The sequence below is a fragment of the Accipiter gentilis genome, chromosome 2 (assembly GCF_929443795.1).
Source record: "Accipiter gentilis chromosome 2, bAccGen1.1, whole genome shotgun sequence".
NCBI classification, from domain to species: domain Eukaryota; kingdom Metazoa; phylum Chordata; class Aves; order Accipitriformes; family Accipitridae; genus Astur; species Astur gentilis.
The window spans coordinates 11,563,150-11,851,507 of NC_064881.1; the positions used below are offsets into that span (position 1 = coordinate 11,563,150).

At 40.2% G+C, this 288,358-nt stretch overlaps 5 protein-coding genes across 16 annotated transcripts; 2 read left to right on the forward strand and 3 right to left on the reverse strand.

Moving 5' to 3' along the window:
• Window positions 1–8,997: 8,997 nt before the first annotated feature.
• Window positions 8,998–59,244, reverse strand: ATP6V1H (ATPase H+ transporting V1 subunit H). Of its 5 annotated transcripts, none has more exons than XM_049829425.1 (14): window positions 59,087–59,244; window positions 57,495–57,621; window positions 49,517–49,619; window positions 47,941–48,030; window positions 42,949–43,062; window positions 39,798–39,902; window positions 38,676–38,729; window positions 35,735–35,832; window positions 34,061–34,253; window positions 30,599–30,777; window positions 29,606–29,731; window positions 26,744–26,845; window positions 21,946–22,059; window positions 8,998–9,337 (listed from the first exon to the last, which is right to left on the reverse strand). In XM_049829425.1, the coding sequence occupies exons 2-14, from the start codon at window positions 57,596–57,598 to the stop codon at window positions 9,277–9,279; spliced, it is 1,443 nt and encodes a 480-aa protein (XP_049685382.1). In that variant the 5' UTR covers window positions 57,599–57,621; window positions 59,087–59,244; the 3' UTR covers window positions 8,998–9,276. The 5 variants fall into 5 exon arrangements, with proteins under 5 accessions (XP_049685382.1, XP_049685401.1, XP_049685421.1 ...); XM_049829444.1 differs by having other exon boundaries at window positions 57,495–57,617; window positions 59,087–59,240; XM_049829464.1 differs by lacking the exon at window positions 59,087–59,244 and adding an exon at window positions 58,553–59,044 and having other exon boundaries at window positions 57,495–57,617.
• Window positions 59,245–67,302: 8,058 nt separating this feature from the next.
• On the forward strand, window positions 67,303–113,311 carry RGS20 (regulator of G protein signaling 20). Of its 4 annotated transcripts, XM_049829522.1 has the most exons (7): window positions 67,303–67,624; window positions 100,945–101,093; window positions 105,185–105,271; window positions 106,084–106,318; window positions 107,598–109,363; window positions 111,670–112,471; window positions 112,993–113,311. In XM_049829522.1, exons 1-5 carry the CDS (start codon window positions 67,502–67,504, stop codon window positions 107,784–107,786), a joined length of 783 nt encoding a protein of 260 aa, XP_049685479.1. In that variant the 5' UTR covers window positions 67,303–67,501; the 3' UTR covers window positions 107,787–109,363; window positions 111,670–112,471; window positions 112,993–113,311. The 4 variants fall into 4 exon arrangements, with proteins under 4 accessions (XP_049685479.1, XP_049685471.1, XP_049685498.1 ...); XM_049829514.1 differs by lacking the exon at window positions 112,993–113,311 and having other exon boundaries at window positions 111,670–112,807; XM_049829541.1 differs by lacking the exons at window positions 67,303–67,624; window positions 112,993–113,311 and adding an exon at window positions 86,276–86,389 and having other exon boundaries at window positions 111,670–112,807.
• Window positions 113,312–114,157: 846 nt separating this feature from the next.
• TCEA1 (transcription elongation factor A1) lies at window positions 114,158–144,370 on the reverse strand. 3 transcript variants are annotated; one of them, XM_049829486.1, is made up of 10 exons: window positions 144,100–144,370; window positions 137,031–137,093; window positions 131,105–131,210; window positions 122,857–122,944; window positions 121,649–121,794; window positions 119,866–119,922; window positions 118,737–118,891; window positions 116,695–116,841; window positions 115,554–115,625; window positions 114,158–114,488 (listed from the first exon to the last, which is right to left on the reverse strand). In XM_049829486.1, the coding sequence occupies exons 1-10, from the start codon at window positions 144,166–144,168 to the stop codon at window positions 114,480–114,482; spliced, it is 912 nt and encodes a 303-aa protein (XP_049685443.1). In that variant the 5' UTR covers window positions 144,169–144,370; the 3' UTR covers window positions 114,158–114,479. The 3 variants fall into 3 exon arrangements, with proteins under 3 accessions (XP_049685443.1, XP_049685433.1, XP_049685449.1); XM_049829476.1 differs by having other exon boundaries at window positions 121,649–121,797; window positions 144,100–144,367; XM_049829492.1 differs by lacking the exon at window positions 144,100–144,370 and adding an exon at window positions 143,577–143,806 and having other exon boundaries at window positions 121,649–121,797.
• Window positions 144,371–150,441: 6,071 nt separating this feature from the next.
• On the reverse strand, window positions 150,442–164,128 carry LYPLA1 (lysophospholipase 1). Of its 3 annotated transcripts, XM_049829564.1 has the most exons (10): window positions 163,990–164,128; window positions 163,350–163,381; window positions 160,197–160,262; window positions 158,616–158,663; window positions 157,734–157,804; window positions 157,051–157,124; window positions 156,209–156,310; window positions 155,418–155,594; window positions 153,864–153,965; window positions 150,442–153,381 (listed from the first exon to the last, which is right to left on the reverse strand). In XM_049829564.1, exons 1-9 carry the CDS (start codon window positions 164,056–164,058, stop codon window positions 153,912–153,914), a joined length of 693 nt encoding a protein of 230 aa, XP_049685521.1. In that variant the 5' UTR covers window positions 164,059–164,128; the 3' UTR covers window positions 150,442–153,381; window positions 153,864–153,911. The 3 variants fall into 3 exon arrangements, with proteins under 3 accessions (XP_049685521.1, XP_049685512.1, XP_049685530.1); XM_049829555.1 differs by having other exon boundaries at window positions 150,442–153,965; XM_049829573.1 differs by lacking the exon at window positions 163,350–163,381 and having other exon boundaries at window positions 150,442–153,965; window positions 163,990–164,073.
• Window positions 164,129–167,718: 3,590 nt separating this feature from the next.
• Window positions 167,719–178,944, forward strand: MRPL15 (mitochondrial ribosomal protein L15). Its single transcript, XM_049829503.1, has 6 exons — window positions 167,719–167,857; window positions 171,396–171,553; window positions 174,192–174,357; window positions 174,870–174,993; window positions 176,212–176,592; window positions 178,808–178,944. The coding sequence occupies exons 1-5, from the start codon at window positions 167,759–167,761 to the stop codon at window positions 176,547–176,549; spliced, it is 885 nt and encodes a 294-aa protein (XP_049685460.1). The 5' UTR covers window positions 167,719–167,758; the 3' UTR covers window positions 176,550–176,592; window positions 178,808–178,944.
• Window positions 178,945–288,358: the final 109,414 nt, after the last annotated feature.

The window sequence follows — 288,358 nt, forward strand, 5'->3', positions numbered from 1 at the left end:
ATCAAGAATAACTTTTATGCTAGGGAGATCCACCAGGGCAGCTAAACACAGCAGGTCCCTCACTGATGCCCTGCTCAAGCTGCTGTAGTAGTCTGGGGAGCACGGGGTTACCAAGCAATGCCCTGCACTGTTCACGGCGTCTGCTTTTAGAAGAGTTCGGCTCTTCTCATGAAAACCTTCTCGTTTAATACAAAACAGTTATCTCTTGATGCCATACCTCGGAAGGGAGGCTACGTGGCAAGTTAGCTGTGGAGCCTACTCTGTCCACATGAAGTATAACCAATTATTTTCATAACAAATTGCATCAGAACATAAATTGCTTTTGTTTAGCCTCTTTGGCTTGTTATAATTCCTGGGCTGCAACAGTGGTGATTAAATAGCATTCCAAAGCACTGGTTTAATTAAGCAGTGTCGCTAAGTTATCTATGCTAGACAGGAGCTCCTGATAATATTACAACCTTTATTTTTAATTCCTTTATTGCAAAGTTGCACTGAGAAAAAGCACCATCTGTCCTGCACTTTGGTCACCCCTTAGTATTTACCAGACACTCATTTTCAAAAATGCTAGGAGAAGGGCATGCATTTTTGCCAAAGTAACGTTTACTATGGGCAAATTCCCAAACATTTAGAGAAGCTTTATGCAGACCCTATTGTAAAGGCCTTTCATGGCAATTACTGTATTCAAAATACAATAGCTAAAAGGTACTTTAAACGGACAGATGAGTTGCTACCTGGCCTCGCAGCAATGTTTCTAAAAGCTCAGAAAAGTCAACAAAAACATTAAGGGTTTAGCCCCCTCATCCGTGAGGAGCCCCTCTGACAGTAAACCAGAAATGACAATACATACATTTTCCTCTGTATTTGGCACTGGTGAGGCCACACGACTCCTGTGTTCAGTTTTGGGCCCTTCACTACAGGAAAGACATTGAGGTGCTGGAGCGTGTCCAGAGAAGGGCAACCAAGTTGGTGAGGGGCCTGGAGCACAAGTCTTATGAGGAGCGGCTGAGGGAGCTGGGGCTGTTTAGCCTGGAGAAGAGGAGGCTGAGGGGAGACCTTATCGCTCTCTACAACTCCCTGAAAGGAGGTTGTAGCCAGGTGGGTGCTGGTCTCTTCTGTCAGGTGGCTGGAGATAGGACAAGAGAAAATGGCCTCAAGTTGCAGCAGGGGACGTTTAGGTTGGATATTAGAAAAAATTTCTTTACTGAAAGGGTTGTCAGACATTGGAACAGGCTGCCCAGGGAAGTGGTGGAGTCACCATTCCTGGAGGTATTCAAAAAGCACGTAGACAAGGCACTTCAGGACATAGTTTAGTGGGCACAGCTGATGGTTGGACTTGATGATCTTGAAGGTCTCTTCCAACCGAAATGATTCTGTGATTCTATACTGCTTCAGGTATATAAGGCATATCAGTTTAACTCGTCAAAGACCAACGCCAGGAATTCAACCAGGATGTTGGGGCTTAGCAAAGGTGAACTTACCAAAACAGGAATCCAAGTAGAAGCTAGAGGCAGCTGCAGGATTCCCCCCAGTACCATCTCCCAGTGCCCAAACCTCAGCCTCACATGGACCTGCGTTATTCCCTAGGGCCCCTCAGCCGTGTGTCTCCGGGCTGCAACTCCCCAGCCAGGCTGTGGAAACACTGCAGCACCCTTTAGTTGCACAGATTCTTTTCTGCTAGGTATTTTCACCTGCACAACCCAACCAGATCCTCCTGCCCCCATGTAGGTGAATGATGTCCTCTCAGGCACGGCGCGCACATCAGCCTAACAGCAGAAAGCTGCAAGACTATAATCAGCCCCATGAGTAAGTCTCAGAAGCATCATTTAATCAGATCTGCCTCTATTTCACTTGCTCCCCAGGCACTTCAGGTAGAAAATAGCTTGCCTACCACTTCATAAAATGACAAGCTTTATCCGCAATTTCTAACAGTTTCACATAATAGAAAAAAATATAATCAAGATTTTAAAAAGGAGCTTTAAAGGAAGTAAAAATAAGCCTCACGCCTGGAAAAGCTGCGTGGAGCTCTTTAGCCATAACTACACCAGGAGAAAATACTTCCTCTCCTGGCTTGCCTGGTGTTTATGCCTAGGGGGGAGCAGGTTTTCCTGCGATTACGGTGAAAGAGAGAAAAACAAAGCGGTAGGTCTGCTTACAGGAGGAAACACACTAACAGCAAGGAAATATATTCAGCCCAAGCCATGCAACCCCTTCTGCTGCTTTGCTGGCCTCCTAGAAAACCAAAAGGTGAAGTGGGAACGGCAAGCAGTTCTTCACTGCCCTAGGAGTCAGCATTTGTATCAAGACACAGCATGGAAGTAGGGTTAGCTGCATTCAGGAGAATAGCAGATGTGCTACACGTGCACTACGCTGAAGCCTCAGCACATATTCTCAAGGGGTTTGGCTTGTTGGGTTTTTCTAAGGTGAGCAAGGTGGTTTCCGTCTGTCTATAGAGAGGGAAAAAAGCCATCAATATAAATTATTTTACGACTCTTGCAAGGCCATACAAGCTGTTGACAGCTGAAATGTGGCTTGAGAAATCATCCTCCATTTGCTGATCTCTTTTGGAATCCATTTACCTGACGAACGTCCCCGATGCAATTACTTTTGTGGGATCCAGATCGGGCACAAAGGAGAAGCAAATGGCTAGAGATGTTGCACCACAGGCATTTAAAATTAAATATCTCTTGAGACACTGAGCAAAGGGAGGAGTAGATGGCACAGAGCAGTCTATTTTGACAAAGACTAAGATTTAACTCGCTTTTGCGGAAGTTATTAGCACCACCTAAACAAGCTGCAGTGGAGTTCATGTCAGAGTGTTTCTCTGAAAGTGGCTTATACTTCACTGTTACTGATTTATGGTAAAAGGGAACTGACGAGAAAGGTTACCTTTGTGGTGTTTTTTTTAATTATTACTTTATTTCAGAATTTTATTTTAAATTGAGAACACATTACCTAATTCTATCAGGCTATGGAGTCCAAGGCACACAGATTAAATTTCAAGTATCACGCTGCTGATACTGCAGAGCCCGGATCTTGTGAGACATGACCAGAGTGAATACAAAATAATGCTATTACAAGCACTGCATGAAAAAGGTCTTTGAGACTATGCTTTTCAGAATCATCATTTTCCAACATCTGTTTCTCGAGTTATCTTGGGGCAGGAGGTGGAGAGGAATATTTTAAAAATATTCAAGTATTGTACTTATTGTGTTCACTGATCAAGGATTACTCCATAGCATGAACTGGCTTTTTTAACCCAAATTGTGATTTGCTCTGCCTACAACAAAAATTTAAAGTATGTCAACGTGAAGCTGTAGTTTCACAGCCTGTAGGAGAGGTGTTTGCATCCCTGTTGCTGTAGAAAAAACATCTCCATGTCTTCAAAATACAAACTTAGAACCCCAAATTTACATAAGCAACATAAAACTCCTCAAGTGACTTTACAAAACAAGGAATGAATGGTCCTTACTCCTCAAAAATAAAAAAGGAAAAGAATGGATAGCAATGCCAACTGTGGCAGCACTGAAAAAGACCCAATAAAGATGACACTATAGAGAGAAGTTCCACTTAATAGTTTCAAACAGGCATGCAAAAGATATTTTTTTCCCCTGCATAAAGCATTGAGTAGCTGGAGACTAAAGCTGGATCTGGAAATGGAGTTCATATGCAATTTTGAGGAAATGGAGAACAGTTAACTTAGTATCTACAGGTTAAATAAAAACACCAGGAAAAATGGTCTTTAATTATGTGACCAAAGAGGCATCATGTGAAGGAGAAAAGACCAGCCTTGGAAGAATTTCACAGTAAGGAAGAAAGAGGCAGAAAGAAAAGAAGGGACTGGGGGGGGGGGGGGGGGGGGAAGCAATAAACAAAGATTATGTAAAAGGAAAGGAAAGCCAGAGAAGACCAGAGGTTCATCCCAGTGCAAGAGATGCAACAGTACATGACAGAGGACGTTTTTCTCAGGCCATGAACCAGCTAAGAGGAAATTAAGACTGTCCGTTAAGAACAGGGACACGGGATGGAGAACAGGAATGAAAGAGATCTTGGTGGTTTGATGGAATAATCCACACCTATCCTCCATATGGAGTTGCAACATGACAATATTCTCAAAGTTATCAATTACTATACTGGATTAGGAAATAAAGACAAAAAAAGGAAGATTCCAGCAATCTTCAACAGAATGTCTCTCATCTCCAGAAAGGGCAAAGAGGCATGACAGGACAAACAGGCTGCTAGAAAGAACTTACAGTGCCTCATCCCTGCAGGGCAGTCAACTATAGAAAAAAAACTTAGAAAAAATCAGCACTATGCATATTAAGTCAGGGATGATAAAATTTAATGTCTGTAAGTGGAAAAAAAAAAAAGAAAAAGGAAGTGACCTGGATTTATACAGACATAGTGGATTAAGAACAATAGGATAAAAATCTTGACTCTTCCTTTAGAAATAATATTTGACAGAATTTGAACTGGAATGTATAAGGAAAACAGGTAAAATACAACAAGAGAGAGGAGGCATAAATAGCCTTTTCTTACCAGAGGAAGATAACTAATTTTTTCTAACACATTTCCTTTATTCTAGGTCTCATCCATCATCTGCATGACATAGTACCATAATGTATTTAAATTGGGAAATACTACCAGTTCTAAGAGAAGCTAGAATATAATATAAAAGAACTAGATGGCACTAAGAACTGAAATACCGAGAGAGGAGTGACATTCAGAAATACAACAGAAGGTACAATTTGTGCAGTTTGCACTAAGAATTTCTCCTGTAAAAGGACTTTACCAATTGAAGACATCGCAGATGGATTTCAGTATCTCACCAGTGGTCTCATGCCCATACATTTGGATAGGAAATTACCAGCTCAGTTCAAGTGCGCTAGCTGGGGAAGCCTGATACGAAGTGATTATTTGTAAATGCCTTGAGATTAAAATATCCTGTGATCGCCTAGCAATAAAAAAAAAAAAAAAGGTTGCAACACTGAAAAATGAAAGAAAAAAAAAAGAACATTTCTAAAGGTTATTTATTTCATCTTTTTCATTGATGACCAAAGTATCTGGTTTTTGCAGATGTGCTTGCATGCATCCACAACCAAACTATTAGCTGTGATCCCCACACCAGCAGACTCATAAGCTGAAGCTGTATTTTAGCCACCTGAACCTGACAGAATAGGCTTGTTTTGCACACTTCCTTTTCATGGAAGTTATCTAGAGAATGAAGACCTTTAAGTCTTCAATTTATCACGTTTTCTTTCTACAAAATAATCTGATACTGTAGCCGTTCTGTGATTTCCAAATCAATAGGTTTTTTACTGTCATTGCCACAATCAGCTACCCAATTTCTTTGCCCATTTTTTGTCAGAGCTGGATGTGTGCCTTTTTAAAATAGTTTATGATGACACTGAAAGAGCTATTTAAATTTTCAGCTTGACAGTTTTGTCTCTACAGAAAATCCAGACAAGGCAAACTAACTGAAGAGCCTTGAAAAAAATTATATCATGAATATGCACATAACAGCACCAAAGATGACGCATAAAAAAATTGTTCCGTTCTGCAGATTTAGTTTTCACACAGAGGGACAAATTGTGCACTTCTGGGAAAATCCAAGATTATCAGGTTGAAGAAAAAAAAAAATTACTGTCCCACTGCCCACTTTCATATGAAGAGGGATTTTTTTTTTCCTTTTTAAATTTCCCCCAAGAAAAATTACACTCCCATAGCACAGGAATGTTCTTGGATACAACCAAGTAACAGAAGCAAGACACTCTGCATAACTATCAGCCATTATTCCATTTCTGGTTTGTATTAGGCTCCTTACTGTACAGTAACTTAGCTTATAAGCAGCAGTAAGGCCAAGGGGCAGGTCACGAAAAATATTCTTAAACAAAGGTTATTGACAGTTTTTAGCACAACATTTGTGTTCAGCAGTCTGACACATCTCAGAACCAGCTGTACTAATGAAATATGCATACCCCAAGGTAAGAGGAGTTCCCAGGTAATTCTCTAAATGCTGCACCTAACATTTGCAAGCAAGGTTGCTGCTTTCTGTGGTATTTGAATGATTATACCCTTAGGCCTTTGAAAATTTCAACAGCAGTTCAGACTTTGAGTAATCATTTTGGAGTCTAAGAGAAAGTAGATATAATTAGGTTAATAGCATACGTGATCATCATGAGAGCACTAGCTCTGTTCTCAACTCTGACACAGCATGCGGTTCTAAAAAGACAACTCGCAACTACTCTGCCAAAGCTGCCAAGGAGAAAAGCAAAAGCTTTTGGATAGAGGTGAGTCAACAGCCACCCCTTGCCACTTACTGGCCTAAAACTAGCAAGTTGTAGTCATGAAAGAAGAAAAAAAAAAATATATATATTGACCCAGTAGGTCCAAGCATTAGAAATTGTTGACAATCTTTACTTGTTCATGCAAGTGCACAAAGACATTTTTGCAGTTCTAATGAGCTACTGAAGAGAGGTTTGAGGCAGCGCGGTACATCCAGGGCCCAGACAGCCCATCTCCTGCTCAGCCCTGTTTTGTTTCTAGCAGAGTAGCACACACTGGCCAAGACCAAGATCTGGCTGCCTCTTCATCTGGCTGCAGGCCTTAAGATCTCAAATGGCTTGTGGGATAATAAAACGTGCACTAACTAAGCATGTGATTAAAGCATTTTCCCGCCTTAGTTCCAGATGTCAGTACTGTTCATCATGCTTCCCCCTCCATCTCTCCTGCATTGAATTGTGACAGGTTTAAATTCTTTTCACAGTTGCTGCATCTTGCAAACTTACTCAAGTTTATATTTCATTTAGATTTCAGACCGAGACCAAAGTTTAAAGAAAATCATTTAAGCAGCTGCATCATGAAAAGCAAAAGAAACCTCAAACGCAAAACTTTCAAGTCAGCTTATACAGATTTCAAAGACTCGGTTACTTTCATTATAAGAAAATTAAACTTGCATTTATTCTTGAGTCAAAACAAAAAGTAGGAAAATGGAGAAAAATTTCATAAAGAGAACATTGATTACCCTAATTTGGAGGGAGGTAACTCTATCTCCTTGCTTTAGAAGCTAGTTAGTCATCTGGTCCACGGCAGCTAATCTCCAGTCATCTCTAAATCTTTATGTCACCAGAGGGAAGGAAGAAAGCTGCTGGCACGTTTCTCTTCCTAACACCGAGCTCTACTCACAGTGTCATCCCAGGTCCCAGAAGCATTCAATCTGCCACCATGGCATATGCCTACTTGCCCCATCCCAGATTTTGGGAGATTGAGGCTGGGCAATTTAAGTGAGCTAATGCAAACAGGTGAATAGTAAAAACAGTGCCCAGTAGCAAAAGCTAAAGCTAATCATAACTTGTCAGACAAAAACCAGATGCAGTAGAAAGTTTTATGAATTAGTTGAAATTCAACAAAAGCTTTTGGTTGAGTTCCCTGATTTCCAAGGTTAAAAGCTCCAGGACAGCTCTGCTGTTTTCTCTCTTGGGACCATGGATCCAATGCCTTCCAGCCTTGTGTGACACAAGAATCTGAGTTGCAGAGCAAGACATTTGGCGCTAAGAATCCAGTTTTCACTCTGCATGCATTTCAAAGGCCATACCTCAAACAGAATCTTACCTGGTCCGGTGTACTGAACACTTGCCAAGTAGCCAAGACACACAGGATGCATGTCCTGCAGTTTAGCTTTATCAGAGAACCACCCCATTCATGCACTGACACCATCATGTGATGCAAATTGAAGTGTGAAAAGTAGGGAAAACTCAGAGATTTATTTCAAGAGCATTCAACTAACCCAAGATAAACATGGCAGTGTAGGTGCACCCTTGTTCTCCCAACAGCTTTCCACACCACCAGTATCCCTCATCTCTGTGGCAACATGCAACACTGAGATAGGATCCATTCAGATAACCCCCACTCCAACTAAGATCAGTTTAATTCTTTTCAGGCTTCAGCATCTGTCCTTATGATACTAACTTCAATGTCAAAGCCTATGCCTCCTATATGCAGAAGTAAGCGGTAGTCATTAATCTACACAATCCGATTTTAATTAAGCAGGCCAAGAAATCACCACAAACTGTCATCCCCTAAAAGTCTTCTCTCTCCCTTGCAACAGTGGTCAAATTTTAGTTACAAATGATGAAAATCCAGACTGTGTAAGAAAAATTTTCCCAATTTGGTTTTTTACTTGATGACAAAGTACCCTAAGCTTTCTCAGAGACTTGCACCACACAAGACTACCAATGAGATAAAGTCATGTTCTCTCATCTTTTTTTTCAGTTCTAAAAATGAACCACAGGAATATTAACTGCTTAATGTTACAAGTGCCTGGAGCCAAGCTCCTATCTATACAACAAGACTGTTTTCACATGCCAATCCAACATTATCTTTGATTTATTGACGCTTACATCTTTTTCACTATCAGGAGCTCCAAAACACAGAAAAGATTGATAGTCAAATTATTTTGCTAGTATAAAGAAAATACAATAGATTTTAGAATGACACCAGAACTCTAACATTTACAAGTGTTTTCAGTAACAAAAACACTCCATGAAATTCCAAGTTCATCAGTTAATGAATACATTATTAAAAAAACCCAACTTGTTCTCTGATCTACAGGCTTAACACTGATGTTATACAGCTTGACTAATAATCTTAAGTGCATCAATTTCCATTAAGAGGAGTGTTTGTTTTCTTTTCCTCTTCTCATGTCCAGATTTTTTAGTGTAGTCTCTAACAACAGAAGTACTCCCCCGCCCCGCAAAAACAACCACCATGCATTTGCTTTATATAGAATTTTAACACTATTTTGAGACTTGGTATATATTTAGTACCGATAATCAACATTTCTCAAGTTATTGCATTTCCTACAGAACACCAAGTCAAAGCTTTATTAATTTGTCTGGAGACATATAGGGACTACTTGCTTTTCTTGGGAAGTGACAACACTCATAACCCACTAAAAGAAGCTAACAATTTTCCTAGGCTAATTATAACATGGAATGAATGTCCTTTAATAACATTCTTTATTATGAGAATAAATACATAAAACAAATGCAATATATTAGCCACATGTCCTCATATACATTCAGAATATAACAGGAAGCTAATAGGCATAATCATCAGAACTAGTTGAACAAACAAATTTTTACTATGCCAACAACACTGGAGGAAAGCTGGAAAGTTTATGCAGTAGTAGCAGGCAAAGAACATGTGATTTCAGTGTTTCCTTGACATTAATTTAAAGACAAACATATTGTAATTTTAAGCATAAACTGACAGAAGTGTTTAGCTCCGTGCGGTGGCTGTTTGAGGTTGTTCTGACTGCAACTGCTTTCCAAGGTATTCCCTGAAATACAAAAAAAAATTAGATTGAGAAACATTCTGGAGAGTGGGGAGTAGGATAGTGGTGGGGAGTATGAAGTAGAGAAAGAGGAAAAACCCTTAAGTTTATAATTATTCATTCAAATAATGCCTACTGTTGCTAGTCAACAGAAACTACTATGAGAGTAACTAAGCTGTAGGTATCCATCATCTATCCCTCTGAAAATAAGGTACAAACCAAACATCAGCAAAGTTGTCTGGAAAAAGAAAAAGCCCAGTGATAATATTTAGAAGTCCTGGGAACTGTTAAAGAACACCCACAACGCCCACAGATTTTGCTTGCTGAATATACATATCAGAAGTTACGGCAAGGTATTTAAAAGGATGTCTTCCCATAACCCAGCTGCATGAACACAAGTGATACCGACAGACATACTGGCAACTTAACCCGTACACTAGCAAAATAGCCACTGACTGAAGAACTGTATGTTCAAGTTGGAAGAAAGAAAAGATATCCAAGCCAGGCCCACTGTATACCAACACTTTCTTTAAAGTGTTTTCCTCACTATTTTGAAGTGCACTAAGTCACTTATTTCATAAGCATCCTCAACACTAGAACAGACACCCCCCAAATTCTTAGCATTTGCCTTAAGCAACAATATCTAAATTCTATGGAAAAATACTGCACAATTCTTCTGAATGTTCCCATCTTTCACTGTCTCCTGTGGAAACAGTTCAACACTTCAAAGAATCACAAAGCTGAAAGAGGTCTTTAGTAACATCTGGGTTGTTCCTTGTTAAAGAAAATATGCTTCAATAATTGTACCACTGTATCAGCTGAAAGAGAGGTTTCAGGATCTGTGAAACATAGGTGTTCTTTTTCCATTGCTGATCATACACTTAGCACCACAGTTTTTCCTCACTACACAGGTATTTCAACCTACAGAAGTTAAACATTAGCAGCAGTTCAGAGAAAAGATGTTCAGAATGAACCAACCTAACTCAAGAGGATGCACTTTTGCTCTATTAAAAAAAAAAAAAAAAAAAAAAAAAGAAAGATCAGTTCTTATTGCACAGTCCAAAGACTAGTTTTCAGTTTAGTGTCCTGTTGAACAGCTATTCCCTATACATTACAACTCCTATCGCACAATGAAGTTTAGCATCACAACTGTACCACCCAACAGTACTTTTCTCAGTTTTAAAGTTAAGTATCTAGAAAAGAAAAATTCCTATAAAGTATGTTAACTTCCAATTCCACTAGCAAAGAAAATAACACATAATTTGTATGCTGAGCTGTACGTTATGATTTAGCACCTTCCTTCACAGCTTTCTCAGGTGTGACTGCAGGATCACAGTATTTTAATGCTTGGGCTGCACTCAATAGGCATGACTTGATCATAAAAGGTAAGTTACCACCCTCAAAGTAGAGACTCCCGATGGCAAAGGAGGAAATGAGCTGCTCTTGTGGTTTTGCAGGACCCAAAATTGTACCATCAAAATAAACAAAATTTGACAGCTATCCAAAAAGATACATCTAGCAACTATGGAAGGGCTTCCAAACTCACCAAACCTCCTTCTGCTCCCTCAGTGTTTGGTTTTTTATTTGTTTCATGCCTATATGCATGTGCTGATTCTAGTATTTCTTGTCTTGACATCTAGCCTTGAAAGCAACTGACACTTGCTGCATGCGTGGCTCTGCTCACAGCATCACAACCCTGCAAAGTTATTTATTCTTAAAGCACACATGAACCATTTTGAATATGAAATTCCTATGCAATTACTTAGAAGTAGGAAAAATCAATCAAGCTAACAATCTGTATGAGTACAACTATTGCATATCTTACACTGGTTCAGATGCAGGCTCCAGGCTTACTAAAATCCAACCATAGTGCAGTGTATTCAGCAAAAATCTTTGAGAAGGCAGAGCAGTAGCATATTTTGTAGGCACTTAGTGCCTTAACAGACATATATAACTTCTGAGGACATATGGTAGATAGTACAGCACCTTCCCTATAAAACCTTTTATTTTGGTCATTCATTTGGAACATTTGTGAGGTTTAAGCCCAGGGACAAGGAAAAGCTCTTATCCCCTTTCCCCATACAGAATGAGTACCTGCAGTTACTGCTTTACATTGCCATGCTGCAAACCCAGGTGAAAACCCCATACTGTCCCTACCACATCACTTCTTTAGCCACCACCAAGGGCCACTGAAATGGCAAAAGCCTTGTCACACCTGCTGTTACAAGTACCAGTTAATTTTCTATTTGGTTATCATTTCCAGTTGAGTTCATTGGTTAACCTAGGACAAGTTCTTGCATGGTCTATGCCAGATGATGATAGGGATTGGTAATAGACCAATAGGAGGATTTTAAACAGCTTCCCAACATGAAGCTTTCATGTGCAGCCTTAGGAGAGCAGACTGATGAAGTTATTCTGCCAGGCTTTGGTCACTTCTCTCTCTCACCTTCCACTAAAATTCAAGCTATTGAGAGTAGCTTCAGTAAGACCCTGTTCTCTGTCTGTGAAAATACATACTAAAAGGACAAGAAGATTCAAGCTGTTTTGGTTTTGTTTTGTTGGGGTTTTTTACATACTGGCATTTCATCACAACAGGAGGTTAAGTAGCACTGTAAGCTTCAACCTTCACATAGGTGTCCATCACCATGCTATTACAAATTAAGTGTCTAAGATTTTTTTATTTATCCTGCACTGTTACTTAGTTAAATCTTAAAATAAACTGGGATTTTTCAATTACTGTTTACACCACAAAATTAAAATTACCTTTAAGTATGCAAGCATTCAACACATTGCACTATAACAGCACGTACAGTGAAAGAAGGATAGATCTTGTCACCAAGATAACAAATGACCTCATAAAATATTCAAAACAGCATCTGACAGATTAGAGATGCACACTACAGTGGAAAGTAATGAGGTATTAGACTTGATTTTTAAAATTACAAGCTATGAACCCATGAATTGGACCACTCCACCCTATTTTATTCTGATTTTATTAGTCCTTCCTTCATCACTTCAGAAAAAGAGCACCTTTACCATAACAAAAGCACTGTGGTCAGTTTTGCAAGCACATCAAGTTTCTAGATGGTTAAACTCAGAAGCAAAAGTGTATGACATATGAGTGTGGCCACTACTGGCAGAGATTTACATGTGCCCAATTAGCTCACACTATACACCAAGACAAAATATATCCTGCTAACATTTGACATAAGTGAGCTTTGGGGCCTACATACCCATTGTCTTTCAATACACAATCTTACCTGTAATACCATCTTTGCCTTCTAACCAGGCCAAGCAGACCTGCAGAGTGTCGCTCAAAATGCATTCTACAAGATGTACAAAATTCAAGTACGAAGTTGTGGAAAAGAGCAAAATACTGTCCTGGCCACCACCAAATTCAGTCACCAATTCATTCCACTGGAAAGCTGCCTTTTACCTTGAGTAGGCATTGTGTTATTGTCTACAATACTTCAAAAACCAGTCAGAAGTAATAAACATTTTCTTAATACAAATATACCAGGTGTCCAGCCATTACATAAGTCTCATTTTTCCTTTAAATCATTTAAGAGGATGAAGAGAAATGAAATTCTATGTACCAGTAGTCCAATAATATTGAGTATGTTTACATATAATGCTTTACTCCTTAACAAGAAGGCAATTTGGTCTCCAGCATTAATCATCAAGACGTAAAGTTCATTAAGCAAAGGCCCAAGTGCCTTGGAAGTTCACATTTGCAAGTTTAGCTCTTCGAAACAAAAAGTTCCACTTTGACCATTTTCCTCACACTGGGACAGAAAGGCCTTCAAAACCATCCTTATTACAAAGCAGATGAAGCTAGTTCAGACACACTTGCATTTACAGTTAACCACATTCAAACATGAAACAATTGATTCAGTATAAATTTACAAGAGCACAAAATTATTACCTCTGTACTGCAGAACAGCATCAAAACATGCAAGTGTAGTATACCACTTTTGAGAGTAACTACAAAATACTCCATTTCTCAACTAAAGCTCAGATCAACAAAACTTGAAACACCACATTATCTCACTTGGTCATTCAAAAGTCTGACAGTGAGGCATAAGTAATTTCCATTTACAAATTAATCTTCATTCATATTAGAATAGCCAAGTGAGATAGATCCCTTCCACATTAGCAATTTCCCCTTTTTCAGGCCTATCTTTGAACACATTTTCTGCAGTACCCAATGTGCTTTCCAAAAAGAAAAGGAAACTTATGCAACTTAAACATGAATTTGTTGCATCTCAAATCCTTATTCCAATTTGTTGCCTCATTCCATTTAATTTAATTGGTTTTGTTGGCAGATGAGAGACACTGACACCCTCAACCTGAGATATACTGAAGTGTCATGGTAATTGCAACAAATGCTTAAAGGTCATTTAGGAAAAGGCACAAGGAACTGATCCAACCCGTAAGCCACCAAATTCAGCGAGTAAGGAATAAGGAGATAATTGCAAAATGGCACAAGACTCTAACCTGAAATTTTATACTGATATTCAGATGGAGCAAAGGACCATTGTCAACAACAATCAACCTATGATAAATGGGGAAGTTTCAAGGTACATACAATGGATTTCCAGAGGCCATAAAAGGAACAAGCCTTGCAATTTAAGTAGTACTACCTTTAGTGTTATAGCCCAAATTCCAGTGCAGTTAGATTTACCTGTCCTTTAAAGAAAACTGAAAATTCTTTTTAGCAGGCAAGGGAAGAAAGGTAGATAAAGCACAGAAGAAAGGAAGGGTGAAATTTTCACATTCTCTCTTTTCTAACGACATTTAAAGTCTTGCTTCCAATTTATTAAAGAACCAGGTTATCCAAAAAATATTTTATGATCTTGAACATCTGTAACGTCTAGCTTGTTTTAGCAGACTGAGGTTCCTAAGAGGCAGAATGCTTTCCTTTGACAAAGAACAATATAAAAATATTGATTTTATTTTTCTCTATCTAAACATAAACCTAAAGTCCCATGCTTTTGAAAGTGAAATTGAAAAGCTAGTTCTAAAGAAATTCTCCCCCTTATGAAAGAGTACAGATGTGTAGTAAAGCTACAATAAAGTGCCACAGGACTCAAGACACTCAAAAGACATTGCCAACATACACTGTTACAGACAAATCATAAAAATATGACAAATAGTTAAACAAGTTCACAGGACAGGCAGGAGATGGATTAGTTTGAACAGACAGAACAGTTTTGCCGTTTTTATGTTGCATTTCCACTATGATTCTAATAACCTGGATTTGTTGAAAGAGACAGAGCAGTTCTAGTAATTTATTGTGGCTTCACAAATAAGTATTCAAGTTACACAACCAATGTATTCCCAGCACTAAGCAGGCTAAACTGTCTCTTGAAAGCATTGGTCTGGTTACACTACAAAAACAACTCCACAGATGCAACAATCCCTGGAAACTTCTGAGCAGTAGACATGAAGTGGCAATACCAGGACAAGGTTGCAACCACCTCTCGAGTCCCCATCTAATCCAGTGGGGGACAAAGCTGGCACAGCCACCCTTGAACCCATTCCAACCATGTACACCTGCCTTGCTCACAGGGAACACATCCAGGCATTCTGGTAAGATGGTATTTTTTGTTCATTTAAGTCAAGTGAATTGTTTTCTGCTAACAAAGTCCCTTGAACCTGGTTATTGCAGTGTCACATTAACACTAAAGGTGGCCAGGAGAAAGGCAGGTGAAGCTGGAGAGGGGCCACCACAGATGCATTTGCCTTGCTACAGAGCCACAGCCATGGAAGTCAGCAAAGAAAATAAAGAAACCAGGCTCAAATCAAACCTGGAGCTATGTTAATATTTGGTTCCTGAAATACAATATTAACATGTCATACTGCTGGATCAGAAGTTATGCCACTGCATATTTTTATATATTATTTTATATGTAAAATATATACTAGATATATTTTTAAATATACCATATATACTTTATACATTACATGCACTGCTCTTCACAGAAGTAAATAGAAATAGTACATCTATGAAAGTAGTAAACTAAAAAAAAAGAGACATCTCCCTAAAGAGCTTCGTTGGGAAAACTGCCCAAGCTGGAGTGCCACCACACAGGAAAATTGCAGTTCTCTTCTGTCACTTGTTTGCTGAATAAAATTTTCTTCCTTGGCTCAGTGGATTAATGCAATACAAAATATTTTGAGAAAAAGGTGTTAAAGATGATAAAACATTTGTCTATTATACCAATGCAGACTATAAGCAGTGCTGAAAGTAAGCCAGCACAAACAAGCAACAAAAACAAAGAAGAAACAAATGTAAGCAACAGAATCAAAGCTACTTTGACCAGTTTGGGCCTCATCATCAAATTGAAGTGTTTATAAATTATCTTATTTCCAGTGGAACCATGGTGATTTTCACTATGTATAGGTCAAGTACATACATTTGGCCTTGGATCTTAAGAGAGAGGAGATATTGCAAAAATCTCTGCAGTGCTCAATATTTCATATAACAAATTCCATTTAATGCAAACAAGTAGAACAAAAGCAAACTGTTAAGACAAACAGCACCTAGGACATTTTTTCACCTTAGTTATTCACAATAAAGAGAACATTCTCATGTGCACACTAAAACTAAACAGCCTGAATGGTTGAACAGAGGGATTATAAACATTACGTGAAAGTTCTTTTTTTTTCAAATGGACCTTGTCTTCGGCTAAATGCAATAATGATCTGTAGACTGCCTCTTAATATCTCCCGATTACTGAAAACATTATTTATAGCATGGTTTATCAGCCCTCTCTACAATGTGAAATGCAAAATTAATGTGTGTCTTCAGACCGAGACACCTCCTTTTCACTCAGCAGCTTCCCTTCAGAAAGGTTTTGTCCATTTTTTGGAAGAGTAATTCTAGACTTTCAGTTCATAACTTTACATACAAGCTATAAAGAAACAGCAGATCAATGAGCTCCTATTACAAGGCTATTACTCAAACATTTTATTAGATTTTAAAAGAAAACTATGAAATTCAATTCAATATATGCCTTAAGCCATTTTTCACTTATAAGATGTGCTAAGAGCTAACACTTACATAGAGCCATTCTGTGAATTAAAAAGGACCAACTTGACTAAACCACGCAACTTTATGTGACAGTGGGTTTGTATTTAATCAGAGTATTTTGTTGCCACAATGAACCATAAGCAAAATGCTTTCAACAGTTAGGAGCTTTAAGTTGGCACAGAATATTTCAAAATGACTGACACAGATCATGTTTAACTGAATTTTCCTATCAGAAAATCAAATCCTTAAAGTAACACGAATCAGAAGTGAAACTATCAAAAAGTTACTTCTTTGGTGACATGTTTTTCACCATAGCACATGAAAATGAACAATGTCTTTGATAAAGGAAAATGCAAACTGAGCAGGATGTTGGATATATGCAAAATATTTGCTCCACATGTTTTACAAAGAGTGCAGATCTCATAAGGGAAAACATGATCACAGTGTGAAATCCTGCAAAGCATATGCACAATACAAACCACAGTCCCTACCTGTATGGAACGAAGCTTTACAAGAATACATATTTATGTTCAAATAAAAAGATGGAGCACTCATACTAGGATATCAAGTGTGCCTATAACTAATTGGATTTTTGCCTAACTTGTCTCATTCTAGCTAAGAACGGTCCTCTTAAAAAAAAAATTAATTTTTATCAGAGACACAATCTCTCTCCTCAAACTTCTCAGTTAACTTCTGTTAACTACTTAAAAAGGAATTGTATTGATGAGGAAGGCTAAGAAACAGGATAAATACAGTGGTTGCATTATCATGTAGGCATTGTTTCCTAGATTTAAGCCTACTCTATTAAGCATTACATGTCTTGAGTGTTGGGATGGGAAACAAAAGCGCGGGGCGGGGGCTACAACAAACTTCATGGCTGCCAGTTAACTATCATTACACCTTGCACTTCTTGCTACCAAAAGCGAGCATGGTACAGAAGGTATCTTAGGAGATACATGGACTTTACAGAACAAAGTTTATACCAAATAATAGTGGCAAATGTTGAATATTCAGTGCTAACTCTATAGAACAACAGCTTCTAAATATAGCATACTGCAAATCCTAGGCAGTTTCAGATTTTAACATCTCTCTGCATAACTAGTCATTTTAAAAGATGGTAAGCAAGTAATTTTGTCTGGGATGTGCACTCTGAAAATCATATATGAATCTGTTGTATATTCAAAGCTTATCTGAATTTGTTGCTTCATTGAGTATGCCATTTATTAATTTTACTTCCAATACCATACCTGAACATGCATCAACGATGCATCCTAACTCCCACCGTTTAGCATCTGCCAACATACTCGTACTCTCCATGTCAGTATCAATTCACTGACTAGCAGTTTATTCTAAAAGTCTGGCTGTTTAAAGGAAGTTTATAGCTCAGAGCCTGCCCAGGTGAAAGGACCCTGGGGAGATGAGGCATGACACCTGAGCCCAGAGGCAAGAGATGCAATCCCTCCCTAACAGCAGCTCACTACTACAGCATAAGCAGAAATGTGGGGCAACACACTCCAGTAGTTTAGTCAATGGGAGCAACTGCCAAAAGATGCTACGAGTTCTGCCATTACCCTGATTCAGCCAGAGGAAAAATAAACAAGCTTGCAATCAGATCCCCTATGGTTTCAGTAGCACTTGCATGAATGCTGAAGAACATTTGAGCTACAGAACTTAAGCCACTGCATTTTACTTTATGTTTGCATGAACAAAGAGCACACATAATCCATCTCTGCACGTCTGCTAAACTGGATATAGTAACAATTCTCTTTTATCTCTGACCTCTGGCTCCCAACTCCCAACAGTACTGCTACTGACAGAGCACGAAAAAAAGTAATGTGCTACACTTACTACCTGAGTCATGAGCAAACCTTCCTGGACCTAACCTGGCTAGAAGACAAGCAAGTGGTGGAAACTAATGCACTATGCTCTAGATGACCAGTAAGATCATAAATAAATTGCACATTAAATGCAGAACATCGAGAATTCACCTAGCTCTTCATCTAGCTCTTACTTTAGTAAAGCAATAGAAGGCTGGAATTAACCCCTTTAGAATGAAGCCAGGAGACTATAGGTTCACAAATCTTAAAGACAGAAGATTACTCCCACTGCTCAACTTCAGACACTGAAGCTCCTCTGCACTGCCCTGAAAAACAACCTGCTTCTCTCTGTTGTTCACAGAAGGTATTTGGGCTTCTAACTGTGGGTGTTTTGAGTCACAACATTCCATCCCAGAAGTTCAGTAAAATGCTGTGCTGTGAAGCACATGAAAGGCATGTACTTCATCTGTAGAGATTAGTATATTGGGTTTCTTTAAAGTGAGATACGTAAGTGCTGTCCATTTAGAACTTAATGATTTGATTCTTCTAAAGTCTGCATCATTAAAAACGTTGCTCCAACCAGCACTAGGTTCCCCAAATCAGTTTCTAATACTAAAATGGTCAAGTTGGGTATTGCCTCTGAACACCAGCAAAGCCAAGGAATAAGGAGATGATGTTTCTTGTACATAGTTAAAGCACAAATTGAACAGGACACACAAATAATCTGCATCATCACTGCCATGCCGAACTCCCCCATCTGCCAATAATAGGTTTTTACCATCAGCATGGGGTGCCACAACTAACACAGTTCACATGAGATTAAAACACAGGATTAATCACCATTTAAAGACATTAAGTGATGCTAAAAAGGTACCTTTGCTCCCTGCTTCATCAAGTGCATAACTTAACATGCAAATGTAACTGGAATATTTCACCTGAACTTACCTCATCTGAAAAGCTGACAGCAGTTACTGATTTTGCCAACCTAGCTTCACCATTTAACAGAATGCCTGACAGTCTGATTTCCCCCCATTTATCCCTGACTTAAGAAAACCCCTAAGGAAAAGCCAGTTGAGCAGCCTGTAATGAACTATTCAAATTACTTAGGAGTTAATTGTCTCCAAGTCGAGTTATTAGCAGTCTAATGATACAGTTGCAGAATGCCACTTCAGCTGCCCCATGACACTCCCTCGATTCAGGTACCAGAAGTTTTCCTTACTCTGCTGCTCCGGGCACAGCACTTGCACCAAGCCTCAGCCTGGCAGAACAAGCCTTTATTTTCTAATCCTTCTCTCGGTTAGCCTCCAGATCTAGGAAGAGCCTGACTACTTCTGTCTTGATGTGTCAAAGATAGTAATGCAGAGTTGTTCCATGCCAATTGAATTCAAGGAAAAAAACAATTGCTTTGAGTGAAATAACTGGAATTCCAAAACACATGAAAGCAAGGGGAAAAAATGCTTATTTCTTCCCCAACTCTGAAGAGCAAGGTAAGCAAAACCTTGAAGTTGCTGAATAATCCGTCTTATAACAAAGCAAAGCTAAATAAGCACTTGAACTGCACTGTGCAGCAGTCAGGGGACTCTGCTCTCTTCTCCCCACACAAGCTATGAAACAGAGGAGCTCCTGACACGCATCAAAAGCCAGATCTATACAAAGACAGATCTAGCTTCCCACACACAAATGATGTGTCATCTCCTTAGCTTAAGCTATCTGATGTCCATTCCAGGGGGAACACTGCTTTGGCAAATACAAGCCAAGGACAATGTGTCCCAGAGGCTTGTTCCAAGAGATGACAATATGAATCTGAAAATGGCACTAACTTAAAAACATCCTTTTCATTCACACCTCTGAAGATCTTAAACTAGATATAGTTGCAATCTCAGTCAAAAGTCTAAAGGTTCACAAACTGTGAAAAACAGGCACAGAAATGTTCATGACATTAAAAAACAAAACAAACCTGGAACACCAGAGGTGATGTTTTTGAAATTAGTATCCTTAGGTTGAAAATGAGAAAAAGCCAGATTAGGCATCCGGGAAAGCTTTTACCAGCAGTGAGGTTTGTGCTGAAGACCAGAGTTTTATATTTTTATTACCAGATTTTCAAGACATCAGAACACACGTTAAACAAGAGCTGTCCCCTCTGCAGAAGGTAAATGAGTAACTAAGCCTTCCACTTGGTAATCTCTATTTAGCTATAGCCAGTTTATAGTACTCAGAATGCTTCAAATATATCAGAATAGCATAGTGAGAAAAGAAGGCTATCACGAAGCTGAGAAGCAGGGTAGAGTGTAATATACAATAATGACCCAAAATTAGGTTGCACATGACCACACATTTGGTCTCCATCTCCACACACTCAGAAATTCAATGTCATTTACCGAAGTCCTCCTTACAGGTGGAAAATATTAACTCTGGATTTGTCATAGGTTTTTAAATGTGTGTTTCTCTGCTATAGAAGGTTCCCACAGTATGAGAGAGGGAGGAAGCAGGATAAAATTAATATAACATGCACGAGAATTAAACCCCGCATTCTTCAGAAGAAAAGGGGGAAAACTAGCTTTGTTTTGCAGAAGATACACTGCAGAGAAGGGACAGGAGCTTTTTGTCAGCCTTGCTAGCCTGTCTTCTACAGCAAGTAGGTGACTTAACCTGTCAGAATGTGCTTGACAAACCTTGTTCCTCTACCACTTTCACATCATCACTACTCAGCCTTTTAAAAAGATCACACTGTGTTAGAATCAAGAAAACTAACAGAATTTATAGGTACTTCCAAGCACCAAGCTTTTGAGAAATAAAAGGTTGTTTAAGTGCAAAATTAAATTAGTTGTTTGTATCTCAACATCTATGTTCTAACGTACTCAGATGTACTGTTGCATTTTATCTTTCTCTAAGGCAATGCTAAATTGCAAATATGAGCTTTGGTGAAATCTTAATTAATAATCAGATTAAGAATTCCTAATTAGTATTTTTAACTCCCCATGCTTTATGCTTAGCATACCTAATTAGTTTGGCAAGTTATATAAAGTTACTGAAGTTTTTCAAAACTTCAGCCCTTCAATGCTTCACTATAAAGGTCCTATGCTCTGTTGGAAAGGCAGCATCAGCCACCACCAAGTTCTGTGGCAGAACATGCCAAGACTTCAGGGTTTTTGGAGCTTTGTTGGAGAACTAGTCACCAAACAATGAAAGAAAAACCTCATTTCAAATGCTGTTCTCAGCAATTAATGAAAGAGATACCAGCGAGTGATTTTCAACTTCATCTAACCAACCAGCCCATGAGCTTCTGCTACTCCAGGAGCTCAAGAAAAGTCATACTTGCTATTTTAAGGGGTGTGACAGAAGAATAACAGTGTAGAGTAGGGGAAAGGACTACAGCAAAGAACAGCAATGCAAAAGAATGGTCAGGCATGCATTCTGCAAAGCAACTGCCAATTAAGTACATGAACAAGTGCAAGCCTAAATTACAGCTCATATTGAATATTAAGCAGTTCAAGTAAGTTAAAATATATTGTTCAAGTGAATTACTCATGTGACATTCAATCATGCCAGGTGAAGCTACTGAATTCAACTGCAACCAAAATACACAGAAAAACTAGCTAAGATCATACACATTAGCATCATATTGCTCTATCATTTAAAAACTGTAGTCTTACCACATAAAAATGTTATTCCCCCCTTAAAGAAATCTACTGTCTTGAGTCCTCTCTCCACACACAAAATTTTTCTTACTGTTAGTAGTATGTTAAATAATCTTCACATACCAGTTGTGAACCATCAGCTTCTGCACAGCCAATAGTGCATTATAACGAACTTGTTGGTCTTCATGATGCATGTGGTTCATTACCAGCTGTTTACCACCAAGTTGTTCAATCACTCTGAAAGAGAGGAACAGAGCAGGTTTTTTGACATTACTTCAGCTTCTGGGTATCTATCCTATCCAACTACTTCATGTTCAAGGCATTAAGAGGTTAAGTCACATAGTATTTATTTTATTAAAAGTATTTATTTCTTAAAATATACATCTTATTTGACATGTTACAAATGCAGATCTCATACTATCTCCTGGGGTTATTTCCCCCCCCCCCCCCCAAAGAATTCACAGTATCAGGAAGTATTCATACTGGACTCCTGTTCGCTACCTACTACTCTCTTCCATAAATTTTGAAATAAACAACAACCAAGGAAGGTGCCGTCTTCAGAGAGGGTCATTTACTTTACACAGCTTGCTAAAGAAAGAACTCAATATTGGCTTGAGCGGATTGGCAGTGTGCAACACTATCAATTATTATTTAGGAAGAGGTAGTGCTCTCCCCTCCATAAATTGATGATAACCAGGTCACTCCATTTTTTTATTATTTTTTTTTCCCCAAGATTAAAGCCCCAATCCAGTCCAGCACTGCCTAATCCAGAAAAATTGCTTCTAATCACACCAACACCTATTAAACCACCCACCTGGTACTCTTCATAGTACTTTTTGCCATTCAAACTGTACTACAGCTACAGCTATTCTTGCACAAGATGCAAAACTGGCTGCTCAGTTACCATTTCCAGAAAATTGATGTGTTTGAGCTGCATCTTTCACTACAAACTTCGCCACAGTAGTCAGCCATAGCTTTTTTTATAGCTATACCAAATCCCACATGAAATACTGATGAAACCTTGTATCACATTTCATGAATATATAATTTCTTAAAAAAAAAAAAAAAAAAAAAAAAAAGAAGGCAACACACTTAAAACCTGAAAAAAGTATCACCATCCAGATGACTCTTTACATGCAGCATTTTGGTCTGTCATATCAAAGAAAGTTTGGAAAGAATTTGCAAGGAATAGGAATGTATAAACTGATTACTCACTAACTTGCCTTTTTTTTTTTTTTTTTTTTTTAACATCGGTTCACTCACAGGCCACTGAGTAGTTAAACAATACGCTGTGAAGAGGCTATCATTTGTATTACTCAACATGATGCTATCCTGCCATTCTAACCTTGCATTAGCTATCTGCTTTTATTACTGTTCTTTTCACGGCCAAATTAATACATTACTGCTGCACAACACATGTTTTTGTAAACTGCAGAACAGGTATAAAGACATAGTGTGGAGATGAAAAAGAATTTCCCATTTAATTTTATGACTCAGTCCAAACCATTCGGGAGACCACAGGGAATATAATTTCCCAACAATATTAAAACATTTAAGGATGTTTCACACAACAGGAATGCAATCAGAAGAGTGCAATTGTTTTAAGCTGGAAAATCCTCACCAAGAATTCAAGAAGTTATTAGTAATGTAACAGATTAAAAAAAAAACTTTATACCTGCCTTAGGTTGCCTCACACTTTTAATCATGAGTTAAATATAAAACCACTGCACACAAAGACAAGACTATGAAACACAAACAAGAATTTTTTCCTTATTACAGGACTGACTTAAAACACTGAAATTTCAGGAATTTAAAGGAGGCAGAAAAGGCATTAAACTCAAAAGCTTCCTTACGCTAGGAGCACACATGAATCAAAATAAAAAGTTAAAATCCTATCATCACAAATGGTAAGAATATTTCAGATGACAGCATATCACTGAAATTATGACTGTGAATATGAAAAGTCAAAGAACAGCGTTACCATTCTTGCATAACACTGCCTACTGGTACAAATCACCTCCCAGGCAGGTGTTTTAGACCAAAAGGTAAGCAACTGTGAGGAACGTTCACAGTGAATCCTGTTCCTTCAAGTTCCAAACCTGCTCAAAACACTACTTTTAGTTCTGTTTTCCCTCTCCTCAACTTCTGCTTACTTTACAGCAGTAAAAGAGTCTAGTGGGCCAGTTATGGTATGTGCACATCTTCTGCAGGGATTGTTCCCCATAATAACAGTGCACTAAGCCAAAACAATGGCAATTCAAGCAAGTTTCTAGATGCTCAAAAGCCAGACTTTACCATGACACATTTAAAGAGAGAAAGAGGAGACAGAAGATGAAGATAAATGAGAACAGTTTAGACTGTTGTAGCAGAAGATATTAATATAAAATCCACGCTACATATCTAAAAGCAGACCAAGGTGAAAAAGGGAATGCATTTAAGCTGTTCCTGAATCATGAGCTAAAGAAGGGAATGGCTCTAGGTATCAATCTCTTGCACATGCAAAACATAAAACCCATGTTCACGGCATTCAAGTGATTGAAAGTGTTGATCTTACATAGCAGTAACCCTTAGGGCCACATGGAAGTTGTGCTGGAGGCTGACCTTTAGCCTGCTTTTATTTTCAGTGACAGAAAACACCAATGCAATACTTTATTTCTGCTGTTACTTTGTCAGAAAATGCATGTTGCTGAGCCTCATTAGAAGCCCGTGGTGCTATTGCCTTGAGAACTTGGACCACAACGTGCAATTTTAAAAGGCAAGTTAAAATTATTTAAGCTGACAACATTAGAGAACAGCCAAGCAAAGATGTACTATTTAAACAAACTTCTTTTTTGTCAGACAAAGGGAAAGGTTAGCCAGAACTGTAACCCGAGGTCTCTGCTGTGTGCAGCAGGTCTCAAGAAGGTTTAGGTTCTAATTTGCCTCTGCAGCCTTCAAAGGCTGAAGAACGATCCAGTTAAGAGTTGAGGATAAACACTTAAATGAAACAAAAGTATTTAAGACATTTGAATTCCCTTATTCTTATAAACCAATGAATAGCATCCACTCAAAGTGAGTCATGCAATGAGAGTGTGAAATGCCAACCAAGCGTGGGAGCAGTAAACGACTATATATCAAAAACCATCATGGTAAGAAATAGACTATTACGTGGGAACCAACACACAGTCCTTAGGTATTTTAAGCTTTTAGTCCTAAAATTGCTGAAGTCATACTTTGTAACAGTACACTGGATTGCAAACTAAATTCTTTAAAAGAAAGATTGAGGCATTTTAGTTTGTCCATCAGAACAGAAAGCTAAATAAACCAAGTCTGTAAGCAGAAAGCAGCTAAAGTATTTGATAATATAAGAATTTGATATAAGAAATGTGGGTTAGAATAGTATCTAGGACACTTCTTATTTGCTGATGACCACTCCTTTTGAAGGTTGACACACTTCTGAATAGGTTTAACAGCCTGGGAGCTATGCAGAGATGTGGTCCTGCCAGCAGTACATTTTCCCAACTACAGACAGAGAAATGCAGGTCCTGTTTATTCACTCATCCGACTTCATAGCTTTGGTCCAGCAACTGCATGGCCATACTAGCCCAAGCATTATGCTACATTTGGGTAGATGTGTGCAAGCTGTTGAAAAAATTATGGCAAACACCTAATAAAATGGTTTCAGCCAAAGGGCAGCTCAAAGCAGGAGCAACCAGTATTAGTCCTTCAGCTTTGCCATTTGTAGGCAGCAGTATGAGTTTCCACCTTATTGGAGGATATCTTGCCTCCCTCCAAATACCAGTTGTCTGAAATCTCTTCTGGAAGACACCAGCTAATTAGCAAACACACAGCACTGCTCAGTACAAGTGGTACACACTTGAACACCTCTGACCTTTCTTAATGGATCTAGAAAGCTGTTAATTTGTTCCAATAATCTAAAAACATCTTCAGTTCAAGTTGCTTACAGGACTACAAGGGCTGTCTTTCTAGAGGGAACAAACGTTTCTAGCATATACGGCATGAAGTTTCAGTCTGTTGTTCATGATTCTACTACTGTCAAGATAGTAGTCTGCACAAGAAGTGTTCATGAAATTCCCAACAAGCCTAAAACACCATTTTCATCTCACCCATTAAACCCTATGCAGAAACCGTCCACTTCTTTGCTACAAAAATTAAGTCAGATGTCCCTTTAGGTGACTGATGAGCATGATTCCTGCAAAAACCAAAGGCCCTTTTCTGCTTCAGTGGTGGACTTACTTTAGAGATACAATTATTCAGCAAATATCTTTGCTTACAGGTTTTTAAAACAAAACAAAGCAAGAAAACATAGCAATGTCTGTCTGTATATTTTGACAGGAATTCAGGTTTACAATAAACATTAACACTTTCATCAAAATGTGTATTTGTGTAGCTAAAAGAAAACACGCTAAAATAGAAGAGCGATAACTGAATCTGTGCTAACATCACTGAAATTACAATAGCAATTGTTTGTGACAAAAATCTTGTCTCAGCAGTCTAAAGTCACAGAATAGACTTAATCATTGTTGAAATAGTCCCTCCCTACTGTAATTCCAATAGTTATAGTCCAATAGTCATAACAGGGTAAAAATGATAAGTTGATGAAATTCTTGAGAGCTCTTCCAACTTCTTCTGGTACATATCTTCTGCTTTAGTCTAAACAACTTATTCAGGACTTCTTTTGACATAGGTTCCCTTCACCGTTAAGAGACACTGAAATATATTAAGTCAAAGATCTAGTGTGGTTTTTCTCATCTGATCTAGTTAGTGTTTTCTCACTTTCCCAGTGAATTAAACTTATGCATAACCTGCAATCCCCATGTAGCATATTTTAATATAAATAAGCAGAAAATCCACAGGCAAAGTAAATACTCTAGTATATTAGCTAGTCTCTGGAGTAACAACATACTGGCATTTTCCTTACCGTTTCCCCCGGGGATAGTGTCGTACATATTCTCCCACATCATGAGCAGCTACAGCCAGCACTTGTGGGTCATCAGAAACCTCCAGAAGTTTCGTCAGGATTCTAGGAAAGGATTTGAGACAATCAAGTCCCAGATTTTGCTTTGGGATTTTCTGGTTGTTTTGGGTTTTCTTCGTTGTTATTTTAAGTTATCAGTGATTTAAACAACAAAGCCTGTAACCATAGAAATGCTTTACAAGTCACCCAAACAGCAAAGCTAAAATAGAACTTTTTTCGAATGCGCAGTTGCACTTAAACCAATGGAGATCCCACCTTAATTACAGAATTATTAAAAGCATTCACTAGAGTGAGTTTAGTGAGCCACATCTACAAATACCTATAACCAAGGTTTACAAAATATCTCCTTTTTTTACACATGGGCTTCAATATTAACAATTTTGAGTTCAAGATAACTGTACTAACCAAACGTATAAATATTTATAGATTGGGACAGGGGTGGGACACAAACACAAAGCCTACACAAGGCCAACAGATGCTGCTGCTTCTGTTACACAATAGACCCCAGTCATGCTCGCAAGCTGTTCCCAGCTCCTGCACTATGGATTCAGAAAGCGGTAAGGCCACATTGCTCGTGACAAAGCAAGGGTGATACAACAAGCCTGCTATCTATCAGCCTTTCCCCAACTCCATTCCTCCCCTCACCTTACAACGGTAGCCTGGCTCAATGCTGGATAGAAGGACAAAAAGGGCAGAATTTTATGCAAAACACTGTTATACAGAGTCATTTAAAAATTAAAAGGCATCCTAGCAGTTGAGAACAAAACAGCACACCGAGTTCTTTGGTCTGTGCAACTGTGAACTTCTCTTGGTTCAAGACCATCAACTTTATCTCAAAAACATCACTAGTTCAGTCAGCTGCTGTGGTCTAAAAAGCAGTTCTGTCCTAACTCAAAGACTGAGATGATGAAAGCTATACCTTGTAATTGACTCCAATCTTATATATCAGTTATTTTATTAGCATGAACAGACATACAGAGCTGTAAGAATTAGAAAACAGTTCCTCAACTCTTAATATTATCTGCATTTTTTAATGAAGTAGTTTAATCAGTTTTAGTGGAAAACAGCTACCAGTCACACTTTTCTAGCCAGAAATGAGAAGGGGGGGGGAGGGAGGGGGGAATTACACAGATACGAAGGTTAGGCACTAATAGTAAGTTTAAAAAGGTCAAACATACAGATTACTGGAAAATTAGATTCATCTACATTTAGTGAGATGACAAACATGTTCTAATCACAGAAAGTTAGTAACAAGTTGACATAGGTAGGTAGGTTAAAAATTCAACTGGAATTAAAAAAAGAACATTCTGTAAAATTAAATTACCACAGCCAATACCTCTCTAGAGGGCAGAAGGTGACAGATGAAGCACTTTTCATTTTAAAAGAACTCCTAATTTGAACAAGAAGTAGGAGCAGAAACTTGAACCATAACACTAATCAGAATTCACTAAATATCCATACAATATTGTTGAACAAAATGTAAGTCCAGCATCACTTGCTTAAGAAGTCAATAATGGTGGAAGGTAGGAAAAAAAAGTAAGCTTAGCAGTAAGCTTAGGTATATTAGAGCTAGAAAACAAGTAAGCTGGCCGTTAAGGGGAAATAAAATGATGTGGCTTGAAGCGAATAAAGGATTGTCTGTCACATGTCTTACAACACAGAAGAGAAGTTCGGAGGTACAAGAATCTCCCCACCACACTGTGGGAGAGGCGGTTGGTTTTGGGGATGGTGGGGGTATTTGTTTGGGGGTTTGGATTTTTTTTTAAAGGAACTATTGTAGATCACTGTCTTTGTGGCAGCACAAGCACAATAAATTTTCCTAACAGTCCCAGAACCAGGAGAGACGATTACAGTAAAACAGTGCAATTGCTACAGGAAATACTAAGCTTCAACATCAACTTCATGTTGCAGTTGGCAGCATCTCAAATTTTTAAGTCTATAATCCTACATATTTAGCAATATGCCCTCAGGGAGGAATTTATCAGACTTGTTTCGTGAGGTTTCAGGGCAGACTGAAATGCACGTAAAGCTCAGGATCAGCTTGCTCTTGCCACGCCTTCTAACATCTCACATGCTCCGCTCGACCTCCTCATTTCTGTTAGGTCTGACACTTAGCCAATACTGAACAGGAAGAACACCACGTGTTACCAGTTAATGACAATGCAGTTAAACAACTAGGAGCTCCTACAAGCTATTTAAGACCTAGACATCTTTTGAGTACGTACTTTCATAAGCCAGCAAATAAGTCCTTGACTCCAAAAGGAAAGATAAGCTTCAGCTTCACTTCATCTAACAATTTACATACACCAAACACAGTCCCAAGACAAAATAGACAGACTGCAACATAATGCTGCAAGTCAGATCTTCCATGGAACAGTGCCGCAACTTTCAACTCCCAAGTATTCAAGACAGGAGTTCATTACTCAGATCAACAACAACACACAACACAAAACTAAGACTAAGGTATGGTAAAAACATTTTCATTACCTCAGCATAGCTTTTTTTTCAAGTGAAAGCATGAAAGAAGTCAACGGCACAAATTTGCATGCAAGTTAAGCTACAGGTATTCCCTCTATCATTGTCATCAATATATTTTGATGACTAAAAGCAAATAAACAATTCTGCTTCTGAACAAAATGAACCATAGATGAGTAAGGCCATACATTCTAAAAATAGCAAGATGTTCTGACTTGCTTTCATTCTAGACATTACTTCATGTTGAAATGTAAAACCTGTATTAGATATAGGTTCAGTTAAACACAGAAAGTGTTAAAGAATTGTGTGACTTAAAACTTGAAAACTTACTTGAGTAGTTCATAATTCTTCTCATTTAGTCTTACAGCATTCTCCCGCCAAAATTTCTCAGACTTGTGTACAGGACTCCACTCCAGTCTTCCTGACTTGAGCTCAGAACTGTACTCATCGAAGGAGCTGCAACACAAAAGACCTAAATGAAATATTGGCTAAGCTTCTACGAAGAGTTTGAATCGCATGCCCAAGCCTGTCCCTAGCCACACAAAGCTGGAGCACAACTTGCTATGACACATTTGGAAGTCAGCTCTCTGCAGAGCATAAGAATTGTTCCCTGTCTTAGAGTTCAACATTTTAAAAATAAGGTATGAAAGGCAAGAGAAAAATTTGTTTTCAAGCATACTCCTCCATCCATCCCAAAACTCAATTCCTGGAGGGAAAAACACACACACACCCTCCCCCCCACCCCGCCCCCCCCCAAAAAAACCCAACCCAAACAACAAAACAACAACCAAAACCCAAACAAAACACAGAGGAAAAACCCAAGCCACACCACCACAGCATTTGGAAATTTAACTGGCTGTTTTGCCTGTTATCTAGGTTTTAACTTCCCCAACCAAGGATCCCAGTACTTGCGTCTCATCCAATTCAACCTTTGAGATGAACTACAATGTGCAGTTCAATTTATGCACAAGAGCAAGAACTAGGTAAATACTAGAAAAAAACTTGCGTTAATCTGGACAGCAAAATGTATTCTAATTCAGTAGTCTTCAGCATAGACTGGAACTCCTACGAGATCCATCTGAAGTCCTTTAACAATTTATCAGTTACAAAGATCACACATCCAAAAAGTGAAGATTTTCTATTCAGCCTGCAAATACTTAGAATAGGAAACTTATATATACAACCAGCATCTCTGTACGCTCCACCTTATCAACTAGCACTTACGTATCATAATCCTGCACTTTATTTAGCCTTAAAAAAGAAAAAAGAAATTTCAATGTTCATATAATTGCATTTTTTTAATGTTCACACTGCAAAGCATACCTAAGGTCCTGCACACTCTCACCAAGCTTGTCCAGTAGAAATTTGATATCTTCACTTATGTCTTCATCATCATATTTCTGCTGATCCAAATTCTCTAGTTGCTTTAAAACTTTACACTGAATCATGGCAAGAGCATATTCTTGGCGAGTTTCTCTCTCAGTAGATTTCTCTAACAAATTCTAGGAAAGTAAAATTTTATTTATTGTTTGTTTGAAGAACAGACTACTTCTGGTATTTTTAAGAAATTCTTATTGGCACTTTTTAATTTAGAAAGTGACAGAATTGACCACTTCCCGAAACAATCTCTTCAAAGAAACAAAGCATGAGTCTACCACACAGTGTCTGCTTTACCCTACCTTTAGTAGCATAAATTGCATAGAACTGACATTGCTACACAGGAGGAGTATTAATATTTGCCACTACAGCAGATGAAGAGGATCTTAGGGAAAAAAAAAAAAAAAAAAAGGCTCCGTCTTGCAAGGTAGAAGTAATGCAACCATATGTGCTGAAAAGGACAACCACCACTGCGTTCAAGTTTGGGTCACTTAGACCTTTTTCCTCCTAGATTGTATGCTACCTTCAATACCAGAAAGCATGAATTCACTTGCTTTGATAATTTTCCATATCAAATTGGACTGACTACAAAGACTATTCAAAGAAAAAGGGCAGGCTTATATCCCAAATTCCAGAGTCTCTGCCATAAACAACTACTTTTATCTGTGATTATCATTTTGGCTTTCTGTGCAGCAATAGTATAAAGCAGAAAAGCCTTAAAAAAAAAAAAAAGGTCTGGATTAGATCAGTTTCTTTTGAATTTGGGAATATTCCATCTAGACATTTTTTATTCAAACAGAAGCTTGTTGGTAAGACTGGAATTACAAGCACAGAATGTAACAGTCAAGTTCCAATGTCATTTATTCATTACATTTCTACTCAATTTAATCAGCTTCAAATTACGTTGTTCAATCAGAGCTAGCCACCTGCACTTTTTGATAAAGCTGAAAACATGAATTCCATATAAAAGACAAAGTCCTTAACAGAACATGTGTTCATATAACTAAGCCTTAACATCTACCAGAAATAAGCAATGAAACCATATAGAAGGAATTTGACTGCATCACTCATTTCACAGAACCGTTACACTTAAGGTTTCTAAGATATAAGACATCATATTCGTTATTAAGGCAGAACACTGCAAATGAACCTTAAAACTTGCATACTGAAAGTAAGTCATATTACTGCTTTTAATGGCTACATACAATTAGCTTTAATGAGGAAAAGAAAGTTTCTATTTTGGTAAAAGAACTGAGAAGTAGAAGGCAATTTACAGAAAGTAATGCTAAATCACTTACTTATAAGTACTAATGAGAGCGAAAGAACAAATAATGAATTTTAAAAGACAAAATTCAACCAGTTCAAGGAGTAGGTATATAAACAGGTAGATAAAGTTTCCAAAGAAATCCTAGTGAAGAGAATTATAGGCAGATATGGAAGCTACTCCAAATTATTACCTATCTCATACCATAGTAGAGATATTCAAGCTTTTTATAGTGAAATTGAAAGGATATGTTAGGAAAGTACAAACAGGAACATATGACTAAATAGAATGGATCAGTAAACTACTCTGTGATTAAAAAAAAATAGTGTACCAAATGAGTTACAGGTAGGAAACAGACAAAAAAGACAATGAAAAATGAGGAAAAAACATTTTAATAGGTAAAGAGAGAAAGTAATTGATTCGAAGTAGACAGAAATACCCAATACCTGTTGCTTTATAGACAAAAATTACATTACAGTTACATACCGCACACCATTAACTTGCCAAAGAGGTGAAACAGGTCAAATTTGGAGAAATCGAGTATTAGAAAAGAGATATGCAACCTGTCAAGACTTATGGCATACCTTCAGTAATGCACAGGCAGTAGGGATGATTGGACAAATCATTAAGCCCTGTCCTTTATGCAATTCACCTTTTTTTTTTTTCCCCCCCCATAAACTGATACTGTGGCCTCTCACACAGGAAGAGGGTTATTTTGCCTCTGCTACCTATTTTAATTTTGCTTCAGAACTCACAGCTCTGATGTCTAATTTCTAATGTATTATTTCCTGGCTGCCAGTTTATAAGCTCATTTTCATGCCATGTTAGAGAAAGAAAACAGCTAAATTAATTTCCCCGAAGCTTGTAACAGAACCATCTTATTCTTTCTTAGCCTTTATTTATTAAAAGAACTTGGCTTCGTTTTTATTTCCTCTTGCAAAACACACTAAATCTAAGAACTAACAATTATTTCTCCTACTTTTTATGATCTCAGAATTGGAAGAAGTTGGATATGAACTGCTGAGCCCCTTGACTTTTTTTTTTTTCCCCCAAGCTGTCTTGCTATATGTCCCTGCTTAATCCTAACATTAAGATCCTAAAGAACACTAGAACATCTAGAGGTCTACATAGTAAGAATACCCCCTACTGAATACCTCACACCACTGACCTCCTTCGACACGATAAATAGCATAATCTTATGATCTACCTTATTCAGAAATTTTTCAAAGTGGCAGATGCTTTTGGCTAGAGAGACCATTTAAGTCACAGAGTAAGCACCTTCATACAGCTAATTATTGCTGATCAGCGAGTCAGTAAGCAACAATTCCCCTCTCCCACCCTAATTTGCTTGCAACATCTACTACTGGCACACAATCAACACCCAGGAAAACAGTTTCCAAGATCTACATCTCCTACTCAGGATCCAAGTCCTGTTTTAAAAACAGGATTACAAGTGTTTACAGCATTCCTGTATTACATACAAGACACTTGACAAGCACGCGTAAAACTATGTGCGCATGCGCAATCAGCATCCATGAACACAAATTGGTACTCTCACAATGAAAGCATCAAGCCTCGGTGCTCAGTTATTCCAAATTATCTTAAATAGGACCAGTGATTTTTCAGGTAACATGGACACAGTAAGTCAACTAATCACTCTTACATGGATATTTTCATTCATCTTGACAGTGCCACCAAGAAGATTTTTGGACTAGTAGATAAAAATAATTTCTAAGTCAGTCAGTTGGACAAACACATGCGTATTTCTAACTAAAGTTTTGCAAGGCAAAATTTATCAGGTATTAGTAACTACAGTGTTTTACACTAGTACCAGTAGAAAAAAGAATCTTGAACTAAAGAAGGGAAATCACTAGTGCCTGTGTTAACATAGGTTTTTTTTTAGTCAACCTTATTTTAAGAAGACATTGAATAGCAGACATCTATTACTTGTAATACCATGTCTATTACCTGTAACAAAACTCAGTTCATAAAAAAAAAAAAAAAAAAAAAAAGAAAAGAGGAGAATTAAGCTTTCAATACAGTTTACTGAAACAGTCTAGCAGAAATAGCTGTGCATCAGCAACATTGGAGACCTACCCATTTGAGAGAGAAGCACAGTGTGATTGAAGTCAACAGACACTTACCCGAAATGCTGCAAGGATGATTCTAGTTACTTTCTCTTTGACAGATTCCTGAAGAATATCTGACAGCACTGGAACAATATTATACCGACGGAGATATTCACACATTTGAGGACTAAATGCCAGCAGCCACACACAAAAGATCATCTGATACTGGAGCTGGAAACCACATTTGTTGCTCAAGACCCCCATGATACTGAAAAATAGTATACATTTAATTTTTAAATAATGACTGCATGAATTGCATTGCTCCACCCAAAACATTAAAAGAAATGGTTAACAGGAACTTATTGGAAAGAGCTGCTGAGAATGAGTATACAACACATGCTTCACAGTATCCTGCACCAGTATTTATCATTGTTCAAGCAGCTTGTTCAGAAAGCCATCTTTTAAAGACATAGTTATTTCCTCCTTAGCGTTACAGCCATAAAGCAGCTTTTCCCATGCGAACTGATGCGGTACTGTATCCCTCTTCAGGTTCACCAAGACTCTTTTTCTACTGGCATGTTTAGAGCATTATTTGTCATTCTAGGAGAAACAGAAACACGTAGCTACTCCTTCAGAGTTAAGAAAGGGAAGGAGCAAACAGACAGAACAAATCTCCACAAACTGAACTTGTTTCGTTAATTGTATCTCTCCACAGGAGTGTCTGAAATGAGCTGAAGTAGTCATTATTTAACAAATGAGTTCTCAGAAAACAGCTTATAGATATAACACATCACAGATACACAAAGCACTGCTAGAGAAGAAATAATATCACACTATCTCCAAGAAGAAATCATGCAGAGCTTTGTTCATCTGAAGTTTTGAAAATTTAATATGCAATTTACAGGTCCATTCCAAAAAAAGCTAACCCAGTTTAAAAAAAAAAAAAAAATTACTTACTTTCAAGATCATTGCTATCAAAATTAAGACAAATTCAAACCTGTTGAAATGCTGGCTTACTGTTATGCTTTAACAGTTTATTAAAAAGCTTCCTTGGTGAAATAGTTTGTTTCAACAGTGTCATCTTGACACACATAAACATCTTTCGAACTTTCACTTCACTGGCAACTTTGACTTTTCTCCATTTCAGGGTACAGGGATATTTTTTCTTAAAGTGCAAGTCATATAGCCACCATCCCCAATAGAGGCACACATGGCAGAAAAATTATTTATAGACAAGCAATTCTTTAAATCAGATGAGTGACAACATCCTAGCCTCATACATAGCTATTTATGAAGAGAATCTGGATAAAAGAATAGTTGAAGCCATAGGTGGAAAACAAAAAATTTGAGCTTAGCTCTAGAACATGTTCCTCTTTTCACTAATATTTTCAGGCTGAACAACTCCAAACTGAAAGAGAAAGAAGATTAGCAGAAACTCATTTCGTTAGTCCTTGTTCTATTAAATAAAAACCAGAGCATCTTCAGCTGAAGACAAATGGCTGTATTCCCCTTCAGATATTTATTTAAGCAGTTCTTCCTGAAGAGTAAAGTAGCATTAAAGCCTCAACATTGGTACCTATATCTGCAAGTTTCATTTGTCTATTTGACTATATTAGAATTTGGAAAAAAAATAGCTTTTGTACTCAGAGCAGCTGTCTTTTGCAAGAGAGTTCTATTCCAAAAGAGGTCGCTGGGGAACATGCTATTGTAAGTGCAAGTATATCCATATAAATTGAAATAAATGCTCACCAATTTACTCCATCTGCTTCTACCCATGCAAAGCGATATTCATTGACCCTGAGCATCAGCTGCAGACATCCAGCAACACACTGTACATACTGGGAACTCTGGGTGAAAAGAAGAACACATCACTTCTTACAGGAAGAGTTAGGTACTAAGTGCTGAAGTTCAGTTTTTCCAAACTAGGCTTTACTGGCACACTTCAACACACACCTCTTCAGTGACGCTTCCCCAGTTAAACAGGCTCACTCTTACAATGCCTTACATTTCCCTATTTTAAAAAAAAAAAAAATCTTACAAGAAAAGGTGGGAAGCAAAATATAAATGGAGGAGAATTTTGAATACGAAAGAATTGTTATAGAAGTGATGCCATTTTACATTACCATAACAGATTTTTATAGCCCATTTGAACACGCCTTCTTTCAGTATCTATGAATGAAGGCTGTCTCCTGTTTGATTATACTGCCAGAGCCCTTTCATCCACAGAGTCAATTGTTATTCCATTGAGCAAACTTTGGGAAATAAATCAGCAAGCTGGTTACCAAGCTTGAAGAAGTTTGCTAGAGGTCATCGTAGAAAAAGGAATCTTGAAGTCAGGTTCTTCCCACTCCCATTCTCCAACTCAAAACAGCAGTGTTGTCATTACAACTATATATTTTCCTAGGCATGTGCCACACAGTAAGTACCATGCTTATCATAGTGAGATGTATATTTATACAAAAAAATACCATTAGAAAAATGAGTATGCAAAATCATCCTCAAAGTTTAGCTTTGCATTTTAATTTTTTTCTTCTTTTCATTAAAAGCTTAGCATAGTATACTCTGCTAAGAAAAGAATAATAAAACTAAAACTTTCCCATCAGGAAGACACTGAGAGATGTACCACTGAATCTTATTTTCATTCAGACTAGTATATGAACAGTCACAGACACAGAATCATTAAACAGCTTTTCATCTCTAAAAGCATGTGTTTTCTGTGCAGTAACATATAAGATGCATTGCAGTTCAAAAATGGGGTTTGGCCAAAACATTGTCCCTCCCACTACCACGACAGAAAGATCTCATGATACAACAGAAGTGGCATTTTTTTCTCTCTCCTTGCTCAACTTCTGGCATTATCTTCACTAATACTGAGATATGCTGCTGATAAAACGTTGGAGTTTTTTTATTTTCTATAAGCCTTTTTCTTTACTTTTCTTGAAAGTCTTATGGTAGATCACTCACATAATATAAGGTTAAACCTTTCAAACGTTTAATGGAGTAAAGAAGTTAGGCAATCCCACATGAAGAGAAAAGACAATAAACAGAATTTAAAATAAAGATGAATTCATTCTATCCTTCTCATCAGAGATTAAGACCTTTATGTAAAAACTGAGTCTGAACATCTAGGCCCAAATCATCATATAGAACATTCATTTCCCTGAGTAGGTATTCACTCTCGCACACCATGCGAATAAAACAGATATAAACACACCGACAGCCCTCCAGCCCCAAATAATATATCAATTTATCTGCATCACCCACCTGTGTACTACTGAACTTGGAGTTTTCTTCTTAAAGGGTCTGTCATAAAAGCATTCTCTTCCAACACTATTATAATTGAAATGTCATAATAGATCCCAGCCCTCATTTCCTGTGTAAAATGCTACAAATGCATCTCTAATTTACTCTGAAATAAATTAGTCAGGACCTGCTTGGAAATCCTGCACAAGCTAGATCTGAAATCAGAACACTAACAAAGTCAAGATAGTACCTGCCCAACTTAATTATCCTAGAACATATTTGCACTATCAATTCTGCTGCTTTGGGACCCTGCAGTGGTATGATATATCCATGCAGTGCTACAGTACAATGAACACAGATTTCTAAGCAAGTTAGAAGAGGTCACAGCTCCACAATGAGTGGTGATGCACACTGTAGAACTACTTACTCTTTTAAGGCTATATGACCAAGGGCTGTCAGCCTAACAAAACCTACCAGTATGGCACATGGAACCGCATACGAAATACTGAAATACTTCAACTTCTATGCTCAGGCCATAATTTTACCCCCTCTCTATGGTCATGCCTAACAGTCTTTCACCTTTTCTACTTTAAACCCCAGTCAGGTGGTAACTGAGGCTTTCCTCTACAGGAAGCTAACACTTTAAAGCGATGACTACATTTAGAAAAAAACAAATTCCAGCTTCATATTTAAGTCTTCTGAAACACTGTGAACACTTTCAGGTTGCAAAAGGAACAGAAGACCAAACTGAATTCTACTCCACATTCAGAAGCTATGATAAATGGCCTTGTTGTGCCACAACAAAACAGAAAATCCAGTTATGATGATCACTTACATTTGCTATACTGCCACAGTTCATCTCCAAGATCAACAGCCATTATAGCTACATGAAATTTGGTATAAATAAATACTGATGCGAAAAGGACAATCCATATTCCCCTGAATTCAAGCTATTCAAATACGAAAAGCTTACAGCTTTGAAAGCACTCTTCTAATTTCATGCTACAGAGGTTGAGGGACAATGTTAGATTTAATATCCGATGCGCCCTTTCTAAGTTCTGCACATCACAAGAGCCAAAAGCTTCTTAGTCTCAGGTTTCTTCTACAACTCTGACAGTTCAGTGCTAAACAGACAGTATTGTTCAAATACTAAATTAATTGCATATAATTTTTTCAAGTTTTAACAAAGAGAATGCTAGATACATCTACAGTTTTAACAACCCAAACCAACTTGCAAAATACATACTTCCACTCCCAGCATTTTCTGTGAAATCAGTTTTAAAAATACTTTTGTTTCTTGGCGCCATCACCTGGCACTCTGTTGTCATACAGTTCTGATTCCAAGTTCTTTCTATTACTGACACCAGAACAGCTTGGCATATTAATCCAAGGAGTGGGTATCACCTGCCCCGAATAGCAAATTGACAGATTTCAAAGATATACTCACATCACTTGTGGAGACTGTTCCTGGTTCCACAGAACCTCCTGTACCACGTAGTTTCTAGCAAAAAAAATACAAGTTTAAAGCCAGAGCTGTCCTTCACCTTTACAGAACAGTTGTTAGTTACCAAGTTTCTTACAATTCTTTGATCCCTCTAGTCATAAAAAGATTAAGAATCTATAGACACTTTTCCTGCTCAATATATTATGATAATATATTGTATTTATTTCCCACACACACCATCCTGTCTACAAGAATATGCTTGGAGCTGAACCTGGTATATCAGGATTTAATTTTAAGTGTGGATTTACTCAAGACTTTTATCCATCATTATCTTAGAATTTAAAAACTGTTCTCTTGAATCTTTCTGAAGGAAATTCCAACTTTAAAATTCTTCTTCCCGAGAAAAAAACCAAAACTCCTTTTCAATAAACCCAGTTTGGAAAACTATGAAAAATGTACCATTACTAAACCTCCTGAATGTTTCCCTGCTCTCCAGAATCTACTTCTGCTACAACACTATATTAAAGAATCACATATCACTGGGTTTTGATAAGGATTGAAGGGAAAATCTCCAAAAACGAATACAAAGTAGAATGATTCATCACTGAAGGACAAGCCAGCAGTAAGCAGTCCATACTGAGCTAATGCCATAAAAATACCGTCCAAATAAGTCAAGATTTATTTAGTTTCAAGATACAGGACTAAACCCAAAAGCTTTGTACTACAGTAAACTGGAAGAAAGTTTTGATATTCACTTCCTGCTGCCGCGTGATTTTCTTACCAGTAAAAAGCTCTGAGAAACAAAACAATACAGGGAGACAAAAAACCTCGATCACATGTTTTCTCAGTGTCCAGAAGAAAAATCAATGTTAAACAACAGAAAAGGCAAAATGCTTTATATTTTATTTTTAATTTATTTCAAGCACTAGAGTAGATAATATAAAATATTAAGTTAAAAAACTATGTGTTTGAATAAAGGATATTTAGCTTTAAAAGTGACAGATTAAAATTTCATTTTAAGAAAGAAAACCAAAAATATACCTTTTGTTTCCACATCTATATATTCATATTCTTGAAAAAAGTTCCCACAGTCACTGTAACATTTAAACAGAAGTAGCTTTTTACCTGTGAACTGAGCTGAGTTTTAATCCAGTTGAAATAGTAATTCAAGTCACTGCCTTCCATAAGTTCCCTCCCCCAAGCAGCCAGTTTGGCAATAATTCTTGCTGCCTGAAAAAGAATGCAATAAACAGATTTTTCAAATGCAGCACTCTCAGGATTCGGTGAGAAGTCCTATAAGCTCTGGAAACCAAGTTTAGGTAAAAGATGGCCACTTACAGAAAGCTACAGGGTTTCTATGTAGGGGACTCTTCATGCCTAGTAATTTTGTTTCTTCAGCTTTCTGCCTACTTCCTAATAACTGGTATATTTTCACAATGTTACCAGATACCTGCAGCTGATGAAGTTCACAAGGCACCAACTAAGAACTCAGAAAGGGGTGTAGGGGAGCTATCAATGGGCTACTGCTGTAGGACACTATTACAGTCAGAAATCCATCAACAGTAAGACACTTAATGGCCTAACACATTAAGACTTAGTTTGAGCAACCATGACATATGCCAACACAAATGCCTGCAAAGTATTAAAATCTTTTGTACTTAAACTGAAGCAAGTCATCTTCAAGAAGGGAGAAGTTTCAAGCCCAGAAAAAGAAGAGCAGAAACCAAAGGGAAGGCAGAATTTAAGAATGAAGTTGAGGAGTAAAAATGTAGTCAGGTTAAGAATTTCCATGATGCTTATGGCACAAGAATACATATAACAAGAGCATATTTCTATGCCAGCCTTCCCAAATTATGCTTGAAGTAACTCTACATTGCAGCCTGCAGCTTATTTGCAGAAACATTTGAGCCAGCTTATATATAAAGAGGCAGTCTAACTGAGAAACTACTGAAGTAAGGGTTTGTTTGCCTGCATACAGCTCCATGATGGAGTGAGGAGACTATTCCAGGTACCTTTCCACTATACTGCATTCAGATGTGCAGCACCACAACCACTGATTTCTAGTGGGATTATGAATGAGAGTCTGGAACAATTATTTTTATATTGAAATATGTCAAATCCACTTCTGAATATAGCCAAGTACCCATCTAAAATCCCTTCAGCTTTAAAATATGAGATATTAGATCTCCAGCTTACCGTGATCCTGAGTTAAAACTGCTACCTGGCCCCTAAATGAGAGATCATTCATGCCTAACAGAATTTGAGCCTGGACACCGAGGACAAGTATATTTATCTGCCTATGCAGATGCAATGATATGGCATCAGAAGTATTCTAGTGTGCATAATAAGGAGGGGAAAAACAAAAACAATAAAAACAACACAAAACTAAAACTGTTTTGAAAAAAATGCACAAACAGTACTGAAAGGCATAATAAGGGAGCAAACTTAGTGTCTTAAAGTGGATTCACATCACATGAGGTTCTCTGTGGCTTTTAAAGTTATTTGTATATTTTTGCAGTACCTAAAGAAAACAATATCTGAATAGCACATCTGTGAACAGAGAAATACTGGACATAGAAATTTCTGTACTATACATTTGAAAGCCACCATTCCAGGGAGACTAATTATTTTGCACTGCAGAGGTCTAAAAATTACACTTTAGCTGCATACTTGAGAAGTTAATATTGTCTGAGCTTGCTCAGACTGCAGTTTTGCAAAATGGGTCTTCAGCAGCAATGCTGCCAAAAAACCCAAAAAACAAAAACCAAAACCCAAAAAAACCACCAACCAAAAAACCCCAACAGCTTTCTCCTTCAGCAGCACCAAGTAACCTGATTCCACAGCATGAAGTGAATCAGTCAGAATTAAAAAAAAAAAAAATCAAGCCTGACATTTTTCTTGAAAACGTGCCAGCTCATTGCTCAAGTCACAGCACAGCCCCAAACACAGTTGCACTGGCCACACCTAAGGGCAAACAGCATGACTTGCCTGGAATTCCTTGCACCAGTACTGCCACCACAGCATAATGCAGGCCAGGTATGTGGTTTTGTAGTTTGAGCCACTGATTTGATTCTACCATACCATGCCAGCATAAACATATGCAGTGAAGAACAATTCATAGCCATGCAGTTTTCTGCCTCTTCAAGCCATAATACAAGTTTTATTGGTGGAAACTATGGTGTCCATTAGGAATTTACAGTAATGCAACCATATTTTTCCCCAAAAAGGAAAAAACCCCACTGAGTGAAATGGGCAGTTCTTTCCACAGAAGAATATTAAGAATTCCAGAAAAGTTACTCCATATACACCAGCAGCACCCAGTTGCTCAAAGCACAGCACAGACCATACAACGCACGTGGTTGTACTGGCTTTGGCTGGGAAGGACTTAATTTTCTGCACAGCAGCTCATATGATACTGTGGTTTAGACTGGTGACCAAAACAGTGGTGATAACATGCCAATGTTTTAGCTGCTGCTGAGCTGTGCTTGCACAACATCAAGGACTTCTCTGTTTCTTACTCTACACTTCCAGTGAGTAGGCTGGGTGGGAGGTCAAGAGGCTGGGAGGGGACACAGCCAGGACAGCTGACCAGAGATACATTAGCTGGGCATCAGTCTGCTGGTGTTGTGCAATTGCTTTTGCATCACCTCTTTTTATTGGGTTTGTTTAGGGTTGCACCCCACACACCCCTTTTTTTCCCCTTCACTTACTAAACCGTCTTTATCTTGACCCATGAGTTCTCTCACTTCTGCCCTCCTGATTCTCTCACCAGCCCCACTGTGGGGGACTGTGCAAGCAACTGGGTTGGAGCTTTCCTGTCAGCCAGGGTCAACCCACCACAACAGCAGACTTTATTTCTTCCCCACTATGCTTACAAACTGTTTTAAGCAGATTTCAAGTGGCACTGTACTAATTTGAGCATATGAGAGAATAAATTCATCAAGGTAAAGATATTTTACCTTTCACAAGATGAGAACTTAAATTCTAATATTTGTACAGCATGAGAAGCATTGACTGGCAGTTGGGGCAAAAGGTTTTTTTCCAGTTATGTAACCTGCTCTATCTCCCAGAAAAAACAGTGTCAATAAACAATGTAACTTTTCTTTCTAAAATGTGGTCAAGTGAAGCTTATCTAAAGAATGACTCATCTAGACTTCAAGAGGAAAACTTTCCAGTCCAGGCAGTAGTTTACCTTCAAACTCCAAAATCTCCTGAAGAAAAATAAAACCAGCATTTTTCTCTACCATCTTTAGAGACAGGTTCATTTAAAACTTACCATATGCACAGTGAAAAGATCTTGTCGATTCAACATTGGCAGAAAATAGGACCATGCAGTGTTTTTACCACGTTTTGCATAATCAAAGAAGATACAAACACGCTGATGATTTTCCTGTAAAAATTAGGAGAGAGGAAAAGATGACAGACTTGTAAAAGCATTCAACATAAGGCAGTTATTTGCTCCTCAGTATTTTGGCATACATTATCAGAGTCTATCCTGGCTTGTAACAGCCCATGGAAACTTTTCAGTTCAACAGTTACTTGTGGATACAGTTCACTTCAGCACCGCAACAATTAAGGTTAGAGATTTGGGATGGGGGGAAACAAACTTTGAAACCCTAGTTATATCTCAGTACTCCAACACCTGCTTGAGTAAAGATGGATATATCCTTTTGATCAAGCAAGCAGAATGAGAGAAATGAGACAAGCTAAATACTGTCTTTTCCCAGAAGAACACTACACAATCAATTACATTTGAATAAAGTCCATACAAAGTTTTCTACATATTGCTACTTCCACACAAAAGCCTGTTGGTCAGTTTGGCTGCGTGTGCTACAAGTGGAACTTCGGAGACATAAGCTAGCCCTGCCTCCCCATTCCTCTCAATGGGAATCACAGAATCATAGCATGGTTTGGGTTGGAAGGGACCTTAAAGACCGTCTAGTTCCAACCCCCCTGCCATGGGCAGGAACACTTTCCACTAGACCATGTTGCTCAAAGCCCCATCCAACCTGGCCTGGAACACTTCCAGGGATGAGCCATCCACAACCTCTCTGGGCAACCTGTTCCAGTGCCTCACCACCCTCACAGTGAAGAACTTCCTTACATCTAATCTACATCTACCCTCTTTCAGTTTAAAGCTACTGCTCCTTGTCCTATCGGAGCTCTTCTCTCCCACATGAGGCTGCAACTGATTCAGCTGTTATCTCAGGCAACCTGCATACCTAGGAGAGGACATAGCCACCAGAAGTCTGTTCTCCAGGGCTTCTAGGCTGAACCATAAGAGACCACAAGTACCTGCACCTGGGCCCTGTGCAGTTTCTTCAAACGTTTCACCTAATAACCACTGTGAAAAGCAGCTATTATGGTTCTCCTTGAAGCAGACCAGAGAAGAGGCCATGCAAACCTGAAGGAGATAGAGGAGCTCTTCTATTTCCTAGTAGCCTAGAACATAGACAGTCATCCAGAAAATCAAATACCTGGATTCTTGCTTTTCCTCAGCATTTCCACATACTTTCTAGCCTGGTAGATAGTAAGTTTCACTCTAAAGAGAGGTCTCCCCATTGAAGTCACACTACTTACTATAAGCAAGTATACAACTCCTACGAAGGAAGGCAAAACTGTTTGAAATACTGTAACTGGGAAACTGGTATGAGAACAGTACCTCAGTCTCCACTATCGAGTGAATTTAATTTTCAAACTTCCCTAGCTGAAGGGCTTTCTTCCATCAATTCAGCACCCTATTATTAACTCTATGGACCAAGAATCAGCTTGGCAAGCCTGCTTGTTGGAATACAATTCATTAAGCACAAGATGACCTGAATGTATCCATGATCCAAACACTGGCTTCTTACTAAGCATCAGAGTTGCAACCAACTCTTCATTGAAAGTATCAAAGTTACTGCACCACATGGGCTGCAAATAGCTGTCCTGATCACTGACTGGGGAAGGTGAGGTGTCACTAGTTATCTGCCAGTCATAACCCTTACAGTGGTTAATGCTCTATATGTCATGTGTCAAAAAGCACTCAAAAACCCTCTAAAAATTTGTTGTTCGAACTATGAAATAAAAAAAAAAGTAAGCTCTCAGGAACACAGTGCCTTGCTCTGTGAGGGCTAGTTTGATGAAAAACGGCAGTTCGATCAAACGAATTGCTGTTGGCATCTACACCTGGGCTACACAGAGTCTAGCTAAAAAGATCAAAAATACTAGATCAATGAGTTCAGTTTACAACATAACTAAGGAGATGACAGACACGTCTGGAAGCAGGAAAGCTGAAATAATTTCAACATGCTGTCAGTCAGAAGACTAGTCTGGTTTGCTGTTAAGGTGAGGGGTAAAGATGGGAGGGAAGGAGTGGAGAACTGCCTATGGCCCTGAAATATGTGATGCTGCACCTTCCCAGGAAGCTACTGACTATACCAATAAAAAAGAAATCCTGAAGCTCTCACATCAACAGTTGAATAATTTAGCATCTGTCATTTTTGAAGAAGCATAATGAAGCTCACTTGGGTGGTACTGTACCTTCAGCAACTATGGTGCAGGTTCTTATTAAAGATTTTATAAGTAACAGACTGTGCAGTGTGATGAGGTCACTAATCCAGAAAAATTGTTCCAAGTATTTATCATATGAATAGAATAATAAATGTTTCCTCAGAGACTCCAGTATGCTAACACTCTCCACCTTCAGAAATAAACAGAATGGTGATATTCTTATAAGGCAATCACCACATTAATCTGCCAGCCTCCAAAAGAAATCTTTCTTAGAACGATGATCAAATCCATAAGTAGAACGGCAGGAACAATCCTAGACACCCAGGTAGGCTTTTGGTGTGCTCAAAACACAGTTAATATGATTTTTACAACCTCACAAGAAAAGCACAGAAAGATAATAGAAGAACCACAGACAGTCATTACCAACACAGTCAAAAGCTGGATACTGCTATGCAAGATAGTTTCTAGAAGTTTCAGCTATCAAAAGTAGCTTTCAAATATTATTTGTTCGTTTCATGAAACTGCAGTGAACAACTTTGCTGAAAACAATTTTACTGAAAGAGCCAGTGGCACCATGACAGGCCATATCCTTGAACAATTGCTCGCTTAAAATCTTTGCATGTACTGAATTTAGACTACTTGGGCAAAGCCAGGAGACTTCATATCTACTACTGTGTATCCTTCTGTCCATGCAGTCTGCAGAGAACCTGCACTAAACTCAGTCACAGAGTCAGTGGCCAATATGCTGCTTTCTGACAAGAATCTTACACCTTGAAAGTGTGCAACCGAGGGTCCAGAAGGCATCACTGACAGCATGTTCTATCACCTGAACATGACCAAAAGAAAAGTCCTGTTTCAGCCTTGCCTAATGGAGACATGGAGGGTTAGGAAGCCCTGGGATGATGCCATGCAGATGCCCACACACAAGCCCTCTATGTCAGCAGCAAGATATCCCTGAAGAACGAAATCACACAGAGCATTGCAAAAGCCAATGCAGCCTTTCAGACACTGAAACAGAGTATCTAAAGTGAAGACGGCATCCAATTTCAAACAAAAGCAAATATATACTGTGCACCAACATCTCTTTCTCCTGTATCACTATAAAGCCTGGACAATTTAAAGTCATTATGTTTAACATTAAGAATTCCACACATGCCACTTCTGTGGCAGGGTAAGGCCCTGAATACAGAAATGGCAGTGCATCACCATAAAGTCAAGAATACATATTCATCTAGAGAGAACCAATGTGGCAAATAAGAGATTACTCAAAACTACCTTCTGTGACCACCTAGAACTAATGCAATTGTTCAAGAGTGGGCCAGTGAAAGCCTTTACCTGTGGGGTATTAATTCCACACCACTGGAAATTATATCGGTTACGGCACACTGGAGCTATAGGCTATGTGCTAAAGTCAAAGCACATAAGCAAAACAAGACCTACTAATGCTCACAAAAAGTTCCAAAGAAGGGCAAGTGAAACAATTACTTCTGTGGCGACCAATATGTCTCACACAGAAAACGAGACCCATTCGTCACAAAAGTAGCCATAATAAACAGAATTCTCACACACTAAGGCAATCTTTATCATCAAACATGTAAACCAAACAAGGTACTCCCAACTCAGCATACTAATCAAGGAATAACACTGAAGCTCTCTTTTGTCCTCTCTGCTTCTTCATGTTTGTGTCACACTTGAGAAAAAGTAAACCTAAAGAGGAGAGGAAGAGGGTTAAGTAACAAAGCTGCAGATGGGCATGAATAAACTGCTACCACCACCACTAGCTATTATTCTAGCAGTCAGGGCATTCACTGAGGGCTCTAATGTGCAGACAGGCACCTGGAAGAACACCATAATCTCCACGTTATATGTACCTTGGAGAGGTTCACACTTTTCAACTTGCCTATTGACAATACTGAACACTCAGAGCTGGAATTAGAACTTGCATGGTTCACCTCCTAGGGCAATGCCCTAAACTATTATCACTAGACACATTTCACTGTAACCTTGTATTAAATATAACATAAAACAGCAGAAGAGAAACTGTCAAACAGCCAAATATTCTACATGAATACCAGGAGAAAACCGTGCTCAACTGAACCCATCTTGTTACATCATCACTCCAACCACTTTCTCTTAGTCTACTAGAGAGCGAAGAAATGCAAAAGCAGGATTAAGTAAAGTCTCCTCTTGACTTGTCCCAGTCAGCACAGCATTTGTGACACTAAATTTAATAGCCTACTCTTAAAAGCCACTGTATCACATAGCTACAGAGAAATATATATTTCATCGAATCAAGCGTTCCTGGTTTATATTTAAACCATGCGGGATTTCAGAACATGTTGTCCTAAACAGTCTAACTTATGTTGGAAACCTGAAGCTGCAGAAATACACCTTCTTGCTGAGCGTGGCCAAATTAACACTTTCATAGGAAAAGCTTCAAGAGCTTTAAGTTAGAAGTCATATCCTATCTACATAACCGGAAAGGTCTGAGGTCACAAATCATCCCTTAACATCCAAGTTTTGCATCAAACATGGTTGAGAGCTGACAGACAAGCATACAGGTATGTTTTATTTTGAGAATATGAACATACATATACAAGACTAAGTTACTCATACAACTTTAGGTCTAACATTTAATTTCTGAAGACAAGATCTTAAAATTTAAAACAGTATTCTTAATACAGTATGAGAAACACCTGAAGAGACCTGAATTAGGCTAAGGAAACATTCAAGCATGCATTTAAAGACTTAAAATTAAGACAGGTTATTGACCTACTTGTAGCATATCATCAACCATAGTCAGAATGTACTGAACCGTCTGTTCCTTGGAGATATGAGTCATCAAGTTTATAAATGTTTTAGCACACTAGAAAAATAAGAGACATTAAAATTAATACTAGCAATTGTCTTCATTCCTTTTGATAATATAAAATAGGACCTCATTAATTCACAGTTAAGTCTTACATAATCATTGAGCATCCCAACATCTTCTCCAATCGCAATAAGAGATGAATACATTCGACATATTACAAAGAAAATTTTCTGGCACATTGATCGTTACCCTTTACAAATTGTTTTATGGCTTTCAAAGGAAATAAGTACTCGCTAGTGAAAGTCGGCAAGGTGCTTTTTTGAAAGACTGATTAGAAAAATCTCCATCAGCGTCCTTTTTTTATGGCAGTGAGGAGATGAACCAAGTAAGTTGATGAAACAGCTACAACTCAGACATGGTATAAGAAAGTTTCAGCAACTTGAAGGGGAGGGAGGGAACACAGGTCACTCTTACCTGTTCACTTCCTATACCTTGTAGGCAAATCTTTGTTCCTATTTGAGCTGTTTTCTGCCCCTGAACAACTCTACTCTACAATTTCAGCAACAGATATAATAAGCTGTAACAGTCACAACACTACTTTTTACGCTTCCTCCTTCCCCTTCACCACATTCAACTAAAACTGAAAGAAAAATGGAACTCTGAACTGCTACACCGTAATTATATAGTGGCATATAATGTTCACCATATATGCTTTTGTCACTATGCAAATTATGGTCCATTACATAGCAGTCACACAATACAATTTGGGATGGAAAAAAACCAAACCAAAACAAAACACAGAACAGCCTAAAATTAAAGTAGAAAAAAGGGCTGGAAAGTTGTGTGTCTTAAGTGCATGTCCTACTCTTCAACTTCCCCGCTGCCTCCCGCAATCCTCTTGATGTCTGACATGGTCTGCTAGAACCTCAGGCTTCAAGGCTGAGATTCTACTGTTTCAAATGTCATTAAATTGTCTTTGGGCATCCTTCCTGGACTCCATAAGCCACAGAGCATGGGTCACCTATCAGTCTTATATCACCTCCATCCAGTGCAGATGTCTCATATCTTACTGTGCATAAAATGACACTAGACACCTGCGTTTAACTGAATTCACCTTAGCAGTCAGTGGACTATTGCTGGAACTACCTTGTAATTGTTCAAGTAGCTAAGCAGAAATCTTACTGGTAGTAGCCTTTACCAATAAACTAAGGAAAATAGCTCAAAAAAACAACAACAACAACAACAAAAAAACCAGTGACTCAAGTACCAGTGTGCATGACTAAGTAAACTGAGATGAGGAAAGACTTGAGTTAGCTTGTCCCACAACAGAGTCAAAGTCAGATGACATTTAATAAATATTTAATAGCTTTTAAAAGAATGTCCAACCTATATCTAGGAAAAATAAAATCATAATAGCAAGTTTTATACTTCTTCCATAACTTCTTAATTGTATACAGCCAACAATAAAATACAGTTGGTATGAAAATTTCTTTCCATCCTCCTCCCCAAAAGATAGATTATTAAAAGAAAGGAAAGTTACTTGATTGCCTTCTGTTTGCAACAACTCCTGTTTTTCTTCTGGATTCCTTTTCTGTTCAAATCTTTGAATAAATTCACAGTCTTCACCTGAAATCATCTGCCCTCTGAAAGGCAAAATATAAAAACATAAGTAACATGAAGAACAAGTTATTTCAAACTGCATTGGGTTTACGTGGCAAGGTTTTGGTAGCAGAGGGGCTGCAGGGGCAGCTTGTATGAGAAGACACCAGAAGCAGCCCCCATGTCAGACAGAGCCAACACCAGCCAGTTTCAGGATTGAGCCACTGCTGGCCAAAGCGAAGCCACTCGGCGATGATGGTAGCACCTCTGTGATAACATATTTAAGAAGGGGCGGGGAAAGCTGTGCAATTGCAGCAGGTGAAAGGAGTGAGAATATGCAAGAGAAACAATCCTGCAGACCCCAAGGTCAGTGAAGAAGGAGGGGGAGGAGGTGCTCCAGGCGCCGGAGCAGAGATTCCCCTGCAGTCCGTGGGGAAGACCCTGGTGAGGCAGGCTGTCCCCCTGCAGCCCAGGGAGGTTCACGGTGGAGCAGATATCCACCTGCAGCCTGGGGAGGAGCCCACGCCCGAGCAGGCAGATATGCCCTAAATGAAGCTGCAGCCCATGGAAAGCCCACACTAGAGCAGGCTCCCGGCCAGAGCTGTGGCCCTGTGGAGAGAAGCCCATGCTAGAGCAGGTTTTCTTGCAGGAGCTGTGACCCCATGGGGGACCTATGCTGGAGCAGTTCATGAAGGACCATATCCCATGGGTGAGAGCTCAGGCTGGAGCAGGGGAAGAGTGTGAGAAGGAAGGAGCAGCAGAGATGGAGCATTAAGAACTGACCACAACCCCCATTCACCACCCCCCTATACCCCTTGGGGCAAGGAGGTAGAGAAGTCAGGAGTGAAGTTGAACCCGGGAAGAAGGCAGGGGTAGGAAGAAGGTGGTTTTTAGATATGTTCCTATTTCTTATTATCCTACTCTGTTTAATCGGCAATAAATTAATTTCTCCAAGTAGTGTCTGTTTTGCCTGTGATGGTAATTGGTGAGTGATCTCCCTGTACTTATCTCAACCCACGAGCTTTTTGTCATGTTTTTTCCCCTGTCCTTTTGATGAAGGGAGAATAACAGTGGCCTGGTGGGCACCTGGTGGGCAGCCAAGGTCAACCCACCAAACAAACCTTATTTTCTTTCACTTGAGGTATCAACACTATCGCTTTACTAATCCTGTATCTGACAGTAGAACATAAAGAGCTCCTTCAGCAAAAGGTCTCATGTAGAAAGAATTTAACACTAATGACAGAATAATGTCTCTAAAGCCTTCCTTATGCATCATGTCTGCTCAACAATATTCTCCAAATGGTCAGTGGAAATAGTTGCAACAACTGAAATACACATAGCTAGCATATTATGCCAAAATTATAATATGTAACATGAATAATAGTGTAATCCAACCTGAAGTAAGTGTTGAAAAATAAAATTAATTGTTATTTCAAGTTTGCAATAAGCACTGAAGAGAATTTTAAGGAATACAGAGAACTTGGTTCCTAATGTATTTTCAGCTTTCACCAATTACAACATTTCAGATTTCCTGGTAGTTTAAAAACTGATAAGCATGCAAGCTCATTCAAACACATAGCAAGGGAGCTTGATATAGTAAACTGCTGTGGAAACCTATAAGCTAACAGATCTCTACTTGATCTTCAACTTAATATGCAAAGGGTTACTGCCATCATCAGTGGCATTTCAGAAAGCTGTTGACTCAGCTGAAGACCTGGCAGAATATTGTTGGGGATTTTTATAATACAAAATTTACAATCACAGCAAAGAACAAACTTGTCAAAATAGTACAGTCAGGTACTCTTCAGGTAAGAAAACTAATTTTAAATCAAGTAGTCCTGAAAATATCCAAGACTTTAATAGGTGACTAGCTTTACCAGTTATACTAGGAGTGCTTCAGGAAATAAGAAAATTGTGCACATCATCATCAATACAAAAAAATCACAGAGGGTGAAAATATTACACATGGCTCTGTTTCAGTTATTTCTAAGACTCATCTTCTCTTACATTTTTGTTCAGTGAAATGCCTTTTCCACTTTGCAAAGCTATGTAGCACGGATTCTTTTAATCAATCTTTTCCATGTTCCAGGTCAGTTTCCAGATGTTCCATGATTACAGGTTCCATTAAAATCCTTGTGAACTTACAGCAAATGTTCACTTTTTTTTTTTTTTTTAAACTGGCTCATCTGGATTCTTGAAACACAGAAACAGAAATAAGACCTACAATGTGCTCTTATCCTTCCTCTTACTTAAACGGTTATGTCTTGAGGATGGCCTCATCACAGGGCCATCTTTAACCTATTTACTTTTCAAGCAAAGAACATAAGTAGTCCAGTACCACGTGTACTATTCCTGCATTCTAGCTGCTTTGTAAGAGATATCCTCATATGCACTGAGGAAAGGCAATTATGACTTATTAGATGGAAGATTCATAAAGCCAGTGGCAGTTCTTGACTAGTTTGTACTAAAACTTAACTAATTATAGATGAAAAAGTATGAAAAAGTATGGCCAATGATGACCATGCTGCTACCACATGCCTTTTAGATTGACTTGTGTTCTTTCTTGCCTTTTAAGGATGAATTTGAGCAGTTGTTGAAAGATGACAACAATTCATATGCCACAAATACTAGACTTAACAACCCATACCTAGAAGCTTCTTATGTTTCAATCAATGCTGGCCAAGCCAGGGACTCCTGGATGATATTGATATAAAAGTAACCAGATGAGTTGTTTGTTTATAAGAATATTGCCGTTTAGGAAGCACTTCAAAGATGACATAAGGTGAAACCCTAATTTTCAGCTTTAATGCTTGAAAAAGCCTCAGCCCAGGAAGAGAGATGCTTCTTTATAGCCAGGGTATTAGAAGAGGTCTGCCAACTGCCAAGGAAAAAAGCTTTCAAGCTTTAGTTTTCATCCTACATTAGACCACAGGAGAAAAAAAAAAAAAAAAAAGAAAAAAGAAAAAAGACAAATAAAAAGTGTGATGATTGATGTTGTCTTGAGAGGAAAAGACATTAGGGTTTACTTTTTATTGCTTTATAAGTGCCATTCAGAAAGACACTTTCCAGCCCATATAAAACAGTACAAGGGATTTGACAGCTTTGTAAAGTTGTTAAGTTTTTATCAGGGATCTCATACATCTGATTAATAGTTTTAGTAACATCAAATGCATCCATTTCCATTAATTTAATTTTAAAACTGAAATAACTGATTAGGTAATAAACCTTAGCAACCAGTCAAAAAAAAAACAAAAAAAAAAAACAACCCAACAAAAAACCAACAAACCCACACTATGAAAAGATGCAGAGCAACTTCAAACAGCTGGTACCAGCTACCATGATGCTATTACCACATTTTCCTCATCCCCTCTTCAAAGAGACAGGAATTTCCCAGCACCTTTAAGCAAACAATGCAAGCAACCAAAGTTTCCCTCCATCCCTGTTCCTAACAGCCATTTCATTTCTTATTTTCCAGGATCTGTCTACATAGTCTTTTGTCAACAGATTAAAGTCACTTTGACTGAGCTTCAGCTGTCTGGGTATAACAAGTTTAGACCAGGAGTCCTGTAACCACATTTTAAAGCTCTGTGCTTGAGAAACTAAGGCCTGCCTTTGAGAGCACTAGTTACAGGAGAGTAAACAGAAGCTGTGTAAGATTTAGAAAACAGGAATTTGTAAGACCACCATTTTTAAAATCTCTGGGTCTCTCAAGATGATTAAGAAACTTGTGATTCTTTATTTTTTTTATTATGCATTTCCTCCAGCAGCTCTTGTTCCTTTTTTTGTTTGAATGATTTAACAAAAACCATTCTGAAGGTTAGGGGGTTTTTGTTTGGTTTTTAATTTGGGACTTTTTTTGTTAGGTTTTTTTTTTTATATTAAAAAAAATTGACTACATCTGCAGCAAACATGAAGCTCATATGAAGCCATCATGTCAAAGCATAATTTCTTTTATCCAGGTATCTACAGTACTTTGCATGTACCTGAAGGACATTTATTTTATCCAATTGCTCAACAATTTTAACATTACAAAATTAAAAAATTAAAACAGGCTGAATGTATTCTACAAGACTGGACCAAATTTTTTAAAAAAAACAGACCCAAAAAAGTCCCCAACGCCAAAAAAACCCCACACACACAGTACAAGTTAGGAAACTTCTATCTTTCTTCTAAGACAAGATTGGCTTTTTAAGTCCAAGATATTTAACCCGCTTTAGAAGGTTTCCCCACCCCCAAGAAAATAAAATAGATATTTTAACATCAGAATTCAAGCATGTATGTAAAGTACTTGAAGACACACAGTAAGCTAAGTACAAATTAGCCATCAGGTATCTCACCTGATTAAATATGAAGTATTGTCACATGCTGTATACCTAGAAAACCTACAGTGTATTAAAATGCAAGTTAAACTCTGAAACAAGTTCATTTCTCCACAAAACCTTAGAAAGCAAAACCAAACTTGGTTCAAGCAAGCTAACACACCCTCTAAAGGCATTCTGACACTCTGTGGCAAATGCTGAAAGCTACCACACAGTATAGAACAGCAACCCACCATATTTTCAACTAGCAGAGGGCATTGACACCTCTAAACTGCTATAAGTCTCAAGATCCTAAGGCAGGAAAGTCTGTAGAGAACTAACAGCCTCAACTACATTTAGTTTCCAGAAGGTAGGTAGACCTACACATCACCTTCCACTGTTCCAAGTTTTGCCACTTTCTTTTCCCTGAGCCACAGGCCCTAGCTAGAATTCAACACAAAGAAAGCATAAATTTTAGCATTTAAAAAAAACCACAGGCTTTTTCCATAGCCTAATTTTGAAGTGAGCAGTGAAAACCATGGCAAACTGGTAGTATGTACTGTTGTCATACCTAAATATTTCACTTTTGTGCTGACAGTATACACAGAAAACATCAAAAGTCAGCAGTTGTACATTAGCATAGTCTGACATTTAGTTTACATTTATAACCTTCAGAGATGGAATAAAAAATATGCCAGTTAATCTTTAGCTTGAACTGACTCTACAAGGGAAGTCAGGCTACTAGAGTCTGACCAAATATTAGTAAGCCATTTTACTTTTGCACTGAAGAACAAAGAGAGCAGAAAAGAATTTCAGAATGCCTTCCAGACTCCACTGCTGTTGCAACTGATGCAATCTTTAAAGCATCTTTATACACATACAACTGTCACAGACAGATTGAAAGAAAAAAAACAACAACTTAATCAGAATTTCTTGTGAAGTTCTTTGACTCCAACTACATAAATACTATCTATAGTTTAAGGAACACAAATTATGTCATGCCTGAGTTGATGCATTGTTAGGGAAAACAAACATAAAAATCTTTCCTCTAATGCAAAAACGTCTGAAGACTTGAAGTATGCCTCCATATACCTATATGCAAGCTTATCACACCAAATGCACAGACTGCCAGAACAGGAGCTCAAAAGAAAACAAGAGAAGTGTTCTTCAGAATCACCAGCACCCCATCTTCCTTCTACTCCATAGACCAGAACAAACCGCTCTGATCTGCCTCTAACACGTGCATCAGAAGCAAGCAGTTTCCACCCATTTATTAATGTGCTTCATTCCAGAAATGAGTCAATATAGCTGCACTGACTTTTCAACAAATCCCTTCAAGCACCAGCCTCAAAGACACCATGACATCCAAACCTGCCCATTGTAAAAAGGACATGTCCAAAATAGATATAATTTTATTTCTTCCTTAGAAGTACCAAAAGTGCTGCTGATGTTTTCCAGTAATTAACGATAAGGAAACTCCTCAGCCAATGAACTACTTATCTTCACGATGCTCCACAATCACTCTGGCACCATTTAAGTTCATCCTTGAAGCTACCTTAGTCAGACAACCAGGCTTTTATCAGTAAATACAAGACACAAAGATTACATTTATTTCAGAGCAATAATAAACAGGATACACTGTCATTGACATAGAAAGGGCACTAAGCATTGAACAGTCTAACTATAGGATCACAAACACTAGCCAGATGCACTACAGTAGTCTCCAAAACCCGGCTAACCCATCAAAGAGAGGAAATAACTAGTACATTCTTCTTTCATAGATTCCAGAACAAAACAAAGGCAAATTCTACACCTAGAATCTGAAAAAGAACCATCAACCCTACCTCCTGGTCAAAGGAAGTTACACAGAAGTTTGCTGATAGACAAACAAAATTCCCCCATCCTTATTCAGCACCAGAGAGAACCCCAAGAATAAAGGAAAATTAGAAGTGGTAGATCACATAAAGCACAGTCAAGTAATTAATACTACATATGTATTCAAAACACAACTCCTTGCCAAACAGAACCATCCCCTATACTAACAAAAGTAACAGATGAATCTCATCAGCCCTATAGTCTGAACCACTAGAGAATCAGTGAAAAAGACTACCTGATACGCACTTACATTGACAGTGAACAACTGTATTCCCACTTTCATCCTGAATAACTAGCTGTTCACTTGCCACTAGGACAGCACAGGAACAGCTGGCTCAGGCTTCCTCAGGACACAGTTCCTATCAGATGGATAACAGGGCCCACAGTAACAGCAAAAGCCACTCAGACTGTTTGAAAAGTGCTTGGTAGCTGCCACTGTCAAGTTGCCACACCAGCCTTCCTCTTCCGCCTGCAAAGCCACTGTAATGTCACACTATAAACTGAACGAGGAACTGATCCATCTGAAAAATAGCCTAGAAAAAAAGGACGTTTCCTCAGCAGATCAGTTCCTTTATCCAGATTTATCATGCATATATAACACAACTGAATGAGTGGAATAAGCAAGACTGAGCTACACAGCATATGGCAAAGCAGGTAGTCATTAATAAGCTTCTACTGGGTTAGCATTTCTCAGCTTGCATGTGTACAGTTTTGCAACAGTATTTTAACAGATAGCATAAATTCACGTATGCATCACAGCAATCTGAAAAAAACTACTTTTTGTGAAGTGGTGTAATGCTGATGATCACAAAGCATCATCAGTATGGTCTGTACCTCTAGAATCATCAAAATTTCTGCCACTTCAGTTACAAAGCAGCAAACACTGAAGTAATTTGTTATTATACGTGGACCTTCAAGAGACAATACTAATTTACACTTTACTAATATTCTTCATAGGTACACGTCATGAGGAATGCAGGGCTACAAGAATTTTGCATTTCACTTCAGAGTAGAGAGGACTAGTAAAAGCCTGTTTCTTCTCCCTGTTGCCTACCTCACACACAAATCTATTTTTCTCAGCATGTCCCTACATCCTCTTTGGACGATATTTCTCTCATTACTCCCAGTCCCATTATATATGTTCCAAAGTAAACCCTGAGCTTATCTGAAACAGCAGCACAGCTCTTCCCAGACTGAAGTATTTGTTTCAGCCTACTCCCCGATTTACTTGCTTCAATTGCTCTCCAGCACTATTCTTCCTTTAGTTAAGGTACAGATTATTTCCTGGACTTCCAGTCCGTTTTTTCTAGTACAATTTGTATTCACACAAAAGCATTTCAGCAACAGAGATAACATACCTACGTATAAGACAACTCTTACTATAAACTTTTCTTACTTCAGTACTGATCCAATAAGGCTAAAATTGAGAATGGTGTTTGAATGATGAGGGGAAAAAAATGGACAGTTTTATCACACATTTGTGCAAAATTATATTATTTGCTATTACAGCTTTCAGTTCACATAAGTAGCGTTCCCTTTCTGATAGTAAGTCATAAGAAAATTTTTCCTAGCTACTTCCATTCAATGTCAATTTTTTCCAACTACTACCATGGGACCAAGATAGAGTGTTCCTCACTGTAACCTAATGTTCCAATGTAACCCAAAATCTCAAAAAAATCTAATACTTACGAGGGAAGGGGGGAGAGGGGGAGAAAAAGAAAAAAAATGTGGAAAGTTTTTACTTACTGGAGATACGACTGCCAGTTTACTTTGTTTGCCCGAACTTCAGCAGCTTTGGCAGCAATGATGTTTGTTGGGACAGCAGCATCTACAGCACCTCGGATATCCATCTTGATTGAAAATTAGAATCTATCTAGAAATGCAAGTCAGATTTGAGACCTCTTATTAAAGTATTAAAGAGCAGAGCATCTGCCAAATATTTTAAAGAAATAAAAAGGAAAATCTGTTTTCAGGTGTCCTATTCCCTAAAACTGTACTCGGTACTTTCTGAGAAATCAAAGTTTTATAAAGCATCTAAAATAGGACTTCCCCAAAACAAACAAAAATAAGTCATACCTACACACTAAACTGTAGCCAATCACAAGTTTGCTAAAATAAAAGATATATACCATTACTAAACAACTTTCAGTCTTGTAAATTCTTAAACAATCAAATTATTTGAATAAAGACTATTCTTCTGCAACGCCCAAGTAGCCCTACAGATAACAGAAGCTGTTTTCCTTCCAAATCAGGGTTAAAATTCAGTGCATATCCTCCCCACCCACACACATTAGGACTGATTTAGCTCAGGTATTTGTCTAAGAGTATTTAGACACTAGAGACACATGAACTACAACTTCAGGAAAAAAAAAACCAACCAAACACAAGTTATATAAATTAAAACCCACATTACACAGACTGACAAGAAAATTCGTATCATCACCGTACAGAAAGCAAACTGAAAAATAAATACAAAGAGAGAAGCTCTTCATCAGGACGTATTACGTTACCACAGACAGTGACCTTCACCACTTCTTTCTCCTTCCTTTACAGTTTAACCTCCACCTGACTTCGTTGCCAAAACACGAAGTGTGTTTGCAGAGGCTTGAGACCCAGCTGGAGCAGGAACTCCTTACAACCTAAACAGCATCAGGCCTCTCCACACAGCCTGCTTCTGGACTTTTCTGGCTCCCTTTACGGAAGCCAGAGCAAACTGGCACATCCTGCTCCATCCCTAGCACGCATACCTCGTTTGTATGACTGAACGAAAATACGATTCTAACAAAAGCAAAAAAAGGAACTACCCTGAACAAATGGAGCAGCAGAACCGTCCTCCCTCTGAAACGACTTCCGTGAGCAGACGCCCACGCAGACGGCACCATTTACTCTGTCCTTCAACGACCACTGAACCCTTCCTAGCTCTTACACGACCCAGCCCGAGCCATTCGAACACCCCTCGAGCCGCAGGGGAGGGCAGGGCGGGCGACAGCGGTTTCGGCAGGGGCAGGGCGGCTGACAGCGGTTTCGGCACTACTCAGGCTCGGCAGGTACGTGGAAGGAGCCGAGAGGCGCCTGGAGCAGAGGGGGTGAGGGGGTGGAAGACACCTGGCCCCGTCCTGCCACTCCCTGCACACGCTCACAGACACGGCCTCCTCCTGAGGGGCCCCGGGGAGCCCAAACCCTCGGGGAAGCCGCGGCGCCAAGACGGAGCCCTTCGCGCCGCCCCCGGGCCCGCCGGAGCCCCCGGGAGAGGCCGTGAGGGGGCAAGCCCCCGCCCCGGGACCGCCCCCACCCGCCCGTCCCTGCGGCGGGCAGGGCCCGGGGCAGCACTCACTCACCCCACGGGCACGCCGGCGGGTGAGGGCCGTGGGAGGGAGAAGGCTGCGGCCGCCCCTCGGCAGGCCCGGGGAGCTCCGCGCACCCAAAGGCCGCCGCCGCGCTCCGCAGCAGCCCCACGGCGGCCGCCGTCACGTGACGCCACTCACCTGACCGCGACGGCGGCCTCCGAGGGACAACTCACCCCGAGAGCGCGCCGCCGCCGCCGCCGGGCGCCGCGCGGTGGGCGGGGCTCGCGCACGGCCCCACCCGGCGGCAGTTGTGGCGGGAGCTCCCGCAGCCCTGTGGTACGCGGTGTTAGTGGCCTGTACGCGTGGCCGTACATATACCATTGTGTATAGGTATTTAGAGTACATATTTACACATACGCGCGTGTGTACGTATATGTTTTTCTATGCGGCTCTGACCCCCTGCCGAGAAGACGGATGGCGGCAGGGTACCGCGTGCTATTTGCTGACAAGAGAGGGCTCGGCGCTTCCACGGAGGGAACACGAGGCTGGCTGGGAAGGGCTGAGAGGCTCCCCTCGGTGCTCCCCCTCGGGGCGAGCTCCTCCCGGCCCCCCGGGGAGGGCCCCGGCCAACAAGCTGGGGAGGGAGCCCCGGGAGGGGAAGGGGCCTGGGAGATGGCGGGCAATGACCCTGGCGCTGAAACGCCTCCTTGGGTTCTGCGGGTTTTTTCCCAGTCCCCAGCGTTTTCTTGCCTTCCACCTCTCCTGCTGCAGTGGGGCGAGTTTGCTCGTCCCTACGGCTGGAGAGCGGGCAGGTGTTGCTGGTCCCCCCGCTTCTGGTCGAGGGGTCTGACTGCCTGCGCCATGTTGCGTCGGGCCGGGCCCCACAGCCCGCCGCGTCTCGCCTCTCCTTCGCCTCGTGAGCTGCGCCGGGGGCACACGGTTTCGTTCTTCCCAAGTCGTACCTCAGTGGGAGATACACCCTGCACAGCTTCTTCCTTTTTTTAAAAAATGGCCTGCGTACGTTGGGCTTTGTTCCTATAAGCAAAAGGAGCAGGAAACTTTTCAGACTAAAAGCCCAAGTGTGTCAGAAACCACAAGCTTAAACTTCCATGTTTCCGAGAAAACGCTTCTGTCTTCAGTTGCTGAGTGAAGTTTTCCAGTCATACTGTGATGAAGTGCATAGACGTACCACTCCTAGTCAGAAATGATCCTGAAGGGTAATTCTGCTAACATGCAAGTAGGAAAGGCAAAGAGAAACAGGTCAGAGAGTGTCGTGCGTGAGCAGATCAAGACAGCCAATGTAGAGCCGTCCCAGAGATGTCTACAGTTAACTTTTCACTTTGCTAGGGTCTCTGTATTTTCCATTTAGAGGATACGCTGTTCTCTAAATTACACCTGGCCAGTACCTCTGTTAGTGTTTTTTTAACTCAAGGAGGGTTTTCATTACTGTGCCACTGATTAGTTATAATTCCTCCAAAAGAATTTTTCCTTTAAAACGGATCTTTCTTCATACCACAATAAAACTGTTGATTTCTTGATGACATGACCACTGAGGTTAAATCCCAGGCACAGTCCAAGTAACAGCATTTGCATTTCTTTATGCTTTAGCAGAAGAAAGCTCTCTAAGCCACGCGCATGCTCTGTGTCATCTAGTCTGTAACAAACACATCCATTAGCGTGATTCTGTGGATTACCCAGCACACGGGGCTTTGAGCTTTAATCAAACACATTTGTGTTCTTGCAGGTCGCATACATACAGTGATAAGAAACACTTGCGTAACTCCTGATCCGTAGCACAGAAATCTCCACACAGTCTTGAATAAAAATCTGTTCCTTTGAAAGTTTATTTGAATCTGGTTTGCATTTTTTCGGGGCTGAGAGACAGAATTTGGTCCTATTTTAACCGGTTCCTCTTTTATGAGTGTTTGTAACTTCTGTCACGTGGCATTCCACATTTCCTGCTTTTGCTCTGCCTTTTTCCGGCATGTCTCACTCACTGCTCTTGTTTTGAGTCCAGCATCAGGCACCTGGAATAAACATATTCACCTTTTCCACAGTCATTTCAAACCACATTACCAATGATGATACGTATGACCCCACCCATTTTATAAACAAACCAAAGCACAAAGGGCTCGCAAGATAGTCTGAATAAGGGTTGAAGCTTTTTAAATGGGATTTGCAGAATGAAGGCATCAAAGGCCTGTACAGTGATCCTACAAGCTACCATTCAGCCCTTGTCTAAGCTGGAGGCATGTCAGGGTTTCCTTGCGTGAAACTTCCTCAGTCGTCCATAATGATATTTCTGCCCAAACCCCAAACTGTCCCAGCACTGAAAACACTGGCGACAGTGCCCTCTCTTACATAAGCCAGGAATGGTATTCTTCCACCTTCACCCTTCCAAGCTCAGTCCAATAGTTGTTCTCAGAGTTTAAGTACACCCATGGAAACTGGATCAGCACCTCTGAATGTCCGGTTCCAGCTGCCAATTTTAAGACACAAGTAGTGTTGCTCCCCATCATGTGCCCCTGTGTCTCTCAGGGTTATGTCCTGAATACTTGCTTAGGCGTGCAAAGCCATTTCTTCTGCTGGGGATCACCTATTTCAAGGAAATCATCCAAAACACTGGACTGTAGTCTACCTTGCACAGCGTGTTTCTCCAACCCCTTTAGCACACCTCTGGCTTAACCTGAGTACCAGTAGCCAAGTACTCTGGCTTGGCTTGAACCCGAGTACAAGAATGCACAGGATCGTGGTTCTCTCACTTCCAGTCCCTGCTTCCAGTATTGTTTCAGTACTATATAGTAAGCAGAGAGAAGTAAATTCATGGTTTCAATTTGGTGCCCAATGTGATCTCTTAATCTGGAGCACACATTAGGTCATCAGTGGTCCTTTTTTTTTTTTTTTCATAGCAGACTATTTTTTTGCCTAATTGCACCACCTGCAAGAGTCTAGCACCATCCATTCAGTCTGGCTAAAGGAAGACAGATTGCTATTTGCAGTTGAAATTTTGATACTATGGCAACATGGTCATTTTTCTATAGAAAAGAACTTTGAAAAGGTGTGATTTAGCATGTTGACTTCATCATAAATGGCAGACTCTGGCTTTACTATTCATCTCACGGGCAGTGGAGAGGCTGCAGTAAAAAAATATTTTTCCTTTAACTTTTCTGTAACCTTGGAGTGAGGCGTAATGGCTGAAAGTATGCATTTGCTGAATTAGCAGAAAAGAGAAAGGCAAAGAGAGGAGAAATAATTGTAACAGAAATTACATTACATTATTTTTTTAACAGGAGTTCCGGGGGGGCATTTAAGGAACTGCCAAACAGTAACCGTGACATCTATGCCAGGCAAGTTAATAGGGTCTCTAGCAGAGGAATCAAATGAGTGAACACAATGTACCGTATTAGAGAATGCAAACAATATATTGATCTTGACTATGCCTGTATAATAATACACTTAATTTACATATTATTCTATGCCATGTAGGGGAATAAATGCAAAACATTAACAAAAAGTCACTACAGATCTGTAAGGGACAGTCATGTCTCGCACGTCTTCAGGAGTTCTTCGTGTGTGTGGACAAGGTTGATACAGGTAGACTCCATCCACTTGGATTTATTTCCAAGAGGCATTCAGGGCGATGCATCTCCAGGTGCTCTTAAAATAAAAAACAAACAACTCTCTTGGGTTAAAAGGAAATGTCTGTGCATTAATTCATAACTCTTGAATGATATGTATACAACAGAGGGTAGGAAGAAATGATCAGCTTTCACAGTGCAGAAGGGTCTTCAACAGAATGCAAAATGCATCTGGCTGGAGTCTTGTGCTGTTTGGCACACTCAGAAATGTTTGAGAAAGGAGGTAAATAGTGTAGTGAAAACTTTGCCGATGATAGTGCTACTCCTTTGACAAGTGCACAGTTAAACTATGAACCCCCTTGCCAGAGGATGGTGGGTATGCTATTTACATGTGCTCTTATCCCCCATCTGTCAAACACTTGGGCACATCTGAAAATTCTCACACGGTGTGAGTCCCATGAGGCGCACTCTGTGTTGAGGAACTTCATTGCATTGCAAGGGTAGGCTTTGAGAAAGTAAAACACTATATAATCATTGCAGGAACCTGTCTCGTGTGCCTGTCATCGCTATGGCAGCAAGAGGCGATCCTCAGCAACCAGGACAAACCCATCCTGTGTCATCAGCTTCGGAGAGCACCTCATGGTGCCTTATTCATTCTGGTCGATTCTCTGAACTCCATCTTGCTAAAGGTTATGATTGGAAAAGTGCTATTCTCCTAATTTTTTTGTAAGCATCTGTCCTTTAGTGTTCAGGTGCTGCAAAACAGTTGTCATTTAGCTAATTTTGATCACATCAGTGCTTGTCCATTAACTCCTGGCAGCACGGCTTCACTTGAAGTTGCTATATTTAGATGACTGTGAAACAGAGAGAGAAAAATGAAAAGCATATCAGCATGCCGGAATAAAAGTCATCAATTGCCTGATCACAAAGAATAAAAAATGTTCAATAGTTTAACACTAGAAAAATGAATGCAGATGAGTCATCCTCACAGTAAGACTACAGTCAGCTGGATCATGAGAGTATTTTTCTGTTCTCCTTTACTTCTTGTAATAAGAACAATGTATCATTGTCTCTCATATATTCTGCAAATTACAGAAGTGCTTTGCACACCTGCCATTTAACCTTTCAGCATTCTGTACATCACCTGGCTGTCTCCTGCATATCTGTACAAGTTTTTGACATATATAGAAGAAATGGTTTGGAAAGTTCATCCAAGCAAAACACACTCAGAAGGTCAGGAAAAGTGAACACACTTCTCTAGTTCACAAAATATTATTGACATATAAAAAATCAAAAATGGCAAAATTTGTAAGGGGGGACATTTTCAAAGTGGTACCTGTACACTAGAAAAGCACAGCAACTAGCCTCACCTTTAAGAGCTACCATTCCTAAACCCAGTACTTTGTTTTACGCTAAGGTTATTCATTCAAGGATTCAGATCAGACCTTCTGAGTGCTCAAGCTTTTACTTTTTCAGGGCTTAAAACCCACCCTCCCAGGGCAACGTGGAAAGGAGCAGCACATATGTTGCGTGACAAAGGATGGATGTGAGCCATAGGCATGGGCTTCTTAGCATGGCTTCTGTCAGCATGAAGCCCCCATGGGTGCACTACAAGAGTAGGACAAGTTTCTTCTATAACAGAACTAAGTGCCAGGTGCACTTGGTCAACAGACCCTAAATTAAACCTGTTATTTTTTGGCAAAGGGGATTCTATAGCAGGGGAGAGGCAACAGCAAAGAAGAAGAAATAACTACGATTCAGGTCTGCTTGTGGGTTGCAAGAGGGAAACGTTAGAGGGAATCTATCTGGTTTTGTAATGTATGAAACTTGAAGCCTTTCTGAGCATCAGTGGCTAAGTCCATACAACACTAAAGTAAAGTAGGAGGGTCTTTGTTTTCTGAATAAACCGAGGCAGAGAAGTACGAAAAAACTGGCTCAGTCACACGAATAGGGAAAACAAAAGAACATGTTGTAAATCTAAAACACTCCTTTCCCCAAACCAATGCTCCACAGTATGGAAGAAGACAATAGTGCAAAAAAGAAATAAACCTACAATAATCTGTCTCTAATGCAAGGTGAGAAGAAATATATCAGAATATATCATCTTTGCGTCTTCCAGCACCTTACCGCATAGCACTATGGACTTGACTTATTTTACCATTCTGGTTTCTCCTTATTTTCATCTCATGGGTTTCCCATTTAATCCATCTCTCCCAGATTTCATGTTTGCCTTACAGGCATCAGAGAGGACCTGTGGGACAGGGGAATGGGGGACTCGAGATTCTATTCTCTCCTGTCTAGGGGTGGAGAGTTGTCACAGAAGAGGCTTCCTCTTACAGAAACAGAAGGGGCTTTTCAATGTGAAGAGATATGGTGTGCTTCACTGGACATTTTTGCTGATTAATTATAGCAAGATTGGCCCACTGTGAACAAGATTTTTACTGCTTCCTCTGTCTTTGTTTTCTCCTCTTATTTTATTTTAGTGTCTGTGTCATGATGGGAGAACATTATTCTGTGAGTGTTTTTTTAAACTGGTAAATCCTGCTTCCTGCAACCCATATAGACTTATCTGACTTCTAGGTCATAGAACTTGGGTCATTTTTCTTTTAAATCAATCAGATCCTGGCCTAACGGATCTGGTAAAGCTAATACACCACAATTTTGCAAATGTTGTACCAGGTAATCTTGTGATTGCTCCACCACCTCTTTGAAATTAAGTTTTGCATGCTCAGTTAAAGAACCACACATTCTTTATCCTCAATAGAAGCAGTGTTTTTGAAAGAAAAATAAACATTTTATTGCAATAAATACATCATCTATTTTTTTTTTCCTGGTAGAATGGAATAATGATATATTGTCAGAAAATTGGAAGTGAATTACTGTGCAGAAACAGGACGAGAAAGGCCAGTGCAAAACTAACTACTTATAGCCTTGAGAAATAAATGCAGCTGGAGTTAAAATAGTAGAGTACATTATTTTAGGGAGTAGTGACAAGTGTCTCTGTCTCATGACCATTCACTTCTGTATTGAAAGCTGGAGGGTCTCAGAGTCTCCAGCCCCTCTTTGCAGCCTACAGCATCTCTCCTCCTCTCACTGTCAGTCTCTGCTGCTTTGTGCCAACAGCTCTTCTCTGGACAAAAGGGTCTGCACCTGAATGCGTAGGAGCACTCTTCTCTGGGAAATTGCTGCAGAACCAGGTAAAATAAAGCCCACCTCTGGGTTAAAATTGAAAAAAAAAAAAAAAGGCAATAGATCCTCTAACTTCATCCTCTCTCACAAGAAAAGGCAAGGTCAGAGCAGTAGCTTCTTAGAGGAAAAAGGAAATGCTGAGCTACCCAGTGCTGCTGACAGTAAGCCTGGCTAAAGGGCAGAAAAGAAGGTGGTTACCTAAACCTCAGCAGTAACTCTGCCAAAGACAGACTTATTACTAGAGCTTATGCAACAGCGTTCTTACTATATGATGATTTCTGGTGCAATTCAGCTTGTCAAGCCAAATGCTGGAAAAAAGTCTTCTCTTCATTTTTCTCCCCAGGACTTACTGGATTTCTCTGAAAAAAAGACAGAGATGTGACCAAGGCACTTCTTCCCACAAGAGTTGCTATGGGGGCAGATGGCATTGTATCTACCTTATATCTACAATGCTGAATTGCCAAAACTTTTGACTCTTGAAAAAAAAAAATAAATGTTCATTTAGACATATTTTTCAACTTGGAAAAAGATGTTGTAAACTTTCAAAATAGATAGAATATCCCATCAGACACTTTAAAAATGGAAGCTGTCTTGGCTCCCCATTTATAGTAACTTCTCATTTGGAAGTTTCAGCTAACTAACCAAAACAGTAACTTAAAATATAAAATCATTAAAACTGGAAGTATTTTGAAATGATGAATTAATTAACACATTGATTCTTTTCACTGCACACTAACATGTGTATGTCTTTGACTTTCTGCTGTCTCCAGGATAAGATGTTTTAAAAGGCTCCCAAATGCTTTCCCACACAAGGAACACTATTATTTGCCTAGCTCTCATTACAACAGCATTGCAAATGACCAGAACTATAAACTAAGTTTACATTATTATTTGAATGAAAATGTCACAATAATTTAATATTTCTCCTAATTTTTCTGTGTTTCCCCCATCTGTATTTCAAAAAGCACAAAAAATAAATAGTGAGAGAATGTTGAAAAACAGAAGGCAAAAGCCTGGAAGCCCCTCAATAAAGCTAAGAGAAATAATCTATTAATAATCTACCTGGAGTCTTTGTCTTTAAGTTTAGTTTGTCTCTATCTGCAGACATGGCTGCTGCTTGTATGGTGTTTTCATTGGAGCTGGAAGGATTACCAGTAGACCATCTGTTCGGTCGATGAGAGAAAACGTGATTGACAGGTGCCACTGACCTAAGACAGACATCTCCATTTGGTGCTTCCTGCAGAGTATAACTACATCCTGAGTTGCTTTTTCCTTCAAGTTGTAAATGAAATACATTCAGTCTGAGGTGATAAAATATGTTTCATGATTGTTACAGCCTGTTTCTCTGACATGCATCCAACCACTATGTACCTGTCTTCCTCCTTTTCAACTCACTAAAACCTATGAAGTCATAAATCTAATCTCTAAGCTGGCACGATGCTGAGGGGATGAGAGACTGCAGATATCTGAGGGCAGATAATCCTGTTTGTCTCCAGAACTGTGGAGGCTGCAGGAAGAACTGGCAGGCTGCAAGAGGCCCTGACATTTGCCCATCAGTGTAAGGACGAGCCATCTCTATGTTGTTGTCATTCAGCCCGATGTCTGGGATTTGGTTTTGTTTCATCGTTAAATAAAAGTGGTGCTTTTCCAAGAAAGGTCACTGTAAAATTGGATTCAGGAGCAGCCTTTTTATTTCTCGATGTGGAGGCAAGTTTTGCTCTACTTCAGGACTCACAGCTACCATGCAGACAACTGTCAAGCAAAGGAGACCCTCCAAAATGAAGACGAAGAGGATATTAAAGCAGCACAGTGGATTTTCAAGGTAAGACAAAATCCAGGGTTATCCAAATGTCCTGGAGGAGGGGGAAAATGGTGTATCTGGAAGGAAGGCAGAAAGAAAGTGTTAATGTTAGGTATAACAGCCCTAGACTATTTGTCACCAAGACATCGGTATTCATGTAATTTTCCTTTTTTCCTGAGCCTTATCCTCTGCCCTCTGTTCCTCAGTGTGTTGCAACCACAGTGACAAAGGAGGTGGTGATCCGCCTTCCTGTTAAGTGTCTGCTTTCAAACAACATATTAAGCACATCCATCTAACTCATAAAAATGATTCATACTTTGTGAAGCTAATCTGTGGTTAAAAGGGTGAGGAAAAACATGTTGCTTCATGGTATTTAGACACTGAGGCGATCTGCATTTTTTACTGATGCTACTACCTCAGATTATTTTTATTGGTAGCTAACAAAAGAAGGTATCACAAAGAAATCAAACACAGCATAATACTAAAATCTATTAGGGTGTTACAGTAAATCCCCTTCAGTGAACCTGCAGAGCTGAACCATTTTCCTTAATTAAAACAACAGTCATGTATCCTCTCGATTTTGTCAAAAGCCTGAAAGCTGCCTGAGGGGTGAACCAATGTTATTTATGGTGAGCAGCACACTCCTGTGCAGCTCAACAGAGCAAGAGAGGCAGGTGCAAGAAACCATATCTTATTAAAACTTTGGTGCAGAAGTGGTGCACCCTGGTGCATGGTAGCGAAGACAACATGACAGCAAAGTCACACGCTTTTGGAACCACAAAGTTTGGGGGTTTTTTCAGACTAATGTAGCGCCAGAGTGGAGAGGGACTAAGGCAGCCAGTCAAGGTTATTGGCAGGGCTGGTAAAAGGCAAGACAGAGGAAGAAGCCAGTCCCCATTCCACATCTGCCCTACAGCCATTCACGTTAAAGCAAGAACTGGCTTCTCCATCCCATCTCCTTCGCCAATGCACTTCCGCTTCCAGGAGGCCATTTCATTTGAATTACAGGAATACACTCATCAGAAATCCTAAATGACTTTCACTGCTTTTGCTGAGAGGAAATACTCAGCCTGCTTTGCCGCTATCAGGAAACTGTTTCTGATAATGAACCAAGTACACTCCTTCCAGAATTTCATGTCATTCTACCTCATTATCTGTCCATTTAGCACATGAGCCTGGGGACTTCTTGGCCCTCTTGAAGGCAGAGGGGGTTTTGTCACAGGCACAATGACTCCTGAATTTAACTCTTGGTAGTCATAGCTTCTGAAACCCATATACCGAGTTCTTTACAGCTCATGTCCCCAGTCATTTCTCACTTAGCCATCCTTTTATTCATCCCAGGTGAATAGTTCCTTTCAACTTGGTGATCACTTTTATGGCTCTCACCTGAAATTATAGTTTGTTGCCAAGTCTCTGAGAACATGGTGCACAGGACTGAGTCAGGGACCTTACAGAGGACAACTTATTATTTCTCTGCTCTGCAAAGGGATTTATCTACAGAGGGACCTAAATGACACTGCAAGGCTCAGGCCCACTTACCGTCCACAGTCCCCTAAACACCAGCACTGCCAGCTTCCCTTCTCCCACTGGCTGTCCCATTTACTTTGTTCTGTGCTTATGTTTCTAAATGCTGCAGCTCTGCTGGTGTAGCTCACATCTCTCATAGCAGGGACAGCCCACAGGGACAGCCCAGGAGATGCTCTGTAACCACTTCATGAGCTCAGGCTGAGGTGAAATTGCTGTCATGTGGAAGCTCTTGTATGAGGCTACATGCTCTGGGGGAACGCGTCTCCAGAACTTAATAAAGCATATCAGCAAATGATCCTTCCACATATGTAATGTAAGCAATGTTACTAGTAGTTAATGAGTCCACAAGGACTGTGTTAGTGATAGGAAGTTAGAAAACTTACCCGTCTAGAAAGATGTACAGCCCTAAGGCTGGGGAACTAAAATAAATTGCAAGCTTTACTTCACATAGGAAAGAAATACTTTTCTTTTTTACGGATAGGGAGCCAAGGCACAGAGGGTTTACATTATTTCATAGTACTTAGGAAATCAGCTTGAAGTTTGTCACTTATACTCCCGGAATAGACAAGGTCACTTTTTTTTTTTTTTTTTTTTTTTTCCTGGTGGCATTGAAGCCTGCAGAAAGTTCAGATTCTTTCTGGTAAAATGTTTCTGTTCATGAGACTGGTTGCTATTGACAAACTACGTTCTTAGACCCATAATTTGTGTGACTGACAGGGTCTTTGATCAGACTGATTCCCCAGTCCTCATTAATTCCTGTGTTCCCTGCCACCTTAAGTGAGGTTTTTAATTTGATGCTTCTGAATGTGAGCAGTGGCTGCTTATGAGAGCAAGTTGCCACATCTAATTCAACATGCCAGATAGTAAAAAAGTTGAAATAGTAAATAAGTTGGGATTTAAAAAAAAAAAACAAAAACAAACTGACATCTCTTAACAGAAGACTTGAATTAGGTTTATTTAGTCTTGAACATGCTTTCAAAGAGAAACTGAATTACAAGAGAAATGTTTTTGAGAAGGGGTAGGTAGAGTTTAAAGGCTTTTTAAATTCTCTTCATGCCATTTAAATTAACTCAGTGAGTTGTTTATTTCTAATCTCCATTTGCATTGCTTAAAAAGCCTTTCCCTCTGACATGTTCGCATCTTGATTTATGAAAGCGTTAAAAAGCAGAAGTGAATAAACTGCTTTTTGCCAGTCTCAACACAAAGATGCAAGGACTTAACCCAGAGCTAACACAGACACATTCTTGTGTGCTCCCAACGAGCTTTTTGCAAGTTAACAAAATAAACAGCCCAGAAACATTACACCGCACAGGAAGATAGTGAGAGATTGCAAATATATCACGTTTTTTTCCTAATGACAGAATTTGGCCAAAGTCCTGTTACACAGAGCTCATTGCCATTACTTCCTCAGAAGAGGATGAGAGAGTTCTCCACAGAGATACCACATTGTAGTTCATATCCAGGTTACATCTGGGTAGGACCTGTTTCACTTCTATAACATAATTATGATTTCTAAGCATACAGGCTCCAGATTTGGTTGGGTTTACAGACAATAGATGACCAGGCAAGTGCAGGTAGGACAGCAGTGTCAGGGCTCTGAGGGCACTAATAAGTGTTAAGGGCCCTGGGCAGCCTCACCTGGGACCTCCACGCTCACCGGTGGACCCAGCAGCCCTATATAAGCTCAGCCCTATATAAGCTCAGCCCTGAGGGCCTGTTCTTCCCCTGCTTGAGTTGTGCTGAGGGAGTGCTGGTCTCCAGCTGAGTGACAGCCATGCCCCATTTGGTGATGGAGCCACCTGGTTGAGACCTTAACCCCCCACCCTGGGTGGACTTCCTGGCTTGATCTCGGCTGTCTCTTGTCAGCGTGGGCTTGCCTGCTGGTTGTGGGACCTGATCTGAGGGGCTGACTTCCCCCGTGCTGTGATGCTGCCTTATGATCTGGACCTTGCTTGGACCATCTCTATGTCTGTCCGTTTGCCTTGCTCAAATGCTGCGGGGTGGGCTGTGGGATCCCCTTGGCTTCCACCTCGCCTTCCCTGAGGCAGAAGCCCTGTTCTTGCTGCTCTGTGGCAGGAAGAATCCTTTCCAGCTCCTGTTGAGATTTGCCTTACCTGTGAGGGTGTCCTTTCCTCTTTTTCCCAAGAGCGTGGAGCAGAGAGGTGAAGAAAAGCATAGTGTTAAGTGAGAAGGTGGATGCCAAGGAAAGGCAGAGAGCAAGTATTATTGCCTCCTTAAATGTCAGTCTGTAGGCTGAGGCCTAAAGACACCCTGCTTATACCAGCATTGCCTTTCTGCTTGCCAAGTCCTACCTGTTTGTGTTCTGTGTGGGAGACCAGGCAGAAACTGCAATGGCCACAAGCATGCTGTCTGGAGGAGCAGCTCAGGGGAAGTACAGCATCCTTTTTCCTTCATCTAGCTAATCTCAGCTCTGCAGAAATCCTTTGGGTTTGGAGATGTCAAACATTATTCCATGAACTGCATGTAACGTGGAAGTTGCTCGTGCCCATGCATAGCTCATCTAAATTATTCAGCAACTGCTGTGAATCATGATTTGTTTGATAAAATAGGGATCCATTCACAAACAACTCCAGAAAGGTCAAAAATCAAAGCTGTTATTTGCAAAGGGCAACATGCAAGTTGAATGATTGCACTGCTTTGCCAAGTACTCTAGTGTCTTGAGGTGATGAGTGCTGCCAGTCATTAATTACTATTACTGTCAACAGGCCCTCTGAAGTCTCATATTGTCTTTATCCTTTGTAAGAGTAGGAAAAGTCCTGATATTAGTAAATATACTTACCCTCTTCAGTCAGTATAATCTCTCCCAAGTACATTTTCACGTTAGGAGTGTTTATTTGGGGAAGTCTGGTTTTTCATACTTAGTCACGGTAGCATTTGTATGTCTTAAAGCTTGTGATTGTTTCATAGGGTGTTAGGAACAAACCAAGCAGTAACTTACACCAAGAACACATTCCTTCTGTTCTTTTGAACAGGTGTTAGTTAAATAGGCTGAAACATAGTTTAATAGTCATGTTATCTAATTCTTGCGTTTGAAATGGGCAGCTAACATTCTTCATCTTTGCCAAAATAGTTATCCTTGCACAGCAGATGTAAAATTTAAGACATGTTTGATGCTCTGTTTTATTCAGGAGCAAGGTTTCAAAGGAAGACAGAATTCTGGGAGAGAAACAGGAGTATTACAGGTATTTAGGACCACCAAATTAGGAGCATCTAGTCTTTTTGACAACTTCTTTGATAATACAGTATACTTTTAGGTAGAGAGAAGAGTGGGTATTTTGCTGAAGTTATAGATTAAGATAATGAGGTAAAAGCATATGCAGCTGGTTTTAAAGGTAAGCACAATTATTTCTAGGACAAGCTGGAGAACATTACCTCTCTGTGGTCTTCTGTGCCGTTTTCTTGATATGTATCCTTTAAAACAAGGGTTTATCTTGTCCCTGAAGTGTTTTTACTAGTTAAGAAAGGGCTACTCCTGCATATTTTTACAGAATGTACCAATCCTTTTGAGACCTGCAGCGTCCAGCAAAATATTGGTGCATGTCTCATCAGCAGACCTATTAGGAGGGTTAAGGCCTGTCAGCCCCCAACCCTGCAAGAGGGGTCAGGCAGAAACTGAAAGTGGTTTCTCTTGTTTGCCAGATAATTCCTCCATGGAAAAAACTTGTTTCATTAATTGCTGCTTTCAGAAGTCACAAAGTACTCCTGGGGCACGGGAGGCAGTATCTCAGGGTAGGTCCATACCCAGGTCTTCAGTACTTCTCAGGGTCAGGTCATCCACGCTGTGAAAAAGACTGTACTAGTCATTTGGGGGGTTAGAGCTCTCCCTTTCAGCTGGTCATCTGAAGTGGGGGATCTGTTAGCTTAACTATAGTACTTATAACTATGGTAAAGACATTTCATATTCAAACGATTTACGTTTGTCAGGGTACGAATCTGCTGGTCAGGTAAAGCTCCTACAGTTTTCTGTATTGGGTGAGGGAAGCAAAACAAACCAGTAAGATGAAAGTAAAAAGTACAGGACTGGAATCAAAAAGAAACATTAATACATAATTACTCTCATAGCTAAAACCAGCCTGATCCACAACAGGCCGTGGTCACCCCAGTGACCGGCATCACTGCGTGCTGCATTTAAGTGTGCTGGTGTCCCCTAGAGCCCACATAGCTGCATATGTATGAGCATAACTGAGTACATAAGGGTAGGATTCAGCAAGCCACCATTCTGGAGAGGTGGCCACCAGCAGAAACACCAAATGACATTAGAGGTAGGCCTGTCATTTCATTTGTGGATCACAGACCCAGATGCACTCATGAAATTAGGCCTCCCTGTCCTGACACAGGACAGAGGAGTGCTTTCTCATTTGACAGCCCAGCGCTTACTGCTGTTGCCCAAATTATGGGAAGTCCAGGTTCAAAACCTTCCCTTGAGGTGACTTGAAACCACACGCACCAGAAGAATAACCTAACTACTTACTGCACTGTGTCTGTGAGAAGGATAGCAGGGGTCCCTTCCTTCCCTTGTGTTGAAATCATTCTTTGTGGTATAATGATTTAATATTCCTTGTAGAGAGGGGGAGGTGATGCTTTACTGTGCTTAAGGCACTTACCATGCAAGGGTCTGAGGTTCAATAAGAAATACTTCCATTTTCCTTTTTAGCAGGTATTCAGTGAGGCCCAGACCAAAATCCACAGGGATGTCCCTTGCAGCTAGGTGGGAAAGTCGTCTTCCTTCCCCTCGATCTGGTTAGCCAGGTCCAAGCCAGGGACAGCACTTCTGAAAGCTGAGGCTGACAGACCGCCTCCAGTGGCTAGGCCACCAGTCTGGGACATCAGCCCGTGCAAATCCAGAGTGGAAGAAGGATCTGAGCCTGTATCTCCATCAAACATGCCAATAGCAACATTCGGACATGTAGGTCTGGGGGTGGGAGCTGGGTGGTACCTGGGGCTGTGGCTCCCAGATGAAGGGTGATGCACATACAGTGCCAAATCAGTCCCATAACTTCCTTTGAAAGATGCAGCATAAATGCTCTTTCCTGCGATTGGGAGTTTCCTCTGTCCCCACGAGGCAGCTTCCCACGCAGTATGTCGGCGGTTTTCGGATGGCATGTTTACATACCAGCTCTGTCCACGCAGGATGAGGGAGCAGGTGCTGGGTGCCCAATTCAGCCCTGTGGGTCCTGCTGGGAGCTGTGGAGGAGCATGGTGTGCTGTGAACGGGGCACTCTTTAGCAGGCCTAGCCCTGAAAGACATTCAGCAAGCTGTATCGGGTCTGGCTGAGATGGAGTTAATACTCCCCATAGCAGCCCTCATAGCGCTGTGCTCTGCATCAGTAGCTAGAAAGGTGTTGATAGCACACCAGTGTTTTGGCTACTGCCGAGCAGTGCTGGCACAGCATCAAGGCTGGCTCTCCAACATTTTTGCCCCCCCCCTCAATGGCAGGCTGGGGCAGGGCAAGATCTTGGGAGGGGACATAACCAGGACAGCTGACCTAAACTAACCGAACCGATATTCCATACCCTATGACGTCAGCTCAGACATCAAAGCGAAGTAAAGGGAGACGGAAGGGGGGCATTTTGGTCTTCCGGAGCAACCACTACGCGTACTGAAGCCCGGCTTCCCGGGAAGCGGCTTGACATCGCCTGCTGATGGGAAGTGGAGAATAACATCATTTGTTTTTCCTTGCTTTCACGCGCGACCGTTGCTATCACTTTATTAAACTGTCCTTATCTTGACCCACGAGCCTTTTGTTATATTTTCTCCCCCCTGTCCAGCTGAGGAGGGGGAGTGATAGAGCGGCTTTGGTGGGCACCTGGCATCCAACCAGGGTCAACCCACCACACAAGCCACTGGCTTAGCTAGTATCAGTGGATAGGACTCATTTTTACCACTTGCTTGCTACAACTGGGCAGCCTTGCAGAGACCTTTCTTTTTTCGTTTGGGGTTTTCTTCTCCTCATGTCTCCTCTGAATGTCCATAGTATACTAGACTGCTCCAGGCAGCTCAAACCATTAAATATAGCTCCTTTACAAAATAGTATGTTTTAATCTTTAGCATCGTACATGAATGTAAGAACAGATGAACGTGTCTTATGCAGGAATTATTCCATCAGGCAGAAAAAGTTGCTTGTTTTTCACTGTGCGGGTGGTTGAAGAGTGGGATAGGTTGCCCAGAGAGGTTGTGAAGTCTCCTTCCTCAAACATATTCAAACCCTGCTCAGCACAGTCCTAGGAAGCCTGAGAGCAGGAGGTTGGACTAGATGATCTGCAGAGGCCCCTTCCAACATGTTCGGTGAAACAAAGAGCTCTTCACAGTGTCTTTCTTTTTAAGCTGTTCTGTAATTACATGGCATAATATTTTTTTAATTCATAAAAGACTTTTCTTTTGCATCCAGAAACACTCTTCTGAGAATAGCTAGCTGTATTGCTCAGCGTTGTCTAGGAGCCAATAATAGCTGCACAGACAGCAATCAGAGGGCATTCTTTCATAAAAGTTGTCAAAGTAATAATGTACTACACATTAATGGGTGGGTTACTTGCATATTAATGGTGTGCAAATGTTCTAGTCCTCAGAGATAATTTGTACTAATTTGCAATAATGTTTTTGCAATTTAGTGATTTACATATTTTACCTTTGAAATAGCCCTAAAACTTCCTTTTTAGCTGTGCACCTTTGAAATGGAAAAATGCAAAATCCTGGGCTGATTAGGATATTACTGTCAGACAGAATTTAATGAATACAAAAATCAGAAGAAAAATTGTTTTTACACTACTTCTGAAAATTTTTCAGTAAAACGATCCTAGACTGACCTGAGTTACAGAGACCGTTGTTAATATAAGATGACCTTCCTCAAGTGGAACAAAATGCCATGCTGGTTAATAAATAACCCACTCAGCCTAAATCTAAATCAACTCATTTGAGATACGGGTAACTTCAGATTTACAAATATATTAATTTAGGATATCCTTCCACCAGCAAGAATCAACAGTTTAGATAAAGGATACTGGGGAAAAGCAACATTTCTCTGGAAAACCATGGAGGCCTTCTTAAAAAGGCATCTAGTTTGGATGTCTGTGAGTCAGAAGGAATTGACCTTTACTCCATGATATGTCTCTCTCACCCAGACTGATGAAAGTAAATGATTTCCAGTAAAATACAAAACTAAAATGAAGTACCTTTGTGCATCGCCAGCCACAGGGTGACAAGACGTGATGCAGTTGGTGTTGCTCTGATTTATGGTTTCTCCTAGAGGTCATCATGTGGTAAAGATCACCTGAGCACAGTGTTCCCACCACACCCTGCTTTATTTCCAATACACCTCGTGTCCAATTGAAAGAGGAATTGTGGTGTGGGGTTTTTTTTCAGCTCAGATTTCTCAGGGTTTTCTGAGTGCCAGAGGAATCCCTAAGTGCCAGAATTAAGTGGTGCCCAGGTTGCACATATGGGCCAGTCCACGCTAATTAGCAAATCCTTCCAGTGATGTGAGGTCCAGTATCATTGAAGGCGGTTCTGGGTGGAAGCTTGAAAGTGTCTTCTGACCTTGGCTGCTAGGATCAACCATCCTCAAACCCTTCCTGGCATGGGTTTACCTTGCCTGCTGTTTAAAACCTCACCAACACAGACTCCACAGTCTAGGCACCCTGCTCCAGTGCTTCACCATCCTACCATTAAAACCCCATATTTAACATAAATACACCTGCCGGCTCTTTAAATCCATTGCTCCTTGCTGTATATGTAGTGAGCATGAAGAGTAATTTACTCCTTCCCCTTGCCTGTTTGTATACAACGCATGCTACCTGATATGCATTTCTCGTGAGTGGTGCAAAGACACAAAAGTCATGAGTCACACACGTGCTTTTTCACAGCAATTTCTTTCCACAAAAAATTCAAAGACTCTTGGGGAAAATAAATGTTTCTTTCAAGCCATTTAGAGGTTACTCAGTCCTACATTTTGCTAGCCCCTTCCATGCAATAATAGGACAGCTTTTTACTCCCATTTATTTGCATCTCTTTATAAATCAGCTTCATCCAGTCAAAAGAAAGATGCAAAAAGAGATCAGAATATCCTACCACAGACATCTTGATTTCAAAGCCCAGCTCCAGGTTGCTAGGTGACAGCTAGGCACATCTTCCTGAGAGCAGGTCAAAGCCAAAGCCCCACCAAGCCAGGAGATGCAAGGGAGAGACCATCGCTCTTCTCCCAGAGGCCACACAGGGGATGAAAGCATCTTGTTTATGTACAATGTAAGCAACTGTATGTTTCATCACAAGCATTAACGCTTAACACTGAGGCAGGCAGAATGTTATTTTTTCCGTCAGCCTCATCCAAAAGGTGTGCTGAAAGGTAACGCTTGGGAAATGGCAAGGATCTGTGAGCAGGTGAACTGGTGAAGCCTGGCCCGCAGTGGGTCTGTGCCTGCTCACTGACCGATTTTGATGTCTGAGAAGGATTTCCCACAGCCCATCCCTGTGCTGGGCACTGATTCCAATGAAGCTTTCAGGACTTAGATGTTGAGATCTTTAGCTTAACAGATCTTCGGTCTACCACTAGATGTGGTTGGAAACAGCTCAGGAGGCTAATTGTCCTCAATATTATACTTGTAGTGTTATTCTCAAAATAAAGCTAATCTAAAATACTGTATCAACTGTAAAAAAGGTAAGAGCAGACTGCAACAAACCAGGAGCTGCCCAGTGATGCCATCCAAGCAGCAGCTGATGATCTTACAAAATGTCACATCTGTTTTCCTGGTTCACTGTTGCAAGCGCTTAATTACACTCACAAGAAAGATGAAAATTATTCTCAAGATTTCAGGTGTAGGCTGAGGAATTCATACAGAAAAAGGGGAAGGGCTCAACTTTGTTCCATTATTCATTTATTTCCATTTCTGAACACAGCCTAATTTCAGGAAGTAGCTGTGATTTTTTTCCTGTGACATCTTGTGTGATTTACTTCAGGACTCGATAAAGAAGAGAACAGTTCTTACAGTTCTCTTGACTTCACTGTTTCCTTGAGGGTAATCAAGTATAAGAGCAAAACCCATGGATCAGACTTAGACCAAGACAGGATAAAGTATTTGTTCTTGAACTGCATAATGACTGGCATTCATTATGAGAGGTAGGAGGATTACAATATTTTAAAGCATTCATTTTCTTGCATTGCAGTGCTGGATTTTCTAAAACCCATGGTCTTCTCTTTTTATTACCAAACTGATTTGTTTAAATACAAGCGTTCTTCTGGGAGAGATGTCTTTGGGGAAGAGAATCTCCTTTTAGGGATTCCTTGCCAATATTGGAGTTTAGTATCCCAAATAAGCTTTGGCACTCACTCCCTTTGTGCCTTTTAGTACTTGGAATTTGTGCTCAGATTTGCGCAGGTGCTCAGACTGCACCAGGGAAGTGGCTGAGTTGCTCCTCTCTGGCCCTTTGTCCTGTTTTTTAATTTGCAAATTCTTGCTCCATTTACTCATCCCCATTACCCAGAATTCTGCCTGTCAATAAATGGGACATCTATAACATCTCTATATAATATGGACTCTAAATAAGAGGATTAAAGGGTGTTTCTTGGTTTACATCCTGATCTTCTGGACTATTTGGTATGGAGTAGCTGGATAGTTCTCCAGTCAGAAGACTGATAAAGTGAGTCACAGCCTTAAATGCCAGCAATATTTCTTCAAACTAACATTTCTTTATGTTCATTGAATTTTTTTATTCTGAATGATGGTTCCTATTTTTATGACAGACTAGCCTTCCTCACTGCACTGTGTTTATTCTGTTCATACAGATTCTGTGCAGATAAATGCATGCGCTTCATTTAAGTACAAGAATAGCATCTGCTTGAATGGTTTACCTGACCAACAGTGGCATGCTCGGACTATAAAATTGTTTCAGACTCATAAAAAAGCTGTGCTCTCTCAAGTGTCATGCTGGGTTGTAAGCAGAGACACTTTAAACAGAACAAAAAGCCAAACTCTACTTGTTTCTTACCAGCCTTTCCAAATCATCAAGAGAAGTAAGTTAAAGGTATTAAATCAGATCAAAGAAAGTATAGGCTATTGCAGGCAGGACACCTTCAGTCCCACTTTGTCTTTTCTGTGTTCGGTCAGGAGGTAGGTTTGAAATGAACTGCAGAAAGGAAATTGGGAGGAATGTTTCAACTGCCCAGGAGGAGGACACGTTCTTTCAAAACAGTAGTGTAACGGAGGGAAACCCCCACAAGTGCGGTCTGTTAATGAGTTGGTTTGAACAACGACGCGTAAAGGTGGGATATAAAACCAGGTTTGTCCAAATTTCTACCCGTCTGGACTGATGTTCTCCCTCTCTCAGGACACTTCTAGAACTGCAGCAAAGTGCAGTTCCTTTCCAATTGCAGGGAAACGTGCCAGACAGCTCTGGAGTGGCCAGAGGAAAAGGTCCAGCCTGCAGAAAGGAGTGTCAGGCTCTGTAAGCACCAGACAGGAGAAATGTGGTTTCACAGGAACACATCCAGCGCCTTCCCCAAAAGCTCAGTAGCTCTGAGCTTTCTATTTTTTTTTCTTTTTCTTGAGCTCCTCTGTATCTATAACCTGTAACTTGGTATCTGTGGTGTCAAGGGAGACCTGGGAACTGATACCATTTGTAAGTCTGCTCCTAAGCCTAAAGCAAGCATGACATTTAGCCAGTAATTTGTGCTGTCTGCAATCACAATCCCTCTAATCCAGGCATGCACTCCTATATGGGTAAGATCACATAAGGCATCTCTGAAAGAAAGATTAGTAAGAGATTCTGCAGGGAAGCCCCAGGCCTTTCTGCTCACTTCCATGGGACCATCTACATAACAGGGATAACCTGACCTCTCTAAATCAGTATTCGTACAGTACCACTGATAACTTAGTATGCTGGGGTAGATATCGCCTGAAGTTTTCCCATTTCCCAAATATGTTCACGCCTTCTCCTCACTGTCTTTCTTATGAGATCAGCTCCTTTTCCTTCCATCATCATTCGAAGATCTTTTAAAGGTGCTGGAGAAATACTGCTGGTCACCACCTCAAACTAGTCTGGAATGAGACAAATACAGAATTTGCTCTTCATGCCAGCATCTATCAGCCTAAAACATTCTCGTTTCTGATACTATTCTTTTTAACCTCATACTCTTCAGCTGTCTCTCCTTGCCTGCTCTTTATTCTTTTATTCTTATTTTTCAAAGGAATTATAGTGCATTTTAGCTCTGATGTCTTTTCATGTTCCCTGCCGCAGCCTGTGAGCGAGTTATATTTTTCTCCCATCAGCCTTTTAACATGGCTGCATAATTCCCCCAATTCCTCCACATTTTTTAAGGTCCAAAAAGTCTGATCAAAAGTCAATCACAGAAGTCACAGTGGCTTCCTCGGGAGTCTTGTCAAGATGGAATATTACTGTGCAGCCACATTGTGCAACCAGGTTTTCGGATACACTTTGAACGACGCGGAAACCTTGAGCTGTTTGGGAACATTGGTTCCAAATTGCCCCATTAAGCTTCCTTTCTGTATCAGCTCTGGAATATAACTACAGACTACTTTCTATGGTAAACTGCGGTCTTGTCAGTTTTGGATTCTTCTTTAATTTATGTATATTTTTTTAGTTTCCAAGCACCTGTGTGGTAAGGATCCTGTGTAATAATTAGATTATGTGTGACCCAGAATATCAGGAATATTCCTGCAGGTCATGGTAGGATAGGTACCTCTTGAGTGACATTGATACTATGAAGATATTTCTCCTTTGCTAATAGTGAAAAGAGGAAAGTATTTGTGCCTTCAGTTTTAGTTCATTTAATTTCCATTGTGGGCAGAGGATCCCTAATAGCACAAGGAGGAATATCACTTTGGCACTAATCCTCAACTCTTGAGGTTCCCCATTCAAACTGTAGGTGCACAGTGACACCTTCTGGAAGGTTGTAATGAGAGTTACTGAGCACCTTCCTTCCATCATCTTGAAACTCACGAATTTTATGCGTAGAAGCTAGTCTTTTTCTGGTCAACAGTTTACCCAGATCTTTGGTACAGGTTCTCTGATGTCGTTGGGACAAACACTAACAGAACATCGTTGTGATGGGAGAATTTTTTTTTTTTTTAATCAACCCAAACCTGTATGTTTTTTTTAATGATTCCAAATAATTCGAAGGTTGGGGGCGGGGGGGGGGGGAAGGTTAGAGGATAGAATTAGAGATGTATGTTAACCTCGTGATTTAAAAAAAAAGAATGTAGATGGCATTACATTTTCAGCTATTTATTGACATACAGAAGGTGAGAGGGTCAGACAGAATATAGTGAGTCTTCAGTTTGCCAAAGATGGCAAATGAAAGACACAGTTTCTTAATGCAGTCGCACTTCAGCAAAGGGTTCATTTTTCAAATGTGTCATATTGCAATTTCTAATTAGACCTTCTTTGCCCAAGCTGCCGGCTTCCTGGGTAGTCTGTCAATCTGCCAGAAACTCTGAGTCACCAAGGATTTTAAGCACACAAGTTGTGCCACAGAACTCCATCCGAGGGCTCACGAACCCCACGGTGCCTGCATGCATCAGCTGGACTGGGGCCAGAATGGGGACCAGAGCTCTCGCCGAGATGACGCTGGTGCTCTAAAACCCAGCATTCGGTCCTGTTACTGGAAAACATCTCCTTATTTCTAACACTTAATTCCATCTCAAAGATTATTTCTCTTTAAGCTTCCGCTTCCTTGGAAGTAACAAAGATGTGATATGTAGGAGTGGAAAAGAAACAGGGTTGTGAGCGGAGACAGCAGAGGCTAATTTCCAGACTTCCTGAGACTTTGGAGTAGAGGCTGACTGACATAAATACTGAGGCTGAGAGTTTTGGCAGAACATACATCTGGGATTGGCCAATGCTCAGAAAGTACATCACCCTAGAAAATAACCTTAGGGTGCTGAAATAATTAGCAAAGTACTAGGCAGAGCCATCAATAGCAAACAATTCTGACTACCCTGAGATCTAAGCCAAGTCTAACCATTATGATAACATTTCAAGCATAAGTCCTAACATAATGCAACCTACAATCACAGGTTGTAGCATGGGACTTTGAGGAAACTTAATCCTCCCGCAAAAGACGAAGAGAAACCCTATGCTCTACCTATGTGCAACTGAACAGTTACATTTTGACAGTACGAATGACATGGCATTGGGAGGAAATTCCCACTGTGACTTTCACACTTGGGCTTACACAAAATAAATTCTACTGGCAAATTAATGCATTGCTATGAACGTTGATGAAAAATCAAGTACTAACAGGCATACCTGCATGTGGGATAAGTTTGTTAGTGCTCTGTGGACCCATGCAGATCTATGGTTAGTTTTACATGTTTGAAGATTCCGGTTTATTCTGCCTCCCATCAACACTGAACCTACTTCTTCTATTTTAAATTAATTGCTAACAGATCCATTAAGTAAAGTTACTTACACCCGTAAGGAACTCTCGTTGAAAGAATATACACATTTAAAAGTTCAACAAAGCTGTTTCCCATAATACCACTGGCATTATGTTCACTTCAAAATATGGTTACTTAAAATGCATCTTTTTAAAGTGTGTATATATATATATATATTAATTTTAAATTTTTATTAAAGAATAAGATAAAGCAAATACTAGAATACTGCTGATATATAAAGAAAATCTAAGTTCAACTAAAGACCCTGGAGACTCATTTTACTTCAGAAAATATCTCCTCTCCCAGAAAAGCCTATCAGTCTTCAAAGTGATTTGTAACAAGTGCACTTTCCTGCCAATGAAAAAAGTTGGAAATGGATTCTTACTTTCTGTTTGAATTGCTCCCTAATTCACTATGAATCAGCTCCATTCGATGGTCTAGAAACTCTCTATTTAACAACTGAAGTGAGCAGGAAACACTGAAATAGACTAGTACCCATAAGCCACCACACAAATGTGTATGACCTCTCCTTGGGCAAGGAGCAGTTCAGATGTGAGGCCCAGCAATCTGTCCTAACACCTTAAGGCAAAACAGGCCCCAAAAGAGCTAGTATGTGCATTATGTCACCCACTGAAGTGTGACTGCAAGAATGTTGGAATACAATGTTATTAAAATACAGATACATGTTCTATATTGCCTTTCTTATAACTGGTTCTTAACATTTTAAATGAGAACAAATTAAAAAAAAAAAAAGCTGCCATACAAGTTTTCTGTAGTAATAAAATAATAATAGTAGTAGTAATAACAACAACAATAACAAGTTTCTTCATTTCCACAAAGGCAAAATTAGGAAAATACATTAACTGGGACAAGTCTGCGGAAAAGAGAGGCTGGAGTCGAAACATACGAAAGGACAATATTAAACAGCAAGGGCACCCTCAGATAAAGCCATTCCTTTCTGATGTAGAATAAAAGAAAACTACTGCATGCTGGATAGACTTCCCTCCTAAAAGTTTATTAATAACTTATGTAGACTTAATGCGAAATGTTCAGGAAAGTCTAGTAAAGAGATTTTTTTTTTTTTTATTTTCTAATGCCTTACATTCTAGCAGCTAATATCAATATTGAAATTGAATCCTGATTTAATATTTACCTTGTATGTTACAAACAAAGGTGCCACTACATGGGATAATTTTATGAAATACACAGTTCATGTGTAAACACTCCATTTTTCATAAAGTATTTTTTGGAATAGAACCAAGACCCAGGCCCAATACTCCCATGCCTAACTAGATTGTGAAGTTGTTCACATGTTGGTTTCTCTCTGTCCTAGTGAACTTGAATGAACCTGTACAAAGTAGGGCAGCAGTGGGGACTAAGAGTACAGTCACAGACATGCATGTGCAGAGCAAGCTACTCTGATGACTGAGGGAATTTTCCTTCACACATGAGAAATGCATGCTCAAATTCCTTTTAGGCAGAGGAAGGGGTTCAGTCTGTGTCTCTCAGCTCTTAAAGTCCCTCAGCTTTAAGCCCTGTTTCAACAAAGCTCAAGCATTCGTTTATGCAGTTCTGCATATTATTCAGACATCAGCCTGCATCCATTATTCAGGGAGGAAGGAGAAGAAGATGCCTCTTTAACCAATTTTGAGAGGACTTTAAGTCTCCAAGCCGCTCAGCTTGGATCCGTTTCAGGATTTAGGTGGTTGTGCAGCTATGCAATGATGCAGATGTACCTGTCTACAGAGCTAGGTATAGTAGTCTACAAACATCAAGCACTGGAAGAGGCTCAGCTCGGGTGGCTTTTTTTGTCTAACACCATTCACGCTAGGGAGCATGGCTACCATCTTTTTATACAATACTACGCACTACGATTATGCATCATTAATGTAGTCTAGAGAGGGCTTAGGGGAGTCACATCCACTCACCGCTCTGAGAAATGACTGCCCTTCCTGGCAGAGTGACTAGGAGCTGGATTCAAAGGCCAGTGGTGGTACCAGGTGTTTTGCTCTTGGTCTCAGGACACGTGAAGAACCACCTTGGTACACTTACTGAGACTTTCTTCCTTTTTCCCTGCTGAGGAGTGTGGCAGTATCATTTAATCCTAATTGTCAAGCCTATAATACCTCCACAGGTCCCGTCTGGGCCTTGACAATTGTAATTCAGCACCAAAGTGTATTTAACATCCCAGTTGTGTGCTTTGTGCCGTGACCAAAACGGCAGAGATTTGCAGAAGGACTCCTTGCCACCAGGCAGGAGAAATACTAAGTGGGGGTGTGGGGCAGGAATCAACCTTTCTATTTTTTCCACTCTCCTGGGAACATTGTCCAGCTTCCACCCTAGTTCACCTCTCCGAACAGACCTAGGGGAACTCTCTGCTGCTAAGCAACAGCAAGCTCTCCTTATGTGCAGGAATGGCAGCTTTCCACGCAGGTCTCAGCTCCAACGAGCGAGCACCTTCCCCTGGCACCATCGGCACCACAGCCCTGTTCTGCCCTTGCAGCAGCAGCGGTGGCTTTGGCCTTCCCAGGCCAGCGCCATCACTGTGGGAAGGGCTTTCTTCACACTGTGCGGACTTCAGTGCCTCTCTGTCTCTTTAACGTCAAGAGAATGGTCGTAGGCCAGAAATGGGGAAGATGTTTCGGGAAGGGCTGGGCCTTGTTGCAAAAACGGCGCCCTGAACGGGAACGGGCAGAAATCATTGCTGGAGAAAAGGGAAGGCAGAGCCCGAATGGCAGTGATTTCTGTCCGTTCCTGTTCCGGGCTCATGCTCTTACCCGGCGGCTTCCCCTCTCCAGGGCACTGACACTCACAGGGAAGGGGAAGATCGTGCTGCCCAGCCGCTTGCAGACCGGAGGGGGCTCGCCGAGCTGCCCGGCCACCCCCGAGCCGCGGGAGGGGCGGGAGGCGGGGGAGGGGCAGATTCAGGACCCTGGACAGGGCCGGGCGGCGGCGGCGGCGGCGTGGGGGGGGGGATTCGGCTGCGCCCCGCTCCGAGGTGCCGGCCCGCCGCCGCAGCTCCTCCCGCGACCGTGGTTGGCTTTTTGCGTGGGGGGTTTGGGGGGTGCTCTCGGCGCGTAGGTTGCTAAGTGGCCAACCTCGTCCCCGTGCTGCTCTGGCACTGTGGCCAGCCCCGAACCCCAAGGGGCGCTGGCTCGGCAGGAGAAGTCTCCTCCAGTCCCCACCTAAAGGGCCGGCTTAGGAAAGCTAAAAACACAGAGCGTGCCTGCGAAGGGGTGAGGGGCAGCCCCGGGCACCCGGGGACCGAACGGTGGGGTTTCAAGTCTGCCACCCCTCGGATTAGCGCCGCGGTGGAGGGGCTCCGCTCGGGGCTGGGCTGTGCAGGGCGCCCGCCTGCCCCCCCCCGGTAATGCTTATTTTGTGTTTCTCTCTCTCTCTCTCTCTCTCCCCCCCCGCCCTGTTCCCCCGCTCCCACACCTCCCCCGCACGCCGCAGCCTCCGAGGCCTGCCGGGCTCCTCGCCCCGCTGTCAGCTGTGCTCTCCAGCCCCTTCCTGCGGCCGCAGCTCCCCGCCCGCCGGCCCTGCCCGCGCTTCGTCTCGGCGCCCCGTCGAGACGCCCCGGGGTTCCCCCGCTTCGGCCCCGCGGGCTTGGCGGCGCTGCTGGCCGGGAGCGGGGCGGCCGCCCGCTGCCCCCTCGCCGCCCTGCTGCGGGGCCGCTGGGCTGAGCCGCCGCCGGCCCCCGCCCCGGCCCCGGCCCCGGCCCCGGCCCCGGTCCCGCCGCCGCCGCCACCGCCGCCCAGCCGCCTCCCCCCGGAGCGCCGGAGATGCCCGGCGTGCCACGGAGCCGCGCCGCCGCAGCCCCGCGCTGCCCCCGAGCCGCCCGGCGCTGTGAGTACCGCTCCTGCGGCCGCGTCCGCCCCTTCCTCCTCCTCCTCCTCCTCCTCCCCGCGCCGGGGAAGCCGCTGTCCGCCCACGTGCCCCCAGCCGGCACCGGCGTGGGAGTCTCGGGGGCGCTGGGTGAGCCCCCCCCCGGCTGAGAGCCCCGAGCTCCGCAGGCAAAGCCCGCCGCTCCCCGTCTGCCGTCCCCGTCGCTCCCCGGGTCCGCTGGCTCCAGCGAGGCGCGTCCTGCGGCCGCTGTGCTCCGCACCCGGTGCGCGGGCGGGAAGGGAGCAGCCCCGACGGCAGGGCCGCCCGCCGGGTCTCCCGGTCACCGGAGGCAGGGACGCGTTCACGCACCGCATCGGGCCTCGTTTTCGCGGGGAGACCGTGTCGCCCTGCCCGGAGTCCCGTTAACCCTCGTCCCGCCGACGGCCGCGCTGCGCCCTCCCGGGCAGGCGGCGTTGGGGACCGCCCGGGGGTCGCGGCGGCGGGACGTTATCGGGGAGACAGACCCCAAAACGTGGCGGTGGCGGCAAGGGCGCTGCCGAGAGAGCCGCCCCGGAGGAGCGGGCGGAGCGCCGAGCCCGGCGGCCCCTGCCCGCCGTCCCGCGCGGGGCCGGCCACGCACACGCCTTCCCGGGGCCGCGCTCGCTGCGCGGCTGCCGCGGCCGGGCGACGCCGTGCCCCGCTACAGCGGCAGGGGTAGAGCGAGGGAGCCCGGCGGCGGCGAGCTCCGCAGGCGGCCGCGGGGGGAGGGAGGGGAGAGGTATCCCTGCGGTTACTTAAAATGCGAGCGTGCTGCGGTGCCGGGTTTATAAGCGCCGCTCTCATCTCCGGCATCCATGATCCTTAAGGCACCGGGACGGAGCCCCGCGGCGGCTCCGCCGCCTCTTCAAGCCCTTCCCACTCCCTCCCCTGGGCGCACACACGCTCGCTCGCACACGCACACCCTCCCGCCGGCGCCTCCGGCGCTTCTGCCCGCGGCGCCGGCCCCATGGCTCCCCCCGCGCCCTCCCCAGCCCCCCGCCGCCGTGCGGCCGCCGCTCCCGCTGCAAACCGCCCCTGAGCCGCAGCGGGCCCCGGGGCTGGGCTCGCCGCGCCCCGCCGCGGGCGGCCCGGCGGCGGCCCGCCCCGTCCTGCCGGGGCCGGGGCGAGGAGCGCGGAGCTGCCGGCCTCGGTGTCGGGCCCCGGCCCCCGGCCCCCGGCCCCGGCTCCGGCCCCGGCGAGCGAAGCCCACCCGCGACCGCGGCCGGCAGCGTGAGAGGAGCCCGCGAGGGCCGGGCGCATGCGCGGGGCTGGCGAGCCGCCGTCCCCGGGCGCGCAGCCCGCCGCTACCGGAGGGGAAGCGGGCGAGGTCTCCCGGCGGGGCCCCGCCGCCGACACCGTAAGTACCGCTCGGTCCCGCCCGACGGCCGCCGGGCACCGCGGGCGCCCCGGGGAGGCGCGGGCTCCTTCCTCGCCGGCAGCCGCGACCCCCGCGCCGCAGCCGGGGCCACAGCCGGGTGCAGCGGGACGGGACGGGACGGGACGGGACGGGACGGGACGGGCGGCGCTGCCGGCGCTGCCGGCGGCGGCGCCACCGGCCGGGGCGGGCGAGCGGCCGCGGCCGCCCTCCGCGGGAGGAACCCGGCGCCGAAGGCCCTTCCCCCGGTCCCCGGAGGGTCGGGAGCCGCCAGCCGGGACGCCGGGGCTCGCACCGCCCCGACCCTCCCCGCCGGCTCCCCAGCGCAGGGCCCCGGTAGCACCCGGCTGCCGCCCGGCCCCGGGAGCGAGGGCGCGACCCCTCCCCGCCGGCTCGGCCCCGCCGCCGCTCCCCGGGGCGGGATCGCGCCCCGCTCCGCGCCGCCTCCCTCGCCCCAGCGCGGGTAGCGCCCCGGCCGGGCTCCCGCCCTGCGCCCGGGGACCCTTCCTCCTCTTTTTTCGGGAGCGCCGGCGAAGCTAGGGCAGCGTCCGTCACCCCCCCGGCCCTCGGTGAAGGGAGTCCTGCGGCACCGCCGCGCTCGGGGCCCTCGGCTCCCCTGCGAACTCGGGGGCGAGTAGCAACAGGCAGGCGTTTCCATAGGGACTCTCCCAGGCTCAGCCCGCCGCTTCGCGCACCCGCGGGCGAGAGAAGGAGCCCTTCCCGAGCTCTGTCGCTAGCTAGCGGCAGTCGGTCCGAAAAAGCAGGTAATGAAAATTGGACGCCACTGCGGAAGGTGAAACCAGACTATCCTTGTACGTGCCAGTAAGAGTTAAAGTGATTTGATACCGACGTAATTTACTTGATGCAACCGCTTGCATCATTTCATTTTTGCTGTGGAGAAACGTAAGATCGAAACTTTTCGTACAGTGCCGTTGGTATGACATAACGGTGCGGAGTCTCTCCTGGTACCTCTGCGCCCGCTGCACAAACAGAACATCGGCATCGGATCCAGCGCCGCGCGGAGCTGGGTACTGTGGTGCCGGCAACGCCGTTGCTGCACTACAGGACCAAAAACCAGCCACCGATAGTTCAACTAAACGGAGCACCGGAATCACTATCAGCTAGGCGAGGCAGAGCTGCGGTCAGGTTAAAATTAGGAGTGTCTTTGTAAACTAAGAGCAGGTTCAAGCCAACTGAATGTAAAACCAGCACTACGTTTTATAAAATGCTCTAAGGTGGGAGAACAGTTACTTTATTTCCCCCTTAATTTCCTATCTAGCCCCCCCCCCATCAATATTTATTTTGATATCTTTACCCTGGGTCCCAAACAGTTAATGATGGAAGCAACGCCTCAGCTGTCACACACCTCTCGGCTCCTTGGAAAGAACAGTGCACATTTTTCAAAGTGAGAGGGATGTTTGAGGGCTCAGCTTGAAGTACCAGGAAGGAGTTTTCAGAGTACAAGATTTCCGTGTCTCTTGGAGCCCAGGGCGCGCAAGCTGATGAACCCGAAGCGTAGGCAACTACCAGCACTCAGGCACTTATAAAAATTCATCCCATCTTTTGGTCACTAAGAAAAGTTATCCCAAGGAGGCAGCAGGTCTTGCAAATACTGCAGAGAGCTCCTCGCATTCAGAAGCTGGAGTATTCTTAGCTTGAGGTTCATGACTCTTAACTTTCTGTTTATAGGCATGTTTCAAAATTTGTCATAGCCAGGTGAAGCAAAGATGTCCAGAAAGCGTCATGACCAAAATGACGGTGTGCTAGGTCAAATTCTGACCTTACTTCAGCTCTAGATTGACTTTGGTAACGCTCCTCCTGGCTGACACTGCTCCGTCTGGCACTAGAGCCAAGCAGCCACGGTGCCCACCCTGCCAGAGCAGGCAGATGCCAGCGTAGTACAATCCGAAGTGAATCGCGACAATCGGAATCAAAAGGAAACGGTACGTGAATCACTATTTAATGCACTCCAGGGTGAGTCATCCCAATCCAAACCAGCTTTCAGACCAGTACAATGTCAGTCAGCTTCTCGCACAGTTCGATATGAGTCAGATCTCAGCACGGAGTACAATATGAAATGAGTCACCGACTAATACAGCGCCATGTGACTCCAGTACCCAGCGCGAGTTGTCAGAGCTTCTGTGTGATATGAGTCACTTCATAGTACAGTAAAATGGGCTTTTTGGAGACCATTCATAATTAAGCACAATGCAACCAAGCGCTCAGTAGGAGATGATGGGAGTGAGCAGAGCAATCTGTTACGTGCACCGGTTTCGCTGTTTGCATAGTAAAGAGGTTTGTAAAATGTTAGCCTGAATGATTTTTTTTTTATTATTTTTTTTATATTTTTTTTTTTAAAGCGAGCTGCATAAAAATAACTAGAAGCAAATACTTCCTCTGACATTTAAGCCAGCCAAAGCAGGGCTGAAGCAACAGTAAAACTCGCAACATTGGGGAAGCCTGGGGTTTTTTCATGTTTCTTTTTGCTTCTGAGAGAGCTGATCAGCCAGTGAAGGCTGACTCCAGCTGCCACAGAAGACAAAGCAAGGGATGCTGACAGTCTGTGCTGTGCAGAGAAAGACCTGACACTGATTTAACTTAATTGCAGTTGCAGTGACCTGGTTTGTGAAGGGACTCAGCCTGGGACAAAGTTATATCCATACTCGCATTCTTACTGCTCCACTGTCATAGCACCCACATAAACAGCTGGACCAGAGTGACAGGTTGCTTTTGTTGCTTTTTCTATGCAACTGGTAAAAAATTCTCTCATGTCTTTCCCATATTACAGGAGAAATAACGACAGAGGGACCCTCCTAATTGCATGTTAGAGTAACATTTTCAGCGAAGTCTCTTGTGATAAAATCCAAAGTAAAGAAATACTTTACAACACTACTAGAGGAGATACAGGGTGTCCTCTTAAAAAAAAAAAACAAAACCAAACACCACCACACAAAAATCCCACTGAAACCCCAAGTAACTACGTTTCTTAACAAGGAAGTCAGAAAATACTTTAGTGCAGGAAGTTTTTTGCAGACAGTGGGCTGATCTGGTGGCCAAATGTGCAGGACTGAATACCAAAGAAAAAGGAGCAGAAGACATCTAAGCCCTTGGTAGAAAGAGACCTCGCTTACAGGTGACATGATCAAGGCACCATTACCTGTTACTATGTGGGTGTGATACACTTTCAGCCATTCCTTTTGAAATGTAAAGCAATGCTTTAATCTGGATAGATGAACCCAGCTCCTCTGAGCTGCTGCTCCTCTGGAAAAAAAAATGGGTAAAGGCACTCAATTTCTGCACATTTTACATAAAAGCATCTCAGAATTGTTATTTAAACTCATAGAAGGATACTACTTTCTCTTGCAATTTTATCCACTTAAGCCTTTGACAGACTTGGCCACAGCAGTGACATAAGAAGCTGCTTTATTCTGTGTGGCTACCAGTTTCATCTCTGCTAACCTCTGTCTTGCATTTGTAAACTCTCAACCTTTCAGTCACCCCGCTACAAGATGCCAAATCTCCAATAATAATAAAAAAAAAAAAGATTTCAAAGAGCTCTTCCTCTTAACTCACTAAGTGGGCAGTCTGATAACTATGCCTACAGCATGTGCATATGTGTGGGTGAGTTCATTAACATATATTGTAATTTTTCTCTACCTAAAATAGTACACTGCTTGGCGCGGAAAGCCTGCGTGTCAAATTTGTCAATGAAGAGAAAGAAGCATGAGCATCAAGCTTCCTGTTCATATTTCAGTTGACAAACTGCCACAGGCTTCAGTGGGAGTATGTTGCAGCCCCAAATATTTCTAAATTAATAAAATAGAGATTCAGAGATTTACTTGGAGCTTGACCCCAGTTGCAGGCCTCTTCGGACATTAGTAGATAAGGACAGAATCTCTTTCTTCCAACTCACTGGTTATCATTACTGGGGGGATCCGAAGAGGGAGCAGCAATTGCGAGAGTTACCTAACCTTACGTAAAGCTTCCTGAAACCAATAGGTGGTTTTCATTGCTCTAATGGTGTTTGGATGAGACCCGAAGTATTTACTGAAAAATAACTGGACTATGATGATCCACATCTGTGCGCTCACTCCAGCTGGCTGTCAGCTAGCATTATAGCGCAGGGTTTCACAGGCTGCGTAGTTCCTGTGAAAGCTTCATGCTGTGGCCATGCAAATTAGCCCGGAGGCCAAGTTAAGGCTTGCACACCTGCCTGATTGTAATGTGTGCAAGGAGGAAGCATTATGTCTAAGTAATTACATTTAAGTAATAGAATCTTTGCACTCTGAGCTGAGAAAATGTCATTGTGCTTTAGTATAAAATGAGGATAAAAGTATAAAAGCATTGTCTACACTCTTCTGTGTATTCTTGTATTTGGTTTTTTTTCTTTTTTTAATGTGGTTGGGGTTTTGTTTTGTTTTTAAATTTGACATTCATGGCTTAGATTTTAAATATTCCTCCTATGGGAAGGCTATCTTCTTGGTAGCCCACCTTTCTACTGAGAGATTAGCAAATACTGTAAATGTTACAACTAAGCCAAATATCATCTGAGGTGCTTTTAACCAGGGAAATAACGTTCATTCCTGACCTTCACGCTCCTTTGCATTTATAAGGTTACATACAGAAATGCCTCATAATCTGAATGTCAGATAGGCATCCCTTGGAGTGGAAAAGGTATGATAGACATACTTATTACAGTACCTCAACATTACTCTTAAGGCATACAGTAGCTTTTCCACTATTATCAAAAATAGCTTTTCAGATGCTTGCTTAAATCCCTGGATTTTTTTTTTTTAATTACTTATTAGCATTCAGTAATATGAGCATGTACTTTTTTATATGAATCACAGATGCTATCTAGCTGGATAAGAAACAAGAACATGTGCCATTATTTTTCCTCTGGTTTTGATTCATTGCTTTTTTAGGGACATTTTTATAATGGACTAAATTTGTTTTTATCAATATATAGAGAAAGACCTCTCTCCCCAGGAGATCCAGAAACTCCACACCTAGGCATCTGCATAGATGCTACGTTAGACTGACTTGAAACAGTGAACCAACCCAAGGCAAACTGCTCAACTCAACTCCTACTCCCCTTTCTCAATTAAGTATTTGACTAATCGATGCTCTCCACGCGGGATTTGGACAGTTCTGTGGATTCCTCCAGGCAGGATGTGCTGTGCCTAGACAAGTTTATGTTTCCATGTGCTCATTAACACATGGAGTGAAGAATATGGCCCTTCCAGAGACTCCAAGGCTGGAGAATTGATCCAACTCTACATAGATTGCAGGTGGTCAGAGGAGACCTGTAAATAGCCAGTCACTTGTAAGCAGTCAGAAGAAACTTCCTGCAGATGCAGAAACGATCACGTAGGACAGTCTTTTGTACTCCATTTAGGTAGTTAGGAGATGTTTTGTATGTAGCTCAAGATAACCACTAGGGCTGGATCGTGTGTGTGCTGGAGTGGTGCCAAGGAGCAAGGATGCAAGAACTGTGCAGTAAAGCACAATTCAGAGAGTCTCATCTGGTCTAGCCAACACCACCACTGTGAGAACCTTTGCGACGGAAACTCCTGTTGCCATCTGGACACTGACCGACTGTCCTGTTCAAGGATTTGATTCCCCACAGTAACTTGATATTAGCAAAATCAGATCCCATTGACTACCCAAGAACAGCAGAATAGCACCTTTCAGTCCTTATGAACCTTATCCATATGAACCGGAAAGTCGTATTTTTTGTATTAAATTATGGCTACCCAAGCCCTTACCAAGCAGCCACAGGTGTCTTTGATAGTGCTGTGATTACTTTGGGCAGTCAAACTGATACAATTGGACACAGAGATACATTTCATGTTATATCCAACAATTGGCTAAAACAGTACCCAGGCTGGGGATAAACAACGCTCGAGATGGTAGAGGTTGAAGTCCTTCGGTTAAAGGTATCTCACCTCATTCCATCAGTAGACTAAAATTACTTTTGGATTCCTTAGAAAACATGTACAAGAAGACGGTCCATCTCCAGTTTTAAATCCCCCATGTTTTCTTCCCCAACCCATTTTCAAACAAGGCACACAGCTGCTCCAGCTGGTGGGGACAGAGAAGGCAGACCCCAATTTTCAAAGGGCAGAGAGCATTCAGCACAGAGGGTTCTCACACAATTCGTTCGTTCTCATAGCACCTTCTGAGAGGTCTGGAAATCTGAGAAGACAAAGGAGGCAGTGGGAGTTTAGAGCAGTGAGATTTCCATTTTGGTGTGAGGGAAATAACCTAGAGAAAGAAAAGCAATTTTTGATTGGCTTATTCTTCCTCAGCAAGGCAAATTTTAGGGTATGGACCTCTCTTCTAATACAGCAGCCTAGTAAGGGAGTTTAAGGTAATAGGGAATTAAACAAGAACAAGAGACCAGGGAGCATCCAAAGTTTTTGAAATCGAGGTATATTAAGGGATAAACCTGTCACAAACTAGGTTGATGAATCCCTCCATTGGGGCTCAGAGGTAAGTTCTCCTCTTGGACCTTCCTCTCTTACCTTGAAGAAGCAATATAACCTTGCCTTAATCTTAAAGAGGGAAAGCACTAGAGCTCGGTATGACTACCCAAGTAAGTTTAAAACAAACAAACAAACAAACAAAAAACCCAAAAACACAACAACCAAAACAAAAAAAACCCAAACCACACCCCAATGCCCCCCCCAAAACCACAGCAGTAATTTGAGCTTGAACCTGTGAGATGTTGGTCTTGCTGAACTTGCAAGGACTTCAGTGAGAATTGGAGAACCGCATCTCATAGGTCTGAATCTTTAACTATTTAAAGAAATCTAACTAAAAATCTAAACATATGTAAACTACCTTGGAAAAAATAAAAATATCCATCTCTAAATTTCCTTTATAGTCAAAACAGTAAGAGTTCTCTCAAAGAATAAATACAAAACTATTCAATCAGAGCAGAAATAGAGAACAATGGTTTATGTGCACTGATACGCACCCTCAGCATTCTCTTAGTAAAATGGAAAAAGCCATTTTCAGTAATAAGATAAAACTAAGTTTGTAACCATCTGTGTAAATGCATTCAAAAAGCAGAAGGAGAATTTTTTTATTTTGTGTTTTTTTGTTTGGTTGGGTTTTTTTACACAAAACTTTTATACAAATTTTCAAGAAAGGCATTTCAGACAATTCATAACACCTCTGCTTAGCACCACCTATTAAGTCCAACCCAAGACATGAAGTCACTTTTCTCTGCAGCATAAATACAAGTACAGATCAGACCCTTGGCTGGTATAAATCCCCTTGTCTTCAGTGGCCATAGTGAAGTGATATAGTTTTTCAGCAGTTGAAAATTTGACACACACTACATGTAATCAGCATTAATACTTCAAAACTGAAGGTATAAAAACCAGCATGGAATTTTCTCTCATCACAATGAGACCTTGATGTTCCAAAGAAAACATCCTCTTTGTTGACGGACATACTTGTATTTGCTTGTCCAGGGAAATGAAGTAGAAAATACTTGACACTGGCCAGTAGAAAATCCCTTTAAAACCAGATACTAATTGCTTGCCATGCAAACTGAACACTTAGAACACTTCCATCTTGTTTTTATTTCAGAGTGCCACCTGACCAAATAAGCAACTGTTGTGGGAAGCTGGTGTGACAACAAGCTGTATTTACGGATTGCCATTTTCAAAGTGCACAACTGGTAATAAGGAACAAAATATTTTGGCCGATGGAAGAATGTTTGCACTGATATTTACAGAAGATGCACCTAGTTTATTCCTTTTTACTAACTGCATTATAAGATTTCTCTACGAGGAGAAACCTGTCCAGTTCAATCACGGGTTCTTTCCCACTTCAATGCCATACTGACTAAAAAACAGTCTCCTGTCACATTTGAGTGATCTACCTGGCAGCACCAGGTGTAGGAGGATGGCGGTACACCTTGTTTTCCTCAGGAATGCACCCTTTTGTTCTATAGCCAAATAATAGCTCTGAACTATCCCTCACCCTTGAATGCACTTTTATATACTCTTCAGCTCTTGGGGCTCCTCAAGCTCCAAAGTCTTCCAACTGATTGCTACAACTAATGTTTTCCCTGCCCAGCTGTGTACATGCATTTCTGCTGTGTACAGCATACTGCTGGTTTAAGGAAACAGAGATCGTTATTTAGAGCATCACAGTCAGGTTGTGGGGACAAGTTTAGGCCACCTCTTGCTCTACTCAGGAAATGCAGCAGCTGGCAGGGGAGCAATACCCACGTGCCTCTTATCCCAATTCCCCACTCCACCACTTGTGGGTCTGTTGAATGTATCTCAACTAGGATAGGGAAAGAAAAATATTTAGCTAAACGTAAGTATCAACATATGTCATTCCCTTTAACAACTTTAAGGTAAACTATTAGATCAAAATGCTGTTGATGATCCAGAGTTTTCATTATTAAAACAACCTCAATATCACCCACAGTATCAGTCTAGAAAATAAGGAAAGCCCTCTTGGCAAAATTGTCAGTCACACTTCCACTCGTTTTGATTACAGTTGGTTGGGGCTCTTTGGCCTAATACTGTGGGATAATAAACTTCCAAGAGGTTACTAACCACTGGTACCGTGTACTAGAGCACCAGGAGCCACAAGTGAGTAATTCTTCAACTTACACATACTGTTAGTTTCATCACTGATGCACAGAACACAGGCAATAGACTTTCTAATTGGTTTACACCTACTGCACGACCCAGTCAGACCATCTGATGTCCCAAATTAACAACCATAACATTATATGAACAGAAGACCTTTTTACCGGGGGGGTCTAAAAAGCCCCTCTCCTTTTTGCCCTGACCACCTGAAGTCTACTGAAGGCAAAAAACTAGCTGCCTCCATTCCCATAGATGCACAAGTCAGTCAAGCAGCTGTTTAAATTGTTGCTAACGTGGGTTGTACTATAAAGAAGCAAGGAGGTTTGTAAATTCCTACAAATAATATTCACCGGAGTTGTTGATAAACCTACTGTCTATTCCTGCATACAGTACAACTCCAAATAGTAATTTGAGCAGTTGTCTGGAAAGGCTTGTTACACAGCTATGGCGGCTGCAGCAAAAAGCAGCAAAGTGTGATGGAGAACTGTGATGACCCATAGTGAAATTCTGGATACAATAAAGGTAGCAGAAAAACAACTACATATATCAAATGAGGCTTTTCTGTTTGTGTCCCGTTAGTAGCTCTGTCATTAGCTCACTGCATGATGTCAGAAAACTTGCTTATCTCTATGATTTTTTTTCCATCCACCTTCCAAGATTTTTATACTTCCCTGTGTGCAGTCATACTTGGATAGCCTTAATACTTTTCAAGGTACTTTTTTTTGAAAATGAATCCTTAGATGACTAGCACAAACTCAGTGCCTGTGCCTTTGCCTCTGTTCCAGCCAAGGAGCAGTTTATGGGAAAGCAAAAGCACCAAACTATCACCATGCACAGCTGCAAGATTGCAGGGTTTGTTTTCCTGGTTCACTTTTTTTTTTTAATTATGTCTTTTTTAAAAAAAGCAAATAAATCTAGAAAGACAGTGTATATCCATGAATATACATATGAAATTATGACATAGCCTTTAGGCAGAGTCTATGCCTTATTGTGCATTCAGGCCTCATGTCTGGCATTACATGATCTCAGTACAATCACGACCGGGATATACACGTGCAACAAATTGTGCTGCAAACATGAACATTTTAACTTTATTTTGCAATTCTGGTTAGAGGATGAACTGCAAACCCCTAGAATTTTAATGTAAGACATCCATTTCTCCTGCAGGTTAATCATTCTTATGTGGCCACCAGGTAGAAACGTATATAGAACGATGTTTGGTTTAGAGCCAGAGCTGCATTAAAAAAAAAAGTGAAAGTAGAAAAACAATGCTGGGATGGATCACTTACTCATTGCCTGTTCTGAGAACCTGGACCAGGCTGATATGTTTTTGTCTTGCGGGTCTTGATACTATGTGTACCAAAGGAGTTTCTACAACTTGGTAATAACCTGCACCACTGCTCAGCTCTCTACCTTACTATCCTATAAAATCGAGCCTAGATTTTGTTTAGCCCAACCTAACACATTATTTATCTCTGAAAGAAACAGAGAGCGATAGAACATCGTAACCTTTTACTGATCAGATCAATATGCTTCTCTGTTCCCCCTTCTAGATTAACAACCCAAACGCCTACCATTTTTCTGTGTAAGTCATACTTTCTAAACATCTTGTTAAATGTTTAGATAAATGCTCTTTCTTGGAATGTGATACCCATAGTACTTGCACAGAGTAAATTACTTTCTAGATCTTACCACAGCATTCCTGCTAATATACCACAGAAAGTCACATCCTAATTAGTATGTGATCCACTCCAAACCTCTACTGAATGTACAATATGACTGTCAACTGCCACAGGAAACACATGCGTGATAATCACTAAACAGCTCTGTAATTCAAAAGCTTGGGCTGTCTTTAAGCCAACAGATTTATTCCAGTCTTTTATCTCCCATTACTCTAGTACAGCTCTGCTATCATGAAAGCATGCTTTATCTGCTAAAAATATCTTTCAAAAAAAACCATCTTCGTCACATAAATGACCAAAACCTACTTGCTTATTCAATGAGAAAGTTGGTATACGTCTGCCAAATAAAAATGAAAACGCATAATTTAATCTGAAAAAATGTGTCTTGAATTTTTGTGTTGGTCAATCATTCGTTTTCCATAAACTGTGTGACAAATCATGCAATGATGAACATTCATAAAAACCTATAGTACCAGAAAACGTCTAAGTTATATGATTCAGAAGTGAAACAAAGACAAAATGCTGCTGGGTAGTTTTTGCCATACAACTATTTACATACTCTTCCCTTTCATTAAAGATGTCAAAGAACAATTCTGAAGAACCCGAAATGGTAACAATGGACGCAGAAAGATCTCTGGAATTAAGCCACAGTGGGATGAGGTGGGGAGGAAGAGTGTATTCTTCCTACTTCTGCCATCCTTTACCTTCCTCCTTGGAAAAAAGCAAAACAACAGGAACCAGCTTTTCTACTCAGACCACCATCAGTTCAGTTGGAATATGGACTAGAGAGATGAGTGTGTGAACTATCCACATAGACCATCTCAAAAGGCTGGCTGGATTAGGCTCTATAAACCATACAAATCTGAACCCAGGTTACACTCTTCTAATCAATAATAGCTGTTTACTGTCCAAAGCAGCCTGAAATATTGTTAGATATATTATTCCAATTATGTTTTACATGCTATCACTTTCTAATGGAAATATGAAGATGCTCTATTTTCAAAAAGTGTAGGTATCTGGAAGGAAATTAATACTTAGGGCTTCGTTCTATTCCTGTGAATCTCAACTCTGAAGGAAAGAAATCAATCAACAAATGTATTCTACATTTCACATTTATTCTTCCACACTTTGAAACAAGAAACGTTATGGGGTTTTTGGAAGCTATGTTCTTTTTGTGATTTTTCTATTTCTGGGCATTTAGGCACTACTTGTCAGATTAGGTCTACAGAGTTGCAGAACAGGTTATAATTTCTATCTGTATTGTTCTTATATTTTATTCTTCCTGCAAAACAGGTGCATCTTCTGCTTAGCATGTCATGCATTTTTCTCTTGGGAGAGTGGGTGGTTCTCACAAAAAACAAAAACTATTAAGCTCTAGAAGAGAGAAACAAATTCAGCATAAAAAAAATAATCCAGCAAAATGTAATGCTGCACTCTGCTAAAACAATCTTTCTTCCCCTGACACTTCTGTCGAGTCCATGACAATCTCTGTGCATTCTCCATCAAGTTACAACAAATTATTTCCTAAACCTGGCTGAACATTTTAGAAAAGAAGGCAATTTTTAACCCTCCAGTATTCAGCTCATCAGATTATGTTTCAAGTCTGGTATTCAATTATCAATTAAAAAAACCCAAACCTCAAAATTGGTAGCAGCTAATTTTAATTCCCCTACAATTGTCATGACTTCAAAAGAAGGTTTAGCAACCTGAAAAAACCTACACACAAAGGGATCTCATGACACAGGAGGATGACTAGTTATGTATCCAAAATTCAAATACAATGAAAATGAAGAAAGACGTACTCATCTTTGTACAAGCTGGTATTTCATCTATAAAAGACATCTGTCACTTAGATATGGCACAACCCTCAGCATAATAAGGAGAGCATTATTAAGTGCTGTAGAGCAAGTTTGAAGCTTACAGAGAGAGAGGTCAGAAAGGGACAGGGACTTCAAGGGGACTTGTCATTTCATTAACACCAATTCTCTGCACAATCTGCAGAATTCAGGCTCCAAAAAGGTTTCCTAGAACGGTGCAAAAGCCAAAAACAGTGCTTCCACCAAAAATTGTTTCATGCTGTCTTCAGTTGGGACAGGTGACAAAAAGCTGCTTGTTAAATATTAATGTGTCCAGTCACGTGTTTTTTCCATTAGTAATTCCTCATCTTCACAGAAGCTTGATTCCTTCTTGAAGAAAAACATTTTTAAAAACTGTGGCAGTCAGACCTAAAATGGACAGATAAGCATTGGCCCTTCCCTTTTGCTACAGGGCAGCCAGCAAGTCGGAGACATCCTCAGTACCCACCAAAGGCCAGATTTTCAGCAGAGCTCAGGTGTCTCGGTCAAGCATCACTAAGCCCCTGCATTGGCTAATCAAGAGGCAGAGAGAAAGAAAAAAGAAAGAAGAAAAAAAAAAAAAAAGAGGCTCTAACTACCTCTATTCTGTACCGTTTTCTTTAGGGCTGGCCTTGAAGTCAAAACCTCAGGAAACCCTTTTCAACTCCTGGGCTTATACACCCTGTGCTGAGAGCTGCAGCTCTCCAAGACCCCTCACTTCCACCTTTAGCTCCCCGCATCACCACTCTCTTCTCTTTGTATTCGAATTCATTAGCCCTTTGCCTTCCATCACAGCACTTAAATGAGTAAATCTTCCAAAGGATTCAACACTCAAGACCTTCTGTGGGGAAGAAAAAAAAAAAAATGAAAAAAAAAAATCAAGCGTTTAGCTTTCCAGTTCCTTCAGAGCTGTGGCCTTCAGCGCTTCTTCGTAAGACTTTTAAAGCAAACAAGGCGGGGGGGGGGAAGAGAAAAAAAAAAAGAGAGGTGTTTCTTACTTCCCCCTTCTCTTGCTGTCTTGCAGCCCATGGGATCAGAGCGGACGGAGATGCGCAAACGGCAGATGTCCACAACCCAGGAGACCCCAGGCGCTGCACCGGCTCAGCTCGGCACAGGAAACCGAGGGTCCAACGCCTGCTGCTTTTGCTGGTGCTGTTGCTGCAGCTGCTCATGGTAACCCCTCTCATTCAAGCCTCTGGGGAACAGAACAGCCGGGGAGGGAGGCAATAGCCAACGTATAGGACAACCTAAGCCAAACAACCCACCTGGGTAATTCTGCAAATCCGGGACTGAGAGAGATGACTGTGCTCTAGTACTAGACACAACCTTCTACTTCAGTTTACTTTTTTTTTTTTCCCCTGCCATTGAAATACGAGATTCTGTACAAAAAATCTCTGTACAGCATCTCTGTGGTAAGTTTGTTGGCAATACGGTGTAATGGAAGGTCTGTTCCGTGCAGGAGTGGTTCTCCTCAGCCTTGAGCTTCACCAGGGCTTTCAGTAAAAACTGAAAGCAATACCAGAATAAGTCACAGCTTTAGATTTAGGACTGGAACTTAACAAGCAGCATAGACTGTGTTAAATGGAGTTCAGAGAAGGTGGAAGAATTTGTAGGTCAGAAAATTAATAACTAGGTGCCCAGGACTGTTCTTTTGTTTCAAAGGCAACTGGATCTGTTGTCATTAATTAGTGTTGCCAACTCATGGCACCTGCAACTCATATGAAGTTAATCTTTAGGATCAGAGACTTTAGACATTGCGGGTATTTGCTGAAGATGAGGAGTTAAGGAACAACGTAATTCAGAAGAACGCCCATTACAAGGTGTTAGAGGAAAATTTAGCAGGGAAGCAAAGCAAAAGAGGAAAAGGAGTCACTCAATTCCTTAAATTAATGATGTGTTCACCTTCTCTCTCTTACCAGCTCCTCCAGATCCAAGTGATTTCATTCAAAACTGAAGTAAAGCTTCCTATACTCAAAAGTCCTCTGTCTGTTTGGGGCCCAAGTGTTAGTTAATGGGCGAGACCAGCTTGCATTGAAATAAAGAAAAAAGTCTTCAACAGCTGTAGGAGTTCAACCAAAACACTGACAACAAGCCGAGTGCTTCTTGTAAATGCACTTTCCACCACATAAGCACTTCAGAGCAAGCAAACTTGGCACTAAGGTGAAGGGAAGAAGTCATAAATAACTTTACAGCCCCAGCTAGGAATCTATTCCACTATTACTTTTTTCCAACAGCAGCTGGTAGCAAATGCTTTGGGGAACACCACTAGAAGCCAAGGGAAGAGCAGGCTGATCACTCCTTTGCTATTGGTACTCACCTCATCAGAAGCCGAGATACCCCATTCTGCCCTCCCTAATGCAAACAGCGAACATTTTGTAAGGACAAAAGGCTGCTTGGAGGTTTTTTGCAAGATGCCAAATACTCTGGCTCTGATCCCACCAAGCTTTTCAGCAGGTGCTTAGAGGTTGACTAAGGCAGAGTTTCAAGAGACATTAAGTACTGTGCCTGTCCAGGATCGGAGTTTGCTACCTTGCAAAATGGCATCTATATTAAAGCATCCCATACAAATTCCAGTGTCATTTGAACAGTTGCCCAGGGCAATCGCAAGTGGCTCAGTCTAGAGCTGTATTACACACAGTCTTTCCATACAAGGAAAAAATAAGGTACATTTATCTACCAAGTCAGAGCACATAAAATTTGCATTTTATCTTTTAAGTTGTTGATAAAGTGCTTTTTTGCCATTTTACTTGATATTTTCCAGGATGCTCATTTTCTGTGCACCTCACTATTCAAACAATTCAAAGAAAGCAATTTTCTCAGTAGGGTGTGTGAAAGTACCCAAATTTCATGATGCTTAAAATTCCTATTTGCATTTCAGAATCATCTGGGAAACCAGCATGGGCTCCAAAACAGAGCAGCTTGTTTTAGCTTTAAAATAATTTCTGATTTTTTTGAGAATAATTGTTTTCTAGTAGCAAGAAATGCAAAACAAACTGTAATTAACCTATTTATATTCCCTATTCATACAGCCTTTCCTCAAAATAGCTCAAGTACTTTGAAGAGAAAAATTATGAATAGGAATAAAAATAAGTCTACATGAGTCATGCTGCTGAATTGCTGAACATCCACTATTCAGCATACTCTTAATAGTAGATTTAGAATGAAGACGTGGTGAAATGAGTCTCTCAGCTGGATGCTTAGAGCCTGTGTTCATTCCTACAGCCAAACCTCAAGCCTCCAGCCTGCTACTCTTCCAGATCCTGAGAAGATGCAATATTGCACTGGCCTTTTGTTGTTGTTGTTTACCTGTACATTTCTAGAGAAAGAGCCTGCCTGCAAGTCATTTTCTGAGGCATGGCATGTTCTCTTAAAGAAGCTTTTGTTATTTCTCGTGTCTTTCTCCACTTTCATGCATTATCATACAAAGACTGTAATCCTTTCTCTTGGATCTGTTGGTTCCCCACAATCCAAAAATAACTCTGACAAGCATATCACTTCTTGTCTGTGTGTGAAGAATACATAATATATCACTTTTCATATTAAAAAAAGGCCAGAATCGCTGGTAAAAAGGGTAGTGAAGGATTGAGACCTATACACCTTGAAAGAATAGAGAACTAACATTAACTACTTACTTTTTTTTCTGAAAACATGAATTGAAATAGTTCATTGGTTTGCATGTATGGTTCAGATGTTACAGGAAAAAACCCCACATGTGTTTGCAGTATCTGCTCTCCATCTTAGCAATAGGAAAGTTTCCCTACCTCTTCAGTGCATCGACTACCTTGGCAGAGAGAAAAAGCAGGTCTTTGCAGATTATGGACTAACACTAGAGAAAGCAAGAGAAGGAGATAACCAGTAAATAGTAAGGCTGCAAATAAGACAAAGGCATGAGTTTAGAAGGCAGAAAGGACAGCAAAATCAACTGGTTTAACAAAAAGCCTTACTAGAGATAAATGAGATTCTTAAGGATTAAGGCAACAAAACTGTTACAACATTAGCATTAAAGAAAGCTAAGATACAAATGAAGAAATTAAGTTTGATATTTTCCTAGAAGTTATAACAACTATATTGCTTCTTGACAAATTTTAAGCAGCTTTACAGATTATATGAATGTATGTGTGTGTATACACATGCAATTCTCACTAAACCATGATAGCCTATGAATTGGAACGTAGTCCCCCTTCCCTAAAAAGAAATATGTATATTCTCAAATCCAGTCTCAAATGAGAAAGAATCATCTACAACTACACAAGGAATTCTTAAAAACTAGAGTTATTTAAACTAACATTTGATGAAAGCAGCAGGAGTTGACAGCTAGCCTTCCATGGGACATGAAAAACTTTCAGTGATCACTAGTGATTGCAAGCAACATTATTTTTTTTTGTAATGCTACAAACAAGCTAATACTCTTTTCCGGTCAGACATATTCATAATGATATTCAGCAATGATATATCTGCTCTTTGTGCTCCAGGCCTCACGTTTTGAAGGACATACTGGCACTTTCTTAAAGTTGCAACCAATTACCACACAATCTAGCTATATCTACATCTGAACTCTGAAAGATGCTTACGTTTCCAACATCACGTATAGAAATGTCTAGCTTGCTTAAAACTCACGCTCCAGCTTCTGAACTCTGACTGTCTTGTAACATGGTATCACCATTCTAGACCAGAGTCTTGGCCCTCATCATGCCCTATGGATATAAAAAAATAGCCAAGGACACAAAAAACCCCAAAAAAACCCCAACCAAACCCAAACCCCCAAAACAACCAACCTTGAAATCCAACTCGCAAACCAGTGCATCAAGTCTAACAAGTAAAAACATTGCATTGAGCATAATTAGTATTGTGTCAATGGAGAATAGATTTCGTATGTGATAAAGGGTACTCATTTATACATCTATGTATAGATATAGTATCTCAAATATATATACAGTCATGTATACATATATATAGGGAATTGGACTTGATGATCTTTATGGGTCCCTTCCAATTCAAGGTACGCTATGAATCTATGATCCCTGTATAGAAAGTCTATGTGGTACAGTATCAAACAGTGTTCAGCTATGTTAAAGTTTGCCAGGTTTATACAACTGTAAATTTAACGTCAGAGTATAACTGTGAGTAATGTGGCTACTGTTAGCTTCTGTCCTTTTAGCTGATTTTTTTTTTTTTTTTTTTTTAATATCAGAGGAAAAGCATCTGGTGTATGTTCAGCCTTTTCCTTTATAATGCTGACTAAAATTTTGTTTGCCACCTTGCAGTCTTACTGTTAGAAATCAAGACGAAGAGAGAGCAAGGAGAACATCTCATGAACTCCAAGCAGAGGGTATTCCAAACTGCGAGGAAAGGTATGGTCTTCACCAAGTGTTGTGTCAAGCTAAAATGAAACAAACCCAGCAAACTATACAGTGAATTACCCAAAATATGCAAATAACTATTATTACCTATTTGTCATTTATGCTGAATTTGCAGTCATCTGTCTCTTAACCTCCTAAGGAACCAAAGGTCTGATTTATAATCTTTTACCTTATTTATATGCAGCATGTAACCACATCCCCACTTTCGTAACATAGCAAAGCAAAACCAGCATTATAAACACAGTCTCCCTTTTTTCTGAAATAATTTTTAAATACATCCTGTTCCTACCCAGCAACTATGAGATGAAGCTAACTGGCAGTACTCAGCCTTACCAAAATAATAAATGTAAAGAGGAGCTCAGAACTGGTCAAACAGGTAGAAGCTCCTGTAAAACCATAACAGACAGGAGGGTACCTTTTATGGGGTTTGAATCATTGCTTCTTTCTATATATTTTCATTGAATTTTTAACAATGATTCAACAAGGACTATTAGGTATAGAAAAAACGCTTAGCTGTTGCACAGGGACTTCTTTGTTGCAATTACTTTGAGCAGTAAACTGCAATTTCTGCATCAAAGCGCTGGCAATTATCTGCATCTGAGCTTTTGATAAGCACACTTTCAAAAAGCATCTTATAAATATGTTTACTAGAGTTTGCACTTGAATAGTTCCGGTGAGGAATTAGAGCCTCATGAACCTTGCGATTTTGTGCCATCGTGATGGCAGATGCCTCCTGCCAGATGCAAACAGCTTGAGTAACAATCATTCATTTCTCTCTTCTTGCCCTCTCCTTCCTCCTCAAGCCCTGCTCCTACTCTTGAAGAAGTAAATGCCTGGGCTCAATCATTTGACAAGTTGATGCTTACTCCAGCTGGCAGAAATGCTTTTCGTGAATTTCTACGAACAGAATTCAGTGAGGAAAACATGCTTTTCTGGATGGCCTGTGAGGAATTAAAACAAGAATCCAACAAAAGTGTCATTGAAGAAAAAGCAAGACTAATTTATGAAGATTATATTTCTATCCTTTCTCCAAAAGAGGTATATTACTTTCCTCAATACATTCTTTGATGCTGCTTTGCACAGTTAGTTCTAACGTGTTTAAAGCTACCAACAGTACTCAGGGAGAACTCCCCCCCCGTCCTGTTCCATTGCCATCAAGTAGAGATTTAGGGGAAAAAGGCAGACCCATAGTTGAGGTAAGATGGTTAAAACTACTTTCACTGGCTGTCAGAAAGCTCTTTCTGTGCTACCCTAGCATGCCGATATGAAATCTTTAGTTTGAGGCACAAATATAACAGACGATCACTTCATCCTTGCTCAACTTAAATTTTATTTGTTGGACGAACCAGTTTCCTTTTTCTTTGCACTAGGAAAGGGGTGTATGCATCTTTCCAAAAGCACAGTAACCACAAATAAAGTGTTATTTGCAAATCACAAATTGCTCAATGAACAGCTGACAAAATATGGCATAGAACAAACACACTGACTTCCTCAAAATTTTCAAAACTACTTGTCAACTTTGCTGTTAGCAAGTATGTCAAGTTTCAAAGACACCTCAGTTCAGTTTGAATATAATCCTGCCAAGTAGGCTGGAATTTTAAACCTTCCAATATCCTTGCAAACCTCAAACTTAATTGTTTGCCGTGCAAGTTATACTTACATACTTACAGAAACGATGTTTAAATCTAGGTAGCCTATTCCAGTAATACTAGTATCTTCTTCTACAGAGACTAGACCCTTGGAGAAAAAAAAATATGACACTATTGTATGTTTTATGGAATCATTATATAGCCACACCTGTGGTTCACATCAATTCACCCTGCTTTTTAACACAGGAATTTGATTAAGCAACAGCGTCCCAGGTTACAGTTTCTGTCTGCGTCATACTGCTTACTCCAAATTCAGACTCTTTACAACAGCTCCGACTCCCAAGGAAACGAACTGACACAAAAAATTACAAATCCTCGCTCCTACAGAGCGGGAAGTTCGTCTGGAAATAGTCCGCCAGTCTCTCAGGTTTCAGGAGTAACAGGATTGCAGGCACCCTTGTTCAAAGTAAGGCTGCCTCAGCGAGAATGCTATCCCTAGAGTTCCATTCTCTATCCATTCTCGAGGTATTACTACTTCCAAATTATTAATTCCAAATTTCAACACAGTAATTTTTTGCCCAATATATTTAGCAGTTTTTACACTCTTGAAGGACACCAGCTGAAATGGTTAAAAAAGACTGCTTTTTCAAGCCAATACAACAAACCTAAAAGCCCCACGGGTACTATTCACCACTATTAATTATGTGATTTTGTATTTTAATATGCAGGTCAGTCTGGACTCCAGAGTAAGAGAAGTTATTAACCGAAATATGCTGGAACCCTCACAACACACCTTCGATGACGCACAACTGCAAATTTATACCTTAATGCACAGAGACTCCTACCCCCGGTTTATGAACTCTGCTATTTATAAGGACTTGCTTCGGTCCTTATCTGAAAAATCCATTGAAGCATAGCATTTTTTCTTAAATGTATTTATTTTAAAACAAACGGAACTCTGGGCTACACCAATCCACAGGGAATTTAGAATTAATCAGATATTTACCTGAAAATAACTCAGGCAAGTTTTACTACAGACTGAAAGATTTAAACCCACGCAAGGCTCTGACACAATCAGCTAACTACACTTTCTGATCAAATTCAGTGTTACTTTGCAGAAGAGAATGAAGAGAAAATGCTGTTGTTAAAAAAATGCAGTATTTTTTCAAATGCAGCATGCAACCCAGATGCAAATCTGTTACAATGTATGTCTGAGGTACAAATGCCAATTGAGCACGAAAACCAAATTTTAAGTGGAGTCTTAGAATTTTCTTGAAAACTAAACCAGTTGCCCATCCACACTGTGATCAAAGTAAAAACACTACTGTCAATATCTGGGTTACACTAGACAAAGTTTCACATATTGTACAAATCGTACCTGGCACAGGTAGACTCCACTTGTCTTGGTATATTTAATGCATATACGGTGCACTAGTGGAAATCAGTATGGCAATCTCAAGTTTATGAAAGCTAATGATTGAAATAATGCTGCCTATAAAAATCTTTTGCTGAAGAATTGTTATTTTACTACTAGAGTCTGCTGAAAGCATTTTTAAGTTCATATTGTTGATGTTTATAAAGTTAAATTATCTACTTAAGAGGAAGAAGAATCTGGGCATTTAAATTCCAAAATAAAGCACAAGAATTCTCACATATTCTTCTCTTCCCTCCATAGGTAGATGTAAAAACCCTTTATTATTCACTCCTGAGAGGATGGCAGTATCAACTATCTTGGTTTTGTACATATTAAATTCTCCTGTTACCTGGCAGATCTTGTAAGGTTTCTATTACAGATATGCAAACATTTAATTGACAAAAGGAGGAAGCTAGGACTATTCTGTTCTGATACAGCACTATTTCAGACTGTCCAAAAGAAAAGCAACAGCTCTATCCGCTAATAAACCACGTTCACTTACAGTATTCCCAAAGCATTACACTTGATTTCTGGTCACATCTCAAAATCAGTAATCACAGGAAGCACTAGGAAGAAAGTAAGTTGAATACACGTAATCTATCCGTAGATCTGTTCTTCTACTAACTTCCTTATTTTAAGTTACAAGATTCACTACAATTCCACTATATTAAACTTTGACGTTTATAGTGGACTTCCTTTGAATTGTATTTTTCCTGCACATGTATTTAAATAAACAAAATGACACATATAGGTAGGAAAAGGACGTATGGTGGAACAGAAAGAAAAAAAAAAAATACCCCTAGAAGGGAAGAACCAGACAGGCATAGTTCAGTGACATTTACTGTAGCCTTTCTAAAACCTACTCTTTGCCTAATTCCAGCACTATGCAAAGCACAAAATGGGGACTTGCTCTGAAAAAAGGAAATAGAAATAACAAGGCAGAATTTAGGAGATCAATTTAATTGTTTCCTCCATGCACTCGGCAGGAGACATGTTCTCCCCTTACTGCATTGGCATTATTGAACAAATAACAATGAGATTTTTTGTTACACAGCACCACAGGAAAAGAGCCAATACACGGTAAGTTAACAATAGCTGTGGACCAGTTTTGATCGCCTTCCAAAAACAAAATACTATTCAATGTGTCAGCACAAAAAAGTAAAGCAAAAAAACTTGAGAGGCAGCAAAACAAAGTGCTTTTGCCCTCTGTAGCAGAACACTGGATAACTTAAGTTCAGAGGAAGCCCTTCTATATACCACTACTTAATACATGGTCCAGTTAGCGGTTGCCACTACTTAACGTACCAACATTGGTTATCTCAGCTGAATTTCTAGTGAACATACCCAAAGCACTATCAATACAATTTCAGTTCACATGAAGTATTACTTGATAGGTAGTAACTTCAACAAAACAAACTAGATATATTGGTAAGGCAGCATTCACAGGAAGCTTGCAGTCAAACTAACGATGCTGTACTTGTTTTAATCAGGGTGGGTAAGAGCGCTCTAAAACTTTAAATTGACAAAGTAAGTTTAACTAGGTCAAATTCAGGTTGCTGGAAAGATCAGACACACACATCAAAAAAAATTTCAAAGTGTGTCATTTCATGAAATGGAGGATTTCATTTCTTCTAAGTTATCTCTTTTCCTTACAAAGATACCTCATTAAGAGCTGGAAGACAGACCAAACACTCGTACTTTACATCAAACAATATATTCCATTATTCTGCAAGAAAGAAAAAGATGCAATGAAATTAGAGGGGAGAGAAAACTATATTGGTTTGGGCAGTTCTACAGTTAACATCAGATTTTTAAAAAAAGAAAATAATAATTTCTAAGCTTATTTTCCACATGCCACAACTTCTAAGCAATTAAAATTCTGCAGGCAGTTTTCATTTCACTTCTGCATCACAATATGCTGCCATTTGCAATGCACATCTTCCCTGAAAAATCTTAACAAATTTTAATGCTGTGGTTTAGGTTTAAGCTTACACTCAATACCAGTGGCAGAATGCTGGTCCCTAAATACCCTGAGAGTATCTCTTAAAAAAACCAAACAATCCACTCCCCTAAATATCTTGTTATTCTAAGGCTGTTTAATCCTGGATTTAACTGAAGGAGGGGGGGGGGGGGGGGGGGAGGGGGAAAAAAAAAACAACCGAAAACAAAAGCCCACCCACACAGAATAGAGGTTTTTAACTACACTTCATTACTATATACTTGGTCGTTATACACAAACTTTTCTCAGGGCAAAAGTGAGTTGCACTGAAAAGTTACTATAGACAAGGTGTTGCATGAATAGCAGGAGAAAATAATCATATTGACACAAGGTATTATTTATAATTCATCAAGTAAAATTACCACAAAATCAATTCATCCTAGTTTGGAAATAGGCACAGTTGGCTTGTCTTGGCATTTATCTAACTGCAGGACATCATTAAGCTCTAACAACTTCTCAGTCCACTGGTATTCTTTCTTCAGTGTCTGCACTGCACAAACCAGTAACTCCCACAGTACATGCATACTGTTAAAGACTGCTCTTTTTACCGGCCTGCTAAGCAGCATTAAAATTGCATGGGTTCCTTCAGCCAACATATTGTGCTTTACACTGACCTTTAAATTCCAAAGTCATTAGCACAATACAAACGAAGAAAAAGAAAATTTTTTATATATATATATCTCTCTATCCTGAAGGGCTCTACTATATAAAGATAGATTAAAATTTATCACACAAACATCACGTACTTATGCACCTTTTGATTACAGAGGATATCCGAAAAAGGGAAAGTGATACGACAACGCGAAGTAATTTTTAAACAAGTTTGCTCTAAACAGTACTTAAGAATATGTCTTCTGCCATGAAAGGTATCAGTATCATTTCAATTACATTAACGAAACATTTTCTACATTAATGCTGCAACTAATTAATCCCAAACCTTTTAAAATGGTAAACCAATTCAAGATTAGTGATGATCTAGTGAAACAAAAGCTAATATACAGCTGTATGAAACTGTACTTAAAGACGTAAAAGTCCTCAGGTTTATTCATATGAATGACTACTAATGATCTATTTCAAAAGGCATGCGTTTGAAAGGTAATACAACCACTTTTTGCAGAATGACGACTTCATGTTGATGAATTTAAGTTCTACCTAAGCTGGTATGGGTTGTAAGTTTCATTTTAAAATTCACATATGTGACCACAAGTGGAATCCTTAACTCTGGATAAAAACCAGGCACCCTTTCACAATGCTTAGAAAGTGCAATAGGGCTTCTAAAGTCAGATTCACAAAAGCCAAGATAATTGAGCAGATATTTACCTTCTGCTTAGTGCTATGAAAAAAAATATTTCAGTACAAGATATTTTAAAAACTTTCTCCTGAGCAGGATTACTTATGAGGAAACGCCTTCTAACGAAGAATCCAGAGCAGCAGAAACTTCTAGCCTTCCTTACAGAAGAAAGATGGCATCCTTAAAGATCTACACACACACTTTAAAAGGAACATGGCCCCCTCTTTTTCTCTACTAGATTAGTGTAAAAACTAGCTTAAGTTGTATGGCAACTATGTTCCAGTCTCTCTTTTGTCTGAGAGGATTCAAACGTCCATAAAGATAATAAACAAACCTGCTAGTCTTGAAAGGGAGAGATTCATCACCAGTTCTGCCACCACATTTAACTGCATAAAATACCCAAATGTATTGGGTCAGTTGTAGCACAACTGCAGCTCAGGAGATAAAGACAGCCAGCTGGGGAAATGAGATACAGTCCTGGTCCCAGCCCCACCTCTTTGTCCTTCTCCTATAGATCCTTCAAGACTTTTCATCCTCTCCAATAGAGGATGGCAATTTCAGACAACTGGGAAAACTGAAGCACCTGTTGAACAGAGGTGCGTGCAAAGCTCACTGCTGGGCAGTTTTATTTTTTTATTTGGGTAACCAAAATGAAATACGAGTTTAGGCACCTATGATCTTTTCTGGATCTCATTCTTGGACTTCATCTTTCACCGCAAGAAAGAAACTGTTCTTTTTTCCTCGGGCACAGAAGACCGAAAGAGTGAAGGCTGTTGCCCAGCCATAAGGTAACATCAGGGGAAATAACGTCTTATTCAAACTCCTACTTGGATACACCAACATCACAAAAACCACTATCACAGTTCTACTTCTTTTAATAAAGTCCAGACATAATTCGGTAAGTCCAGAAAGAAAATTACTGTATTCTCTCAAAAGGTAATTCTCCTAAGTGTCACAATCAGGCATAGAAGACACGTAGCATGAGGAAGATTATACAAACCAACCTGTGCCTGCCCTGTATATATGCTGTGAACAGCAGTGGAAATTTAGGTCTACTTGGCATCTAATTTGCAATCATTTTTAACACAATTTTTTTGATTTGTTCCTTTAGAAAGGACAAACAAAGCACTGTCATTGATATTACATGTCTGTAATTAGTTTATTGCAGTCTTAAACAACTTGAAGTCAATTATGCATCTTTAAGTAACTCTTAAGAGGCAATCCCTGCCAAAGGCTAAAAATAAACCTTATCTGTTCGCAGAAAAAAAGAACGTTTTCTGAATTAGGGCATTAGTATCAAATAAATTGAGTTTAAAAAGTTTTTTATATAAAGTTATGCAAGAAACTTTAAATGCTGAACAATTTTCTGCCTAAAAAATGTAACTAAACTTCTACTCTAATCATTTTTCCTTTCAGCAGAACAGCCACTTCTCCTTCCTTGCACAAGTTAACTGGAAAAGCTTGCTCTACAAAGTATTTACCAAACCCTTCTTGTCTTGCAAAGTTCAAGTATCATCATATTATTTCCAACTCATTTGTTACAATTGCCAACATCATGCAAAAAATATTCAACATAGAAAATGTTGTTTTTCCTTTAGAGACAAGGAATTTATTCTCCAGGAACTGCACATACTCTGCCCACCCTCCCATGAATCCTTTATACTTTGCCAGGATAGACCTCCTCAGCTCCAGGCTTTGATAAATAAAATAATATAAACTTGGATATAATGAAAGAATTTAATCTCTTCTAAACACGTTGACATGTTCTTCCTTGAAAGCACAGTTGAAAATACTTCTAAACATGTGCTGTTAGAAAGCAGGCTGTAACAAAGCAGTGTTTATATCATTCCACATATGGAAAAGACTGTAACTTTAATAATTTATTCTCACCTGCAGGTCTATGATTGACACCAGATACTCTACATCTCAAAATTCAGTTCATGAACAAAATAAATGTCATTTATATGAAGCGAACTCAATATTACCTCCCCAGCCAGTTTATATTGTGATGAATTGGTTAGCTGGTGTTATTAGGACAGCCTACAACACAATGCCTTTGCTTATTTACAAAGTCTAAAGCAAATTTGGTTGTCAAGGACATTAAGCAAAACTGAACACTCAAATCAGATTTAACCAACTATTTTAAGACATTCCTAGAAATAATACCTACTGATAGAATGTAAAATAGATGCTTTGGGCAATAAAATATATTGCATTGATCAAAGCTGGTTACATAAACAAGCTTAACCAACCACTGCAAAAGAGGTCACCATAGCCACTAATAAATTTCCAAACTCCATGACCACAAATTTAGTCCTAATTCAGAAACTGTACATACAAACTAAAGAGTTAACTAAATCGTGACTTAGTTAACAACTGAGTTTAATGTAATTAGATGAAGTTAGATACCTTTTCTCTTTGCAAAAACTAGTGAACACAGCAGCAATAAACAAATTCCATTCTTACAATTGAACAAATGTGGAGAGGTAAAATACATATGGAAGGAGTGTGTATGTTTCAGATCGCAAAAAATACAGTACATTATTCACATAGTTAGAAAAAAAACAAGCCAATTACCAAAATGTTTAATTGGTAAAAGTTTAATGTCAACTTACTTATAAAAATGAAAAAATATTTTAACATTCACCATACAATTCACCTGGCCCTACTGACTATCAGCTATAGGAAGGCATTTAAGGAAGTGATGGTTGTGTCAAAACAAAGGCTAACTTCAAGCATGTATGCTGCTTTAAAAAAAAAAAAAAAACAAAACAAAAAAAAAACAAAACAAAACCAAAACTCAAAAAACCTCTCATTTGCAGGAAGCTAGATGCTTAGCCTAGTTTTTAAAGCTAATTACAAAATCCTCTTTCATACTGGTCCAGATGTCTTGACAATTTCTTCTTCTAACAGAACTGTCAAAAGAAAAGAATTTTTATGAGATCTTCATACAGCCTATTTCTAAGTCTTTGCAAGAAGAAACAGAAATATGACACCATACTTAGGCTATGGAAATTACTAGTTAAAGCATTTGCTTATATCATAACCATTCCTTCATTCAAGCATCTTTATATGGACACTTTTGTAACCATCACCTTACAGAAGGTTTTAAGGACAAATGAACTTTTCCAGGTACTGCATCAAAGAATTTCTAAGCTTTATAAATTATTTGGGTATCTTGGAGCATAGATTTAAACAATATTCAGTAATAAGATACGCAAAACAAGATGCATAAAATAATTTTTTTTAATGCAGTAATCTTAATGTATGCTATGCAACATGCTTCTAAAGAGCTGCAGCATTCTTAACACAGAAAAATAACAGAATGATGGTACCATGCTTCATCTTCCACGATATCACATCTTAAGTTGTAAATTTTATAGGCCTTCATTTCAGCGTTTGTCTACTTTATTGGACTACCAGTGTTCCTCAGAAGCTTTTAAAATTTCCATTTCCCAAACTTAAAAAAAAAAATTTCAATCAAGTTGTCACTGCCCTTCACTTATCCTGACACAGGAACGCGGCAGCAGTCATCTCTCTTTTTATCCCCTCTTCTTTATAGAGTAGCAAAAAAACCCTCAGAAAAAACAACAACAAAAGGTCTAAAAAGGCCTATTCCACTCATCAAAGCAGAGATTAAAAATTGTTAGACTATCTTTGGATGAAGAAAGAGAAAACACAGTAACTAACTTGCCACTATTTTGTATGGCAAAGCAGTACTGTAACTAAATGTCACAAGGAGTAAGGCAATGTCCTGACTTCTCCTTTGCTACCAACCCTACTTGCGTGATCTCACACCTTCAGTCAAAAATACTTTTCTAACCTAAAGCTATTTTACAATACCAACATGTAATATCATTAATGGCCTGAGAAATACCCAAAAGTCAACAGAAACTCATTTGACATTTACTGTAAACCAAAATTAAGCACACAGCCTGGCTCCCTGCTATCAAATATGCATAACAGTCTAACAGTCTTACCTTCCATCTGTTTCCACATTCATTACAGACAACAAATGTTGTCATGGGTTCATCAGCACTGCGAGTTTGAACCTTTGGCAAAGGCAAGGGCCAGAGCGGAAAAGGAAAATTAGTATCTTCAACTTTTGTTAGTATGCGTTCAATGTAAATGTTTAAAATCAAAGTTTAACATTAAGGAAACACATTTAGATAAAAACACAAGTTAACTTTCCATATCAATTGAAACTGGTTTTTTTTGTCTAGACTATAAAACAATCATAAACTTATGTTTTGACATGTTTAATAGCACTAAAATATTGATTTCAGCATAGAAACCGTGTACATACTTCTAGGAAAAGATTCTGCAGTAAAACTACATGTTCATCATTTAGGTTGGAAAAGACCTTTAAGTTCATGAAGTCCAACCATTAAGCTAGCACTGCCAAGCCCACCATTGAACCATGTCCCTGTTCAGTACAGCTTTACATGCATTTACTGATGCTTAAAATAGCTTAAAAGTCTCATGATTGAAAAACAGCTTTCTACTTAAAGCACCTGATATAAAATATTAAATTATAAATGCACCTATCCTATGATCAAAATTACATGCTTTGAAGCACTGCTAAACAAATTAAAGCCCTTTTTTGCACATAGTTCCTAAATAAAATAAAAAAAGGTTGTAGGAATGATTGTAAATCAGGGTCTACTCTTAGTCAAATTGTAGATTATATATACATAAAAAATATATATGTCTATATATGTATATATACTTTACAAGTATGTATCATTATTTTCTGCTCTTTGTTCCCTCTGTAAAGAAAAGTTTACACACATTAAAAACAGTAAACTAGCTCTCCTCTACATAAAACCATACTAATAAGATGTAATAAGAATTAGCAAAAACTCAGCATTGAAAAGAAACTTGACGTTTCAGGCTATATAGATACTCAGCTTGGATTTACATGAAATCTTTGGTAAATTGTTACAACAAACATTCTTTATGTAAGCACACCTAAGTAGATCCAACTGTCTTCACATATTTTGTAATTTGTTAGCACTGTGTTACAAGTTCATTTTGTAATTAAAACTTTTTTCTCTGACAATCTTTATATAGGACTTAAGCTTTGAAAAAGGAAAATGAAGAGTCTGAATAACCATGTACCTGGGTGTATGTACAGTTCTTCTTTTTGCACTTGCCACATGTAAACAGATCAGTTTGGGTACCTCCTGTTTTTGCCATCTGATGCTCTCTGATAGCTTCTTTGGTCAGATTTTTGCGCATTTCTTTCAGCTCATCACTTGCCATTTCCTGTTATGGATGAAGAACAGACAGAATTTACTACAAAGTTTTAGTTTTAAACAAGTCGTTCATGGTTTCTAAATAAAAAATGAGCTCACACAGTGGTAACAACAACTCTATTGGAGGGCAAAGTAATTCTACATATTTTTAATTTTACAAGACTTAAGTTGGGGTATTTCACAGCACAGAAGCTACAAGTTAAAAATGGTTTTTTTGTTGTTTTTTTTTTTTAAACACAGCTGAAAAAAAAGTAAAAGTTACAATATCAAACACCTAGAAACTTTGATGCAAATGCACCGCTGAAGTTCAGAAATGTAATACAGAGACAAGGTAGAAGAGGACTTAAAAGTTCTCCAGAGAGAAAAAAAAAAGATCCTCTCCCTAGGTTAGATCCTTGCATAATTATCTCATTGACCTACAGAAGATTATTATAGGAAAAATTTATACTATTTTGACTGTTTCCATATTTGTACTGAGAAATACAGTATAGCCATAATTTACCATATATTACCAGAAGTCATATACACTTAGTTTCAAAACACTAACCGAAGAGCTCAGGTTGACCAATTTTCTTTTTCCTTTAAAACAGTTCAGTGTGCAGGATCTCCATAATGTATAGTAATCAAGTGTACACAGCAAAAATAACTTGTTCCATTTTTCTTCAATAAAGTTTTACTTCAGATCCCACATAGATGTGGAATGCTAATCTTATATTACTGCTGTTTCACTTTAGAAGTAATCTTAACACTAAGAGGTTTTTTTAGCCATTAAAATTTTAATCCAAGGCATTAAATGAAACAAAGAACGGGCACTGGACTACACAAAACATATGTTTGTGCATACACACGTGTAGAACCAAAAAAAACCCTCAAAGTATGTACTGAAGATACAATCTACTTTTCTTTACACATTCCTTTATCAGCCTGTTTGCCCTAACCTTTATGTAAACCTATAGAAAGAAAAAACACAAAACCCCAAAAACTTTCTTTTAGAATAAAGCTAATCAAGATTTTCATTAATTGATCATAAATTTAATTTCTTTCAGTCTCCAAGATACTCCTTTATACCTGATTTGGGGGGCAGAATCCAACACATACAAGCAGAACTACAAAACTGAAACCAGATGTTAAGCATGCTTTTGTTTTTCTCTCCCATAAAATCTTATTTTTCATTTGACTTCCCAGCTTTATTTTGATTTGTAAAGACAATGGACATCTGAATGGTAATTTCTATTCAAGTGTCCAAAATGTTCTTTCAATAAAATAAATTTAATTTGATTTAAAGGGCAATTCTCCTAGCTTCTTTCCCCTATCATTTATGGCTTTTTCTGTTTATTATTAAGAGTTTCTTTCAAAATCACTTTAAGTATTCAAGAGATAGATTCAAGAGATAAGCTTTAAATAAACACTGAAAATGCCAACAGGAGACAGACTGATCTTTAAAACCACAGCGCTATACCTTGCATAGAAGTATAACAGCAGAGGTTAGCATTTGGAAAACAAATGGGAAGACAGGCTAACTTACATATCCAGAAAGGTGAATGGGTAAGCAGCTTGGAGTCACTACACAGTCATATTTGCATCTTCCTAAACTTAAAAAACTATCACTGATATATCATGTGGCCTTTTAAAAACGGCACAACACACAGTATTTCAGGAAATGTACATGCAACAGCTTACCTGCCTTCTGACTTACAGAAAAATCAGATATTTCGGAACCATTAACAGGCACCACTTTGATTCCCTCTGCCCCAACACAGCCTTGTAATTCAGACTGCAAGCCACAAACAAGCCACAGTCTTTAAAAAGTGCAAGCAGCTTACATAAATTATTTTTACGGCTAATAAATACAAGCCAGGATGTAAGTCCAACAGGGAAAGAGTTCAAGACCTATGCTTTACTTACCTCTGCTGTCATTTTGGCAAACTTGTCAGGAGGAATGTTCCCACATAACACATTTTTCCTTAGGTTAGGATTCTTTGCATCCTTGAGATTTGCTATTCTACTTCGTACCCTATTTTTGTATTTCATATCAGTGTTTTTTAATTCTTGAAAGATAGGTGCATTGGATTTAAGGAACAAAACATTAACAAGTAAAACAGAAAGGATTCATTTTGGGGGTCAACTTTTCTAAAGCAATGTACTTCATTGTTGATCAAGTCCTTCCCCCCACCTCAACCAACAGTTACTTTCCTGTTCAACACAGCAGACTTCACGTCTTCTGAAGTCTAATCATAGTCTAGCACATGGTCAGTGAAATGTGACTTTTTGGGTAATAGGATCTCAATTGAAATTGTGAAAAGTCACCCATAAATTTCTCTCCAGTTCCTTGACCTCATCCTGAGTATTAATTGATATCTAAACCAAATATTCAAACACTGGCAACTCACTAACAGAATCTTAAAACAGGGTTTGCAACAGAAACAGGAAATTTCTTAACAGGAACAGTGGCTAACTGTAATTACCGAAGGACATTGGCAAGTTAGAATCATGAAGCTTAGACTATTTCTATGCTTAAGAATATCACCCCCCTCAAACAAAACCCCTGAAATAAAAAGCAGCTCAGACCTCTGCTCTGTAACTATTCAAACACTGCTATCAGAACAACCCTGTTGAAAATTCCAAATTCACTTAGAAATAGAAACTTGTAGAAAATGAAATAAAGACATTAGAAAAAGATTAAAACTGTTAACAAGAAAAGACTTAAAAATAACATAGAAGAGCCCAGCATTTTATGTCAGAATGCTTCAGTAAGATATAATGTTGTTGCTGCAAGGAAAACATACTGAACTGAAAAAAACCCACAGACACTCACCTACGCACATTCGTACATGTTTTAAAGCAAATAATTTAGGTTGTGCTGGTTTTTTTAAACACTACATTTCTGCACTGATGTGTGGAACAGTTTGCTATTTTGTTTGAAAAGAAATTTTAAAATATTCAATATATAAGTCAAGGTAATGTATTTTAATATTATCAATGCTTTTAAAAAATACTCTTGTTCTAGAGCACATAGATTTACAACAAAGGATATCTTCTTCAATCTGAGAACCCAGCTCTTCCTCATCAGCACCAATAGCAATGTAATCATCTGAGGAAAACAAATATTAAAGTATTAGCAACCTGACAATCTCATCAGTGTTCTAGACCGCTGAGAACCCACTCAAAACTCCGAAACTCAGCAAGTTATGAAACAACTGTAGTGAATTTTCCTTTTGTATAGGAAAGTTTAATTTACTGTATACTTATCCTTTCAAAACTTTTAAATATTCTAATAGGCTTGGCAAATACACATCTCCACAGCATATTTGTGTATAGAATAGACTATTATAAAAAGAAAACATTTTGTATTGTTTCATCAATTCTTCCAGTCCACGCAATACAAGCGTAAGCAATTAATGTTTTGCATGCATGCAAGAGAAAGATTTCATTAGAAACATAGTAATTAAATAACAGAAAACGTATTATTAGATATTTAAAAAAACCCGCAAAGCATAGATGTGTCATAAGACATGTAAATTAGAAGAAATAAACCATAGCAATCTTGAAGACAATGCAACACTTGACCTAAAATGTCTCAAGATAATTGTTCACTGTTTCTGACCAAAACCCTTACTCAAAGACAGCTGCCTTTCCAAGATAGCTTAGGACAAATTAGATACAGTATGTGTTTTCCTCCTCCTCATTTTAACATGGGTGTACTTCAATGAGTAATCCAAACACTATTTCTCCTTCGATCTCATGCAGAAAGCCATAAAATCAGAAAATAACCTTAATTTTTGAGATTGGCATTCAACCCATGGATGATCAGTTAATATGTGCTTCAGAAAGTAACATAGCAAAAAGAGTTCTTGGAAAACTAGCTAAAATTAAGAATGCATAGAATTATGAATACTAAGATGCTATATGCAACTTTCTGGTGACAAATTATTTTAGAAGTCTATGAACTACATATCCAGAGGACCACAAATTCATAGTCTTTAGTCAGCTTTGATTACTGTCTGTATCTGAATTTATGTGAATTAAAAGAAAGAATAAAAGAGTGAAGGGGGTAAAACCAGATGATTCAGAAGTCTGCTTACACTGAGTCAGGTTACACTAAGCTAAGAACAGAGGAACAGGAGCTGGGTCATAAGTTCAGGTAGAAGAGAAGGAACCACAAGAAAAATTCAGGTCATTCTGAGGAGTTCAACTTTTAGTTTGCTCCTTATGTATCATATCATTCAATTTGTCAGTTTAAAGACACCCAAGTGTACATAAAGAGGAAAGAGAAAAAAAAAACCAGTCAAGGAATTTACAGATGCCCAAAAGGCATGAAGATAGAGCAATGCAAGTCTCTCTTACTGTGAGTATCTCAATGAAACTTCAAGATTAAATCAAAACAGAAAGGCAGCCTTCAAAAACCAAAATCTGAAGGCCCACAGGATCTCTGTGTAAAAAAGGCAGGTATGTATATAATGGCACTCTCAGTCAGAGATAAGACAAAAATAGCAGCTTCCACAAAAAGATTTAAATGAGGCATTAAGGAGGTAATAACCTCCTGAAAAGCAGTTCCACTGTAGGCAAGATATCAGATGAACAGAAGCCACAAAACATCCCACATCATCAGCAACAAAAATGTATTTCAGTACATTCCCATGCTGTCAAGGTTACTCATTACTTGCAACTCGGGTGAACTGGCCTATGGGTATATACACACAAATGGACATCAACAAGGTTTATTCCACCCTACAGGGCAGGGGAAAAATAGAGTGGGAAGGACTGAAATACAGAAGAAGGAAATAGTTAAACTTCAAAATATAGTCTACAAAGCTCACCTCCTGTTCTGAGAGCTGCAGAGAGCATTTCTCTACATTTCACTCGTACAGAATCCGAAGTGCTTGGAGCCCGGGGAAAAGAAGGGATGAAAGAATTTGAGGGAGCACTACCCTCCTCCTTCCTGCTGCTGGAATTGCTACTTGAACTGCTAAAAAAAGACAGAAAGAAAACTAATATTAATATTTTTTCCCTTCTTCAAATAACTTTGTTCCAGGGCAAAACACAGGTCTTTTGCTATATCTATTTGATGGTATTCCAAAAAAAGAACACAGGCCACCTTCGTAAAGCTACTTATAGCTCTAGAGTCAATACAATTTTAAAAGTGTCTTTAGAATATTCACCAGGGTATTCCACACAAGAGACACAGCAAGTATTTCATTCCATTATGTGGCATACAAGTTTTAATTCTCAGTTCTCTACGTTAACATGAATTTTTTATTTTTTTTTCCTCCTATGGAACTTTAAAAAACAGTGAAGATGCATCACACTAACATTCAGTCTGCAGGGAATCCATTGCTTTCAGTCTGCTTACTGTACTGACATGGAACCATGATCACAAACAAACAATTAACATAGCTTTGCAAACTGTAAACCAAGAAGTTTTCAGCCTGCATCAGGACAAATAGTTAGACAAATTTCAATTTGAAGATGGCTGCTGGAAACAGATTCACTAGAACCAGAAACGTATAGAAGAAATGGGCTTGCAGATACCATTTTACAAATGTTTTTCAGCTCCTATAGTGTCATTAACATGGGCTCATTTTTCTGATAACATATATTTTGTGTTTACCAAAAAAAGTGCAGAATGAGATGGCTTATTAAACATGAAAGCTAACAGACAAAAGAAGTATTCTAAACCTCTAACATATACAATTACCACAAAGCTGTGACTGAAAGTTGTTTTAGTTCTCAAAGCTCAGTGCTAGTATTGAGAGAAGAAGAAATATTTGACAGATGAGACAGAGAAAATAAACAATAACTAGTCTGGCCATATCTTGACCTGTGGCTTTCATCTTTTTTTAATGTCAGTAGCAGCAGGGCTTACTTCCCTAACAACACACCATTTCTTGTACAACTCCATGTATTTCAGAAGAGAACATGGAAGCTGTCTCAAATATGACAAATTTGGACCAAATAGTTTAATGTTCCTAATTTACCTAATTTACACTGAGTGAGATTATTTGTATACTTATGAAGAATTAAGCACCTTTCTTCTCTTGCTTCAGGGCTGTTTTGTGAGGAAGATGCAGACTCCTTTTTCTTTTCTTCAGAATCTTTATCAGTTGAAGGTCCATCTGGAAATACAAAACACGAGAAACTTTTAACCAGAAATAGCAACCAAATTAAAGCAGTGGTAAAATATCTTTGATGATTTCTCCTGAACCAGTTGGAAATGCTATCAGCTCCCACTCTCTGCTTTGACCTTCTCTTGCAGTAGAGCCTTCCACTCCCCAACACCCTCCCCAACCCAGCAAATGGAAAATATGACAACACTTCAGTGTTGTTCTTCGAGTCAAGTCCAGCATCTGTTTAAACTGGCAGTGAAGACATGATGAAAATGTAGACTTGTATGATTTATTTTTGCCAACTCTGCTGCATGAGGGAGACAATAACTTCTTAAACTACTGCATCAAGTCTCTAGAGTTTGTCTTCCATGTTTTAAATACAAGTTCCTTCTAAAAGCATGTCATTCTTTTTTATTATATTCATAGAATTTCTACTAAAGGACTGAACCAAAGGAAACTGTGGTATGAAAGCTACCATGGTTGCCAAAAAATATAAAGAACATTTTCCTATGCTTTTGAAGTTTTCCAGACGTGCACATAGTATTTTCTGTGATGGCTCTTAAATTATTTGCCTTAGCGTTTAAAAATATTTGAATTTGCCTTCCTCATACAGGCTATATTTAATGGTGATTTTATAAAGAATAAAGATGAAAGCCTTTATTAAAAGGGGCAATCACAACATTTAGCTTTAGCCTAGCGAGAACACATACACCCTTCTATGGTAAAGAGGAATTCAGAATGGCTAAATGGAACTTCTGCTTTGATCAGCTTTCTAGAAAGGCTGACTCTCCACTGCCTACAGAGAAAGCCTAGAGAGACTGGTATCACTCACTGACAGATTTTTGTGAATTCCTCTCTCTAAGCCCTCATAAAGCTGCCATTACACTTCTAAATCCATAGACTATATTACTGGGACAGGCATCTATTACAAACTTTAAAAAGAACTAAAAACAGACCACGAAAAGGAGGGAAATCTGATAAGGCGCAGTCTTTCCCATGAATATGTTCTGAACTAGGTATCCAAATCCTTGTTTAAGTATGTAAAAGTATCCTCATTTCCAAAAGACCCCCATCCCCACACTTCCCAGGGGAACTTGGTGGTATGAAACACACAAATTCAGGTCTCATTCTAGCACTGAGCTTTTTTTTTCCTAGAGAGTAGAAAACTACTGTACTGGCTTATTTTTAATAGGAACAATTTCATTTAAAGCTACACAGAAAAGATATTAAACTGGACAGGATTTTGATCCTTTCCTTTATTTTTTAATTAAGGAATTTATCAAATAGAATAGCACTTCATTAAAAAAATCATTATCATTATAAGAAGAGACCAGAGACAGCCATACTGGATCAGACGAAGCACCCGTCTACTATTCTGCCTGCGGCTGTACATAAAAACAGATGCCTACAAAACAGTATAGGAACCAGGCAAGCACACAAAGATACTACTCCAGAATATCTTCCCAGCCTTCAAGAGCTTAAAACTTTAGTGATTTCCTCAGCCATTGCTTTTAATCATTGTATTCAATCCTCGATAAATTTCTCCATTAAAGAAAAAAGGATAATTAAACACAGTAGATGATACGCTTGGACTGATTGTCTTTAATAAGCTAAAGGTGTAATTAAAAAAAATCCTAATAAAGGTGTCAACACATCAACTATTATTTATAAAAAAGTAATATCACCAAGAAAGCAAACGAGGCTGGATCACAGAAGTTCTTTGCTATGACACCTAAAGTACACAATACTAAGAGAAAGAAAACAAATCCCATTTTTAACATGCATATTCACATGATTGACTACTCTATGGCAACAAATGCTTACATGATATATAATTTTTTAAAATATTCTAAATATGCATATAATCTCATTTACCCTCATCATTTTTTAACTACATAATCATTTTTGTCAGAGGGTTTAAGACAAACTGATAGATCAAACAGGTATCTTGGAGTACAGCTCAGGTTCTGCAAAGCAGCACAGCTGCCTTAGAGCTGAGCTCTGCTTCAGCCCATTTACGTCCGTATTTTTTTCTGGAACACAAGTTGTCAAATTCAGAGCTGACCTAGGTAACTCCCACTTATTTTGCATCAAATACACTGCCATGTGTATTTGGCACCTAGTTTTAGTTTATCAAACACTTCCATTTAGCACAGCACCACTTCATCAGAGATGGCAGCCACCTGAGAACATCTGCCAATAACCCGACTGCTTCTTTCACTTACAGAGGGCAGGGGATAGGTAAGGCACAGGGACAACGCAAGAGATAAAAGCACAGTTCTTCCTACACCTGCAGACCAGTCTGTGCAAGCATGCGTCAAACCAAGGTCAAACTTCAGCAGTTGAGACAACTGGACTATCTTCAGCAAATATGTCTTCAAAACTACAACTGCTTTCATCACTTCAGAGTTTATAGATACTTTTGTTTAATCCAGTTTCAGAAATCTGAAAATAAAGTTAACAATATTCTCTGTTTGCTTTAAATACTCTCCTAAGCATTTAAAGTCATTCACTCTTATGGATCATAAATTGTTAAGCATCAAGGAGAAGAGATCCAGTGTCAAGCAGTATTTAAACTCACACATTAAAAGGTATTTCTTATTTTATTAAAATACCATATTGACAAAAGAACAATGCAATTAACAGCCTGCTAGACAGCGTTTCAACTATCCTCTGGGGAAAGGAAAAAAGTTATCCTTGAGAAACTAAAAATCTCTACTAATCAATTTACATGCAGTGGCCAGACTCTAGTGCAAAGGAAGAATGACAGCTAACAGGAACTACAACCAACCGCAGAAATTCTAACAAATTAAGATGGAAGAAATGGCCCTTCTGTAAAAGATATTTAAAAATTCCATTGAGCAAGTGATTCACATCAGGAAGTCTACAGAACATCATAATATTTATATAATATAAATTACAAGTTGCTTTAAAGAGGCACAATTACTTTTTCAACTTCATACAGCTATTAAAACTTACCAAAACTTTTTTTCAGAAACAAATTGAAATTGTCTGAATTTTAGGACTGAAAACTGTTACTTCACAGTTTTAGCTACTGCAGCTTCAGAAGGCCAAAACAAAAAACCTTTAAGCTTTTTTTTTTAAATAACATAAGCTAATCTATATTAATGCTTCTTTAAAATACAAAGAACAAGCTAGTAACATAAATTGACTATTAGCCATTGGAAAAAGACTATCAAATTCTGACTGCTGCACTGCAGTTTCTATCTGGGGCTTGCAATTAATTTGAAAGATACTTGTACCCTTTCCAGCAAAATAATCTCTCCAGGGTAAAACATGACATGACAGTGTTCTTTGTTACCAGAACACAATTTTTAATGTCATAATATATGGCCAGAGATAACATAATTAATCTGAATGTTAGAAGCCATTAACAGCTTCATTGTAGATTCTTCTAATTATATTACAAGTTAACAAGACATTTGCTAGTAACAAGAAAAAAAAAAAGAAGTAAAAAGATATAATGTTATGAATTTATAAAATTAACTTTAAATGATGAGATTTTTTAAAGTAAGAATTTTTCAGAAATGTTAAAGAAAGGTGGCTAGTTATTCCCTGGAAGCACATAAGAATTTAATTTAGTGGGTTGTTGCATGTTACCGATTCAGATATCACCACCAAATTTGGAAAGTTTTCCAAGTATTCAGTTTAAATAAGTTAAAGGAAAGAGATATGAGAATAGGTAACAGATGGCATAGTCTTTAATTTAACAATGACCCTCATATTTAATAAGTCTTTAGGCCCTATTTTCTAGACCCTGACCAAAATAATCTTGAGCTGCACAAGCAGCTACACTTGTCAGCAATTCTTCTGCAAGATGCAGTAAGACATGAAAGTAAAATCAGAAAAGCTTCTTCCTAGTAGTAGCATAGGGAGGAATAATATCTAAAATCTATAAACAACAAAATAATTAACTGTTTGCCCTTTTTAAGGATTTTTATCATAAGTGACAAAAGCATGACACATTAAATTTTTCACTGTATATGTTTTTTCTCCTATACAGTATGATGTAATTTGCATCATGTGTTATTATCCCTCCACTAATATTCCTAACAAATTATAGATGTACTAACAGTACATGGAACAGTTCCAAATACACATTTGACAGGAGATGATTTCCACAGCTCATACCTGATATGGAAATGAACCTGCTGAAATTATTTCTGCACTTGATTCTACTTGATATCTTATAAAAGACATGTACTCATCAATAGTAAACAACACTCTTAAATACTATTAGACTGTAATTTAGGAACTTGTTTTGTCAACAATTTTTTTGAGCAAAGCCAGTAGGTTACTAGATGTCCTTGAATAACTTTACCCAATGACAGCATTAACATACCTGTAAGATAGTCCCAGACTGTACCAGCTTGCTCCAGTAGAATCAAACCCAGGTTTGAAATAACAAAGGATTGTATGAAAAAAGTAATCTGAGTAAAACACTTCTCTGAAGTTTGGCTGGTGCTATCTTCTCTTGACAACATTGAGCACTCATTCTTTTAAAATAAAATTAGTCAGGCATGAACTGTTTTGAAACAGGCATTTCAAAATGTTTGTGGCCCCTTTTTTGGTACTAGCAATAGATGATCACACTTGCACTTAATGTTATGATTATTGTCCAATCATTCTGCATTTCCAGTTCAGTACATAAACTTACGGGAGTTAAGTTTACTTAGAGGTCTGGGAATTCTTTTTCAATGTATACTATCAGAGTTCAGTAAGTAATTATTTGTGATGGAGAATGTTAAATTCCTTAAAGGACTTTTTTGTTGTTTTTAATATAAGGGAACGCTCCTCATAACCTAAGTGGGTATGCATAGATTCATTATCTGCGTAGCATACTCTTATATACTCAGCTACTTGGCAAAACAATCGTTATTTGCAAATCCCATGTTATAACTGAGCTGTATTTTATTCTGAGAGCAGAATTTGTTTCCTTATGCAAATTGTGACCAACTCGACTGTGTGGTTTAACGTTCTGACAGCAACATCTGAAAACGATCTTCCACTGTGGCTCACTCAGTGAGTCACTTCAGACAAGGCTTGCAAGCCAAGCCCTCTGCTGGGCAGCTTCCGACTGCACTGAAAAACCCCTTGGTAACCTGGCATAGCTCTAGTCAAGCTATAAACATCTAGCGATTCACAACCTTACTTTGATTTCTTCTCACATTTCCCATGCATTCTTAAAACTAAGTTCTGATAGCATTGAACTTAAACAGTACGTGCAGCCTGAACAGTCAACAATTCTTGCCTAAATTCAAAATGTCATTTATAAAAATAACTCACAAAGACTTCAGATCTCTGAGTACAATGCTTGGTACGATTAACAGCTGTCCGCTTCTGTTGCCATCTTTGATCCATACCATTTTACATGCACTATAAACAGCATAATCGAAACTGATTTCTCAAGCAGCTCAACATACGGTATTTCGTATTCTTCTGAGAAAGTCAAAACTAATGATAAAACAGAATAAGAGTACTTTGTAAGATTCCCACCCATATTTCACGCAGCCCATATTTCACGCAGCCCAGATACCCTATCTTGCACAGTTATGAGATTTTAAGTTGTAATGAATTACTGAGCAGTGAAACCAGAGGTGAAACATTTGCCCTACTATGCTTTATTATAAGGTCTACATTATAATCAAGGAGAATTTAACTGCATTAAGTTTTGAATACAAGTAGTGCTGTATTTTCAGGAATAATTTGATTTTATACAGTAAGTGTACAACCACAACCACATTAGACCTGGCACAATAATGTACATGCAATAATATCTGCCCTGTAACAAAAATTAGAGCATGAGCAAAGGTCACATACCCACTGCCTCAAGAAGAAAGCATTCAGTTCTGATTAATGTCAAATATTTGCTATTTACTTTCCAGTTCCTCACATGTTTGACTTCACCTGATGCAAGCAGCTTTAGGTAGAGTCTCCCAACTGTCTTAAAACAATCTGAATGTAGCAAGCTGTCAAAAGGGAAAGATCCACCTTGGCCCAACTGTACGTTACTGCCGCAATCCCTGTACAGGAAACAGTAACTGCAAACAGGCTGGACCAAAAAAACTGATACAGCTGAAATTTAAGCCAGCAGAAATGAACAAAACAATTAGTTCCCAACTGGTCAGTTCCCAGCTCTGGTCTCCTGGATAGCCACTTGAGAACTAGTTGTAGCAGCACAGGAGGGAGCAAGGAGGCACCTGTGCGGAAGGGAAGCCAGGACCAGCCCTTTAAGCAGCCGCCTACACCCAGATTGACCTGCTGTGACCATCAGGCACCACGGACTTATCCCAGACTTCTACAGCATGAACACCCTCTGGTCCTCGGGTAGGAATAATACTCCCTGTGTTTCACAATGTTTGAACACTTAAAGATCAGTCAGCTATAAGCAACAATATATTAAGACAAGTTCGCCTGACTTAAGATATTGTGTAAAAACAACCAAGAGACAGAAGACTATTTTTTACTGTCTTAATAAATAAATAGCAATTCCTTTGCTCAAAGGACAGCAATATCCAGAAGGGTTAGCCCCCCCCCCCCCCCAAAAGCAGTATCTGAGGGCACTCCCAAAAGTTGAGAATTCGGGGGGGGGGGGGGGGAGGGAGCGTATCTCCTCTACTTTATTGCCTAAAGTAAGTCGCAGTATCAAAAATTTGAACTTTGGAGGAAAAAAAACCCCACCACCACAAAACTTTGACAGCGCTTTTTTTTTTTTTTTAAACTTCAATTAGTAACTTGAGAGCTAGGTCACTCAATCCAGCTGCTGCTTTTAGAAGTCTTTAGAGTAACTCAAGATAATATGCAAGTCCATTTCTCCACTTATATATCTTACCACTTCTATGCATTGGATATAATACAGTTGGACTTCAAGTTCTAAGTGGAAATTTAAACATAAAAAGTATATAATTTTCACTATTTATCAGTGAACTCTGATCAGATCCTTTATAAAGTATGCATTTAATTTATAATGAAAGTCATTATCATGATTTAGAAAGTATTTTATCAGCATATCTAGTATTATCTAAATTTAATTACTAAAACTTACCTAATTAGTATCATCTAACTTTTTAAAGGTAGGTTAAAAAATGTCTGCTGTAGAGGTTGTTGCTTCTTACTAGAACATGGAAGTTGAAAGCTGTGACAAATTGTCTATTTCTACATACATATACTATCAGATAGATACAAAGTAATTTCTACACCATTTACAAGAGAGTAAAATATCTGATAAAATACTTCATAACTGATAAAAATGAGGCTGACTTCAAATGGCAGAGGACTTGTAACACCTCCTGGTACTTAACATATTTTTCTAGACAGACTGGCAAATACTTAAATCAGTAGAAAATAATGTAAACTGTTTTCTATTTTAAAATTTTAAGCTTCCTAAATCTTAGTTTAACTAAAGTTAGATAAAAAGAAACAAAATAGAGTACAGCACAGTGTATGAATAAAAATACCTGGACACAATTTGAGATTTGAGTGTTTTCAAATACATCAGGTACTACAAAATACCCTTGAATAAAACCCTGCTAACGGAAAGGTTTCATTAACTGCATTCATTGCTTTAAGGGAATTTAAACAAAAAGTATTAACTCACTAATTAGTAAGTTGTTTAAACTATGAAGGTTTTAGAAAGTGCAGATCTATTTCTCACTACCTTTAAGTTCTAACAGATTTTTCATGTCAATTTTTTTACTGGTTTTTTATCCTCTTCACAAATCATTTTATAACCAAACTTCAAAGCCTCCACACTCTCATATGAGATTTTGCACAAGTTCTCCAGATTACCCGTTGTATTTGACAAAGGAAATAGTCAAGAACAGGTTCGTTAGTGCTTAGTACTGCAATACAGTCACTCTAACTCAACAGCAGGCAACAAGACTTCAGAAGTGAGTCATGTCACAGAAGCTGGCTTTCTACTGCTTGCCAGCCCCAATAAAAATATATTTTCTCTGAACACACTTTCACAGCAATGCACTGGTGGTAAACTATGAGTAAAAAAAACCAACTACATCCGTTCAGAAAATTTCAATACTTACACAGCAGCACAAATATATCTAAAGCAAGGCAGTGTCAAGCATTTGCATGAAGACTGCATACAGTTAAAACATGCAAGAGCAGGGGAAAAAAGAGTTTGTGTCGCCATACCTAACAGTTTCTTCCAAGACTTGATAAGAGATTTTGCTAAAGATGTAACTTCTTCATCAGTGCTTTGTTTGCGTATCGCATTCACTGACATTCCAATTCTGGTAGACTGCAACAGAAATAAAAATATATACTATAAAAGGTGACATGAAGACAATTTAACAAATAAACATATATAAAGTTATACTTTGACATTGTTTTTTAAAAGTATCTTTCTTTTTTAAAGTATCTTTATTTCTTTGTTTTGGGGGGGTTGTTTTTTTGTTTGGTTGGTTGGTTTGGTTTTTTTAAGAATATCAGGATGGAATGCTTACAAAACTTATTTTAACAACACAGACATTTTAAAAAGAAATACAACAGTACCACAATTTGTCTCCATGCCAGAGGGCGGGGGGGGGGGGGGGCGCTAAGGAGCATCAATGAGAAGATTTTTGCTTCCAAACTGTTTCAAAAAGCACTGCAGAACTACTTACCTAAACCAAGTACAACATTCAAAACATCTAACATGAAAATCATATATACATTTTAACATTCTGTAAAATTTTTAGCAAAGGGTCTAGCCTCAAAACCTCATTATTCTGTGAAGCAATGACTGTATTTCTATTTTGGCATGATCAGAAGCTTGCCAACTGCTTCAGTTGACTTCATACTCTTAGAATTCCCATTTAGTGGCTGTGGAAGAAGCTATAATATCAGTTGGGAGTGACCACGTTTTAGGTTCCTAAGAATTTTGGCAATACTGAGATTCTTTAAAATCTTAAGCACAGAGGGTTCTGCTTTTAGATAGAAACAGTAAGACTACCCTAGCTCTGAAAAGGCCAAGATAGTGATAGGCTTTAAACCTTTGGCACTACTGCCACCTATAGAGCGAAAAGGAGATTAATTTACAATCCACTCCTTTTAAGACTCAGAAGTTGAGGACAAATTTAGCAACAACAAAAGTTTCATTTTAGAAGACTTCTAACATGTTAATCTAACAAGTAGAACATTTCCACACTTTTAGTTTCATGAGACAAGAAAAGCGTTTAACAATACAAATAAGTAGTCTATTATCATTTCATATTTTGATTGATGACTAATTTTTTATATTGTTCTTAAGATGCTTGGGTTTGTTGCATTTACCATGTACAGGACTCACTAAATATAAATTATTCTTCTTACTTTTGCAGTAGTTCATCATAAGTTTCCTTCTCCTTTAAAGGAAAAGTTAAATCTTTACGGCTCACTAAAAATGGAAATGATTTGTTCCTGTAAATTACTCTTTACAACCCACACAACACTTTTTGGGGCACCATGGATGTGCTAAATGACTAGAAATGTACTGAAAAAACTCAGTAGCTATTTCAGCAAAGGAAACACATCAGATAACCTCAGGTCTGAGCATCAGCTCTAAACAAGTATTTTGGATTAGAGAAAACAGATGGTTACCTGTAACTTAAAGTGTTTCAAGATGGACTCTGCTCATTCAGACTAACAGTACTGGCCAACTCTCTTGACATTTTAAACACATACTCTCAACATAATGTTCAGACAATAAAGAATAACATGTGCTTGGAACTCCATAAAATACTCACCATACCTGAATGAGAAAAATGTATCTACAAAAAAACCCCAACCTTCCATTGGTAACTGGGCACAACCACAGCCTACTCTCATCAGCAAAAAGACAAGACACCAACTTAGGTTAGGTTACTTACTTAGGTAAGTAAAACTCAAAACCACAAGAAAAACTCAAAATTAATTGGATAAATTAATTTCTTGTTCTGATCAGACTGGAGAAACAGATTATGGTAACTGTCTAAACTGCCAGCTCTCTTAATGCAGCACATAAACATAGTTCATTTGTTTGCTTTTATAAAGCATTTGATCCGGCCTTGCCTAAGGAGAGGGGAAGGAATGACCTACCAATTTATTTGCCTGCAAACTGACATGGGTAATCGCAAAAGATCAGTGTTATATACTCAAAATGACTGTGCTTTAATTACAAACCAGCTGTCAGCATTTGACATTTCCTAGGTCTTCCAGCCTACAGAGCTGTTCTTGTGAGAGCCATTTTAAGTGGAAAACTCCAGTATTTCTGCCTAGCCCAGTGTAGCCTGTGGAATTGCTTTATTTCTGTGCCAGTTTGTAAGTGTGCAGGTATATGAAAACTTTCCTCACCCTGTCCAAAATGAATTTTTAATGGATCATTCGTCCTGTCCTGGTTTTGGCTGGGATAGAGTTCATTTTCTTCCTAGGAGCTGGTATAGTGCTATGTTTTGGATTTAGTGTGAGAAGAATGTTGATAACACGCTGATGTTTTCAGACATTGCTAAGCAGTGTTTAGTTTCAGCTTCTCATGCCCAGCCAGCAACAAGGCTGGAGGGGCACAAGAAGTTGGGAGGGGACACAGCCAGGGAAGCTGACCCAAACTGGCCAAAAGGGTATTCCATACCATATGGTGTCATGTCCAGTAGGTAAACTGGGGGGGAGCTGGCTGGGAGGGGTGGACTGCTGCTCGGGGACTGGCTAAGCGTCAGTCAGCAGGTGGTGAGCAATTGCACTGTGCATCACTTGTCTTTCCTGGGCTACATTTCACACTCTTTTTGTTACCTTCCTTTTCATTCCTACTACTACTATTATTATTTTTTACTTCTTATTTCAATTATTGAACTGTTCTTATCTCAACCCACAAGCTTGACTTGTTTTTGATTCTCCTCCTGATCCCACTAGGGTGAGGGGAAGGAGTGAGAGAGTGGCTCCATGGTGCTTAGTTGCTGGCTGAGGTTAAACCATAACACTTCTCCACTTCAAATTCTAGAGCACTTTTCATCTGCTTTTTAAGAGTAAAGAGGCTCAGAGACAGCATAAGACAGCTGTTTTCACCCCTAGAGCACTCAAGCTGTAGGCCAAGCAGCCTTCAGTTGGTATGAGCAACAGTTAGTGTAAGTAACTTATGACTGAACCCAAAACAAAGCATATGGTGGCAGCTACTCTTCTCTACACCAGACCAAATATGAAAATGTAAGGAACTTAGTTGGGGAAGAAAAGCAACCCCTGAAGCAGGCAGAGGTGTTATCAACTTTAAACTGTAAGACAGCATGAGGACAGAGAATTGGTGAGCACCTGGATCAAAGCAGAGCCAAATCAACCCCTGAAGAACAACCATCCCCAGGTTCCCAGGTCTCCCCAGCTTGCCAATGAACTGACAAGAAGTCATTAACAAGGACTGTACATCACAGCCTATTTCTGCATACGTGTGTGTGTGTGTGTGTGTGTGTGTGTGTGTAATTTCCAGTAAAACCTGTTTGTTAAAATAAAGACTGCCTGTCTCTCTCACTGTTTAGCTGCGCACTACCCACAATTAGCACCAGGTACACAATGCCTTTAATACTGTGTGGCTGCTAAACAGATCTGCAATTCTGACCACCAGATAAATCACGTGTGAGGAAGACTACTGGCTTCCTGCCTAGCTGAGCAAGGATCAGCTTGATTACATAAAACTCGTTAGATATGACACAGTCATATTATTGTCTGTAATTATTTGTCACTTTCTGTGACAAAAATCAGGCGAGAAAGACACAAGCACAAGTCCAGATTACTGATGTGCACCTTCCTATTCCACATACCCGTAAATTGTTCAGAGGACTTTGCCAGCTCAGATTGAAGCAACAGTCATGGTACAGGAAAAATCATCACTTTTCTTATTACGCAGGAATAATGAAACTATCATATCAGCTAGCAGTACTTTTCTTCAATGTAGCCAGCTCTCAAAACTGCTTAAAAATGGGTGTGGAAGTATGCTTTTCACTTGTGTCCTGCATTTCATCAGTTCAAACACATCAATAGGTATCTCAGTCTACAGAGAGGAAGTTAGTGCTCCCACTTTCTCATGATCATAACCCTTCCTGACATTAGCACACTAATGATCGACTACCAGAGCGACGCATACAATTGCTTTGCATTTCAACTGTTGCTTCGAGTCCTCCATTGCTTAAGCAAATTGGGGAGACTAACACAGAAAATTTACAGCAGACTTTACATATTTATAAAACTCTCAACAAAAATAATGTAAATTTGAGTCGAAACATGTTGCTAAATGCAATCTTATGCAGCGGAACTGTTTTGAATACAGCAGTGGATACTTAAGAAAAACTTAACTAAGCTACAGTCAATCTACTATGCAACAGTATGCTAAAAAATACCTGACCCCTTTAGACCTATGGTAACAGAGAAATCTTTACAAACTCACATGGTGCCCACCCCAATACAGATTTTTAAAAAAAAAATTTTTTCCCTGCAATTATTATTTCACTCTAAAAACAGGTGCCTGTCATATGTATGGGAATAAATAAGCTTCTTTCAAGTAGGACAGGAAACTGGACAGAATTAATATGCAACCCTATGTAAATTAAGTCAGGGTCACACAAGTGCCCTAAAAGGCAGACAGTTGAGTTTGTACTTAGCAAGATTAAGAGTCCTCCTCCGTTGACAACATTACTAAGGTTTTTATCGCAACTAAAAAAGGATAAGCTATCTACTTGTACATTCTTCAGATCCTCATGGTTCAAGAGTAAAATTGTTCTGCTGTTCGGTTTAAAGCTTCTCCTTCTAGTCTTATTCCTCACACTAAGCAGAACAGGTTTGCATAGCAGCATTTACAGAATTTCCAGAGCACTTGCAGAGATATTTTTCATTCCAAAGGCAAAAAACATTATTACACAAATACTTTGTATTAAGACCTCCACAAAGAAACTCAAAAGGATCAGGTTAACAGAGGGGTTTCCTGGGTTTTGTTTTTGTTTTCTGTGGGGCTTGAGAGTTTTTTTCGGCAAGGTTTTGGTTTGAGGTTTTTTTAAGGAAGAACCGTTGGACACAGGGAAGAAGGCTGCAGCATCATCAGCCATGCTCGTTCATGCATGAAGGTGACACTTTCAAATTCCTGTTTCTGTCACAAACAGCATTAGTAGTAACATACTAAGTACATTCTGCAAATATATAGGATGCACATGTAAAAAATGACATTTCTACTGACACTTAAGATTTGAACTTCATAGTTAATTCTGTATCTGTGACCATTAATCATCACTTAGAAAAAAGTTAGCTTTCCGTCTCTTCCAATTTAAGTGGCTACCACAGTAAATCAGGTCTTACGTTTACCTCTGCCATTTGAAAATTTTCAGAGATAGGAAATATGTAGTTACTTTGGAACAGAAGTTGTTCATTGATGATTTACATGACAAACTCTGAAGCTTGACATGCAACTAAGATTCACTGAGTTACTTTTTGGAAGAATTTATAAATAATATATAAAATACTACAGTAGAGATGTAGATATAAGCAAAATTAGAGTATGTATGCAAGTGAGAGAGATTGTACCACACCATCACTCCTGCCCAGGGGAGAAAAAGGGGAGTAGCAGCAGTAATATAATTTACCTTAAGAAATTCACTACTCGGACAAAGAGGAGGGAGTGGGGGGTGAGGAAGCAAATGGTCAAATACAACTTGCCTGAAGGTATGAACTATGCTTCTCCTCACTTACAATCCAAAACCAGAACTAACTACATAAGAAAAGAAGGTATCACCTGTAACCGGGTGCATTCTCCTTCAGAGGGAAGTAAATATATCACATTTGTGTTAGTAAGAACCTAAGATTATATGTAAGATAAGTTTATAAGCAGGTCCTCCCCTTTGTCCATAACAAAATTCACTATTTTTAACTTAAACACAAAGATAAGCTTTAAGAGCTTGCTACTGGAAGAAAACACTTAAGGTAAGTGCCCTAAATCAGGGTGAAATAAGACTAGTTACCTTATAATAACACTGATTCTTTCAAGGAGTTTCTACATAGGAATCTACTTTAATAGTGCAACCTTCTTCCAAATTTGCTGGCTTCACCTTCATCATTATGGAGTTAACATTTGCAACATAACACAAGAAAATCATACCTGTAACAACTCAAGGGTCATGGGAATATTCTTAAGCTCCTTCAATAAATCGAGAGCTCCAGCCTGCAAAACAGAAAGAAAAAAAGAAAAACCCCATAAATTTAGTAGCAATCAGGTACTTAAAATAGAATATCAACAACATACTCTTATCTGCCTTCAAGGTCCCAGACTAGATTCAAACCATCCGTTTCCCGTTTACCCACAGAACAACTCTAGGACAAGGAACATTCTGCTTCACAAACTCTAAGCATTAACAGGCCTTAACTCAGAAATCAAAGTATTCCCTCAAAGACTAAAGAGTTTTTATCCCATATAATTCAAATGCCAGTTAAAGCATTCTGTCAACTACTACTTAACTAACACACATCCTCAAGAAAACAGCCTCAAGGGTACTTGACTGAACAACATCAGAAACAAGCCAGACAACAGCAGCAATTTCCAGTTCAGAACAACCTCAGCTGTTTAGCACAAGAACTTGGAGCTGAGAAGCTTTGCGTATTCCATCAATAATGCACACACATATATATGCACATATAACTATATATATATGAAACATACATAGCCAACATTCTTAGCTGTATTTGTGCTGGTATGGTAAAGCCAGAAAAGTTTACTGGTTTAAAAACTGTGATCAGATTACACTATTTTACTAAACACAGCTATAGTTTCCCCAATAGAAAAAAAGATAACTTTGTATATACCAACAATGGCCAAATAAAAAAAAGCTGAGCAAGACTTGCTTTCAAGTCTTATTTTCAACTATTAAGTTTAAATATTAATTCAATAAAATACATAGATTAGGCTGCATAGATTAGTGCAGACAACACTCTTCAGCCTATACCAGGCTGGCCAAGCATCAACATATTCCAAACTAGAAGCCAGAGCCCATCCTAGTGTGCTATAACATCTGAGATAATGCACTTGTTTATTATTCAGCTGTCATGGGTTTTTCTTTTTTCCTTTTCCCCTGCTAAAACCATAAGGAAAGTTACAAACTAATACTACATAAGCAGCAACTTTCTAGATAGACAAATTAATTTCAGAGATCATACTGTGAGGCATTAATAAACTCTATGCACAGCTACTCTAACAATCCATTCCTTTGTGATGTCGGCCTTACTTAAGAAGTTTTCAAAAATGTGAGCTCCATAATTTACTTTAACCTCTACATCCTTGATGATTTACCATTTCTACTTAAGCAAAGCTCTGTACCATCCACTTCTTCCTGTGCACATGGGTTGTCAGACTATAGCAACCACTTAAAGGTTGAGATGATTTTGCTGTTATTCAAGGGCATATGGTTCTGAACCTGTGAGCTACAAACAGATATGAAGGCAACTGCCTTCATGTACAAGGGGTCACTCTACCCCAGCCAAGCCCATTACCTTCCTGGGTTCTCTGGGGTTTTTTGGGGGTTGTTTTTGGGTGGTTTTTTTGTTGGTTTTTTTTTTTTTGGGGGGGGGGGGGTGGGGGGTGGGGGGTGCGTTTCGTTTTGTTTTTTAAATTCATGAGGTTTGGAAGTAAACCCCACAAAATTTCCATCTTGCAGGTCTTTGGAATTTGATTCCTTTCCTTAACTCTCTCTCAACTCATCCTATTTTGTTTACTTTAATAAGCATTTTGCCTTTGTTTTTAAATTCTCCCTCATCAACTTCTAATATGACACCTGTTGCAAGGAAACTTGTAATCTCCTGCTGCATCTGCAGGGCTTACAATTTAACCACTAAAGATAGCACATAAAACCACCAAAAGGCTGAGAAAGATGAAAGTGGAACTTCTGTGTCACATCCAAACAGGCACAGCTTTGGATGCTTTCAAATGTCTGCTACAACCTCTGTTTTTTAAACACATCTGACAGCAAAGAAGCCTCTAAAAACAAACATTTTGCTATGTCCCACCCTTACACAAACCTAATTCACTCATAAAACTGCAGTTTTACTATCTTGCCATCATAGCAAAAAGTCTTATTTAACTTTAATTCATGATATGCAAAACTACTCCATTTTTAACCACAGAATTTTAGTAGCAATGATGCAAGACTGGGAAATGTCATGCTGTTTTCAGGTGCTAAACTGAGTTAGCATACTAAGCCATTTCTTTCTCTAAACAGTCATAAGCATGGTTTCTTCTGTGCAAACATAGATCTAAGTAAAGCAAGTTAATTATCTTCACTGCTACCAAAAAAAAAAAAAAATCAAATTCAAGAAAATTGTCTTAGCCAAAAAAAAAAGACAAAAGTCAATGTGTCATTTTCAAAAATATAATCCAGTAACACTTACCTCCAAACCAATTAAGTTATTAGCAAACTGTACACAGTATGTGATTTCAAAATAAACACAGGTTATTGTAGCCTGCAATTTCAGCATAACAATGATACTGTAATGCAAAGTAGAACTCTCTTCACCTCACTTTAGAAACACAGTCTAGCCAAAACTTCTTTGCCTCTGTAAAATCCCTTCCCAATTGTACTTATCAAAATAACTTTATTATTCACAGACTAAACGTTTTCCAAAACTAGTAACTTGATACATAGGAGGTTAACAAACCATGCAACACCTATAAAAAAAACAGGTACTCTCTGCACAGATGTTAACAATGTTACCTACATTTCATGCTGTTTTCTGTACCAAATTACCAAAATTTCTAATGCACTAATACTTTCTAAGTCTCCGCTCTTTGCTAATAAATTAAGTGTACCAAGAATTAGATGCTTTAAAATTAAATTTAAATTGAGTTTTAACTCACAGCAACTAAACAGTTTTTCATAACCACTTTTATTAGCATAAAGTCAAATGCCCTCTTTTTTCTCAAAACCAGAGTGGAAGTTGCACAGTAAGATATACAATTCCTATTTTTCTAATGTAAGACTTCTCTGTTTAAAAAAACCCCAACCATTAAGAACATTATTATAAATCTTCATTTAAAGGCATTTCTACAATTTTATAGAAAATGAAAGGCAATGCCCCATTCCGCTAGGCTGGTTGGCTTCCAGTTTACCTTATTATTTGAATTAACAGAAGTCAGCTTCATACAGATTTAGTAGATTACTCCTCTCAACTTCTCTCAGTTGATCAGATCATAACACCAGAACAATGTTCTATATTCATATTTTAAAGCTATGCTTCAGGTGATAGAAAATGGAGTACGTTTCTGAAGACAGGAGAGCTATCTAGTTATAATTCTGTTCTACTTAAGGGAGCAAACATTTAATAAGGTGGACAATTTTACATTTTCCTCTCAAAACTTACTCAACTGTTCTTGATTATTTTTTTTTAATCCATGGATGCAACCTTATTTTTCATACCTATTCACTACAGCAGTTTAATGAAAGAAAAGCTTACTTCCATACAACAAAAGCTATAAGGAAGGCACGATGTGTTTTAATCCAGTCACAGTTATTCTGAAGGAGGAGTAATACATGCAACCAATATTTGAAGTAACAGCAGAAATATGTATCTCACAGTGTACTGAATACAACATTGCATATTATTTTGTCCTTCAAAACAAAAGAACTGCATATATCACTTCACTAAAAAAAGTTATGAAATCAGCACAGCTACAATTAAATCCTTAGTCAAGGCAAATCACCAAGAGTCTGACTCAGGAGGGGTGTCTGCACGGCCTGCCTTTTCAACTCATTAAAAGAAATGCCAAAAAGCACTTTGCCACAAGCCACAGAGTCACCTTTGGTATGAGAGACAAAGCATCTCTTGGCATCTGAGTCTTGACAACTTCAGAGTGAAAAAGTATCAAAGCTCTGTTTGTTGTTTTTTTTCTTTTATTGATGGGTTGCATCATCCTTATTCAAAGACATACACCAAATACCTGTTCTTGTTCAGTAAAAATGGAGAAAGGAATACAAGAGGTTGTCAGGAACATCATTATCCAGCAGGTACTTATGTAAGAATGCATTTCTCAATTCAGCTTCATCTTTGTGAGACAATGAAGTACCTCTTCATAGAGATGATCTTAATAACTTCGCTGAAGTTAGCATTTTAACTGCAGGGCAGTATTAGGTAGGAAATCACATTGTGCAATTAAAAAAGAAATACCTTATAAATGACAAAGACTAGTAAAAACACAAAGACATCTCCTGGGTTTAATACTGATGTACTTCCTCTCCTATCATACAGCTAAGGGTTTTTATCGCAGTGTACGCACGTGCTTTGGATAAACTGTCAGATCTCCACTATCGGCCCCAGAGGCAGCTCAAGCCCTCAGCCTTAGAAGATTTTTGAGACAGCATCAAACTAACAACAGAGCTGCTTGTGTGCGGCAACGAGCTGGAACAAACGTACTTTGTTGGAACAGAGCTCAAAAGCAAAACTGCTTCTGGTGCTGCCCGCACTCTCACTCCTGGGACAGGGGTAAGAGGACCCAGCCACTGGCTCCAGCAAGGCACAGCCTGGCCCAGCTGCGTGCGCTGTGTTCGGCCACATCAGACCGATGCTTAGCCCAGCAAAGACACTGCACCACTCCCTAGAGCCCCGAAAGCTAATTAGGTTACACACACTAGAGCATGAATACATGTCCCCTGCTGCTGCTGCTAGGAATGACATCCAAACTCCTAAGCCTCCCAGATCACAGAGAAATACACTGTGGTCACCAGGAGCATCTCTGGTATCACTGCAGTGCTGCTCCGCAGCATCAATGGTTGTTCCCATACTACGTGGGAGTTGCCATTTTCTTTCTATAGTCAGAAGTCTTCCAAATAAAATTGAATTAACTGCACTTTATCATTCTCATTACCACAATATTTGAACATTCCACAGTTGGTACGTTTTCACCTTTTCAACACCTCATAGGAAAGAGCCACTACTTCAATTTTAGTCAGAAAAGTGAGACAGTGAATTGTTTTGTGCTGAAAAGCATGGGGAATAGAAATAAAAAGAAAGAAGGAAGGGACAAAAAGGAAAAAATAATCAAATTAATAAACATTTGTTGTAAAAAACCCCTTCCACTAGACAAGTTTCCTGTCACCACACTGTATCACTAGAGGGTTCAAATGTATCAGAGCTAACCCATACAATATTACAGAACATAAAGGATTTCGAAACACAGCAAAGTATGGCTTGTGTGTACTTGTAATGAATTTGTATGGATGCTGAACAAAACAAATTTCATTGGTTCAATGCAGTCAATATTTCTATAAATATGCAAATCTTATTAAAAAAGTGTTATTTATGGTTTCCATTATCTTAAACAGCAAAAAAAAATACTTCTGTAAACTGAAATTCCACACAGCTCAGTTATGAACTATCACCAATATTGAACATTTAATGCGCCATCATAACATAAAGAAAAAAACCTTAACTTTGTGTATTAAAACAGTAGCTTGCAGGAAGAGCAGCAGTCACAAATACACAAATTACAAGAGAATAACAATGTGCCCACCTGATAAAGTAGTAAACAGGCTTTACAATTTACTTGTATGCTATTTTATGTGTAACCATAATGAGGTATTTGCCTGTTGCTGCACGCTCTGATTTTACTTATCCTGATGTTTTTGTAGGTATAATAGTACAGAGGCTATAGGTTATCCAGGTAAGTTCTTTATCAAGAGCATAGAGGAGAATAACACTTTGTCGTAGTTTAACCCTGTCCAGCAACTAGGCACCACGTAGCCGTTTGCTCACTTCCCCTCCCACCCAGCAGGATGGGAAGAAGAATCAGAAAAAAAAAGTAAAACACATGGCTTGAGATAAGAACGATTTAATAACTAAAGTAAAAAAACCCAACAACCAACAACTGACAATAATATGATAATAGTAATTGTAATAAAAAGAACAAAAAAAAAACCAAACAAGAAACCAAAACCCAAGAACAGACAAGTGATGCACAATGGAATTGCTTACCACTCGCCAACTGATGCCCAGTCAGTTCCGGAGCAGTGATCCCCCCCACGACAACTCCCCCCAGTTTATATACTGTACATGAAGTTCTATGGTATGGAATACCCCTTTAGCTTGTTCGGGTCAGCTGTCCTGGCTGTGCTCCCTCCTGGCTTCATGCATACCTGCTTGCTGACAGAGCACGGGAAACTGAAAAATCCTCAACTTGGGATAAGTGCTACTTAGCAACAACTAAAACATCAGTGTGTTATCGACTTTGTTCCCACACTAAATCCAAAACACGCTGTACCAGCTCCCAAGAAGAAAATTAACTCTATCCCACCTGAAACCAGGACACACTTGAACCAAGCTAACTGAATTCTACCCAACTATATTCTACCTCCATCCCGAGGCAGAAGTTATGCCCTGAATTAACAAACGCAGTTAAAGCGCTATTCGTACTTTTTTTTTTTTTTTTTTTTTTTTTGTAATCTGGAACAAAGCGGCTCACATCCCCCATCTGCTTCAGAAGTTTGCGCGCACACCTCCGGCCTCCCCGCCGAAGCAGGATTAGGGTTCCTCGTCCCTATTTCGGTCTGCACACCCCACCAACGACCCCAGCGTTCACGCCTGAAAGCGAGAACGACCCACCCGAGGGGGACCACCTCTGCAGGCGCTCTCCTCCAGCTGACGGCCCTTCCCACACCGTTCTCACCTCACGTCCCGCTCTCCGCCGAGGCCAACATTGCCATTTTCACCAAAGGGAAGCGGAGGGAAACGCCGTTTAGGGCCAGGGCCGGTGCCCGGGCAGGAACCTCCTCCCCAGCCGAAGGCGCCGGGCTCGACGCCGCGCTGGAGCGGGGGAGGCACCGCTCCGACCCGCCGCCGAGGAGGAGGAGGAGGAGGAGGAAGAGGGCGGCCGGGGACAACCGCCGGCGAGGGCCGGCTGACAGGGCGAAGGGCCCCCGCAGCGGGCGGGCCGCGCCGGCCGCCGGCTCCACGTCCCCCCTCGGCGCGGCGCGGGGCGGCGGGGAAGCCGCCGAGGCCGCCAGGCAGCGGCGGGGAGAAGCGGAGGCGGGCGAAGGGGCCCCGGCCGGGCCCCGGGCGCCGCGCGGCGGGAGCGGGAACAGCCCCGGGCCCGCTGGAAGGAGGGAACAAGGGGCCGGCCCGGGGCCCGCGGCGGCTCCGTGCCGACGGGCCGCCTCCCGTCCCGTCCGTCCCGTCCCGCCCCCGCTCACCGCGTTCTTCTTCTGCACCATCTTGTCCATCTTCTTGGCGATGCGGATGATCTCGTCCTCCGTGGTCATGGCTGCTGCGGCGGCGGCCCGAGCGGGGCCCGGCGCGGCGCCCGAGAGCTGAAGCCCGCGGAGCAGAGCGGAGCGGAGCCCCCTCACCCCCCCCTCGGAGCGCGGGAAGCGGCCGGGGCCGCCGCCGAGCTCTGCGGGCAGGAGCGGAGGCAGGCCGCGGCGCAGCTCCCCGACCCAGCAGCCAGAGCGGCGGCGGCGGCAGGCAGCACGCGTCGAGCGCCGGCGGCAGGAGCCAGGCAGCGCTGCGGCAGGCCGAGAGCGTTGGCGCGCCGGCCGGCGGGGGCGGGGCCGCGGGGGCGGGGCGGCGGCGGCGGGAGCGGCGGGGAACCGGCGGCGCCCCGCGGGGGGACCGTGGGCTTCGTGGGAGAGTCTCGCTCCCCACCCCGGCCCCCAAAAGCCCGACTGCGGCACAGTTAGACGCTCTGACCTCCGACGATGTCCCACGCTCTGCAGCTCGCAGCGTGGCCGCTGACGCCGGGCTGCCGGCAGCACGGACCGCCGGCCGGTCCCGGTGTGCCGTCCCGTCCATCCAACGCAAAAAACACCGCCAAACGCGGCGCCGGTAACTCGCTTCCTGCGTTCAAGCTGTTCTGCAGCTGCCAGAAGGCTCAGAATTACGGCAGACGCTTGATTTCGTTAGCTTCAAACGGATGGAAAATCCCCTCTTCCCTCGAACGGCAAAGGTTTTTCTTAGGGACAGACTTTAAGGAGTTACTTCTGGATAAAATGGAACGAGGATTTCAAATTGCAATTTTAGAGTAAGTTCGGGATTTGCAAGTTTACGGTCAGTACAACAGAGCTGGAGATAAACTTTTGCGTTGGCCAAGTATCACGCCGTAATGCGCTACCGTGGTTCGAAGTCTCAAAGCTGGTCTGAACCTTGTGTATGTTCCAGCGGGACATGCCACGTTTACAATGCTCAACAAATCCATATTATGTACCGTCAATGAAATTCTGTTCATCAGCTGAGTTACGTGCCTTGCTACTGTGATCTGTTGTCGAAAAGAACCGCATCGTTAAACCATTTTCTCTGTAAAATAGAAGTGTTTACTTCGTAAGCGTATCTGAAGGTTACAGAAAGATTATCCCCCTACCAAGAGCCGGGAGGGTGCTTACGCATCCTGCTCAAATCTATTATTAGGAAGCAGTTGAATGCTCTGGATGCCCGAGTTGTAAACTGAGGACTGTAAAAAAAATTCACATTTTGGAGAAGAGGTGAGATAGGCCTTTTCCTTGAAAACAACACTCAAGGAAGCGATTACGAGAACTGCCACAGCACTGATGCATCAGGTACTTTGCAGCAGGACTGTCTTGTGTTTTGAAGCCGTATAGAGACAGGTGATTTTCAGGCACTTCTACATCGTGCTCAATGCACACAATGGTCACAGCATCTGCCAGCTGAAAGACCTGCACATACAGAGACATATTAGAAGCAATTAAAATTATTTGGGACCTAGATAGGAATAGGATCTTCTCACAGTTTAGGTCTGGGCCACGAACGGGACAAGCATACAAGAAACTTTGCAGCTTTTTTTGTTTGTTCTGCCCAAAGAGGGCGGGGGGGGGGGGGGGGAACCCAATCAAAAAAAAACCCAAAGGAATGATTCTTTAAGGAAAAGAACACCTTTTCTTTCAGGGACAGATTTGGGAGAGAAAAAAAATAAAATAGCATAAAAAATAAAATCCCCACCCACATTTAAGGGATTGTGCCAGTTCAGCTTTAATTCCATTTCATCTAGATGCAGTAACCTAGTACCTGTAATAAGCAACTCGGGTTAAATAAGATGCCAACCTCAAATGAAGTTTGTGATCATTTCTCCCACAACCACATCAACGATAAAAGCAGTACTCGGTGTGTTAGCAGCTGAGCGCTATTGCTACACTATAGGGTAAACAAGCTTGTACGTGTTCTATGGTAGGTGCAGTAACACTATCAGAAAACTAAAAATCTCAAATCAGTCAGTATGGTTAGTTTGAACACGTTTTAAGTTCTGGAATGAAGTCTTCCAATATTATTTAAAAAAAAAAATTACAATTCAACACCTTCTTTGTTGGAAATGCATGGAAAGCATTAAAAAATGCAGATGAAATCTATTAACATCCAAAATGTATCAGGTAAGGAAATGATAACTGTAAATTAAATGCTATATAGCACTTACATAAGCCCTGCTGCAAGATTGTAAGAGGAGAGCATGTCCCATTTGTTTAACATCTAAACTAATAAAAGTAGCATCAGAGAAATATTTCAGTTGGGAAATCAAAGACTAATCAGATGATAATGCGTATCCTTTTTTGCAAATGGATGCATTAAAAGAAAACAAAATACAGCTCCCGTTATTTGTACTGTATGCTACAGTATCAGAATGATACTCAACTAACCGAACCAGTACTAACCAGATCTTTCTATTAGCTGCTCTATCATCCTCAGGACAGCAATTCTTTACTGCAAAGAACTGCACAGCACTCTCCATGGTTCTTTTTTAGCTAGTTCTAAAGCAAGCAACTTTGTACAGCATCAATCTCTTCTATAACATGCCACTGTAAGTCCAAACAACTGTAGGAGAGGGAAAAGACACCAAACAAAAGTTAAAACTATGCAACCTTTTCCTTTGTTTAGCTTCTTTCTCCTAAATGAGCCCATTAGAAGAAATAACACACTGTCTGTTGCACCGCATTTACCTGTTACAGCATATTCTCACCATTCTTTTGCAACATTTTCTAAAAGGTATCATATACCTGCTGCTGCTGCAAAGAGCCTGCGTCTAACTCGCCCACTAGAGCCTGTCATTTGCTGGACCACAGGACCTTCCACAATACTAAGACTTAATAGGCAGAGATGGCTCTCCTAAGAGGGTGCACATATGAAATGTGATAGATTTCTACTAACTAGTCTCATTTGACATGAGACAGCGTCCTGAGAAATTTGGGGCAGAGGGGCAAACAGTAGCGCGCACAAGATTTGTAGTGAAGGATCTCTGAACTCCTAGCATGGCACTTAAAATCCTCCATTTTCAGGACTAACATTCTGTATGGAAAAACCTCCTCTCATCAGGTGTTAATGCAACTAGGCAAAATAAAACATTCACAGCATTCCAAAAGGTTTTATGTAACCGTGTGTTATACCCCTTATGCCTCTCCTCTTTATTTGAGCTCTCAGCGTAACAATGACTTAGGTCTACTAAAACAGAATTTTGGTTGGTCTGAACCAGCCGACTGACCCCCAACATTTGCAGGGAAGATGAGGGGAGTCCAACCACAGATACACGAGGGGAGCTGTAGCAAATGGCAGTTCCGATTCCTCGGAACGGCAAGATTTTCCTCAAAAATTTCTGAAACAGTAACATGCATCTTGATTAGTTGTTTCTATGGTTATTCAGCAGATGGGTTAGGTTTTTTTTATTTCCCCACACTAGCTCTATATTACAATGGTATGGCCTAAAGTTAGACCAAGTATCATTTTCAACTTCTGGTGTTTGCAGTATGTTATTAAGTTAATTTTCAAGATGTTTTCACATTTTTTCAACTTAGAAACAGTAACTGGAAGCATTTAAATACAAAAAATATTTAAGAAAACGTTGGTTTTTTTTTTAAGGTCACATTATTAGACTTCTTCATTCTGGGGCAACCCCTACTTATTTTTTGTACATAGACTGAAAACATTTAAGCCTTTTAAAGATCCCCAAATAATTTTACATAGTACAACATAGCTAGCAAATGATTTAAAACAGAAGCTACTTTAAGAGTTTGCTCGTATTCATAACCAGGGAACATTCAGACTCCAACTTTTAGACCCCATCTCCTCCATCTGTTAATGCAGACAAGTAGCCTTTTAAAAGAACCTTGAACGACCCCTGACGGAAGTCTACCTTCTCCACCTGGAGAAGCTAAACCTCCCACTTAGATGCCTGAAGCCAGTTTGCAGAAGTGTAGTGAACCTTGCTAGAATTTTTAAGTTTTACAAGCTTCGCAGAGAAAAAGGAGGCTACAGGTTGCTCTTTTCTAGTAATTGGAACTAAGAGAAAACCATTATCTACTGAGTCACTTTGTGGATGTCCATTAAATTATACAAGTGCTTTGTTGAAATCCGCTTTAATCAGCTACATCAAAGGCACTTGTTTCACTCAAACAGAATTAATAAAACCTGTTATCCCAAAGGCAAACAGTGGTAGCATGAGAGTGGCAAGCAATGAAAAGAAAAAAAAAAAAAATCTGTTGTACACCTATTATTCTTCAAAGAATCCCATTTCCAAGTTAACCAACAGACATTCTGAAAACTTCTTGAGAGTCACCTTCTTCACTTACACCAGTGGTCTCATACTATATTTGATAAAGTTTAATACAATAGTACATAGTGATTTTTTTACTATGCTAATTCTAGGCAATGTTTCTCCTCACAATTATCTCCTCAGGGATGCCAGGACTGAAAGTAAATAGAAACCAAACATTACTCAAAAATTTTTTCATAAAATATAAACAAATTACTCTGTATAGTTAGTATTGCATCTTTATTGTTACTAACTATACTTATATCCTTAAATTGCCACAGTATATTCACATACAGCATTGCAGCCGACATGCATTTCCACACATTCACGTGTGCTGGTTTTGGCTGGGGTAGAGAGTTAATTTTCTTCACAGTAGCTGGTATGGGGCTATGTTTTGGATTTTTGCTGAAAACAGTGTTGATAACTCAGGGATGTTTTCGTTCCTGCTGAGCAGTGCTGACACAGCGTCAAGGCCTTTTCTGCTTCTCACCCCACCCCACCAGCGAGGAGGCTGGGGGGGCACAAGGGGTTGGGAGGGGACACAGCCGGGACAGCTGATCCCAACTGACCCAAGAGATATTCCAGACCATATGATGTCATGGTCAGTGTATAAAGCTGGGAAGAAGAAGGAATGGGGGGGGCATTTGGAGTGATGGTGTTTGTCTTCCCAAGTAATCATTACACATGTAATGGAGCCCTGCTTTCCTGGAGATGGCTGAACACCTGCCTGCCCATGGGAAGTGGTGAATGAATGCCTTGTTTTGCTTTGCTTGTGTGCGTGGCTTTTGCTTTACTTATTAAACTGTCTTTATCTCAACCCACGAGTTTTCTCACTTTCACCCTCCTGATTCTCTCCCCCATCCCACTGTGAGGGGAGTGAGCAGGCGGCTGTGTGGGGCTTTAGTTGCCGGCTGGGGATAAACCATGGCATCATCAACCTCCTAACTGTACTTCACCCTGACTTTTAGACATCACAATCTATGGAGCCAAATGGCCTTTTAGTTGCTTTAAACTGCTTGAGGGGGAAAGCCTGCCTTTACTACATGTACACCCCAATCCCTCTCAAGTTCCTTCAGCATCCGTTCCCAGATAATCTTAAGTTTTCTCTAGAGGGCCCTACACTAAGTATACCACTGGTCAGCCTCAAATATTACAGTCAACCTAAAGAGCACATGTAACCCCTGACCTGAAAACTGTTTCTTTAACAAATATGTTAAGTGGTATGTATGCCAAACCTAATATAACTTCAAAGGCTCCCCAACACCACAGAAACCCCAGAGAAAGGTGTAGCAATACACAGTGAGAAGACTTTGGCTCTTTACTGGCCTAGAATAACATTACTAGAAATTATTTTAATTTCCTCCACCTTTCAAAATTACTACAAATTCCAAGAAAACAAGGTAAAATAAAATTAACCCAGAATATGAAAAAAATCAAATCATACTTAGCATTCTCTCAATGAGGTAGAAAAATGCAACTTGGCAAGTGGTTTTTTCTTCCTTTTCTTTTCAGTAACTACAAATCATCATTCTTCTATATTATACCATCATGCATACATTACCATGCAATGTATTTGCAAGAAGCCTCTGAAGTGCCTGTTTCACAGCACATGAAAGCTCAACTTCTTTCAGGTAAGTATGGAAAAAGTCTTTAGTACTTGCCCAAGCACTGATTGAAATTTATTTCACAATGATAAAAATAAAAAGATTTTACATTTTCCCTACTACAGAAATAATTTCCAAAGTTAAGATTTCTTATCATAAATAAAATGAGTAAACTAAGTAAATTACATCTTAGATATTTATATTAAATATAAATGGCTTATACTTCATAACACAAAAGAGTAACCATTCAATATTTCTTTATAAAATTTAAGATACACAGGCCTTGTACATATGGCTTCATTAACATCTTACACAGCTTGTTCTCAGTCATGTCCATCAATGCAAACAGCACCTCTACATAAAAGATGCATCCTAACGATTTCAATGAAGTGCAGTATACTCCATTAGAGAGAACATGTTTTAATTAGTTCTAATACCAGTTACAGTGTACAGTACTTTTACCAATCTACTGTGTTGTAATTATACAAGATAGGAGGAAGAGACCAAATCATACAGCCCTCACCTCAGAACAGACCCCAGTACAGGTTTACCTCAAGAATGGCTGGAAGATTTGGCTTATAATACATAAGTCAACGTTTTTTAAAAAGTGGGCAACATATTCCAACAAGAAGTCAGACTGCACAAAACTGCAGTCAAATTGAAGTACCATTTTGAAATTAAAAACACATTAGGGAGTTAGATACCCACTGAAACAAACTGATCTGCAAGCACAGTATTTTTGTATCAATGCTTTCACAGGTTTGACAGACATCTCCTTTTGGGGAAAGTCTAACATTACAAAAAATAAACTTTATTATTGGACAGTTTCAAACTGTAGTTTATGAGGCTAGGACATTCACATTTAGAACACTGATAGTCCAACTTCTCCATTGTAATAGAGCATTATGAAAATATCCAAACCAGACTGAGCTATCTTTCAGCCTAAAAATACAAGCATTTATAACAACAATCCCAGCACAAAATCACTTCAGGTTGTGAAGACGTCCAGCTATGAGATCATACACACAGCTTTCCAACCAGCTGGGAAGTTACAGAAGACAGGAGGCTCAAGATACACGCTGTAATATGGGAAGAAACAGGATACAACCTTTAAGGTTGCTCTAGCTTCTGGGCTGTTTAACAACCCCCAACTACAACATACACATACACTCCTGCAAAAAAAACCAACAAACACTTGAGGGGAATTCTTCCTAGAATACAGAAATTCAGAGTAAGTCACAACATTCACTTACGTTTACTTTGGTAACACAGCTCTTTGTAGATAAAGCAAGCAGCAAAACAACAGTATGAAAAAAAATCTTGTTATGACAGCTGAAAATTTCAACAAATTTAGCACATAAAGCATTTTGAGGAAAACTCTGAAAGCATCATGGAGATAGCAGTTGAATCTGGCCTGGATTAAAATGCTTAAGTACTGGAAACTGACCACAAGCTGTGAACCCAGTTCACCAAACTGAAGAAACTGTTATGAAGCTAACACAGAATACAGCTAGGACTGATCTCATCTTAACATCTTAGAAATATTTTTTTAAATTCATTCTAACAGAAGAAAGAATATGTGAAATGAGGACACAGCCAATTAGAAGTTGAACAAGACAGCTGAACAGCATTATCAAACAATTTACAAACAGAACAAGAAAATAACAAAGGAAAAATTAGAAGCTTGTGCAAGAACTTTGGAAGCATGCCAATATTCAGAGAATTATTTAGACAACAGGGGAATGAGGATAAGTCTAAAAACTAGCAGAAATAACATATAGTTTGCTTACCAAGTTTGCAATTCAGCAGGACTGCAAAATTAGCTAATGCAATTTGGGAATGACTCCAAGATAGGACACACTCTTTTCTTAAAAGAACTTTGGCACAACTACAATAAGAATATTATGGCTCCTTCTGTGAACTAAATTAACTGAAAGACAAATTGGCAGATCTGTAGAACAGAGTGACTGAGTGAAAAGACTAATTAAACTTCAAAGTTAATAGACATGCCTCTCAACCACACAGATGGAATATCTAAAAGTGTTTCAATACTATTTAGAAAAAAACTCCTTTTCAATTTTACATATTAAGAGATGTTTAATAATCCAGAGAAACTGGATTAGAAAAGAAAAACTGCTTCCTAAAAATGAAGTGGGACACATATGAAAAAAAGTACTGTAAACTGAGAACTCGCACTAGGTGAACAAGTCAGATTTCTGGCAGCAGCTGTGTTAAAGAAAGGACATAAAGGCATAATTCCCCATTTATGCATTTGTATTGGCAGATGCCTTGGACATAAATCCATATATACTGTAGGAGGACCACTTGATTAAGCTGAGAGAGGAGAAAGTACCTTAAATGCAGGTATGAAGCACAGTGCTGACATGACAGATGCATCCAAAATAGGAATATTCTTTGCTTGCAAACATATAGAATAGAGCATTGTTATGCAGCATATTACGCAGTAAAAACTGTAGTGCATTTTTTTAAACATTCCTAGTGTGGTGACAGCCTCTGAACTCTACAGAAGAACAGCTGTTCCCAGAAGTAAAGTATGGCTCTAACGGCTCTTAACTGCAAAAAGCTCTTAGCGTGCATCAGTTTCTGTAACCCAGTGAGTTCTAGAATTTTAAGCTTCTGAAAGAAGAGACATTCTGTATCTTGTAGGTTTTTTTCCCCGTAGTAGGTCTTCATATTCCTAGGCTATACTGATCTATGGAAATGCAGAATGATATCTTTGAAAATAAAATTCTTTGTTCTTTTTCAGAAAAAAAATCAAGTCTCAACATGCAATAAAAGAAAGTATTAGATGGTATCAATTTGAAGTTTAAGTAAGTTATATCCCAATTGCACTTATATTTCTATTAAAAAAGAATTCAAATTAAGTCAATGTCTGTGTAACAGATGAGACTTCAACAATACACAAAACTACACAGCTGCTTTGTTTAAAGTTACTCCAAAGCAGACAGAAAAATCAGAACTATATGCTGGAATTGCTCATGTGAAATACATCAACATCTCTGCACAAATGAAAGCTACAAAGACTAAAGCACAAGACACATATTCAGTATGAAACAGGAATTTTTAAATGAAACTCAAATTAATCCTATGCACTTCAAAATTCTTTTCCAAGTCAGCATTTGACGTGAGTTTTTAGGAAAAAAAAAAAAAAAAAAAAAAAAAGACAAGACAATAAGCAACAAATGACTGTCTAACAAGGCATGAGTCCCTTTAGAATTTCCACAATATCTGCCTGTATGAAAACAGTTAAAAATTGAGGTGGTTTAAATATAAGAAATACCTTTGCTGACTTCTAGGCATCATAGGAGAATAACCCTCCATATCTGGAGTAACAAATAACATTTAATATTTAAAGCTTTGTCCTTGGTAGCTTTTATTCTACCATCATATGCCCACTATGTTACATGTTGTGTACTTTATGCATCCATTACACAAAGGAAATTTTTTGTATGTTTCCTATAATTATTAAGAACAAATCATGTCTCAAGTATAACTAAACTGGTTACATTTATGTTGCTTGCTTAGATTTAGTTTTTAATTACTTGTACAAATAGTTTTAAATTCTGCAGTCGAAGAAAATCAGACATCTTAAAACACTATGCTTTGGTTGCATTCTGTCATTGTTACCTAGCTGCCTCATTCATATAGTCCCACCAGAGGATGATTAATACTAAAAAAAAATTATAGTTTCTTGTACATGTGTATTATTTAATCCTCATCCTAAGTATAAATTTGCAACACAGTAGTAACACTGCAGGTATAGAAGTAATGCTTCCTATCAGGCATATGAAAAGATTAACTCTACCACAGTTGATGCTGGTGTATTTATGTAGAAGGCTTCTCACATATCATTTCAGTCTACGGGAGGTAGATGTTTGTCTATGAACTGTTTTACATCCATCATCTCCTGTTTAAAGAGAAAGTATGTATTAGTTGAAGTTCCCTACTAATATAGATTCAACTACACTTTAATTCAATACACTTCAACATTCAATCATGTTTCAATGTTTCAGTTATAATGACCAGCTGGGCTACAAATACTGAGTAATTAGTTACTTGATAAAAATCATACAATTTTGCACTCAAGTCAAGGCTGCTAACTCTTCAAGGCACTATGCACTCAGAAGAGGCTAAAATACAAGAAAAAAAAAAAAAATCAAAGACTACTTTTTTTCTCTCTCTCTCTGAAGCTGAGCAGGCAAACTACATATTAATCAAGTGATCTGAATAGCAGCAGGCTCAGCATGGATAGGATTTCATTGTAGCTAAGGCCATAGCTTTGTGTATACTTTAAACTTTTGCAAGTTAGCAGCAGTGTGACAAGCCAGCAGCTTGTCCTCCTAACCGTTCAGTTTCACCCTTATGATGCTTCCTTCCTTAAGGAAAAGCAATACAGCAAACTAGAGTGGGAAACCAATCCATGTTAAAAATAATTTAATTTTAATTTTTTTTCATTAAGTCAATATTGTAAGAAAGAGCACATTATTAATATATTTGTGTGACAACTCAGTGCTATTACTGCCTAAACACAATACAACTTGGTAAATTTCCCAGAGAGGTTGTCCAAAGGTACAGCTCCCACAAGATGCAGCAATCCAAATTAAAAAAGTTACTGCTGCTGACAAATGGTAGATTTGTTCCTTGCCTCCTCTTCTGTTTCCTGTTCCTACCATTTACTTTCTGTAAGTTGATGCTTCAACTCACAGAAGCCAGCAGCTTTTGCCATTTTAGCAAGTTCAAATGGTTCAAAGAAGTTTCTGATTAGCTCCAGAGCTGCTGCAAGAAAGACAGGGCCACAAGGTCATAAGCAGAGGGAACTAGTCCACCTCTTTCTGGCAGCAGCAAGCCATTACATCAGCTCAGCTGCCTACTGAGCCAGAACCATAAATATAGGTTCAGAGGCTGCCTCTTCCATAGCGTTAACCCTCCCTCCCTATTCCTTCAATGTCTCCATCCATAGAACTAACAGGATTCTTCTCTCCAAAATACCAAGTTGGATTTATGCTGTGAGAATCTGCCTTCCAGTTCAGTAGGGTGTTTTTTTTAACAAGCAAATAATAAAAATTAGGATTAAAAAAAGAGTATTTTATAGATCAACTAGCTTAGTCCCAAAAATACAATCTTATGAGGAAGTTCCCACTAGTCACATAAACTTTTGCCTTGGATGCTTTTTCAGCCAGGCATTCAGTTACTCACTAAAATAAATAAGTTTCATCAAGCACCTGTTATTAAAAAAAAAGAACAAAAAAACACACACAAAAAAACCCCAACCCCCCAAAAACCCCACTCAATACATATTTGTTTTGAGGGAAAAAAATTAACCATACCCAGCTAAAAGATTGTATATTAAGAAAATTACCTCAATACATGAGCTGTGCATCATGCCGGAGTAAGTCCTGAAGGTTATATTGGCTGGATTTATCATACTCTTCAGCTTCTCAACAGTGAGAGAACCAAACATTAAAGGAACCAATGGGTCACAGTCTCCATGGCACTGAAGAACAGCAATCTCCTTGTTGACACCACTGATAGGGCCCTGTTAGGGGTGGAATTAGAGGGGAGAAGAGAAGAAAAAGACAGTAAGTGGAGGTAGGGCTAACATCTTTGAAATAAAATAACCCCATGGCACTACATCCTGTGGCATGACAAATAACTTGAATTCTGAAGGAAAAAAACACAATATATAGTCTGCAAATTCATTATGAAGTAAGCTCTGTGCCTGACAACACATTAAGTTCAAAAACCTGCAGATAAAATTTTGACACTAATTTCAGAACAGAACGTCATAATTTCTGGCCAAGTAAACAACCCAATACTTTGTTTAAATACCTAGTCTCTAGTAAGATAGTGCCTTGCAGATGGAAGAAATGGCAAATAGAAAATTCATCTTCAAGGAAGATTTGCCATATCCCTTAAGTTTCCTAGGAACGTCATTCTAAGCAGAAAAGATAGCTACTGAGTATTTTCTCTACTCATTTTCTCTACTTGCCAACCTCTAAAACTCCAGGGCCCTATTTTAAAACCTTCCGAGTTATGAAACAACTGTCAATATTCAGTAATAACGATGTCCACCAATTCATGCACAAGATACAATCTTCAAATATTTTCACTCCCTGAGCGCAAATTAGCTTAGGAAAGAAACATAAATACCTGAGGAAAAGAAGCCCGTAGAGGAAGCCAACAGCTGAGGGCTACAACACCTGCTAATTTTTGTTGTGTTGTAAGAGCTGTATACAATGATAAAGCACCTCCCTAAGATAAAGAGATATAAGTATTAGAATGGTGATGGTAATGGTCCTTTTAATGCTTGTTTCAAGATCTCTGATTTCTCCTTTAAAGGCCTTTTTCTATTCCAATCTATTCTTCCATAGAACCAATACTAAAACCAGTATTCCTGTACAACAATTATTTTGCTTTTTCCCCCCCTCCAAGTTCATGTGATCAACTCAGAAGTAAACCAGCAAATTTACTGTAACTAAGCTGGGAAAAAAAACCCCAAACAAACATGAAATAAAGCACTATCACTCATGACAGTATTAACGCTACTTTAATTTACTTGCATGCAGACTGGGGAGTTGGTGTATGGACCAATTAATCTAACCTACCTACCACAGTAGGGTATGTTACAAGAATGAAGGGAAGAATTTCCCAAATAAATCCAGACCCATCAAATATCTACCAAATTAAAGTCAAATTAAAAATACTAGCAAGATTTTCAAGCAAAGCTACATACATTACATGCATAAAAACTTTAAAGAGACTATTAATTTTAGTACCTTTTTTCCACATGCATGTTCATTTACCAGTAAATAGTAATTACTTGCAGAAAAGTAAAATAATTGATTTGTTAAGGCAAAGGAAAATTGACACCTTAGAATTTTAGAAACACCTAGCATCAGCTCTTTTCAATTCAAGTGTCTGGATTTCCCATGTTAGGAAAGCTAAATTACTTCCCTAGAAAAAAGATATGGTTCTTTCCAACCATTCCTTACCTGAGAAAAGCCTCCCAGAATAATTCGATTAGAAGGAATTCCATTTTTTACTTCTTGATCTATCAGTGCTTTAACTGCAACATAAATAAAGGCCAATAGTTAAAAACCACTGCATTTTGTTGAAAGTCTAGAAGACAAAAGAGACCTCCCTGATGTCAACAGAAAGGTAATGAAAGGAAAATCTAGTCTGCTATACATTAAAAAGTATCAAAAGATCTAGAGCATGATTAGAAATTCCAGTGCCAGTGTACCATTTCCAAAGAGAAAAACATGCAAGTAAGTCTCACAAAAGCCCTGCCAGGAAGATGGTATCCTCTTCTAACTATCCAGCATCACAAGTGGATGCTCATACAGCTCTAACTTGCTGTGCTACCCAGAAGCTCTTATAAAAAAAAAAAAAAAAAAAAAAAAAAAAAAAAAGGTACACTGTTTCCAATGTACATTTCATATTTGAGAGCATGAAGTGTTTATACCGGTGAATTACTCTACTAACTTACAAAGTTTAAAAAAAAACCAAAACCAACAACAATGCACTTAGCTAAACTTTGATCAGCAATAATACAATATATACATATTACTTCCCCTAATAATTTTGTCTTTGAAAAATCTGTTTCAGACTGATAATTCATTTTTAAGAATACACAGAAGTACTTTTAAGACATAAAAATTATTCCTAAGCATACCATTCTCCGCTGCCTGCTTGATCCCAGCTTCATCTTCTTGTGAATCTGGAGAAAGTCCAATGATATCAAACCTTACAAAAATATCAACAAGAGCATTACACATTAGAGCATCCATTCCACTTCCTTAAAACACAAATAATAAAATTGGGATATTTTCCAGATAAAAATGTTAGCTGACATACTATTTAGTACCAACCACCCATAGATTACAAGAACTAGTAGACAATCTGTGAATGTGGCTAAAAGGCTAGATCCAGTCAACAAAGCTTTTCTGAGTTTTGATATCTTCTGTAATTTACTGCAGATTAAGCAGCTCAGTTTTAATATTTGCTCCAATAATATCAGCAGAAATTACAATTTATCAGAAGAAGCATAGGAAAAATAAACACAAGTTACTTGAGAAAAACAAAACAAAACAAAACCCGAAGAAGACTGGTTTAAGACCATTGGAATCTACCATATTTTTCTTGTTCTCTATTCAGAATAGATGTTTTAAAGAACAGCTGCTAGATATCCTACTGACCCACCAAATATTACTCACTAGTAGCAATAACATTTCCACTCCACGTCTCTACTACTACTGACTATGAATTCATACACAACACAGACTATAGACTGCACTTGTAAATTAAATTGGGCTTTGTATATTAAGACATACAGCTTAGTCCTAAGGAATAACCATTACCAGAGATACACACGGAGAATTACAGTGTACTCATGAGAGCCCTTTTATAAGAACAGAACTAAAGCAAAAAGCTTTTTATACTTACATGTGATTAAAACCAGCCATTCAGGTTGTTCATGGTTTTTAATTAAGAACAATGAGTTCAAACCTCTAGATATCTTTTGATCAGAATCGTCTGCAATTGAACAAATACTTACCATGATGGCATAGCCATGTTCATGTTCAAAGAAACTGGCATAACTGGCCTAGAAATGAGAATGAACACCACTGACGTAAGATACATACTGAAATTTAATAACACAGATGCAGTTATGTCATGAAATTACATATCTCGAATTCTGTCTTACTTTTAAACCCTAATTAACATTAGCTACTTTGTAGCACCTCTTCAAGAAATCTCTCTTGAAACCTGCCAGCCCAAATATATTTCATATGCAGGGTTGAATTACCACTCTCTACGGAGAGCAAGCAAAACATTAATGGGCTGCTTTATGTACATATGTGTGTGTGTGAGTGCATATATATCACATACATATTTTTTATATGTGTATATAATTTAGTTATTTCTAAGTAACAGTTATTTATCACAGTTCCATACACGTGCTCAGTGGGTGAAGGCACCTTACACAGCAGCATCAGCAAACCTAAGGAAGCGGCGAAATGCAGCATAGTGGTGGGTACGAGTCTGGCCACACGTGCTTCTCAGCAGCAGAATCTGCTTAAGCAGTGCCTGCCTTCACTGCAGGCCTCGTTCCCACCCTTGTGCTGCTGTACGGCATCTTTTCAGTCATACCAAGACAACTTCAATGGACCATGCCATGGATCAAGTCTGGCTATAGTTTTAATCTACTGAAACTGAGGAACATAACATAAGTTCTGCAGGGAAAGACTGAAAGAAGACAAAGGGCAAGCACAGAGAACAGCAGATATTGCCAAGCTTTTTATGAACAGCTCAGCAAAGCGTGGCCATGTGGTAAAATAAATAAATAAATAATTCACAGCCTGGTAATCAGTAATACAGCAAAACATTGCTTACTTATCTCCCTATCGTCCCTGCTCCATATCTCCCAAGACTGCCGGAGCAAAAGACAATCTGAATTTTGTGTTAAAATAAATTAAGATTATACTTAATTAGTTTTTCTATCATGAAGTAAATACTAGATAGATCTTAATGCTTTATTTACTGACTCCTGACCCTGCTCAGAAGCATTTCGCTTCTCCAATTGCACAAAGACAGCTCAGATTGCATTTTTTGTTGAAAATACAAATATCCTGTGAATCTTTGAAACTTTCTGCAGGTAACAGGGAAATTTCATCTACTATACATGCATCTGAGTTTAAGAAGTACATGTACCTAACACAAAGTATATTTAATGGTCAGAAAAATACAAAAAATTACTCCTTGTTAAGACTGGCTTTTAACAAGTGACTGTTGGGGAAAGAAAGGCAACAAACAATTCAATCCAGTGAGAACATAGTAAAAAAAAAAAAAAAAAAATCTAACTTTGCACATAAAACTTTCCAAACATGTTTTCAGTCTGAATTAGTAACAAAACCAAAATATGAATAAAAATGCAGTTTTGCCATAAAGTAAATCACACAGCAGTTCCTAAAAATAACAAAATCTTTAATAGCATCAACATTATTTTAGAGTGTTTTTTTTTACATAAAAACGAAATGCAGAGGCATCCAAATCCCATTTGACTTCATCGTCTGTCCAAGTGTCTTAGTAAGTAACTCCACAGAAAAGTGTAAAGCAAGAAAAGTTACAAACTTACGCATGTGGGCAAATGTATTTTACATGGGGGCTTTTGATACCTGCAAGCGCTTCTGACCATCCATGCCTGTTAACAAAAAATATATTAAATGGCATGTTTCAGCTTAGCTCTTATTTCTATGCTGTTGCAACAGCATAGAGCAAGTATGAAATATGCTGAATTAGATCAATATAAACACATTTCTAGAAAACGTTTACATCAACTGCAGCATGCAATGAATGTAGTACTAAACTTAAAAGGTTTGTTCTGCCTCTGAGTATTTGTTGCATATATACAGCCGGGGACACTTTCATTTGACTATCATAGTTGTGGTGCAGGTGCAGAAATACCACTTTGGCTCTAGGCAAAGCCTGCTCTGTATCTGGGTGGATTTATTAACTTGGGTGCTACAACTTACAAACACAGGTATCCTGCATCCAGGCAGCCCTAGCCCAGAGGCTGCTTTGCTGCTCCTGTAGAGTTAAGGCACCTTCTTTCACAGCCGGGTTGTTTTTTCTGAGCCAAATTTCTTGATATGAGAGAGTAGCAAACTGACATTTAAGCTAATTCCACATGGAGCCAACCTAATCAATCAGACCTACTAACGTTGGCTGAGCTCGAATGCTCTCAGATTCAGGCAGTCCTGAACAACACTCCAGACTGCAGATGGGTTTTTTTAATCTCAAGCACGTGCTGTATGAATGCACAGAACAATGCAAGATCTGCACAGCAGATGAGTTATCATGCTTCCTACAAACCAGAAAACTGGAAAGCATAATTTAAATAAACAGCTCTGAAAGACTCACTCCAGGGCTCATCAAGACATGAACTGAGCTGGACCCAAATCTGAACCTGTGCAGAACCACTGCCTGTGCCTGCATTTGGCTTTCCAGTACACTCAATAGTACTTGTATGTCCTGATTTTTCTCATTACTCAGTGTTCCTAGCTCACCCACTAAACTAGATGCTGGAAAGTTGATTCTAAGCAGAAAACACCTTTAACAAATTCATCAGTGACACAGCTGAACTAATCAGACCAACAGCAGACAAGCCATGAACACTTGTGGTTTAGTTTTCATTTTAATATCATCCTGAAAAGTTAATGTATGCTACCTAAAGTTAAAGACATTTCAAACACACAAACAGCACAAACATTTGAAACACTGGCTGTAAATCTCAGCCTACTTCCTACCAATACTTTTATATATACTATTAACAAATTGCGAGTGATACTACTTGCAGAATATTTGCAGTATGACAGAAGGCCAAATAAGAATCTAAAGGAGAAATACGACTGAGAAAAACTAGTTAGGTAAGATTTTTTGGGGACTTTTTTTTAGCTAACTATGAAGATTAATTTGACAAATTTGGAAAGCAACATTGTATACACATTTATGCAGACTCCTTAGAACAATCCTCTACGCTGTACCTTTTGTTCAGATTTTGACAAGTACGAACCAATTTTTAAGTGCCATTTATATATGAGCTAAGAGAGAAAAAGAACATAACCTCTGTTAGACACTTCTCAGTAAGAAAAATACAATTGGTAAACTGAAGTGAGCAATTTAAAAATTCATGTGAAGTAGAACAGGTCAGTTTAAACTGTGGGAAATGATAAAATTAGTTCTCTTTAGACAATTCTTTTTTGGGTCACTACTACAGCTTTTTTTTGGAAAAAAAATTAAAATATGGCAGTATGTCAAAAGCAGTTTTAGCTAATCTGATCTGCAGTGGACTAGAGAAACAAATACAGCTAAATCACCATATTTCCACAGAGGTGTTAGGACTTGTTAAGGCATACATTCCAGTACGCTCTGCATTTGCAAGCTTGAGACTCTGCGTTAGCTTTGTCACCAAAATGGACATACCACAGTTGTATAAGGAATACAATTTACGTTAGAGAGCAAATCTCTCGTGTTTTTTTCCCCTTGCCAAAACCAACATCAACCCGATTTGCAAGGACTCAAATTCCAAAGACTCAAAAGATTCTGCAATCACTTGCTGTACATTTGGTGCCAAGATGCAGGCAGTACTGCTGCCTCAGCTGCGTCCTACCAGCAGAAAGGAAGAGCGATAATGCAAACAAGGTGGTGGTTTGTCAGTACAGCAAATGAAAGCAAACATCTCCACTTGTAGAACACTGCCAAGTGCATGGACTTGACTCTTTTTAACTTATTAATTGTCCAGGTTACACAAGTTTCAATTTTGACAGCTGACTTTTTTTTTTTCCAGTTCAGAAAAAAATTTTTGTCTTAAACATTGCAAGTTTCAATTTAGAGGCAACATTCAAGTTCCAGGTAACAAAAACATAAGTCTTATAAAAATATTATGTAATTTTGCCCATAAGGGAGCACAACAGACAAAGCATTCACGCTACTTATTTTCAGTATCTAAGTGCCAATTCCTTTAAAGTCTTCCACCAAAAAAGGTTTCAACACACTCCTAACTTGTTAATTCAATGGCTGTAATGAATGTACGCTTACATCTCGGCACACACAAGCTTCAAATGGAAACATTACACCGCACCTAGAATGCCTCCCAGAAATTTCCTACTCTTTCCATTCCTACTCAAACGTGGAAATAACAGGAACAGGGTATTTCACCGCTTATTTGGGGGTTTGGGGTTTTTTTGGAGTCTGAAGACCATATTTCAGAGAGAGAAATCTGCAGACATGAGGTGACCACTTAGGACTTTGCGTAGATAAAGCAAGTAAGTCTCGATTTAAATGTACGTACGACATACTGAGGAAGCAACCATGAACTAACTGCACCTACTAGCAAACCAGCAATCCATAAGCCTGGAAAAAAAAAAAAAAACTCTAAATTTAGACAAGCACAGGAACAACCAGGAACCCACTCTCAGGAAATCAAAAGATCAGAAACCCACAGCCTTCTTGTTTTGACTCAACAACAAAAGAGGTATTACATTCAGATCAAATTAGGTAAGTGATTGAAAAGAGAGAAGAAAAAGCTTCTGAGGACTTGTGCTAGGAAATTTTAAATAAATAGTTGTTGCCAGCATATGTGAGATTTCATCTGTTGTTAGCCACTGGATTCAATTAAGGGCAAAATAAGAAGCTTAAGCAACTTTTAACTGCTCACGTCTTTAAAACACGCAGCCTTATGTTTCAAACTGTAGTAACTATTAGGTATGTTATAGATCAGAATACACACCCGGTATCTCCCAATCCGTGAAGAAAAATGACCTAAAAACAAAAAAAAAGAAACCAAACACGTAGCGGTGTAAGATCACTAAACCACAGAGGCGCCTAACGCACGCACAGCAGAAGCCCACAGGAGATCACACACGCCAGCTCGGAGCACGACGCGACTTTCTGAAGAGGAAACTCCGCTTCCTTCACCTCCCACCCCACTCCCCCCCACCGCCGCCATCAGCGGGCGCACCCCGCCCTCGCCCGGCACACACCGCGGGGCCCCCGCTGACACCGATGACCTTCCCCTCCCTGCCCGGTGCCGGCTCCAGCCGCCGCGGGAGCGGGAGCAGGACAGCTCCCGAGCCCGGCCCGGCTCTGGCAGGAAAGTAACGGCAGAGACCTGTCAACCGGACCGGGCCGGGCCGGGCCGGGCCGGGCCGGGCCGCCATACCCCCCCCGCCCCACCACCACGGGCGCCTGCCCTCAGCCGGGCCGGGCCTGACCGCGGCCTCGCCGCCGGGCCGCTGCGGCCGCCCACCGCCCGGGGCTGAGGCCGCAGCGGCGAACAAAGCGGGGCGGGGGCCGCCGCCGCCGCCCGCCAGGGCGGACCCCTGACAGCCGGCGCCTCCCCGCCGCTCGCCCCCCCCGCCCGCACTCACGGCAGCCGTCGCCTTCCTGGCGGCCGGGACGATGGCGGGGAGCGGCGCCGACATGTTGTTGCCGCACATACACCGGGCTGCGAGGCGGCCAGCGGGACACCGGCCAGGAGCGGGGAGGCGGGACGGGCGCCGGGCCAGCGGGGCGGGGGAAGGCGGGCGGCGGGGTGGGAGGGGCGCGGGCGGGCGCGGGCGGGCGGCCGGGGGCTGTGGGCGCCAGGCCCGCTCCGCCGCCCCGCCCCGCCTGCCGCCACGCCGCCGCCCCGCTCCCGGGCAGGCCCCCCCCACTCCCCCGCCCCGCCCCCGCCGAGGCCATCCCCGGACCCGATTGGCTGCCGCCGGGGCGGCGGGACGGGCGGCCCCGGGGCGCGAGGTGGGGGCGGGCCCGGAGGCGGCCGCGCGGCTGAGGGGAGGCTGCCCCTGAGCGGGCGCCTCTGAGGTGAGGGAGGAGCGTGGCCGCCCTCCGCGGAGCCGGCGCAGCCACCCGCGATTCCCCCTTCGGCCTCGGCCCCGCCGGCCCCGCCCGGCCCGGCCCGAACTGCGGCCGGGGCGGCGCTGGAGAAACTGCGGGGCGTACCGGCGGCAGGTAACTCCTGCCGGGGAAACCCCTCCGGGGAAGTCCGGCTGAAGCCTGGTGCATTGAGAAGCGGCAAGTCTGCGTGCGCTGGTGAAAAGGCAGGGTCTGCAACGCTGCTTCTGCCTTCGGGTTGCCAGTGGTTTCAAAGAGTTTGAACTGTCTATTTCACCTGTAAAAGGGCCTTTCAAATAACCAGATAGATGTGCCAGATTATACCGGCTTTTGTAGTATAATTTGTACGTGTCTGTGGTCTGAGTGTTTCCCTTAAAACTCATTTTTATGCTGTAATATGAGGCTGGGGGAGAAGAGGAAATTACAGTATTCTTAAATAGGTAAAGATAAAAGAGTAGGTCATGGGAAACGGGGAAACCGGCGCAAACACAGCAAACGGCATTGTTGGACAGAACTCATTTGTCCTCATCAGATCAGATGCCTTCATCACCAAATTAAGTCTCTTGGCTTACAGCCGAAGAGTCAATGATTCTTATTCATCTTGAAATGTATTGAGCTATTCAGGCACTCTGTATTGAAATTACTGGATCATTCCAGTCCATTCCAAACACGTAGACCGACTCTGAGTAAGTATGGCAAACACATTTCTATCAAAATGAAATACTTCGTTCTTTGTCTTCTATTCCATGCATCTTTGTCAGATATTTCCTCCCAGAAAGTCAATCTACTCATTGTATTTGCTGGGTGGTATCTGGCTAACGTGGATGCTTTTTTGGCAGCTCAAACAGCAGCTGAATGCACACTATACTTCTTTCACATCTTCCCACTGGCGTGTTCCATGCCAGGCAGGGACGTTTTTTTCACAAAGCTTTCGCTCCTTTTGCTCAACAACGTTAAGATTTTTAACAGCACGGCCAATACCGGAGAAGCCTTTGCACCAGCTGCGTAACATTAAACATGCAGCCTCTTTCACTGTGATTGTTAGGCTGCTTTGATACATAGTATTTATGCCAGGGGATCTCTGTTATTGCTCAAGTTGAGTTATTTCCGCGGGTAGCTTCTTGTGTTTTGATTTATCTCTACTTTAGTGTGCGTTCTTGCCTCACGTACTGTACCCGATTCAAATCTGTTAAGAAAATACAGTCTATGCATAAAAGATTCCTAAAAGATGAGGAGCTTCATATTATGTCAGGTGCTTATCAAGTATGCTGAACCCGACTCTTGCTATAGAGCATCCTTTTGGGACATGAACAAAGTTTTGTCTTCCCTCTCCACCATGCTATTTACCACGTAAATGCCAATTCCATGTGGCAGCCTGCTGATGAACCTCCAGCCAAGGAGATCAGTCGTCTTCTCATAATTAGACCAAGCTTTTAATCTTTTGGTCAGTACAGCTGGAATGATCTTAACCTGAATTCCCGGTTGCTGTTAGCATGGCTGAGGGTCACAGGAGAAATGCAAGCTCTGCGTGGATTGGGCAGAGGCGAGTCAGGCAGCAGTGGGATGGCCCGTGCGGGCATGGGGCAGCCTGCCGGTTACAGACAAACGTTCAAGGGACTGAGCTGCTGAAATGATTGCCGAAAACGTCTGAATTACGAATGTTTCGAAGACTTGTAAGTTGGCTGTCTCTTTACAGTGAGATATGAGTGATAGTTTTCTACCTAATTTCAAGGCTCTGCTTAAAGTAGTGAGAGCTTTACCAGGCAAAGTGTGCTCTAAACTATGTATTTTTCCCTATCATAGTGGCTGAAATGGACTTTGATAAGATGGTTGTGATAGCATATTCCCATACATTCTGTATGGTATGTCTAAATATTTTGATGGTTTTAATATTTTGTACCAGCTGTGGAAACTGGTTTGCTGCTAGGTGACTGTAAAAGTGAGAGTTGGTAAATAATTATTAGAAATCTTATACTAACACTATGATTGAAACAATAGACAAAAGCATAGCCAAGCAATTAACTAGTAGAGGTAGTTACTCATAAATTTTGCAGTTCTTTGCTCTTATGACTAGATGTTCCTGTACGCCAGGTGAGAACAATGTTGAAACTGACCACACGTGATTGAAGCTGCGTTAAGCTTCAAGATCAAAGAACAAGGACAGGAATAAAGACTTCAAGGACAGCCAACAGAATCTCAAATGGGTTGGTGGTCGCAAAAGCAGCCCTTTGACTCAAATGATGATCGGATGTAGGCAGTACTAAGATAATCAGTTGCAATTATTTTTATGTATATGTATACTAATCTGATTAATATGCAATTAGTTATTCTATATAACCTGTTAGTGCTAAAGCTGTGGCATGCACGCTAGGTGGAACTATCCCCCGTGCATCCAGTGCTGCAATAAAGAATGCCTGCTCTCTGAAACTCCAAAACGAGTCTTAGAGAGTTTCTTTGACCGACTTTTTGGTATCAGTTGTCCATACCACCATTTCACCTGCATTGTTACATTGTAGTTTTTATTGAATTTTTTTATTTTTTTTTTGAGGGGGGTAAGAAGCAATACAGATTTCACACTGAAACTCACAGATTCCTGCAACATGGTTTCCATTTCACCCCTATTTACTCTCAGAACTGGCCGAGCTCTTGCGTGGCCTTTTCTCCGGGACGTAATCTGAAGCAGACATTCAACACAGAAGGAGGTTTTGGTCAAACAGGATTTTGGGGACCATAAGCAGGGTATGACGCTGAGGAGTACCGGCTGACTGTCACAGCGGGAACCGGCCTTCCCGCCCTGCAACTTCTCAGCGGCAGCTTCCCCCACTCCGTCCTTCGCTCCGGTTAGCCTGCGCCAGAGGGTAACTAACTAACTAACTACCTTCCCACGGCTGTCTGGTTTTCCAGTAGGTCCACTTTTTAAGGTTAAAGCAGTGAAGGTGATCAAGCACTGCAGCAGTGCAAGGGAAGCCTCGAACGGTAAGGCACGTTCCCAGCCCGTTTCTGCCCTCCAACTTTTTGGATGGGCGCAGGGCGCTGCACTCTCATTAGGTCGGTGTTCTGCGCGCCGCCAGTCAGCCGTTTTTAGACGCAGCCTGATGGCTTGAAAGGCTTGGCTTTAAAACACTTCGGCGGAGATCTGTGTGAATAAAGGAAAACGAAATGTCGTTTGGGTCCGAGCCCCGCCGGCGGCGGCGGAGGCTGCGCGACACTGTTGGGAAGGCGCGGGAGGTGCGGTTTACGGTTCTGCCGTAAAGCAGCTCGCCCGGGCGGGCGGTCGCTGCCGCCCTTGGGAGGTGAGCGGACATGAGCGGGAATGGCCGGAGCAAGGCTCTGGAGCTGCTGCGGTCGCTGCCCAGGGTCAGTCTGGCCAACCTAAGGCCCAGCCCAGGCTCCAAAAAGCCGGTGAGTGCCTGCGGTTTGTCGGGTGGGTCGCGGGCATGCTTTCTCTCCGGCGGCAGGACTCTGCCTGGGCAGCGGGCACGCCCGGCCCTGGTGGCGGCTGCCTCCGGGGCTGTCAGAAGACCTTTGGGGAGGCTGCGGCAGGCCCAGGAGAGCGGCCTGGCCAAAATAGGCATGGGAAGGCTGAGGAATGGGTGGCATGTTGTGCGTGTTGGCTCTCTTCTTGTCCTTTGTGTGTCTCGTAGCGAGTGTGAGTAGCCATACCCACAGAGAACGGGCTGATGAGTGGCCCTAGCTAAACCTCAGAATGCCATCATTGGGGGGCAGAGGGAAACAGTAAAAAAGTAGGGAATACCAACTGTTTCTGGGATAGAGTAATACATTTGGAAAGGGAAGGTTAAAAGGCTTAAAAAAAAAAAGGAATGTGATGCCAGCCCGCAATTCCTGTTACTACTGCTTTCTCGACAACAAAACTAAACGTTCTCTTCCCTGTCTCCTTGTAGAGTGATAGAGGAGTAAAGAAAAGAAACCAGGATGAAACCCATCTGGTTTAGGAGAAATATCAGTGAACAGAGGGATGAGGTTCAAGGGCTAAAGTCATAAGAATAGAGAATCGGCAGGGAGCACCAAGCAGCACCTCCCTGTCAGTGCTTAAGGCTCCTCTAAGATGCCTACAGAGCTGGTGAGTGCTGCGTAGTTTTAATCCCGTAAACCTGGTGAGTGCTGCGTAGTTTTAATCCCGTAAACCTGTGACAAGAGAATGGAAATTCTTCCCCCCCTGCAGTTCTTGGGGTTCCCCTGTAAAGTTACTTCACTTGGAGCTGTGTATACCCAGCTCGGCCAGGGTCAAGCAGAACTGGAAGAAGCAGCCCTGTACAGGACTGGAGTGGTGATTCTTAAGCTTTTCCAAACTAATCCAAGTATTTTCAGGCTTAGCATCCAGAAGTTGTGAGATAGTCTGAACTTGAGGTTTACTAGAACTGATGCTTTCCTCATAGTGTTTGTCTCGGCACTTTTTGTTTTTCAAGGTAGCTGTTGGGTTTAGGAAAACACTTTTTTTTAAATCTTGAGAGTAGAGGGGTTTTGTACGTTCACTGGGTCTTTAGCAAGTAACTTGCAACTCCATCTAGGAAATGAGCATTCTTTTCCACATGTTGCTGCTAACTGTTTGCCTTCAGGTAGAGTTTGTACAAGTGAGCTCGGCTCTGTTTCTCTGGTATTTTTCTTTTCGTGTCTGACAGCCTTATTCTGTGATTAATGAAGTTCTCAGATAAGCAGATTTAAGAGCATTTGACTTCACAAATAGAAGTTGCAGCAAAAAAAAAAAAAGTTTTGATTGGCTCTTCTGACAGTCTAAAATCTGGTCAGTGTACTGATTAGATTCCATTTGTGACCAGATACTGTCAGTGTACGTGTGTTAACCAAAGTCACCGTGTAATCTAGTGTGTGTATGGGCAACTGCCAGAAAGGGTGGGTGGGTCAGCTGTGCCCTCCATCTACCTCCAGGTGCTCACACCCGCTTTGTATTTTGTACTGCTGCAAGAGGTTATGTGGTGAGCCAGAGCAGAGAACTAAACCAGTTGAAAACTAGTGACAAAAATTAGTTTTAATCTAGTTTAATTCCCTGACCTGTCCAATACAGAGCCACACAACTGCTTGTGTCAGCACAAGAGGTGCTGTGAGTAAAGAAGCATAGCGTGTGGGCTGGGGACAAGTCAGCTTCCTCTGGTGGCAGGGGTGTCTAGTCCACCTGCACTTGAACTCTATACTATTTAGTATTAATACAGGTAAGCTGTGCATCTTAGGTCAGATGATATTTCAAATTAATTAATGCATTTTTTTCTCATGCATGTCCGTACTGACTTTTCTATTAATATTTCAGTGCATGTTAAGTGGCCCACAGCTTTGGAAAACTTACAGACACAATAAAGAGCATAAAACATCCTAGTTTATGTCTTTGTGGTGTTAGGCTAATAATCAAGTACCATGATGTAATGAGCAGTTTTCAGACCTGAGTTTTACTCAATACTCCTTGCTGCAGTCTTAACTGCATAGAGTGGTTTGTAGGATTAGGGGTGCTTGAAGTTTGGCTCTCTGACTGTTGAATACAAAAAATGAGAAATTGAAGGGGCTTATTGTAGTCTCTTTAATAATGAATTATTTACATTATTATTGATCCAACAGTGACTATGCTGTGATTTAACCAAAGTTAGCTTATAGTACAGATACTGTTTAGAATGTGTTGCTTTACGTGTCTCCCAGCCTGACTGATTCATGTTGCAGAACACAATGGAGAATAGCAAATGTGTGAATTGTGTTGTGCAGATATGAGACTAGTTAGCAACATGACATTGCTCTTTCCACATGCGTTTACGCTCCAGTGAATGTTAGCTTCAATGGGAAAAAACTTTGTAAGATCAAATGGATCCATCAAAGTGGTGCACAGATGTGGTCGTGCCTCTTGGAGCTGAACAGTGAACTCTACCACGTGCAGCACGGCGGCAAGGATTCTGAAGCTCCTGGCTCTATCTTATCCCTGACAAAGCGTAAGAAATCAAAATGAGCCTTAGTGCTGCACATTTTTTAGTACATGAATTAAATGAAGTCACCTTACACAGAAAACTTGATTAGTTAGGTCAGAGTGAGCTGGCACCTCTTCATTTAATAGTGGTCGCTCCCAGCTGCTCATTTGGTCCCTTGGTTACTGCCTGTTTTGTAATCCTATAGATATTTGCATACCCATGAATTGTACTGAAGGGTGCAACTGACCTGGATTTTAAATTTTTTTTTTTTTTAAAAAAGGTTTTACCTTTGTTTATCTCTTTAATCCCATTCATCATTTGGCTGTGCAAGTGCTTCTGCTGGCACAAATAGGAGGTCAGTGCAAGAAGATTGCTGAACTGCTACTTATGGCCGCAATGCTACTTCAGAGTGCTCAGGGAACTAATAGCTTAGTATCACAGTCTTAATTTAAAAAATGATAAAGGTTTAAAATGCAATTTTCTCTTTTTTGATTTGTAGTCACTAGAAATGGCAACAGTTGTAAGACTCTTTGGAAAGTCTGAGTCTGTGAAAATAATTATATTTGTGCATAGCATATACAGTCTGTTTCCCTGCTCCTTGAAGTAGAATTGATTTTATTTTTTTTTAGTTTCTTTTTTCATTATCAGTGTTCAGAAACTTCTGAGCACTGAGCAACTTGCTCGTGAAATAGGAGAAAATATCAATAGTAAATTCAGGAAAATTCTCTAACTTGGAGAGTGCAGGTTATAAGAGGTAGGATTAAATACTAGTATTCATCTTATCGCAATATGTGTTCATGTATACTTTCAGACTCTTTGTGGTGCCCGCCTAGAGCTGTGGTCTGCAAAAATCACATTAACTGCTTTTCTGACTATTTTTCCCTGTAGAAAAGAGCTATCTCTTATTTTTTCCTTGAGAATCAGCATTTTTCTCAGTTGTTTATATCTCTGAGATCTTACGTTTTATAGATATTTATTTTCAAAGTAGTTGACTAAACGTATCATTGATTGTTTTCAAGGAGAAAAGACGTGGCCGTGGAAGATATGGAGGTAGGAAGTGTGGTCGAGGTCACAAAGGAGAAAGACAAAGAGGAAATCGCCCCCGATTAGGCTTTGAGGGTGGTCAAACTCCATTTTACTTGGCCATACCAAAATATGGGTTTAATGAGGGACATAGGTAAGTTTCTTCACATTTACTGAGAAATTAATCATTGTCTGCTTTTCTTGGATCTTCCTCCTGAAGCCAAAATCTAATATGCCAAACCAGGCCTAACTGAAAATGAGATATCCCTCTCAGACTGTTAGCTTCCTTACCAACAGAATGTTCAATTTTTTGTGATATTATTTTTTTAATTAATTCAGTTATTTTCTGTTGGTTTACAGCTTTGCTTATTTACCCTTTTCTTTGCATAATCCCTCGTATGTAGCAGGCTACCCTTCCTCCTACAGCTGAGTGCCTTTTACCTCTGAAACCACTCCTTCATATATGCTTGTTTCTTTTTGTCTGTCTGCGCAGCAGATAACTTAGTGAACTGACTGGGAACAGTCCCATTGACTTGAGTGAGGATGTTGGGCATGGAAATGTAATCCAAAGCCTTGCTTTGTTACTTCTCTTTGCTTTATTCACCTTAAGCTCTGATCTGCTGCTAGCCAAACAATTCTGCTTTTCTTCATTACTCAACTTTTTTAGCCCTGCAACACTGGTGTCTTTGTCTGTCTGTACTCCATCTGTTCCACCTAGGATCTTAACAGGCTCTTTGATAGCAAATCTGCTGGATGAGGCCAGTTTCACAGTTGTTCTCCTCGCACATTCTGCCTTGTTTGACACTTCAGTCCTCTTTTCACCTTGTGCTTGTTTGTGCCATGTCCATCTTCCAGCTTTTTAATGTTTAAAATTATTCTTCTAACATGTCTTTTCTCCAGTCACTGTTCTTAGCTGGAGAGCTGTATGCCAGTGTTTTATTCATTTCCTTCACTTACACTGTCAATTACAAAATTTTGATGTTTAAAAATTTTTTGTTGTTTAAAGCTGGTTTTGTTTCCTAAGATAGTATGTATGTTACCTGGGTCACTAACCATTTTGTTGCTTTTAGGTATGGTTATGAAAACTTCTGTACCCATGCAATACCCTTATAGGCAGTAGTAATAAAAACATGCCACCCCTAGCAGACTGTTCAAGAATGAAAAGACTACTGTGTATTTGTTTGTGAATTGTTAAACTTGCAGTTTGATTTAATGTTTCATTTGCTGATATAACTTCATCAAATAGCTGTGCTTTTCTATATTCCCATTCTTTATGCATGCAGTATAACTTACAGACCTGTCCTGGTTATTAAAGGTTTTCTCTGTGAGTCTTACTAGCTCTGAAGTGTGATTCAAACTCTGTTTCCAAGTACTGTCATTTTCTCCTGTTTGCTTAAGTTATTAAAAGAGTAAATGAGAAGCACTTTTGATAGCTGAAGACAGAGTGTAGATCTGCAGTCCCACAAAGGAAATGCTGCAGAATGCAGACACTGAGCTTCTTATGCTAACAATGGTCACAAGTTCATGAATAACCAACTGCAAAAATCCAAGCTTCTGCAGTGACAAGAAATTAATAGGGTCTTGCTTTTTTTTAACCACATCTGACAGCATGTGGAAACAAAGAAAGTGCTCTGTAATTTCTTTTCAATGTTGCTTGCAAAATTTCAATGTCAGGCTATTGTAAATGTTTTTCTAGTGAATATTGTAAGTGCACTTGAAAGATGTTATTGTGGCAGGATGGCAGCATGCTGGATGTCTCTGCCTGTTTATCTTCACCTCAGTCGTCTTTCTGCAGTCGTGTTCCTCCACTTCTAGCACTTTTGCTCTGTTAAGAACTGTCTGACAGTGCAAATTCTGTTGCTTGTCTGTCTTAGCTTGCCAGTAACAGAGATAAGCTTCTTCTCAGTTTTTCCGCTACCACTCACAAATTTCCTCTAGCAGTGGTCACACTGATTGTATGAGACAGTTTTGAGCATCAGCATAGATGGTATGCAGTAGGCATAGACACTGGGATTGGGAAAACTGTTCCAAGGATTGGTTTGTGTAGTAAAGTTAGAACTTCATAAAACACAAAAGTAGATTGTGTGGAAGCTGATGGCTATTGACAAAATATTCCAACTTCCTTTGGGGATATGGTTTCATGCATTTTTTCTCAATATTTCTCTTCCTTGGTGATCTTTTGAGGAAGATTCCATTCAATACTTGTGAGATGTCAGGTACAGTGATAATGGACTAAAAAATCCTGTTGGATAGAAGCAAGCTATGCAGGAGCACATGCGGCATTTGGCTGATAGCCTTTGACTAAATTTGTGGGGGAGAGCGTATATTTGGTTTTGACTCTGGGGATTTTTGTCAAATTTTCTGAATGTATCAGTGAAGCTACCAAACTGGATTTCCTTTGAAGATGGTAGCTCTTTAGCAAGAAACGCTGACACTTTAATTTCTTCATCTTTCTTGCTTCCTTAAACCAGTCAGCAGGTAGAGAGGTATTCTGGAGTAAATTGAGCTCAGCAACAGCAAAATGATTAATGTCATGTCGGAGGTGGGGATGTGTGAGCAAAGCTGAAGGCACAATGGAGTCTTGGGCTGTAACTAGGGCTTGTATTTGCATTAAATTAAAGTTTTTGTTTATGGATAGGTGTGTTTTAAATGTTTACTTGGTAGTTCTAAGAGTAGGTAGAAAATAGAATACAGTGTGGTGAATCTCAGTTGGCCGGTTCCTATTAAAGCTTCAATTTTGTAAGTGTCTCATTGTTTTGTTTGTTTGGTTTTTTTTGTTTTCCTCTCCCCAGCCGCAGGCGTCAGTATCAGCCCCTCAGTCTTCAGAGGCTCCAGTACCTGATTGATTTGGGCAGAGTTGATCCCACGCAACCAATTGACTTAACACAGCTCACTAATGCCAGAGGTGTAACAGTGCAACCTCTCAAAAGGGATTATGGTGTCCAGCTGGTGGAGGAGGTATGCATACAAGACACTTTTTACTTCAGGCAGGGTAAAGCCTTGGGTTTTCAGGTTTTCCATACCAGGCTGTCAGATTGTCCTTCCCATGTTTTGGAAGCATCTTTGCGTCTCTAAATTAGTTTGCTGTGGAATTTTTGTGATAATAAATCCACTAGAGGGCACTGTGTGTTCACACAAAAAAAAAAAATCCAGGCTGATGCTTTAAGACCTGAGAGACTGCAAAAATGATAGTTAAGGAGCACATAACATGAGGTCGAACTAGTATTTTAAAACAGAAGACTCTAATGTACTGAAAGAAATGTATGAATATTTTGGAAAGGCAGAGGGGTTTTTTCATTCAACCCAGGTGACTGAGTTAGAGCAATTTGGTTACCTGTCTTGGTGCAGGGAACAGACAAATAATAATGTTTTGCAGGATTTAATGTTTCTCACAACTTTGCAGAGAAGAATGAATGTTTGTCCAAAAATACTCATTTTAATGTTACTCTAATATGTGTTGAAATTTACAGGGTGCTGATATTTTTTCAGCAAAAGTAAATATTGAAGTACAGTGGGCATCTGAATTAGCAATTGCAGCCATAGAAAAAAATGGAGGTGTTGTAACAACATCATTCTACGATCCAAGGAGTTTGGGTAAGAACTTCTTCTCATTTCTGCCTTTTTTTTTTTTTTTTTTTTTTGTGTGTGTGTGTGAAGATTAAACAGTCCAAATCATAGTTTCAAACATAGTTCTTACTGGAAAATAATCCACTTCTATTCTAAAAGCTTCAACAACGCATTGTTATACAAATGTTGAACTGTAATGCATCCTCAGTTTTGCTTCTTTTTAACCACTCACCTGTTTAGCCCTACCAGTGTTAGTAGTCATTTGCCAATCAGCCAGTTAAAGAAATCCAAGTAGCTTTGTAAACAGAGGAACTAATAAAAGATTGTTTCTTTGAATCTTTGTCTTCTAACTTTCTCATGTGTTTAATAACACTAAGAAAATTCAGGAAAAAAATTAGATTTAAAAAACGCTGTGGATGTTTATATTTTTAATTTAAAATACTTTTCCAGTTAAAGTGAGGAAATAACTAAGTTACAAGTTCAGAATCATTCCAGTCAAAATGACTATTGTTTTCAGAACACTTTCACTGAAGAACGAGGCTTTGCTTTGCTTGAGGCTGCATCCTGCCTAATATTCATTCATGCAGTTTTTATTGACAATAATGGAGCTTTCATGTATGAATGAGGCTGAGAACAAGAGGAATAGACACTTTTAGTGTGCAAAATACGTTACCCTGGAGTGATACAATTTCTTTTTTTCCAGTCCAGAAAATAATCAAAATACTAAGGTTAAAAGGATCTGGAATGTAATTTGCCAAATTCAGTAAAACTTGAGGAGAGGATAGTCTCACAATGATTAAATAGGTGCATGTGCCATTGTTTCTTTATTTAAAATACTTACAGAAGCACTAAATTTGACATTTGTTGGTACACTGTGTAAATAGCTATGCAAATGGATTGCTTCTAACCTGGAAGTCAGTCCTTTAAGTAAATGGTGGCATCTAGCTTAGTTATTGTGTCTTTCCAAAGTGGGCATTCTAAATATATTAGAAGTAATGATACATCCAGATTGTCACTATAAATATCAGTTAAAACAGAGTTGTTTGTTTGGTTAGGTGCAACTTGTAAACCACCATCTCATTCTCAGCAAGATTATTCTTAAGGTTTGCGGTTTTGCTTGATGCTTTTTAATAAGACTATAATAATCTATTTAGCACAAAAAACTGAATAAGAAGGTGTCATTTAATGTCTTTAAATATGTATTATAAAGCATAGTATCTAATTTTGTTTCATGTTCACCCACAGAAATTTTATGTAAGCCAGTAGTATTTTTTCTGCGTGGCCAGCCTATTCCAAAGCGAATGCTTCCACCAGAAGATCTAGTCCGTTACTACACAGATGCCAGGAATCGTGGTTACCTGGCAGATCCATCTAAGGTTGCAGAAGCCAGACTTGAACTTGCCAAGAAATACGGCTATGTCTTACCAGACATAACGAAGGATGAGCTCTTCAAAATGTTAAGTGCACGCAAGGATCCTAGACAGATATTTTTTGGTCTTGCTCCAGGATGGATCGTAAACATGGCAGACAAGAAAATTCTAAAACCAACTGATGAGAGGCTGTTAAAATACTATAGCTCATGAATTCAGGACTGGAGACAACTGCAGGTGTACAGGAAACATCTGGGTATGAAATAATGGATACGAAGTGGTGTTTGTTTTTTCTAAGACTCCTGTTACACTAGACAAAACATAAATTTTTGTTTATGTAATCTTCTGGTGTAGATCTCAACTTCTTTATTGTCATAATACAGTGTATGAAAAATCTTAACATTTGGAAACGGTGTAGAGTCTGACATAAAGTGTGTGTTCGGGCACTTTCTCTTGCAATGATTTGCCAGTTATTTTTTCAGACAAAACGTTTCAGTGTTGCATTTATTTCAGAGGATGATTCCAAAGAATAACTTGACCTAATAAGTAGTTTATATTACCCTCTCCCCCCAAATTTAAAATCAGAAACGTGGCAGTACAAAACTAGTATTAGTTTTACAATCATATTACATAACATTATAACTTATGTTTTAGAAAATGGTATCTTGAATACCTCTAAGAGATAGACCATCTATTTTTAGATGGGGAAAATTAAGAACGACCAGAAACAACAAAGTACAGAGGAATTCATTAACCTTTTCAATTCCATAGCAATATTTTGGATTTTGCCACTGCCATCAATAGCACTAGAGCTTGAGAGGTCTTGATTTTTGACTTATTCCTTCAGATGGATTTGAGAAAGACAGGGTGCGCAGTTTAAAAGAACTTTCTAAATTTAGGAGAAAAAAAAAAAAGATAGCCATCTTAATCATAGAATTGTTTAGGTTGGAAAGGACCTCTAAGATCATTGAGTCCAACTGCCAACCCAACACTACCATGCCTACTAAACCATGTCTTGAAGTGCCATGTCTACATGTTTTCTGAACACCTCCAGGGATGGTGACTCCACCACTTCCCTGGGCAGCCTGTTCCAATGCCTGACAAATCAATGGCTTTTATCATTCAAACAGAATTTAAAACTTGTCCAGACACAAATGTGATATCATTAATAAAAATGCATAGCAGAATCAAGAGTCAAAGAATATTAGATAGTGACAGTGGATTGTGAAGGATGGGGGTGTGATGGACAAAGTACGCGATTGGATTCAGTTTTCAGCTTGATCACAGATTGCATATATGACAGTGGACAAGTGAATTTAGATGTCGTGAAAAGTTATGAAGAAATTATTTTTATGGGAAACAGTGTTTTAATCACACCAATTTGATACAATCTTGAAAAATATTTTCCAACAAATGTTTGTTTCGTCAATCTCTCCACAATACTATACTATTACTATGCAAGAATATTCTAGGTTTCATTATAGGAAGCTTAGGATTGGGCATTTGGGATGATGAACTGTCATGGTTTAAGCCCAGCCAGCAGCTAGGCACCATACAGCTGCTTACTTACTCCCTTCCCTCCCACTGGGATGGGGAGGAGAATTGGAAAAAAAGTTAAACTTGTGGGTTGAGATAAGAATGATTTAATAACTAAGTAAAAAAAAAAATATATATTACTAACAATAATAAAATAGAATAATTGTAATGAATAAAATAAAGAAAAAAACAAGTCATGTACAATGCAGTTGCTCACCACCTAGTGCCTGATGCTTGAGCAATGATCTGCCCCCCCTGGCCAACTCCCCTGTTTATATACTGGGCATGAAGTTCTATGGCGTGGAATATTCCTCTGGCTAGTTCGGGTCAGCTATCCTGGCTGTGCTCCCTCCCAGCTTCTTGTGCACCTGCCTGCTGGCAGAGCATGGGAAACTGAAAAATCCTCAACTTAATTGTTGCTAAGTAGCGCTTATCCTAAAACATCAGTGTGTTATCAACATTATTCTTGCACTAAATCCAAAATACACTGTACCAGCTACTAAAAAGAAAATTAACTCTATCCCAGCTGAAACCAGGACGTGAACCAAGCAGTAAATTGGAAGGTGAGAGAGGAGACTTAAGTTAATCTATCAGAACTTGCTTTGACTCCTCAGAAGTTAATGAGATGCTTCATAATTACATGAACTTTAATGGAAGCTGAATTTGGCTTTAAAATAAGGATAATTTTGTTAATAGAATGCAGGAAATGGTGCGGAAGACCAGAACACAGAAAGAAGTCTTGCTTTCCAATTTTCATGTGCCTTGGGAAATGCTACTTAAGGTTTCCTGTAGCTGCCAAACCATCCCATCTCCCAGGGAAAGCCCTCTGAGTGCCAGAATCTCATGTTTCTCCTGTATAACACCTGTATTTTAGTGTGCCTCAGGGTTGGAGGGGGTGAGGAAAAAAAAATTAAAATATCTTCTTTTTCTTTCAGAAAATACCAAGAAGTGGATGAATTTTGTTGGTGTTTGTCAACCAGCCCAGATTTTTGCTTCACTCAACAAACTGCCTTGTCAATTAATATGAGCATCTGTAATCACAAAACAAAATAAAACAAGTTTTCTATTCTCATGCTGTTTAAAGAATCTGAAATCCAGAGCTTAACAATGGAAAATCACTAATTTTTGACAACTTATGCTTCAGCTTCTATTGTTTGTTGTTAATATGTGTTAGATGCTATCAGTAATGGTTGTTCTCCTGACTTGTGGTTTAAGTATAGGTGAAACAGCAAAACAACACCAATATAAAATTGGATTGTGAATAGCAGGAATTTGGTCTTAGTGGCGTTAACATTCATATTTTATAAGGTGCACAACACTTTTTTGGCACATTGAGAATAATACTGTGTGCCAAAAAAAGTATAGCTAGTGTTAACTTGAATGTGAAGTAAATAACTTTCTCACTTTAGATGTATCCTGTTCTGCATCCTGATGATTGTTGGTTTGGAACCTTAAATGACAAGTAATACTTTTTTTTTTACTTTTTTTTTTTTTTTTTCTTTTTGTTATTACAATACTACTGCCTCCATTTGGGAAGGAGTTGGTTGGGGGGAAGAGTATTTATTGCCTTCCCTTATTTGTGCCATAATGTTTCTGTTTTTATGAATCAATTCACAATTGTATTTTGTGGAGGTAGTGGTACTCAACAGGAAAGCTACTTAACTGGAAGCAAAGAAGGAAGTTAGTCATATTAGTGAAGACCAGAAGACAAAAGTGTTTATGTATCATTGTGTATTTTGGGGAGGAGAAGGGGGGGGGGGGGCAACTTTGTTTCCACTCCTGCTCTTTGTATTAAAATGAACAAATTGCTCTTGGCAATTTTTTTTTTTCTAAATCAACTTCTTTGATATACACACGCGTGCACGCGCTGGTTTCTGTAGGTTTCTAAATGGTTTTCAGGTGAAAGGGTAACTTGGATAAAATGATAACAGTGAAAGAAAGAATGAAAACAGGAAACAGATGTCTGGTGACGTTGAGGGATTGGATAGCACTTATTCAGTGAACGACGTCTTAGTCACAAGGCAGCTGTATCCTGGCTCTGATACTATAACGCTACAAATACCTTGGAGCCAAAACAGCCACGTTCCACAAAATCCGGTCATTCTGCTTTATAAAGGTGATCTTTTATCATCTTATAATTGGAGAGGGCAAAAAGGGCTGCATGTTGCTTTATTTAAAATATGCAAGGCTTGTCTTTTTTTCCTCTCTTCTGTTTACAGTAGCTTGTATTTTATAATGGTTGTTCTGATTTTTATTTACTAGTGAAAAAAGTGACAAGGCTATAGAGGATTTCCTGTTCATTTTATCTCGTCAGGAGCACAAGTCTCCTGGCAACTGAATACAGAATTATCAGAACACAAATAAGTTATTGACAAGGTTTCTAATAAATCCATAATAAACAGCCTTCCAATGGACTGTTGTTTATACGAGGGTCAGGCTCACTGATGCAAGGCTCTAAGCCAGCACTGGCATCTAAGGCCATTCTTTTTACTTAGGAATATGTACCATGTTTTCATGTTCATAAGATAAATAATTGCCTTGGATATCCTGTTTTGATAGGGGGTTTTCATATGCAACAATGTATTACACAGCAAGAAGGACCCAATCTGCTGTAACCGGAAAAGCATTATCAGGTAGCTGAGGAAAAGAAGTGTTATTTGTGCCATAAAATACTGAAAGCCATGTCAATTTTTATCGACGACATCATACTTTTGAATGGTTCCTTGATAAAACTGATTACATATGTGAGACTGAAATAAAAATAAAGGCCTTTGAAGGAGTACATACCTTGTATCATACCTCGATAATTAGAAATCGCCTATTTCTTTGGAGATAGACTCTACTAACAGCAGCCAGTCAATACTATACTTACGGGTGGCTGACTGCAGACCCGAAATGAAGGAAGTTAAAATAGATGCATTTTCCCTTTTAGTTACATGTACAACAACATCATGCTGGCTTTTAATTCATTATACTTCATATTATAGTACTTGTGTTTAACAACCAAAAGTTCAGTGTGCCATTCACCGATTTCCAAAAAGGAATAAATGAATAAATCAGGGGCCCTGATCTGAATCTTCACTGGCAGTGTGCCAGCATTGTTTTGACATACAAGCATAATTGATGTTAGTGCTCCAGGAAGTCATATAAAAGTGATCAATTATGAAGATAGCTTCCCATTGCTATTTTATTCTTTTCTGGTTTATTGCTAAAATTTAAAATGCTGATACAAAGGTAATTTTGCAGAGTTGAACACTCACATGTTCTGTAAAAAATTTATCTCTCCATTTGAAATCGTTGCACAAGTTCCTTATTTTAAATATTTAAGTGTTATATTTACACATCGCTAAAATAAGAAAGATGCTGTGTCTGTCCAAAATGGCCAGTTTAATATTCCACATGCAGAATTATTTCTTAAAATTTCCCGCTAGGTGATCAGATGGGAACAGTTTGCATAACTCACAGTCTGTACTTCAGTTTATTGTTACAGTTTAGTTTATGAAAAGATGTAGTTAGAAGTCCAGGTGTGACAGAATTCTTACCCATTAGAGGAAAATTACAAACTTTTTAAGCTGCTTCATCTCCTAGCTCAGGTGGCCCGTATTGGTCTTTTGTAGCAAAAATATATGGCATTGCCTGAACAGTTACTGCGTTCTCAGTGAGTGGAAGCAAACTATCCTCAGATCTATTCTGTCTCCTTTGGTTGATATTCCTTCTGTCACAGCTGCATCTTCCCGAGGTCTCTTCTCGCTTCTCCCGTTGTAGTGGTGGGAACTACGGGGCTCAATCATTCTCACAGTGTCATCCTGTCTGGCCCACTCTGGGTTTGAAAATCTGGTTGTTTTATGTGCCTCTGGAGCAGGAAAAGTGTTGATCATTCCTGCATCTGTTTATATGAGGGGGTTTTTCGTGGCTTGAGTTTCCTGGACTGGTGTTGCTTTTGTTGTTAAAAATGTCAACAGCAATGTTGTTTACTTGTTAACCTCGCAGATTCCAGGACACACGCCGACCGGGTTGGAGGGCCCTTTGAGCAATGGATTCGGAATTTACTCAGAGTCAAGGAGCACTCCCTAGAAGGGTGTCTGTGCACTTAACTCAGAATTACACGCACTAGATACAAGGCTGAATGGATAGGCAATTTTGCATTCAGTACATCAATGCCCCAGTCAGTCTTCTTGCACTTTTGGAAACCCAGCCTCTGCAAGATTCGTTCTGTCTCCTGATAGGATTGTCCTGTCTGGTCTCTAATCTCTAAATACGGGCAGGTTAGCCTGAAAGTCTGCCGTTTCTTGATGTTAATATTTTTATTGTTACTCCTTGGGCAGGTGATGACAGCTAGAGGTTTGTGTACGTAGAGCAGCCTGTGAAAAACAAGTTGATGTGTAAATTTACAGTACACTTGTTCTCTATGGATTTTTTTTTGTGATGCTGGTGTAGTTTGCCTTGCTCCCAGTGTGGAGTACCTTAAATTAAGAAAATAAATTCACTTCTAATATCTGACAAGGGAGATACTTTCTTGACTTTGTTGAATGTAGCTGTGCTTCAGAGCTTCAAAAGTTGGAATCCAACTTCCCTATAAACTTAGTATAGTGAGGTATTGTCTTAATTTCAGAATTAACGCGAGTCTAAATTTACATTGCTCACATGTAGACAGTTGTTCAAGCTCATTTCATAGTCACCAGTAATCTGATTGATATAGTCAGTGGAGCCTGGAGAATTACTGTGTTTAGCCTGAAGCAGATACCTGAGCAACTAAATTGCACTGTGGGCTCCACTGACTGTGACCATAGTTTTAACATATAGCACACTTGTATACACCCAAAACTTAAGTATCTGGAGCTGAATCCCACTCTGTGTTTTCAGTGACCCAAGATGCTTGAAGTTGATGGTTGGAAGTTCTCCTTAGGGATCCACATATCACCAGTGTGGATTGCCTAGCTCACCATTGGGAAATTCTGAAGCTTGATGTACTAGATTGTATTTGTCTTTGAAAATAAGCATGCTGATTTAATAAAAACCAAGTCAGAGGACATCTTGGAGCCACGAGAGGTGAAAGGCTGGCAATCAGACAATCAGCATTATTTTACAACTATTGGAGACTGCAGCTTTTCCAGGATACAGAAATCAGTGGTACTCCCACCTGGAAGCCTTTGACTCTTTCAAGGTGGATGACTCCCAGTTCCCAGCCCTGCACTGGTATTGCCATTTAAAATTTGCCTGCCTACCTTCTTTGGCCCTCATGTAATATGTTGCTGATGTTTGTGATAACTCCAACGTATGTGTTTCCTCTGTAAGCAAAGCATGGAAATTAAAGTCACCTGAATTTTCAAAAGAAAAAATGGGAGAGGAGAATAGTACCACTCTGAGGTGTCTGCTTCAACAAGTGATGCTTGTAATAGAGAAGGTGACTGAGATACCTAAACACAAATGTTGTCTTGCTGCTCTCTGAGAACACGCAGTCCAGCGCATCTCTTAGGGTCCCCTCTACAACTACTGGGATGAATTGTGTTTGTATAAAAGACAGATTTGGGACTGATCCTTTGACAGATTTGGACTTGCCATTTCTCCTGTTTTCAGTGATTTCTGGGTCCCTGAAACCTCATAGATGTGTTTTTCAGTGCACAGGCAATCATTTATCCCTTCTTTTTTCTTTTTTCTTTTTCCTTTTTTTTTTTTTTTTTTTTTTTTTTGGCAAGGCAATTGCACTAACCACCACAGCAGGCAGTCTGGGTATAGCCCATGTACTAGGCTTGAGACTGTTCCAGTCAAAATATTATTCTACTGGTTTTATGTTGGACTTGGCTGTGGTGACATTGCTGCCGCCCTGACTTCTAGGACTTGAGAAATGTCTGGGCTAATTGTGACTTTGTTGTTGGGGTTTGTTGTTATTGTTGTTATTGGAAGGCTCCAGCCCTTCCAGGTTCATCATTAAAGACAGGTGTTTACTGTGGAATGATCGTGAGATGAATTACCGTAGCAAGGATGTGAATGTGTTGCAAAATTCTACCTGAGTCAGTTTTTCCACACTCACTTGTATTTATCTGAGGGAACCGAAGCACTGGGATGCTATGATATTTTCTGTCTTTGTTGTGGAAATCTGTTTATTAAGAGAACGGAAAAAGAAAATGGAAGGTAAGACCCTGTCAAGTAATTTTTGCTGCATCCTGTGAAAAGTGCGTGTTTTCCTAGTACAAACTGTTGCTCTCAGCTGAGCTGGATGACTTCGCTTGCAGCTTATTAAGACACTGCAATGGCAGCAGACCACTGTGGGCACTGACATGCAGCTATGGTACTGTAGTTGGCCCTAGCAAAAGAAGAGATAATTTGCACAGACTTGGGAACATAAGAATCAAGGTATGAAAGTCTCCATCTGAAGAGGTTCGAAAATCAGGAACTTACGAGTATTCTGCAAACACTACTGAAACTCCACTGCATATTTAATCACTCTTTGTTTTTGCTGACTGTGCTGTTATGGACTGTAAGTATTCAAGAAATTATTTAAAGAATACATTTTAGGTTTTCTTTGTTGTCCTTAGCATTTTCAGCCCTGCAGGGACCTCGTTTCCAAGCATTGTTCCTGTATCCAACGAGGCTAGAAGCAAATTTAAGAAGTGGGAGCCAGCATTTTCATGTGATGGCATTATTCCAGGAACTGGTGCTTTAGGATAAACAGTAAATATTGTGAAGCTTGCAAAACAGTTACTGATTCATTGCTTATACCCTGCTGATTTATTCATTGTTTGAGAGAGTAACTCCTCTGCTGTCTCTGCACCTGACCTCCAGTCACATAGCCTTGGCATGAAAGAAACATGCTGTTGTTTCCAGCATCCAAACCTGAGGGTGACAAATACTATATTAGCAGGTACATAAGCATCCCACACAAACAACATCCTCTTTTGCTCCTTTCCCCAAATTAGAAGACTGCTATGATGATTTGTAGTGCTGAGTTGCATCTGCTCACTGGGATAGGGAGAAGGTCCCAGTGTCCTGCTGGTGCAGGCAAGGCTGACACCTAGTGACCAGACGCATTTGTTCCTATGGGATTTCAGTGAATTCTGGTTCAGTCACTATTCTCTCTCTTTCCGGAAGGTTTAAACTTCAAAGTGAATAGTTAATTTATTTCATCATCATTTTGGGCCTTTGTTTTCAGTGTTTCTAGTGTACTCTTCTAAAGATGAAGTTAAGGTAGCTTGAAAGCTTGTTCAAACTTAATATTGGAGCCGTGAAGGTTTTGCATTTAGTCTCCTGGGAGCTGTGCATTGCAGCTGCTGTGAGCAAACTGTGAGATGGCTGAACTGGTAAGTTCAGAATATGGTCCTTTTGTGGTTTTTTTCCTTAATAAAACCACGGCTAACCTTGGTGTTTGGATTCTCTTTGCTTGTCCTTTTTTAAAGAATCCAAAATCAGACATAATGGGCTATTCTCTGAGTTGCAGAATTTTCTGCCTACTGATATCTGCTGAGCAGGGGTAGCATCTTGCAATGACACTGCTACCTGGAAAGCACTACCTGTTCCATCAGCACTGCTGATCCTTCTGGAAGTGCTTTGAGTTCTGTGCCTTAGCAAACTGCGTAATAAAGAGGAAGAGTAAAACCTAGCTGAAAGACCCTTCCAGAATGCTTCTGATTTTTCTTTGGTTATCTAGATTAATATACTTCTGAGAATTGTGTGTGACCTTTACCAAAAGGACCAGCCGTATAAATTTGGGGAAACAGCCCCCACAACGTGAACCAAAGCAGTTTTCTCCTTATACGAATAATCACTCACTCCAAAAGGAGACTGCAGAGGTTCTCAGTGGTTCCCCATGTTAATGCGTTCCACTTGAAACCCCATACTGAAGCCCTGAAGAAGCCTTCTTGGAGCAGTCCTTGGCTCTGGAGGAATTTTTTGTCTTTTAAACGTCTTTTGTCATTTAAATGTTTCTTGAAATATTGGAAATAAACATTTTGGTTGATTCAGCATGACTGTTTGCTACTAGCACTGTGTTTGGCTACACAAAGAGTCAGAGCTCAATGTTTTTCTGTGGCTGAAAGGAAACTTTGATTCTTCCTGAATGAAATAACTAGGAACTTGCACAAGCCCTGTGTTGTTGAACGGAAAAGGCAGGCTTTTTTTTCCTTCAGATAATCTTTTATATCTGACTCAGAACTTTGCATATGGCTCTGGTTCTGTATCTGGGGCATGTTTCTAATTAGCCCATGAAAAACAAAGGTTCTGTGCATTCTAAAATCCACTGGTTTGTCACCTGCTAACTATCTCTGATGGGGTATGCCTCTGGAGAGAGGACTAACAAATTCCCAAGGCGAATATCTCTGTCAAAGGCAGCAGATTCTAGTCTCTGAGCAATACAAGCCTCCATCATAGCCATCATCTTTCTGTAAGCGTGGGATTCAGGTGCTCTGACATTGTGTATAAGAAACTCATTTTTTTATGCAGAGCAGTCCACATCATCGTGGCCTATTTTTTTTTTTTCCATCATCACAGCTTTCACAGTTTTGTTCCAGGGCTGCAAGGGGACCAGCAAGCCTGGTCGTCCCTGCCTGACCCACCAGCCAGGGACCTGTTCCCATCCCCAGGGAGATGCCCGATGCCCCGGGGCTGGGGCTGTCCCGCTGCCCCCGGCTGCCCGGCTCCCAGCTGGGGCAGTGGGACAGGACAGGCTGCCAGCCCCTGCCCTGCTGGCCCCTCGCGGAGCCATGACACTAGGAATGAGAATAGCAAAACCGTCCACACACACGCATTCAACGCAGTTCTTTCTCCCCGTCTGAAAAACTGACAGTGCGATTCAGTGGGTGTCTCAAAAGTGTCGCCCAGTAACATTTGCCTGAAGGGAAAACTGTGTTTTCTTACTTGAGTTTGCAGCCGTCCTTGGTGTTTCTCCAGAAGGACCTCACAAACAGGGTTAAAGGGTAGTTCATTTCCATAGTCAGTTTGAATAATTATTTTAAAAATTCACAAAAACTGACTTCTAAACTTAATTTCATTTACACTGAAAAGCTAGTGATCAGTTATGAACAAGAGTAGCAGAACAGGTAAATATTACTTTGATCAGGTATAAGTAATAGAGAGAGTTCAAATTCTTCATTTTGAAAGCTAAATATTGGGGACCCTGAAAGCCTTGAATGAGATCTTTGAGTTTATAAGGAATGCAGTGTATAATGATTCCCCTTCTTTTGATTCCCCTTCTTTTGCTTTTCTTTTTTCTTTTTTTTTTTTTTTTTTTTTTTTTTGAGGTAACAGGAGTTTTGTTAATTGGTCAGACTAAGCCAATTGTTTTCATTATTTCAGACCACAAGTGCAGGATTCCTGCCTTTGTTCAAAGCAGCGTCGTGGGGAAAAATAAAGCTCTCCAGTATCAAAGTAACTTCTTGTGCCTACGGGGAATAAAGCCGGGCATCTGTTACGGCTCTGGCTCCGTGAACAGGTAGATGTCAAAAACCTACTCAGAGCCTCAGGCAACTTGTATAGTCTTTGCCGGTCCCGCGCTGCTCTAGTTACACTGGTAGGAGTAGTACCCAAGTAGCAGGTGCCCTAAGGTTGAGCTAGGTCCATATGTCTGCTCCAAAATAATGGGTGGTATGGAGCCTGGCAGTGCAGACATGGGAACACGTGCAGGCAGAGCCAGGGGAAACCACTCAGAGCAAACCCCTGTGTTCAGAACTCCCCCTGAAACCTCCCTCGCATGGTGGCTACAGTCCTCCAGCGATGTCCCAGCCTGGAGATGATGGCACAGAGCGAGCCCCATCACCCGGGGAGGTGCTGCCGTGTCCTCCTCTCCCGTGCCGTGACCTGGACGGGGAGCAGTTTGTGTGCCCTCCCCCTGCCGCCCAGATCCCTGGGTTGAACTGCTTTGCAGCTGGGTTGGGAGCCAAAGGGGTGACCTGCCTCCTGGTCTAGCAAGGGGGTTTGGAGGAGATTTTTCTCCTCTGACAGAGCTCACCCGCAAGGCCCTGCTATCGGCTGCACGTGGTAATGCGGCAAGAATTATATTTCCTTTCTTCGAATAATGGCAAACCCAGCCCGGACAGTCACTGGCCTAGCTCTGCCTGTTCATACGACCAACTACCATCATACTAAAGAGGAGACTGATCTTTCAGACTCACCTGCCTTTGTCAGAACTTTGCATGTGGTAGTGTAGGAACCAACAAGTAAGGCATGCAGCTCTGTGGGTTTTATTCTGATTGTATTGTACCCAAAATTGCAAGAGCTTTAGTGATACTTCTGACTATCCAAGGAGTCGGGCCACTTATAAATATACTTCCTTTTTATATTACAAGCTTTTCTACCGAGCCACTTGAATTTTAACTGTATTTTATTCATAATGCGACTGGATCCACCACACACTTGCAACTACGAAGTATAAAGGCACTTCCTAATTTCAGTCACAGCCAAAATTAAAGTTAAATGAAAGTTAAAGCTAAATGTACCTGTTTGATCTTAGTTCTTCTTCTCATGACTCAGGATGTCTCCCCACTGCACATTCACTTGAATTTTACAGAGCTGTCTTCTAAAAATACCGATTGATGAATCCTTAGGTAGAAGACTTTACACTGCTGAGATTGTCTGTTTGTTGGGTGTTTTTTTACAGAAAACCACCATGAAATGCATGATTCTACACTGAAACACTGTTTTTGTATCTCTACCCACTAATATTCTTTATCAGAAGTCAACTGTTTGTGATAATTTCTGCTTATAGGTTTATTGACTCCTTTTTGAAACAGGAAGTTTTGAAAATTCCGAATTCCACTTTCCTATAAAATCTTATCAACTAGTCCAAGTAAAGACATCAAGGTGAAGTATAGGCTTATGCATTAAGCTATACACTACAGTGTTATTCAAATAATGATGGAACTTTTGTGCGCGCTGAGGAATAACTGGATTTCTTTTTGTATGTTTGAGCAATTTGTTCAAATTATTGACTTGAACAGAAAACACTAAAAGAAAAAGGTTAAAAGGAGAATATAAAAATCTCATATGAATGAAAAAGTTACGGCACGGAAAAAAATTTAAAGGTTATTTAGTTTTCCTGGGAATCAGATGTGTTGTCTCTTCTCTTCGCCCATTTCAACCCCTTCTGTGCCATCCTTCCTAAGATGCTAAAGCCTCTGACCACTTGAAAGACATGTCTGAGGGTCCCACAGGACACAGATCATCCTGACTCATGGCACATTTCTGTTCTGATTAACCCCCCTGTACTAACTTGTTTGGATCAATTAGATTACTTATCTTCACTGGTTTTCTTCACATCCAATCTGAAAACAAATCTACACCAATGTCCCTCATTTACTACGAAAATATTGTAGTTTGGTACCCTTTGGCTGATAATCAAAACCCAATCAGCAAGCTACTCCTGGCTATTAATTTGTTTTGGTAAAATGCGTGGTGCACATAAATTGCTCATTTTGTCAAACTGCAGCCTGGCAGCTGAAAGTATACCATCCCTGTATATATTCTTTACAGAGTTTTCCAGTAAAACTTTGACCTGGATGCATGATAGTCTATAGTATTTCTGGAAGGCTGGTAGTAGTAGTCCATCGGTCACGAAGTTTGGGAGGCACAGATAGAGCAAGGGCTGGTGATGCTGACATAGCCACTTCTTCAATAGGCAGCAGAGCTGTCAGCTGCAGGCCCACCCAGAAAGGAGAGGAAAGGAAATATGCTCCTGTAGCTAACACTAATGACAGCTGACATTCCTAGAATATGATGGCACTTATCATGACCTCATACAGTCAGAAGCTGATTTCCTTCATCAGGTTCAGAGAATGCTAGTGAAGTTTTCCTGTGTTTTAGTCTGATACCCTAAGGAAAGAACTGTTTTGCAACAGCATACGCTTGCCCATCTGCGTATCCATTTGGATCCCTCGCCATTTCTTTTGAAACTTTTTGAACTGTTTCAGTTCTGCTTGACGGAGGATTGGACGTGTCAAAGAGAGAAAGGTCCCACAAGCCCCTTGAAGACAAGCAGCCAGACTGGGAGAAGAGGCTTATGTGTACCTAAACGATAGATGGGCTTAAATGTGACTTCTTCTCATTAGACACCAGCAAACGTAGCTCCCAGACTTCAGCTAGAGAAGCCAGGCTTCAGCAGGACTTATGCTGCTCATAAGCGATGGGTGAGGGCACGTGTCTCCCGCCTCTGGTGCTGTTGGAAAGATGCACATAAAGGTACTGACTGGAGAGGGAAACGATGAAATCAAATCCACAAAATATCCTGTCAAAAGTAAAACAGAAACATTTTTCCCCCAAACATTTGGCAGTCACAGCTGTCTTCATGCTGCTTGTAACTGTAGTAAGAACAACCCCTTCAGCTGTGGTGTAATTTATACAAAGCTGACAGCCTTTTAAGGTTAGAAAAATTATAACCATAACCTTCTGCTTTCACATCAACAGGTCTAAAACTTCCAAAACTATTCCAAGGGTTTCAGCTCAGCAAGTTGAATTTTTACATGCTGCTTTGTTCCAGTTTTGTCTTCACTTACTCTCTGCATTTTTTTTCACTTGCCACTCCTAAACAAGGGAGGCAGATTTTATTGATGGGTGTCAGACACAGGCACATGTGAAGCACAAACAATACAGAGAATAAAAAGTATTGGAAGCTGCTGTCAACCTAGGAGAAGATTTTCATTGACAAGATAATTTCCGAACTTTTTGTGAGATGATCATTCACCCTTTTTCCTAATTCATGCTATGCATGACTTGGCTGTGACTTTCGTTGATTACTCAGACAAACATAAAGAATAATGTCTTGCGTAAACTCGCTTTGCAGACGTGGACCATTTCCAAATTGCCTTAAAAAAACCCATGTCTTTCTTCCTTTGCTGCTAGTTTTCTTTGGGAGAGGAACCAGCTCCTTTTCTGCCCTGCCTGGAGCTGGGAGAACGCACCTGCCTGTGTGACTCAGTGGGAAACGAGGAGGTAACTCAGCTCCGCATGGGGGCTCAAGAGGCTGGCTGCTACTTCCCAGCATCTCCCAGGGGGATTTAGCCACCAAAATACGCTTATTCCTAAAACACTGGCACAGGCTGCCCCGCGAGGGCTGGGAGCTAAGCTGGCTGCCTCCCGCGGCCACAAAGGCCAGGGGTAAGGAGGGGAGCGGCAGCAGTCTCCAGCTTGCGGTCGTGTTTTTCAGCCCTGTGGGTTTTGTGCCATCAGCGAGTAAGGAGGCCGGTGTGTGCTTCTTTCTGACACCGACTGACAAAATCCATCTCTCTTGTTCAGGAGTGGCAAGTGAAAACAAACGCAGAACGTAAGCCGAGTCAGGTACAAAGCTGGAACAAAGCAGCGTGCAAAAATTCAACTTGCAGGACCGAATTTGCGGTTAATCCGCTTGGAACAGCTTTGTCAGTCGCAGCGGTGACCTGCAGAGCTTTCCCAGCACGGCGGCATTCGCCGCTGCCGGCGGGGAGAGGCATCCAGAGTTACACAGCCAGAGGTACACCCATCACGTCCGCCGCCTCACAAGAAGTAGAATTAAGGCCGAAGCGGGGTGAGGTGGGGTTTCTACCCACAAATCAAGCTACGAGAACTTGGACGACGTGGCCGCTGGGGGGAGATCTTAGCCCGGCCCGGGGGCGCGCACGGCTCCCGAGCGCCGGTGCGGGCTGCTTGGCTCCATCTCCGGGTCAGGAATTGAGATTAAAAGTCTCTCATTTGGGAGGAGAAGTCTCGGGGGTGTTCCGAAGCAGGAATACTTCCAAATGTGCTTTGCGCCACAACAGAGCGAGCTGTTTAAAACGATGGGAAATGTCCCCAGCCGTCTTTTTGTAATTAATTGCTCGTGAAAGCTTTTAACGCTTTCAGTCACGCGTGGAGATTAATGAGGCAACAACTTTGGGGGGAAGGAAAGGAGAGTTTTGAAAGATAATGGTCAGTAAATGCGAAAGCTGCTACTCTACTACCTTTACATTTCCTGGTGTTAAAAACTGCAGTCTTGGAGGATATCTGTAAGTCAGAAATGGTAAGATGAATGTTCTCATTACACTGAAATAATGAAGTGGCGGTGAACTCTTTAAGATTGTCAGGGAAAGAAGTACTGACAACACAGTAAGCAAATGTCTCTTGTAAGGACACTTTTTCTTTCTCTTAATGGATTTAAATGGTGATGGAAAGTATTCATTAAGCATGATACGTTCGGGTCACTTTTCAAGAGGGTTAGAATTACATGATGCTACATCACGCTACAAACAGCCCCACTGAGCTGCTTATGAAGTTACTGGTTAGTGGGAGCACACGTATTCCTCTAGCGCTCTGCTTACAAATTAAAGAACTGAAGGTATGCTGAGATTTAGTCTTCTAGGTGAGAAAGCTGCACCAAGCAGCCAACTACTGGAACAAGTAGCCTTGGGACATCAGATACGATACAAACCCACAACATTTTCACGCTCATTTCTATAACCAAAGTGTTATGGGAAACTAATTTTCTGATGTGCAGTCCATGTGTGTAACATGGCACTGCAAGCGTCCTACTGAAAGGGAAACAGACATCTATTCTCCTTTTCACCCTAAAATCAAGTAAAGTACCATTCTGTGGACCCAAGCTCAAAATGGCCAATTTAAGGATCACAAAGAGTGAGAGCAGTGTATTTCTGCCCTACAGCTGTGTCACCTCCTGGTTGTCAATAGGCAGCATTAAGCTAGGACAGAAAGCAAACTATCCTGCTTTTACCATCAGTGAGTCATCTAATTAATTCCTTTTCACCTCCCATTCAGGAAAGACGTGAATGTATAGTGAAGTAGGATCTTCAGATTTCCTTAAGCTTGGGAAATTTTTAGCATAGTAGTGCAACATAAGTGTATTAGAGAAAGACTGTCTTGTTTTTAGCTCTGCTGAGGACAAGATTTTGTGGTTTGGGTTTTGGCAACCTAATTGTTCCATAAACTCTGCTGCTTTCCTGAACTCCACTGCTGGCAGATACCTTCTTAGATGGGAAATACACTGCTGACTCTGGGAAGTTTTCCGTTTTCTTCCAGAAAGCACAGCGAGGGTTTCAAAACTGGTTGTCCTCAACTCCTCTGGTTACAGCCCTGCGGAAATAAGACAAATGTGAAGGAGAAAAGCCATCTATGTAAGCTCAGACAGCAATCACCGTTGTCTTCCCTCCATGCCCCAACAAATGTAACATCTCCCGTGACATGTTAGAGACCTCTCAGAAGAGATCTTCCAGCCACAACAAAACCAGATTAAGTTTACTAACTTCAAAAATGTTCAAAAGCAAGAGCTGTTTTGTTTGGTTTCCTATACCCGCTGAGTGCAATAGGTGCAGGGGCCAAAGGACCGTATAATTTATTATGCTTCTTTTTGATGGAAGTAGTCATTTGCCAAAGTCAATGGATTTATTTTCTCCCGTGAAGTACCCATGGGGTGATATGCCCAGCTCCAAGCCAAGACCTTTTTATGACACATTCACTTGGTGATATCTTTTTCCCTAAGGTTAGCTTAGATTTTCAGTGAAAGTTTTGTGACTGAAGTTGGCTAATACCAGCAGGGAATGAGTAACTATGTGTTATCTCTCCTGCATGACACAAAGAACAGACTCCTTAAAGTTTCTGTCATGTACAAAGGCAAAAATCACTGCAAAGTTTGTTGACTGCATGTGCCCTATGAATTGCAGTGAGCTTCGGGAGACAAGAAGCCACCTTGAAGCCTTTTGGAATTGGGTGAACTAAGTTGCTCAAGAAGCCCCTTTGATGTCTGTGCCTCTTAATTAGGAAACTCAAGAAACTAAGGTTGGTAACTTTATTTCTCATGGATGATTGCTCTAATTTACACAACACAGTCATGAGCAATATCAGCTAGAAAATGAATATCAGATAGAAAATGGTAAGTTGTTCAGCACACTTAGAAGTTCAGATTCTGCCCAGCTTAAATCCGGCTTTGCATGCTAAAGTCAAAGAGCAAGCATAATGTTCACCTTGCAGAGCCTTTTCCATTCGTATTTATCTTAAACATCTGTGGAACAGAAGAAGAGAAAGGTTTTCTGACATGTGGAAATGTATAAGTCTCCTCTCCAGCACAGTAGAACTGGATAACCATAAGAAATATAATGTACTGTGTTTTTCTGTGACTAGTGACACATGAGATTTTTGTAGTAGAGTTCAATAAATGCAGTTTATTTTTTCAGAAGGCAGAAGCGATTATGGTGGTTTCCGTCATCATCTCTTTGAAAAGAATCAGAATAAAATGCTGAGCAGACTAGTAAAGGACTTCTCAAGCTCTCCTGCTACCTGATGATTTTTTTATGGTTTTGAGGTAAAACTATGGACCAGCTCATGAGACACGGCCCAGGTTAGAAGAGGAGTTCCCAGATATCAGTGAACCTAATCTGAGATCTTACTGTTCAGTTGCTCTGTTCAAGTGTGGACAAGAAAATAAAGTCCTGTTTATTTCAGAGCTGTCCTCGGCATTTCCACAGGTTTTGCGATACCGCACAATGGATGGAGACTTAGAACAAAAGCACAAGGGCAGGTTCAGCTACTTCTGAATTTAAACGTTCCTCTATGCAGAGTCTCTTGTAATATAAAGAAAATCCCTGCTGAGGCAATCTTCTACTTATTTATTTCAGGATCACATGAACTGGCAGAGAATGTCCTAAGCTTTGTTCCTAGCTCTCAGTTTGACAAGCTGTCCAGAGTCAGAATAACCCTGGCCTCATACTTCTTCCTAGAGTCTCCTGCTGAGTGTAAAATATGGCTGTCTTGCAGTTTGAATAAGGCTTTTAATGTGCCGTGGGATGTCACGGTCCACAGAAATGGAATACAGTGTTCTGCTTGCTGAGAAACAGAAAAAAGGTAACCAAACTGGTTTCTTCCTCCTGAGTACATAGTGACTGACTCAAAATTCAGTCACTGAGACTAAAAATATCAGCCTTCATCACAGAAAAAGAAAAAAAAGTATTATTTGACAGGTGGATTTAGTCTTCCCTCAGCAGGAACATCTATTTACCACCAAAAGTTTAGTGAGTACACTGAGGCCAAATAACATGGTCTTGTCTCCCAGTGCATCATTAACAGACTGTGGGGTAAGGCAGATGTTATTTCTTTGAATTAAACCCTCTGAGAGGGCTCTTGTAGAAATCATGCTGTTTCAAAGGTTGTAAGTGGCTGGGGGGAAAATAAAAGTTTACCTGAGAATATAAAGAGAAACAACTCTTAAAAGCAGGGCTTTGTTCCTCCCTGCTGTTATGCTCAAAGGAGCTGAAGTGCTGACCCCCTGGTCCTCACAGGGACCTACGGGTGCAGGCACAGACTGCTCTGACCAGGCTAGTCAGTGATCTCTGTGCAAACATCGATGACTACAGGAGCGCTTCAGGAACAACAAACAAGGAGTGCAGCATCAAACATCTCCGGTGCTGCTGAGTATTCCTACAGGTTTCTTACTGCCTTTTCCTCCTTCCTTCTTCCTGATGCGGTGCTATTAGTTGCAGAGCAAGGTGAGATGTGAGACAAATCTGTTCTGTCCAGCCCTGATGAAGACTCACCTGTGGAAATGGCCACTAGCTGATGATAATTCAGAAGCAAAATAAATCAGCACTGCTTTGGGGTGAATTTTGTCCAGAGGACACGAAACCTGCTCAGAAAGCACTTGGTGAGGGCCAAGCTTGCAGGGTTTGTGCATGAGTGCTAGAGTATGTGGAGGACTTGGTGAGACAGCTTAAAGATACCTTCTGGAAATCTTTGCTCTCTCTCGTTGCCTCTACCAAGAAGGACCCCGGCACAGCCCCGATTCTGAGGCTGATACTACTTTTCAGCACTTTTTTACTTCCAAGCCAGCACTGAGCTGTATTTTCCTCCAAGCTTTACAGAACGCTTTTTTACCATGTTGGACTCTACCAAGGCTAGTCTCCATTTTAATAGATGTATTTTCCACAGGAAATTAATGTATTGTTTCCCCAAAGCTATTTCAGTCTGTAAACTTCACTGCAGTCTGCCCAGTTGCACGTTATTTCAGCCAGCCAAACGAATCTAGTGCCCCCGACAGTCCTCTTAGTAGTTTTAGCCAAGGGAATTGTGTCAGGCTCAGATTTACTACTTGGATCTTCCAAAAGACAGTCCCCCGCAAGAGATCTGGCGGCTGAATATTCCTGTAGTTTTTTCCCAAGGAAACCTGCTGACAGAGAGAGTACTGTGTTTTCCTAATTATTGCGTTAGTTCTCTGACTGTGTGAGTATCAAGGTACCTATAGAGACCAGGATATATGGCGCATATGGACTGTATGTGTACTGTGATCCCTACAGGTACCAGGATACATGGTATATAGGGACTGTGTGCGTATCATGGTACCTATAGATACAGTGCATTCTGTCTTTGACTGTGGATTTGTATATTTTTAGAAGTCTTTTCAGTCAATATTGTTGGGATTTTTTTAAATTAGCCTGGGTAGTTTGAATTCTTCCTTTTCTCAGGAGGCATTAACAAAATGGCAGCGGGGGCGCAGCTTCACTTTTAAGGTGACAAACGCTTGCAAGCCACGACGATCCCTTCCCTGAGCCATTCTCCGTCGAGATGACAAGTAGCTGGCGGCTGTCAGGTCTGAGTAGGAAATCTCCACAGCGGCGCTGAGAATGTTTATTGTAGGGAGAGAACTTTTGCCCTGTGAAGTCACCTCCTACTAGTCACCAGTAGGTTTCTGATATTCTATCACAGGAAATTCCTGGTGGACCACAAAAGCAATCCCCTGAGTCCAGCTGCTGCGGGGGGAGAAGCGGTGCACCGCACCGCCGGGTTGAGCCTCAGCCTCCAGTGTGGGGCAGAGCACCTGTGCCCTGCAAAATGCAAACTCTGTGCTCCTCGAACAATGTTAAAATGAACTATACAGGGGGGCAAAGGTCAAGTGAACCATTATTGTGCTGCATTTTATGCAAACAAAAAAAATGTATTAGAGGATGTGCTTTGTATTGTAACAAGGTACTGTAAGATTATATTTAGGCTTCATGTCTTTGAAGCCCTTGGTAACACAACTGTATAATCACAGCTCTTGATGTTAATGAGGAAGTTATATTATAAGGTACTCCATCTAACTGGGAACAGTGTAGGAAGAATTAACAACCTTTAGGAGAGCGTATAAAACCAGCTATCAAGACCTCAAATGCTAGCTGGATCAGGGGAATGTGTACACATTTCTGCAAAGGAGAAAGAAGAAAAATAGCAATTGGTAATTACTTTACTCACCTTTGAATGCAAAGGCCTTGCTTGTCAGACGCCGATTCTTTTTCTTGTACACCTTGGAAGGCACAGCCCTCATTAACACTCCATTTTCCTCTGCTCTTCTGCCGGGATTTCAGGTATCTGATCACAGTGGCTACCTTAGTAAGCAAGCGAGACTGGATGAACCTTTATCTGCCTGAGTTAGTGCACTGCACAAAAGGGAAGCAGCCTTGGAAAGGATAAGCACCATGTATGTAGTTGGATGCTACAGGGGTGTGGGTCCTTTAACTAAAAGGCATCAAACTCCTCCTTTCTTTTAAACATAGGGATGCCGTGGAAGCAAAATACTGACCCCTGCTAAAAACAGATGACATGCTTCCAGAGAGCTGCTATTAGCTTCTCACCAATGTCCGATTTCATCTGTCTGCAACCTCAGGATGTGTAAGCCTTCTGAAAAGGGCGCTCTCTGGCACTTGTAGGATTTTGATGCCACACTCCTTGTCTGTTGTTCCTGGGTTCATTGACTTTTGCATCACCATGCCATCGGTGACGAGCCTCATCAGAGCAAACTGTGCCAGTGTGTGTAGGTGCAAGCAGCAAGGAGCCAGCACTTCAGGCATCGGCTCCTTTAACCAGAGCAATACAGAGGAACAGAATGATGCTTTAAGAGGTTGTGTGTTTTGGGGGTTTGGTGGCGGTGGGTTTTTTTGAGTTAATGAGTGTGGCTATCCCCTCCTTTTTTTTCGCAAAGAATATTTTGGGGAGGGGAAAACTATTTGTGGCTGATCATGAGCACTGCGGTAGCCTGCAGCAGCTGCACCAGGTTCTGGCCATCCCAGAGCACGTAGTCTCTAGACCTAGGAAGAAGGTGGTATGAAGAAGTACTCCGAAGACGCCCATGTGACTTAGAAGCATATGCACCATTTTTAAAAAGTGACTTACTGAGAAGTGATGGGCTGGGTAGGGCCTGTAGAGAAGTCAGATGGGCATTTTTGAAAACCGTACCCCTTATTTTAAAAGAAAGGAAAACGTGAGGCAATCGCAGCTGATTCAGCATCCGGCAGTCTCAGCCAAGTCATATTTTACCTCTTCCCTTCCCTCCCCGCACAAAACTTCCAGGAAAACCTGCAAAGAAAAGGCATATGTGGGTAGGAGGAGACCTGCCTTTAATTTCTGTACCTCCTATTCAACACAATGCCACACAATGCACAGGATGCGAATATCCCAAGGCACCTTATACAATACAAGTAACAAAAGCACACACACATGCACAAGAGAGGGGGGAGCAGCAAGCATGACAGGGTTATAAAACAAAATGCAGGTAAAGCTGTCTGTAAAATGCTTATGCAAAGGAGACTCATGAAAAAAAATCGTCTTTACAAAGGCGAAATGTGGGGGCTGAAGAAATGTTCAGGTGATCACGAGAATTTGATTTCCATTTCAGAGCAGGATTTATCTCTTTTCCTCTGTCATGTTGAAAGCAGAGGCCAGATCTTCATTATCAACAGAGGAGGAGTCTGGCGCAATACGTCCTCAGTGCAACGTCCACTGATGCTTCTATGATACTATCTATAGAGCAACCTGGAGCCAGCACTGAGTCATATAATGGCTGTAATGATAGCAAGCAGCAATTGCTGTGGTTAGAAGGCGATTCGTTTCCCCTTCTTTTGGCTGTGGAGAGGAGAGTGTGTGTAGGAGCTGCTCGCTCCTACAGACCCACCGCCTCATCTGGTTAAAAGAGATCATTCAGGGGACAGGACCAAAAGCACTATTCTGATGAAGTGGTGCAAAGTATTTGGAGAAACACCCAGCATTAAGGCTACTGTCAGCACTAAATGAGTGCATCAGAGCCTGATCAAAGAAATCTGAATTTTCTTCAACCCTCTTGCTGATACATTGCTCTGCATTTCCATTAGAAAGACAGTGTTGTGGGTGAAACACCTGGAGCCTTGCCTGACCTGCTCCTGCTTGCAGGCTCATGCACAAGTTACTGGTGAATGAGCTCACAAAAATCTTCAAAAAACCCCCATGTAGCCTCCAGAGCTTTGCAGCAATAATGTATTATGTGTTTTTCAACAGGAATAAAAGCAACACACTTTAAATAAAAAGTGAGAGACGAGATCTTTACATACTTTCTTTATTAAAAGGATCAATTTTTTAATGTAGAGGGCTTCATACATAGACAGGAAACACTAGATGATTTTTATTCACAATAGTGTTAGCTGGAGCATCAAAATCAAATGTAAATATACAGAGGCAGAAAGGAGACACTGCAGGAAATTTAAGTGGGATATAGCCATGAATCAATTCTCCCTATGGAAAGTGGTCACTGGAGTAACTTATTACACATTACTTTTGTGTTTAAGAAAAAAATGAAGGTGGTGCTTTTTTATGACATTTGCATGTTGATGGACAGTTGCTATCAGTATAGTGTAATTACAGTGGGAAAATAGGATTGTTTGCAACATCTTTGCTGCCTAATTCTGTATCCAAAAAAATGAGCAATACAAAATTTTCCCTTAGTAGGGGTTTGGTTACCACATCAAATCCATGCTTGATATAATGTTACCGGTAAATTCACTAAGAAGGAGGAAGAACAACAGAAATACCAGAGGAGTCTTTTTTTCATTATACAGTGAGACAAGGCAGAGATTTTGTGTAATGGCTCCTGAAATCATGACTGGTAGAACGACACGGCCCAGACCCATCAGCAGTCATGGCATGGCATCTGCACCTTGCTGTGGTACTTAAAGCTACCTGAGAGTTTTGCATAAAGGACATGTGCTTACTATATAATATTGTATAGCACTACTCCTTACATTGCAATCTGGCTTTTGACTTTGGGTATTATTTTTTTTTAAAAAAAAAAGGGCCAAAGAAAAGGTTATCTTAGCTGTGTGTATTATCTTTTACAGTAAGAAGATACGTAGGGGTTTTGGAAGGTACACATAAAATTGATTTTGTACTAGGTAAGTAAATGTTACTTAAAAGAATTTTAAAAATTAAAAAATTTTTGTGTGTGTTCATGCATTGTAATCAAAGTTTTGTGTTTTAGTGAGAGATCGGATAAATAAATAGCCCCTCCTACAGCAGGGTCCAGCCCAGCTCCCCAGCGAGCTCCTCACCTACTGCTTGTGTCTTGTTCCCACGCAGCGCTGCAGAACCTGGCCTTGGCTGGCACCTCGTAATCCTGACTAGCTCAGGAAAAGGAGTCATTTGTTGCCTAGACATTGGACTGAGTGGTGAAAGTGACCAAAAGTGAATCAGTAGGTTAGTTCCAGTAAGTGATTTCATTTTTCTTGTGTTTAAAAAATTTTACTTGGCTAAAAGCCAGTGATTTGCCTAGAAAGACGCTAAACACAGATGATGCCTGCTCTGTGAAAATCAGCCTGTACCATGCACCACTGTCCTTTTAGCATGTTCTAGTATCTATCAGCGTGCACTTAGAAATCTATCTTTTTATAGTGAAATAGCTCCCAAAGCTTATCCCATGGATACTCTGCATACGGGTTTCTTGCGGAAGATAGAGGTCTTACCTGCATGTGAAACTGTGTTGATATATTTCCAGTCATCCAGCATCCAAATTCCTGTGTGGACAAGTGGTTAGATGCAGAGTCAATTTTTGGTGGGCCTTGGGTCTCTGATGGGGATGGATAGACTGAACAAAAAATTATGTTTGCTTACCACTAAACTTTTCTGCAGTCTAAAATGATTCCTGTTCTGCACTCATGAAACCAAGACCCTGTGGAGGGACTGGAGTTGTTGGGTTTTGTGTATGTAAAATCAGAAAGACTGAACCACCACAAAGTAGCCCTGAGACATGAGGCCAGGAATTTAAGGAACATTCCAAGAGTCTGGCCTGATCAACAGAGTTTTGGCTGCTCTGTAGAGCAGCTGTACCTCTCTCACTCATGGGCTACAACACCAGTAAACTACTTTAAGCAAAAATTTACTTTGTTGAGCAGTTAACCCTCTTATTTTCCATAGATGTACTTTTGAATGGGAAGGTAGCCTTGCTCTGCACAGAGTACAAGTTAAATTGGATCTGCTATCCTGTAATTCCAAATTTCCTCCATCAGATTCCAGGGCCGAAAAAAAGAAAAAGTTATAAAAAGCTGAATAAATTATCTAAAACCCACATAATGAAAAGCTGACACATTTAATTAATCTTGAGAGGAGAAAGGGTTTTCTATTGGGGATATCTGCATAGAAAGGAGGAAACTTCATGTGAGCAAAGGTACAAGGAGAAGCTTGCTGAGATCTTTGGAGTGTAATAAAGCATAACCCAACCACAGGCGACTACTTCACACCATGAAACAGGTCTGACACCCCAGCGTTTCTCTGGTGCACACAGAGATCTGATGCTCTCCTTGATTAGATACAGTCTCATAACCCAGATGGACAATAATCACCAATATTGACAAACTCAGCCTGGTAAGGCAGCAGGAAATTAGTCCAAACCCTAATTCTGTAGCTAAGACTTCTCTCATTTCAGTTTGCTCTAGAACCACAAATGCAAACATCTCAATTTTTGTGGGTTGTTAATACACAGAACCTGAACTGAAGATCAGAGCCATCCCCTTCCCCTCCTCTTCTTGTCTGCAGTGGGTTCTGCCAGAATCTCACCCAGCAGTGACAACAGTGGTAACAGTGATATTTGCTTTCAACTATCTCTAATAATGTCTTCAAAGTAGAAATAACCACTTTGGCAGCTTGTGACACATATTCAGTTTTGACTCATGCTTGTATTTCCAACTAGTCACCTAAAAAAAAAAACCCCAAAACCCCAAAACAACCCCAAAACATTCCCCAAACCTTTCTATTTCTACCCCACCACTGCAGTACAAACATGTCAGACAAGACGACATGTTCTTCTAAACCTGCTGGTAAAGCATCATGCAGGCTTACGCTTAGGAACAATACACAACACAACAGATTTTCATGCTTGTGCTGGTTGCTACCGGGAGGAATGAGCTGGTGACCATATTACTGACGCCTGCATCTTCCAGGAGTAAAATTCATTTTAATAGCTATGCTGTGAATTTGAATCCCCTTCCTGGGTCTTGAATAATTAATCTTGAGAAGGTGGGATAAGAACATGGAAGTATGTCTCTTAACTGCAGGTGGTGAGCATGGGCTACTCTGTTTTTAATACAGGTTTTGGCCAGGAACCTTCAGATCCAATGGACATTTTCATATTTATATCATTAGAAAAACATCACAGCATCTATCTATGAATGTTTGAACGAGACTTGTACGTTATTGTCTCGGTTATAAAGTGACTCAGTGCAGCAGGAATGCCAGCTATGAGGAGAGGAATTCTTTACATCCCACCCAAGGGAGTAAGAGGGAATCTCTGGCACATCCCTGTGCAGAGTCCCAGCAGCAAGACAGTTTCCAGCTGTTGGACACGGCAGGACTTAAAAGAGAACTACAAAGTTGGGGGGGAGCATGGGTGTGTTTTGCTTTGACTGTGCTGTAGTGCACAAAGGACAGCTAGTTTTCCTCCTGATTTTTTTTTTTTTTTCCTCTCTGCTTGTGTTTCTTTTGTTTGTTTTTTAACATCAGGAATTTGGGGTTTGCTTGTCTCTGGAAGACTCTGTGACAAGGCTGAAATAATAATACAGGAGTGAAAGCTGAGAAATCAAATGGAAAGGATTTAGTAGTGGACATGGTAGTGTTAGGTTAATGGTTGGACTCAATGATCTTAAGGGTCTTTTCCAACCTAAATGATTCTATGATTCTATGATTTCTGCAACTGGGGCTTCATCAGCATTCCTCACAAAGTGCAGCACATAACCCAGCTATCTCTGCCATCACTAACATCGCACTGACTACTAAATACTAAATTTCTTGGCCATGTACCTGCAGGGTTCTGGGGTGGCCAGTTCTGGGTACTGACAGCATTAGATACCCTATGCTGGGTCTATAAGGCATTTTTTTATTCATGCATCCTGGTGCTGGACAAGACAGTTGAGCTCTTTGGGTAGCTTTCTACTTCCACCTTCAAAATTCTTATACACGGATGTACTTGATTTTTCCCTCTCTGCTGCTTGCCCTGCACTAGAAATGCTGCATTATATTTAGAGAAGCCGGAGAGACCACTACCCACAGAGAAGACCTTCTGCACCGACCCTGCCACGGCAATGCTTTACTTTTCTGTGAGGCACATCACAGCTTTGTGGGGATTAGACACCATCTCCCATTCCCAATTTATTTATCCAGCCCCAGAAAAAGGACGGCCCCAAACATGATGTCCAGCTGCAGGTCCTCACTAGAGAAATAGAAGCAGGGAGTGTTGGCATTTGTAGTGCCCCTGTTAACCCCTGGGGTGCTGAGCACAGTGGTGCGTGAGCGGGCCCATCACGAGGGCTGTGGGTGCAGCTGGCTGAAAGGGGCAGCGCGCTCCCATCCCAAAACAGCTGCCCCCCAGCCCAGATGGAGCACGGCTGGGGCGTGCAGCTGTAGGCATCCAGCCACATGCTCTTCTTGTTGGCTCTTTGTGGAGTTGCCAATGGGTACGTCTGTTCCCTGGGACCCAGGCTGTCTCCATGAGAAGAAGGTGTGGATATGGGTAGTCTGGGGAGCAGCAGCCAGCACCTCCAGATTGCCAGAGGGAAGAAAGCCTGGCCAGGTGACATTGGAGAGGGAACTCTCCCAGCGTTCTCCTTCCTGTGGCTGTGGGTTGGCGAGTGCCGTCGGGTGAGTGGTCATGGGCATCTCCTGCAGGTCAGTGTGCTGCTGCTGCTGGGAGAGATTTAGAAGGTTAGCTGCATAAAAGTGTGTGTGCCAGAGCAGCAGGACCGAGCAGTCCTGTTGTGGGTGCTGGACACCTTCACACAAAGAACAAATTCCTTGGTCAGACCCTGGGGCAGCTGATACTGGTGCTTTACAGCCTGGTGTAGGCACCAGAGTCAGTAGCACCAAGCAGGGTAGCTGAGCATTGGTGCTGAGGTAGTGACATGGATTCGGCTCATATGTGGGTTTTGGAGCCAGGCTCGGTGCACGTGTCAGTGGGGGTGCCTACTGACAGCTCTCTGTTCCTCTTTTAGGGCCAGTGCCATTGCTTCACCCCTTGAATTATACACTAAGTGCTCAGGGCAAGGGTGAAGCCTTCGCTCTTCGCTGTATTGCCTGGCAAGGTGATAGAAGGTAAGAAGAGCAATATGCAAACATAGACTTGGAAGGGACTTCTTCAGCCTTCAATTCAGGCCCCTGACCTCCCAGGTATTCGTGTTGTAAAACCCCTTTCCAGCTGATGTCCATTTCTCTGGGGTAACATTTAAGCCATAATGAAAAGAGGCATTTTGGTGATCCACTTTCTACACCGAAAGAGGATAGACAAAAAGATGATGCAAACTCACTTTAAAGAAAAAAACATGAAGAGGGCTAATTGATCTCGGTAGCCTTACAAGTGATTATTAGACATAATAATTTATTTTCTGCTTCTGTGTCATTAGTTATAGGTCACAGCAGTACCCGTAAGGATAAATCTGGCCACAAACCCCTGAAAAGCAGCTCACAGCAGGAATGGCAGATTTAGGAATCCATGGGTGAGTAGTGGCTGAGCTGGCTCAGCAATTTAATGCGCTAAGATTGATTAATACTTCTTTCTAATGCTACCTGTATGAAGAAATAGGCCTTTGCCATTTAATTTGGTGTCCACTCACTTGCCATTAGTTTAACAGCAAATTTAAGCTTTCCCACTTCACAAGTACTGCCTTTATTTTCTGTTATTTATCTGTCTGTGGGTTTTGCTGTTTTATGTACCTCCAGGTATAATGCATCTATCATACATGAATTATTTTCTTAAACAGTGCTTTGGGGAAACTTACAGGTGACCTAGTGGGTGAGGTCTGTCATAAAATCCTCCAACTTTCAGAATCCTTGTATTTAACCACTGTTTGAGCCTTCTATGAGATTTTTTCAGAGTTTTAGCCATGAGATTTTTCAGACTTTTAGCCCTGCTTTTTCTGAAGTTACTTGTTAGTCTTATCCTATTAGATAAGACAATGTCTTATCCTCCTTATTACCTGGAATGAACTGATCTGGGATCTTGATTGCTCTGTGCATCTTCCTTATGCTGATTTTTCTCTTTCTAATTTTCTCTGGGGCCCCCAACATAAGAAAGTCATGGACCTGCTTGAGCGGGTCCAGAGGAGGGCCACGAAGATGATCAGGGGTCTGGAGCACCTTCCCTATGAGGACAGGCTGAGAGAGTTGGGGTTGTTCAGCCCAAAGGCTCCGGGGAGACCTTATAGCAGCCTTCCAGTACCTAAAGGGGCCTACAAGAAAGATGGAGAGGGACTCTTTAACAGGGAGTCTAGTAATAGGGCAAGGGGTAATGGCTTTAAACTGAAAGAGGGGAGATTTAGATTAGATGTAAGGTAGAAGTTCTTCACTGTGAGGGTGGTGAGGCACTGGCACAGGTTGCCCAGAGAGGTTGTGGATGCCCCATCCCTGGAAGTGTTCAAGGCCAGGTTGGACGGGGCTTTGAGCAACCCGGTCTAGTGGAAGGTGTCCCTGCCCGTGACAGCAGGGTTGGAACTAGGTGATCTTTAAGGTCTCTTCCAACCCAAACCATTCTATGATTCTATGATTCTATGCTTCTAATTTAATGTCTCGTGTAACATAAAGCTCTGAATACCAATGGCATCTCATTAATAGAATTTTTTTTTTCTCTCCTGTACCTTGTTTTGAGCTTAGATCAGGTAACTACCTCTAACGAATAAATTGGCAGTGCAGAGTATTGGTCGCCAGATTAAGCTGACAATGAATCTGTATTTTTTTTTAGATGTGAATCAGTTGTATGGTCACTAATGACATTTGTGACTAAAAAAGTTAGGGCTGGAGTGACGAGGTAAAGCACACACTTCCTAGTGTCATGTTGTTTTTCAGTGCTCAAACTTACCATTAGGGGTACCAGCCCATTATTTCTTTCAGGTACAGCATTATGCAGTTGAATAAGTGTATTAAGGGAGTAGTAATTTAATAAAAATTCTTTATTAGCAACATTCAAAAAGAAGTTATTGAATGGATGAGTGTCTGCTCTGCATGGTGGGGAAAGAATCCTGTCCCCGAATGAGAATGACCTTAATTTATTGAGATCCAAAATACCTCACTCTGCCATATCCCTTTGAATTCAATTCAATGGTTTCTCTCTTTGTTTAGTTTGCAGCCATATTACCTCATCCCAAACTGGCAAGGTTGGGCCACCTGGGAGCTCGTGGGCGCTCCAGGAAGCGTTGGTGATTCAGTGTGGTCGGTGGCACGCTGCCCTCTGAGTCACCGTGGAGAAGCCCTTCACCACCGCACGATGGGCAACGTCCGCTGCAGGAGACATCTGTTAGATGGGGTATAAAACTGATCCTTGGAAACTCCAGGGTGTTTGCTCACTGGAGACAAAACGATGTTCTACCTAAGGAATATTTTTATGACTATTTCAGCATTTCTCTTGAACTGCTGAAATACACACCAGCATGCTCTTCAGTAGCTTCCCTGTTCTTGTGAAGGCTGAAAAGATTCACAAATGAATAACACTTCTGTGGATGCATTTACTTGCAAAGCATTTGAGGGTTTAGCGCTGTTCCAGTAAGTATCATTTAAGCTGTGAGGATATACAGGGTAAAAAGGTTTGTCTTCCTCTATAAGGAAAAGTAACCGAGCTAGGTTTAACTAATATACTAATAAAATCCAGCCTAAATTCCTCTCTTTTAATCAAGACAATACTCAAGGGCTTAGATTTTAAAATGTGGCTGCTAACTGGGCTGCTGTGAACAAATGTCATTAAATAGGTAACAGGGCTCCTTTTTGTGTGTATTCAGAGCGTGTGCCGAAAATATGAATGTCCCCAGCATATCTCAAAGTGACTTTCACAGCTTACTCCCCAGTTAGCTTTTGCAAATGCTGTGATTTTGGGGAAGCATTTTTTTGCTGGCTTTGTTTGCAAAGGTTTTGGTTTCTTGACACGCTCTGCCAAGGGGAGAAAGGCATCTCTGGTCTGGCCCCGGCCCCACCAGCCTCCTGCTGGACCGCTCTGTCCTCCACCCCCCGTGGGCTGGCTGGCACAGAACATGCTGGTGGCAGGGAAGAAGCAGTCAGGGGGTCACAGGCAGCCCAGAGGAGAGGCAGCCCCTACAGCCACCTAAATCCTTCCCTTCTCCGGGGAGCGCTGCTGGCAGGAGCTGGCGAGATGAGAAGGGCAGGGGAGGGCAGCCGGGGGAACGGCTGAAGCTGTTTGGCCTCCTTGGCTGGGCTCCCATCTCCATCGCCTACTCTGTACGTGAGCTTGGAAAAGCTTCTGCGCGGTGGTAGGCACAGCAACACGGAGGGGCCGGCTACAGGGGCAGCCTCTGTAGGAGGGAGCAGTACTTTTTGCATGAGTCAACAGGGAAAAGGAGGAAGGTCCTACCCCCTATGTAACGTGTGCATTTTTCAGGATGTTTCTGAAGTGCACGCATCCAAAGTGTGGCATATTAGAGCTCAAAAGCTAGAATAAAGACAAAAATTTAGACACGTGAAATAAAATCAAACTTAATGCATGGCAAAGGGGTTTGTGGGGTTTATTTAAGTTTTTGAAGGGCCATCAGTTCTGCTGTGCAAATACAATGAGCCGAGAGATTCAAAATACCTAAACCGGCAGAATCTGTGCAATCATATATTTGAGACAACTTCTTCTCTCTTTTATCTGAACTTTGTTTGCCTGAGCCTGATAACCCCAGTGGAAATGTCCTCTGGACATCAGTCCGAAGTGAAAGAGAGTCGGTCCTGATGCCTCCGTGCCACTGATAGATACGAGCACGGCTTCTGAGCTATAGTCTGGCAGTCATACTGTGGATAATACACCTTTAACCCTACCTCCGCAGAAGGGGTTTGCATTATTAATTATTACTTGTCTCTATCCAGTTCAAGTTCATGGTGATAAATCTAGCTTATAAGGCACTTACAAAGATGGGTGTGGTGTGCTGATAGCATTCATGATTAAGTGCTTTCCTGTGTCAAATATAGCCCGTAATATACTACAAACAGGCAGTCGATTTTTATACAAACTGATCTGGCTGCTATCAGACTCTGACATTTTATACTAATACTTAAAATAAATCTAGAAACAGGAAAGAAAGTACAGAATTATTGTTTTAAGCTAACTGTGAGGGCTTATCTTCAAAGTGGCAGAGTTTCTATTGTATTTAAAGAAACTGTTCAGTATACTGGCGTAAAGGTTAGAAGTACGCATGAAGCTGGAGTTAAGTTCCAGCCTCAGTTTTCACTTTTGATATAGAGCCTCTAAGATGCTTTTTGTTCTAACACGAAGACTTAGAAATACTTTGGCTTTATTTTATTTTTTTCCAAGCTTGCCAACTTTGTGTTAGAACCTAATCCTATTGAAATCGCTGGGAGCTTTGCCATGCATTGCAAAAGGACGACACTGGAGTCTACTTAGGCAAGAGCTAGGGACATGTGAGCTAATTTTAGCAGTCTTTTCTTTCCATGTCTTATCGTGTGTAATGTTTGCATGTCTTTTTGATTTCCCAGTTTTAAAGGCCAAGAAAATGCTAAGAATTGGGTCCCCCTGAACATGAAGAAGTCAATTTTCTGTCTAAAAGTGCTCAGCTTAACGTATTTCAGAGAGCAGGCACTTGACTATAAGAAAATAGGGTAAGGACTAGTGAGGAACTGAACCCCAAATCAAGCTGAAAACAAAACTGATTGAGCAGAAAAGATTTCAGTGAAGTTCATAAAATGGTCATCTGCCGAACAGAGGACACGCTGCATAATCACGTTTGAGATTTTGACCAGCTTGAGACTAATTCCACTGCCAGGCAAGGCTGTTTCCATGAGCCTACCTGAGGCTCAGCTTGTCAGCAATCTGTGCGCTGCATGCCCACATTCACACTGGGGGTAGGCTTGGATTCAGCTGTGGTGTGCTGAGGGGAAAGGCTGATCACACTTGCACTGTGATGTGATCTGAGCTTCCTTTCCCACAGCCTGGACAGATCAGGTGTGATATTGCAGCCCCCAGAAGCTATCTTGAGTCTGGCTCATCATAAGCACAATATGGGTGTTTGGAGTTCGAGCTCCACCTGGGCAAAAAGGCGATGGTACAGACTGAATGAGGACCAGAATGATGGATTTTCCCATCTCGAGCCTGTTCTCAGGCCTGCTGATAATTTTGTAGTGTAGATGTTTCTCTTGTCTTTTTTCCTACAAGTAAGACTGACTAACTGTGGCACGCCAATGTCAAATTCTGAATATATGGAAATGCGAGACTTTAACACAAAATGACGTTTCTGTGGTGGAGAAAGAAAAATGAAGAGCTTCTTTGAAAGGTGAAAATTTGGGGACTTGAAACAATGGAGTGACAGACTGTTCATGAAACATGCACGATCCTAAAAAGTCTATTGAACTTATTAGTCATAGCCTTTTCTTTTTACAGTTGCCATAGGTCGTTATTCTTCTCATAGGCCGCAAAGCTATGAAACATGAGCAGGAGCAACTCAAACCCAAGTGAAGCCACATTACTAGAACTACTTGTATGTGCAAAGCTGCTCATTGGTTTACGTGTCTTTACTTACAGCAAGAAAATCCAAACACCAATACTTTTTGCTAAGAAAAGACAGCTTCATTAGTCTGTTGGGCTGGTATTATTAGGAGAAAAAGTTTTTTGCCTCCAACTGACTAGTCTGAAAATTAAACTAAAATTTTTTATTTTTTTTTTTTAGTTAGTGTAAAATGTTTTGATTCAATACAGGTAAAGGAGGGTTGTGTGTGTTGGGTGAGTGGCTGATGGTGGAGTAAAGCTTTTCTAAGGAATGTATCAGAACTTTTTTTTATTAGTAATTAGAGTATACATTCCACCAGTTTAATTAACCAACATGAAAAATGTTGTCACTCGAGCCTTTTACTTTCTGAAGTCATCTGAATAATTAAATGTATGGCTCTATTTATCTTAAGTAGAATAATTTTTAGCTAAAAGAAAGAGAGGAAAATATTTCTACTGCAAGTCCATTTGTTTCTTCTTGCTAACTGCTGTTTTACTTGAGGTTAGAAACAGGAATTTGTAGGTAATTGGTACAATTCACTTGAGCAACACTTCTGTCATCAAAGGTAGAAATTATTTCCCAAGAAATGAAAATTGTATTTAGAAAAATTTATTTCAAAAATCACACTCCTGTTCTTGGAGCGTGGAAGTTTGGTGAGTCCTTTCAACAGGCTGGGTTTAATGCACTGTGATGGCAAGGGGTGAGGCAAAATTGAAGGAAAAAATGCCTGACTGACAGCACTCCACCCAGATAAGGCCACTGCTTAGAGAAGCTTGGGAATGGCTCAATGCAAGTGCTGTGCCAGGAACACATGCTCTGCTGCATCCAGGAGTGATTTTCAATCATCCAGCCCTTAAGAGGTCAGCGGTAGCAACAGCCTGCAGGCTTGTTCTCTCCTCTCAACACAGGAAGGACTCATGCCACTCCTGAATCTGATTTAGGTCCTTTTCCTTGTAACCTCTACCTTATTTATAGAATCACAGAGTAATTTAGATTGGAAAAGACCCCTGGAGGTCATCTAGTCCAACTCTCAGGCAGGGCTAACTTAAAAGTCGGATGAGCTTATTCATGGCCCTGTCTAGTCAAGTTTTGAAAGTATATGAGGGTGCAGATTCCCCAAGCTCTCTGGCTGGGTTTAACCACTCTTACCTGATTTTTTTTTTCTTCTTATACTTGCTGACAGTTTCCCTAGATGCAGCGTGTGGCCATTGCCTCTTGCCCTTCGGCTGCACACCTCTGAGAGAAGTCTGACTCCATTTTGCCTGTAGGACCCCTTTAAGCAGTTGGAAGATCACAGTCAGATCCCCCTCCACCCTCAGCCTTTTCTTCTCCAGGCGGGGCAAACCCTCCTTGAATGCCCCACCGTCCTGGTGGCCCTCCACTGGCCTTGATCTAACATGTTAGTGCCTTTTACTGGGAAACCCAAAAGTGGACATGGCAGAGTACTCCAAATGTGGCCTCGCAAGCGCGAATTGGAAGGGAACAGCCACTTCCCAAAAGCTGCTGGCTGCTCTCTTGCTAATGCAGCCTGGCATGTGCTTAGCTTTCGTTGCCTCAAGGGCGCACTGCTGACCCGTGTTCAACAACTTCTCTACCTCAGGTCCTGCTCTGCAGAGCTGCTCCTTCCCCAGTTGGTCTCCAGCTTGCCTTGTTGCAAGGGCTTCTTCTGTCCCATGTGAAGGACCTTACATTTGTTCTGTTGAACTTCATGAAGTTTCTGTCAGCCAGAAAGGATGTACAATGTATGCAGCATCAGCAAATCCATCATCCCTTCCTCCAGAGGAAGGTCTTTTCTATGTGTCTCTCTTTGAGTTTTAGCTTTCTGACTTTTGCCAGAAGCCCATGGATGAGAAACTAGCCTGCATCCCACAGCTTTGGCTAACAGCTCTGCACTACAGAACATCTGCGGTTTATAATCAACCTGCATATGAGTGGTTAGTCTCAGATAGGATTTACCTGGTGCTTCACAGATGAGGCTAGGTAGGTCTAACTCCTCTAGAAGAGCATACTACCCTGTGTTAGGCCAAAAAGCAGCAGAGAGGATTGCAAATGATTGCTCCACTGGCCAACATGAAGAAAATACCAATGAACAGAAAGGCCGCAACACTAATTAGGTTATTTTCAGGCCTCTGGACAAAGTATTCAATAGTTATGGAAAATTTACAGAAGAAATACCAGGAAAAATACAAGGAATGTTATACAAGAAATTGGCATAGGAGAAATTGTCACCATAAGGGATCAGTTAGTTCATCCTTTCTGGTATTATCCCATGGAAATGTGTCATAAACAGCATCCTGTTTCAGCTCTTGAAAGTGATAATAACAGCTCTTTCTCCTGCTATTGGAAAACAAGAGAAATTTCTGGACATATGTACATGAGAAATTAGGAAAGATTCATTATGTGGAAGTATTTTCTTTTTTGTCACCGGTGGCAGAAAAAAAAAACCCAGAGGACTGAATTTTGTACTGAATGCCATGTCTCCTTTTCTGTTGATAGTATTCAGGAGAATGTTAATGGAATCTATTGAGAAGGCAGGACTTTGAGGAAAACCAGGACATTTACACACCTGATGGAAGTTCTTCCAGGCTTCTCCCCGGAGAATAGATAGTGGCTGGCCACAGGTTGTGTATCAAACAGCTGAATATACAGACCATAATGTCTGAAAAACTTAGTTTAGGGCCTAAACTTTTAAGCAAATCTTGTATAATTTGTGGAAAACTCTTAGCTTTTCACTTGAAATGCTGAAACGTGCCTTGCTGTCTGTTCATATGTGACTTATGTATATTTGCTACGCAGTACTCTCAAAAATGTGTGGAAAAGTATGAGATTTCTTTAAAAGACTTTTTAAAAGGCTAGATCATCAGCTGTTGTGTCAGCTATATATGATTACTATCCCAATTAGAAAAGGACTGATATACATATTAAAATCTATGAGAGTTTTGCTGTTGAATTCAGCTGGGACAGATTCAGTGTCTAAATCATTACTAGACTTCTGCAAGGTCAAGTAAGAAAGGTAAGCAGAGATGAAGTGGTTGCCTTCATCATAATTATATCAGTGATTGTGTGCTCGTCCTGCAGAATGGGAATACCTTAGAGCAGGAGGTGAACACGGGAAGTGTGCCAAATCCTGATGTTTTTGTTCATGGCACTGTGAGGAGGAAATTAGGGAAACCCTCACTCAGTGTCTGACTCATGTCAGACCACCAGCGGCATCGAGTTTGTAGTGAAGCAAAAAATGTAGCTGCTGATGGCAGTAAAGAGAAATCACGGCCAAAGGCACTGATGGGGCTTGCTTCAAGGATCAGACTTGGAGGTGTCAGACTGATCTAATTTCTGTGATTTGACAAAAGCAACACATCTGGATTAAGAAAAAAAAAAGAAACTTACGTGTGTGGGGGGAAAAAGATAGCTCAAAGTGTCTGAAGGGCCTTTGCCAGACATCCTCAGCAGTGCAGTTCTCACTGTTCTGGATCACTTCTTTACTGATTATCTTGAGTACAGCCCTTTGTAATTAAGTTAATACTGATTTAATCATGACAATCATAGCTGGTAGATATCCAAGGCAATGATAACAAAAATTAAGCAGTGTACAGATTGCATCTATGACAAGAGATTGAAGAATAAAAGAATACTGTAGGGGCAGGTCATACTGCATTTCTTCTATTGTAACTGCTGTTAAAACCAAAACCAAACAAACCAGAAAGCTAGGGCTGCTGCTTCTGCAAGTATTTAATCATTATTTGTGAAATAAACTTGGACTAATTTGTTAACACAATCCCATGTAGTGGTGAGGATTTGACAGCCACATTATTACATTGCAACTTGGCTTAAAGGTGGTGGGAGACACACTCATTGTGGTTTAGGTCATTTGTGTTCATTAGCAAGCACAAAGTCATCAAAGCCATGTTTGCCTTGTGCTAAGCAAAGCTGTCGCTCTCACCTGGCCTCAGCATCATTCAGATATGCAGCAAGGTCATCCCATCTGATGCCTCGCCTCCTAGAGAGAGTGAGTTTGGATCATCAGGCATTAGGCACAGCTCCACTATTTCTTCAGGTTTTTTAATTACCTGGCGAGCTGTCTGCCCAACAGTAGCAGTGGATTGGAGGAGTCCTGGGGGCAGGTGGTGGAGCCACTACCTGCAGTGCCAGTACAATGCTTCATCAGGCTTAGGTCTCCATCCTTAGACTAGGGCTTGCTTAGATAAAGTAGCCAACACTAGCAGAGGAAAACCCTTTAGCATGATTCATGTGTTACCTGAAACAATGTCGCAGCACCATTTCAGATTAGAAAATGTAATTACCCTGATCAGTTGTTTACAAAGAAATTGTTTGAAGCTTTCCAAAGACATTGTTTGCAGTCAGGCCAGTATCACTTCCATTGTGTGTTTTGTGTACTGGCCTGATAGATAATGATGGGAGCTCCCAGAAAATGACCCTCCCTCAGAGCATCAAAGTTTTAAAAGTGTTTGTTACCAAGCTGTAGAATCTCATGCAAGATGTGAAATGTAACAGCCTTTAAATCCATGACTATTAAGTTCATTATGTTTTAATTTGAAAATTGGACACTCAGCTTTTCAAGGATTTATGGCCTTATCCTGCACACACTGAAGTCAATGGGACTTTTGTCCTTGGCTTTATTTGGAACAGGATTAAGTTCTTGTGATGTAATGTTTGATCTCCAAGCAATGAATTCAAGAAATAACTAGATCTGAGTAGTTATCAAGATTATTTAGAGCTAATCAGATAAAAACCCTACAATTTTGAAGGAAAGAAGGAGAGTGCCAGAAACTCAGGGCTACTGAATGCCATGGGAAGACATAGCAGAGAGCATTTCTGTGTTGACAAAATTTAAATCACGGTCAGAACCATTCTAAGCTAGCCCAAGCTGGAAAAACCCTGGCTGACTCACAGAGCTGAGCAGCTCTGAAGGACTGCCATTTCATTTTAAATTGCAGTTCCAAACAGATGCCGAGCTTCAACGTTACATCAGCCTGGGGTCAGTTTAAAAGTCAGATCTCTCACCGGTTATAATCTGGAAGTAAAACCTGGCTGGAGACTTTTGAGTACTGGAGATTGCTATGTTTGAACACAGACAGGTCCAGACTTTTTTTTTTTTTTTTTTTTTTTTCCTTCTTCCCACTAATGTAAGGCTGCTGGGAATGGAGAAAGGGGGAACTAGCAGTAGCTCTACTATATTGATTTTCTGGAATGGGAAATTTTCCTAGAAGGGAGGAGCTTTGTAAATTAATTAGCTTAACATGGTGACAAGATCATTAGAACACGCAGGTGAAGAAAACATCCTTAACCTTAATTGTGCTTTAACACAGCTGATTTCACAGCTGGTGTGACCACATTCTACACTGACTTCTAGTGCTTTACAGACGTGCCTTTTGAACTTTATTGTATCCTTATGTAGACAGACCCTGGCTCCCGTTAGTCCCAAAGATGCTTGAAAATGGCAAGTCTAGCACATGCAGGAATTTGTGATACTTAATTCACTAGTTTTCAGCTGTTATAGAGGAGCTTCAGGCATGTGTAAAATGTACAGACTTTGATTAAAGGGATGCCTTTATTACAGGGGATATGCTGAATGCAGTGTACACTGCTCAGAAACCCAGCTGAGCTCCGTCAGGTCAAACTGCCAGCAAGCTGATTTGCTATCCAGTGACAAAACTGGATTGTAACATTTCCTCTTGTTATGGTGCTAGTGGCTAATTGCATGCCCTGCGATGCTGGCACAAAGCTGGAGTAGAGATTCACATTTGCAAAATCTGGGATACAAATCTGAAAATAACTAGCCTGGGAGACAAGCCCAGAGAAATTTTTCTGTCAAGCTTGCTGTTTGGCATTTATTAACTATTACTTTTCAATGGCGGGGGGAGGGGCACTTATAGTAATCTTTCACCTTTGTTTGCCAGCAAAAGGAGCAGTGGTTTTAGTTTTCTCTGAAACACACCAGATTCCCTGTACCTGTGCAGAGGTTTAGAGAGCTGCCAGACCCAGGAAAGCATTCCCCTGACTTCTCCAAGCCGTGGTTTCAAAGATCTCCTCCCCCTTCACCCACGCCCCCCCCCCCCCCCCCCCCCCTTCACCCTCCCTTCACTCTGCCTTCCTCCTCCTCCAACCTGCCCCCAAGGGGTCCACTGCTGGGGGCTGTGCCAGAAGGAAAATGCAGATCCTTATTTTAATTAACTTTAATGGCTGGGAAAGCTGTTGACACCCCCCCACTACCACCTGTGTCAGAGATCTGCCCCACGAGCGTATCTCATGTTGGAATTGTTGCAAATGAAAGGTTTGCTGCAATTCATTGCACCGTTCTCACAAATCCAGAGCCAGGTCTCACCTTCTCCGCAGTGGAGGTGTGGAGATCTCTCAGCTGGCACTTCTGCACCACGATGCTGCTCTGATGTTGATTCTGTCATCAGTTCTCCACTCATTTTTGGTAATCAGATTACAGCATTTTCACATACTTTAGTTGTCAGTAAGGAAGCGGTACTTGTCTCCCTGTGCTCGTGACAGCATTGCATAAAGCCACTTCCTACGTACAGTATAATGAACCGGAATCTCTCCTCCTACAGAAGGCCATATCCTCCCTCCAGTTGCAAGCACAAAGCCTGAACATGTAAATGCATGTTAATCCATGGCCTTACACAGCGCTATTTCTCCTGGTCTCCGTCTGAAGTAGCCATCCAAGTGGAATAATTAGTGAAATCCAGCTTTCTTTTTTCACATGTGCAGTAGCTTTCCAATATCCCAAAAAGGAGATTTCTTTGCAATGGGACAGAACAAAATTCTTGAAGAATTGAACCCATTGATTTGAGCTATTTCTCCTATTCACAGAACAGCATAGGTACAGCCAATAGATGCACATACAGGTATGAGTGTAGCAAGAATATCCAAGTGTTTGCAGCACTGGAAGACACTGAAAATGTGAAGGGGTCTGAAAAACTGGTATTTAATGCACTGATCTTTGGAGCCTTCACAATGAGGCATTGTTAGATATAGGATCTGCTAAACAATGAGTCCTTGATAGGACATAATACCTATTCAGAAGCTCAGCTTTGCACACTTGCTCTTAAAACATCCTTAGCTCAACTTAAATTTACCTTTGTTGCACACAATGCACATGTGACAGACGGTTGCATTCATTCATCTACTTTATTTAGATCTCTGACAGGCTTACCTACTGTCTGCCGTAAAGCTGAGATTGTTGTGGGCTCTTGAATCAACGCTATTGATAGCTAGTACCTTTTGAAATTGTCACTGTCAGATGCTTCAAGTGACACTGAAATAACGTTGAGGTAAAGTTGAAACCTGGGCCTCTGTGAGCATAACCTGGTTTTGCCTAGCTGCCTTTTGTGCATACCTTATATTCCCTGCTTGGACAGTTTCTCCTTTTGAATAAGAAATGCAATTTACAGCACATACTGTACTTTGTCTACCAGCCATTAAAGATCCGAAAGTACTGTTTGTTGTTAGCAATCAGCTGAGCATCTCCTATTACTGCAGGCTGACAGCCAAGCTGGCAGGTCTGGAAACGGTATGAGAGTCCAGGACGCAGTATCCTGACTGTACATAATGTACTCTGCCAGTCAAGCAGAGGTTTTCCACAGCAAGCACCAGTGGTTGGCATTCTTCTAGCATGACAGCAAAGGACAGTGACAAAAAATGGCAAAGGTTTTCACCAGAAACATTTTGTTCCACTTTGGTGCCTTAACCTGGAATTGCCTTAAACAAAGTTGCTTTTATAAGCTTGGCCACTCTTTCAAATTTTGCCAGTGCCTCATACAAACACCTGAACCATTTGAAAATATGTAACTTTCTGAAATCTCATACACTGAAAAATGGGAACTTCAGGGCTCCAAAACCTATAGAAATGTGTTTGTACTTTTGTTCAGCTGATTTTAGAAGATTTGTTAACTATTCCCAAATCTAAAGAAAATTTGAAAATAATGGTGGTTTTTATATAAAATGTATGCTTAAATTACAGCTGTTTATGGTAGTTTCTGGAGACTCTGAGCTGGAAAAATATTTCCAGCTGGAAGAAGTCTTGAGATGCTGCAGTTCCAAAGCGCAAATCCATAGTGTGGCCAGACAGTCCCTTGTAGTATTTAAGGGTTTAATTAGAGGTAAACACTACTTAGCTCATCTGATACAAATTCTTCCCAGGAGCAAAGAGATTCATGATTCAGATTTCTGTCTGCCACAGTGAAGTGCAACGCTACTGAGGGAAAGAGTGAGAAGAAGAAAGGAAGGACTGCTAAGCGAAGAAGTTCATGCTTGTCCTTTGGTCAAGCCTGTTCTTGCTACCCTAAGAAGACAGTTTGCGCAGTACTTGAAGCAGGAATGCCTGGCTAACCTTTCAAGGAGGAGAACTTATGCAGTAGGAGAAGTAATTGCTGATGTGATTGGCCAAGTGACCCTCAGCATGATCTAAAAAACCCTTCAGCATGACCTTGATTTTGATCAAGCGCAAGGGTGAGGAGGAAGTAATGCATTTGTCTATGACGTGCCTCATTTAAGAGTTAAGAGAACAGATGGAAATGAAAAGTAGAAGATCTAGAATCTCCTGGAAGCAAATTTGTTACTTTTAAGCCATAAGGAAATGAAAATGAGAATCCTAGCTCAAAATCTGAGCAGAAGAGATTTCACTCACTGCTCTTGGGAGCCTGTTCATTGCTCATATTCACTGCTAATTTAGGTGCTGTGGTCGAGAGACAGACTGGCCCAAGTTTTACAGCTATTTCTAGTCCTTTGATAACTCCTACTTATCCTTCCCCCTCCTACAGTGCTTTAAAATGACATTGCGTATTTACGTTTTTGATAGTGAAAAATATAGGCCTGCCTTTTAAATGGCCATCCCTTTCTGTTACCAGGAAGCCTGATTATCTGTGATTGAACAGGGCAAAAGTTGTTGGCATGTAAATAAGGTGTTTGAGGAGGTGGCAGACGCAGGGGCTGTGGATTGGCACGCACAGCCACCAAGGTGGGGAGCCAGCCCCGGACACTGTGACTCATCGACTTTGCTTGGAAGGCTCGAAGTCCCACGAAAAAGGGCTTGTTTCTCTTTGGTCTCTGGCCACCTCTTTTTCCAAGTCTAGGAGATTATTCTCGAAAATTAGCATAGCTTTCCTGTTAAATACTCATGTATCTTAAACGTCATTCTTACCAATTTATAGGAAGAATATAATTTCATCTAGCTAAGGATGAGACTAAATGCTGAGAACTGTTTATTTTTAGAGAAGAAGCTAGCTGCATTAAAATTTGCCGTTTGATTGCTTTGTTTACACAGTGTTTTCAGACCTGGTTGCCTAAAGGTTGAGGGGCAGAGTCACCAAGGCTTTGAGCATAAATCTCAGCTACCCTCTGTGCTGGGCTTTACCAGCTCTGTGGCACCTTCTAACAGGGATGCCTTTATTGTCGCCACACCCATCTTTGCCTTCCAGTCTCCTGGTACAAACTGGAAAAGAGGGGCCCAGGCCTCACTGTGCCCAGGTTTTACAATGCTTTCACCCTGCACTGGATATTAAAGGCCGGTGTTTGCTCCCCAGCTCCCCTGGGTCACGGGGCCCCTTGCTTATGCCAAAAATCTTACGAGGAGTCACCCTTCCCACAGCAGCATGACCCGTGAGGATGTGGATTGACATCCTGACTGTGTTATCCTGCCTGGCCAGCCTGAGCATGCCCTGGGTGAATTGCTGGCCCTATGGGGCTGGGGCACGTGCTGCCCTGTGATTTCCTGACCCCCAGAAAGGAGAGGTGAGGAAAGGGAAGAGAGAGGTGAAGGGGGGAGTAAGCCAGCTGCTGCCAAACCCATGTAGTGAACATCCTCTGGCCTAACTCACCTGGTGCTCCGCTATGCACGCTGCATCAACGTTGTGTGATAGGAATGCTGCAGAGCTGGTGGAGTGGAGAGGAGAGCACTGGTGGGCCGGAGGGGAGGGGAAGAGAAACGGGAAAATAAAAGTGAAAGTGAGGGGAGCAGCAAAATCAAGGTGGAAAAGTTCATTTTTTCTGTTGCAGTCCATTATCTGATTCAGCCCTCCTGATAAGAAACCATATCCCACTTTGAGAACTGCTTCTGCATTGGGCAATGGCTTAAAGAGCAAGACTGGCACCACGAGGATAAGGGCCGGAGTAGGCAGAGGCAACTGGCTTATTGTTAGTGCTGTCAGTCACTGTCATATGGGGAAGGCCAGCATTTTGTCTGGGGAAAGTGTTGTCTTTCAGGGTAGGAGGCAAAAAAGAGCTGGCTTTATTGCTGGATCTTGCAAAGCCTGCAGAGCTAGGGATAGGGTTAGAGAGCAGTGTGCATTACTCCACAGTTAGTTCCCTGACTGATAGAAGTCTCTATAGTGCAGTTAAAACTAAAGTATTGGAGTGCAGAGTAGGGCCCAGGATGCTACAGCCGAGGTAATAAGCCTAGTGCTAGGTTTTTTGCTGGATCCTATAAAAGCTGCAGGGTTTCTAACGACAAGTTCAGACAGTAGCTTTTGGAAATGTATATGGGTCACTAGGCAAAACTGCTGCCTCCAGCCCTCACAGTAAATATATTCTGGGTAGTTTTATAATTGTATATAACTACTTTGTCATAGTCATAAACCAGAAACTTAATCCAGCTTTATCTTTAGTTACTGCTTTGAGGTGATCATAGCCCTCAATCTGTCTCTGTAGGGTTCTGCAACCTCCTTAGCTTTTTAGTTCCTACTGTCCTAAATTCAGTGTCCATCTCCAACGTTAAGCTTAACTTAGGCTTGTGACATGATGGACAGACTCCTCCTTAACAAACTTTAAGCCCTTTGCTACTGCCTCCAGCCTTTGCTGGGTTTCACATGCCGCCTTCTGCTCCAGCCGGTTCTAGCCCCACTTTTACAGCCCATTAAGCCCAATCCTGTCACTGCTGGTAGCTTCAACACCAGTCTGCACCTTATGCACTTCGGGCATCTGTCTTGGTGCCTGGTCTCATCATAGACCTCCAGATATTGTAAAATTCAGTGGTAAAGCAATCTTTTCATCTCTCATTTTGCCCAACTGGAACATAAGCCCAACTCTAACCGGAGGCTAAGGTACAGCACAGCAAACTCATATTTGTGCCAGAACTCAGCAGAAGTCATTCATCCTCTTTGGCTTCGTCTTCATCCTACTACTTTAGCTTTGCACATCCAGTAATGAAATCAGGTCTGTCCTGGACACAAACTCTTAACTCCAAGATGAGACTCTAGCCTGGTTATGGTTATAAGGATGATTGCAGGACTTAGCAGAGCTATATACTTTGAAGTATGCTTTTTGTATCGTCGTTTATGCTGCAAGCTACACAGGGTCACTCAGCTATGAGTAAGCCTTAGCCCTGAGTATCACAAAGGCAAAAACCATTCACTGCTGGATCCTACAAGCCCTGCGGGGCTATGATGAAAGTTCAGTCTGACAGGTGAGAATATTTTAAGGCAAAATTTTAAAATATCTTGGGTTCAAGCTAGGGCTGGGTAAGGTTTCTCACAACTAAGTATGGAAGATGTGTGTTTGTGCTGGGTCCTGCTTGAGTCGCAGCTCCTCTGGGTACTGACAGAGGAAGATTTCTTGTTGTGGATAGTAGTCCTTGGGCTACCATTAAATTATGGTTAAGGTGTCTCTAAAAGAAGAATGAAGAATTGGGGTTATTACTGGATGCTGTATCATTGCTCTTGTTGGGAGAACTGGGGTGAACAATGAATTGAAGAATTTTGTGATAGCCAAGAGTTACGTGGGCTTTGGGTTGGGTTTGGGCTTAGCTTTAGGATAACTCCAACAGATGTGGCTTTATAGTTAGATAGATAAAGCTCTTAGAGATAAAGTGAAGACCTGAACCGTTAATATATTTAAAGAACAAATATGTGCTATTTTTATTTCTGCTGTAGGAAGGATTTCTGGGTTGCAGTGAGGCTATTCTGGGGATTAGGGTAAGGATTCTGGGCAGCTAGAGCTAGATGTATTTCTGAATCATTCAAATCATTGCAAGGATGTGGGCCTTTGCTAGTCATGAGAAAAGTCTTCTGATTAGTGCTGGGGCAGGTACAAGTCACTGGGATAAGGTTCAAGGTTAGTGCATGCCTAAACACAGCTTTATTCTCCCTCCATTTGCCTGTGGACAGCAGCACATGCGCTTCCTGTTTGTGACTTTTCTAAAAATGAGTCCGAACGGGAACAGTTCTGGTCTGAAGGGTCTTCAGGTTTTGGGAAAACTGGGCTCTCCGTTTGAACTATGTGGTTCTGCTCCTGTTCATCTGGAATTTGGAAATGTTAAATGTTGAGTGGGAAAATATCTAGAATGCAGTGCCCCGCTTAAATGCTTGTTTTTCATTTTTCAAGCGTAAGCATTGCAGCAGAGCTGTAGCTGTCTTTCCTGGTGTCTGTTTAAGCCATGCTTATTTTGTTAGAAAACAGCTTAATTGCCCAGGGTGAAGAGTTAAAGTTTATTTTTATGCCGCTCTGTTTTTAGCTGCAGATTGACATAACTGACTAGTAGTGGAAGCCCCTTTGTATGAAACATCCCTTATCGTATTTGTCCCTCGAGCATATTGTGTGCCAAATTATCATTCCTAATAGGCTGGTTGACTTTCTGGACAGAGGAAACATCTTGATAAGTTTGCTAAATATGTTATGTCAGAGAAAGTGTATCACGGATCTTTTACCATCCACATAAGGACACGCTCGGTTCAGCTCTGAAGTGCCAAATCCCCTAAGCTCACCTGTTGAGCAGCATGTTATTCACAGCATCTGATTATCCAACTGTGTACACTTGGCTGCCATTTTTTTCAGAGACACTTACGCAGTGGCGTTTTGCAATGACGTCAATTCTTTTCCTGTCTGACCTAGAAGACTACAGTGACTCAATGTTGGCTAGGCAGCCTTAAAGATTAAATCGAGGACACTAGCTTAATTACTTTAACAGTCCCTTTAAAGGATTTCCCAAGAATGAGAATCATGACAAATTGTAGCTTAGGGGATTTTAGTAATTCCTGAAACTGAAGCTAATGATGCAACCCAAGATATGCTCTGCGTTCCTGTTGATACACTGCGGATTTCTGAAAAGAATAATTAGCATTGTGAAGACTTTTGTGCTACAAGTCCTAAACCCATTTGGAGCCTAATTCTGATGCATGAATTTGTGAGATGAGTCCTATTAGCCCAACTGGAATACCTTACCCAAGTAAGAGTTGTAGAATTTGGCCATAATGGAATATTTGCAAAATATATTAAAAACTTTCTTGTATTTAGTTATATTAACTTGTGAAAAATTAAAAATAATTATCACTGATAAATGTTCAAACCTTTCATCTAAAACTATCTTCAGATTTTATTTCATATGCAGAACTTTGCCATACAATTTGGAGAAGCTTGTATTTGCAGTTGTTACTAAAGTGAGTGCCCTTGCTTATCCCTCTGCTAATAAGCATAACAAACTAGGTTCTGATTTTTGCTACTCCTGCATAAATGTGAAGTAAAGCCAGTGACTTTCACCCTATTGCTTAAGCAGTATTGTAGTGTTTTCTTAAAATACATTTAACTTTGCATTTACTGTATCTGAGCAGAAGTACTGTGGCTTTTTTAGATTTTTCACACTAACATTCTATACTGGTGTTATATGATCAAGAAATAGAATCAAACCTTTTCCTCAGTTACAGTGATGTATTTCCAAAATAACTTTAGTACCGTTAGTGAATTTACTCTACACCTACACTGGAGCAAATAAGAGAGATTACCGGCAACCTATTTACCATTATGATTGGAAAAGAGACTCCATCACAAACTTGGTATTTGCTAATTCTGCATGGGTTCTCACTATTTACAGCTTGCTCCAGCTTACAACATCAGATCTGCAGGAGGAAGAGAATCTGCTCTTGGAGAGCTGGAGAGAAAGGAGCCTGAGTAAGTCTGAGGAAATATTTGGGACTTCTATGCAATGCTTAAGATTTGCTCATCACCTCAGAAAAGCCTTCTCCCTCTGTTGTGTAGCTCTCCTAACCACAGCTGAATTTTCCTTCCTGTAGACTGTAGAACTGTTGGGAGAAGAAAGCTAAGGTAATTTCCCTAACAATACTTTACTGAAGGTAAAGTAGGATTGAGAATAATTAATGGTGATTAAAACATATTACTTGTAAGAATACTGCAGGTAGTAAATCCTCAAATCCAGGCAACTCAGGGTAAGATGCACTGAAAGGAGATCCCATATGTTTGAAGATGAGGTACCAAGATTCAGATCCACAAGGGGGGGAAAAAATCTTTAAAATTTTTTTAGATTTCTGTGGTTAGTTTTAAACTAAAACTTTGAAGGTGCTTGGCTTTTTATTTAATGGTAGGTATTATCTGTGCTATTTAAAGCACAGCTTCCTAAGACACATAGCAACAAACTGAAAGCAGGACACTGGGTGGGAATGCCTGGCTGTCAGCTGCATTGCATGGCCATAAAAAGGCAAAGGAAAACCAGTAGTTCAGTATCATCAGTTATATGTGCCTTTTTTTTCCTCTCTTTTGTTAAATTTACTAATTTGAAAGGATGCAATATTGAATTTATGATAACCAATCAGATACTGAAATTATTTATAATGGTGATAAAAGCTAGATATGCATGTTTTAGCTTGGTATCAACCTACCTCTTAAACCTATCTGAAGAAGACATGCCTTTAACAATGTGTCAGCTTACAAAGTAGCCCCCCCAAACCTGTAAAGAGAACAACCTCTCTTCCCTGGGCTAGCGTTCTCTGGCTTGACCAGGTCCTTTAAGAATATGCTCAAAAAAACATAGAGCACTATGAAATACCCAGCCTATTTGCCTTTGATAAGAGCAACAAGAAATGCAAAGAGGATTGTTTGCTCTAGGGGAGAGGCAGACCTGGATGATCTGAAGAGTTTTATAGCCAGCTGTGTGTACGGCACATCCTGAATTCCACAGTAGCCCCATTTAGCAATGCTGGGGATTGCTTCTTTCTCAGTGCTGAAAGCTTATTCCTGCTGCCTGCAGCTTCTTTCATCCAGAGCAACCATGTTCAGCCCCCTCAGTAATGTTTTTAGAATATATACTATCAAAACAATGTGGTGATCCCATTAATCCCATTATATCCAGGCATCTTGGAGTTCTCATTGGTTTTTTTTTAGTTAAAATGACTTATTTTGAAAGAAATAAGTATGTGATGGTATAAAATAAGTGCTAAGCTCAGGTTTAACCTGCTTGTGTTCAAAGCAGTAGGGGGAAAAATTTTCAAAGATCCTGTCCTGAGACTCAAAGGAGTTGCCTTGGACTTCTGTGGGAACAGACGTAGAGGAAAAGAGCACTTTTGAATAGTTTAGTATCTCGGGAGCACACTAAAGTATAAAAACTAGCTTTGAGGAAATTGCTATCTTGAAACACAGTTATTATTTCTAAGTAACATGAAAGAGTCACAAGGAGATGGCTGAGCGCTAAGTGATGAAGGTAGCATGCACATGTCATCTTGGGGGAAAACAGATTCTGTCTGAAAAGATCTTTGCCTTTCTTTCTGACTTGTCATACAAATGTGAGGTATTAACAAAGAGTAATCAAAAGGGACTTAAATCAGGAATACACTGATATATGACTCGTCACGAAATATTCCTATCTTCACAGCTATTGTGTTCTTTATCTAATTTCCCTAGCTATCTGATCAGAACTGTTTATTTCACTGTTGAATTATTGCTGAAGCCTGAGAGGGCGCTGCTTTAAACAATGGAGCTGGTCAGCAGTGTTAGCAATTCATTTCCATGATATCTAGCCCTGTGTGGGTTTGCAAAGTCTGGATTTGCCCTTGGAGCTTTCTCTCATACCAGATAGCTTCTGTAGATATGACCAGAGCAGCGCCTGAGTTTCATGATGGCAAGACACATACTGTGGTGGGCTTTTTTTGTGACGAGTACACTTGGTATTGCTTTGGGATATGTATTTGCTACTCATGGTTGGTGACTGTTAAATTTGAACAGTCTGCTTGGGTCCCAAGGAATAAATGAGAAATTTCCAACACCAGATTGCCTCATGTGATTTTCTAGGCATTTTATTGAATAGTCGTCTCCTGGTTTAAGCAGCAGGGAGTTGACAGTAGGAAGTTCTTGCCTGAAGAATCCTTTGTTACTGAGTTGGCTTCCCTAACTCCATCTCCAAAACCTGCATTTACTAGATGCGCTAAAGCTGTTACTGCCATGGTGACCATGGAAGGGAGGGACAGACAGAGCTCGCTCCCCCTTCTTGGCTTTGTATAGATATGACTACGCAATGTCGGCCTCACCTTGTCTAAATCTTGGACTGTCTGAGGGTTAGGAAATTATTGGGAACATAGCCGTATTTCCCCTTGCAACTTGTTATACCTTGTTATACCTGAATTAGGAAACAGCCATTTTATAACTGGGCCTCCTAATTCGTGATAAGGAATACGCTGTAATTACATGCACGATGGCGAGACTACTCAAGCTGCGAGAAACAGCGGAAAGAAACTGTGCCACACAGTGAAGCACTTGACCCAGCCTTCGCTGTGAGCCGTCCACCCTGAACCTGCATCCAGCCTGTGCTGAAACCCAGGGAGGGACTGCCCGTGGCCTGGCAGCTCCGCCTGTGCTAGTGCAACGTGCTCACCTCTGGTGGTGAGGTACCTGCGTGCAAAGGACACAGAGAGCTATGACAAGGCTGAAGCTGCATCTGCCTTTTTTTTGCCTGACTGCAGTATTATACGGCATGATGCTGAGGCTATTTTTTAAAAAACGGGCAGGTCTGGACAATATTTCTAGTAATAACTGGTTGGTGCCCCATTGTTGCCGTTCTGAAAAAATACAGGTGCTACCAGTACGTGATTTGAGGCTTTAACCTGCTGCAGATGAGGCACCTAGCAGATAGTACCAGGGATATTCCGGGTTGTTCTCAGCGGTGATCAGCCAAGCCAGGAGGTATATATTGTCTGTGGGCAGTTTTCCAGTTTTCTGTGAGTTTGAAGCCAGCTGTAACAGAGTAGCAGACCCTCCCAAAGTGCATGTATGTGTGTAGGGGTACATGGTACTGCTCTTTTTATACCTTATTTTACCAAAGGTAAGCCCACTGAGGTTTTCATGAGAACTTCAAAACACGGATGGAACAAGGCAGTTGCTGAATACGCAGTGGCTGCAGACATTGAAGCAAGAGTCAGCTGCAACTGACCTCTGGAAACACATTACAGGAAAGCTGTTGGCCCTAGGTTGCATTCCTGGGCCATAGAGCAAGGTCTTAAACTGCTGTCCCCGGTGAAGACGCGTATGACACCAGCAGAAAGGTTGGCTTTTGGGAGCAGCAAACGAGCTCCCGGAGGGAGGCGAGCCCTGCCGGCAAGCTCAGCTGCCTGCCTGCGGTGCCTGGGGAGACCCACCGGGACCTCATCCGTTTATTGTTTTATCTCTGTTGATCTGACACCAAAGCTGGGCCAGGAGGTACCGTTTCTTGGCTATTCTTAGGGATTTTGACACCTGCTATAATTATCCGAGAGGTCCTTTGCGGGGGGCCCAAATGCTGCGTCTTTGCACATTGTTCAGGCAGGGAGTTTCGGCCTTTTCCCTGGACAGGTCCAGACCTAGTGAAAATAGAGGGGAATTTCCATGAATGCCAATGAGGCTGCATCCTAGTTAAGCTGGGACTGGTTTTGACATTTCATTCTTTCTTGAGGAAACTGTCAGTGATAATCAGTGCTGATCTGTAATCAACCCCACCCTCTACCCTGTGCTCTGCCCACACCTTCTCTGGTTTTGGACAAAAATAAGGCCTTAAATACTATCAATAAAGGACGTTTAACTGGATTTACTTTGCAGATGCAGAGCTCTAAGTGGGTTTATAACTGCTTGATTTGAAGTCTGATTCCTCAAAGAAGCCGAAAGTCCTGAAGTTTTCCATCAAGGAGATTTCAAAGGTGCTCAAACTAAAACAAAACAGGTAGCTTCTTGCTCCCATTCGCATGCATGCAGAGCTATTTCTATACGCTGTAAGCTCAGGGAGATGGCCACACTACCTATAAAGTGACATCTTTGGGAATTACCAAGTAATATCACTTGTTTTTCACCCTGAATGTTATACAGTACAAATAGGAAATAATATATTATTATTGGCAGTGAGAGACGACAAACCTTGGTTTTTTGCTTGTACACAAATTGTTTCCATGTTTCATTAGCTTCTGGAGGTATTCTGCTTCTTTCCTCTCCTTGGGGACAAAAAGAGGAACTGGAGCACAGAGTGTAACCCCTTCCATACCATCCTCTCACTGACTGCAGAAATCCTTCCAGAAATTTAAGGAGCTACCATGACTGACCTGACTGTTGCTTTACTTTACATTCATGCAGCATTTAGGAAAACAGCAGGCAGGATGGAGATAATTGCAAGTGAGTAATTACAAAGAATAGAAAGGGATAGATGGGTAATTACAGAGTTTCTCTTAGGGACAATATTACTTGTCATTAAATTTGATGGACCGATTTTCTTTAGGATAAACAGGCAAATCTGCCTTCCTAAACACTTAAAGTCACTTCCTAAGAAACATACATTTTGTTTAGGCATAATTAACCCTTCCTGAAAGGAATAAAATGCGGATAGGAGTAAAATCCTTGACTGAATTGCTGAGAGTTACATGTGGATTATAGAAAGTCAACCACATATATTTTCAATCTCTCTGTTCAAGAAATAAGACAAAAATGAACTGATTTATCATTTTGATTTCATAGGAGTGTGTCAATTTCCTTGTATCTCAGTAATATTACTAGTTTTGTGATGATTCCTAAGATGGGCCAATCCCAGGCTTTTGCATCTAAGCAGTCACAAACGTTTGAGGAATCTGAACCCAGATGTTGATCAGTATTTTAAACCTGGCTCCTTTTGGACTGAAACCAAACCTGAACATTTTCCTGAACTTTAAAGAAATTTACTTTCAAGACGGGATGTGAACCCAAATACTGCAGTTCCAGCAGCGGTGGGCACAACATAATAGCAAGGGGAATATAAAACTTCCAAGGTGCTTACACCTGTGATTCAGTCAATTCTCTGTTCTCTGCCCCTGAAACTGATAAAAATCCTGTACTAGGCAATTAGGGGCGTACCTGTCCCCAGGGGAAGCTTTGCTCAGATTGCTAACAAGGATGGCTTGGCCTGTGCTTTAAAGCCAGGCTCCTCGCTGCTGGGCTTTCCCATACAGTCACACTGGGGTGCAGGATGTTGGGTGCAGACCCCACTCAGCTGGGCTGGTGGGCCCTGCTGCTGCTCCCCGAGGGGCTGGGGACTGGCTTGGAGTAGCGTGGGACACCCCACATTTGAGGCCTTAGCAAGGCCCACATAAAACAGACTCACTGTGGATCAGGACCATGAGTAGGCTCTGGGAATAGTGGTGCCCTAAAGCATGGAGACTTTCATGTTTTCTTGATGCTAGAATTATTATGGTGGATATCCTCATCCAAATAAATGTCCAGTCCTTGTAAATCCTGGTAATAGGAAAAGACAGCATCCCAGAACAGTCATTTACAACAATAACCAAAGAAAGCAGTTAAAAAAAGAAAAGAAAAAAAAACAAAACAAGATAAAAATATACCGTAGGGCAAATCTGTTGCTGTGCTGCCATTAGGTGATGGAGTTTCCATCGATGTTCCCTTGGCAGTGCTGACTTGTGAATAACGTACACATCCCCAATGCCTGGCAACACCACTGCAAGGCTATGTGTATGTGCGTGCACCACCCCACACCATTGCAGTCTGTGCGCGAAGATAATTTTTTCCCCCTTCAGGGTCGCAAAGAGCAACTGTACAAAAGACTTTTTTTAATAGAATATGTTCTTATCTTTCGTAAAACATGGACCCACCCGACACTTGGACTGGTCTGTGGGCCCCACCCTTGCCCTTTTGTTTGGAGCCTGGGATCATACGATGAACTGGGTTAGTACATTGCTGTTTATGTTCTTCAAACCTCATCTGTTTTACAAGAATACATCACACTGCTGTGGACTTACTTGTGCCATGGTAGGGAGTACTAGTGTGTAGCAGGGAGCGGGGTCCAGAAAGGGGAAGGAGGATGTGACACATCTGTCATGATCTGCTGATGTTTCCAGGATTGGGGTTGGTGACAGCACAATGCTGGCTTTTTAAAAATTAAAGGGCTGGAGCCTGAGCACACAGTTCTAAAAATCAGGAGCAATTGCACCAAAATCAGTGTCTTCTTAGAAGCACAAAAATCATGTACCTGAAATGACAGTCATGCCTTTGAACTCCTAGGTTTTCAGAGTCTTAACGTGTTACAATCAGATAGTTTATGACATTTTGTCAGGCACCTGGGGCATGCAAATTGGACTTCCTTGGCCTGCTTTTGATGCTTCCCAGTTTGATCTATTCACTTCACCAGACTGATGCCTGCTTTGCAGTGGTGCTACCGAGGCGTTTCTGGTGCCCGACGCCCGGCATTGATGCTCTAACACAGACTCTGGAAGTTGTGTGTTATTGATCGTGTTCTGGTATTTGCCACTAAGCACTTTTCCCACAGGACAATGGACTACTAAATCAATACGGTCAGACTTGGTGTCAGACACATGAAGGCTGATGGCAGGGGCTCCATGGAGCCAGTTGTCACAGAGGAAGACCTGGGAGGAACCTTGTCTCCAGCGATATAACCCTGTCTGTCACAGAGGAGAAATGAGCCAATCCTACCACCCTGAAGGATAAGGGCTTTGTCCTCTGGCACAGATGACAGAGGAAGGTAAAGAGGTAAGTAATGGCCTTTCTTGCCCTCTGGCCTCTTCTGGGTGGCTTGCAGAGAAGGGGAGCTAGGAAGGAAGGTCTTTTGCCCAGCTCTTGGAGCAGGGTGCACCATTACACCTGACGTTTCTGCGTGAGGGTGCAAAAGTTACAGCAATTCCCCAGGCGTGCGAAGGAGTCTAGGTGAGGGCCAGATTGCATGGAGAAGTAAGCTTCTGAGTTAGTACTGACGTTCACTTCGGGCTGGTTTTGTCTGCTGGTTTGTGAGTCGTCTTCTCTGCTGCGGTTTCCATCCAAATCATGTTTCACACAACATCACAGCAGGGTGTGTTGATGGGGCCAACAGCTCAGCATGAAAAGCCTCCTTACCTTCTGCCACCCCTCTCCTGCCACTCAGACATGACATGACATCAGCCTTCCTGAGGATATACAGGAGGGGTGGCTTTTAGTAAGGTGGGACAACTAGAAACTATTGCCCTGACTGTGGTTCCAAGAGGCAAATAGTGGTTGATGGGGGAACCTGAAATCTCAGCCTCTTCACTCCGTGGTACAGGACCAGAAAGCCTTGGAACAGTGGTTTTGGAGCCAGGATTTTTGGAGGTGCCTCTGGCACAAATGAGCTGGAGTTGCTGTACCTGAACCTTAGACCTTGGAAGCAGAGCGTCCTCCACTGCAGGATGTTGGAGCTAGAGCCAAGGACCCAAGGGAGCACTAGTGTTCCTGGCTCAAAATTAGTGCGTAGAAGAGCCTGGAGAGTTCCAGTGGGTGCCTGCCTTGCGTTTGGTGAAAGCTGTTTGCAGTAGAAACAATACACGTGAAGCATTTTATACTCTACAAAATCCTCAGCCAGTTCTAGCACTGATACACAAAGAAAACCACTTTATATTGTTTCACCATATACTGAGCAGAGTAGGTGATACTAGATAGTCCTACAAAATCCTAAATCCTAAACTTGATAAATTCCTATGTTTTGTCAAAATTATGAGGTTAATATAGAAAATAGCAAGATAAGGTACATTGAAAACAGACATCACTAAGACTTGCTTGCAACGTGTCTGGTCCTACCATAAAAGGATTTATAGAGTAAAATGAAATTATTTACCAGAAAGGTATAAAACTGTAAACTAAGTATTGCTTTGTCAGCCTTGTGGTTACCTGTTTCAGAGGGCATCTTTTCATCTTTTCAACATTTGTTCCAGTTGAGGCCACACTTGATTTCAGTCTGGCAGGATAGCCATGGTAACAGTGTGCTTCCAGGTATTCATCTGGGTGGGGTGAAGAGCTGGACACCTTCCAAAATTCTGCTCCATGGTTTATTAACACCCTGAAACCCGACATGCAAGCGCTACAAAATGGGGGGAAATAAGGATTGGAGGGGGGGGGGGGGAGAGAGAGAGAGAAAAGCTGCAGTATTTTAATCTTTACCATAATAAAAGTCCAAGTGAGGTTTCTATATCTTGTGTAAACCCAGCCTGCATATAATCTTATGACTTAAAGTTTGCTGCAGTGCAAGTGAAAATAGCTCATGGAAGAGGACAGGATGCTTGCAGAGTAAAGGCTTTGGGGGACTTCTTACATGAATAAAATAGAAGACGATGGAGGAAACCTAACTTCGAGAATAGAGAGCCTGCCATACACGCTTCTCAGTTTATTTATTTATTTATCCCCTTTTGATTCTTTTATGTTACTGTATAGAAATCTTCTACATGTGATCACTATATTGGAGATACGGTCCTTGCATCCTGGCACCTCTACACTCAATGGGACTGTGCAGAACGCATGCTGTGGCTGGAGTAGAGAGACTGGGATTTAATTTACTAAGGGCAAATTCCTGTTCATGTCTCCTTATTCACCTTTTCTTTCTTGCAAGAAATAGCAGTGAGAAACAAGAAGCATGCCAAAAATGAAACCATCCATTTAGAGAAGCACCAGCTATTTGCAGAGTTGAAGTATCAAAAGCCAAACGCTGCTTATTTTGCATCATGTGGGCTAGTGGAACTGTTCCTAAACCATGTTGGGGGAGCAGTGTAAAAAAAAAAAACCACCCTAGACACTGTCCACTTACCAGAACAGATGTACTTAAGAGGGATGATAGCTACTGCTATCTTGGTTGACACATTAGGGATTACACTGGATATTTCAAGTATGAGCTCTAGAGCTTGAACTAAAGATGAAAGACTTCTATGTCATATACCGCAACAAGTGCACACCCTTGGCGCTGCACACATCAGCGTATCTACAATACCCATTTCTTGCAAAGTGCCCAGCTTCTTTCCCAGTGCGTGGAACTGGGCTTGTTGGACTACCTGGCAAGAAACACACCTGGCGCATTGGACCACAGAGCAGAAGAGAGAGCAATGTAAATAGGCAAAATTCAGAGGGTTTTGTAAGTAGCTGTGGGGCAGATTTTGACTGGTCTGCTGTTAGTATGTTATAAATACACTCTCTGATTTAGGATCTGTCCAAATATTCTGAAGAGTAATTTAATTTTTTAATAACTTTACTGCAATGATTGCTTTCTTTCATAGGCAGATTTATGTGTGCAAAGCACTCACAAATGAGAGTGGGAGGAAGAAGGTCCAAACTTGCTCATGGGCAACACAGACATGTCTTACATAAAGGTTTGCTTCTGCAGTTTCTTTTCTTAAATTTCTGTTCATGTTTTCATAATGTCGTATGACTTTACAACTGGAATATATTTTTAAAAGAAAAAAAAAAAAAGGTGGCAGAGTATTTTCATGGATACATCTGGTTCTCTTCTAATTTTGAAGACAGTGCAATGCTTGTCTCTCAGAGATGCCTTTTTTGGCCATGTTAACCCTGTTCTGCTACAAGGCCGTGTACAGATTATGTCTATCACTAATCAAATGCTGAGTTCTGGTTTATGTTTTGTCACTAAACAATCTGTGGGCGAATTATAGTGGTTCGGAAAGTGCTTCAGAGGCAGCTTCGCTGTTTGGGCAGTGACAATTACCCCAGTAGATGGGAAGAAGTCCCATCCACCAGGAGCATCAGCTAGGGACTTGAACCAGGAGAAAGATGGCGGGTAAGATTTTGGGGTAGCAGAGCTAGGTAAATACCAGTGCTCCACAGGTAACGCCTTCTGGTGAGCTGCTCACAGACACGGGTACATGATTGAAAGTGAATGAGTTAACGCATTTAAAGGAGTCACCATCCCTTAGCAGGAAGTTATTATCCTTCAGCTGAGGAACAGTAGCTGTGTGTGTTCTGCCCTATTGTGGTGTTAAACACAATGAGTTAGTTTAAATCATCTTAAAGCATGCTATTTTGATAACTTGCTTCTGTAGGAGCAAGCCCAGATTTTGCATCAGTTTTACAAGGAAATATAAACTGTTACAAAGTTTTACCAGGCCTTTTTTGAGAGGAGATGTCCCACTGATTCTCATACACACTTTGGCTGGTTGGTCTCGTTTGGAGGACTAAGCCCCAAATTCAAGGCTTTCAAATGCAGGATGTTTTGTATAAACCTCATAGGCCTAGCTAGACAGAATTTTTTCTTTGAATGGGACTTTTTATTCTTGCATGACTCTAACATAGTGGAAGTGATTTCATAAGGACTTAGCAAAAATGTCAATGAAGAAGTTCACTTTTGAACAGAATGAAAAGCATAACAGTAATGCTTTCTAGTGAGAAGCATATGAAAACAGCGATTTAGAATAGAAAGTTTTGCAGAATTATCATTAACTGTAGCAATCAGTGTAACTGTAGTATGAATGAACAATTTATTTTTTTTCACATTCTGAGTTCTTGTAGTTTTAAAATAAGGTTTGTTTTTTTTATCTCTCATTAATTAATTCATTTGCCTGTGGCAAATGATATCCGAACTCCTTTGCTCATCCATTGACCTAACAATGACTTACTGTTCAGATTTTCTATTTCCTAATCATGAATCAAATGATGCTCTAATATGCATATATCCCAGGAAGCCTAAATATACAACCAAAACTGTCTTTTCGAGGACTGCCATACCGAATCTACCATCTGTAGGTATGAAGGGAAGAGAAACAAGGTCCTTATAGTGCAAAAAAAGACCATGAGACCTCCAAATGAATCATATCTATTCATCCGTCTAATGGGTATACTTCTGTTTGTGTTGTCCACAGAGAGAGAGATTGCAAACGTCTCACAGACTGCAGCAGATGAAGGTTAGAAATCTGTTGTCTGTGGCTCCTACTGAGAATTACATAATAAAAGTTTTATGGGAAATAAAGAAAAGGCACTTTTCTGGGTAGTAATGAGATCTTGTTGTGCACACAGGTTTCTCTTCAGGTAGTGGGATCTCTGGTCCTGATTTTGTGAGATGGACTAGGACAGCATATTGCATAAGCCAGCAGATAACATTTGCAAGATAGAGCTGTACAAACCATTAAGGGCAGTTCTGTAATGTGGGGAGGAATTTTAGAATTTGATTTTCCCATCTTACAGTGAAGAGCTTGATAGTTGAGAAAGACTTGTAGAAATCATCATTTGGGGGGACCCACTTGCATGACACGTCAGACATGAGCTTATTAGTCTTTAACAGATGGCAGCATGAGCCATATAGCTCAGTTTAAAAGGAGAGGAGAGGACTGAATGATACCGTTCTTTTACTTTCCAGTAAATCAAATAATACAAGCTGTGCTGTCTCTGTCTCAGTTACTGCCCTGTCCGGTGACTTCTATATTGCTGCCTTCTCCCTGTTCTTGGTATGGCACTGAGTTTTGACTAAAAGAGATGTGCTGACCTTTCAAAAGTGGCCTTCTCCCATCCTGCCTTCAATCTTTCCCTTACTTGCTGAGACGACAGAGGGCAAGGGTGGTAGTAGTTCTCTCCAGTCTGCAGCTGGAGGAGCAGCACGTTTCCAGTATCAGTCCCATACAAGTATTGTTATTTTTCCTGTCATGTTTGTTGGGGTACAGCTTTTCGTTTATTTTTCTTGCAGAAAGGCAGGAAAGCCAACCTGGAAAAAATACTGCTCATATGTCATCAGTAATTACTTGGCCGTTGTGCCAGGCATTGGCTTGCTGACAGTTTCAAGGCAGCGAGTGGGTGACACCCAACTGCAGCCAACAAGAAGAAAGAGGGAAAGAGATCTTAATCTGACTTGGGCTTCACTCGCCCTCCCTTCTTTTCCCCTCCATCTTTCTCCTCCTTGGGGAGCCACAGCTATTACTTCACACAATTAGCTCTCCCCACTCTTCACAGGACTGCTGGTCTCTGGCCTGTGCAGCTTTCTGTCCACTTTCTTCCACTCATTAAATGTAACATCTAAGGAAACAACTGACCCTTAGAAGGGAAATGCCTTCTGGGCATAGAGGCCTTGCCCCACCTCCAGAAAGAAGGATAAGTAGTTTAACCTATAAAGTGTGTGAGAGTAACAACAAGGCTTACAATTCTGCAGATGGTTTTCAACATCTATTTGAAACCTGGGAAGTTTCCGAAATTAAATCTGAAATTTACTTGATATCTTAAAAATCATTTAGGTTGTCGCCTGGAAGGGATGAACAGTGTTCATACAACAGCTCAATATGCCAACCTCAAATAAGATACTATTGAAGACAGAAACTAAGAATGCCTAATATTGCTCAGGTGGGAGATAGGGGGATGGGGGGTGGGAAATGTGATGTATGGAGAGTTGACAGACAGGATTTTTCTCTCCCTGACAGCATTGAAGAAATGCCTGAACCACAGTTTGCAAAGCGATTACAGGTTGTGTGAAAAGAAGCTCAGTGCTGGTACAGGACAGGCCTGCAAACTGACCCTGTGTTACTGGCTCAGGTAACTGGTGGGCCTTAACATACCCAGGCTGTGAGGCTTTCAAGATTTTCAATATTTTTTTTTTTATGGTCACCCTCATTTAGAGTTAAACCAGAAACCTAGTCTTCAGCTGTAGTGTTGGTTGACTGCTGCATTCTTCTTTGCTGTGGCTCTTCAGTTTTTACACTGTGGTGCTGAATGCTGCTTACAGAAGGTGAAAATGTAGGTGCTGGGGTAATCCCGCATGTGGCAGAAATTAATGTTGTACCCACAGTCTCAAAAATCTAACAAGGGCAGTAAAACCAACACAGCACGTATAAGCAGGGAGTGCAGTCTGTAAGGCTGCAAATTCATGCTCTTCCCTTTCTCCTCAACTGATCATCCAGCAAACCTATTCCAGAAAGCTGTACAGTACACTAAGAGAAGAAGTTTCCCCCCAGAAGCCCTTTATGAATGCAGGCTAAGACCTGGGAGAATTTTTTATTCATCTTTCCCCTCCTTGCCTTGGTTGGCACAGCTGTGAAAAGATACACTGATGTATTGCTGAACAGCTGTTCCCATCCTCTTCCTCCTCTTCACTCAAATCCTTCACTCCCACAGACTTCTGCACAGAAGAAATCTTCTCTCGGTATCCGAATTGATGACAACATCCCTACTGGCTATTACAGAGCATGCTCTTAGAGAAAAAGGTACCAAAAAGAGTTTGCAAAGAGCCTGATTTTAACACACAGATTACACCTTAATTTCCTCAGTCAGCTGGATGACATCTTGCTGATTGGATTCCTCCTGCGAATCAAGAGGCTATGTTCAGTTCTCTGAAATCTGCTCCTACATTGACATTTTTATTTTCATCATACACAGAGATTTGCCTGAAATTCGTGGTTTATTGATGGGAGGTTTGTTGATGTTTTTATTGTTTTCAATTTAAAAAATAATAATTTCTGTTTTGAGGAAAAAAATATAAATAATTCAGAGGAATTTACAAGGAGATCTGAGAACACCTGACAGCATCAGTTCATTGGTGCGTTTTTATGCGACAGAAATGAGAGCGTGTTTCTTTGTGGTATGTGCTGAAAACCCAGCTCAGACTGAGAAACCCTTTTTTCCCTGGCTACACCACCACCAAACTATCTAGCACTTGCCAACATGGATTTAGATTGGATTAATCAGCTTAAGGAACAAGAGTGTGAGAGCAAGATACTCTCCGCTTTGTGCAAGTTATGTTTAGCTTCAGCAAAGAGGAGATCTGGGGAGCCCGTGTGGTTAACCTATGAATTGTCTGTGTAGACATAATCAATAAAGCTAAGAGTTAGGTACTTCACTATTGATCAGCAGTGCTTTGATTTAAGAATCCCATGTTAACCTGTGATAAAAACATGCTGCACTGTTTGTCTGGGGGTTTAAAATGTACTTTTTTTAAAAAACTGATCAAATACTTTTTTGTGGGTGGCCAGATCTTCATGTGCTCTGTGGAGTGTTATGCTTCAGCCACGTAGGAAAAATCACAACGCTGAGTGAATATTAACATGGGAAAAACCTTTTAGGCTTACAGAAAGGGAGGTGTAAATTTGCAACTGGTACTTAGCAGCAAGGGGGACCCAGCAAATCTCTGTTAGCTTTTAGGCAATTGATATAGCTGATAACGTAGATCTGTTGCTATCAAACTGCTATCAGTATCATGTCAGTACCTATCTGTCTCAGTATTTATAACCTGCTAACAACAGGGAAGTGATGTGGTCTAATGACCTGAGGGCAGGACTAGGAGCCAAGAGGAAGTGGGGAAAGGAAGCTGCACAGAAGAACAACTTCTCTGAACAGGATGTCTGGTCCTGCTGCAGCCCAAATTTTCTCGTATTTTCCTTTGGATTTCAGTACATCTTGGAGAGTCATTCTGCTGATTCATTCGGCATGTTTACAAACTACAAAATTACATGGCTGACCATGATATTAATTCGTCAAAACTGCATTTCGGCTGGTCACTTCATTGTGGTCACTTGGCGTAAGGCTAAGTGTAGTTGCGTCTCTTGGCAGAGCACTCACTTAGGTCACGAAGTCGTTTTCGTTGCAACTCTTCAAAATCCTGTTTTAGCAAGACAGCTTTCCAGTGTGATTACGGAAACCTTCTGGTCCACTTCAGGTTACCTTGAGAGATTCACTAGGATCTCTGAAAGTGAAAACTCAGATGTTTTCCTCTTGTCTATCATTTCCCTGAAAGTTTCTGAGAGTATGGGTTCCAGGGAGAGGAGACATAGCTGTATCCAAATTAGTAAAAACAATTTCCGTCAAAAGACCCTGTTTTCTCTACAGGTTTTGTTCAAATAAGTGGAAAGTCAAAGCCGTCTCCTTCATATACTCGGAAAAAGCCGTATAGCTAGAGCAAGCTCTAGATAAAGCCAAGGCAGGCAACTGCTAAGGCAGAAGAGTGACCATATATGCAATGTTTTCTTTGCTTGTACTGGACCTGTAGAAGACCAAACTGGAAGCAGTTGCTGCTTCTCTACCCAAGAGAAGGTTCCATGTCCACAGGGCAGTGGCAGCAAAGAGGGCCATTGCAGAAGCAGAATGGCTAGCCAAAATCTTCAGGGATCCTCTTGCCTGGTCTAGATGTGACCCTTCCCCCTTTCCTGCTTCCTACAACAGGAATGGCCATGGCTTTGCCTCCTACATCAGAACAGCAAAATTCAATGCTTCTGAGAAATACTGAGTTGGCTCTGTAGACCTACATCTCATGTAAGAGATGCTACTCTTTACTGCTGTTTGCTGATGACAGCACTTACAAACATGCTACATGAGTCACGGGATGTGTGGAAGATGATCCCAGCCCCACTGAATGCATGCATCACTCATAAATGATGAACTTGACAGGCAAAGCTAGAGAAAATCAACAAGTCCCTGCAGAGGATTATCAGATTATATCCACTCACAGCAGTGGGGGTCTGTGGGCATTAATTAAGTTATTGCCAGTGTACAATGGTACAAATGGCAGAAGAAACATCCACAGGAGAAAGAGAGTCAAGCAGTGGGGATGAGGCTGTGGTATGGAAAACTATTGTTAGATTTGCCCATCTTAATGTTTGAGTTGTTTGATGAGTTTCTGTCCTCAGTATACACAGAACTTTAATGAAGCAATGTTGTAAAAAAGTTCCTTTGGCCAGGGTTTGTGTCAGGTAAGGGTGAAACTGGGCAAATAGATTATGGAAGGTCATTCCTATCTGCTAGAAAGAGCAGCATGGAAGAAGGTGCGGATATGTTTGTGAGATAAGAATGAGAAAGGAGTATTATGTGAAGGACGATTGATGTCACAATGAAATCATTTGCAGTGATGTTGTTAACAGATGTAGGAAAATGTGAATAATTTTTTTTATTGTTCTTTAATTTAAATTCCTGTTGTTTTCTTTACAGTGCCAATAATTTCTTAGCCTTCCTTGTCCTTGTACTACGTGGGATTCTCACAGAAGAGATGCTTTGTGCTACATCTCACTTTTATGCTGCAATACCTATGTTTGTTACACTCCGGAATGTGTTTCTGGCAACTTGCCAGGCATGGGTGGAAGGGGGCAAAGAAACCCTTTTTGGAGGGGTGAGGGTTAGGACAAGGCATGGGGCTGGTAAGCATAGGCATGGAACATTCTTTGCTACAATTTTTTGAGAGTTTGTAAACAAAATGGGGTTCCTAATTAAAGCAACCACCAAACCGTTTAACTTGCATAACTAGAGCTGACTCAATAGATTAGCCCAGGTCTCACTGACCCTGGCAGAGTGACAGGGCTTGTATTTTGTGTGGATGAAATGTTCAATAATTTCTCCAGAGCATTATGTGCAAATAGGCTTTTCTTTAACAGCAGGCATGCATGTCTTTTCCTTCCACTTTCCTGCTTATTTTATCAGTCAGCAGATCTTAGCTAGACAATGTGAGAAATCATTACTTTCTCTTCATCTTTTTGTTCCTACATGTCAAAAAAAGGATCAGACATTTATACAAAAAATATGATCATGTGTTTCTACAAGGGATGCAAACCTTGCCATATACTACCTCTAATTTAGAGGTCTAGGTGGAAACTCTCTCTGGTGTATACACTGTGAGCAATTAGTTTCTTTCATCATCATTTAAAGCATTGGGTGCTCACTGCCTTTCAGAGGTAGGATTCTGGGTGGATCCATGCCCACATCCTATGTGGCATGTCTGAGAGACATCTCAGACCCTAATAGTCTGAATTAAGTATCAGTAACCTTAAAGCCTAGAAAGGGCAAGCAAAAAGTGACAGCAAATCACCACCACGTTGCTGTTGAGCTTGGCAATCCATCTTTATCCTCTGTGTGTTCTGGACTTTAGTAATAGTATGTGGAGTTTACATAGCATTTCCATGCAAGCACCTCAAAAACATATTGCAAGCATGGCAATGAGCACCTTTAGAACAGTAAGATTTCTATGTGCTTTCTTCATTGATGGAGATCCAGAGACCCTATGGAAGTTCTCCAAAGCATTACATGTTCCAGTTAAGGCCTTAATTCCCTTAGTCCTGTAACTATGCTGGTATGAGCAGGGACAGGATGAACAAAAAGGTCAGAAAGAAAAGGAGAGAGAGAGGAAAGAGGCATAAGGGCAAGCTTTTACTTATTTTGCTAACAAGTTAAGATAAAAGATGAAGAAAAGGAGAGAGACATCAATTAAGAGAAGTGTTGTGGTTTAACCCCAGCCAGCAACTAAGCACCACGCAGCCGCTCGCTCACTCACTCCCCCCCCATCCAGTGGGATGGGGGAGAAAATCGGGAAAAAAGAAGTAAAACTCCTGGGTTGAGATAAGAATGGTTTAATAGAACAGAAAAGAAGAAACTAATAAGGATAATGATAACACTAATAAAATGACAACAGCAATAATAAAAGGATTGGAATGAACAAATGATGCGCAGGGCAATTGCTCACCACCCGCCGACCGACACCCCGCCAGTCCCCGAGCGGTGATTCCCTGCCCCCAGTCCCCCTAGTTTATATATACTAGATGGGACATCCCATGGTATGGAATACCCCGTTGGCCACTTTGGGTCAGATGCCCTGGCTGTGTCCTGTGCCAACTTCTTGTGCCCCTCCAGCTTTCTCGCTGTCTGGGCATGAGAAGCTGAAAAATCCTTGACATTAGACTAAACACTATTTAGCAACAACTGAAAACATCCGTGTGTTATCAACATTCTTCGCATGCTGAACTCAAAACACAGCATGGTACCAGGTACTAGGAAGACAGTTAACTCTATCCCAGCTGAAACCAGGACAAGAAGTGATGGACTACTTGTAATAGGAAGAAATTAATGATATTTTGGGTTGTTCATTCATTGTGGTTTTATCTGTTATCTTTCTAATGTGAATTCTTAGGTTCTCTCTGTTTCACAGAAAAATTGAATGTCAAGTACTTCAGGTACACATGGGCTAAACTTCAAGCCTGTGAGACTGGTCTTGCTGAAATCAACAGAATTCCTTGTGGTGTTTAAGATTAAGCATGAGTGCGTCTTCTTTTGAGGGTAGCGTAGAAGGGAAAACTGGCTGATGGATATCAAACTTTTCCTATATGTCTAAGACTCATGGTTTAAACTGAGAGGAAGGAAGATTCACTGACTGAAGAATCTCCTCATCTATTCAGTCCTCATGACATAACATGAGAAATGCCCTACAGGGTCAGAGCATGGTCTGTGTCCACAGGCTGACTCCAACGGGACAACGGGAGATGCTGTTTGGAGAAAGGCCTGCAAGCAGAGCCACATTCTGTGGTGCTTTCCCCTTACACTTCCCAACAGCCATGGCTGTTGCATGAAGGATATCTGGGCGTATGTCTCTTCCTGTTCCCTTCAGAACCGGTTTATGGAGCTGTTTCCTATGAATTTGTCTCACCCCTTTTCGAACCTGCTGCCACTGCCTGCCTCCACTGCCTGCTATGGCAGCAAATGCCCAAAGTTTACTACCTGCAGTGCAAAGAAATATTTTACCTCTTTAAAACACATTTTCTAATAGTTTCAATAAGTTTCCTTTCATTCTGCTATCGCAGAACTGGTGATTAACAATTTCATCTTTGTCACATGCACCTTATCCACTGTCTTCGTGATGATCTTGATCACATTCCCCTCAGCCTTCTCCTCTTCAGCCTGAAGAGACACAATCTTTTTTCAGTGTGTCCTTGTAGGACAATCCAGTTTGTGGTCTAATCTACTTACACTACAGCAGAAGCTATTAGGCCTAGTCTCAAGGTGAATTTCATAACAGTATAGCTAGTAGATATTAACAATTATTATGCCAATGAAGTCTGTGACCCAAGCCTGCAGTCTTTCTTCCTCTGCAGGAAATATCTGGAGGTAGGAGGACTGTCTGGGCCAATTGGTTTCTGTTAGGGTTCACAGTAGCTACCAGTTCCTAAAGAGGAATTATTCTCATGGTTGTTCTCTACGGATTTCTGCAGGTAGAGCACAGTCAGTGCAAAAAGACTTTTTTTTTGTGCTTCAAGGCTGGCTTCACATTTACCTTGAAATTCTAGTTAAGAAAGTAGATAGTTCAAAAGGAGAAGGTGATAAAGATTTTATGCCAGACCCATAGCTGATACCACTGAGCACAGCTCTTGCCCTAGTTTCTCCAGTTTGCAATAGTTGAAGGCCTGCAATATATTTTTCAGGTAGCACTGCGTTTATATGGAGTTACAAGGCAATCATTACATAGCTTATGCTCTCAGCTAGCCTAAACTGCAGATCAGACAGGTCATGCATTAAAATTCTATTAGCATTATCAGGCTGCAACTTAAGAAACAGAGACTTCTCTACCCTCTCTCTCTTCAATTGCAGGCCCCTCAAATGGTCCTGTTTTCTGCAAACAAGACAAAACAAGGAAATGAGCTATCATCCCTGCCTTTCAATGCAGCACGTCCGCTGTCCTCTTGACAGGTAAATGTTGTGAATGTGTTCACCAGGGCTCTGATGTTATTCTTTCAAATTCCTCTTGTAACAGCATGTGATCACAAGTGAATCTGAGATGCTTTGGAGCAGTACAATAAAGACCCTGTTTGTTTGCCGCTGTACTGGCAGAGAGAATATTTTAGCACCTGATAGCACTGCATAGATTAGGCTTGAGAGGATGTCCATTCCTAACTAGAACAACAGTAATCTGCATCTTTTCTATTGATGGCTTCTCCTTGCACTCTGTACTTGATTCACGTCTAATCAAGAAGGCATTGTATTGGTGGTGCATGTATAACCAGGAAGGTGAGTGGATTGTGGATTAGCTTTGCTTTCATCTCCTAAACTTTTTAGAGGACTAGCAAGATAAATTAGGGTGAGGATGCACTTCTAAAGGCTTTGAAGTACTTGTTAGTAAACAGAATGGATCAGTCGCTCACTAGAAAATGTTATGCCTTTCATTAATGTATCTCTTGAACTAAATCTATTGCTTTTTATTAACTAGGTATTTCTTGAGATATGGCAAAGGTAATTTATTTCAAAGAATGAGGAATTATCAATGTTATATGCATGCAGAGACAAATGAGTTCTCTGAAATGTCACCTGGAAAATGTTTTTCAACTGTGAAATGTATCTAGTGCCCTTTTTTTTTTTTTAATTAAACTATAATTCATTTCTATGGTTTATTTCTTAAAAACATAAATATGTCCATAACAGCATCTGTTCTAGGTCAGACCAAGGTCTGCTCAGCACAGTATCCCATTTCTGGCAGTGCCAAGAGCAGATGCCTAAGGGGAACTATAAGAAAAGGGCAAGCACATATCTTATTTTCCTGAGTGCTCTCCCAGCCTTCAAACATTTGAAATTCTGGGATTTCCTGAGCCAGAAATGGCTTCTATGTAGGTAGTAACCTTTTATGAATTTCTCTTTCTCTGGCTTTCTCAGGTTCCCCTTGAACTTCTGTAAGTGGCTTCCATCCAGATAAGCTTTGCAATTTCAACATATTTAAAGAGTTTATTGGCTCAAAAATTTGTCTGTTTTTTCCCCAGTTATATCACATGGCTTAATAATATAAGGTTATTAAATCTCTGTGCAAATCTTATCTGTCTCATAGCCTTACTGCTGTGATGATAGCATTGCCACTACAAATCAGACTGTCTTTCCTAATGGTCTTTGAAGCTGTTCATACTATCTAATAGCAGAAAGAACATTCACACTACCCACTTTTAGGCATCTAATTAAGGTTTCTTACTTGCTACCTAATCTCCTTAGACTTGCTTTATATTCAGGGAGAGAAGTTCTGGTACAGAATTATGTAAATTAAAAATGTAATGCAGTGCTCTGAATTGTCCTCTGGAGCAGCCGCTCTACTTCTGCAAAGGGAATTTATGGAGAGTAGCTAAAGGACTTCAGGCTGCTTGGTGTGAATACTTCCACACATGACAACAAGATACAATGGCTTGACTAAAAATGAACTTTGTATTTTCCAACCATAAATGGAGACATAATTTTAGCTAAGCAGAAAAATGCTGAAGTGTCTAAACAGGAGTACACCAAGATAAATAGTATTGTGCTTATAAAACATAAAATGAAATTTCTGGAGACCTCAAGAGATCAAAAGCTTGTCTTGATAACTGTTATATTTAGAGCTATTACATAAAATAACACAGGGAAAAGTAAAAAAAAACCAACCCGCTCACATGTATAAAGAATCATATATTTACACTGTCTTCTTTACAGCATTCACAGATTAAGGAGGTAAGAGGAAAACTTTATAGAGGGAATATTTTTTATTAGGACAGCTAAAGAAATTGAAAAAGCAGGCAATCATTCAGACACACAAAACTTCCAAGGCAAATCCCATATATGCCTGGTATTTTGTTTGTTTTCTGGCTATATTGATTGGTCTGTTTATTAGCCTAGTTTTAGTATGGACACTATTTTTCCCTACTGAGTTGTATGATACTGTTTGCCCTTCTCCAGCCCTTTTCTCTCTCACCTGCCTTTTTTCTAGTTACCATGCTCTGGTTAGTTAAGCTCATTCTTTCCAGTACAGTGAACCAAAACATGTCCCTAATGCCCAGCCTTTGTCATGGGCCGGACACTGAAAAAGGCCCTAAGACTGTGTTGTAAGGGAAAAAGGAAACCTACTTCATCAGAAACTTCTGAAGCTTATTAGTCCCTTTACAGCCAGAGATAATTTGTGTCTCAGGCTGAGGCTAATGTAGGTGTCTAAATTGGGGGAGTGGATCTCCCTCTGCTACAAGGACCCTTGGAGCAGATAACTATCCCTAGATGACTAAATTTTGATGAGAGGAATCCCACCCTTTAAGAGCAGGCACCTGCCCTCAGTGACCGTAGGGGTCTGTAGTAGACCTATGTTTCTTTCTTCCTCAGTAAAAAATTATGAAGCTAAATACCTGTTTAGCCCAAGCAGAATTAGGTATCCAAGCCTGAACATTAAAGTGTTATGGTAAGTGTTGAAAATTCATCCAGTAAGAAAAAAAAGGAATTTTTCCTTAGATAAAATTGGTTATTTGAGAAATAGAAGTTAGGAGTACTTGACACAACTATCTAGTCCTTTTAGAGCACATTTGAATACAGTTTTATGATCAGTGATTGTATCAAAACGACAAACAAATTCAGTGCTGTTAAAACAATGTCCTTTAGGGGCAGTCATATACCAACATTCTGCTTTAACAGAAATAATAAGAAACATCTGCACGTAGTAGCAAGGCTTTTTGAGAAAACAGCTGCATGAAATAGATGCCAATGAATTTTGCTCAAAACAGCATGGTGATTTCTAATTGTTATTTTGATTCTTTTCTTAATTCATCTCTGATTAAGTAACGAAATTAAACATCTACACAGTGGGGACCAGCCTTTGTTCTTAATTTATAAAGGCCATAATTTTGAAATTAAAAACCTGAAAGTCTGGCAATTAGATAATCTTTTAGAAGTTGGCATCTGCTCTTCAGAGGTAATATTCATACATCTTTATAAACAGAAGTAGTGTCTGTATAGGTATTTTAAGCAGAATTTAAAACTCCAGGGTTTGGAAAAGCAACCAAAGTCATGGATATGGTACTAAAAATGATATTCCATTTTCAATTAATCTTTGGAGAGTTTTTGGTGTCACTTCTTCCTTAGTTGCTCATGCTCTTTCTCTAAAGGCACTAATGATTTGAGTTCAGGGACGCTGAAGGATAATACTTTTGTAGGACAGACCTGCTGATCTGGGACTCGTATTATTAAAACCAAATTTCAAAAGGTAGGAACAGCTGGTGGTGACAAATAAACAGTGAATTTAATACCAAATGTCCAGTCATACTTGCATTCTAACTAATGTGTTGCTCTCAGCTTGGACAATGCAACATTTTTGCTCAAAAGCCTTAAATTTTGTTAATAACTTCTGATATATTCTGATAGCCACATTCATTTTTACTAACAGGAAGCTGTGTACTGATCGCTGTTGCTATCGCTATTAACATGGGACGAAGGCCTTGGAAGGTTAAAGATATAATTTTGTATAAAGGCAGTGAACTTGATTGGGCACCTTCTGAGTCTTTTGGTTTTAAAACTGAAGTGCAGAACTCCACACTTCAGGTCAGACTTCTTGCTGAAGCATGAATGTGACAAGCTTTATACTCTTTTGGAAGCATAAGTTCATTTTCCTGTTATTCTATGGCTGAATTGCCACCTGAGTCAGGAAAGAAATTATTTCTAGGATGGAAATACAGCTGAAGTTGTTGATAATCAAGATGTTCAGCTGTTTTACTGTGGCTGGCAGCCAAGGACTAAAAAACATCTGCAGAAAAAAAGTTAGCAAACTTACATAGCTAGAGATAAGAAAGAAGAAAGTTTCCAAAGACCTACAATATGCTAAGATTTGAATATTTCTACAGAATATACTGTCCAGAATTTCCTTCCGTAGACTGTAAGGCTTTTTGTAGGGTGGAGGCCAGAACTGGTTTCTTTAGGAGATATTCATATAATCCACTTTAAAGCACCCACTCTGAGTGGCTCTCAGAAGGAATCTGTTATAAAGGGAACCTAGGGAGGCTGTCATCAACCTAACTCAAGACCCAAAGTAGGTTACATATACATATATAGGCCGCTATAAATTAGGGCTGGCCTGAAGGCCTTACTATAAAACGTATAATAGCAAGAAACATATCTGGCCTGGAGCAAAAATTCTGATTTTGTGCAAGAGAAGAAATTTGGACATTTCTTATTACATTTTGAAAAGCCAAACAAGTATTAGTCAAGTCCTTGTTTATATTTTTATTGTATGATATTGCTAAAATAAAATATAAAACTACTTGATGAAGTATCTGAATAGAAAGGTATAAAAGTTCTCATGAGATCAAAGTACTTCACTTTTGAAAAATACAGTATTGCCATTCTTGTGAAATGCTTTAGTATCCGTAAACCTGATTATTCTGTCACAAATGACAGAAAAATTCTAAACAGCTGTTGATAAAAGTTACTGGCACATATAATTTTTACTGAATCACAGAACACAGCATAATTTATTAAAAAGTGTCCGTCATTCTTTATAGATAAATTAAATAACACAGATAGTATAATAATTGAATGAACAGTAAATCCCAGTGGCTTGCAAGATATCTGAACTCTGCTGCCTCCGAACAGAAGGCAACTTTATGCTGAAAGCAATTAGGAAGGGACTTTCCCTTGGGTATATTATTCTATAAATGGATCTTTCAGGGTTTCTTAACCTCTCTGCTCAAACCATAATATCTGCCTTTTATGAGTACTACCACACTGGGTTAGGTAGACTATTGATTTACTTAATTTTCTCCCTACTGCAAATTAAAAAATGCATTATGCAATGCATTACCCCACTTGCTTTTATTATACTCTGCATATTAGGAAAATATGGAGGAGCTAATTGTTTCACTTTCATTAATGAATACTCTTATACCAGACATTAGAGCTATTGAAATACACCCTGCTCATCTTAGCAACTGTTCATGTAATATTTTGAAATGTTATCATCAGTCTGACACCTTCATATTTTTAGTGAGATGGCCTTCCTTTATATAGCAAGACCCCACATATACGAGTTTTAAGACACTGTAAAGTAAGATTCTTCAGGGTACAGAAATAAAATCCTTGTCAATCTTATCTGAGAGGCATCTAAAATAAGTTGTAGGAGGCCAGGTATTTGTTGTCTTCATGACTTGCAATCAAACATACTGAAGCAATTTTATCATATTCTCATGATTTTAATGTTTGATCTTGGTTTTTTAAGCAAAGTTTCTAGTGTGGTCCTTAGTTTTGCCTGATAGAGAATAGTGCAGCTGGACTCTTTCACTGCACTACTATTAACAATTTAGCAATTTCTGTGTTGAAACAATTTCACACAGAAAAGCTAAGAACTAAAACTTGGCTGACTAAGACACTGACATAGACATTCCATCTGTGAAGAATTCATGGCCCCATGTTACCCATTCTGACTTTTTGCAGCAGATTACTGCTTCCCCCATGTTAAATGGGATATATACATGTATCAAACCTGCTTCAGTACAAAATCAGCCAATTTTGTTTAAAACAGTATTTGCCAACAGTTTAAGCTGGATCTTCTGTTAAAAATATCTGAGGCATCTGTGTATATTCTGTTTCACTGATCCTATAGCACCACTCTGGCACAAAGGCAGAGTGGAACAGCAATAATATCTCATATCAACAGAAACTTTTATTAACTGCCAAAGCATTAGTGCTATAAGAGCAGCAGAACTGGTTGCTGGTGTTTGAAATGCAGCCTTCAGGTATCAAGTAATAGCATCCATCTGACTACAATTGCTCCTACAACAGAGTTTGTTTTATGAAAGTCATACAGTTTAGTCACCCTGGTTGCAATTTGTGGACTGAGCCTTTTCTGTTGTTCTAACAGCTGGGTTTACACTGATGATATCCTGAAAAAGAGTAGGTGAAGAAATCCTGTCTGGGAGTGCTGTTAGGAGAGAGGAAATAAGACAGACCTATGATATTTCTGTATTTTAGTGGTATAGTCACAAAACTCCTGATTTTGGACAGTTTGACTCAGAAGTAGGGCCTTAAAAATTATATACATTTTAGCAGAGAAAAAATGGAGGAAGTCCCAGAAAAGTTTTCCCAGAAGAGCCATGGGGGCTGGAGCCCTCACCCTCATTAGCACTGCTTACTGCAGCACGTGTCGCTGGTCGTGTGAGTTGCGAGTGGCTGCAGGACTGTGCAACCCCATCACCAGTGCAGCCTCTGCCACCCCTGAAGAACCTCACAGCTGCCTAAATATAGCTTATCTGCTCTCAATGATGTGAAAGCATTAGCTTTCAGTTATTTTATTTTTTTTTAATAGAGCATCTAGTGCTCTATTAAAATGTGCTTTTTAATGTGCATTTTAAGAAGGAAATGTTTTTCTCCATCTATTTTAGCTCAAACTTCTACATAATGTTTCTATTCAATGCTTTCAAATAAATAAAAATGTGTTAGTAGAAAAAACCTTTATGCTTAATGGCAGGGGGTAAGAAAAGGAGAGGGTGGAAATCAATCTTTCCTCAAAACATAATGCAGCAATAAAGGATACTCACTCTTGAGCTCTGTTGGCTGCTTTATGATTTTTTTCTCAGTTCAAACAAAGCTGTATTCAAAACAAGGATAAACATATCAATGCTAATTTTATATAAGACTCTTCCTTGTATAGTAATTTCACCTATTCTATTCATATAGCAAAGAGAAGGATTTCTTTGATCTCTTCCTGCCATCTATGTTTTGCCATTTAGGCTTCTACTTAATGTCTTTTGTTCTGGTATATATTTGCTAAAAGTGATAGATCACTCTGTTTATAATCTACATAACTGTCTATATTTCTGCCAGATGTCAGCTACTGTTCTTTCCTGTTAAAGTTCTCAGGAATATATCACAGTAAATAACTCAGTACTAAACAACAGAAAAAGGGATGATGTCTTGGGTTCCCATGTGAAAATCTCGGTATGAATGGGGAATATTTAAGCTTCACTCGTAATTAGGTACTAAGAAAATAACAAAATGAAGGTGACTTCCATGGAGTGGGATTTCTCCCAAGATGGTCACACTGGTATTAGGTAGATCAGTTGTTTTTTTATACTCAAGACTGAGAGATGTCGTTCACATGCCTGCTATTGCTGGTTGGAATGAGGGTTGACACTTCCATGACCGGCTTGGTTACTTGCTTACTTACCTACGTGCTTAGACATCCCAGGAGAGTGTGGCTGACAGTTGCTTTTCTGCCAAGAGATTTCAGCTGCAGCATTCATGAGTCTTCTATACTCAGTGCTACCTTATGGTACCCAAATCTCTATTTTGCTGTATCAAGCATAGGAAAGGCCTATTGGGGTGAAACTAGGGCACGACTGACAAAAAAATATCTGTGACTTCATCAAAACAATCGGAGGAAAATTTCTGCATTAAACTGTCCTCTGCTTATTTAATGTTGGTTACTGCTTATCACAACATCATTCAGATCTTATAAGAAAGAAACCTAGGAAAAACAATCCCTTTTTCTATTACCTGTCCACCCAAATATTGGCCCATTTCAGGTGGACAGTGATTCTGTTTAACATACCCACTGACGGACATGGGATGATCAAACATGGTGCATGTTCAACATTTCGCTAAAATTAAGTCTGCTTAGAACATGAATCTCATGCAGAATGTTGTGGCCTGTTTTGCCAAGTGTTTGTGAATATCTGTGATCTGCACTGGCTGTTTACTGACTTCTAACTGAAATTTTAAGGTGTTAAATTGAATAGCCCCACATGATCTACGTGCCTAAAAGTCCTCCAGTGTTATATTACCACAGGTCAGTTCAGTGGGGCACACTGTACTATCAGAAAGGGAGCGGTTACCATGGCCTTTTTTTGAAGAACCTCTCAGCTCAGTGTGTCCTTTTCTTACCTCCCATAGTTTGCAATAATGAAATATGACGGTCCTTGGCATGTTGTGAAAACAGTGTTTTTGAAGAGGTGTCAAAAGTAAGTTCAGGGTGCAGACAGGAGGAGTAGCCCATGGGGCATGTAAAAGGCTGGGAACATTTGGTGACTGCAGGTGTGCAGTTTCTTCTCCTTTTTTCAAAAAGAAAAGTAGTCCAAGCATTCTTGCAGAAAGAGTGATTTTTCATTGGACACCTCACACTCCACAGTGCAACCTTGGTCTTCGTTTGAATGGAGACTGTGGGTAACATAGCTGATGCTGGAATTATATGTAACAACTTCATTTTCACTTCCTCCTGGAAAGTTTGCCAATGCTGTTATTTATTTTGTTACCAGAGTTAGTTTCCAGTATATCAACATCCTTGCACTTTTCTCAAGCACTGAATTTCACTTTGCTTAAAAACACAAAGCAATCTGGTCACAAAAGCATTTAAAAACAGATTAAGGAGCCCTTTTGCTTAGAAGTAGCCAGCAGGCACAGAAGATGGTGTTACTGCCTCAGGTAGTGAATAGTGGGATGAAGAAATGCCTGGAGGAATTTTGTGGCTTCAGATCATTATCTACTAAGTCTCCTGAAAGCTCCTTAAAATTCCAAACCAAATTCTAATGGCAAACAACAGGCCCACTAAATCTTTCACCATACAGTTTTATACCCCTTATTCAGCCAACTCCAGTCTTCAAGCAGAAGTAGAGGTGGTTTAAACTTCTACAGTAAATTAGAGGAGAGTAGAAGCCAGTCTGGGAGTGGAAGATCATCCAGTATTTTGTACTTTCTGGAAAGGCTCTGATTTATGGGCTGTGGTAGATTTAGCTTTGGTGGATTTACACCTACAGAGATTAGCACCTGCGGCAGGGTAGCAGAAGGGATGTGTGCCTGCACCTCAGCCTTTCTCATTCACAGTACAATACAGTGGTGTGCATCAGCCTTCTCAGCTGTTTCAGATAAGATGCTATAAACTGGAATTGCTAAAGAGTGAGTACATGCTCTGGGGATAGTAATCTCTGGCAGGCAAGACAGGAGAGGCAAACTGTTGTTACAACTTAAATTGCCGCCACTGTATCCACTCCAGCACCTCTGACAGAGTCTTTAACAGGGGAATGATAGCGCTTAATCCAGCTGTTCGGATTTTCAAAAATGACATTTTTAGTTGAGATTTCTTCTGGTTCTGTAAGTGAAGTAATGCATATTTTTCAAACCATTTCTGTAAGCACACAAGAGGGAGCAGGTAAATAGTTGTACCAGGTCTTAAAATGTTTTTTTACTAAAGAAATCCAATAGCTATGATTCAAAACTTGAAAATCGGCTTTTGTTTGATTTTTAGGAACACAACAGACAAGAATGAGAACATCAGGGAAGAGCCCATAGTAGTTGGTCATTGGACTAAACAAGTTATGCAATGAAACCTATTTCCATTTACATAAACTTCTTTATTAAGATATTTCTAAAGTATCCCCCAAACAGCATAGTATCATTCCTTTTTTTACAAGAAGGTCAGCTCATTCGTCCTCCAGCTTGGTCACCTGAATTTCATTTCACTGTACCGTTTTTAATCAGGTACTACAATGCATGTTCTAGAGTACCTGTTCCTGGCTGTAATCTTACGAAAAATGTCTTTCAGCTGTCTACTTGGAAAGAAAAAAGGATGTGTTTGTGGACCACAATACTGAGAAGAACTGTCTGCTTGGCAAATTGGACATAGACCAGATTTGTACAGAATATGTCTCTGTCTCTAGTCTAGGACTCTGCTGTCTGTACATGGAGAAAAGTACCTGTAGAGGGCAGGTAAAGCAGTCAGACTTAACATAAGGAAAGAAAAATTAGACTAAACTTGATGCTTTTGAACGTATCACTTACTGTAAACAAAATGTCGTTCTTTTCATTATATATTAGCATAACTTTATATAGCTGCTACATGCATGGAGGGAGTTGTATGCATCACAAATGATAGCCGGCAGAGCTTTTTAAAAGCCTTGTTAGCTCTGACTTGCAGGATTTGTGGATACACTTTCAGTTCATTTATTTTGGCCTGATCTTAAACTGTGCTTTGATGTTCAAGTTCAAGTAAGTGTAAAAATTCATTTTGAGCTTTAGGTAGACCAACCCAATTTTGCATCCGTTCCGATTTAATAAAAATCTTTAGATCGTGCCAGAAATTGTCCTAGTTTTGCTCAAAACCCGATGTAAAATCGGGCCAGATTTTGTCAGGCTCCACTAACTCTCCCATTATGGAAGTGTCACACAATAATGTTGCACAAGTTTGTTGTTAATGGCAGCGATGAAGAATTACTTTTAGACAAGTGGTGTGCCATGAACCAAATTCTTTTCTCTGTTACTTCTGTACAAACATGGTTAAGGTAATGGAATTACATGATTATAAGACATATAGAATATAGATTTATAAATTCACCCCCCTGGTATGTTTAGCAATCTAAAAAGTAGTTCATAAGTTAAAACTACCTCCCAGTCTGGTTCTTTTGCCCCAGTGGTACTTATTCAACCCAGGAGAGGTCTCACTGACCTTGGCAGCTCAGGTAGGTAATATATTTTTACAAAAGTGAACTTCTTTTCACCTTTCTCCAGCAGCAATAATCTTTGACTCTTAAGAGGGATGAAATTATACCGTGTTTGAGGTGCATTTTCAGTCTTCTTGAGTACTGTATTTTTTCTTTATATTCGTATTGAACTGGCCAACACTTTTATTGACTAAACACATTTTTGCTTTCTAACTGGACAGAGAAAGCATTCAAAGGCAAAGTGTTTCAGCCTGAGAAAGGACTCAGAAAGGAATTTATCTTCCAGGCATGGACAGGCACATGGACAAACACATTTATGCGCACTAAGAAATGCCCAGGCCTCTTCCCCTACGAATTTTAGTTTTATCATAAGTTCAGTTTTTGCACAGACCAAAACCACCATTATTTAGGATGCTACCACAGTATTCATAGTTCTTGCTGAATGGAGGTCTATTCACCTCACATTTCTTTTTCAGATATCAGTTTTCCTGTTTGGGGTACCTCCTTCATAATATTATTTGGAGGAAAATCTCTTTATCCAAACCCTCTTGAAATTTGAGGTTTCTGATCTGGGTTCACCTTCTGGAAGTTAGGTATTGCTTCCAAAAAAGCAATTCTTGGTAGTCTGGGGTATTCAAAACACACAAGTCCAGGACCTACTACCTCCCAGGTAAGAAAATGGATTTGAATTAATGAAACTTCAGAAAAATAAATTGTTGAGTTTCTTTTAGTTAGGCTTCTGAGCTCTTCAAATTCATATTTTTGTTCTAGTCAGCAGCTATGAATCTTGAAAACTTTTAAAAAATAATGATGTCTGAGATTTGGGAGCTGGGGCTTTAAGAATGCATCAAATGAATGTTGGTTACACTCCTGAAATAAAAAAAACCCACATTTCAATTGCCTTTAATCTCTTTCCAATAACTCAAACAATGATATCTAAAATTGTTCTCCTTGTCCACCTCTTGGACCTTTTTGCTGTTCCAGTTTAATATTTCAATGATAGATATGAATTATAAAAGCAGTCTTCATGTACCTCTTTTTTTTAATATTTGCTTATTTATATTGATGAGTGGCTCTAAGGTACTAAGACCTACATAAACACAATAAAAGAGAGCCTCTGTCTTAAAGAAAGCAGAATGTTAAGGTATGGGAGTCAAGGCAAATAAGCAATTATGTTTTATATAGCCAGCCATAGTTTTGGTACATCACCAATAGTCATTGCTGGATGGCCACGCTTCACAGGCATCACAGTAGGGATGATACCTCCTTTACCTCCACTGGTGTATTCCAGCTTCACATTTCCAATCTATTACTTGTCTCAATGATACCTTCTTTCTGCCATTTTACTCCAATCTTCAGAAACATCTTTATTTTCAAATTAAAGTTCTTTTTTAAATCCAAATACTTCTCCAAATAATTTCTCAAATTTAATGCTATCAATGAAATCTTAGTGAAAATAACAATAAGCAGCTGGTGTCACAAAAATGATCAAAACCTACCAAACCCAAGCATATGCAACAAAATCTTCCTCTCCTTCTACACGCTGTTTGACTTGTGTTCTCTGCTTTGCTTAGTTGTAACCTCCTCAGAAAAAGCTGTTTCCCTTCCCCTGCATTGCACTGATTTGAAAACTAGATTTACAGTGAACAAACAATCCAGCAGGCTATGATAGTACTGCTGAATTTAATGGAAGAAGCAAATTGCCTGAAGTATGCAGCCTCCTCAAAACTGTTGGGACCCTGTATGATCTTATTGAAAAGTCCCAATGTTTCCCTATTTCCTCTTAATGAATCTCTTACTCATGGAAAGGCTTCATTTGAGTTGCTCCAAAAGAGGCCCCAGGAAACTAATAATAGTCTATGCTTGGGGGGCAAAAAAAAAAAAAAAAAAAAAAAAAAAAGAGGGAGTCAGTTTGGATTTATGTTCTTTGCTTTTCTCTTTGCTGCTGACACTGCTTTTCCTATAGAAAAAGAATTGTAACAACCAATCTACAGCTCTCGCTTTTGCTGTAGATTGGATAAACTTCTGGGTTGTTATTCTGTAACTTAAGGGAGAGCAGTTGATCAACCCCACCAGTTAACTGGGAATGAGTTCTTCTGCACCTAGTTGGGCCAAGATCCCAAAGCACATGCACAACTTTACTATTGTGAGTAATTGTATTTTGAGACAGTTTTTTGGAGCTGGTACTATTTTTGACATCCTGCTTTCATTAAAGGCAGTGGGCACTGGCTTACACCCTTTATGTTTTAGATGACCTAGTACAATAGTAAATTGTTTGGCTTCCATTTAACTATATAAGCATAGAACAGTAGCAACAAAATCGAAGTCTCTCTATGCCTGAAAGTCATAGCACTGCTGGGATGGGGTCATATGTTTTTACAATAACTGACTTTAAGGATGCATAGTTAAATATAGAGCTAGTGAGAATTACTTAGACAGAACACCTTTTTTTTTTTTTTCTTTTTTAAATCCTTATTTTTAAAATCAGAGGAACATGCAAAATCCTATAAAATTCACAGTGGGACCAAGAAAGACATTAGCCCACTCTAGGCTACTTGGTAGCCCCTGAACAAGCCAATAAGAAGAGTAAATGAGATCTAGGATAAATCTCAGCACTGTCTAAATCATCATCATGATTACTGGCTCTGGTCTGGATCTGCCCTCTGCTTCAAGGCTGTCCTACCAGGTATCAGCTATTCTAAGATGGTCTCTTTCAGCATCAGCTGTTTTTTAGAGATAACATCTCAAAACTACCAAGAGTCAGATTGCCAAGTTTCCTCCAACCCTCTCCCCTCCCCAATACAGGTGAACAGCAGATCAAGAACTGGAACTGCAACCTCAGTAGGTAAAACAGCAAGTGAACGAACACCCTAGCAGCCAAGTGGCTCTCCTGCTGTTGGTCTCTCTCTCATTTTCAAAGGAAAAATGTCATATGTCTTTATTTCATCACAGGGCGGAACAGGAAAAAAATATAAACCCCCTCATTTCGTGGGATGGGGAAACCACTTGTCAGCCCGGCTTAGATGGACTCCCTAACTGACTTTGAAAACCTTTTGCGCTGTAATACAGAGCAACAACCCTGGACTTTTCACTGTGCGTGGCTCTTTTACAAGTCAAACATTGTAAGAGCTTTCCCTTTCTCCTTAACTTGCTCTCTGACCTTTTTCCCATTGGGCAGTATATCGGGAAGCAGGTGATGTTGGTGATGTTTGGAAACATACCACTGCAAACTAAACCACTCGGGTTCAGCTCTGGCACGATGGATCAAGACCAGTACTAAAGCCATTTCCTTTGGTGTGCCCAGGGTCAAACCGAATTGCTGTAAACAAACCGGTCTGCATCCCAGAAGAAATGTTTATGCGAAATAGTACTTTCCCTGTTGCCTTCCCCTCCTTCCTTCTTCCCCTTATAAAGCTGCTAGAAGCAAATGCCAAACACAGCAAACAAGGATTCCACCCCGAGTAAATTTAAAGGACCAGTAGATGGGATTTTGCACTTTTAGCTGTTTATCTTTGGAAAACAGTGCAGTTGTTACATAGCCTAAATACAAGAGGCTCTGCTGCTCCCTTTGCTGTTCGGTCCTCTCTCAGGCCTGATAGTGCTTCCTTCCTGACCTCTCATGGCTTCCTGCCTCTAGCCTTATCGCAGCAAAAAACTTGACACTGTACTGGCTGTGCCACTTGGAATGCATTTAAATTTGGTAAATGGAAATATCCTTACCTTTACATTTACAAAAAACTATCATCTGCAGATCACTCAGTAATTTCCTACTGATAGTTATTTTTTTTTTTTCTTTTAGATATGTTATTTGAAATAGATAAAAGAAGGGAGAAAAAAAAGGAAAAGGGGAAAGGAAAACTCTCCTGTTTCTTTTAGGTTCACTTTTCTGCAATCTGAGAATCCATCTCTCAGGATGCTGAAATCAACATTGCAATAACTTTAACAGTCCTGTGTCAGTTTAGATCAGTTGAGGTATGTATTGCCTTGATCTAAACACTTTAAAAGGCGAATATTGGAGAAGTTCAGTAGGTAAAAGAAATTAAGGTGGTTCATCAAAATCCAGTGTAACCGCACCCCCAGTGCAGCAATAGAATTCTGCACTTACAATACTGGTTTTCCCTGATGCTTTCATAGGAACTAAAAAGTGCAATACCACAAGCTTTAATATCTCATATGACTGTAGGGATGTCAAAAGAATGATTCTACTGATGTTAGTTGACCAGAACCAGCTGTGCAGACTTGAATAGTTATTTTAAATTAAAACACTGGATTTGCAAAAAAGAAGCATGCAGTCCCCATCATACTCTGACCAATTAGCCTCAAAGCCATGTGGAACAAGTTAGCAACATCTAAGTGTAAGAATAATATATTGTTCACATACTCTTAGGGAGAAAAATGTTTTTTACAGAACTTCTTAGGCATATAGAGACCATTTTATTATCACAGTTTAGGGTCAGAGGAGACTATTAATGATCACTAATCCAAACTCTGGCACTCACAAACATTAAACATCATCAGCTTTCAGTTTGATCACAATCATAAAGAATTCTGAATATCACTAGGTCACATACTCCAATAGGTAAATTAAGGAAGCATGCCAATCATGTTGAGTTCCATCAGTTTCCAATCATTGGAACATCCTATGGTTTCCTCTTACACTAAAGCACTGTCTACTATCAAAAGTGTATTCCTTTTGTGCATGTTTGTAGCCAAAATACTTCACTGTCTCTTGGAAAAATTCAATAGATTCTTTTTTAGTCCCTTTCTCCAAGGCCTAGTTTCCAATCTCAAATTATTCCTGTACTTTTAAAAATTGTGTCAAAATCTTTAATGTATTTTTCTGAAGTCTAATCATCAGAACTGGACATAATATTCGAGTAACAACTTCCTTAATACCATATACAGAGGTGATATTACCACTTTATTCTTACTTAATATTCCCTGCTTATTTGTGGATTTCTGTGTTGTCTTGGAAGCCTATATTTCAGCTAAAGTATTTTAAGTATCTCAATTTTAAGATCCTAAATGGGGAATTAATATTCAATAAAATTTAGACCCATACTATTTTGTTAATTTAATCTAGGATTTGCAATGTCAAGGGACTAATTTCTATGTTTATCTGTATTAGGAAAAGAAATAGATTGACTCCACTGAAGTCAAATGTGTTACTCTATAAATGCATTTGTTAGGTATAAATGAAAGAATTTCTTCAATTAAAATTCTGCATCAGCTTCTCTAAGATCATCTAATTAAATGACTGTAAATTTTAGGGGCATCTTAGAATAGATTAATGTTATTTTGAATTTAAAAGATAATTAGATTTAATTGGTTTTAGAAAATTGGTTGTTTTGACATCACTTAGGCAAAAGAATCAGAAAATACTTAAAGGATGGTAGTATGGATAATTAAATAATTGTTTTTAAATTGACTGTAATATTAAAATTAATTTTTCATTAAATCAATTTGATTATTAGGAAAATAAGTCTTATCGGATATTTGATAACTTTTTCTTAAGCTATAGATTTGCTGGATAAAAATACCTATTTTTATATTATATGTACCTCATACCATCCCACATGGAATTCTGATTTTTTTTTTTTAATTATCCTTATACAAATTCTCTATAACCCCTATTCACCTGAATTATATTAGTTAATTAAGAGATTTCAGTAAATTAATCTACATGGGAATCCTCCTCCTATCACATAATTTTTTGGCCTTGGTAATTTTGAATGCTTCAGTTGGGTCGTGTTGATTTTAATAAAAACTCTATGTCTGCATACACACACACATGTGATTATATATGCCTTCTTTTTCCGTATCACCTTTTGCCAGTATTAGATAATAAATATCTCTAGGGAAGAACTGTATTTTCCCACATTTGTAAAGGTGCTATGCAAATTGTGGATGCTATTGAAATACAAATATTTTATGGTAATAAGAGACAATGAAGGGATTTATTTCACAGCCTAAGCACGGATGCAATCTACCAACGTATGTGATAAAGCAGACTGAACTGGCACCTCAACCTCCCTTCAATTGGCCAAAGAAAGGAGTCCTGAGTGGGAGTTCCCCAACCAATCTTTCCTTAGCAGAAAAAGATAACAGACCTTTAGAGTCATAACCTCATCCAGTTTAGGCATAGCCTCCTTCCTGATTAGTCAGTTGGAATATTGTAATCAATGACATCATGGTAATGATGAGAGAAGAGCATCTGTATTAAAATGCCTAGGTGAATGGTCAATCCAGAGATTGGATTCTCTAAAATCAAACTCTTCTTTGAACAGTGTTGACTCTTTCAACTGGTTTTGCAAATAAACTACTGAGATCTTTTAAAAAAGGAATGCGCCTCACATATCAAAGAAAAAATGGTATTGAGTGGCTTAAAATCTTCCACGCTTCTCTTAAGTAAGCCTATCTCTAAAATGTCAAAGCTTGAAGTTTTCCAGGAACTCTTGCATCAGCTTGAGGGATAAGGTTAGAAAGAACAAGCACCATTTAAATGGAATCCCATTTATTTCCCCACTTGGGAAGCATAATTCTTAAGTGATCCCAATTAATGACACACACACTTGCTGACCAAAGTTTCTGGATTTTGATTTTGGTAATACAACATGAATGTTTTGCAAGGCTTGATCCAAAAAAGGAGAGGGAGATAATACGATAGTCTCTTAAAACAATCTAAAGCATAATATAAAGAAAAAACTTACGTACTGTCTCCTCAGGCTAGGTATTGAACACATCTGTCCCATCACTGTGCCCTGCTTTAGTTTCCAGTTGTGACTTTTAGCTGTGTAGTTGTATTGTGACCTCTGGATCCCAAGGTTGGATACCATTTGAGAAGAGAGACTGTGTGCTTGGTCCTTCTGTTTTGTGCCAGATGAATTGATAGAAAGGGATAAAAAATGAGGAATTTAAGTCTACCCATGCACTGGCCAAGGAAGATGAACTTGCACCTGGGCAAATACCTTGTTCTTCACAAAAAAACATTTCAACATAAGCTTAAATTAGAATTTTATGGTCTTTATATTTTGGATGCTGGATGCTATGCCCCTGAAAAAGTCATGCACAGCTTTCAATGAATAGTATAAATGAGTCTTTTTGACACAGCAATTTGTTTAATTAACGAAAAGTCACCATATTCTTCAGATGTTATGCTGACAAAAGAACCATGCAGTTAGATTCTCTGCTCTTATCCATCCAGATGGTTATATAGTACCCATCACTAAAGTATCTGATAGCTGCATAGCCATTCCTGGATTTTATTTTCATTATATTCTCATGAGGCAGGGAAATAATCCCCATTTTAGAGTAAATGGACGATTCACTGACTTTCTATTGAAGATTAGTACAATCAAGTGTCATTTTTGAGAAGGCAGTATTCTGAAATTGTGAACCTAAACCACATTATGAACCATGGTAGTTTCTGGTAGTTGCTGAAATTAGACTACTTTACATACCCTGCTGTATGGGAGAGCTTTTAAAAAATCTGGCTCCTGTTACAGGTACTGAAGGATTCTGAGATTTGATAAATTTATCCTGTAATGTGTGCTGCAATGGTATCTGCTAAAGGAAGTCTTTCTCGTAAGACTTTTCTTCCAAAGCAAGAATAGTGGTTATAATTAAATGACTGGTTTTGTACAAATGTCTGTGTATTAACTCATTAGACACAATAGAATCCTATAAAACAAGGTAATCATCACATTTGCAAAAGCTAGATAAGGCAAAAGGATTTTGAACTGCTCTAAAGAGAGCACTTCAGGTAATGGTAGCTAGCTATTTAGGATAGCTTATGTCATAGGGAATAGGACTGAAATTAATGTGAACTTTTATCATGTCTTACTGTACTTCCCTCCAAATACTTATTAGTAGTCTTATTCTGTGCCAGAATTCCTTGAGTTTATTAATATTCCCTACACATTGTGTTTGTTTCTGTTTTTCAAAGTTATTGCCAGATTATAGCCTGTCTGTGCCTGATAGTGGTTGTGTTTGTATATGAGCACAGGGTCATCTGATAACAAATTGTAGCACTGCGCGATAAGCAATGTTTAAAATGGGTACAAGCCAGAAACCTATGGCTCCCAGTATACTTTCAGAAAGTCCCATCAACAAAAGAAAGAGTTCAAGGTATTTCGGAAAAAGGTCATTGATTACAACCAACTTCATGATCGTTCTGGATGTGTTCCTTCCTGCAGAGGCATAATTACATTTGTTTTACAGTAGAACTTATTTTCAGCTTTGGGCAAGGACAATTGCTTTCAAACACGATTTTGACTCACACGTACCAGTTTAAGAAAGTTGTTAACTCTGAGTCAGTGGAGTAACAGTAATGGCAGTGAGATCTTATTTGGACCACTCAAATTTAAATTTATAGCATAGCGTTGTGAGTAGCTGAAAAGCAGTTACCTTGCAGAATGCTGACCTTGGTTTCTTCCAGGAACTATTTATTATACTTAGAGTATCTTCCAACACAGGGACTTTTCCCTGTCTTTTACTGCAGGAGTTCATGTACCTGTGTCATTTCCCTTTTTTTCTTTCAGCTGAAGCACAGCATTTTCTGTGAAAATCACTCCAGTTGTAATCCAAGTCAGCCCATGATCTCTTTGGGATCCTATGAGAAATGGATAGCCTCTTTCCTCTGCCTTCTTTTGAACTGTGTTACATACACCGGTGATAAGTATTTTGAACCTAACTCACAAAGGCATATGTTGTCGTATTTCCTAGGTATTACAAGTTTTGTACAAAGACAAATGTTTTTCTTAAGTGTATCTTTTATCTAAAATGTGCATTTATCTGTAAGACTCTGGTCTTAAAGTCAGGTAGTGGGTGCCTCAGGCTTGTAATATTTGGGAGTTACATCCTTGTTTGTGGTTAATCTGTTGTTAGTGTGATATCATGACTCTTGCCCTAGATAGGAGTGGAAGTAGTTTCCAATGTGAACTGAAGCGATACAAACAATATTTCAGATGCTTTCAGAGACTTTCTGCTCACCATAAGCCTTCCTTATATTAGGTAAGTCTTCACCTACCTGTGCATAGCCTACGAGGATTGAGGCAAAGGCTGTTGCTTCAATACTTCATCTGCCCCAGTTCCTCTTCATTAATTGGAGACCTCAGTGGTTTGTTCTGTTTCTTCTTTTTTTTCAATCTTGTACATCAGAAGTCAATCTGTTTATTAGCAATTTTACTACTCCACTGTTTGATAGAAGGTGTTGACAAATGTTTTTGATAGTCAGTGGGGAAATCCTGTCATAGTATGGAAAGTTAGTTCATCCAGAAAGACACTATGTTATAAGAGAGAGTTCTTTGCTTTTCTTTTAAAATGACAACAGTTTCTACAGGTAGAAGTTTTTTCATCTTCCTTTTAGTTAAATTTTACTATGACTGTTGCAAAAAAAGAATTGTGATGTTATTGGGTTTCTGAATTCTCTAAAGCATGTATGAAATATGGGTGGAGACTTTAATAAGATTCTGTTTATTGAAATAACCCACAGCCACCAAATCTTTTTCAGTTTTTTTTTAGAAAATCATACTTCTTTCAAGACATTGGGATAGCAAGACTGCCAACAGATTCTTGTCTGACACTGTGCTGTATTTCACTGTTTGGAGATAGACTCTGCCCTGTCCCAAGTGCCGTGCAGCGTCACAAAACTCCAATGCTCTTTTTACTCCTCCAGCTGAGTGATGACCAAAGGAATTGCCTGAATCAGAAGAAATACAGGGACTTCAACAGATATGTTCTTTCAACAATATAACTGGAAAGAGGAGGGGAAATGCCAGTAGAGGCAATGCCTGCACCTATGTCTACAGTGTTGAACAGACCTGGCCTCTGGTCTGAAGGGAATATTCTGTTCTCCTTACAAAGGAAAGCAAATTTAACTCTCCCAAAACAACCAGGAAGATCTACACATACGGTGCAATTTAGGGTCTATTAGAGTCAAGGGGAATATTCACACTACCTTCAGGACAATAATAATATACAACCTACTTTGAAAGCATTAAACCACTAGTATTGCATGTTCATTTTTTTAACATTTAACTTGTATGTTTTGCTTAAAAGTTTCAGTGTTAAATTACTCCATATCAGGACCAGTTGCTACAGTTTCCTCTGCAAACTCCTTTTTTTCTTCATTTCTTTCAAAATAACGTGCCATCCTTCCAATATAAACACTGAGAGGAAATAGATGAGTGAGTACGTAATCACAAAACTATCTCAGGCAGCAGGCTTCTGAAATGTGTTAAAATGCCAATCACAACATGCTTTTGCTCCTGCCAGTGTCTGATGGATATCCTCGCCATTTATGCTCTCTTCTGGCCACTTCCCTTGGAATACTTGAAATATAATTAGCTTTTTTAAACATAGTTTCCTATATAACAGCTGCAGTCAATGTGCAATTGTCCAAAAATAAGGTAATACGTTACACATACTATCCAAAAGGATTCTTTCTATGTTGTGCCTTTGTTAACTGAAAGCCAAGTGTGAAATAAAATAAACTTTATATCCTTTTTTCTTTTTTTATTTGTAGGGAAAATCTCAGGAATTTCTGTTGCTGTTTTTTCCTCCATTGAAATATTTATGACAAAAGAAAGGGCACTGGGTACCAAGTTTTTAAGTACCTACCCTAACATGGGGTTTTTATAACAAAATTTAGATGGGAACTTCCCACAAGATGAATTCTCTATTCAAATAGTAGATTTGGAGGAATGTGTGTGGGAAAAAAAAAGTTCAAACCCCAGATTTAAGCGTAAAACTCAGGCACCTTCGACCCTTGCTGTGTATTAGTGTTCCTTTTACTTCATATGACAGCATCACTTTTAATCAGAGTGCACATTTTAACGCACTGGACAGAGAAGGGAACTGTTCCTGCTCCGCCGTTCCTGCTCCTGCTCCTCTGTTGTCTGCTCTGAGCTGGCAGCTGCTGCTTGCAAGCGGCAGCCAGGCCTCTGGCGACGGGTGGCAGCGTGCAGCCCCATCCTCTCAGATTTTGTTTTCTAGCAAAGAGGTGATATGGTCTGGTTTTTAATGGCCAAGACGCCCAAGGTGAGCATCCGCAGTCAGTTAGTCCTGCCTGCCCTCAGTTTGGGTTGTATTTTGAAGCAGGCAGCAGGCGGCAGGGACCAGTCGACTCCTGGAAGCGCCTCAGCTGACATGGCTGGTCCCTCCTTCCGCCCTCCGCAGCCACCGGTGGCTGGGCAGCTGAGAGGCTCCTCTGAGTAACAGCTCTCTGAAAAGGTCTGTGCTGGGGGAAAAAGAGGCAAAGAAAATGGAGGATGAAGGTTCATCCCAAAGGGAAGCAACAGTGGAGCACTGGGGAGATGAGAGCCCCGACCCTGGCTGGGAGGTGAGAGGAGAGAGTGGGCCTCGGCGCCTGTGTGCTGACAGGAAAGATTCAGTGACTCTCCCCAGGATGGAAGGGTTTTGCACATTTATGTTGTTTTTCTGGATTTGAACAGAGTTTGCTCGGGAGCAATGAGATTATAAGCATGATTAAGCTGGTGAGGCCAGTTGTGTGGCTGATGCCTGTGAAGAAGAGTGGGGGAAGACCTCTGCAGAAGCTTCCAGAAGGATGTCATGGTTTCAGCCCAGCCGGTAACAAAGGACCACGCAGCCGCTCGCTCACTCCTCCGCCCCCCTCCGGTGGGATGGGGAGGAGACGGAGGAGAGAAAAGGAAAAAGAAACTGGAACCTCGAGGGTTGAGATAAAGGCAGTTTACTGGGACAAACACAAAGAGATTACAACAACAACAACGGCACTAATGAAAAAAAAAGTATACAAAAAGAGTGATGCACAGTGCAACTGCTCACCACCCGGGACCCGACGCTCCGCCACTTCCCCCACCGAAAACAGAGACCACCCCCCGGCCCGCTCCCCATTTATACACTGAGCATGATGTCCCATGGTATGGAATAGCTCCTGGGCTAGTCCAGGTCAGCTGCCCCGGCTATGCCCCCACCTCCCAGGTTCCTGTAAAAATTAACTCTATCCCAGCTGAACCCAGGACAAAGGAGGTGCACCAGAAGGGTGAGTCTGACTCAGCTGTTCAGCCATGCCCATTTTATTGTGTCTTCTGTTGTAGCTGGGGAGAGGGGGTAAATACCTTCACCTTTCATGTAGCCAGACACAGGCTTTCTTTCCAAAGGCATCATGAAATTCTCTCTTAACAGCACATCCAGCCACTCTCCACAGGGCCTTGGTAACAAGAAAGAAGCAAGGCCAAATCCACTAAAGTTGGCTTCTAGGCTGCTGAAAATTGGTGTTAAGTGGCTTCAATACTGTTTTAGGAATATAACTATGGTTGTAAAAACATTCTTGTATAAATATGTGCCATAAGCATTTGGTAAAGAAAGTGATTACTGGATATGCTCTTTTAAGAAACATCTGTTACTGATGTTTTAAATCCTATTGGTATGTATGAATTGGTGTCAGATTGGCCTTTTTGTAGTGCAGATAAATGCTCTAAAAGACACCAAAACTTTTGGTAACTTCATACATGTTCTACTTCTGCTGTCATGAAAACTTGAAGAACAGATTTTATAACAAATATAGTTTCATAGCCTAAATTTTCTCATGGATTATAAAGCTAGAAAGTATGATAATCTAGTTTGAACACCTATAAAACACATTGTGGGGTTTGCTGATATGTGGGGTTTGTTTTTTTTTTTTTTAATTACGATGTAGTTCTAGATAAAAATACTCATGAAAAATTAAATCTCTGTAATTCATATGCTAACGAGAGATGAAAAGAAATTAACAGAATGGCAAATTTGCACAAAAATTTTTTAGAAGGTGCAAACTATGCTGGTCCATCTGATTTCTTCCTTCCACTCTCCTCTGTCACATTCTCCTTCCTGTTGCAAACTCCTTCCTCCTCCTGACTTTTATGTTGTCTTTGCAGTTGACCCATAAAAATATTAAGCCAAGAAAAACCTTCGGATTTCTTTCTTTCAAAAGCTGAAATTGCAGTTCCTGGAACAGCTTTCACTTTCTCAAGATAGATACAAATGCTCTTTAATTTTTCTTATACCCCCTTAATTTGTTATAAGGTTTCAAATTACCATCTGCCATAGTTTCACAACTGGTTTGTGAGACATATATCTCCACTTCTAATGTATATCAAAGGGAGTACTGTAAGGCTACAAGTTAATACGTTCTTCTCAGAAACGCTTTTATCTCTGTCATTTGTAGCACGTACACTTTGTAAATAAACTGGAGTTTTCACTTCCCTGCTTTGTTATTGAAAGCTATGATTTGGAACTGGAGCCATTCTGTCCCTCTGTAAAAAGACACTTGTTTATGTGTTGTCTAGAATATTGGGGCCTGCTTGCCAGAGGATGTACAGTAGATGTGTCATCTCAGCACAGCATATTTTATCTGCCCTTGCCCTGTTTTAAACAGTTGGGTTGAGAAATACTTTTTTCCCACAGCAGGTTTCTGCTAGTAAAAAAAGATGACATGTCTTTATGCTGCTATTCCAATCCACTGCAATAAACTTTTTTGTTTCAGTTCTGGATTTTCTCCATAAAACTGATAGCCTCATTTAGCATTATGTCTTTCAAGAGTAAAGTTATTATCCAACTGAAATTTCTGCTTGTAACATTCATTAATCCAAATTCTGTAATATAAGGTGTATTGAAAATGCATAACATCTTACTAGTTACTGGAAGCTAATAATAGATTGGAAATACTTTCTTTTGGTAGGAACATCGGTTGCTTATCAGGTGACTTATAGAAAGGTGGCATTTGAGTCCTGCGAGAATATGATCACTATCTGCTTCCTACTTGAGGCTGCTTACCATTTTGGGTCTGTTAATGAAATGCTGTGATAACACAGAGCTTTCCCCTGAAATGGCATTGCTAAAGTAACAAAATAAGTGAGAGAAAGCTATTTCAGGTGTAACAATTGTGTTTAATTTGCCCTCTTCTATAGGCCTGACATTCATAGCATAATTAAGGTGAAAATGAAGGTTAGGAATCTTCCTCCGCTCAGCTCAGGCCTCATGTGGGCCTCAGTCTGACCCCTTAGAGAACCAGCTTCAGCAACCCAGTGCACAGTTCTTCAGAAGGGCTCTTAGAAAATGGCGTACTACCAGTATTGTAATTACACTGATGCAAATTCTGTATTAGATACCATGTGTTCTTCATGGCACATAAGAATCTGATCTTTGAAAAAAAACTTGTGTATTTTCTGTAAACAGTGAAAAATATATATAGGTATCTAAAGTTAAAGATTTATTTCATCTACCCCAAGTATTCTTCAGTAGAATTTGCAGGACAAATGCAAAATTGCATTTTAAATTGCATTTTGCAGTAAAAGTAAAAATATTTGTGAATCTTCATATCTTTAGAAATGATGAGCAAAATAGCTGCATCATGGGGTTCACACAAGAGTCCCAGGTGAAAACAAAAGATTAAAGTGTCTTGCTATAAAGTGATTTTGACCTACTAAACTGTAAAGTTTTTGGAATAAAATTATTTTTGTATTTGTACTAGTTCTCTCACTTGGCCTCTCACCAGGTCTTCTAAGTGCTGCTACCTTATGACTAGAGATAATTATTTAATGAAATCCCCATGTGATTTTACTGTTTTTCACATTTTTTCTACCTTACTAAAAAGTGATTTTTACCTTAAAGTGTTTGGTTTTCCTTCAGCAGGAGGAAAAGAAAACAAACAGCTTATAACAGCTTTTTTCTTCTCTTTAAAAAATACATATATAAAACCAACAAGTTTTGATGATGATTGCAAATAACATATTTCACTAAAATCACTCAGGTTCAGTTGACATGTCATCTAAAAAGCACTGCTTTCATTGTGATGTAATTTTGAAACTGGGGCTTGTGCCACGAATGACTGTTAAATCAGGAGGAGGCATATTTTAAAGTGACAGGTATAATTTCCAAACACAGCCTCATTGTTCTAAATTAAATAATTATCTGGGGATGTAACCTAGCACTCGTTAATGTGATCTTGCTTGATAAACTCTCCCAAGATGTAAAGTCAACACCTAAGAAAAGTAATTTTCTTAGTGCCTTAAAATGTGTTTCACCTGGAATAGGTATTGAGGAACACATTGAAAAACAAAAGAAGACTAAGTCTAACATTTCCTCAGAGAGACTGTGCCGGTAGCATTCCAAAACCAAAAGTGAAGGAGGGTTTGCTTCTCCGTAGCTGAGAGGCAAATAGTCACAAGACAAGTGATGGCTTGTTTTCATGGGTCCTCTGGTCCTCACCTTTAGTTAGCTCCTCATGAGGAGCCTCTGAGATTATTTGTTCAGATAAGTGATTTTCATGGTACAAAATCAGATATTTTACTCTAATATATTAATCTTTCTATTTTTTCTACTTGAAAAAGTAGTGTTGTCCCTGTATTTCTAAATCGGTTTTCCTGTATTTGTTTTATGAAACACTCATTACTGTGACAACTCCAGTCATGGCTGCTGTTGTGGTTAGGCGGTACACTGGTGGTCCTTAATAAATTTTGTAGAGCTAGGAGGTATTTTCTTTGCAGGCGAGATTTGCTCTCTCTTAAAGTACTCTCATAATTTTACTTGAAGCTAATTCCTAGGATATCAGTTCAAGATGCTGTTTATCAAGATTTGACCTGAGAATGCTTAGCAGGAAAAAAAGCCACACAAAAAGAAAGAAATTTGTCATTATGGGAGTTTTTTCTGAATGGGAACAGGTATAAATGGGAACATTCAGAGAACCGTGGTGTTTTGTAAAGTTTCCTCATTTGCACCAGGTAGGGCAATGTATCCTGTCCTACAGCAGGTAATTTTGCATACAGCTAGGTTAGGAGATTCTGTAATATTTTTAATTGCCTCACTTCTTTAAATTAACCTGGGAAAACACGTAAACACTATAGAAATAAGCACCTTGTTCCAGGTGATTACTAGAAGTGATGCTCGCAATGTCAACCCCCACAAAATTCAGTGTGAATTTGTTAAGTACCTACCTTATCTACTTCGCTTTCTTAACGTTCATTATGTTTGTGACTGGTCTGAAACAGGAGTGTTAATAGCTGAAGTACTATCTGAAGACTGTGTGCAGTGTTGCTAAGGGAGGAAAAAGGCTGGTCTTCTAATCCTAAAGATGTGGGTCTGGAAAAGAACAGGATCATCCTTAGCTAAATGATATGTGCAATAAAAAGTAGACATAATTAATTTCCTGGGGTGTGTTGACGTCACAAAAAGGAGTAAATGGTAGGGCTTGTATTTTCTAGCCATAAAGAATAGATTTATATTTTCAGTCTGCAGCAATCAGTATATGTAGTGGAACTGTTGCATTTGCACATATAAGATACCCTCCAAATGGGTGAGTTCTAGCACAATCTCTTCTCTTCAAACCCATCCAAAGAAGAGGAATATGATTCACTTTTTTTCAGTGCCTAAATGACTTAATAACTTATGTATCTAGATTCTTGATGGCACATAATACTATACTTCGCCTTGTTACAGTGTTGTGAAAAATGCTATTAAACATTTTGACCTGTATCAGTTTTTATTGGTTTAAATCCCTATTTTTCTGTTGCTTAATTAAATAAGAGGGCTTCCACAGGTCTTGTACAACTCCATGTACAACTGACAAAAAAATATCCCTTTACAGTGGAGTTGTATGACAAGGAACTAGTTTCAGCAATCATTGATTCTGAGATACTTATGTTGAAGCAAGAAACTCTCCATGGAAGTATATCTTCACCAAGTACTACCCCTTTTACTCCTATCATTATACCTGCATCAGTATAGAACTTCAGGGTAGGCAGTCTGTGCTAGTTAGTTTAGCCTGCTTGAAATGGGAGTAAGCTACAGTGATGAAAAAAAGAACAAATAAAAAAAACGTTTTTTTCCCTGTCAAAACCAAAAACCCTAATGCAGCTCTGCTGATGGCTAAAAGCTGCAGCATTAAAATAATCCTAATAGGATTAGGCCTTCATCATTCCGGTGAACAGCAGCTGATTGTTTCACTGAGAGCCCAGACTGCTGACAGAAACTTGTGATCATCAGACACAACCTGCCAAAATTGGCTTTTCACTAAAGCAAGGTCAGAAGACTCTGGAAAGTAAATAAATTATTTTTGTTAAGTCTGACTAAACAGTACAACCTGTGGAGCTATTTGTTTACCTGGTTTTTGTTGGAGCTTCTTTAGAGTAATGCTTGTGGTTTCACATAATATAAACTCTAAGTCCTGTTGACTTTCAGTAAAATTTGAGTTCTTCAGTGCCTAGGACATGGCTGAAAATGGAAGGCAGGTTATGAAATAACCCAGATAGTTTTGAAAGTAAGATCACCCAAAGTTTCAAAAGTGAAATTCCAGTATGTTTTCTATCGTCAGTGTTGTCTGGGAGTCAATATTGGATTCTGACACCACAGTACCAGCCAGTTGGTGTCAAAGTATCTGTAAAGCAATTCAATTATTAGTTGATCTTGGAATCACCAAGAACCTTCTTCTTCATGTAACACAGAAGATAAAACATGGTTGTGTTGCTCTGGTTTTTGAATGTGTGTTGCTCATGGTTTTTTTAATATTGGAAAGGGCTTTGTGTGACTTCAGGTTAATTATAAAAAAGAAAATATTGTATCACAAATGAAAAAAGTGCAGCATTCTCCTTACTGTCTTATAGTAAACAGGAAACTAGAGTGGTATGGACTTCTTCATGCCTGCTGCTCCAAAGTGGAAAACGTTACAAGCCCTTTCAGGAAAGATCGTAGTTAAGATGCTTTTCCAAATCGGCAGTTACTGAAAATTTGATGCATTTTGTTTTTTAGAACTGCTATTCTTTTTGCATTTGGCTGAGGACTGAAGGTATTCTAAGTCTTTAGAAAGTCTTTTAGAAGTTCTGCTTAATTTGAGAAGCTTTTTCTTGATCAAGGAAGCAGAATCAATATATGCAATGTTTCTAAGATTCTGGAATGTGACTTTAAGAAATTACAACAGCTACAAATCGTGAGCCAAATCCCTGCCTTACACAGAATGTACCAGTGATAAATGAAGGTCTTACTGACCTAATAAAATGCTACAGATTGATATTCCTTTTGTTGAGCAGCCTGTAATTTCATTAATTTTATTGACAGTAATTATAACAAGTTGAATTTATGGTAGCCATAAAGAAAAGTTAGTCAACCACATGAAAATGTCAGCATGCTCACTTTGGTATGAGCAGTCTGAAGATTTTTTTTCGGGGTGGCGGCTGCTGATCTGTTGTCTTCCTGCAGTTGTGTCTGATGGCACTTTATAAAGACTAGGGAATGGTGCTTTCAGTGTCTCTCTCACAGTTCTGTTTGTAAATTTGAAAATAGATTCTTGTAGCCTTGTGACTTTGGACCTGTGGTCCCATTTTTTTCTTAAAATTGTTGAGAGAGTAGCTGAACTGTGTGACACGTCAAGCTATCTGGTCTGGATTAAAAAGCTGAGAATGTAGGAACTAAATGTTGAGTGAGGATGTTGAGTTCTTCTTTCTATATGTATTAAAGTAAGAATGTAGTGAAACCATGCAGGTTTTTTAGCCAGGCAAATTGCCGGTTCACTGATTTGTTGGAGACTTGCCTATGCTGAGAATACAAGACCAGGCCTGCTTATACTAGACATGTGCCAAAATTTCTGTATATACCTGTGCAAAAATTAGCACAGGTTGCAACTGCTGGAGGATTGTACAAACAAGTAGGGGTAATGCTACTATAAGTATCCTTGCCTAGACAGAGTAGCACCTCCTGTAAAGAATACCTGTGAATTTGAAAACAGCATATGGGACCATGTGCCTACTTCTTCAAAATAAGCACCTTTTCTAAATAAATTTATGACCTAGTTTAGTGTAAACTGGGAGGGGAGTGTGTGTTCTCTAGGTTTAAATTAAGAAATTAGAGTTTTGTGCCTCTTAACTAGAAATTTACTGGAGATAACAAATAAAAAATTTTTTAAAATAAAATTTCATAAATGTTCCGGTGGAAGATTGCCTTTGTACTAGAGATGCTACTGGGTAGTAAAATATTTTCAAATTTCACCAGACGTCAGAGACAAAACTGTAATGAGCATGTCCTGAAAAAAATGTAGGCAGATACATGAAAGTTTGAAATAAACTCCAGATGGTCAATGAAATTAATAAAACATTTTTGGTGAGAAGATTTTAAAATAAAATTTCTATGAGAAAAATACTTTTAAGAATAAAACATTTACATTGCCATATCTTAAATACAGAAAAAAAGGATGATTACTCACTACAGCTATCTCATGGAGCTGGTTGTACTAATGCTCAGTTATAGGAGAAAAGACGTGAAAATAATGATAAGAGAGCATGAATAGGATCCCAAATTTTGGGAAACTTAAAAATCACAAAATCTTTGTTCAATTTTCATACTTTTACCTCCAGTACAAAGTAAGTCTTTCTTGCTAATTAAGTTGGACAAATTCAGTTATTTCTTCTGTCATTAAATGTTCCATATTGTAGCGCATCTTGTTATTTCAATGTAAATATTGGAGAGGCAAAAAAGGCCTCTAAGCTTACAGCTGACTTTTAGTGTATGAGATCATTTGCAAGCAAGAGTCTCTTTCCTGGGAAGACTTTTGGAATTTGATACAATCTGGCATACTCCACCAGTGTTTCAGGAATGCTTTTTAAGAGTTTACAGATATGCCAGAAGGTATATAAGCCATAAATGAAAATCCAAGGGGGAAGTCACCCAAAGAGTACTCTTTGTTATGATGGTGCTGGCTTCCAGGTTCTTACTGATTTTGAAGCCTCAGTTGAAATTGCCTGTCCCTGTACTCTTTTTTTGAATGGAAACTGTCCCTAAAGATCCCTGATCAGCTGCACAGTTCTTACCTTCCTAACAGACAACAACGTGAACCTTGCGGTGGTTGAGCTTGTTTTTTCTCTGTCCTATGCTCTTAGCTTGGAGGACTGTGCTCTAGAGGAGAATTTGGGCAAAACTATGGAGTTTAAACTTGGGTCTTTCTGAAAAGACTTTTAATTTCTATTTTAACTTGATGAACAGAACAGAAAAAAAAATGTTTTAATGTGTCATTGCAGTAGCCATTCCCTTTGAGCTTCACCTTTCTGGGTATGTATATATTAGTAGTTCAGCGGAAATACACCAGCCTTGCACCTTCCTTGGTGCAATAGTACAGAGGGTTGCAACAGAGGAAGTAGTAGCATAGGCAAGTGCCAATTTAGTAACTGTTGTTTTCTAAGCTTGGTGTTCTCAAATCGTAACACTTTCCTAAAGCAGACTCCTTCCTGGTGGCCTGTCTTCGCTGCTTCTGAAGTTTAAGAAAATTAAATTAAATTAATAGTACTAACTGTTAATAAGTAACAGGTTATGTTGAATCAGGAGGTTTAGTGCTACTATGTAGTGCATTTGGAAACTATGAAAATGTAAGCAGGAGAGAAAATTGGCTTTGTTACATGCATTTTAAAATCTTCTGAGAGTCCTGAGGTGGCCATATTTATTCAAATACACAGCTGTTACTCCTAATCAAATACTTATTATTAGCTGAATTTCAAAGACTTTAGAGGATGGGTATGTAACCAATAATGTCCATTCTGCACAAGCCTATCTTTTGAACTGTAAAAAACATCTTAAGATGAAAAACTGATTGCTATAACTTGTTTCATAAAATCAAACAAAACATTATCCATAGCCAAAACCTTAAATGTGCTGTGCGTGGCCTCCATGGGGCATTTGTATCTGAAAATAGCATTTCTGGGCATGAACTGCAGTAAGCTGTGACTAGTTCATATACTGTGTGAAATTAGTGTTAATTCATATGCATCTGCAATCTATTAGTTTTTTGTTGCCTAAGGAGTTACGCCCAGTGCAATTGCAAACAGGCTTAAAGGATGGTATGCAGTTTATATCTGGCAAGTTAACTAATGCATATAATTCTAAGTATGAATGCTGTGAAAAAATAAATAGTTACCCATGGAATCTCGTACATTTAGCGTACGAGAAGAGTAAATTGGCATTGCCGCATTATAGGTGCTGTTTAGAGCAATAGAAAACTTCGAGTAGTGCCTCTCAAAAGATTTCAGTTAATCCTGCATTACTGTACTTCCTTAGATTGTAATGCTGCAATGTCTATCAGCAAGTATGTGAGTCAGCCTCCCCCTCACCTGATTTCATTGTATAGATAAGGTATTTGAAAGCTGCTTACTATTCAGTAGAAAGCAACTGCATGTAGTATGGCTCCTATAGCTAGATACACAAAGGATATAAAAACATATAGTGCATATAGAATGAAATCATAATCTGTTACAAATTTGGTATTGTTTATTTCAGTTTACACTAAGCAAGGATATGGTCTGTATACAGGGTTGTCTTGAATCATAGGAATAATATTGAAAAGTAGAAAATAATGCCTCCTCTAAGTGATTACTTTTGTCTTTAGACATGCAAATATTTTTTCGTCACCTAAACTATCATTCAGATTTGCATTCTTGCCATTCTGCTTCATTTAATAAGAAAGTTTATTTCCCTTGTTTCACTTATCATTATGCTTTTGTGCTATTCTTTTGATTTTTATTAAATACGACAATTTTCCACTAAAAAATATCATCCTTCCCAAATGTGACAGCGTGATTTTTTTTTATATATATACTTTTACAAATTTAGCTTGTCCACTGTATTAGTGAGTTGGCACAATTGCATCTTTCATTGTACTGTGGGTTCCTTTTCTCAGGTACAGACTTCTTGGGAAGCATAGTCACCCTGCAAGCCCCACTCCATGCCCTGGCATTCAGAATTCACCTGTTCCTAGAGCAGCAACATCTCTGGGACTGCTCAGTTCCAAGTATCTGTCACAGGGACCCAAAGATGACCACATGCAATGCAGAACTGTATGTTTTTCCCCTGTAGCTTCATAATACAAACCACTTTTTTTCAGTTTCTTCCCCTCACCTCCTCTCTTACATGAGGTCAAAAAGCAGGGGAAAGGCAATGTCATTCACGGTCCAGAACTCCAGGATGGCTTTTGCCGCTATTCAGTCACCTCAAGGCTATGCCTATTCTTAAATATCTTTGATCCTGTGCAGCTCTAACATTGCTAATACTTTGCGTTTATTTCTGAGGAATAAGATGTTGAGTTTTGAACAAAGATTTTTAAAAACATCTGCATTTTCAACATGGACTGCAGTATTAAGAGAAAAAATTGCCATGCAGGTCACATCTTGGATTGGGGACAGAACCTGTAATTTTATTTTCCTGCAGGAATTTTCTTCTGGAATTTCCTTCTTGGATCACATCACAGTGATCACACCAGAACTGATCACACTCTGCACTTTCTCAGGTCCCAGCCCAGGTGCCCATACCTCCCACTTTAAGATCTTCTTAATGTTACCATACTTAAATAGTTTGGATGAAAAATTTCCTCTGAGTTTCTGGCTCATGGGGATGGGGGTGATGGGGGTGTGTGTGGGGGGGTGGGTTAGTTGGTTTGGTTTTTTTTAATTTAATCATAATATGATGAATCTTCTGAAGATGCGATTTGGAAAAATACATTCTTTAATCACGTGGTAGTGTTTTGGTATTTAATTAAAATTAAATTGCAGTAATCTAGCAGCTATATTACTTGACACAGGGTCTTGAAATTTCAGTTGTTTGTAGGGAGGCAGAGAATTACCATGGCTCTATACCTCTTATACTTTTCATGAGACAAAAAATAAGGAATTTTAGATGCTTATATTTTTCACTAAATTTTAAGCTAACATGTAGTTGGAGTCTCTGCCACTACTTAGTGTGCCACAAAATACAGTAGCAAAGGTTAAGGAAGGCCTTTTCTGCAACTAGTCTTGACATACATAAGTTGAACAGAGTCAGTTCTCATGTTTTTTCTTCTCCTCCTTTTGGCATCCTGGAGAAAGGAAAGAAAGTTAAAATGCAAAGAGTTGGGGAAAAAAAAAAGAGATGGCATAGGATGAGGGGGGCCATTATGCTGGGGGACACACAAAGGAGAGTTATAAAAAGAGGAAGAGAATAAGAAATGTATGAAATTATTTAGGAGGAGAAAGGGCATTTGTAGGAATTGTATGCTGTGTAAGTGAAAAGGCTATAGAGTAATCAGAAAAGTCTACAGTTGCTATAGCATACCACTTTGCAGAGCCTGGAAATAAATCCAGTGCTGTCAAGGTTCTGAATTTTGCCCACATATGGAAGGTCAATCATTTTTCCGTTCATCCCGCTCTTCGTGCTCCCATCGTAACAGTCCACAAGAGGGCTTAATAGCTTGGGTTTTCTGCTGGTGTTGCTGAACCTACTAGCGGGCAGATGTGGAACAGGCAGTAGTACTAGAGAAAAATAATGGGCAGACATCACTCTCGAAGCGTGCGGGAATGAGTGAGGAGGCAGCAGAAAGGCTGGGGGGATGGAAGAGCACAGAGGAGTGCTGACAAGAGGAGGAAACCGAGGGAAACCTTGGGAACATGCAAAAGAAGAGTTGCGACAGTGATGTCCAGCTACAAACAGTTTGAGAAATATTTTAAAAGTTCATTTGATAAACTGCCTCTTGTTTGTAATCATAAAACATATTGAAGCGTTGGCTCCCTAGCTTTGCTCTGATCCCATTCTGTCATGTGCTCTGCGGGGTTTTTTGTTCCTGATGAAGTGCCATGTGTTCTTTGTTACTTGCAGGTCTGAATATTGATTTCTGCTCTGTAGCGTGTTACTCCCTGACAGTCTTGAAGCCACCAACCGCTGCAAGACATCGATCACAAAATTCCTTGCCAACCACTTTGGTCTAAAATTATCACTCAAGCTGTCACACCTGAACCCTGTAATGCTCTAACTGAGACTCATATGGGTGAAAGGGCAGAGATGAAAGAATTCCAGCTACTTACTGTTCTAACGCTTCTTGAGCTCATGATAAACATTTATTTTTACACCTGTTCTCTTATTGACTATGGCTCCTTTTTACTAAAGAACCTTCCTTCTTTCACCATTCCAGTCCTCATCTGTTGGAAAACTACGTATTTTGCTGAAGGTTTTTTGTTTTCTTTCTGCGTGTTTTGGCAAGCTGCTCTTATTGAATTCTGTAGAAGGCAATAGAACAGAATCTGGCTCTCACATTCTTTTAAATTCTACACAAATATAGTCTGCATCATCATCTGGCCTGTGTAATGCATTGTGATAAAATGGCTTTTTGGAGTTGCTTCAGTAGAGATCCAAAATTTGCCAAAAACTACAGGGGTTTCACTGAAGTTTCACAAACCTGGGCTGTCTTTGCACTTAGCCTGGGCTCGGTTGTGGTTTTTGTCAAACTATGAAAATCTTAATTTTATATAGATGACATAGAGTGGGCAAGGAAAAGGATAATATTTTCTGACCTCCCTCTGATAGTCCAGTTTCTTCTAACTTTTATTTCAAATCAAGGCTAATAGTTTTAAAACACTGATATGAAGATATTTAGCAATGTGGATCCTTGGTGAAAAGCAGTATATGAGTAGATCAATATGAAACTGCAGCCCAAAGTGCTTTCTGCAGAAGGCTGCAGAAAAACTGAGAATTAATAAGGGTAATGCATTAAGTCTTAGTTAAGGAATCACAAGACCTGGGTTTGATTCTTTTTTATTTCAGATTAGTTAGATAGGTTCTTGACTCTACAAAGCCCATATTTTACTTTAAGTTCTTGTACAGACCTATTTGCCTGAAGTTTCTTACTATTTGAGTCACATATCATTCACTGAAACACAAGTTATTCTGCATTTGTTCAGAATGGATGGTAGAACTGTAAGGCAGACCAGCAGCCTGAGCTCAGTTAGAGAAAACATTGCCACTGTTGTTTAAATAGGATTCCTCCTGGACAGAAAAATAGGTGCACGTGGTAAAATGCTGTATTCAAGCATTTCATTAAATTTGACTGCATTTTCATCTGTTCAGTGCCTAAGCTCATAGTACCCCTTGCTGCCTAATTCCTCAGACTCCTACCACTGATAGTAGTATGCGTGCAACCCTCATGTTTGCCCTTGGATTGCAGGCTGAATTTTAGACTTGGCACATGTTTTTGAGATCAACAATTACATAGATACATCTCACCTTCCATCATATAGTTTCTGTCATGTCTGCATAAAGTGGTATAAGGGTTCAGGAGGAAAAACAGAGAGGAGGACCAAGGAGATTCCTTTAGGACCAGAGAGCCTGCAAGGCTACACTATGGGCAGCCACTGCTGCAGTCTCTGTGTTCACAATGGAGATCGAAGTGTGATAAAGTGTGTAGGTCACGGTCATGAGTACCTGAGCGATGACTGTTGCATGAAAGTTGATGTTCTCCACTAGCAGCCACTGTTTGTTTTTCGCTGTTGACACAGAGCTGAGATGTTGTGTCTTGTTACCAGCTCTACACGGAAAGTGCCACTACCTTACTCTGTGCATGCAAATATTTACTGGATCTTTGGACAACCAGTTGGATCAGTCCAAAGGAGACAATCAGAGAAATGCATACGGCAGGGTTACTACAGGGTCATCTCTAGGCTGCTACTAGGTTTTCTATATTGTCACTGCAGAGAAACAATAGGTGTGGCAAGGAAGAGGTTAACCCTTTGGGACTTCATCTCTACTACAACTTTTAGAGGAATCAAGACAAACCTGTATACTAGTTTCTTTTTGTCAATTGTTCAAAAATAAGCAATGGCTTTTTTATATTAATTGAGCAATTGTCTCCAAAAATAAGATTTTTAAGATGTGTCAAGTTGTCCTCCAGGATTACTCATCATTCTTTTTTTTTTTTTTCATGTTGATACATCACTCTTTAAGTATTTTTAATATGTTGATACATGCAACAAAATAATTTATTTTAAATTCTACCTCTTTTATATCAGTCACTTTTTGATGTCCTTATTGGTTTGGCTGAGAAACATGAGATAGTTTAGTTGCTATTTTATTCTTCTAGAATATATCTTAACTATTTTAATCAAACCAGGCTTTAAGTAAGCTGTGATTTTGTTTTGATTTGAAGCCTTTCTTTCTGAATGTTGTGTGACTTAAAAGATATGATGCGATATTAAAGTATTCTTCTCACTTTCTTGATTACAGTGCAGCTTGAAAATACAAATCCTAGAGGTTCAAAATTCAAAAGACAAGTAAAAATCCTATTTTTAAACATTAAATTTAAAGCTAATGACTTTTTTTTTTATATATATCTGTCTCAGAATCTGAACTGTCATTAAACTCAGCCGTGACAGTTTGAATTTTAGGACTTTTGATATTTCACAATATATGCATTATATCTCTCATAGACAAGGTCTTACTCTACACAGTCTTTCTGTAGATCCAGGTTAAGTGTAGTGCCTTAAACATAAGACCATCTTTGCATATGCTGTTTAGGAACTGAAGTCTTGCTGCTGTAGTGATTTTACTTACTAAACACATAAAATAATGTTACAAAAATAAGGTGAACTCTAGTTATCTTGCTAGCCAGAATTATTGCTGTGTCAAATATTACTGCTATACCAATTAAACTGGTATTTAATAACAGGCTTCTGTAAAATATTTTAATAAAATAAGTACAGGAAGGTAGTTCACCTGTTGAAACACTTGTTATTTTATGATAACATTAAGCTATGAAGTACTGCATACTGTTTGAGAAATTATTTAACGCTAAAGTAAAAACAGGAATAGATTTATTTAATGCTGTTACAGAAATCTATTCCTATTCTTACACTAATTTGTCACTGATTTTAATAAATATCTGGTATTTTTGAAAAGGTGAATATTGGTATTGTTACTAATTAGCTATACCTACTGTTGTTCCATTTGCTGCCTTTTCAACAGAACGCTTAAGGAGATCCTTAAATCCAGCATGATGAGCATTTATGTATATGTGTAAATGTATGTTTGGAAGGCATATGAGGGGTGCTCTTGGTGAAGCTGCCTGGGCTATGAAATGTTGCTTCTCTGGAACAAAGGTAGCAGATGTTGCCTGTGCTATACTATATTTGTTGGTTGGTGGCTTTCTCTTCACATGGATTTTGAAAAGGGAAAGCTTTTATTCAACTTTGAATATCTTCTATTTAGCATTACTGAAACACAGAAATTAAAAATATACCCAGCACAATACTTGCATGTTTTTTTCAGAGAATCTGACACCATCCGAGCAAATGGTGGGTGGGAACACACTGATGCCACATCCTTGAACTCCTTTGTGTGTTAAGAACAATGTCTGTTTTAAACAGAACATATATCTTAAATAAACCTGCTAGAATTAAAGGGGATAAAAATTAAAAAGATTGGAGAACTTGCCTGCTGAAATGAATCTTTTACTCAGTATGACGGGCGGCAGCCATAGTGATTTGCCTCTCTTTAAAAAGTGAGAGGAATGTAATGTGCATTTTGGGGTAGCAAAGTATGACTTTTCCCAATAATCCTGTCATCAGCTCATTTATTGCTTGTGACTTTAAATAGCTCCCTGAGAGCCCAGTGTGAATACCACTACCAGAGCGAAGTGGAAAAAAAAAAAAAAAAAGAAAAAAGAAAAAAAGAGGGGACTCGTAAAGAAGAAGTCATAAAGTCTGGAGCTCTCGCCAGATTTCCTTTGCAAGGTGAGGTGTGGCCCGGGCTGTGCGCGGAGCTGCCGGAGGGCCAGCCGCCCTCCCCGCAGAGCCCAGGACCCGGCCTGGCCGGGGGCCAGGCAGCCAGACGCCAGGCTCTGGGCTCCCAGCGCTGGGAGAGGCCGCTCAGCCCGCTTATACAATGGTATTATCTCAGGCCAACCACCGCTGCAGAAACTCTCAATGCTTCCTGTCCTTACAGCAGCAGCACAAACTGTCCGCTTGCAACCGCTTGCTGACACACTCACCAGCACTTGGTCGCCAGACTAGCTGTATAATGTCTAAAGCTACTTCTTTCCTGGGATTTACAGACACTGCATGCAGTCATGTATTGTATTTTTAGTCGCTTCTGTCATGATCGACAAGATCATGAGTCACATAGGGAAAGAGCATAAGCTTCTATGTCAGGTTCTATAACACCAGCAGAGTCTTATAGAAAAAAGAATATGAATTCTTTAATAATCTAACAGTTCTTCGCAATAAATGTCAATTTTCATTACGTCTAAAGGGAGCGAGATATTTAAAATCAATTCTTCTGTTCTTTGCCTTTGTTTTACTTATAGTAAGGGTTTGAGAAGTTATGAAGACTCATTTAATGTGAACTATCTTACGGGTACGAAAGGTAGACAACCTACTAGAAAGGAACTTTTATTTTACACAGCATCTTTTAAAAAAACCCTGAGAACAAGTCTAATATTGTCTGTCATGCACGTTTCTAACTCCATTTTGTCTCTCGCTGTTGAGGTATGTTATGTGCCCATTGGTGATGAGGAATAATATGGTCTCAATTTCTGTAAGATATTAATGAAATATTAAAAACTAACTCATTAATATTTAATAAACTTTGCCATTAATTTTAATTTAGAAAATGGGTAGCTGTTTAGTATAAATTTATTTTAAAGACACAGTTGATTTAGAAAATCTAATATATGATTGAGATACATATATATGTATTGTGGTTATGATGGGCCAGATTCTCAGCTTCATTTGAACTAGATATGTATCTGGTAGAGTACCTTGATAGTGGAGTGGGGGAATAGACTCTATCAATAGTAGTTAAAAAGCTTAACTTTTTACTTGGATTTCTGTGCAGTAACCAAATCTCATTGCAGGAAGAAGGAAATATCTTTCATGCTTACTAGTGCTTAGTCTTAAATATCCCCTTACATAAGTAAGTAAGGGAATGTCCATTATGTTTAGTGAAGTGTAGAGAGAGGGGATAATTCAGGTCTTATGAAATGATTTTTTATTAACACAGTAGCTGTAGTTTTGATAAGGTCTATAATGCCAATGCTGCGATTTGTGCAACAGTGAGGTGTTACAAAGACATAAGCCACAAGTTTTAAAGTGTTTGCCTTTTTTTCAGAAAAAAGTCCTTTATAATCATCATTCAAACCAGTCAAGCTGGTGCAATCATCATAATGTGACATGGTTTTGTCTACATAGTTTGACTCAAATGGCACTATTTGGAGGAAGGCAGTTTTGTGTTAACACAGGAATGTTTACTAGATGACACCAAGCATCTCAATTTGACATACCAAAGAAACAGAAAGAAATTTATCATGTAGGTTTTTATACACTGCTTAATGTCCATTAGATTTTTTTTAAATTCTTCTGTACTTTTCTTTGTATTTTTTATCTTAAAATGAATAAATGACTGACTGACTTATATCTCAGGGAATTTTTAACAGAATTTCAGGTGTAGAAGGTTTCCTGATAATCAGGAAAACATTGACTATTTGCCATATAGTTATCACTGTGAAAATCCATAGCTCCCTTTACAGAAAGGAAGATTGCAGGGCTTTTTGCTATGATCCAGTGATGTGACAGCCCCTCCCAGTACTGATGGTTGTAAATAAATATACAGGATGCAGACGATGAAATCAACTACATAGATGTACGGTAAAACCAGTGCACATAAGAGTTAAAGCAAGACCTACAAAATTGAGGTCCTGCTTGTTCTAAATGGATAGTGAAGATCCTGTGGTGTTTTATCAGAGCGAGTTGTGACTTACCATACATTCCTTGCTCATCACTTTTATGAATAGGTTTTTTACTAAATTCTTTATTGGTCCTGTAGTAGCTTATCAGAGTTCAATGAATTTGTTTAGATTTTAAGAAGGTAATTTGCCTTTAATTTTCTGCAGACCTGTTGGCTGAATTGCTTAGAATGAATAAAGCAGAGAAAAGTAGGTTTTTAGCTGGATATGTCTTGGTTTTGCAATTGCCTTGATGTAGAAATTAAGACCCTAATTTAATAACAGGTGTCTTCACATGTATTGCTGGTTTACTTAAAACTCATTCCTTCAGTTGGATCTGTATATATAACCCTCCCATCTGTACAAATCTAACGGTACTTTTAGAATCATATGCATGCCACTAAGATCAGATCATTCAGATTGGATAAGTTCATTTTACTAATAAAAGGGGGAAAAAACCCCCACCATAATTTTCACACAAAAAGTTTATCAGGAAGTTGTTTCTCGCATTATTACTGGTGGAAGCATAGTTTCTGCACTGTTATTTCTACATCAGCCTACTTAGGCCCCCATTCTGAAGTGTCAATTGGAATGTTAATTTTTCTGTAGGTTTCATTACAAAATGGGAAGTGTTTATAACTACCTGTATATTGGATATAAGCAAATATTATATATTTTATATAGCAATGTACCAGCTAGGAAGACAGTTAACTCTATCCCAGCTGAAATCAGGACATCAGGAAAGAATTTGTCCATACAAAAATTCCATGTATTTCCATTTGTCTTCTGGAAAGTGTCTAAAATAAAATTTGAAAGTTGACTGGAAAGCCATTCATAAATTCACATCTGTGGGTGCTTCCAGCTCACCAGATAACACACAACATTTGTGTGATTCTTTCTCTAGTTATAATCTTTAAAAATGTGTAATATAAAGGATCCTCAGACTACAATGTTAATGTCACTTTGAAGTAGAGAAGTAGCTCATGAACTTAGGAGCTCTTATGTTTTTGTTTCTGTACTTATACTTTAAATATGTAAGTGATTGTTGTGGTTTAACCCCAGCTGGCAGCTAAGCACCATGCAGCCACTAGCTTACTCTTCCCCACAGTGTGACGGGGGAGAAGTAAAACTCATGGGTTGAGATAAAGACAGTTTAATAGGACAGAAAAGAAAGGGAATAATAATAATAATAGAATATACAAAACAAGTGATGCACAATACAATTGCTTACCATCTGCTGACCAATGCCCAGCCAATCCTCAAGCCATGGTGCCCCCCAGCCAACTCCCCCCAGTTTATATACTGGGCATGACATAATATGGTACGGAATACCCCTTTGGCTTGTTTGAATCAGCTGTGCTTGCTGTGTTGCCTCCCAGTTTCTTGTGCACTCCAAGCCTCCACTGGCAGGGCAGTATGAGAAGCTGAAAAGTCCTTTCCCATATTTTTGCACCACTGGATAAAGTCTTGGGGGGGAAAAGGAAGGGGAAGAAAAGGATTAGGAGGCATCAGTGAAAACTTTGAAGCTCTGGACTGGGAAAATCAGAGTTTCAGGTGAGAAGGGTAAGGGATCAGATGATATTTCAGAGAATGAGGATGAAGACGTGCATGGACAAGTGGGTTTTAGAGGGCCATAGAAGCTTTGAGGAGACATTCTGCTGAGATACAGGATCCTTACCTTTTCTAACACTTCCAGACCTTTCCTTCCGGTCTGGTATTGGCCCTGACTTCCTGGGCTGTTGGGAAGGAAGGGAGAGAATAAATTCCTAATGTGAATAAAAAGGAGATTTGGTAACACCAGAAGTAGAATGATGGGAGAGGTGGAAACACGGACTGACTGCAGCCACCTATAAAGCCTGTTTTCTGTCTTGCTTACAGCAGCAGACAGCAAAAGAAAACAGTAGGTGTTTGATTCTGAAAACCATCTCTTTTGGAACAGATGAAATATTGCACCCCTGCTGCACAGGCAACATAAAGTTGTGCCTGGTTCAGATAGCAGCTTCTGTTGTAACTGTATTTGCAAGTACCACATTTTAACTTTTAGTAAATTGAGATCACAGCATTCTGAAATGAGGATTTCTTTCACTCATACAAGTTCATGTTCATTGTGGTTTCCAGGTGCTGTACTAATACTTTTTAATTATTACTTATATCTGCATAGCACACATTTTAATAACTACTATAAAGGTGATCAGACTTCGTATCCCACCCTCACACTGTCCTTGGTACAACTGCATGCTGTACATTGTGTTGTACATTTTCACAAAGACTTTCACAGATGTGTTGAAATCATTGCTCATTAGGATCATAACTTCTGGTTTTAAAGGAAAGGCTTGTATTATGCTGCTTAAGTTAGAGATCCTCCCTTGGAATAGAATATTTTTCCAAGGGGGAAATAGTAATTTCTACCAAATTTGTGTGATTGTCAAAAACTTTATAGAGCTAAGTATTACTCACCTCTAAAGTCAAGTCAGGAAGGGAAGTGGTCAGGCATTACTATTTTCAGTCAGTTAAGGGTTGAAAGATTTAATAAGAAATTCCAGGAATTATTTTCTTAAAGTTTTGGTTTAATTTTTTTTTTTTTTTTTTGTATAATAATAAAACAAAAGAATGCTTATACAGTTCTTGGGAGATTTTGTAATTACAGACAATTTAGGCTGGCCATTTTATGGATGGTTTGATGTTCATTAGTGAAGCCTCCTGCTTTGGTATTACCTCCCATACCCAGGTCAAGGACAAGTGCAAAAGACAGTCTTCACGTGGCTGATGAAGTCACTTTCAGATGGTTCCTGCTGTTTAACTAGTGTCTGTATTACTAAGTTATTATTATAAACACATCACTATAAATTAAGATAAGAAAGAATGAGGGAATAAAGGGAAGAGGAAATGACTGAGGCCTCATATTTCTGAAAAGGCTCCAATAAAACAATTCTCTATGTATGATGATGGAATACTTGAAACTACTTGATCCCTACCCTGTATTTATCTTTAGTGAAAATTGGAAGTCAGTAGTGTCACGTTGCATGTGAATTTGGCCACTAGCTTTAAACGAACCCATTCCATACCTCCACCCTTTCCTCTTAAACATCCCTCCTTAAAATACACTTCTTGCAAAAGGCTCATAATGTCTAATTGCCATGAAGAGATTTGTTTGCCAGTTTAATAGTTGATCACCTAAATGCAGTACGTGGTAAGTTTAAAAATAAACCAACATAGCGCTTAGACATTGACCATAATATTTAGTCATTTATGATCAACTTCCAGGTAAACATATGTTGATTTTATGCCTTTCTTCTTTGCCTGTGCATGTAAATACAATGTCCATTGCAAAATTATTCATAGATGAACACTTAGATGATAAGTTTTTAGGGCCAGCAGTCCTGTTTTCATATGGTACAGCTTTATGAAGCACTAAATTCAAATTAATATTAATTGAAAGAATGATCAAAAGCTTTTTAAAAACTATACAAAAACTTTAACTACAAATGGGGGGGGGGGGGTGTCTCACAAGTTCTGGAATCTTTATTTGTTCATTAAAGCCTCAAAGCTTTTTGTATAATGTCCCAGATGGGCATGAAGGAGCAGCTTGAAATCTCAGGCATCTCAAGAGATTCAGCTAAATGTGATACATTTGGGTACAACTGTCCTGTGCCCATGCAAAAGACAGAATTGAGGTCCTTTAGTGAAGGAACAGAAAACTGTTTTATCTGTCTATTGCTTTCCAGATAACATTAAAGCAAGGGTAGCTGGGTTATATGCATGGGGTTATTTCAGTGAAATACAACATGCTGGGAACTATTCATGTTAAGGGTAGATATATAATTTACGATATTTAAAGGTCTGGGAGAAGTTGTGGCTGCCCCATCCCTGGAAGTGTTCCAGGCCAGGTTGGATGGGGCTTTGAGCAACCTGGTCTAGTGGAAGGTGTCCCTGCCTGTGGCAGAGGTGTTGGAACTAGGTGATCTTTAGAGGTCCCTTCCAACCCAAACTACTGTATGATTCTACGATACACATGGACTTCCTAGTATTTCCTAAACATGACTCCAAGCTGGTCTAGATGTTATTTAGCCAGGTACTAAATGAAAATTAATCTCATTTATTTTGTCTGAATGCATTCTGTCATTTTCAAAATAACCTTCCAATTGTAATTGTTAAGCATAGATTTTGAATTATTAAAGCTAGATTTGTCTGTCTAGGTCTATAAACCTGTAGAAGCTCAAGCTACTAGCTGTTATTGATTGCCGGTTGATACAGTTGTCTACACATTGTAGTGACTGCCATTTTAAAAGGTGATTGGTTTAGATACTCTTTGGTTTTGTGACTGAAAACATGTAACGAACAATTGCAGAAAGTCAAAAGATAACTCAGAACATGAGTGCGTATTTGGATAGAAAAATATGTATTTGGGACTGTAATGTACAAGGATTAATACCTCAGAGGTGGAGAAGTCCTACTACATGATTTAGATTGCAAATCTATGCTTTAGTTGGATGATGAACATAGAGTTTTGGTCCAATTAAATATAGAGGGAAGTCTAGATAATGCAATTACACTTGGTATGCTCTTTATAGCTCCTGTCTCCCAGGTATCTTCAGAACTTGAAATGAAGAGCAGATGAGAAAGGAAAGGAAAGGGGGTTGAGAGCTGAGGCTTCTAGGCCTCTGTTTTATATATGAAACAGAACATCTTAAATATTCCATTCCATTTCTGTGGGGAAATATCTAAAAGAGGGATATGTGTCATATCAGAGAGACATTTTATTCTTCTAGATGTTACCACTTTCCACCTTTGTAAAATTTTTCAGATCTTGTACAACTTTAGTTGGGTTTTTTAGACATTATAAGAGTATTTTTGAATCAGTATCAATAAGTGTTTGACTTCTGTAGTAGTTTTAGTGGAAGTAAACTACGAATGTTCACATTAACATTGAGACGGTTAGGTACCTTAAGAGTTTTAAAAGAACAAAGCCTTATAAACATGCTCAACTGCAACTTTAAATTAGTGGCACCATTTCTATATTTAACTAAACAGATACATTTTCAGGTTTGTTGTATAGGTTGTAAATGAAACCCAAAAGCCTGTGTTTGGATGATACCTATTATGTAATTGGTATCATATCATTATTTTTTAAAATCAAGAAAATAATCAGAATTTCAAAAGAATGAGTGTAAAACACAACAATCTGCTAGATTTAAATGTATTAATCTTTTTTTAAGATCTAGATGGAAAAATAGCATTTAACATAGTAATGGCAATGTCTTTTATTTCATGCATAATATTACGGACACTTAAAATCTGGAGGGAGAATAACATATTAAGAAAGCTTTTGTTATTAATAGTAAGTTTATCTCTTCTTACATTTCAGCTTTAAATAAGAATGTAGTAATAGGAAGTAATGAA

Coding starts and splice junctions, on each gene's coding strand:
- RGS20 (XM_049829522.1), top strand. CDS start 67,502: ATGTGGAGGCAAGTTTTGCTCTACTTCAGGACTCACAGCTACCATGCA. Junction 101,094..105,184: donor TGTTGCTGCAGCTGCTCATG/GTAACCCCTCTC, acceptor GCCACCTTGCAG/TCTTACTGTTAGAAATCAAG. Junction 106,319..107,597: donor CTATCCTTTCTCCAAAAGAG/GTATATTACTTT, acceptor TTTAATATGCAG/GTCAGTCTGGACTCCAGAGT.
- LYPLA1 (XM_049829564.1), bottom strand. CDS start 164,058: ATGTGCGGCAACAACATGTCGGCGCCGCTCCCCGCCATCGTCCCGGCC. Junction 160,263..163,349: donor CACGGATTGGGAGATACCGG/GTGTGTATTCTG, acceptor TTTTGTTAACAG/GCATGGATGGTCAGAAGCGC. Junction 157,125..157,733: donor CAAGCAGGCAGCGGAGAATG/GTATGCTTAGGA, acceptor TTTATGTTGCAG/TTAAAGCACTGATAGATCAA.
- ATP6V1H (XM_049829425.1), bottom strand. CDS start 57,598: ATGGATATCCGAGGTGCTGTAGATGCTGCTGTCCCAACAAACATCATT. Junction 43,063..47,940: donor TGGTTGATGATATGCTACAA/GTAGGTCAATAA, acceptor TAATTTTTACAG/GAAAATCATCAGCGTGTTTG. Junction 22,060..26,743: donor CACTATCCCCGGGGGAAACG/GTAAGGAAAATG, acceptor CCTCTCTTTCAG/AGTGATTGAACAACTTGGTG.
- MRPL15 (XM_049829503.1), top strand. CDS start 167,759: ATGAGCGGGAATGGCCGGAGCAAGGCTCTGGAGCTGCTGCGGTCGCTG. Junction 171,554..174,191: donor GGGTTTAATGAGGGACATAG/GTAAGTTTCTTC, acceptor TCCTCTCCCCAG/CCGCAGGCGTCAGTATCAGC. Junction 174,358..174,869: donor GTGTCCAGCTGGTGGAGGAG/GTATGCATACAA, acceptor TGAAATTTACAG/GGTGCTGATATTTTTTCAGC.
- TCEA1 (XM_049829476.1), bottom strand. CDS start 144,168: ATGACCACGGAGGACGAGATCATCCGCATCGCCAAGAAGATGGACAAG. Junction 119,923..121,648: donor TGCAGCTCTCAGAACAGGAG/GTGAGCTTTGTA, acceptor TGTTTTCCTCAG/ATGATTACATTGCTATTGGT. Junction 118,892..119,865: donor GGGTTCTCAGATTGAAGAAG/ATATCCTTTGTT, acceptor AATCCAATGCAC/CTATCTTTCAAGAATTAAAA.